The sequence below is a fragment of the Phyllobates terribilis genome, unplaced genomic scaffold (assembly GCF_046119375.1).
Source record: "Phyllobates terribilis strain yellow unplaced genomic scaffold, ASM4611937v1 Scaffold_5__5_contigs__length_657084704, whole genome shotgun sequence".
In the NCBI taxonomy this organism is placed as follows: domain Eukaryota; kingdom Metazoa; phylum Chordata; class Amphibia; order Anura; family Dendrobatidae; genus Phyllobates; species Phyllobates terribilis.
The window spans coordinates 76,005,791-76,280,739 of NW_027362765.1; the positions used below are offsets into that span (position 1 = coordinate 76,005,791).

General features: G+C 45.2%; 117 non-coding genes and 10 pseudogenes across 117 annotated transcripts; all 127 read right to left on the reverse strand.

The window, feature by feature from the left end:
* Positions 1 to 38,612: 38,612 nt before the first annotated feature.
* LOC141150769 (U2 spliceosomal RNA) lies at positions 38,613 to 38,804 on the reverse strand. Its single transcript, XR_012246888.1, has one exon. It is a non-coding gene; the product is annotated as a U2 spliceosomal RNA (small nuclear RNA).
* A 6,149-nt stretch (positions 38,805 to 44,953) lies between these two features.
* On the reverse strand, positions 44,954 to 45,144 carry LOC141274459 (U2 spliceosomal RNA). Its single transcript, XR_012322733.1, has one exon. It is a non-coding gene; the product is annotated as a U2 spliceosomal RNA (small nuclear RNA).
* A 1,115-nt stretch (positions 45,145 to 46,259) lies between these two features.
* On the reverse strand, positions 46,260 to 46,450 carry LOC141274470 (U2 spliceosomal RNA). Its single transcript, XR_012322744.1, has one exon. It is a non-coding gene; the product is annotated as a U2 spliceosomal RNA (small nuclear RNA).
* A 1,115-nt stretch (positions 46,451 to 47,565) lies between these two features.
* Positions 47,566 to 47,756, reverse strand: LOC141274482 (U2 spliceosomal RNA). Its single transcript, XR_012322756.1, has one exon. It is a non-coding gene; the product is annotated as a U2 spliceosomal RNA (small nuclear RNA).
* A 1,115-nt stretch (positions 47,757 to 48,871) lies between these two features.
* On the reverse strand, positions 48,872 to 49,062 carry LOC141274493 (U2 spliceosomal RNA). The gene has a single exon (XR_012322767.1). It is a non-coding gene; the product is annotated as a U2 spliceosomal RNA (small nuclear RNA).
* A 1,115-nt stretch (positions 49,063 to 50,177) lies between these two features.
* LOC141150239 (U2 spliceosomal RNA) lies at positions 50,178 to 50,370 on the reverse strand. Its single transcript, XR_012246496.1, has one exon. It is a non-coding gene; the product is annotated as a U2 spliceosomal RNA (small nuclear RNA).
* Positions 50,371 to 55,934: 5,564 nt separating this feature from the next.
* LOC141151061 (U2 spliceosomal RNA) lies at positions 55,935 to 56,012 on the reverse strand (annotated as a pseudogene).
* Positions 56,013 to 57,127: 1,115 nt separating this feature from the next.
* LOC141150263 (U2 spliceosomal RNA) lies at positions 57,128 to 57,315 on the reverse strand. Its single transcript, XR_012246520.1, has one exon. It is a non-coding gene; the product is annotated as a U2 spliceosomal RNA (small nuclear RNA).
* A 524-nt stretch (positions 57,316 to 57,839) lies between these two features.
* Positions 57,840 to 57,955, reverse strand: LOC141151097 (U2 spliceosomal RNA; annotated as a pseudogene).
* A 1,115-nt stretch (positions 57,956 to 59,070) lies between these two features.
* Positions 59,071 to 59,261, reverse strand: LOC141274504 (U2 spliceosomal RNA). The gene has a single exon (XR_012322778.1). It is a non-coding gene; the product is annotated as a U2 spliceosomal RNA (small nuclear RNA).
* A 1,115-nt stretch (positions 59,262 to 60,376) lies between these two features.
* On the reverse strand, positions 60,377 to 60,567 carry LOC141149759 (U2 spliceosomal RNA). Its single transcript, XR_012246045.1, has one exon. It is a non-coding gene; the product is annotated as a U2 spliceosomal RNA (small nuclear RNA).
* A 1,118-nt stretch (positions 60,568 to 61,685) lies between these two features.
* Positions 61,686 to 61,876, reverse strand: LOC141274515 (U2 spliceosomal RNA). The gene has a single exon (XR_012322789.1). It is a non-coding gene; the product is annotated as a U2 spliceosomal RNA (small nuclear RNA).
* Positions 61,877 to 62,991: 1,115 nt separating this feature from the next.
* Positions 62,992 to 63,182, reverse strand: LOC141274526 (U2 spliceosomal RNA). Its single transcript, XR_012322800.1, has one exon. It is a non-coding gene; the product is annotated as a U2 spliceosomal RNA (small nuclear RNA).
* Positions 63,183 to 64,297: 1,115 nt separating this feature from the next.
* LOC141274538 (U2 spliceosomal RNA) lies at positions 64,298 to 64,488 on the reverse strand. Its single transcript, XR_012322811.1, has one exon. It is a non-coding gene; the product is annotated as a U2 spliceosomal RNA (small nuclear RNA).
* Positions 64,489 to 65,603: 1,115 nt separating this feature from the next.
* On the reverse strand, positions 65,604 to 65,794 carry LOC141274550 (U2 spliceosomal RNA). The gene has a single exon (XR_012322822.1). It is a non-coding gene; the product is annotated as a U2 spliceosomal RNA (small nuclear RNA).
* A 1,115-nt stretch (positions 65,795 to 66,909) lies between these two features.
* LOC141274562 (U2 spliceosomal RNA) lies at positions 66,910 to 67,100 on the reverse strand. The gene has a single exon (XR_012322833.1). It is a non-coding gene; the product is annotated as a U2 spliceosomal RNA (small nuclear RNA).
* Positions 67,101 to 68,215: 1,115 nt separating this feature from the next.
* Positions 68,216 to 68,406, reverse strand: LOC141274573 (U2 spliceosomal RNA). Its single transcript, XR_012322844.1, has one exon. It is a non-coding gene; the product is annotated as a U2 spliceosomal RNA (small nuclear RNA).
* Positions 68,407 to 69,521: 1,115 nt separating this feature from the next.
* On the reverse strand, positions 69,522 to 69,712 carry LOC141274584 (U2 spliceosomal RNA). Its single transcript, XR_012322855.1, has one exon. It is a non-coding gene; the product is annotated as a U2 spliceosomal RNA (small nuclear RNA).
* A 1,115-nt stretch (positions 69,713 to 70,827) lies between these two features.
* On the reverse strand, positions 70,828 to 71,018 carry LOC141274596 (U2 spliceosomal RNA). The gene has a single exon (XR_012322867.1). It is a non-coding gene; the product is annotated as a U2 spliceosomal RNA (small nuclear RNA).
* Positions 71,019 to 72,133: 1,115 nt separating this feature from the next.
* Positions 72,134 to 72,324, reverse strand: LOC141274607 (U2 spliceosomal RNA). Its single transcript, XR_012322878.1, has one exon. It is a non-coding gene; the product is annotated as a U2 spliceosomal RNA (small nuclear RNA).
* A 1,115-nt stretch (positions 72,325 to 73,439) lies between these two features.
* Positions 73,440 to 73,630, reverse strand: LOC141274618 (U2 spliceosomal RNA). Its single transcript, XR_012322889.1, has one exon. It is a non-coding gene; the product is annotated as a U2 spliceosomal RNA (small nuclear RNA).
* A 1,115-nt stretch (positions 73,631 to 74,745) lies between these two features.
* Positions 74,746 to 74,939, reverse strand: LOC141150650 (U2 spliceosomal RNA). The gene has a single exon (XR_012246793.1). It is a non-coding gene; the product is annotated as a U2 spliceosomal RNA (small nuclear RNA).
* Positions 74,940 to 81,097: 6,158 nt separating this feature from the next.
* LOC141274629 (U2 spliceosomal RNA) lies at positions 81,098 to 81,288 on the reverse strand. Its single transcript, XR_012322900.1, has one exon. It is a non-coding gene; the product is annotated as a U2 spliceosomal RNA (small nuclear RNA).
* A 1,115-nt stretch (positions 81,289 to 82,403) lies between these two features.
* On the reverse strand, positions 82,404 to 82,584 carry LOC141150528 (U2 spliceosomal RNA; annotated as a pseudogene).
* Positions 82,585 to 83,375: 791 nt separating this feature from the next.
* LOC141151217 (U2 spliceosomal RNA) lies at positions 83,376 to 83,467 on the reverse strand (annotated as a pseudogene).
* A 1,115-nt stretch (positions 83,468 to 84,582) lies between these two features.
* On the reverse strand, positions 84,583 to 84,771 carry LOC141150579 (U2 spliceosomal RNA). Its single transcript, XR_012246743.1, has one exon. It is a non-coding gene; the product is annotated as a U2 spliceosomal RNA (small nuclear RNA).
* A 6,192-nt stretch (positions 84,772 to 90,963) lies between these two features.
* On the reverse strand, positions 90,964 to 91,154 carry LOC141150022 (U2 spliceosomal RNA). Its single transcript, XR_012246295.1, has one exon. It is a non-coding gene; the product is annotated as a U2 spliceosomal RNA (small nuclear RNA).
* Positions 91,155 to 92,269: 1,115 nt separating this feature from the next.
* On the reverse strand, positions 92,270 to 92,460 carry LOC141150023 (U2 spliceosomal RNA). Its single transcript, XR_012246296.1, has one exon. It is a non-coding gene; the product is annotated as a U2 spliceosomal RNA (small nuclear RNA).
* A 1,115-nt stretch (positions 92,461 to 93,575) lies between these two features.
* LOC141274640 (U2 spliceosomal RNA) lies at positions 93,576 to 93,766 on the reverse strand. Its single transcript, XR_012322911.1, has one exon. It is a non-coding gene; the product is annotated as a U2 spliceosomal RNA (small nuclear RNA).
* Positions 93,767 to 94,881: 1,115 nt separating this feature from the next.
* LOC141150264 (U2 spliceosomal RNA) lies at positions 94,882 to 95,075 on the reverse strand. The gene has a single exon (XR_012246521.1). It is a non-coding gene; the product is annotated as a U2 spliceosomal RNA (small nuclear RNA).
* A 5,564-nt stretch (positions 95,076 to 100,639) lies between these two features.
* LOC141151032 (U2 spliceosomal RNA) lies at positions 100,640 to 100,717 on the reverse strand (annotated as a pseudogene).
* A 1,115-nt stretch (positions 100,718 to 101,832) lies between these two features.
* Positions 101,833 to 102,023, reverse strand: LOC141274651 (U2 spliceosomal RNA). Its single transcript, XR_012322922.1, has one exon. It is a non-coding gene; the product is annotated as a U2 spliceosomal RNA (small nuclear RNA).
* A 1,115-nt stretch (positions 102,024 to 103,138) lies between these two features.
* On the reverse strand, positions 103,139 to 103,329 carry LOC141274662 (U2 spliceosomal RNA). The gene has a single exon (XR_012322933.1). It is a non-coding gene; the product is annotated as a U2 spliceosomal RNA (small nuclear RNA).
* A 1,115-nt stretch (positions 103,330 to 104,444) lies between these two features.
* On the reverse strand, positions 104,445 to 104,635 carry LOC141274673 (U2 spliceosomal RNA). The gene has a single exon (XR_012322944.1). It is a non-coding gene; the product is annotated as a U2 spliceosomal RNA (small nuclear RNA).
* Positions 104,636 to 105,750: 1,115 nt separating this feature from the next.
* On the reverse strand, positions 105,751 to 105,941 carry LOC141149454 (U2 spliceosomal RNA). The gene has a single exon (XR_012245750.1). It is a non-coding gene; the product is annotated as a U2 spliceosomal RNA (small nuclear RNA).
* A 1,115-nt stretch (positions 105,942 to 107,056) lies between these two features.
* On the reverse strand, positions 107,057 to 107,247 carry LOC141274684 (U2 spliceosomal RNA). The gene has a single exon (XR_012322955.1). It is a non-coding gene; the product is annotated as a U2 spliceosomal RNA (small nuclear RNA).
* Positions 107,248 to 108,362: 1,115 nt separating this feature from the next.
* On the reverse strand, positions 108,363 to 108,553 carry LOC141274696 (U2 spliceosomal RNA). Its single transcript, XR_012322966.1, has one exon. It is a non-coding gene; the product is annotated as a U2 spliceosomal RNA (small nuclear RNA).
* Positions 108,554 to 109,668: 1,115 nt separating this feature from the next.
* LOC141274708 (U2 spliceosomal RNA) lies at positions 109,669 to 109,859 on the reverse strand. Its single transcript, XR_012322978.1, has one exon. It is a non-coding gene; the product is annotated as a U2 spliceosomal RNA (small nuclear RNA).
* A 1,115-nt stretch (positions 109,860 to 110,974) lies between these two features.
* Positions 110,975 to 111,165, reverse strand: LOC141274720 (U2 spliceosomal RNA). Its single transcript, XR_012322989.1, has one exon. It is a non-coding gene; the product is annotated as a U2 spliceosomal RNA (small nuclear RNA).
* A 1,115-nt stretch (positions 111,166 to 112,280) lies between these two features.
* LOC141150344 (U2 spliceosomal RNA) lies at positions 112,281 to 112,456 on the reverse strand (annotated as a pseudogene).
* Positions 112,457 to 118,685: 6,229 nt separating this feature from the next.
* LOC141274732 (U2 spliceosomal RNA) lies at positions 118,686 to 118,876 on the reverse strand. The gene has a single exon (XR_012323000.1). It is a non-coding gene; the product is annotated as a U2 spliceosomal RNA (small nuclear RNA).
* Positions 118,877 to 119,991: 1,115 nt separating this feature from the next.
* Positions 119,992 to 120,182, reverse strand: LOC141274744 (U2 spliceosomal RNA). Its single transcript, XR_012323011.1, has one exon. It is a non-coding gene; the product is annotated as a U2 spliceosomal RNA (small nuclear RNA).
* A 1,115-nt stretch (positions 120,183 to 121,297) lies between these two features.
* Positions 121,298 to 121,488, reverse strand: LOC141274755 (U2 spliceosomal RNA). Its single transcript, XR_012323022.1, has one exon. It is a non-coding gene; the product is annotated as a U2 spliceosomal RNA (small nuclear RNA).
* Positions 121,489 to 122,603: 1,115 nt separating this feature from the next.
* Positions 122,604 to 122,794, reverse strand: LOC141274766 (U2 spliceosomal RNA). The gene has a single exon (XR_012323033.1). It is a non-coding gene; the product is annotated as a U2 spliceosomal RNA (small nuclear RNA).
* A 1,115-nt stretch (positions 122,795 to 123,909) lies between these two features.
* On the reverse strand, positions 123,910 to 124,100 carry LOC141274778 (U2 spliceosomal RNA). Its single transcript, XR_012323044.1, has one exon. It is a non-coding gene; the product is annotated as a U2 spliceosomal RNA (small nuclear RNA).
* Positions 124,101 to 125,215: 1,115 nt separating this feature from the next.
* LOC141274789 (U2 spliceosomal RNA) lies at positions 125,216 to 125,406 on the reverse strand. Its single transcript, XR_012323055.1, has one exon. It is a non-coding gene; the product is annotated as a U2 spliceosomal RNA (small nuclear RNA).
* Positions 125,407 to 126,521: 1,115 nt separating this feature from the next.
* On the reverse strand, positions 126,522 to 126,712 carry LOC141274800 (U2 spliceosomal RNA). Its single transcript, XR_012323066.1, has one exon. It is a non-coding gene; the product is annotated as a U2 spliceosomal RNA (small nuclear RNA).
* Positions 126,713 to 127,827: 1,115 nt separating this feature from the next.
* On the reverse strand, positions 127,828 to 128,018 carry LOC141274812 (U2 spliceosomal RNA). The gene has a single exon (XR_012323077.1). It is a non-coding gene; the product is annotated as a U2 spliceosomal RNA (small nuclear RNA).
* A 1,115-nt stretch (positions 128,019 to 129,133) lies between these two features.
* Positions 129,134 to 129,324, reverse strand: LOC141274825 (U2 spliceosomal RNA). Its single transcript, XR_012323089.1, has one exon. It is a non-coding gene; the product is annotated as a U2 spliceosomal RNA (small nuclear RNA).
* Positions 129,325 to 130,439: 1,115 nt separating this feature from the next.
* LOC141274837 (U2 spliceosomal RNA) lies at positions 130,440 to 130,630 on the reverse strand. The gene has a single exon (XR_012323100.1). It is a non-coding gene; the product is annotated as a U2 spliceosomal RNA (small nuclear RNA).
* A 1,115-nt stretch (positions 130,631 to 131,745) lies between these two features.
* LOC141274849 (U2 spliceosomal RNA) lies at positions 131,746 to 131,936 on the reverse strand. Its single transcript, XR_012323111.1, has one exon. It is a non-coding gene; the product is annotated as a U2 spliceosomal RNA (small nuclear RNA).
* Positions 131,937 to 133,051: 1,115 nt separating this feature from the next.
* On the reverse strand, positions 133,052 to 133,242 carry LOC141274860 (U2 spliceosomal RNA). The gene has a single exon (XR_012323122.1). It is a non-coding gene; the product is annotated as a U2 spliceosomal RNA (small nuclear RNA).
* A 1,115-nt stretch (positions 133,243 to 134,357) lies between these two features.
* On the reverse strand, positions 134,358 to 134,548 carry LOC141274871 (U2 spliceosomal RNA). The gene has a single exon (XR_012323133.1). It is a non-coding gene; the product is annotated as a U2 spliceosomal RNA (small nuclear RNA).
* Positions 134,549 to 135,663: 1,115 nt separating this feature from the next.
* Positions 135,664 to 135,854, reverse strand: LOC141149595 (U2 spliceosomal RNA). Its single transcript, XR_012245887.1, has one exon. It is a non-coding gene; the product is annotated as a U2 spliceosomal RNA (small nuclear RNA).
* Positions 135,855 to 136,969: 1,115 nt separating this feature from the next.
* Positions 136,970 to 137,160, reverse strand: LOC141274882 (U2 spliceosomal RNA). The gene has a single exon (XR_012323144.1). It is a non-coding gene; the product is annotated as a U2 spliceosomal RNA (small nuclear RNA).
* Positions 137,161 to 138,275: 1,115 nt separating this feature from the next.
* LOC141274893 (U2 spliceosomal RNA) lies at positions 138,276 to 138,466 on the reverse strand. The gene has a single exon (XR_012323155.1). It is a non-coding gene; the product is annotated as a U2 spliceosomal RNA (small nuclear RNA).
* Positions 138,467 to 139,581: 1,115 nt separating this feature from the next.
* On the reverse strand, positions 139,582 to 139,772 carry LOC141274905 (U2 spliceosomal RNA). Its single transcript, XR_012323166.1, has one exon. It is a non-coding gene; the product is annotated as a U2 spliceosomal RNA (small nuclear RNA).
* Positions 139,773 to 140,887: 1,115 nt separating this feature from the next.
* LOC141274916 (U2 spliceosomal RNA) lies at positions 140,888 to 141,078 on the reverse strand. Its single transcript, XR_012323177.1, has one exon. It is a non-coding gene; the product is annotated as a U2 spliceosomal RNA (small nuclear RNA).
* Positions 141,079 to 142,193: 1,115 nt separating this feature from the next.
* LOC141150071 (U2 spliceosomal RNA) lies at positions 142,194 to 142,384 on the reverse strand. Its single transcript, XR_012246341.1, has one exon. It is a non-coding gene; the product is annotated as a U2 spliceosomal RNA (small nuclear RNA).
* Positions 142,385 to 143,499: 1,115 nt separating this feature from the next.
* LOC141274928 (U2 spliceosomal RNA) lies at positions 143,500 to 143,690 on the reverse strand. Its single transcript, XR_012323188.1, has one exon. It is a non-coding gene; the product is annotated as a U2 spliceosomal RNA (small nuclear RNA).
* A 1,115-nt stretch (positions 143,691 to 144,805) lies between these two features.
* LOC141274476 (U2 spliceosomal RNA) lies at positions 144,806 to 144,996 on the reverse strand. Its single transcript, XR_012322750.1, has one exon. It is a non-coding gene; the product is annotated as a U2 spliceosomal RNA (small nuclear RNA).
* A 1,115-nt stretch (positions 144,997 to 146,111) lies between these two features.
* On the reverse strand, positions 146,112 to 146,302 carry LOC141274940 (U2 spliceosomal RNA). The gene has a single exon (XR_012323200.1). It is a non-coding gene; the product is annotated as a U2 spliceosomal RNA (small nuclear RNA).
* Positions 146,303 to 147,417: 1,115 nt separating this feature from the next.
* On the reverse strand, positions 147,418 to 147,608 carry LOC141274951 (U2 spliceosomal RNA). Its single transcript, XR_012323211.1, has one exon. It is a non-coding gene; the product is annotated as a U2 spliceosomal RNA (small nuclear RNA).
* Positions 147,609 to 148,723: 1,115 nt separating this feature from the next.
* LOC141149919 (U2 spliceosomal RNA) lies at positions 148,724 to 148,914 on the reverse strand. The gene has a single exon (XR_012246197.1). It is a non-coding gene; the product is annotated as a U2 spliceosomal RNA (small nuclear RNA).
* Positions 148,915 to 150,029: 1,115 nt separating this feature from the next.
* On the reverse strand, positions 150,030 to 150,220 carry LOC141274962 (U2 spliceosomal RNA). The gene has a single exon (XR_012323222.1). It is a non-coding gene; the product is annotated as a U2 spliceosomal RNA (small nuclear RNA).
* Positions 150,221 to 151,335: 1,115 nt separating this feature from the next.
* LOC141274974 (U2 spliceosomal RNA) lies at positions 151,336 to 151,526 on the reverse strand. Its single transcript, XR_012323233.1, has one exon. It is a non-coding gene; the product is annotated as a U2 spliceosomal RNA (small nuclear RNA).
* Positions 151,527 to 152,641: 1,115 nt separating this feature from the next.
* On the reverse strand, positions 152,642 to 152,826 carry LOC141150226 (U2 spliceosomal RNA). The gene has a single exon (XR_012246484.1). It is a non-coding gene; the product is annotated as a U2 spliceosomal RNA (small nuclear RNA).
* Positions 152,827 to 153,350: 524 nt separating this feature from the next.
* LOC141151099 (U2 spliceosomal RNA) lies at positions 153,351 to 153,466 on the reverse strand (annotated as a pseudogene).
* Positions 153,467 to 154,578: 1,112 nt separating this feature from the next.
* Positions 154,579 to 154,769, reverse strand: LOC141274985 (U2 spliceosomal RNA). Its single transcript, XR_012323244.1, has one exon. It is a non-coding gene; the product is annotated as a U2 spliceosomal RNA (small nuclear RNA).
* Positions 154,770 to 155,884: 1,115 nt separating this feature from the next.
* On the reverse strand, positions 155,885 to 156,075 carry LOC141274997 (U2 spliceosomal RNA). Its single transcript, XR_012323255.1, has one exon. It is a non-coding gene; the product is annotated as a U2 spliceosomal RNA (small nuclear RNA).
* A 1,112-nt stretch (positions 156,076 to 157,187) lies between these two features.
* Positions 157,188 to 157,378, reverse strand: LOC141275010 (U2 spliceosomal RNA). The gene has a single exon (XR_012323266.1). It is a non-coding gene; the product is annotated as a U2 spliceosomal RNA (small nuclear RNA).
* A 1,115-nt stretch (positions 157,379 to 158,493) lies between these two features.
* Positions 158,494 to 158,686, reverse strand: LOC141150240 (U2 spliceosomal RNA). Its single transcript, XR_012246497.1, has one exon. It is a non-coding gene; the product is annotated as a U2 spliceosomal RNA (small nuclear RNA).
* An 8,454-nt stretch (positions 158,687 to 167,140) lies between these two features.
* Positions 167,141 to 167,218, reverse strand: LOC141151033 (U2 spliceosomal RNA; annotated as a pseudogene).
* Positions 167,219 to 168,333: 1,115 nt separating this feature from the next.
* Positions 168,334 to 168,524, reverse strand: LOC141275021 (U2 spliceosomal RNA). Its single transcript, XR_012323277.1, has one exon. It is a non-coding gene; the product is annotated as a U2 spliceosomal RNA (small nuclear RNA).
* A 1,115-nt stretch (positions 168,525 to 169,639) lies between these two features.
* LOC141150543 (U2 spliceosomal RNA) lies at positions 169,640 to 169,839 on the reverse strand. Its single transcript, XR_012246719.1, has one exon. It is a non-coding gene; the product is annotated as a U2 spliceosomal RNA (small nuclear RNA).
* Positions 169,840 to 176,226: 6,387 nt separating this feature from the next.
* On the reverse strand, positions 176,227 to 176,442 carry LOC141150466 (U2 spliceosomal RNA; annotated as a pseudogene).
* Positions 176,443 to 182,823: 6,381 nt separating this feature from the next.
* On the reverse strand, positions 182,824 to 183,014 carry LOC141150066 (U2 spliceosomal RNA). Its single transcript, XR_012246336.1, has one exon. It is a non-coding gene; the product is annotated as a U2 spliceosomal RNA (small nuclear RNA).
* Positions 183,015 to 184,129: 1,115 nt separating this feature from the next.
* On the reverse strand, positions 184,130 to 184,320 carry LOC141275032 (U2 spliceosomal RNA). The gene has a single exon (XR_012323288.1). It is a non-coding gene; the product is annotated as a U2 spliceosomal RNA (small nuclear RNA).
* Positions 184,321 to 185,435: 1,115 nt separating this feature from the next.
* LOC141275044 (U2 spliceosomal RNA) lies at positions 185,436 to 185,626 on the reverse strand. The gene has a single exon (XR_012323299.1). It is a non-coding gene; the product is annotated as a U2 spliceosomal RNA (small nuclear RNA).
* A 1,115-nt stretch (positions 185,627 to 186,741) lies between these two features.
* Positions 186,742 to 186,941, reverse strand: LOC141150545 (U2 spliceosomal RNA). The gene has a single exon (XR_012246721.1). It is a non-coding gene; the product is annotated as a U2 spliceosomal RNA (small nuclear RNA).
* A 6,387-nt stretch (positions 186,942 to 193,328) lies between these two features.
* Positions 193,329 to 193,544, reverse strand: LOC141150467 (U2 spliceosomal RNA; annotated as a pseudogene).
* Positions 193,545 to 199,925: 6,381 nt separating this feature from the next.
* LOC141150067 (U2 spliceosomal RNA) lies at positions 199,926 to 200,116 on the reverse strand. Its single transcript, XR_012246337.1, has one exon. It is a non-coding gene; the product is annotated as a U2 spliceosomal RNA (small nuclear RNA).
* Positions 200,117 to 201,231: 1,115 nt separating this feature from the next.
* On the reverse strand, positions 201,232 to 201,422 carry LOC141275056 (U2 spliceosomal RNA). The gene has a single exon (XR_012323311.1). It is a non-coding gene; the product is annotated as a U2 spliceosomal RNA (small nuclear RNA).
* Positions 201,423 to 202,537: 1,115 nt separating this feature from the next.
* LOC141275067 (U2 spliceosomal RNA) lies at positions 202,538 to 202,728 on the reverse strand. Its single transcript, XR_012323322.1, has one exon. It is a non-coding gene; the product is annotated as a U2 spliceosomal RNA (small nuclear RNA).
* A 1,115-nt stretch (positions 202,729 to 203,843) lies between these two features.
* On the reverse strand, positions 203,844 to 204,043 carry LOC141150546 (U2 spliceosomal RNA). The gene has a single exon (XR_012246722.1). It is a non-coding gene; the product is annotated as a U2 spliceosomal RNA (small nuclear RNA).
* Positions 204,044 to 210,433: 6,390 nt separating this feature from the next.
* LOC141275079 (U2 spliceosomal RNA) lies at positions 210,434 to 210,624 on the reverse strand. The gene has a single exon (XR_012323333.1). It is a non-coding gene; the product is annotated as a U2 spliceosomal RNA (small nuclear RNA).
* A 1,115-nt stretch (positions 210,625 to 211,739) lies between these two features.
* LOC141275090 (U2 spliceosomal RNA) lies at positions 211,740 to 211,930 on the reverse strand. The gene has a single exon (XR_012323344.1). It is a non-coding gene; the product is annotated as a U2 spliceosomal RNA (small nuclear RNA).
* A 1,112-nt stretch (positions 211,931 to 213,042) lies between these two features.
* On the reverse strand, positions 213,043 to 213,233 carry LOC141275102 (U2 spliceosomal RNA). Its single transcript, XR_012323355.1, has one exon. It is a non-coding gene; the product is annotated as a U2 spliceosomal RNA (small nuclear RNA).
* A 1,115-nt stretch (positions 213,234 to 214,348) lies between these two features.
* LOC141275114 (U2 spliceosomal RNA) lies at positions 214,349 to 214,539 on the reverse strand. Its single transcript, XR_012323366.1, has one exon. It is a non-coding gene; the product is annotated as a U2 spliceosomal RNA (small nuclear RNA).
* Positions 214,540 to 215,654: 1,115 nt separating this feature from the next.
* On the reverse strand, positions 215,655 to 215,845 carry LOC141275125 (U2 spliceosomal RNA). Its single transcript, XR_012323377.1, has one exon. It is a non-coding gene; the product is annotated as a U2 spliceosomal RNA (small nuclear RNA).
* A 1,115-nt stretch (positions 215,846 to 216,960) lies between these two features.
* LOC141275137 (U2 spliceosomal RNA) lies at positions 216,961 to 217,151 on the reverse strand. Its single transcript, XR_012323388.1, has one exon. It is a non-coding gene; the product is annotated as a U2 spliceosomal RNA (small nuclear RNA).
* Positions 217,152 to 218,266: 1,115 nt separating this feature from the next.
* LOC141275148 (U2 spliceosomal RNA) lies at positions 218,267 to 218,457 on the reverse strand. Its single transcript, XR_012323399.1, has one exon. It is a non-coding gene; the product is annotated as a U2 spliceosomal RNA (small nuclear RNA).
* Positions 218,458 to 219,572: 1,115 nt separating this feature from the next.
* Positions 219,573 to 219,763, reverse strand: LOC141149707 (U2 spliceosomal RNA). The gene has a single exon (XR_012245996.1). It is a non-coding gene; the product is annotated as a U2 spliceosomal RNA (small nuclear RNA).
* A 1,115-nt stretch (positions 219,764 to 220,878) lies between these two features.
* On the reverse strand, positions 220,879 to 221,069 carry LOC141149613 (U2 spliceosomal RNA). The gene has a single exon (XR_012245904.1). It is a non-coding gene; the product is annotated as a U2 spliceosomal RNA (small nuclear RNA).
* A 1,115-nt stretch (positions 221,070 to 222,184) lies between these two features.
* On the reverse strand, positions 222,185 to 222,375 carry LOC141275160 (U2 spliceosomal RNA). The gene has a single exon (XR_012323410.1). It is a non-coding gene; the product is annotated as a U2 spliceosomal RNA (small nuclear RNA).
* A 1,115-nt stretch (positions 222,376 to 223,490) lies between these two features.
* Positions 223,491 to 223,681, reverse strand: LOC141275172 (U2 spliceosomal RNA). Its single transcript, XR_012323422.1, has one exon. It is a non-coding gene; the product is annotated as a U2 spliceosomal RNA (small nuclear RNA).
* Positions 223,682 to 224,796: 1,115 nt separating this feature from the next.
* LOC141275183 (U2 spliceosomal RNA) lies at positions 224,797 to 224,987 on the reverse strand. Its single transcript, XR_012323433.1, has one exon. It is a non-coding gene; the product is annotated as a U2 spliceosomal RNA (small nuclear RNA).
* A 1,115-nt stretch (positions 224,988 to 226,102) lies between these two features.
* On the reverse strand, positions 226,103 to 226,293 carry LOC141275194 (U2 spliceosomal RNA). The gene has a single exon (XR_012323444.1). It is a non-coding gene; the product is annotated as a U2 spliceosomal RNA (small nuclear RNA).
* Positions 226,294 to 227,408: 1,115 nt separating this feature from the next.
* On the reverse strand, positions 227,409 to 227,599 carry LOC141275206 (U2 spliceosomal RNA). Its single transcript, XR_012323455.1, has one exon. It is a non-coding gene; the product is annotated as a U2 spliceosomal RNA (small nuclear RNA).
* Positions 227,600 to 228,711: 1,112 nt separating this feature from the next.
* LOC141275217 (U2 spliceosomal RNA) lies at positions 228,712 to 228,902 on the reverse strand. Its single transcript, XR_012323466.1, has one exon. It is a non-coding gene; the product is annotated as a U2 spliceosomal RNA (small nuclear RNA).
* Positions 228,903 to 230,017: 1,115 nt separating this feature from the next.
* LOC141275228 (U2 spliceosomal RNA) lies at positions 230,018 to 230,208 on the reverse strand. The gene has a single exon (XR_012323477.1). It is a non-coding gene; the product is annotated as a U2 spliceosomal RNA (small nuclear RNA).
* A 1,115-nt stretch (positions 230,209 to 231,323) lies between these two features.
* On the reverse strand, positions 231,324 to 231,514 carry LOC141275240 (U2 spliceosomal RNA). The gene has a single exon (XR_012323488.1). It is a non-coding gene; the product is annotated as a U2 spliceosomal RNA (small nuclear RNA).
* A 1,115-nt stretch (positions 231,515 to 232,629) lies between these two features.
* On the reverse strand, positions 232,630 to 232,820 carry LOC141275251 (U2 spliceosomal RNA). Its single transcript, XR_012323499.1, has one exon. It is a non-coding gene; the product is annotated as a U2 spliceosomal RNA (small nuclear RNA).
* A 1,115-nt stretch (positions 232,821 to 233,935) lies between these two features.
* Positions 233,936 to 234,126, reverse strand: LOC141275262 (U2 spliceosomal RNA). The gene has a single exon (XR_012323511.1). It is a non-coding gene; the product is annotated as a U2 spliceosomal RNA (small nuclear RNA).
* A 1,115-nt stretch (positions 234,127 to 235,241) lies between these two features.
* LOC141275274 (U2 spliceosomal RNA) lies at positions 235,242 to 235,432 on the reverse strand. The gene has a single exon (XR_012323522.1). It is a non-coding gene; the product is annotated as a U2 spliceosomal RNA (small nuclear RNA).
* Positions 235,433 to 236,547: 1,115 nt separating this feature from the next.
* On the reverse strand, positions 236,548 to 236,738 carry LOC141274377 (U2 spliceosomal RNA). The gene has a single exon (XR_012322656.1). It is a non-coding gene; the product is annotated as a U2 spliceosomal RNA (small nuclear RNA).
* Positions 236,739 to 237,853: 1,115 nt separating this feature from the next.
* Positions 237,854 to 238,044, reverse strand: LOC141275286 (U2 spliceosomal RNA). The gene has a single exon (XR_012323535.1). It is a non-coding gene; the product is annotated as a U2 spliceosomal RNA (small nuclear RNA).
* Positions 238,045 to 239,159: 1,115 nt separating this feature from the next.
* On the reverse strand, positions 239,160 to 239,350 carry LOC141275298 (U2 spliceosomal RNA). The gene has a single exon (XR_012323546.1). It is a non-coding gene; the product is annotated as a U2 spliceosomal RNA (small nuclear RNA).
* Positions 239,351 to 240,465: 1,115 nt separating this feature from the next.
* On the reverse strand, positions 240,466 to 240,655 carry LOC141150486 (U2 spliceosomal RNA). The gene has a single exon (XR_012246676.1). It is a non-coding gene; the product is annotated as a U2 spliceosomal RNA (small nuclear RNA).
* Positions 240,656 to 246,830: 6,175 nt separating this feature from the next.
* On the reverse strand, positions 246,831 to 247,021 carry LOC141275309 (U2 spliceosomal RNA). The gene has a single exon (XR_012323557.1). It is a non-coding gene; the product is annotated as a U2 spliceosomal RNA (small nuclear RNA).
* A 1,118-nt stretch (positions 247,022 to 248,139) lies between these two features.
* LOC141275322 (U2 spliceosomal RNA) lies at positions 248,140 to 248,330 on the reverse strand. The gene has a single exon (XR_012323568.1). It is a non-coding gene; the product is annotated as a U2 spliceosomal RNA (small nuclear RNA).
* Positions 248,331 to 249,448: 1,118 nt separating this feature from the next.
* On the reverse strand, positions 249,449 to 249,639 carry LOC141275333 (U2 spliceosomal RNA). The gene has a single exon (XR_012323579.1). It is a non-coding gene; the product is annotated as a U2 spliceosomal RNA (small nuclear RNA).
* A 1,115-nt stretch (positions 249,640 to 250,754) lies between these two features.
* On the reverse strand, positions 250,755 to 250,945 carry LOC141275344 (U2 spliceosomal RNA). The gene has a single exon (XR_012323590.1). It is a non-coding gene; the product is annotated as a U2 spliceosomal RNA (small nuclear RNA).
* Positions 250,946 to 252,060: 1,115 nt separating this feature from the next.
* LOC141275356 (U2 spliceosomal RNA) lies at positions 252,061 to 252,251 on the reverse strand. The gene has a single exon (XR_012323601.1). It is a non-coding gene; the product is annotated as a U2 spliceosomal RNA (small nuclear RNA).
* Positions 252,252 to 253,369: 1,118 nt separating this feature from the next.
* On the reverse strand, positions 253,370 to 253,560 carry LOC141275367 (U2 spliceosomal RNA). The gene has a single exon (XR_012323612.1). It is a non-coding gene; the product is annotated as a U2 spliceosomal RNA (small nuclear RNA).
* Positions 253,561 to 254,678: 1,118 nt separating this feature from the next.
* Positions 254,679 to 254,869, reverse strand: LOC141275379 (U2 spliceosomal RNA). The gene has a single exon (XR_012323623.1). It is a non-coding gene; the product is annotated as a U2 spliceosomal RNA (small nuclear RNA).
* A 1,115-nt stretch (positions 254,870 to 255,984) lies between these two features.
* On the reverse strand, positions 255,985 to 256,175 carry LOC141275391 (U2 spliceosomal RNA). Its single transcript, XR_012323634.1, has one exon. It is a non-coding gene; the product is annotated as a U2 spliceosomal RNA (small nuclear RNA).
* Positions 256,176 to 257,290: 1,115 nt separating this feature from the next.
* Positions 257,291 to 257,479, reverse strand: LOC141150468 (U2 spliceosomal RNA). Its single transcript, XR_012246662.1, has one exon. It is a non-coding gene; the product is annotated as a U2 spliceosomal RNA (small nuclear RNA).
* A 6,605-nt stretch (positions 257,480 to 264,084) lies between these two features.
* Positions 264,085 to 264,275, reverse strand: LOC141149734 (U2 spliceosomal RNA). The gene has a single exon (XR_012246022.1). It is a non-coding gene; the product is annotated as a U2 spliceosomal RNA (small nuclear RNA).
* Positions 264,276 to 265,390: 1,115 nt separating this feature from the next.
* On the reverse strand, positions 265,391 to 265,581 carry LOC141275404 (U2 spliceosomal RNA). The gene has a single exon (XR_012323646.1). It is a non-coding gene; the product is annotated as a U2 spliceosomal RNA (small nuclear RNA).
* A 1,115-nt stretch (positions 265,582 to 266,696) lies between these two features.
* LOC141275415 (U2 spliceosomal RNA) lies at positions 266,697 to 266,887 on the reverse strand. Its single transcript, XR_012323657.1, has one exon. It is a non-coding gene; the product is annotated as a U2 spliceosomal RNA (small nuclear RNA).
* Positions 266,888 to 268,002: 1,115 nt separating this feature from the next.
* Positions 268,003 to 268,193, reverse strand: LOC141275427 (U2 spliceosomal RNA). Its single transcript, XR_012323668.1, has one exon. It is a non-coding gene; the product is annotated as a U2 spliceosomal RNA (small nuclear RNA).
* Positions 268,194 to 269,308: 1,115 nt separating this feature from the next.
* LOC141275439 (U2 spliceosomal RNA) lies at positions 269,309 to 269,499 on the reverse strand. Its single transcript, XR_012323679.1, has one exon. It is a non-coding gene; the product is annotated as a U2 spliceosomal RNA (small nuclear RNA).
* Positions 269,500 to 270,614: 1,115 nt separating this feature from the next.
* On the reverse strand, positions 270,615 to 270,805 carry LOC141149735 (U2 spliceosomal RNA). The gene has a single exon (XR_012246023.1). It is a non-coding gene; the product is annotated as a U2 spliceosomal RNA (small nuclear RNA).
* Positions 270,806 to 271,920: 1,115 nt separating this feature from the next.
* Positions 271,921 to 272,111, reverse strand: LOC141275450 (U2 spliceosomal RNA). Its single transcript, XR_012323690.1, has one exon. It is a non-coding gene; the product is annotated as a U2 spliceosomal RNA (small nuclear RNA).
* A 1,115-nt stretch (positions 272,112 to 273,226) lies between these two features.
* LOC141149881 (U2 spliceosomal RNA) lies at positions 273,227 to 273,417 on the reverse strand. Its single transcript, XR_012246162.1, has one exon. It is a non-coding gene; the product is annotated as a U2 spliceosomal RNA (small nuclear RNA).
* A 1,109-nt stretch (positions 273,418 to 274,526) lies between these two features.
* Positions 274,527 to 274,717, reverse strand: LOC141275462 (U2 spliceosomal RNA). The gene has a single exon (XR_012323701.1). It is a non-coding gene; the product is annotated as a U2 spliceosomal RNA (small nuclear RNA).
* Between the last annotated feature and the right edge of the window lie 232 nt (positions 274,718 to 274,949).

The window sequence follows — 274,949 nt, forward strand, 5'->3', positions numbered from 1 at the left end:
CATCTTCCAGCACCCTTCCTGCATTTGACTCCCATAAGTGCTATATTTGTGACCAAACGGGTCACGTCAATCTTGTCTGCCCGGGGAGGGAGAAGACGGACCCCACACCTGAGGCCCCAGGGCCTACTGCAGCCATTCTTTTTGTAGGTGGGGCGGTTGGCCGGGCCCGTGAGAACTTACAACCGGTTACTGTGGGCAACACCATTACTGTTGGCCTTAAGGACACTGGCGCAGTATGTACCCTCATCCGCCCTGAGTTTGTGTTACCAGAGGAACTCATTCCAGGGAAGACCCTGACTGTCTCCAGGTTTGGGGGTGTTCGCCGTCCCATACCGATGGCCTGAGTTTTCCTGGACTGGGGTGCGGGGAGGGGGTTAAGGGAAGTGGGGGTGTTGGAGAATCTCCCCACTAATGTGCTATTGGGAACTGATTGGGACAGTTGGTTGCCCGATACATTCCTGAGAACCCTCCCAGATCTGATATGTCATATAACGGCACTGTCAATAATGTCAATGTCATGCATAATAAAAGTGTGTGTTGTGGTAAAGGGGAACTCAGCCAACTCACCCCATGAGGTGATTCTGCTGAGGATCCCCTAGTGCGAGCCAGCATAAGTGCTATGGGCAAGGGGAGCAGGCATGGACACCAGGAAGCAGGTCGTCCCGTGCAGGTGACCAGTGTCACAACAGACTGTGACATGGCCGGTCGAAGATCTCCCCTAGTGACCACGGCTCTCAAGGTAACAATGACAGGTGGAAAGAGGTGCCCCACCACTGGTCAAGGTAAACGGAATGTGGGTCCCCCTGTCTGTCGGGAGTATGGGAGGAAGGTATTCATAGCCTGTCAGAGATGTGGGGAGAATGCATCCAGAACCGGACCGGGTGATCGGAAAGCTGGATCCCTAGTCGGGCAGGGTACTGGGCGAGTTGGGTCCACTACTTGTGGGATCAGCAGGAAGGGTGGGTCAGGAGGTGGGCTCAAGGGGTGATCTGTAAAGCAGCCCCTACACCACCCCCAAGAAGGGGACGTGTCAGGGAAATATTGAAAATAATAACCATTTCTCCCAAGCCCCTCTTCACCCCTCCCTTATCCCCCATTTGTCCCAATAGAAGAGCTGACAGCCCAGCATCTGTCTCTGCAAATTATCACCCACAGCCCAAGTAGCTTAAACAAACGCTGGTACACAAGAGGTGCCACCAACCAACTTAAAATGCGAGTGTGTTTTCCCCTGGCCGAAGCAGGGGATGATTAGACGCAGGCTTGCGACAATTTACATGGAGCTGAGGAAGTTTCATTCCCAGGACTTCAAAGGGAATTTAACCGAAGTCTCCAGACTTTTGGGCACCAATACGAAAATATAGAATATTGGAAATTCCAGAATTCTGATAATGATGGGACCCATATTTTTAGTGGCAGGTCAGCCAAGGAACAATATGCTTATTTTTCATAGCCGTAAGCCTCTCTGGGGGATGTGGCGCAAAAGTAACAAAATAGCAGATGACAACTACGCCTTGTGTCTTCTGTTTCTTTTGTTCTGTAATCGCTCCCTCCCCCGAAACCATATACACTACCAGAAAGTAGGCGTCTGGCCAGGCCTGTATTATAGTTCAAACACGGCCGGTGGTGGCAGCAAATAATAATAATTGGGCTATCGTGAAGCTGACAGTGACCGTACGGGGGGCGTATACACATATTCCATGCGTTGAAATCCAGAGGTGTGACGCCATACGCTCACTGGTTGCTTGCCAATACCTATGTAGTGAGTAGTCGGGATCGTGTGCTTGCGGATCCCGGACGAAATCCTGACGGAGTGACAGCAACGGCGAGATATTGCGTGATCTCCCTGGTGTCATCTCTGGAACCCTGACAATCACCCATACACTAAATGGGCCACTTGATACCGACACCGGTGTTGTTTTTGGCTGCAATTTTCTTGAATGTGCACAGCTTCTTCCTCAGAATGATTCTTTATGGAATTTTCTGATTCTGAAAGCCCATTTCTAAGCTGTAGTTTGTTTTAAATAATAAAAACTGTCCTTTACTCACAGTCCTTTGGTCCAGTGCGGAGTACCTGCCACTGCTCTATAATCTCCAATGTGTTTTCAAAGCAAAATTGCCAAAATGGGTAATGATTAGAGATGAGCAAACATGTTTGGAAAATATTAGTTTTTTTTTCAAATTCGGCAATAACATTCAGATTCGTGATCCCTGAGCGTTTATACTCAAAATCGCCAAAATTCGGTCAAAGTGCGGTAAATGATCGCGTTTCCACAGTGCATTTTTTAGTACTTTTTTAGTACTTTGGCTAGGATAGTGGTGCTGTATGATGACCGGGGGGGCGTGTTTGATGAGGGAAAGGGGTGGGGGAGGTCAGAGTAGTGGCGGACTGTTAATCTTAATTTTTTTTTCTTAACTTAATGTGTGGAGTTTCCGGCAAGCCAATCAGGGCGCAGGAACCATCCACAACATCCAGACACAAGGGCTTGTGCCATTGGTTGGTGAGGTCACATGTCCCTCTCAATATAAAGAGCAGATATGTTTTAATGCCATTTTGTCAGTGTAATAGCACAGAGAGGCTGCTGCTGCTACTATTGGATAGTGAGAGAGTGAGATAGCTAGGAGGTTGCTTGTAAGTCATATACAGTTTAGATAGATATGATCCTGTGTGGCTGGGTAATCGACCTTCCAGCAGATCAATCATTTTTGCTGTTAGTGTAGTCCAGACAGAGACACCAGGCCACATTTCAGTATAGAACTCTGTTGTGCTGATATTGTCACGAGTGTGTCAGAGGTGACAGACAGTCGCCCTGCTATGGTTTGCAGGAGATCTCCACGTTTGGCAATACAGACAGTTGCCTAGATAGGAGGCTGTGTTTAGGACCCAGCGACTACCTCCCTTTAGTCTGGGTGTATATATACCTGGTGTGTCTAGGTGGGCGTCGCCGGCTATACTCATTTCTACTTGGAACTTGGCTAAAGCAGCATCACGTCCTTTCTGGAGTTTTGAGGCTGTGTGCCCTGTTGGGAGTTCTTCTAAAGTTGAGTTGTTGTTCCCCTGTGTTGTCTTCCCCTTTTGTCTTTAGAGTGCTAGCGGAGGCTGACTAGTGCTCATCTCCTTCCTCCCCCAGCTATAGCCTTATGCCAGGGATAGTAGGGCGAGGCACGTGATCGGCGACAGCTGCGGAGGCTGTATATGGACGTTAGGGGAAGACAGGGTGACGCTAGTCCAGATTAAGAGGTCACCTCTTCCCCCTTTCCCTAGTGTCTGGGCTCCCTTTCCCTTGCCCCTCTGTGTTGCACTCACACCTGGCATGACAGATATTGTGCTCTATACAGGAGTACACCTTTGAAACAAATTTTTTCTGTTACTATCGTGCTGTATAAAGCAGGTCACATCTCAGCTTGTAATTGTTTTGGGCAGAGATTCAGCTGTATCCAGGGTTCCACAGTAAAAAATCTAATTTTTTCTATTACAACTGTGCTATAAACAAGGCCACATCTGAGCTATTAATTCCTTGTTGCTGATATTCTGCTCCATTCAGGGGTTGACATCATGAAATCTAAATTTAGTGCTACAGAAACCATTTCACATTTGAGCTTTTAATTCTTTAGTACTAATATCCTGCTACATCCAGGTGTTGACATTATAAAATCTAAATTTGTTCTGTGTCTACAGTGCTACAGAAGTCATGCCACATTTGAGCTTTTATTTTTTTTGGTGCTGATATTCTGCTCCATCCAGGAATTGACATAAAATCTAACAATTAAATGAAAGAAAAAAGAAGAGAGCACTAACCGGTCTAAAAACATCTTTTAATTCCGTCCATTTAAAATTCCATGGCAGGGAGGGTAGGTGGTACACATCATCAGTCTGATGATGTTTACCGCTTCCCCCTCTGCCATGGAATTTTAAATGGACGGAATTAAAGGATATTTTAGACCGGTTAGTGCTCTCTTCTTTTTTCTTTCATTGAATTGTTGATGAACTCACTATTTGCCTTGAGAGTAGCACCCGGTCTCCATAAGACGAGGTGCCTCAGCTGACTATTTCAAAAGCAACTGATTGTAGACTGACTGGTCTTTTGCATCTGTTTTTGGATTATAAAATCTAAATTTGTTCTGTTACTACCGTGCTACACAAACCATGACACATTTGAGCTTTTAATTCTTTGGTGCTGATATTCTGCTCCATCCAGTAGTTCACATTACAAAATCTCAATATTTGCTGTTACTACTGTGCTACAGAAACTGGGCCACATTTAAGCTTTTAATTATTTGGTACTAATTAGTGATGAGCGAGCGTGCTTGTCACCGCTCGGTACTCATCTGAGCATCATACTGCTCGAGATGTTCGGCGCTCCTCGAGTATTTCCAGGATGCTCGGGCAGGAGCTCGGGTCCCCTTCCCGCATGTTTGGCGCTCTCTAGAGAGCCAATTAACATGCAGGAATTGCCTGTCAATCACTGTGATGCCATAGCCATGTTGGTTGTGGGATCACAGTGATTGGCTTTCCACATATAGTCATCAGGTTTATATAAGACCTGGTGACCCTATGCTCGTCACAGTGTACCCCAGAAACAGGCAGAGTAGGGAGAGCTGCTGCTGAGTGAGGGACAGAATTGATGGTTGTTTTAGTGAGGTATTACACAGCTATATATACATCTAAACTAACAGTCCTTCTGAGGACTAATCCAGCTGCATATATTACTGGTGATAGCAGGAGTTGAGCAGGGTTTGTAGACAGTGTATACAGCACAATAGGGTCCATTGCACGTTCTGTGCATGTTCTGTCTGTTGCTGCTGTTACAAAAATCCATAGCCCTATATATCATGGCTATTTTTTTTGCTCTTAATCCTGATTATTTACTTAAAAAGCAATGCAGTACTCCATTTTTATCTCCATTTGCTTGTTAGCAGAATACAGGCAGATTTTTTTTATTTTATTCACATTTCTTTATTGTGTAAGCAGAGAAACTTTTCCATCATCACATGTGATACCATATTACTTTGATAATAATCGTGATATTTTTTGGAGCGTGCCAAACATTCACTCCATTTAAAGTCAGCCATCTGTGTTTTGTTGAACCTATTCACACTTGGTCGCTCACCAATACTATACTACAAGGCCACAGCCTAAAACCGTGGTCGTCGAGTGATCCCATATTACTGCGGTAATAATACAAACATTTTGTGGAGTGTGTCAAATATTCCACTCCATTTAAAGTCAGCTATCTGTGTTTTGTTGAACCTATTCACACTTGGTCACTGACCAATACTATACTACAATGCCACAGCCTAACACCGTGGTCGCCACACGTAGTTGCATATTACTGCGGTAATAATAAAGACATTTTGTGGAGCGTGCCAAATATTTCACTCCATTTAAAGTCAGCCATCTGTGTTTTGTTGAACCTATTCACATTTGGTCGATGACCAATACTATTCTACAATGCCACAGCCTAAAACCGTGGTCGTCACACGTGATCGCATATTACTGCTGCAATAATACAGACATTTTGTGGAGTGTTCCAAATATTACACTCCATTTAAAAGTCAGCCATCTGTGTTTTGTTGAACCTATTCACACTTGGTCGCTGACCAATACTATACTACAAGGCCACAGCCTAAAACCATGGTCGTCACATGTAATCCCATATTACTGCAGTAATAATACAGACATTTTGCAGAGCTTGCCAAATATTTCACTCCATTTAAAATGGTAAAGGCGTGTGGCAAGGGACGGGAAAGTGGACGTGATGGTGATGGTTCATGCAGAGGCTGAGCCTGTGGGCAAGATGAAACTGTGCCTGCTGAGGGAGCACAACAAACACACACATCATGTCAAACTACCTTCCTATCCCAATCACTAGGGGGCCGCGGACCACTCTTGAAGCCAGAGCAATGTGAAAAGGTTGTTGATTGTATTGTAGATAATGCTTCCACTCACTTTGCCATCACCACCAACCTGTCCTCCACACGTTCAAGTCTCAGTAGCCGTGAGTCTGAACCACATATTCCTCACCCTGATCCTCCTTCCTCCCACCATGCTGAGTGCCTAGAGACAAGTGATCCCACACTTGGACACTCTGAAGAGCTGTTCACTTTTCCATTTATAGATTCGGGCCTCTCGCCCTGCCAGCTTCAAGCGGGGCAAGAGATCGCATGTAGCGATGCCCAAATATTTGAGCAGCCATGGTCACACGAAGGCAACGGTGGGAAAGTGCAATTACTGTCGCAAGAGGTGGATGATCATGATGAGACACAATTGCCACCAAGTCAGGAGGAGGACCAGGATGCGGAAGTGGAAGACGAGGTGGTGGACGATGAGGTCACTGACCCAACCTGGCAAGGTGACATCAGGGCGAGGACAGCAGCACACGTGGAGGGAGGGCATAGCACCACAACAGGCAGGAACAAACAGTGTGGTGGCCACAGACACAAGGCAGCCCACTGTTCCCTGTAACACCAACACGACGGAAGCTGCCAGTCCAACTGTTAGGTCTTGCCGAGTCTGGTTGTTTATTTTAAAGACTGTCCAGATAACCCCAAAAAGGCCATTTGCAACATCTGCCAGGCCAGCATCAGCAGGGGCAGCAAAGCTACCAGCCTGACCAAAATCAACATGCTCAGGCACATGACAGCAAAGCACCCTACTAGGTGGGCCGAACGCCAGGGTCCAGAAACAGTGTCTGCGGATGACATCATTGCCTGTTCCGCTGTTTTGCGTGCACACCAATCCCCTGTCCATGGCGCAGGCGAAGATGCCTCTCGCCCTGTACCAGTTGTTGCACACTTGCAACCGCCACGTCCTTGTCCCAGCGCAGCGTTCAGTTGTCCCTACACCAGTCTCTGGAACTCAAGCGCAGATACGCAGCCAACGCTCTACAGGCCACACTGCTAAACTCACACATTTCTCAAATGCTTGCCCTTGAAATGTTGCTTTTTAGGCTCATGGAGACGGAATCTTTCCGCAACCTGATGGCAGCGGCCGTCCCTCGGTACTCGGTCCCCAACTGCCACTATTTCTCCTGGTGTTTCCTCCCCACATTACACAAGCACGTGTCGCAGAACATTAGACCTCAACAACGCAGTTACTGGGAAGGTCCAACTAACCACGGACACGTGGACAAGTGCTTGTGGCCAGGGACGGTATATCTCACTGACGGCACACTGGGTTAATATAGTGGAAGCTGGGACCCAGTCGGACCTTGGGACGGAACACGTCCTCCCGACGCCGAGGATTGCGGGTCAATCAGAGTTGCCCCCACATTCTACAGTTCCTGCACCTCCTCCTTGGCCTCCATCTCCGAAATTACCACATCAGTCACAAGTTGGAAGCACTGCAGCACTGCTTCGGCCATGCAGCAACAGGCACTGCTGAAGTTAATATGCGTAGGGGACAAACCGCACACCTCTGAAGAGTTGTTGACAGCTGTAACAGCAGGCAGATCTGTGGCTGTCACAACTGAACCTACAGCCAGACATGGTCATGTGTGACAATGGCCGGAACCTGGTGGCGGCTCTGAAGCTAGGCAACCTCACACACGCCTGGCCTATGTGCTCAACCTAGTGGTTCAGCGCTTTCTCAAAACCTACCCGGATCTGCTTTAGCTGCTTGTCAAAGTATGCCATTAATTCTACAGCGCTTTACAGACATTACCAATTTCCCCAGAGTAGAAATAGATAATGGGGCTCTGATACCCCTTCCACTACAGGCAACCCACCAGATGGAGATCCAACTTGGAGTCTCCACATTTCAAAAAATTGTTAGTAACATCAGCAGCAGTAGCAACAGCAGGCACATAAGCCTCAACATCGGTGTCACAGACTGCAATAATGCAAGATCAATGCAGCACACTAAAAACTACACTATCACCTAGTCTGCCCAGTCTGCGACTGGGGTGCAAAAGTCATTAGAGATCCGTGACTTGTTCATCTTGATGAAAGTTAGACAGTCTACTCTTTCAGGGGATATTCGGATGTGCTTATTAATGATGGGCGACCATTAAAATGCTCGGATGATTGATGCTTGGGTTGAGCAAATTGGAATGCTCAGGTGCTCGACCCGAGCAAGGAGCCCAATGTAAGTCTATGGGAAATGTGAGCATTTTTCAGGCGGCTCCCCCCGGCGATCTGCAGAGGGCCTAAAAATTGCCCAAATCGATGGGAACAGTGCTCAAATGACATGGGAACAGCACGGGGAAGACCCCTGAAGCATTTCTGACTCACAGGTCACTTCTGTCAACAACGTTGTCAGAGGTATTACGCCACTTTTATGGACTCTTTTATAAAACATACAAAAACTAAATCAAAATGGATTTTCCTGGGAAATATGTTAAGGAACATCCTTTCCAGGGTAATGACTTGTATATAAGGCAAAATAAATAACCAAAACCAAAAATACTCCTCCACACCTTGGGCTATGTTCACACGTAGCGTTTTTGATGCGTTTTTGCACTTTTGCATTGCTTTCAACCAAGACAAATGCATTCACTGGGAAATGTCATTTTAACATTTTACAACCTTATCTGGCCATGTAGTGTGTGACTCATCATCAGACACATGCATACAGTGCTGAAAAGACATGGGAACAGCATGGGGAAGACCCCTGGAAGCATCTCTGACTCCCAGGTCACTGCCTAAAAGTGTGTCCATCATAAGTGATCCTTGGCGCATGCGAAGATGCCACCCGCCATGCACCTGTCGTTGTAGACTTGCAACAATCACCGTCCACGTCCTTGTCCCAGTGCAGCGTTCAGTTGTCCCTACCCCATTCCTTGGAATGTGAAAGAGATTACCGGAGGCGCTCCCGTGGATAATGATAGAGACTCCACTGTGAGTTTAGTGGAAACGTTCCAATAGGCTCGCAGGTGACTGCTCAAAAGCGCATAGGTTCAAGATATAAAAATTTATTTGGAATTAAAAACCACTCAAGAGATGAGTGGTTGACATATAATAGCATATAATGGCACAACGTGTTTCTGCTTTCAAGGAGCCTTCATCAGAGTCAGGTGCATGTTGAGCTATACAATATACAAGCTTTAAATACCCTATTTGTATAGTAAGGGGTGGGGCTCACTCCCCCTGCATTGAGCTGAACTTCATTATATCAAACAGCCTACACCTTCCCACCCGCACACAGGCTGCCAGGCTGCAAGAACACTCCATCCCAACCACATTTAAAAAAAAAACGAAAAGTATCCAAAAATGACCCGCATACACATGAAATACACAATTAACTGAAAGAATTCTATACAAAAATAAAATCAAGAGAATAACCAAGGAAAAAATTAGATTCTCACAACCCAACATGATGTATTGGACTGATAAAATAGATCTCTAAAGGAACCATTTTTGATTTTTAGTTTTACATTTGCATTTACTTCATATTCATTCATAAATAGATTCATGTTTTGTATAGTTGGCCTTTATATACACTGTGTTCCAAATTATTATGCAAATAATATTTTCTCAGATTTTCCCAAATTACCTATATGAATTGCAGTCATTGTAATTTTCCAGTCAAATAACTATTAGAGTACAATTGAAAGGTTTTTTGTACAAACTGCCTATGATAACAGTATATTTAAAAAAAAAATAAAAAACTCAAACTGCACTCAAAATGCATGTTCCAAATTATTATGCAAAGCAGAGTTTTCAACCTTTTCATTTGAATAAAGAACAAAAAAATGGTCATTTTTGAAATTATAAGCATTAGCAGGTTATTCCAAACTGAAATCAAGCAGTTTTCAACTCAAAACTTTATTCTAGGTGATGTTACATTTGCACATAGGACCACTTGTTCGAAAGGAGCTTCTGAACTCTCTCGTTCATTGAATTTGTCAGGTTTTAGATGGTTTCTGCTTCAATTGTTTTGCATGAGGACAGAATACCCTCCCAGAGCTGTTGCTTAGATGTGAACTGCCTCCCGCCATCATAGACACTCCTTTTAATGATGCTCCAAAGGTTCTGAATGGGGTAGAGGTCAGGGGAGCATGGGGGTCACACCATAAGTTTGTCCCCTTTTATGCCCATATCAGCCAGAGATGCAGATGTTTTATGTGCAGCATGAGATGGTGCATTATCATGCAGAAAAATGATCTTGCTGTGAAATACACGGTTCTTCTTCTTGAACCATGGCAGGAAGTGCTGTTTGAGAAAATCCACATACATTATGGAGTTCATCTTTAGCGCCTTCAGGGATCCTAAAGGGGCCGACAATCTCTCTCCCCATGATTCCAGCCCAAAACATTACTCCACCTCCTCCTTGTTGGCGCTGTAGCCGTGTTTGCGTGGGGTGTCCATCAACCAGCCATCCTCCACTTCATCCATCTGGACCATCGAGCGCTGCACGGCACTCATCCGTGAACAAAACAGTTTTGAAATCAGTCTTCATGTAATGTTTGGCCCACTGGAGCCGTTTCTGCTTGTGTGAAGTGGATAGAGGAGGTCGACAGGATGGCGTATGCACAGTTACAAACCTCTGAAGGACCCTGCATCTTGTTGTTCGGGGGACGTTGGAGGCACAAGCAGCTTCAAAAACTTGTCTGCTGCTATGACAAGGCTTTTTTGCCGCTGCTCTTTCAACCTGACGTAATTGCCTGTAGGAAAGAGTCCTCAATTTGCCCTTATCAGCACGCACACGTGTGTACTGTGAATCAGCTACATACTTCTTGATTGCCAAGACACTTCATCCTGATCATCGCACAATGTTGATTGTAGTCATGCCTTGACCTAAACACTCCACAATTTGTTGCTTCTCAGCAGCCGACACATCCTTTTTCTTTCCCATTTTGGCAGAAAATGTAGGCTGCTTAATAATGTGAGACAGCCTTCTTAAGTAGTCTTGCCTTTCATTGGACACACCTGCCAAACTAATTAGCACAGGTGTCTGCAATTGCTTACAGTGATATAAAGAGCCCTGACACACATCACCATCAATGAGTTTAACTGACAAACAAACAAATTCTTCCCTTATCACTCCTAAACACTTTTTGCATAATAATTTGGAACACAGTGTACATGTGCTTTTCCACAAAACACCAGTGGTTCACGTAGTGAATCTTACAGTTCTAACTTGCCAACCGTGGTCTGTATGGAGTTGTTCAATAAAGGGCCCAAAATTAAGATAACATAGATGGGAGAGGTCTCTATGAATAGGAATTCCTAAGTATTTGATACCCTGTGAGGGCCAGGCAAAGGGAAAGTTGGACTGGATGGAATCCTATATGGATTTGGGGAGGGAGACATCGAGGGCCTCAGACTTCGCTGCATTGATTTTAAAATTTGACCATGTAACAAAGTGATCTATTTCAGCCATAACAGCATGGATGGATATATGTGATTGAGTGATATATACTAGGACATCATCAGCAAATAGAGAGCACTTGTACTCGGTGCCTCCCACCTCAATCCACCTAATATTGGGGTTATGGCGAATTGATGAGAGCAGGTGCTCCGTCACTAGGATGTATAAGAGAGGGGACAGAGAACATCCCTGCCTTGTCCCATTGGTGATTGTGAAAGGTGATGAAAATGTTCTGACGCGCCCCCTGGGCCTTGGAACACCCGGAGCCAGACCCTTTTTGGTGGATGCTGGTGGTTGTAGTCTCCGTGGCGGCAACCCGGTTCCGTGGCTCAGGGCGGTCAAACCAGTGGCGGAACTATTTATGTGGTTTTGATGTTTAAATGTCCGACTACGCCACCCGTGGATTGCGGTCAGAGTGAACCGCTGCTCCAGGGCAGACCGCTGAGGCTGGTGTTGTGGGTGCAGCAGAGCGTAGCATAACTCCCCACGGGAGGAGTATAGCCTCAGGGCAGTGTATGTGGAGGATGGGGGTGATAGTGCAGGGCAGCAGCAGTAATGACACGAAGTCAGTGATGCAGTCCAGGGCCTTTACTCACAGTTCTTATTATCCAGACCACGTCTGCAGGTAACGGCTGCCCACGTCGTACTGTGCTCACCAGGTGAGGGGCTCAGACAACTCCCAGATAACTTTGGAGTGCTTCACAGGACCCCCTTTGTGTGTCCTTTATCTGGCCTTTCTTACCAACCCTTCTGTCCGGCTGCCTCGGGCCTCCTCTTGGTAAACTTGGCGCCAGTTTCCCTGACCCTATGTGGTGCCTTCCTAGCGGGTGTAGCGAGGGGCTGCGCCACATAAAATGTCACAGCCTCCTGTTTCTAGCTGAGGGTCGTTTCCTGCCTCCACTAGTTTCGGGGACCGGTCTCCCCCTTTGGCCTGACCCCTCCACGCAGGTGGATTCGGGCGTGCGGTGGCGACTCGCCCGTCCGCACCCCTGAGATCCCTTCGTTCCTCGTTCCTGGAGCCTTCTCCGCTCCTCTTCCTTCCTTCTCCCTCTTCCAGGCCTGGGCCTCTGTTACTAGGCCCGCCTCCGGAGCAGAGCTCATGCAGAGCCCCTGCTCCCTGCCACTTCTGCTCAGACTTCTCTGCACTGAACTAAGATGGTGCCCACCTTTTATACTCCCTTCTCAATGCACCCAGGAACTGCTTCCTCCCTGCTCCTGCACTACAGGGTTCCCCTTCCTCAGTGTTCCCTCCCCCCACTCCAGCCAGGGACAGGGACTGTCGTGCCCATCTCAGGGGCATATTGGTCGCCCTGCCCCACGGCAATGTGGTGTAATGCATGCAGGTGTCGGGTCCTGATCCACACTACATCCTTACCTGAGAGTGAGATATCACACCTCTGGGTGAGGTGCAATACCTCTGTAGCAACCGAGCCCTCAGGGTGCTACAGTTCCATTTATCTTCAGCCTAGGTGACGTATTGCGATACAGAGCCGTGATTTTGGCTATAAAAGTGTCCCCTAGACCCCTACCCCAAGCTTTTTAAGAGAATCATATATGGCGTGCCAGGAGACTCTATGGAATGCTTTCTCAGCATCCAACGAGAGTATCTAATTACAAATTTTTAACTGCATCTAGCCCAGGAAATACTTTGTGCCTAGTAGCAGTGTCTGCTAGTCAGCGGATTATCCCGGCTGTTAAGCAAGCTACACCACCTGTAGTTTGGACACTTCATTTTTTCAAAGGAAATGCTTCGGGACCACGGGATACTCAGTGAAGAGCATCAGGAGGCACCCCAAGGCATAGGGGCTCGGACTGGCAGTAGGATGCCTTGCGGTGGACAGCCGAGCTCGATCCTTATAAAAGCTTTTTAACTGCAGCAGCTTTAGTGGACGCTACTGGAGCTGGAATTACGCGGCTGCTGGCATGAGACTTGCCCGCCAATAGATCCTTGTAAATGGATTTAAAGTGTATTTATTCAAATTAGAGAGACAATTTAAATTAAAAAGCTTAGAGCTGCCTCCACCACAGGGGGGCTCGCTCGACCCACCAGCGGACAGGCACCAGTATTGGGAGAGGGGGGCTGGCCGTCAGGGTTCACCGCGGCTCTGGCACAAACCCGGCGACACGGAGGTGGCACGGGCAGGAGCGGACTGAACGTGTCGGCTTCTCACTTTTTGGATTTTAGAAGGGCATGACATGCCTATATCTGTGTCTCCCCCTCCTTTTACTCCTCCACCTCTTTTCTTTTCGCATGACTATATGTACTTGTCACTTTTCCATGTGTTAGTTGTGTCTTCTGAGCAGTTTGTCAGCTTTTGGACACCTTTGAAGGTGTTTTCTATGTGTTTCTATGTGTTTTTGTTTGCCTGCCATTGGTTTTAACGGTGTTCGAAGGTGTTCGACGAACAGTTCGACGAACCGAACCGAACTCGAACACTACGGGGGTGGCTCAACACTAGTAGTCAATGTCCGCAAGGAGAGAGTACCGATACGCATCCTGAATTGTGGGGAGAAAGAGGTCCATTTACCCCGGTATGCCACCCTTGCTAAGCTGTTCACTGTCAATAACAATGCAATAAAGGCAGTGGAACCCTTGCCTCCATCCAAACCGGCGGAGGATAACGGCTCCAAGGGGCAGATGGAGGATTGGTGTCAGAAGCTACAAGTAGGCACTGACTCCACCCCTTTGTACCAAAAGTATGGAGTATACCGGGTGGTTCAAGAATATGAGCGAGTCTTCAGCAAACACCAACTAGACTTTGGGCAGGTAAAAGGGGTCCAGCATCATATCCCCACAGGAGATCATCCGCCCATTAAAGAGAGGTACCGGCCTGTACCCCCAGCTCACTATCAATATGCCAAAGGAATGTTACGGGAGATGAAGGAGGCTGGGGTGATCAGAGATAGTTGTAGCCCCTGGGCAGCTCCATTAGTTCTCGTTAGAAAGAAAGATGGTACAATGAGGATGTGTGTTGATTACAGGCAGATTAACTGCATTACACATAAGGACGCCTAGCCATTACCCAGAATTGAGGTATCATTAGCAGCATTGAGATCAGCTAACTATTTCTCCACTTTGGATCGTACTGGCAGGTTCCTGTGGCAGAGGCGGACAGAGAAAAGACCGCGTTTACAACACCAATGGGCCTCAGCGAGTTCAACTGCATGCCATTCGGGCTCTGCAACGCCCCAGGAACCTTCCAGCGGTTAATGGAGTGTTGCCTTGGACACAAAAACTTCGAAACCATCCTGCTGTACCTAGACGACGTAATCATCTACTTAAAGACATATGAAGACCACCTGGAGCACCTGGCCGAGGTGTTCGAAGCCCTTTCTGATATTGGCCTGAAGGTAAAGCCGTCCAAGTGCCACCTGTTGAAGCCCAAGGTGCAGTACCTAGGTCATGTGGTAAGCGCTGAAGATGTAGCACCAGACCATGAAAAAGTCACCGTGATCAAGGACTGACCAAGACCCTCCACTATCAAGGAAGTGCGGCAGTTCCTCGGTCTGGTGGGCTACTACAGGAGATTCATCAAGGGTTTCACCAAGATAGCGGCACCCATGCAGTACCTCTTAGTGGGCCAGTCCAAGAAGGCCAAGAACCCGAAACCTCTGTTCAAATGGGGTAAAACAGAAGACGAATCTTTCACTCGACTGAAAATGCCTCTTTCTGGAGACGAAGTCCTGGCCTACCCCGACTATGGCCAACCATTTGTACTCCATACAGATGCCAGCAACGTGGGATTGGGAGCGGTGCTGTCCCAGGTACAGCAGTGCAGAGAGAGAGTGATTGCCTACGCCAGCAGGAAGCTCCGTCCTACGGAAAGGAACCCCGACAACTATAGTTCCTTGAAGTTGGAGTTTTTAGCCATAGTCTGGGCTGTAACAGAGCGCTTCAAACACTACCTCGCCTCCTCCAGATTTACAGTCTTCACAGACTACAACCCGCTGACGCACCTGGAGACTGCGAAGCTTGGTGCACTAGAGCAACGATGGATGGCCCGACTGTCTAACTACGAGTTTACCATCAAGTATCGGGAGGGAATAAAAACACTAATGCTGTTGCGCTGTCCAGGATGCCTAACTTGCTAGATTGGGGAGAAGACCAGGAAGATCTGGAGGAGATAGAGCTACCCGCTTTCCATCATCACGGGGTGACCCAGTGCTCCCACTGTGTGAGGGACAAACACTCCGCCAGCAGAGAAGCCACGTTCAACCCATTTCCCCATCATGGATGGGCAGAGACGCAGGATAGCGACCCAGCTGTCCGCCTAGTAAAGGAGTTGTTGACACAAGCTGACTCGCACCCTGATCCAGATGCTCCACAGGAGACCCAACAGTTTTGGAAGGAGAAGGGCAAACTGTTCATCTACGAGGGAAAGCTGTGTTGAAGAAGTATCAACTCCCGGACACATGAACTGGTGTGGCAGGTGGTAGTCCCGATGCGGAATGCGCCAATGGTCTTAGAAGCGTACCACGATGGAGCAGGACACTTCGGGTGGAAGAAGTTGGAAGCCCTGCTACGTGAGCGACTCTACTGGGCTGGCATGAGGAAAGCAATCGAGAGATGGTGTCAAGAATGTGGTCCATGCAACCTGAGACGGAAAGACCATGACAGCCAGAGGGCTCCCCTGCAGTCCATAATCACCAAATAACCACTTGAACTGGTCGACTTGGACCACTTGAAGCTAGCCCCAAGCCGGTCAGGCTATGTCTACGCTCTCACCATAGTAGACCACTACTCCCGATTCCCTGTAGTAGTGCCAGTGAAAGATCAGACGGCAGCCAAAGCGTTTCAACAACACTTTTGTCGCCCGCACAGTTACCCTGAACGAGTGCTGAGCGACCAAGGTCCAGCCTTTGAAGCAGAAGTGTTTCAAGAATTCTGTAACTTGTACGGCTGCAAGAAAATAAGGACGATGCCGTATCAATCCCAGACCAACGGGTTGTGCGAGAAAATGAACCAGGTGGTAATAGACCTGTTGAAGACGTTGCCCCTTGAAGAACGTAGCCTGTCGCCAGAGAAGTTACCAGATTTGGTGGACCTATATAACCAAATCCCGGTGAACTCCACCAACTGTACACCCGTTTACCTGATGAGAGCAAGACCTGGTAAGCTACCCATTGACTTAGACATGGGAGTTTTAACACCAGAGACGACATCACTAGATGCAGATTGGGATACAGAACGGCAGCAACAATACCGCAAGGTGCAAGAATGTGTGGAAAGAAGTTTGTCCCAGGCGAGACAGAAGTAGGATAAAACTTACAATCAGCACGCTCCTGCAGTTCCCTTATCACCTGGAGAACAGGTACTCAAGAGGAAGAGACGAGTCCATAAATTAGATGACCAGTGGGAGATTGAGCCATACACCGTCCTACCCTCGAATTACGATAACACCAAAGTGTGCCTCATCAGTAAAGATGGAGGGGAAACTTCAGCGGCAGTCTCCAGAGACCACCTGAAGATATGCCCAGAACAGTTGAAACACAAAGAAGAAGACCAAGACAGCCCTCAGCCGACAGAAGAGGTGGAAGAAACAGTCCAGACAGTCCTTGGAGCATTTCCCCGGTCTTGGACGCAGGTGAGCAGAGAATTGTGGTACCGGTCCTGACCTTTCTCCAAGCGGCCTCACCGGAAGCTGGAGAGGCTCCAGAACATGGAAGACCAGTTGGCCCCAGAGACAGATGCTTCATCAGCAGCAGATCAGGAGAATCTACCCTCTGCTAGCAGTGAACCTGTCGTACCCAGGGTGAGTCAAAGAATTCGTAGGAGATTACCCAGCCTACCGGTGTTACCTCAGACTACCCGTAGTGTAGTTCACACTGAACCCACCACACCAGGGGTAGACACTAGGGACCAGGGTAGGTCAGTGACAACAAATGTACTATGCAGATCGACCCGGAGTACTAAAGGTCAGCTCTCTGCCTGCTGGAGGAACTAAAGTGTAAGAGAATAAAAGTGTATGTTATATATAGTTGTAATCCTTAAATAATGCTAATGATATATACAGTACAGACCAAAAGTTTGGACACACCTTCTCATTTAAAGATTTTTCTGTATTTTCATAACTATGAAAATTGTACATTCACACAGAAGGTATCAAAACTACGAATTAACACATGTGGAATTATATACTTAACAAAAAAGTGTGAAACAACTGAAAATATGTCTTATATTCTAGGTTCTTCAAAGTAGCCACCTTTTGCTTTGATGACTGCTTTGCACACTCTTGGCATTCTCTTGATGAGCTTCAAGAGGTAGTCACCGGAAATGGTCTTCCAACAATCTTGAAGGAGTTACCAGAGATGCTTAGCACATGTTGGCCCTTTTACCTTCACTCTGCGGTCCAGCTCACCCCAAACCATCTCAATTGGGTTCAGGTCTGGTGACTGTGGAGGCCAGGTCATCTGGCGTAGCACCCTATCACTCTCCTTCTTGGTCAAATAGCCCTTACACAGCCTGGAGCTGTGTTTGGGGTCATTGTCCTGTTGAAAAATAAATGATGGTCCAACTAAACGCAAAACGGATGGAATAGCATGCCGCTGCAAGATGCTGTGGTAGCCATGCTGGTTCAGTATGCCTTCAATTTGGAATAAATCCCCAACAGTGTCACCAGCAAAGCACCCCCACACCGTCACACCTCCTCCTCCATGCTCCACAGACGGAACCAGGCATGTAGAGTCCATCCGTTCACTTTTTCTGCGTCGCACAAAGACACGGAGGTTAGAACCAAAGATCTCAAATTTGGACTCATCAGACCAAAGCACAGATTTCCACTGGTCTAATGTCCATTCCTTGTGTTCTTTAGCCCAAACAAGTCTCTTCTGCTTGTTGCCTGTCCTTAGCAGTGGTTTCCTAGCAGCTATTTTACCATGAAGGCCTGCTGCACAAAGTCTCCTCTTAACAGTTGTTGTAGAGATGTGTCTGCTGCTAGAACTCTGTGTGGCATTGACCTGGTCTCTAATCTGAGCTGCTGTTAACCTGCGATTTCTGAGGCTGGTGACTCAGATAAACTTATCCTCAGAAGCAGAGGTGACTCTTGGTCTTTCTTTCCTGGGGCGGTCCTCATGTGAGCCAGTTTCTTTGTAGCGCTTGATGGTTTTTGCAACTGCACTTGGGGACACTTTCAAAGTTTTCCCAATTTTTCGCACTGACTGACCTTCATTTCTTAAAGTAATGATGGCCGCTCGTTTTTCTTTACTTAGCTGCTTTTTTCTTGCCATAATACAAATTCTAACAGTCTATTCAGTAGGACTATCAGCTGTGTATCCACCAGACTTCTGCACAACACAACTGATGGTCCCAACCCCATTTATAAGACAAGAAATCCCACTTATTAAACCTGTGAAAGAGATTACTGGAGGCGCTCCCGTGGATAATGCTAGAGTCTCTATCATTATCCACGGGAGCGCCTCTGGTAATCTCTTTCACAAACCCACGTGGAGGCAACCTGTCGGGCCAGGACCAGGTGTGCAACCACGGCTTTCAGATGAGCGGCAGACCGTTGGTGGAGACCCTGTAAAACATTTTATTAAATCTCTACTAGAGTTGTGTCTGGATCTGCACAACCCACAAAGGTGAGCCTCTCCAGTTACCTTATAAAAATTTTTTATATGTGAAGTTATTTACTGTGCTCAGATAGCGCTCCTTTCTTCTCCAAATTTTTTTTTTATCTTTCTCACTGCCCAGATTTTCTCTACTTATTAAACCTGACAGGGCACCCCTGTGAAGTGAAAACCATTTCCGGTAACTACCACTTGAAGCTCATCAAGAGAATGCCAAGAGTGTGCAAAGCAGTCATCAAAGCAAAAGGTGGCTACTTTGAAGAACCTAGAATATAAGACATATTTTCAGTTGTTTCACACTTTTTTGTAAAGTATATAATTCCACATGTGTTAATTCATAGTTTTGATGCCTTCAGTGTGAATGTACAATTTTCATAGTCATGAAAATACAGAAAAATCTTTAAATGAGAAGGTGCGTCCAAACTTTTGGTCTGTACTGTATATTTGTTACATTTATGGACAATTGGACCACAGGACTAGGTGTGGTCAGAACAATATTGAAAATAGTTAGTAAGTGGCCTTAAAAATAAACTGCAGAAGACCAAGTCCACCGAAAGAGTGCCCTGAAGCCACGCCCAGGGACAATACACAAAGTGGGTTGATGCGGTTCCCACCAGCCAAATTTCAATTATCCGGAAAAAGACAATCCCCGATTGTGGCGTGAAGACTAAGCGCCGCAGTGACTGCTGTATGCTTTTGCTTGGGTTTTTGTAGTTTTTGCCTTTTGAGATTTTGTAAACTGTTTGTAATGTGAATTGTTATTGTTGATTGTTAATTCAAAAAGGTATCCTCAGTCCGGGAGTACTGAAGTTAACTAGGGGGGAATGTGGCACCCCAGGAGTCCGGTTGCCACAGTGGCATTGCCGCCCTCACAAGGGGGTGATGCCATGCCTGGAAGCAAGGAGGGGTCCCCTAATCAGGTTTTGCTAGCATGCAACACTTTCCTGGCTCCAGACCAGTAAGGGGAGCTCCTCCCCTTAGCAACTGGAATCTGGAGGCGGGGTTAGTTAGTGTGAGGAGAGCAGAGAGGATTTGAAGTCAGGAGAGCGAAGAGGAAAGACCTGGGGAGTGGAGCTGTATGGCAGTTCACCCCAGAGGGAAGCGCAGAAGAACCGGACACCGAAGTCCGAGGTTGTGGGGCACTGAAGGTCCAGCAGCAGAAACCGGAGTCTCCTGGCCCCTCAGCAGCACATAGGGCCCAGCAACACCACATAGGAGCGTCATTCCAGGAGGGCCCGAGCTGCCTGCTATACGGGTGAGCACAAAGAAGTTTTACTCAGGGACGAGAGCCACAGCATAGCTACAAGCAGCAGGGCCAAAGAGATTAGCGCAAAGGGAAGGCCTACAACTTCACCTGGCGAGGTGGATTCCTAATTTGCTTCCAGGCCGCCCGGACCTCTACTACCAGCTAGTACCCATGCCCCGGTTTGCCTAACCACCGCAAGTAAAGATAAGAGGAAACTGCAATTAAGTTGTGGACTGATTATTAACTGCGCCATCCTCTGCACTACACCGCACAGCAACATCTATAAAATCATCACTTCCTGCCCTGGAGCTAAGCTCTGCCTGTGGAGAGCTGAACCAACTCTGCTGCGTCATCATCAGCTCCAGAGGTTCTGCACCGCAGCTGCGGCTCCATATAGCCGCATACCACAGGTGGCGTCATGAACATTATATAAAAACTATAATCCCCTTTCCCAAATTCCCCTTTTATTAACCGCCCTGGGTCACGGACCGGGTCACCGCCACTGTGACATCTCCCCTAGCAACGACCGGCCTGGCTACCGAGTACCCCACGGCCCAGGGGGCGCGTCACCTGCTTACTCTGCTGCCCCGTCTGCTCTCTGTATGAGTTGTTTGTTCTAAACTATTTAGATTTGAGAGTCATCAGTGGTTGATACCTTTTAATGGCTAACTGAAAAGATGGTAACAGGTTGCAAGCTTTCCAGGCTACTCAGGCCTCTTCATCAGGCTAGTATAACACAAAATCTGAAGAGTCAGATATTTATACACATTAGGACACAGAAATAATGCAATAGATGAGACAGGTAACGTTAAGCAGAGCTATTACTGTGGGAGAAAGATAAACAGTTTTGGCTGTAAATATTGTATTGGTTCATAGATAAGGACTGTTATGATGACCCCAAAGCTCTGAGGACCACATTCCTTAGTTGATGTAGAATGACTTAAATCCATGCAGCACATTCATTCCTGCTCTGGAGGTGTCAAAGGTCACCATTAGCTTATATTCTGAGACTCTTCTGCCTCTCTGAGATTTGAAGATACCTTTTAATACCAATAATTTCATGTCTGTGATGTTGTGATCAGGTAAACAAAAATGCTTGGCCACAGGTAGATCTATTTTTTCTTCTTTTATTGTGTGGCGATGATGATTCATCATTGTCCTAAGTTTTTGCCCTGTCTCCCCTACATACAGACCCCCTGATGGACATTTGGTGCATATAATTAAGTACACTACATTGGATGTTTTACAGCTGAGAGTATCTGGGATCTTGTATTCTTGATGTGAGTTGGGTATCTTTATCTTGTCTGTGGTCATTATAAATGGACAGGCTTTATATTTTTTCTGGTTGCAGGGAAAAGTATTTGTAGCTGGTGGAGATGACAGGGAGCTTCTAACAGAAGTGGGGGGTCTAGAAATATGGATTGTAATCGGGCATCTTTTTGTAGTAAGGGTTGAAGTTTCCATGCAGCTCTCCTTAGCACCTCCAGATTTGGGTTGTAGGTGACTACTAGAGGCACCCGGTTGCTTTCTTGTTTAGTTTTGTAATGTGGGAGATGATTCCTTGATATTCTGTTGGCTCTTGTAATCTGGTTCTCAATTGTTCTTGGATGGTAGCCCTGATTCTAAAAGGTCTTTCTGAGGCCACCAAGGTGTTTGTCTCTATCCATAGGGTTGGAACATATCCGATTGTATCTGATGGCTTGGCTGTAGACAATAGAGTTTTTTAGGTGTTTCAGATGGAAACTGTCCCATTTAAGGTATGTTGGACGGTCGATTGGCTTCCGGTACAAGGATATCTCTATTTCATTGTTCTGTAGTTTGATGATGGTGTCCAAATATTAATTTCAGTACAGGAGTAGTTGAGTGTTAGGGTGATGGTGGGATGAAATCGATTAAAGTGTTCATGGAACGTCTTCAGTAGTGTTGAGCGAGTATGTTCTGTTCCGAGTATGCTCGGGCCGAGCTCCAAGTATTTACAGCTGCTCGGTGATATTGTTGAATCGCTCCCGTTTGCATGATTTGCAACTGTTTGACAGCTTTATTACATGTGAGGAATGTATAAGAAATAGACATTCCTCACATGTAATAAAGCTGTCAAACAGTTGCAAATCATGCACACGGGAGCGATTCAACCATATCTCCGAGCAGCTGTAAATACTCGGAGCTCGGCCCGAGCATACTCGGCGAAAGGGTTAATAGAACATACTCGCTCAACACTAGTCTTCAGCTGTTGCTCAGACCCCGTCCAGATGATCAAAATATCGTCAATGAAACAATAGTAAGCCAGAGGACTGACTGGATATAAGGACAAAAAGACGCTTTCAAGCTTGGCCATGAAAAGATTTGCGTACTGTGGAGCCATTTTACTTCCCATTGCTGTACCAGTCTCCTGTAGATATACAGTACAGACCAAAAGTTTGGACACACCTTCTCATTTAAAGATTTTTCTGTATTTTCATGACTTTGAAAATTGTACATTTACACTGAAGGCATCAAAACTATGAATTAACACATATGGAATTATATACTTAACAAAAAAGTGTGAAACAACAGAAATTATGTCTTATATTCTAGGTTCTTCAAAGTAGCCACCTTTTGCTTTGATGACTGCTTTGCACACTCTTGGCATTCTCTTGATGAGCTTCAAGAGATAGTCACCGGAAATGGTTTTCACTTCACAGGGGTGCCCTGTCAGGTTAAATAAGTGGGATTTCTTGCCTTATAAATGGGGTTGGGACCATCAGTTGTGTTGTGCAGAAGTCTGGTGGATACACAGCTGATAGTCCTACTGAATAGACTGTTAGAATTTGTATTATGGCAAGAAAAAAGCAGCTAAGTAAAGAAAAACGAGTGGCCATCATTACTTTAAGAAATGAAGGTCAGTCAGTCCGAAAAATTGGGAAAATTTTGAAAGTGTCCCCAAGCGCAGTTGCAAAACCCATCAAGCGCTACAAAGAAACTGGCTCACATGAGGACCGCCCCAGGAAAGGAAGACCAAGAGTCACCTCTGCTTCTGAGGATAAGTTTATCCGAGTCACCAGCCTCAGAAATCGCAGGTTAACAGCAGCTCTGATTAGAGACCAGGTCAATGCCACAGAGAGTTCTAGCAGCAGACACATCTCTACAACAACTGTTAAGAGGAGACTTTGTGCAGCAGGCCTTCATGGTAAAATAGCTGCTAGGAAACCACTGCTAAGGACAGGCAACAAGCAGAAGAGACTTGTTTGGGCTAAAGAACACAAGGAATGGACATTAGACCAGTGGAAATCTGTGCTTTGGTCTGATGAGTCCAAATTTGAGATCATTGGTTCCAACCACCGTGTCTTTGTGTGACGCAGAAAAAGTGAACGGATGGACTCTACATGCCTGGTTCCCACCGTAAAGCATGGAGGAGGAGGTGTGATGGTGTGGGGGTGCTTTGCTGGTGACACTGTTGGGGATTTATTCCAAATTGAAGGCATACTGAACCAGCATGGCTACCACAGCATCTTGCAGCGGCATGCTATACCATCCGGTTTGCGTTTCGTTGGACCATCATTTATTTTTCAACAGGACAATGAACCCAAACACACCTCCAGGCTGTGTACAGGCTATTTGACCAAGAAGGAGAGTGATGGGGTGCTACACCAGATGACCTGGCCTCCACAGTCACCAGACCTGAATCCAATCGAGATGGTTTGGGGTGAACTGGACCGCAGAGTGAAGGCAAAAGGGCCAACAAGTGCTAAGCATCTCTGGGAACTCCTTCAAGATTGTTGGAAGACCATTTCCGGTGTCTACCTCTTGAAGCTCATCAAGAGAATTCCAAGAGCGTGCAAAGCAGTCATCAACGCAAAAGGTGGCTACTTTGAAGAACCTAGAATACAAGACATATTTTCAGTTGTTTCACACTTTTTTGTTAAGTATATAATTCCACATATGTTAATTCATAGTTTTGATGCCTTCAGTGTGAATGTACAATTTTCAAAGTCATGAAAATACAGCAAAATCTTTAAATGAGAAGGTGTGTCCAAACTTTTGATCTGTACTGTATGTTATCAAATTCAAAATAATTGTGGGTGAGGATGAATTTTGTAAGTTTGACCACAGAATCAGCATCAATTCCTGTATTTTCCATGAAGATTTTGCAGGTATTTAATCCATCCTGGTGTGGGATATTAGAGTACGATTCCACATCCATGGTGGCCAGGATGGTTCCTTCTGGTAGCGGACCTACTGCTGCTAGTTTATTCAGTAGGTTCGTCCTGAATGTAGCTGGGTGTATTCTTTACCAGGGGTTTAATAACACCCTCTACGCATCCAGAAACTTGCTCAATAAGGGTGCCCACTAGTGTTGAGTGAACACTAAAATGCTCGGGTGCTCGAAGCTCGGGCCGAGCTCACCGTGATACTCAGGTGCTCGACCCGAGCAACGAGCCCAATGTTAGTCTATGGGAGACCCGAGCATTTTTGTGGTGGCACCCCTGGCAGTCTGTAGAAAGCCTAAAAAGTGCCAAAACGATAGTGACAGTGCTCAAATGACATGGGAACAGCATGGGGATCGCCCCAGGAAGCATTTCTGACCCCCAGGTCACTGCTGTCAACAACGTGGTATTAAGCCACTTTTGCGGGCTCACAATAAAACGTTCAAAAACGAAACTGAAACTGCTTTCCTGTGAAATATGTTAAGGAACATCCTTTCCAGCGTAAAGACTTGTGTATAAGGTAAAATAAATAACCAAAAACAAAAATACTCCTCCACACCTTGGGCTATGTTCACAAGTAGCATTTTTTATGCGTTTTTGCACTTTTGTATTGCTTTCAACCGTGACAAATGCATTCACCGGGAAATGTCATTTTAACATTTTACAACCTTATCTGGCCATGTGCTGTGTGACAGATACATACAGTGCTGAAAAGACATGGGAACAGCATGGGGAAGACCCCTGGAAGCATCTCTGACACCCAGGTCACTGCCTAAAAGTGTGCCCATCAGAAGTGATCCTTGCCGCATCAGAAGATGCAGACTTCGTGCAAATCCTTGTCCCAGGGCAGTGTTTAATAGTACCTTCCCCATTCCTTTCAATGCAAGCGCAAGTATGCAGCCTGCCACCCACCCACCCCTAGGCTGCAATACAATACTGCTTGCTTGCTTGCACTTGAAATTGGGCCTTTTAGGCATGTGGAGGCGGAATCTGGCCACCACGTCATGGCTGCGTCAGCGGCCTGGTATCCATACTCAGTCCCCAGCCACCCGGCAGCTGGGTGTCCACGCTTGATCCCCAGCCGCCAGGGGGCGGCCGGGTGTCCATACTCGGTCCCCAGCCGCCCCGCGGCCGGGTGCAGACACACGGTCCCCAGCCGCCTGGGGGCGGCCGGGTGTCCATAAACGGTCCCCAGCTGCCCCTATTTGAAGGACAGCCTAACCACAAACACGTGGACAAGTGAATGTGGCCAGGGATGGTCCATCTCACTGATGTCTTCACACTGGGTTAATATTGTGGAAGTCGGGACTCAGTTGGACACTGGGATGCAACACGTCCTCCAGACATAGAGGATTGCGGGTCCTGGGTCAAAAAAAAGCAAGAAAAGCAAAAGCTGACTAAAATTAGGAGGAAATGCAATGCCCGTTGGAAGAGTCGTGGAGGTTAGAGGTAATTAAAACAACATTTTAATGCCCCTTGGAAGAGATGTAGAGCTCAGAGTGGTTTAACAAGACGGTTTTAATGCCCCTTGGAAGAGACGTGGAGTTCAGAGTGGTTTAAGAAGATGGTTTTAATGCGCCGTGGAAGAAACGTGGAGGTCACAGTAGCTTAACAAGATGGTTTTAATGCCCCTTGGAAGAGTGGTGGAGGTCGCAGTAGCTTAACAAGACGGTTTTAATGCCCCTTGGAAGAGACTTGGAGGTCGCAGTAGCTTAACAAGATGGTTTTAATGCCCCTTGGAAGAGACGTGGAGGTCACAGTAGCTTAACAAGATGGTTTTAATGCCCCTTGGAAGAGTGGTGGAGGTCGCAGTAGCTTAACAAGATGGTTTTAATGCCCCTTGGAAGAGTGGTGGAGGTCGCAGTAGCTTAACAAGACGGTTTTAATGCCCCTTGGAAGAGACGTAGAGTTCAGAGTGGTTAAACTTGACGGTTTTAATGCCCCTTGGAAGAGACGTGGAGGTCACAGTAGCTTAACAAGACGGTTTTAATGCCCCTTGGAAGAGACGTGGAGGTCACAGTAGCTTAACAAGACGGTTTTAATGCCCCTTGGAAGTGTGGTGGAGGTCGCAGTGGAATAAAAAGACAATATTAATGCCCCTTGGAAGATTAATGGAGGTCGCAGTAGCTTAACAAGATGGTTTTAATGCCCCTTGGAAGAGACGTGGAGTTCAGAGTGGTTTAACAAGACGTTTTTAATGCCCCTTGGAAGAGAGATGGAGGTCACAGTAGCTTAACAAGACGGTTTTAATGCCCCTTGGAAGAGTGGTGGGGGTCGCAGTGGAATAAAAAGACAACATCAATGCCCCTTGGAAGAGTGGTGGAGATCGCAGTAGCTTAACAAGACGGTTTTAATGCCCCTTGGAAGAGTGGTGGAGGTCGCAGTAGCTTAGCAAGACAGTTTTTAATGCCCCTTGGAAGAGACGTGGAGTTCAGAGTGGTTAAACAAGACGGTTTTATTGCCCCTTGGAAGAGACGTGCAGGTCACAGTAGCTTAACAAGACGGTTTTAATGCCCCTTGGAAGAGTGGTGGAGGTCGCAGTGGAATAAAAAGACAATATCAATGCCCCTTGGAAGAGTGGTGGAGGTCTCAGTAGCTTAACAAGACGGTTTTAATGCCCCTTGGAAGAGACGTGGAGGTCACAGTAGCTTAAAAAGACGGTTTTAATGCCCCTTGGAAGAGACGTGGAGTTCAGAGTGGTTAAACAAGATGGTTTTAATGCCCCATGGAAGACACGTGGAGGTCACAGTAGCTTAAAAAGACGGTTTTAATGCCCCTTGGAAGAGTGGTGGAGGTCACAGTGGAATAAAAAGACAATATCAATGCCCCATGGAAGAGTGGTGGAGGTCGCAGTAGCTTAACAAGACGGTTTTAATGCCCCTTGGAAGAGACGTGGAGGTCACAGTAGCTTAACAAGACGGTTTTAATGCCCCTTGGAAGAGTGGTGGAGGTCGCAGTGGAATAAAAAGACAATATCAATGCCCCTTGGAAGAGTGGTGGAGGTAGCAGTAGCTTAACAAGACGGTTTTAATGCCCCTTGGAAGAGTGGTGGAGGTCGCAGTAGCTTAACAAGACGATTGTAATGCCCCTTGGAAGAGACGTGGAGGTCACAGTAGCTTAACAAGACAGTTTTAATGCCCCTTGCAAGAGACGTGGAGATCACAGTAGCTTAACAAGACGGTTTTAATGCCCCTTGGAAGAGTGGTGGAGGTCACACTGGAATAAAAAGACAATATCAATGCCCCTTGGAAGAGTGGTGGAGGTCGCAGTAGCTTAAAAAGACGGTTTTAATGCCCCTTGGAAGAGACGTGGAGGTCACAGTAGCTTAATAAGATGGTTTTAATGCCCCTTGGAAAAGACGTGGAGTTCAGAGTGGTTAAACAAGATGGTTTTAATGCCCCTTGGAAGAGACGTGGAGGTCACACTAGCTTAACAAGATGGTTTTAATGCCCCTTGGAAGAGTGGTGGAGGTCACAGTGGAATAAAAAGACAATATCAATGCCCCATGGAAGAGTGGTGGAGGTCGCAGTAGCTTAACAAGATGGTTTTAATGCCCCTTGGAAGAGACGTGGAGGTCACAGTAGCTTAACAAGACGGTTTTAATGCCCCTTGGAAGAGTGGTGGAGGTCGCATTGGAATAAAAAGACAATATCAATGCCCCTTGGAAGAGTGGTGGAGGTCGCAGTAGCTTAACAAGACGGTTTTAATGCCCCTTGGAAGAGTGGTGGAGGTTCCAGTAGATTAACAAGACGATTTTAATGCACCTTGGAAGAGACGTGGAGGTCACAGTAGCTTAACAAGACAGTTTTAATGCCCCTTGGATGAGACTTGGAGGTCACAGTAGCTTAACAAGACGGTTTTAATGCCCCTTGGAAGAGTAGTGGAGGTCAAAGTGGAATATAAAGACAATATCAATGCCCCTTGGAAGAGTGGGGGAGGTTGCAGTAGCTTAACAAGACGGTTTTAATGCCCATTGGAAGAGACATGGAGGTCACAGTAGCTTAACAAGACGGTTTTAATGCCCCTTGGAAGAGACGTGGAGTTCACAGTGGTTAAACAAGACGGTTTTAATGCCCCTTGGAAGAGACGTGGAGGTCACAGTAGCTTAACAAGACGGTTTTAATGCCCCTTGGAAGAGTGGTGGAGGTCGCAGTGGAATAAAAACACAATATCAATGCCCCATGGAAGAGTGGTGGAGGTCGCAGTAGCTTAACAAGACGGTTTCAATGCCCTTTGGAATAGACGTGGAGGTCACAGTAGCTTAACAAGATGGTTTTAATGCCCCTTGGAAGAGTGGTGGAGGTCACAGTGGAATAAAAAGACAATATCAATGCCCCTTGGAAGAGTGGTGGAGGTCGCAGTAGCTTAACAAGACGGTTTTAATGCCTCTTGGAAGAGACGTGGAGGTCACAGTAGCTTAACAAGATGGTTTTAATGCCCCTTGGAAGAGTGGTGGAGGTCGCAGTGGAATAAAAACCCAATATCAATGCCCCTTGGAAGAGTGGTGGAGGTCGCAGTAGCTTAACAAGACGGTTTTAATGCCCTTTGGAAGAGACGTGGAGGTCACAGCTGCTTAACAAGACGGTTTTAATGCCCCTTGAAAGAGATGTGGAGTTCAGAGTGGTTAATCAAGATGGTTTTAATGCCCCTTGGAAGAGACGTGGAGGTCACAGTAGCTTAGCAAGACGGTTTTAATGCCCCTTGGAAGAGTGGTGGAGGTCACAGTGGAATAAAAATGCAATATCAATGCCCCATGGAAGAAAGGTGGAGGTCGCAGTAGCTTAAGAAGACGGTTTTAATGCCCCTTGGAAGAGACGTGGAGGTCACAGTAGCTTAACAAGATGGTTTTAATGCCCCTTGGAAGAGTGGTGGAGGTCACAGTAGCTTAACAAGACGGTTTAATGCCCACTGGAAGAGACATGGAGGTCACAGTAGCTTAACAAGACGGTTTTAATGCCCCTTGGAAGAGTGGTGGAGTGCAGAGTGGTTAAACAAGACGGTTTTAACGCCCCTTGGAAGAGTGGTGGAGGTTGCAGTGGAATAAAAACACAATATCAATGCCCCTTGGAATAGTTGGTGGAGGTCGCAGTAGCTTAACAAGACGGTTTTAATGCCCCTTGAAATAGACGTGGAGGTTACAGTAGCTTAACAAGATGGTTTTAATGCCCCTTGGAAGAGACGTGGAGTTCAGAGTGGTTAAACAAGACAGTTTTAATGCCCCTTGGAAGAGACGTGGAGGTCACAGTAGCTTAACAAGATGGTTTTAATGCCCCTTGGAATAGTGGTGGAGGTCGCAGTGGAATAAAAAGACAATATCAATGCCCCTTGGAAGAGTGGTGGAGGTCGCAGTAGCTTAACAAGACTGTTTTAATGCCCCTTGGAAGAGTGGTGGAGGTCGCAGTAGCTTAAGAAGACGATTTTAATGCCCCTTGGAAGAGACGTGGTGGTCACAGTAGCGTAACAAGACAGTTTTAATGCCCCTTGCAAGAGACGTGGAGATCACAGTAGCTTAACAAGATGGTTTTAGTGCCCCTTGGAAGAGTGGTGGAGGTCACAGTGGAATAAAAAGACAATATCAATGCCCCATGGAAGAGTGGTGGAGGTCGCAGAAGCTTAACAAGACGGTTTTAATGCCCCTTGGAAGAGACGTGGAGGTCACAGTAGCTTAACAAGACAGTTTTAATGCCCCTTGGAAGAGTGGTGGAGGTCGCATTGGAATAAAAAGACAATATCAATGCCCCTTGGAAGAGTGGTGGAGGTCGCAGTAGCTTAATAAGACGGTTTTAATGCCCCTTGGAAGAGTGGTGGAGGTTGCAGTAGATTAACAAGACGATTTTAATGCACCTTTGAAGAGACGTGGAGGTCACAGTATCTTAACAAGACACTTTTAATGCCCCTTGGAAGAGACTTGGAGGTCACAGTAGCTTAACAAGACGGTATTAATGCCCCTTGGAAGAGTAATGGAGGTCACAGTGGAATAAAAAGACAATATCAATGCCCCTTGGAAGAGTGGGGGAGGTTGCAGTAGCTTAACAAGACGGTTTTAATGCCCCGGAAGAGACATGGAGGTCACAGTAGCTTAACAAGACGGTTTTAATGCCCCTTGGAAGAGACGTGGAGTTCACAGTAGCTTAACAAGACGGTTTTAATGCCCCTTGGAAGAGTGGTGGAGGTCGCAGTGGAATAAAAACACAATATCAATGCCCCTTGTAAGAGTGGTGGAGGTCGCAGTAGCTTAACAAGACGGTTTTAATGCCCCTTGGAATAGACGTGGAGGTCACAGTAGCTTAACAAGATGGTTTTAATGCCCCTTGGAAGAGTAATGGAGGTCACAGTGGAATAAAAAGACAATATCAATGCCCCTTGGAAGAGTGGTGGAGGTCGCAGCAGCTTAACAAGACGGTTTTAATGCCTCTTGGAAGAGACGTGGAGGTCACAGTAGCTTAACAAGAAGGTTTTAATGCCCCTTGGAAGAGACGTGGAGTTCAGAGTGGTTAAACAAGACAGTTTTAATGCCCCTTGGAAGAGACGTGGAGGTCACAGTAGCTTAACAAGACGGTTTTAATGCCCCTTGGAAGAGTGGTGGAGGTGACTCGCCCCCTGGGCCGTGGGGTACCGGTAGATGCTGGGAGTTGTAGTCACAGTGGCGGTGACCCGGTCCGTGACCCAGGTCGGTCAGTCCAAGGGGAATTGTATATGGGTTTTATTAAAAAGTCCGACTACGCCACCTGTGGAATGCGGCTAAAGGGGGCCACCGCTGCGGAACAGTCCTCTGAAGCTGGTGGTATTGCAGCAAGGGTATTATTACTCCCCACAGGAAGAGTTAGCTTCAGGGCAGTGCGTGGATGTTTGTGGTTGTGCTGGGCATTGTAGTGCAATGAGTGATGGCGCAGCAAGGAACACAGAGACAAGATAGTGCAGTCCCAGGGTCTTTACTCACGGTTATTGCAGTCCAAGTTACAGAGCTCAGTGTAACTGCTCACGTCGTGCTGCGGTTACTCAGTGAGGGGCTCAGTCCACCCCCAGATACCTCCGGAGTACTTAGCAGGACCCCCTTCTGTGTCCTTTCTCTGGCCTCTTCTCTGCACCTGACACCTAGTGACTCCAATCCGATACCCGCTGGCCTTGGCGGGCGACGTATCTTCCGTCCCCTGGGTCCTATATGGCTACCTTCTCGGTGAGACTGGCATGGACTTGTGGCTACAGGACATAAAGTTCTGCAGCCTCCGGTTTCTAGCTGAGACTTGCAATCTTCTACTAGTTGAGGGATGCGGTTCCCTTTATGCAGCCTGACCCCTCCACCTCCCGGTAGATTCGAGCGTACGGGTGGCCTCCAGCACTGCCTGTACCCCTAGGATCCTTTCTGTTCCTGGAGCCTTCCCTGCTCCCTCTCCTCTCTTCTTCTCTCAGACTTGGGCCTCACTGGCTAGGCCCGCCTCTGGAGCAGAGCAGAGGTCACAGTAGCTTAACAAGACGGTTTTAATGCCCCTTGGAAGAGTGGTGGAGGTCACAGTGGAATAAAAAGACAATATCAATGCCCTTTGGAAGAGATGTGGAATTCAGAGTGGTTAAACAAGACAGTTTTAATGCCCTTTGGAAGAGACGTGGAGGTCACAGTAGCTTAACAAGACGGTTTTAATGCCCTTTGGAAGAGACGTGGAGGTCACAGTAGCTTAACAAGATGGTTTTAATGCCCCTTGGAAGAGTGGTGGAGGTCGCAGTGGAATAAAAAGACAATATCAATGCCCCTTGGAAGAGTGGTGGAGGTCGCAGTAGCTTAACAAGACGGTTTTAATGCCCCTTGGAAAAGACGTGGAGGTCAAAGTAGCTTAACAAGATGGTTTTAATGCCCCTTGGAAGAGTGGTGGAGGTCGCAGTAGCTTAACAAGACGGTTTTAATGCCCCTTGGAAGAGACGTGGAGGTCACAGTAGCTTAACAATATGGTTTTAATGCCCGTTGGAAGAGAAGTGTTCAGAGTGGTTAAACAAGATGGTTTTAATGCCCCTTGGAAGAGACGTGGAAGTTACAGTAGCTTAACAAGACGGTTTTAATGCCCCTTGGAAGAGACGTGGAGGTCACAGTAGCTTAACAAGACGGTTTAAATGCCCTTTGGAAGAGTGGTGGAGGTTGCAGTGGAATAAAAAGACAATATCAATGCCCCTTGGAAGAGTGGTGGAGGTCGCAGTAGCTTAACAAGATAGTTTTAATGCCCCTTGGAAGAGACGTGGAGGTCGCAGTAGCTTAACAAGACGGTTTTAATGCCCCTTGGAAGAGACATGGAGGTCACAGTAGCTTAACAAGACGGTTTTAATGCCCCTTGGAAGAGTGGTGGAGTTCGCAGTGGAATAAAAAGACAATATCAATGCCCCTTGGAAGAGTGGTGGAGGTCACACTAGCTTAACAAGACGGTTTTAATGCCCCTTGGAAGAGACGTGGAGGTCACAGTAGCTTAACAAGATGGTTTTAATGCCCCTTGGAAGAGTGGTGGAGGTCGCAGTGGAATAAAAAGACAATATCAATGCCCCTTGGAAGAGTGGTGGAGGTCGCAGTAGCTTAACAAGACGGTTTTAATGCCCCTTGGAAAAGACGTGGAGGTCAAAGTAGCTTAACAAGATGGTTTTAATGCCCCTTGGAAGAGTGGTGGAGGTCGCAGTAGCTTAACAAGACGGTTTTAATGCCCCTTGGAAGAGACGTGGAGGTCACAGTAGCTTAACAAGATGGTTTTAATGCCCGTTGGAAGAGAAGTGTTCAGAGTGGTTAAACAAGATGGTTTTAATGCCCCTTGGAAGAGACGTGGAAGTCACAGTAGCTTAACAAGACGGTTTTAATGCCCCTTGGAAGAGACGTGGAGGTCACAGTAGCTTAACAAGATGGTTTTAATGCCCTTTGGAAGAGTGGTGGAGGTCGCAGTGGAATAAAAAGACAATATCAATGCCCCTTGGAAGAGTGGTGGAGGTCGCAGTAGCTTAACAAGATGGTTTTAATGCCCCTTGGAAGAGACGTGGAGGTCGCAGTAGCTTAACAAGACGGTTTTAATGCCCCTTGGAAGAGACATGGAGGTCACAGTAGCTTAACAAGACACTTTTAATGCCCCTTGGAAGAGTGGTGGAGTTCGCAGTGGAATAAAAAGACAATATCAATGCCCCTTGGAAGAGTGGTGGAGGTCGCAATAGCTTAACAAGATGGTTTTAATCCCCCTTGGAAGAGACGTGGAGGTCACAGTAGCTTAACAAGACGGTTTTAATGCCCCTTGGAAGAGTGGTGGAGGTCGCAGTGGAATAAAAAGACAATATCAATGCCCCTTGGAAGAGTGGTGGGGGTCGCAGTAGCTTAGCAAGACAGTTTTAATGCCCCTTGGAAGAGACGTGGAGGTCACAGTAGCTTAACAAGATGGTTTTAATGCCCCTTGGAAGAGACGTGGAGGTCACAGTAGCTTAACAAGATGGTTTTAATGCCCCTTGGAAGAGTGGTGGAGGTCACAGTGGAATAAAAAGACAATAACAATGCCCCGTGGAAGAGACGTGGAGGTCACAGTAGCTTAACAAGACGATTTCAATGCCCCTTACAAGAGCCATACAGTACAGCATCTTAAAAATATTATTCCCATTATTGGGGAGTTGGTCTCTTATAGTCTTTGCCTATGCCTTCCAAGCAAAAGCTGCCAAAAATTAGGACAGAGGAACTTTCAATAATGGCAACACGGACCACGGTCACCCTGGTGGTATAGTGGTGTTGGAGGCTGAGGATAAGGAGAAGAACATAAAACAGCCGAAATGAGGAAGCGTATACCCATGTGTGGGTGTGAAGCGGTGCATGTGAATACACCTCCCGAAATAACACAGTGGATTTGACTTTATGTTACTCTGCTGTCATTTGGTGGTGATGAGAAGTCTGGCCCAATCCAGGCCTTGTTCATTTTGATAAGGGTCAGCTTGTCAGCATTTTCAATTGACAGGCGAGTGCGCTTATCAGTTATAATTCCCCCAGCGGCACTAAAAACACGCTCCGATAACACGCTAGCGGCAGGGCAGGCTAGGACCTCCAAGGCGTACAGAGCGAGTTCATTCCAAGTGTCCAGCTTGGATACCCAATAATTAAAAGGCACAGAGGAATCACGGAGGATGCTGGTACGGTCGGCAAGGTACTCCCTCACCATCTTTTGAAACTTTCCACTCCTTGTGAGAGTACCCCGCGCCTCAGGGTCTGTCCGAAGGGAGGGGCTGAGAAAACTGTCCCAGAAAGCTGACAGTGTTCCCCTGCCTCTGCTGGATTGGAGTTGCTTCTCTCTCGTTTGTACGCCTTGGTTGGTCAACGAACTGTGACCTCTGCCGCTAGCGTGTTCAGATGGGAACTTTTTTAACAGTTCTGCAGCAAGGGCCTTCTTGTACTGCCCCATTTTTGTAGACCTCTCCACCTCAGGAATAAGAGAGTGAAAGTTCTCCTTGTAGCGGGGGTCTAAAAGTGTCACCAACCAGTAATGACTGTCACCCAACATTTTGACAACGCGAGGGTCATGGTTAAGGCAGCGTAACATAAAGTCAGCCATGCGTGCCAGACTGGTAACGGGCAAGACTTCCGTGTCCTCACCAAGATGACGACTGACCATGCTCTCCTCCTCCTCCTCCTCCCCTCTGTCCTCAGGCCACCCACGCTGAACGACGGTATGACAGTTGTACAGGTACTACCGTCTACAGTGCATTATACAAGCTACTGTTCTTCCTCCTCCTCCTCTCCCTCATTGTCCCCCAATGCACGTTGGGATGAGATGAGGCTGGGCTGTGTGTAATCGACCGCTACGGCTTCTTGATCCATCTCATTATTCTCTGGCTGCAATGTCTCCTCTTTAATTCTCTGCAGAGAGCGTTGCAAAAGACAGACAAGTGGAATGCTGACGCTAATGATGGCGTCATCGCCACTCACCATCTTGGTGGACTCCTCAAAGTTTGTCAAGATGGTACATATGTCAGACATCCAGGTCCACTCCTGAGGTCTTATGTGTGGAGTCTGACCTGAATATCGACGGCCTTGTTGCAGGTGGTACTCCACAACTGCTCTCTTCTGCTCACAAATCCTTTGCAACATGTGGAGGGTAGAGTTCCAACGTGTGGGGACAATACACACCAGTCGGTGTGACGGAAGCTGCAAACGCTGCTGCAACACAGCAAGGGCGGCGGAAGCTGTAGCCGACTTGCGAAAATGAGCTGACAGGCGGCCTACTTTGACGAGCAGATCTGGCAACTCGGGGTACGATTTAAGAAACCGCTGAACCACGAGGTTAAGCACATGAGCCAGGCATGGTACGTGTGTGATCTCGCCTTGCCTCAGAGCCGCCACCAGGTTACGGTCATTGTCACACACGACCATGCCTGGATGTAGGTTCAGCGGTCTCAGCCACAGATCTACCTGCTCTTTCACAGCTGTCCACAACTAACAAGCAGTGTGAGGTTTCTCACCTAAGCTTGTGAGTTTCAGCACAGCCTGTTGCCGCTTGGTTGAGGTAGTACTGCAGTGCTTCCAGCTTGTAACTGATGTGGTGATATCTGAGATGGAGGCTGAACATGAGGAGGAGGAGGATGATGCGCAGGAGCTGTACACTGTGGCGGCAACTCTGACTGACATAGGGCCCGCAATCCTCGGTGTCGGGAGGATGTGTTCTCTCCCAAGGTCCGACTGGGTCCCGGCTTCCACTATGTTTACCCAATGTGCCGTCAGGGAGATGTACCGTCCCTGGCCACAAGCACTTGTCCACGTGTCCGTTGTCAGGTGGATTCTCCCAGTAACTGCGCTGTTGAGGGCACGGCAGATGTTTTGGGACACGTGCTTGTGTAGTGCGGGGATGGCACACCGGGCAAAATAGTGTTGGCTGGGGACCGAGTACCGAGGGACGGCCACCGCCTTAAGGTTGCGGAAGAATTCCGTCTCCACCAGCCTAAAAGGCAGCATTTCCAACGCAAGCAGTCGTGAAATGTGCGAATTTAGGACTGTGGCCTGTGGGGCGTTAGCTGCAAATTTCCGCTTTCGTTCAAAGGTCTGGGATATGGACAATTGAACGCTGCGGTGGGACGTGGATGTGGACTTTATGCTGTTTCTTGAAAAACTGCCATAACAAGTGAAGACTGAGAGGAGAGGGCATCTTTGCATGCAGTATGGACAGGGGATTGCCTTGCACACACAACAGGGGGTTCTATTGCACGCACAACAGCGGAAGAAGCAGTGGTGACACCCGCTGACACTGGTTGTGGACCCTGGGGTTCGCCCCACAAAGTTGGGTGCTTTGCTGCCATGTGCCTGATCATGCTGGTGGTGGTCAGGCTGGTAGTTTTGTCACCCCTGCTGATGCTGGCATGGCAGGTAGTACAAATGGCCTTTTTGGGGTTATCAGCAGAGTCTTTAAAAAAATTCCTGACTCTGGAAGACTTACAGGTTGTACTGGCAACGTCCCTCGTGTTGGTGTTACGAGGAACTGTTGCCCGCCTTCTGTGTGCGGCCACCACACTGCTTCTCCCTGCCTGTTGGGGTACTCTGCCTCCCTCACCCTGTGTGCTGTTGGCCTCGCTCTGCATGTCCATCTGCCATGTTGGGTCAGTTACTAGATCATCCACCACCTCCTCCTCTTCCACTTGCACACCACGATCCTCCTCCTCACTTCCTGGCAATTGTGTCTCGTCATCGTCCACCTCTTGTGACAAATTGCCAGCGTCGACTTACTGTGGCCGTGGCTGTTCAAATATTTGGGCATCTCTACATGGGATCTCCTCTTCCACCACTTCAAGCGGAGCAGGCGAGGGGCACAAATCTGGAAATGGACCAGTGAACAGCTCTTCAGAGTGTCCAAGTGTGGGATCAGTTGCTGTCTGACGACACTCGGCATGGTGGGAGGAAGGAGCATCAGGGTGAGGAGGAGTATGCGGTCGAGACTCACGGCTACTACGATTTGACCGTGTGGAAGACAGACCGGAGGTGGTGGTGCCCAGGTAACTGGAAGCATTATCTGCTATCCAATTAATAACCTGTTCACACTGATCAGTTCGCAATACTGGTGTTGTTTTGTGCTTCCCTAGTAATTCGGTCAAGAAGTGGGAGCGAGAAGATGTGGCTGTTGGTTGTGGCACATTTTCACCTTGGCCACGGCCCCGTCCTCTGCACGCACGATCACCAGAACGTCTAGTTCCACGTCCCTTGCCACGCGCCTTGCCCATTGTAAAGGAAATAAAATAGCTTACACTCGCACTATCAATGGAAAAAGGGTAATAAAAGTAGATGGCCACCTGGACTCCCGTTAAGAAGACATGCTGTCAACCTCTAGATCCCTCACATGCCTGCACTTTTCGGCTTGCTGCTGCTGCAATCCACGCGTTTTAGATCTGCATAACTCCACCTCTTTTAGCACAGCACCCTCACCCCCGGCTGTTCCCACCCGCCTCAACACCGTTAGAAGGGAGGAGAACCAATTAAGGCGGGGGGGTGGAACGAGCAGCTGTCTACCCTTAGCAGGAGGGTTGCTGATTACTTACCTTTCCTGCTGCTGCTGGCTGTCCAGCAGCAGACTGAAGGTGGCTGCTGCTGTGCGCAGGTATATAAAGGCTCAGAGCCTATTATGACACGCGCAGCCAGCGTTCCATTGCCACATTCCATCTACTGCAGGCGGGATACCTGGATGGCTGAATGTCACTGAGAAGCTCACAGAGACTGCCATAAGCAACAGTTTAAAAGAATGCCACAGACTAATCAACCAAACTTTTTGGGTTGGTTTCTCTTTTATAGTCTGCAGGCATTAAATGAAAGAAGTCAGTGTTCCAGCAGAGGGAGACAACGTTTCAGAAAAGGCATTGTAGCAAACCAAAAAAGAAATTTTAAGCGCAGCAGAGTAACCAGCTCACATACCTGTTAGCTCAGGTGAGTTTAAAAGGCTGCTGTTGATAACAAGGGCATTTGCTAAATAGATGGTGTGTGTGCAACAATATACTGAAAGGTCAATTATATTGTGCAGCTTATCTCACCACCTGGAGTTATTTAGGTGAAAGCTCCAAAATGCTTGCCTAATATGTCTGTTTATCCAAAAGGAAGTAAAGAGGGAGAGCTAGATAGATAGCATTGCATTACATTACATGGCAATGCAATGCACAGTTGCTGAAGTTGAACCAAAATGAGCTTGTCATCTGGCTTCTGCAACTTTTAACATGAAAAATCCAATGAGGAGAAGAAAAGCAAAGCCAAAGAGTCCATCCCAAAATCCGACAAACAAGCAAAATGAACAAAAAGCATTGAATTCAATTCTTTCTGATTTTAGAAACTGCATTAAAGAAGGGGTGCACCGGTCCTGGAGATACTGCAATACCAGGTCAATGTGTGGAGTGGACAGAGCAAGCTCTTTTTCCATCTCCCTGTTCTAAAAATCCATTTAATATATGGTCCCCAGATAGGGGACGTATCAGATATTAAACTGATAAGAACAGATTTTTTTTTTTTTTTTTTTTTCTCCTCAGACGAGGAAATTCCACAGTCTATGGAAACCAGACAAAGGAAAATTCCATCAAAACAGCTGCGTCAAATCCAATACGCAATTTGCTGTCCCCATCATCATCGGAAATATTTATTTCATATTTCAAAACAACAATAACAAAAATCAAGAGGTACTAACAATATATCTCCACTTTTTAACTTTCCATATTCCCTCCGCATCCACTTCCCCTCTCCTCTTTTTGTCCCATAGGAAACACACATACATCTTCCCCAAAATCACCTTCACACTATCCTTTACAGCAATTTCCTTCCTTTTAAACACATACACATTCCTCACATCCCATAACACTTCCTTTATACATGCAAGCATCAACCACAAGACTCTTTCCTTCGTCCCATCACATATTCCCAAACCAAACATAAACAACTCCAAAGACAACAAATTCACACCACACAATTCTTTACACAAAGGCCCCATTCTCCCAATCACATCTCTAGCATACTGGCAATTCCAAAAAACATGCAACACACTTTCCCTTCCACCACAGCCATTTCTTGGACACATTTCACTCCTCACCAAACCTCTATTCCTCTGAAACTCTCTCACAGGTAATACTCCATGTAAAGACTGCCACACAACTTCACTCTGTTTGTTGGTCATACCACTCATCCGCACTTTCTTCCAAACCTTCTGCACATCACCACCCCTAACCATATTTATTCCACATTCTACCTCTCTACATTCAATCATCCTATACACAGCCTTCTTATTCTCCAGCAATCTCACATCTGCATCACACAGTTCATACCTCACCAAAAACTTATAAACCCACACATACCATACAGGCACCTCAAAAGCAATCGGACATCGCAAATCCCTTTCTTGCCACTTTAAACGAAACAAATACGCTCCAAATAAATACCTACACATAGATGAAAACTTTCCATCCGCCCTAATCACTTTCAAAACAAACACAACGATATTCACACCAAAAAACACGTCCAAATTCGGAAAACCCAAACCACCTTTTTCCACTCTTTTAACCAAAATTTCTCTCCTAGCTCTCTCCATTTTCGAGTTCCACAAAAAAAAAAATAAAATTCTATTCAAGCTTCTCATACACATATATCCTGGTGGAAATACTACCGCAATATATAAAAATATTGGCAACACCACACTCTTAATTAAAATCTTCCCAAAAAAGGATAAACTCCTCAATTTCCAAAAATTCAACTTCTGCTCAACTTTTCCTTTCGCATCATCCCAACTTTCTTTCCCATCCAAACTCTCTGAAAACTTCACACCCAAAATTTTAATAGGTCCATTCACTACATTCACACCTACATCCCTACTTAAACTTCCGCCTCCAAAACCCTTACACTCACTCTTTTCCCAATTCACTTTAAACGCAGATGCACCACAAAAAATAGACACTAACAACTTCACCCGCCTCACCGAACATTCAGAATCACATAATACACACACGTCATCCATATAACCACTCACCTTCCATTCTTTTCCTCCACCTCCCGGCACTTGCACACCACGAATTACCTTATCTTTCCTCAGCATACACAACAATGGCTCAATTGCACAAATAAATGCTACAGGGGACAAAGGACACCCCTGTCGCACACCCGAAAACACATTCACTTTCCTACCCACATACCCATTCATTAAAACACAGCTATAAACACCCGCATACAAACTTCTCACTCGCCCAACAAAATCAGCCGGAAAACCCATTTTTAACAACACTCTGAACAAAAAACCATGCGACAACCTATCATAAGCCTTTTCAAAATCCAAACTTAACAAAAATACACTCTTCTTACGACCCATGCAATCCCATAGACAATCTCTTAACATACACACACACTCATGAATCCGCCTCCCAGGTACCGCACAACACTGCTCATCCCCAATCACACTCTCTATCACATCACGCATCCTATTAGCCATAAGTTTTGCATAGATTTTATAATCACAATTAAGTAACGTTATTGGCCTCCAATTCCTCAGACTTTTCAAATCCCCTTTCTTAGGAATTAACACAACCAAACCTGCACGCATACTCTCAGTCACCTCCATGTTTCCCCACATATACTTACATACATCCACAAAGTCCTTACCAATCACACCCCACATCACACGATAAAATTCTACTGGGAGGCCATCCTCCCCCGGCGTCTTATTCAAAGCCATACTACACATAACCTTCCATACCTCATCACCAGTCACCTCACCCATCACTCTCTCTCTTTCTGCTTCACTCAACTTACTCTCTAACACACTCAAAACATCATTCTCCAAACATTCATCCCTCTGTTTCACTGCATACAGATCCTCATAAAACTTAGCCACCTCTTCACACATATCCTCTCCACTCACCTCACTTCCATCTGCTCCATACACCACGCTCATACTCTGTTTCTTTCCAAAAACTTTTTTAAAGAAAAACCGAGAACATTTCTCATCCTGCTCCATCTTATCAATCTTTGCCCTAAACACTATGCTTCTCCCTCTCTCCAACAAAAACTCACTAATCTCCTTTTTTACCTCTAAAATATCCTCCTCCACCTCAACTCCTCCTTCCCTTAACTTATACAAAACGCTCAACCGCGTGTTTAGTTTAACAAAACTCTCTCTTTTAATTGCTGCATACTTGTATCCTAAATTTTTAAAGAACATTTTTGTTTGTTTCTTCACCCAGTCCCACCACTCACAAACATTCCCAAACTCATTTTTATGCTTACACCATTCTTCATACCGCCTTTCATACTCCTTTCTCACATCTTCATTCTCTAACAGTTTAACATTTAACTTCCACAATCCTCTCCCAAACACTCCATCAACTTTTATATCCAACTCACACAACATACACACATGATCTGAAAAAAGAACGTTTTCCTGCCTATAATTAACAGAAACCATATTTTTAGAAATAAAACAATAATCCAATCTGGATTGTACCCTACCACTCTCAGAAAAGAAAGTGTTCAACAAAGGATTCATGTTACACACGCGCTGCATATCACACAACCCAAAATCATTCACTAACTCCAATAATGCTTTCCCAGACACATCCACATTCACTCTCCCCACATCACAGTTCATATCACCCACAATTACCACAGGTATTCTTCCTGGAACAAAAAGCTTAATTTTTTCAAATAAATTTTTGCGCTCATTTTTTTCAACTGGCGCATAAACATTAATAACACAAAACTTTACATTCTTGTATACAAAATTAGCAAGGATACATCTCCCCACCTCAATAACCAAATAATCACTCAAAACAACCTCCCTTCCTTTAACCAAAATACCCACACCATCATTCTTATTACATGCACTCCCCGACCACACAGACGCTCCATAAGACCATTCATCCCCTTTCACACCATCCACTACCCCACATTCTTGTAAACAAAAAATAGATGCATTTTGCATAGCTAAAAACTCAAAAATAGCAGCTCTTCTTACTTTACTTTTAAACACTCTTACGTTTTGGGACACTATGGTAAATCCCATAATACTTCTACTCCTTCACCAATTACACAAAGAAATAGCCTTTGGCCTAAACCAAAGCTCACAAGAGGACAAAAAGAAAAAACATTTACAATATTATATGGTGACACTATCCAGCACCACCACTATCCTCCTCCGCCATCAGAACAGAACAGCTGGTTTCCGACCCGCTGGCTTCACCAGCCACACTCCTCATTCTGGCAGTTCTGATCTTCCTCTGAGGCTCACTAAAATCTGCATCATCACTGCCCCCACCATCCTCCCTACGACTCTTCTTTGCACCCCTATCATCCTCCGAAGAAAAATCTTCAATGTTTTCAGGACCCGAAGGGTGTTCAGGACTGTCGGGTTCCGAGATTTGCACTTCACATCCTGTTGCGTCCATTGCCTCTCCAAAAGTCATCATCTCAGGCAGCTCTGCTTCCACCACTTTCTTAGATATTCTCGCAGACACTGCCTTTTTCTCCACCTTTGCCACTTCCCTCCAGAACTCCTTTTCTTCCCTCCGCTTCTTCCTCATTTCTTCAGCAGAAGAAGAACATGGTCTCAGGGACACCTCCTCTGGCGCCGTAGAGGGAGAGGCTCTACCAGTTTCCCGCCTCCTTCCCTCTCTCTCCTCCCTCTCCAATCTTTCCAGCACTTTCAGTGCGCTTGCCATCTGCCTCCTCTCCAGCTCCTCCTCCTTCTGTTCTTTATCAGAACGTCTAGGTGCACTCATAGGACAGTCCTTATACATGTGATCACTACTCCCACAGACATCACAGGACTTGGCCTCTGGACACTGGTTGGCCATATGCCCCTCCTTTCTGCAATTTCGGCAACACTGCCCTTTAAGGCATGTTACCATGGTATGTCCGAAAGAAAAGCATCTACGGCAAAACATGGGCTGGCCTGGGTAAAAGAGGAAACCTCTATGGCCTGCAACGGAAAAATTTGATGGAGGGTGTCTAAAGCCCCCCACACTGTCAGGATCCCTTTTCAATTTCACACGGAATTTATACTGACAGTTAAAGATTCCTAGACAATTGACTTGCTTCACTCCCTTCCGCACATATTCACAGTAGCGAGAGAGGAAGCACTCCAGCAGCTCAGGGTCTGTAAAAGGGTTATAGACAGTCACAGTCACCTCCTTTTCTTGCAGACCAAACAAAGGTTCCCATCTAACTCCTTCCAAGCAGGGGTCACTAGAGTGACCACGGAGCCATTCAAAGACATTAAGGCAAACATCCTGGTCCATAAAGGTAACGTCATAATTACCTTGACGTGAAAATTCGTTGACACTGAAGATCTCAGAACGTCTTGCTCCAGCTTTGCCTTCAACGATGTCTTGGACAATGAAAACCACGTTGTTCTTGTTCTGGTCAGATGGATCCACGGACAAACGGATGGTGTTCTTCACAAAAGACATCTTGGATTCTGTCGGTATGGAATACCACAGGAAAAAGCAGAAAATCCTCCACAAAAGGGTCCGGATTCCTCCAGGAGACTCGCACCAATCAAGGTACAGTCATACGATCGCAGCCAAAAGGCCGAGAAGCGATAACCAGAATTGGTTTCAAACTACGGAGCCACCCAAGGATCCTGAAAAGTCCATTTGTGGAGATGAGCTCCTGGACTCCCGTTAAGAAGACATGTTGTCAACCTCTAGATCCCTTACATGCCTGCACTTTTCGGCTTGCTGCTGCTGCAATCCACGCGTTTTAGATCTGCATAACTCCACCTCTTTAAACACAGCACCTTCACCCCCTGCTGTTCCCACCCGCCTCAACACCGTTGGAAGGGAGGAGAACCAATTAAGGCGGGGGGTGGGGTGGAACGAGCAGCTGTCTACCCTTAGCAGGAGGGCTCCTGATTACATACCTCTCCTGCTGCTGCTGCTGGCTGTCCAGCAGCAGACTGAAGGTGGCTGCTGCTGTGCACAGGTATATAAAGGCTCAGAGCCTATTATGACACGCGCAGCCAGCGTTCCATTGCCACATTCCATCTACTGCAGGCAGGATACCTGGCTGGCTGAATGTCGCTGAGAAGCTCACAGAGACCGCCATAAGCAACAGTTTAACAGAATGCCACAGACTAATCAACCAAACTTTTTGGGTTGGGTTCTCTTTTATAGTCTGCAGGCATTAAATGAAAGAAGTCAGTGTTCCAGCAGAAGGAGACAACGTTTCAGAAAAGGCATTGTAGCAAACCAAAAAAGAAATTTTAAGCGCAGCAGAGTAACCAGCGCACATACCTGTTAGCTCAGGTGAGTTTAAAAGGCTGCTGTTGATAACAAGGGCATTTGCTAAATAGATGGTGTGTGTGCAACAATATACTGAAAGGTCAATTATATTGTGCAGCTTATCTCACCACCTGTAGTTATTTAGGTGAAAGCTCCAAAATGCTTGCCTAATATGTCTGTTTATCCAAAAGGAAGTAAAAAGGGAGAGCTAGAAAGATAGCATTGCATCACATTACATGGCAATGCAATGCACAGTTGCTGAAGTTGAACCAAAATGAGCTTGTAATCTGGCTTCTGCAACTTTGAACATGAAAAATCCAATGAGGAGAAGAAAAGCAAAGCCAAAGAGTCCATCCCAAAATCCGACAAACAAGCAAAATGAACAAAAAACATTGAATTCAATTCTTTCTGATTTTAGAAACTGCATTAAAGAAGGGGTGCACCGGTCCTGGAGATACTGCAATACCAGGTCAATGCGTGGAGTGGACAGAGCAAGCTCTTTTTCCATCTCCCTGTTCTAAAAATCCATTTAATATATGGTCCCCAGATAGGGGACGTATCAGATATTAAACTGATAAGAACAGATACTACACTTGATCTTAGCCAAAAGGCCGAGAAGCGATAACCAGAATTGGTTTCAAACTACGGAGCCACCCAAGGATCCTGAAAAGTCCATTTGTGGAGATGAGCTCCTGGACTCCCGTTAAGAAGACATGTTGTCAACCTCTAGATCCCTTACATGCCTGCACTTTTCGGCTTGCTGCTGCTGCAATCCACGCGTTTTAGATCTGCATAACTCCACCTCTTTAAACACAGCACCTTCACCCCCTGCTGTTCCCACCCGCCTCAACACCGTTGGAAGGGAGGAGAACCAATTAAGGCGGGGGGTGGGGTGGAACGAGCAGCTGTCTACCCTTAGCAGGAGGGCTCCTGATTACATACCTCTCCTGCTGCTGCTGCTGCTGGCTGTCCAGCAGCAGACTGAAGGTGGCTGCTGCTGTGCACAGGTATATAAAGGCTCAGAGCCTATTATGACACGCGCAGCCAGCGTTCCATTGCCACATTCCATCTACTGCAGGCAGGATACCTGGCTGGCTGAATGTCGCTGAGAAGCTCACAGAGACCGCCATAAGCAACAGTTTAACAGAATGCCACAGACTAATCAACCAAACTTTTTGGGTTGGGTTCTCTTTTATAGTCTGCAGGCATTAAATGAAAGAAGTCAGTGTTCCAGCAGAAGGAGACAACGTTTCAGAAAAGGCATTGTAGCAAACCAAAAAAGAAATTTTAAGCGCAGCAGAGTAACCAGCGCACATACCTGTTAGCTCAGGTGAGTTTAAAAGGCTGCTGTTGATAACAAGGGCATTTGCTAAATAGATGGTGTGTGTGCAACAATATACTGAAAGGTCAATTATATTGTGCAGCTTATCTCACCACCTGTAGTTATTTAGGTGAAAGCTCCAAAATGCTTGCCTAATATGTCTGTTTATCCAAAAGGAAGTAAAAAGGGAGAGCTAGAAAGATAGCATTGCATCACATTACATGGCAATGCAATGCACAGTTGCTGAAGTTGAACCAAAATGAGCTTGTAATCTGGCTTCTGCAACTTTGAACATGAAAAATCCAATGAGGAGAAGAAAAGCAAAGCCAAAGAGTCCATCCCAAAATCCGACAAACAAGCAAAATGAACAAAAAACATTGAATTCAATTCTTTCTGATTTTAGAAACTGCATTAAAGAAGGGGTGCACCGGTCCTGGAGATACTGCAATACCAGGTCAATGCGTGGAGTGGACAGAGCAAGCTCTTTTTCCATCTCCCTGTTCTAAAAATCCATTTAATATATGGTCCCCAGATAGGGGACGTATCAGATATTAAACTGATAAGAACAGATACTACACTTGATCTTAGCCAAAAGGCCGAGAAGCGATAACCAGAATTGGTTTCAAACTACGGAGCCACCCAAGGATCCTGAAAAGTCCATTTGTGGAGATGAGCTCCTGGACTCCCGTTAAGAAGACATGTTGTCAACCTCTAGATCCCTTACATGCCTGCACTTTTCGGCTTGCTGCTGCTGCAATCCACGCGTTTTAGATCTGCATAACTCCACCTCTTTAAACACAGCACCTTCACCCCCTGCTGTTCCCACCCGCCTCAACACCGTTGGAAGGGAGGAGAACCAATTAAGGCGGGGGGTGGGGTGGAACGAGCAGCTGTCTACCCTTAGCAGGAGGGCTCCTGATTACATACCTCTCCTGCTGCTGCTGCTGCTGGCTGTCCAGCAGCAGACTGAAGGTGGCTGCTGCTGTGCACAGGTATATAAAGGCTCAGAGCCTATTATGACACGCGCAGCCAGCGTTCCATTGCCACATTCCATCTACTGCAGGCAGGATACCTGGCTGGCTGAATGTCGCTGAGAAGCTCACAGAGACCGCCATAAGCAACAGTTTAACAGAATGCCACAGACTAATCAACCAAACTTTTTGGGTTGGGTTCTCTTTTATAGTCTGCAGGCATTAAATGAAAGAAGTCAGTGTTCCAGCAGAAGGAGACAACGTTTTAGAAAAGGCATTGTAGCAAACCAAAAAAGAAATTTTAAGCGCAGCAGAGTAACCAGCGCACATACCTGTTAGCTCAGGTGAGTTTAAAAGGCTGCTGTTGATAACAAGGGCATTTGCTAAATAGATGGTGTGTGTGCAACAATATACTGAAAGGTCAATTATATTGTGCAGCTTATCTCACCACCTGTAGTTATTTAGGTGAAAGCTCCAAAATGCTTGCCTAATATGTCTGTTTATCCAAAAGGAAGTAAAAAGGGAGAGCTAGAAAGATAGCATTGCATCACATTACATGGCAATGCAATGCACAGTTGCTGAAGTTGAACCAAAATGAGCTTGTAATCTGGCTTCTGCAACTTTGAACATGAAAAATCCAATGAGGAGAAGAAAAGCAAAGCCAAAGAGTCCATCCCAAAATCCGACAAACAAGCAAAATGAACAAAAAACATTGAATTAAATTCTTTCTGATTTTAGAAACTGCATTAAAGAAGGGGTGCACCGGTCCTGGAGATACTGCAATACCAGGTCAATGCGTGGAGTGGACAGAGCAAGCTCTTTTTCCATCTCCCTGTTCTAAAAATCCATTTAATATATGGTCCCCAGATAGGGGACGTATCAGATATTAAACTGATAAGAACAGATACTACACTTGATCTTAGCCAAAAGGCCGAGAAGCGATAACCAGAATTGGTTTCAAACTACGGAGCCACCCAAGGATCCTGAAAAGTCCATTTGTGGAGATGAGCTCCTGGACTCCCGTTAAGAAGACATGTTGTCAACCTCTAGATCCCTTACATGCCTGCACTTTTCGGCTTGCTGCTGCTGCAAGCCACGCGTTTTAGATCTGCATAACTCCACCTCTTTAAACACAGCACCTTCACCCCCTGCTGTTCCCACCCGCCTCAACACCGTTGGAAGGGAGGAGAACCAATTAAGGCGGGGGGTGGGGTGGAACGAGCAGCTGTCTACCCTTAGCAGGAGGGCTCCTGATTACATACCTCTCCTGCTGCTGCTGCTGCTGGCTGTCCAGCAGCAGACTGAAGGTGGCTGCTGCTGTGCACAGGTATATAAAGGCTCAGAGCCTATTATGACACGCGCAGCCAGCGTTCCATTGCCACATTCCATCTACTGCAGGCAGGATACCTGGCTGGCTGAATGTCGCTGAGAAGCTCACAGAGACCGCCATAAGCAACAGTTTAACAGAATGCCACAGACTAATCAACCAAACTTTTTGGGTTGGGTTCTCTTTTATAGTCTGCAGGCATTAAATGAAAGAAGTCAGTGTTCCAGCAGAAGGAGACAACGTTTCAGAAAAGGCATTGTAGCAAACCAAAAAAGAAATTTTAAGCGCAGCAGAGTAACCAGCGCACATACCTGTTAGCTCAGGTGAGTTTAAAAGGCTGCTGTTGATAACAAGGGCATTTGCTAAATAGATGGTGTGTGTGCAACAATATACTGAAAGGTCAATTATATTGTGCAGCTTATCTCACCACCTGTAGTTATTTAGGTGAAAGCTCCAAAATGCTTGCCTAATATGTCTGTTTATCCAAAAGGAAGTAAAAAGGGAGAGCTAGAAAGATAGCATTGCATCACATTACATGGCAATGCAATGCACAGTTGCTGAAGTTGAACCAAAATGAGCTTGTAATCTGGCTTCTGCAACTTTGAACATGAAAAATCCAATGAGGAGAAGAAAAGCAAAGCCAAAGAGTCCATCCCAAAATCCGACAAACAAGCAAAATGAACAAAAAACATTGAATTCAATTCTTTCTGATTTTAGAAACTGCATTAAAGAAGGGGTGCACCGGTCCTGGAGATACTGCAATACCAGGTCAATGCGTGGAGTGGACAGAGCAAGCTCTTTTTCCATCTCCCTGTTCTAAAAATCCATTTAATATATGGTCCCCAGATAGGGGACGTATCAGATATTAAACTGATAAGAACAGATACTACACTTGATCTTAGCCAAAAGGCCGAGAAGCGATAACCAGAATTGGTTTCAAACTACGGAGCCACCCAAGGATCCTGAAAAGTCCATTTGTGGAGATGAGCTCCTGGACTCCCGTTAAGAAGACATGTTGTCAACCTCTAGATCCCTTACATGCCTGCACTTTTCGGCTTGCTGCTGCTGCAATCCACGCGTTTTAGATCTGCATAACTCCACCTCTTTAAACACAGCACCTTCATCCCCTGCTGTTCCCACCCGCCTCAACACCGTTGGAAGGGAGGAGAACCAATTAAGGCGGGGGGTGGGGTGGAACGAGCAGCTGTCTACCCTTAGCAGGAGGGCTCCTGATTACATACCTCTCCTGCTGCTGCTGCTGCTGGCTGTCCAGCAGCAGACTGAAGGTGGCTGCTGCTGTGCACAGGTATATAAAGGCTCAGAGCCTATTATGACACGCGCAGCCAGCGTTCCATTGCCACATTCCATCTACTGCAGGCAGGATACCTGGCTGGCTGAATGTCGCTGAGAAGCTCACAGAGACCGCCATAAGCAACAGTTTAACAGAATGCCACAGACTAATCAACCAAACTTTTTGGGTTGGGTTCTCTTTTATAGTCTGCAGGCATTAAATGAAAGAAGTCAGTGTTCCAGCAGAAGGAGACAACGTTTCAGAAAAGGCATTGTAGCAAACCAAAAAAGAAATTTTAAGCGCAGCAGAGTAACCAGCGCACATACCTGTTAGCTCAGGTGAGTTTAAAAGGCTGCTGTTGATAACAAGGGCATTTGCTAAATAGATGGTGTGTGTGCAACAATATACTGAAAGGTCAATTATATTGTGCAGCTTATCTCACCACCTGTAGTTATTTAGGTGAAAGCTCCAAAATGCTTGCCTAATATGTCTGTTTATCCAAAAGGAAGTAAAAAGGGAGAGCTAGAAAGATAGCATTGCATCACATTACATGGCAATGCAATGCACAGTTGCTGAAGTTGAACCAAAATGAGCTTGTAATCTGGCTTCTGCAACTTTGAACATGAAAAATCCAATGAGGAGAAGAAAAGCAAAGCCAAAGAGTCCATCCCAAAATCCGACAAACAAGCAAAATGAACAAAAAACATTGAATTCAATTCTTTCTGATTTTAGAAACTGCATTAAAGAAGGGGTGCACCGGTCCTGGAGATACTGCAATACCAGGTCAATGCGTGGAGTGGACAGAGCAAGCTCTTTTTCCATCTCCCTGTTCTAAAAATCCATTTAATATATGGTCCCCAGATAGGGGACGTATCAGATATTAAACTGATAAGAACAGATTTTTTGATTGAATATATCTTTTATTAGCACAAAAAATAAGTTAACAGACAGTGTACAGTGCCGCAGCCCAGTACACACAGAATTCTACATCATATTTACATAGCATGAGGATACGACTCACTAACTAGACACATCGCACCCCTATGCTACACAAAACACTCAATCTGAAAGAAAAAGCATGTCAATCAATACAGTACGACGAACCGTGATAAGGGATAGGGATTGGGAAAAAGGGGATGGGGAGGGGAAAATCACAGGCCCGAAGCTTTATTGAAAGACAAGACACATAAGGGGAGAGGGGGAGGAGGGGTTTAGTCCTCATCCTCGTCCTCCGGACCGTCCATGATGGAATAGTCTCTGAGCAGGCTGTGGATCAGCCTGCGGCAGTCCTGGATGGACATCCTCTCCCTCCTCAAGATGAGCCGGTTCCTGGCGACCCAAACGGCATCCTTGAAGCAGTTCATAAGGCGCCAAGCCTCCTGGATGGCTCCGACGCTATGAACCCCAGGGAATAGTCCATAAAGCACAGAATGGTGCGATAGGCTCGCCCTGGGGACAGAGTTCCTCAGGTCGTCCTCAAGTGCAGTCAATAGGCGCTGTGCAAATCCGCAGTCCCAAAAAGTGTGCAAAGATGTTTCCTCCACGAAGGGGCACCTTGGGCAGTACCGGGTCTTGCACAGGTTCCGGGCATGCATGAATGACCGGACGGGCAGTCCGCCCTGAATCGCCATCCACGACAAGTCCTTGTGCCCGTTGGTCAGCCTGTCAGACGACACATTTGTCCACACAGTCTCCAGCGTGTCCTGGTGAAGTCCTGTGATGTTCTCCACGTCATCCTTGGCTCTGATTAGCTTGTGGATAGTTTTGGGCTTCCACAAGTCGGGCTTGAGTCCCTCCAGTTGATGCTCCCCCACAAATCGAACGACGTCTCCGTAGAACCATGGCGTCGTCCAGTTGTAGGGGAAGGAGCTGTCCCACTTGTCCCAGCCGAGTCGCCTCCAAAGAGGAAGCAGGAAGAAGTGAGACATGGACCTGCCCGCGGAGCCATTCTTGACTTGCAAAGTCCGGCGGACACAATCACACACAAAAGAGGATCGCAGGAGGGTGGGGATATCTGGAACGCCCTTCCCACCCTTGCGAGGCTCCTTGTACATGACGGCCCGCCTGACTCTGTCCATCTTGGATCCCCAGACAAAGTGAAACACTGTCTTGGTAATGGCCCTGCACACAGTGACGTGTGGGGGCCAGGCCTGCGCCGTGTACTGCAAGACGGGCAGGACCTCATTACGCAGGACGAGTGCCTTACCCTCACAAGTGAGGTGTCTGAGGCTCCAGAGTCCGATCCGTTGCTTCACCTTGGCCAAGCGTTCTTGCCAGGACTTGAGGGCCGCTCCTTCCTTCCCGAACCAGACTCCCAGCACCTTGAGGAAATCCGGTTGAATGTTGAAGGGGAAGGGGGCAGAGGAGGCCGGCTGCCAATCCCCGAAGAGCATGGCTTCCGACTTCCTGCAGTTGACTTTGGCCCCTGAAGCCCGGCCGAACCTCTCACACGTCTGGACGAGGGCGTCGACTGAACCACGATCAGCGCAGAAGACGGTGACGTCGTCCATGTAGAGCGAGCACTTGACCTCGTGTCGTCCCGGACCCGGTGCGGTGATCCCTCTGATCTCTCCATTCTGCCGGATAGCCTCTGCGAAGAGTTCTATAACACAAACAAAAAGAAGAGGTGATAGAGGGCAGCCTTGTCTGACCCCAGAGAGGACAGGGAAGGGGTCAGTCTTCCAGCCGTTCACCAACACCGAGCTGTGGATATCAAAATACATCAGACGGACATACGAACAAAACATGTTACCCAAACCTAACCGGTGCAGAGCTCGGCCCATGAACTCGTGGGAAACCCGGTCGAAGGCCTTCTCCTGATCCAAGGAGACCAGGGCCGCGTGTGCGCGGCGGACCTTGATGTACTCGACCGTGTCCCGCACGAGAGCGAGGCTGTCTGCGATGCGACGTCCAGGGATGCCGCAGGTCTGGTCCGGGTGGATGATCCGTCCGATGACCGTCTTAAGTCGTGTCGCCATCGTCTTGGCCAGGATCTTGTAGTCCACGTTGAGCAGAGTGATGGGACGCCAATTCCTCAGGTCGCACCTCTCTCCCTTCCGCTTGTACAGGATCGTGACCATTCCTTCCCTCAAAGATGGAGGCATTCTACCCTCCACCACCATCTCCTCGTACAGGTCCAACAGGTCCGGACAGATGAGGTCTCCCAGCGCTACATAGAGCTCCGCTGGAAGACCATCACTGCCCGGGGTCCTGCCGGTCCTAAAGGATTTAGCGGCAGAGAGCAATTCGCCCACCATCAGAGGTTTGTCCAAGGCTGCCGTGCCTGCAGGATCAAGATGGTTAGTGATACCTGACAGGAACTTATCAGCAGCGTCGGGGTCGGTAGTCTTGTGGGAGTAGAGTTCGCTGTAGAAGTCGCTGACGACCCTCATCACGTCCTCCTTCCCACGTCGCATGTTTCCGCTCTCGTCTCGCAGCTCGTTCAGGGGCGTGTGACCGGCATGAAGTTTCCTGAAAAAGAATGAGTTACATTTCTCACCCTTCTCCAGATTCTCCACTTTGGAACGGAAGACGATTCGCTTGGACTCCTCCTCAAAGTGCCTTTTCAGGCTCTTCTTGGTCTCCTCCAGCTCCTCCCTCACGTCCCAGCCGCAGTGAAGAAGGTCCTGCAGCGACCGCAGCTCGCGCTGCAGCCCTCTGAAGTCCCTCCTCTTCTCACACGCCTGTTGTCGACCCTTGGCCTGAAAGAAACAGCGAAACTCAAGTTTAACATATTCCCACCAATCAGAGACTGTTTGGAAGCTACCCTTGTAGGACTGCCACATTGCGTAGGCTGCTCTCAGCTCCTCCACGACTTCATCCTGAGCCAGCAGAGCACAATTCAGCTTCCAGGAGCCGGGGCCGGACGGAAAACCGTCGCCGAGGACACCTTGTAAGTGAATGGCTCTGTGGTCGGAGAAGAAGCAGGAGACCATCGAGTGCCTACTCTGCCTGACTGCCCGAGAGGTGAACACAAAGTCAATCCTGGAGCGGAGTGAGCCATCGGGTCGGCTCCACGAATAGTTCGTGGAGCCTCTCCCCATGGAGCCCACCACGTCCTGAAGAGAGGCCTCGGTTACCATCTCGATGAGCAGCTTGGACGTGATGTCCAACTTGGCAGATGTGCCAGAACTACGACCATCCTCCTCGATGGGGCAGTTGAAATCCCCGGCCATCACTAAGGTCCTGGTGGTGGCAAGCTGAAGCCGCAGGGTCTGGAAAAGCTCCAAACGCTCATTCTTCAGTGGGGACGCATACACGTTGATGAACCTGACAGTTTCTCCCGCCCAGTTGCCATCTACAACAAGAGCCCTGCCGCAGATGAGCTCCTGGACGGACTCAAGCGTGAATGCGCCCCCCCTGATCAGAATTGCGACCCCCGCAGACTTGCAGTCACCCCCACCGGACCAGTAGGATGGACCGTGGGACCACTCCCTGGCCAGATGTTTGAAGGACCTAGAGGAGGGAAGGGAACATTCCTGCAACATATAAACATCACACAACTGGGAAGTAAGGAAGGCATAAATAGTCTGACGTCTGAACTTGTCCTTGATGCTCCTGACATTAATGGAAAAGAAGTTAATATTAGCCATCATGTAGGGAAAAAAGAAAAAGTTAGCGCAGGCAATACACCTTAGTTACCACTCCGGTCGGGTGGTCCCTCGTCGGTGTTGACTGCTGGTGACGGGATCACCAGCAGGCCCTCTTCCTCCATCTGGTCAAGCAGCGCGGCCTCGATCTCGGCGACCACCAGTTCCTCCTCTTCTGGCTCGGCCACCAGGGTCTCAACCATGTGCTCCATCTCTTCTGGCTCAGGGAGGGTATCCTCCTTTTCGCCTACGAAATCCAGAATCTTCTTTTTGGAGGATTCAGTAGCAGGGCTGTCCTCCACCTTCCTCTTTCCCCGGGTTGGAACTGGGGAGACAAGAAGGGGAAAATCCTCCTCGGAATAGATAGCGGCGGGTGGAGGAAAGGTTAATTCCACCGCTACCATGGTCTGGGGAGGGAGAGTGGCTGCCGGGGCAGGGGAAAGGACACCTGCTGAGGAGTAGGGGAAGGAGGAAGAGGAAGTGGAATCCTCAGCAGGGGTGGCCGGGGTGGGGGGGGATTGGACGGGGGTGGCAGGGGGAGGGATCGAGAGAGGGGTGACAGAACTCTTACCCTCCTTTGACTTTTTCTTCTGCTTCGGAGCTGCTGGGACCGTCGCTGGGGCTTTGGCCACCGACTCCTTGACCGCTTTGGCCTTGGTCGTCTCGGCCTTGGCCGCTGGGGCCTTGGTCGTCGCGTCCTTGACCTTCACAGGCCTGGTCATCGGGGCCTTGTCCTCCGTAGCTGGGGTCGTCGCAACCACCGATGCCCAGGATCTCTCACACTTGGGGCAATCCTTGTACAGATGAGCCGCCAGCCCACACAGGTTGCAGGACGTCTTCTTCGGGCAGTCCTTCGAGCTGTGTCCCGTCACTCGACAAATCCTGCAGGCATCCTCCTTGCAGTCCTTCATCTCGTGGCCGTTCTTGCCGCATCTCCTGCAGTTCCGCGGCATGTCCGGGTAATAGATGAGGCCGTAGGAGTTGCCCAGGGAGAATGTCAGGGGCAGGTGCCGAAGTCCGTCTGAGTACGCCAGGTCCCTGTGAAGTCTAACGGTCACCGACCACTTACCTGTCCAGAAGCCGAGTCCATTCAGGATGTGAGAAGGTTCCTTCACAACCAAACAGAAGCGTCTCAGGAAGGTACAGATGTCTTGGCCTGGGGTGTGCGGGTTGCGCATGGAGACCGTGATCCTCCTTTCGTCCCTCTGGATAGGGCAGCTACCTGTAAAGGCAGAGAAAGAATTATCTGGTCCTTTTGCGCTTACCATTTCCCAGAACCTCCTGCAGGTGTTCACAGTGGCGAAGGTGACGAAGAAGATCCCCGTCAAGAAGGTCTGGATGCTGAGGGTGTCCGACCTGGAGAAGCCTCGATCCAGCAGCATCTTCTGGCAGAACACGTCCGAGGACATGTCCGGCACCCTCCCATCCACTTCCTTCAGCTTCAGGGCCACCGTCTGCCGCATCCATGGCTCCAGGGCTGGAGCTTCGTGGCGGGGCTTCTGGGGTCCCTTCTGCTGGCCAGTCGTGGAGGCAGAGTCCTTGGGGTCAGAATCGGCTCCTGGCTGGGCCCTCCTGGCTGTCCCCTGCTCCAGGCTCTTCTTTTCGGCCTTCCTCGCAGCGCTTGCCATGGCTTTCCTCCTGCAGTTACTTCTTGGAGCTGGATCTGGAACTTTTCCCGGAATGGGTGGAGCTATGCAGATTCTTCTCCCGTCGTGTTCTGGACAAATTCCCCGAAAGGTCGTTGTCTCGATGATTTTCTTCCTCGAAGATTCCACAGGACAGCCCGATTCTTCTCCGAGTCTTCGTCTTCTTCTGGATTCTTTAGAGCTTCTTCCTCCCACCGATATCCGCCTTCCTTCTCCGATGTCAGCTGGGCTCCGAAGCTCTTCTCCTTCCGAGTTCGATCGCTCTCGTCAAGTGTAGATCGTAGCTCTTGTGTTCTTATAAGAACAGATACTACACTTGATCTTAGCCAAAAGGCCGAGAAGCGATAACCAGAATTGGTTTCAAACTACGGAGCCACCCAAGGATCCTGAAAAGTCCATTTGTGGAGATGAGCTCCTGGACTCCCGTTAAGAAGACATGTTGTCAACCTCTAGATCCCTTACATGCCTGCACTTTTCGGCTTGCTGCTGCTGCAATCCACGCGTTTTAGATCTGCATAACTCCACCTCTTTAAACACAGCACCTTCACCCCCTGCTTTTCCCACCCGCCTCAACACCGTTGGAAGGGAGGAGAACCAATTAAGGCGGGGGGTGGGGTGGAACGAGCAGCTGTCTACCCTTAGCAGGAGGGCTCCTGATTACATACCTCTCCTGCTGCTGCTGCTGCTGGCTGTCCAGCAGCAGACTGAAGGTGGCTGCTGCTGTGCACAGGTATATAAAGGCTCAGAGCCTATTATGACACGCGCAGCCAGCGTTCCATTGCCACATTCCATTTACTGCAGGCAGGATACCTGGCTGGCTGAATGTCGCTGAGAAGCTCACAGAGACCGCCATAAGCAACAGTTTAACAGAATGCCACAGACTAATCAACCAAACTTTTTGGGTTGGGTTCTCTTTTATAGTCTGCAGGCATTAAATGAAAGAAGTCAGTGTTCCAGCAGAAGGAGACAACGTTTCAGAAAAGGCATTGTAGCAAACCAAAAAATAAATTTTAAGCGCAGCAGAGTAACCAGCGCACATACCTGTTAGCTCAGGTGAGTTTAAAAGGCTGCTGTTGATAACAAGGGCATTTGCTAAATAGATGGTGTGTGTGCAACAATATACTGAAAGGTCAATTATATTGTGCAGCTTATCTCACCACCTGTAGTTATTTAGGTGAAAGCTCCAAAATGCTTGCCTAATATGTCTGTTTATCCAAAAGGAAGTAAAAAGGGAGAGCTAGAAAGATAGCATTGCATCACATTACATGGCAATGCAATGCACAGTTGCTGAAGTTGAACCAAAATGAGCTTGTAATCTGGCTTCTGCAACTTTGAACATGAAAAATCCAATGAGGAGAAGAAAAGCAAAGCCAAAGAGTCCATCCCAAAATCCGACAAACAAGCAAAATGAACAAAAAACATTGAATTCAATTCTTTCTGATTTTAGAAACTGCATTAAAGAAGGGGTGCACCGGTCCTGGAGATACTGCAATACCAGGTCAATGCGTGGAGTGGACAGAGCAAGCTCTTTTTCCATCTCCCTGTTCTAAAAATCCATTTAATATATGGTCCCCAGATAGGGGACGTATCAGATATTAAACTGATAAGAACAGATTTTTTTTTTTTGATTGAAGCTGCATCCAAGGCACTGAAAAATGTGACCGAAGTCACACCAAAACAGCGCACGAGGCGAGGATTCATGTGGACCCTTCCCGGAGGAGAGGGTCCCCAATAAACCATCCCCATCCCTCCGAGCCAGAAGGCCACAGCGAGGGTCAGGGATCTCCGATGCTCTCCCTAGCCGAAGCCAGAGAAGAGCCGTTTTCGTGCTCCCAGCTTCCATCTAGGCTGCCACCCTAGTGGAGCTGGAGCCTGTGTTGGTTTCTCAGCCCAAAGCTGACCGGACCTCCGACCGGGTTTATAAAAATTCCCCTTCCTAGCCCGGAGGCCAGGAATAGGGGGGGTTGCTCAGAAAGTATGATTGGCAAAGGTGCGGCGTGCTACGAAGCCAAGTCTTTCTGGGGTTCCCAGTCCCAGTAAGCTTGGACTCCCACCAGGGCGCCTACTCCTGGGGCACATTGCTCCAAAGCCCTCACACTTACCCAGCCTAGTGACTTCGATCCTGGAGGGCCATGTTTTCCATCAGATAACTCTATGAGCCACCTGGCGTACTAACAAGTGCACCAAACCAGTGTGTAATATGCATCAATTTACTAGGGCAGCCCAAGGACAAAACTGCCTTTTCAAAAGATACTACACTTGATCTTAGCCAAAAGGCCGAGAAGCGATAACCAGAATTGGTTTCAAACTACGGAGCCACCCAAGGATCCTGAAAAGTCCATTTGTGGAGATGAGCTCCTGGACTCCCGTTAAGAAGACATGTTGTCAACCTCTAGATCCCTTACATGCCTGCACTTTTCGGCTTGCTGCTGCTGCAATCCACGCGTTTTAGATCTGCATAACTCCACCTCTTTAAACACAGCACCTTCACCCCCTGCTGTTCCCACCCGCCTCAACACCGTTGGAAGGGAGGAGAACCAATTAAGGCGGGGGGTGGGGTGGAACGAGCAGCTGTCTACCCTTAGCAGGAGGGCTCCTGATTACATACCTCTCCTGCTGCTGCTGCTGCTGGCTGTCCAGCAGCAGACTGAAGGTGGCTGCTGCTGTGCACAGGTATATAAAGGCTCAGAGCCTATTATGACACGCGCAGCCAGCGTTCCATTGCCACATTCCATCTACTGCAGGCAGGATACCTGGCTGGCTGAATGTCGCTGAGAAGCTCACAGAGACCGCCATAAGCAACAGTTTAACAGAATGCCACAGACTAATCAACCAAACTTTTTGGGTTGGGTTCTCTTTTATAGTCTGCAGGCATTAAATGAAAGAAGTCAGTGTTCCAGCAGAAGGAGACAACGTTTCAGAAAAGGCATTGTAGCAAACCAAAAAAGAAATTTTAAGCGCAGCAGAGTAACCAGCGCACATACCTGTTAGCTCAGGTGAGTTTAAAAGGCTGCTGTTGATAACAAGGGCATTTGCTAAATAGATGGTGTGTGTGCAACAATATACTGAAAGGTCAATTATATTGTGCAGCTTATCTCACCACCTGTAGTTATTTAGGTGAAAGCTCCAAAATGCTTGCCTAATATGTCTGTTTATCCAAAAGGAAGTAAAAAGGGAGAGCTAGAAAGATAGCATTGCATCACATTACATGGCAATGCAATGCACAGTTGCTGAAGTTGAACCAAAATGAGCTTGTAATCTGGCTTCTGCAACTTTGAACATGAAAAATCCAATGAGGAGAAGAAAAGCAAAGCCAAAGAGTCCATCCCAAAATCCGACAAACAAGCAAAATGAACAAAAAACATTGAATTCAATTCTTTCTGATTTTAGAAACTGCATTAAAGAAGGGGTGCACCGGTCCTGGAGATACTGCAATACCAGGTCAATGCGTGGAGTGGACAGAGCAAGCTCTTTTTCCATCTCCCTGTTCTAAAAATCCATTTAATATATGGTCCCCAGATAGGGGACGTATCAGATATTAAACTGATAAGAACAGATACTACACTTGATCTTAGCCAAAAGGCCGAGAAGCGATAACCAGAATTGGTTTCAAACTACGGAGCCACCCAAGGATCCTGAAAAGTCCATTTGTGGAGATGAGCTCCTGGACTCCCGTTAAGAAGACATGTTGTCAACCTCTAGATCCCTTACATGCCTGCACTTTTCGGCTTGCTGCTGCTGCAATCCACGCGTTTTAGATCTGCATAACTCCACCTCTTTAAACACAGCACCTTCACCCCCTGCTGTTCCCACCCGCCTCAACACCGTTGGAAGGGAGGAGAACCAATTAAGGCGGGGGGTGGGGTGGAACGAGCAGCTGTCTACCCTTAGCAGGAGGGCTCCTGATTACATACCTCTCCTGCTGCTGCTGCTGCTGGCTGTCCAGCAGCAGACTGAAGGTGGCTGCTGCTGTGCACAGGTATATAAAGGCTCAGAGCCTATTATGACACGCGCAGCCAGCGTTCCATTGCCACATTCCATCTACTGCAGGCAGGATACCTGGCTGGCTGAATGTCGCTGAGAAGCTCACAGAGACCGCCATAAGCAACAGTTTAACAGAATGCCACAGACTAATCAACCAAACTTTTTGGGTTGGGTTCTCTTTTATAGTCTGCAGGCATTAAATGAAAGAAGTCAGTGTTCCAGCAGAAGGAGACAACGTTTCAGAAAAGGCATTGTAGCAAACCAAAAAAGAAATTTTAAGCGCAGCAGAGTAACCAGCGCACATACCTGTTAGCTCAGGTGAGTTTAAAAGGCTGCTGTTGATAACAAGGGCATTTGCTAAATAGATGGTGTGTGTGCAACAATATACTGAAAGGTCAATTATATTGTGCAGCTTATCTCACCACCTGTAGTTATTTAGGTGAAAGCTCCAAAATGCTTGCCTAATATGTCTGTTTATCCAAAAGGAAGTAAAAAGGGAGAGCTAGAAAGATAGCATTGCATCACATTACATGGCAATGCAATGCACAGTTGCTGAAGTTGAACCAAAATGAGCTTGTAATCTGGCTTCTGCAACTTTGAACATGAAAAATCCAATGAGGAGAAGAAAAGCAAAGCCAAAGAGTCCATCCCAAAATCCGACAAACAAGCAAAATGAACAAAAAACATTGAATTCAATTCTTTCTGATTTTAGAAACTGCATTAAAGAAGGGGTGCACCGGTCCTGGAGATACTGCAATACCAGGTCAATGCGTGGAGTGGACAGAGCAAGCTTTTTTTCCATCTCCCTGTTCTAAAAATCCATTTAATATATGGTCCCCAGATAGGGGACGTATCAGATATTAAACTGATAAGAACAGATACTACACTTGATCTTAGCCAAAAGGCCGAGAAGCGATAACCAGAATTGGTTTCAAACTACGGAGCCACCCAAGGATCCTGAAAAGTCCATTTGTGGAGATGAGCTCCTGGACTCCCGTTAAGAAGACATGTTGTCAACCTCTAGATCCCTTACATGCCTGCACTTTTCGGCTTGCTGCTGCTGCAATCCACGCGTTTTAGATCTGCATAACTCCACCTCTTTAAACACAGCACCTTCACCCCCTGCTGTTCCCACCCGCCTCAACACCGTTGGAAGGGAGGAGAACCAATTAAGGCAGGGGGTGGGGTGGAACGAGCAGCTGTCTACCCTTAGCAGGAGGGCTCCTGATTACATACCTCTCCTGCTGCTGCTGCTGCTGCTGGCTGTCCAGCAGCAGACTGAAGGTGGCTGCTGCTGTGCACAGGTATATAAAGGCTCAGAGCCTATTATGACACGCGCAGCCAGCGTTCCATTGCCACATTCCATCTACTGCAGGCAGGATACCTGGCTGGCTGAATGTCGCTGAGAAGCTCACAGAGACCGCCATAAGCAACAGTTTAACAGAATGCCACAGACTAATCAACCAAACTTTTTGGGTTGGGTTCTCTTTTATAGTCTGCAGGCATTAAATGAAAGAAGTCAGTGTTCCAGCAGAAGGAGACAACGTTTCAGAAAAGGCATTGTAGCAAACCAAAAAAGAAATTTTAAGCGCAGCAGAGTAACCAGCGCACATACCTGTTAGCTCAGGTGAGTTTAAAAGGCTGCTGTTGATAACAAGGGCATTTGCTAAATAGATGGTGTGTGTGCAACAATATACTGAAAGGTCAATTATATTGTGCAGCTTATCTCACCACCTGTAGTTATTTAGGTGAAAGCTCCAAAATGCTTGCCTAATATGTCTGTTTATCCAAAAGGAAGTAAAAAGGGAGAGCTAGAAAGATAGCATTGCATCACATTACATGGCAATGCAATGCACAGTTGCTGAAGTTGAACCAAAATGAGCTTGTAATCTGGCTTCTGCAACTTTGAACATGAAAAATCCAATGAGGAGAAGAAAAGCAAAGCCAAAGAGTCCATCCCAAAATCCGACAAACAAGCAAAATGAACAAAAAACATTGAATTCAATTCTTTCTGATTTTAGAAACTGCATTAAAGAAGGGGTGCACCGGTCCTGGAGATACTGCAATACCAGGTCAATGCGTGGAGTGGACAGAGCAAGCTCTTTTTCCATCTCCCTGTTCTAAAAATCCATTTAATATATGGTCCCCAGATAGGGGACGTATCAGATATTAAACTGATAAGAACAGATACTACACTTGATCTTAGCCAAAAGGCCGAGAAGCGATAACCAGAATTGGTTTCAAACTACGGAGCCACCCAAGGATCCTGAAAAGTCCATTTGTGGAGATGAGCTCCTGGACTCCCGTTAAGAAGACATGTTGTCAACCTCTAGATCCCTTACATGCCTGCACTTTTCGGCTTGCTGCTGCTGCAATCCACGCGTTTTAGATCTGCATAACTCCACCTCTTTAAACACAGCACCTTCACCCCCTGCTGTTCCCACCCGCCTCAACACCGTTGGAAGGGAGGAGAACCAATTAAGGCGGGGGGTGGGGTGGAACGAGCAGCTGTCTACCCTTAGCAGGAGGGCTCCTGATTACATACCTCTCCTGCTGCTGCTGCTGCTGGCTGTCCAGCAGCAGACTGAAGGTGGCTGCTGCTGTGCACAGGTATATAAAGGCTCAGAGCCTATTATGACACGCGCAGCCAGCGTTCCATTGCCACATTCCATCTACTGCAGGCAGGATACCTGGCTGGCTGAATGTCGCTGAGAAGCTCACAGAGACCGCCATAAGCAACAGTTTAACAGAATGCCACAGACTAATCAACCAAACTTTTTGGGTTGGGTTCTCTTTTATAGTCTGCAGGCATTAAATGAAAGAAGTCAGTGTTCCAGCAGAAGGAGACAACGTTTCAGAAAAGGCATTGTAGCAAACCAAAAAAGAAATTTTAAGCGCAGCAGAGTAACCAGCGCACATACCTGTTAGCTCAGGTGAGTTTAAAAGGCTGCTGTTGATAACAAGGGCATTTGCTAAATAGATGGTGTGTGTGCAACAATATACTGAAAGGTCAATTATATTGTGCAGCTTATCTCACCACCTGTAGTTATTTAGGTGAAAGCTCCAAAATGCTTGCCTAATATGTCTGTTTATCCAAAAGGAAGTAAAAAGGGAGAGCTAGAAAGATAGCATTGCATCACATTACATGGCAATGCAATGCACAGTTGCTGAAGTTGAACCAAAATGAGCTTGTAATCTGGCTTCTGCAACTTTGAACATGAAAAATCCAATGAGGAGAAGAAAAGCAAAGCCAAAGAGTCCATCCCAAAATCCGACAAACAAGCAAAATGAACAAAAAACATTGAATTCAATTCTTTCTGATTTTAGAAACTGCATTAAAGAAGGGGTGCACCGGTCCTGGAGATACTGCAATACCAGGTCAATGCGTGGAGTGGACAGAGCAAGCTCTTTTTCCATCTCCCTGTTCTAAAAATCCATTTAATATATGGTCCCCAGATAGGGGACGTATCAGATATTAAACTGATAAGAACAGATACTACACTTGATCTTAGCCAAAAGGCCGAGAAGCGATAACCAGAATTGGTTTCAAACTACGGAGCCACCCAAGGATCCTGAAAAGTCCATTTGTGGAGATGCGCTCCTGGACTCCCGTTAAGAAGACATGTTGTCAACCTCTAGATCCCTTACATGCCTGCACTTTTCGGCTTGCTGCTGCTGCAATCCACGCGTTTTAGATCTGCATAACTCCACCTCTTTAAACACAGCACCTTCACCCCCTGCTGTTCCCACCCGCCTCAACACCGTTGGAAGGGAGGAGAACCAATTAAGGCGGGGGGTGGGGTGGAACGAGCAGCTGTCTACCCTTAGCAGGAGGGCTCCTGATTACATACCTCTCCTGCTGCTGCTGCTGCTGGCTGTCCAGCAGCAGACTGAAGGTGGCTGCTGCTGTGCACAGGTATATAAAGGCTCAGAGCCTATTATGACACGCGCAGCCAGCGTTCCATTGCCACATTCCATCTACTGCAGGCAGGATACCTGGCTGGCTGAATGTCGCTGAGAAGCTCACAGAGACCGCCATAAGCAACAGTTTAACAGAATGCCACAGACTAATCAACCAAACTTTTTGGGTTGGGTTCTCTTTTATAGTCTGCAGGCATTAAATGAAAGAAGTCAGTGTTCCAGCAGAAGGAGACAACGTTTCAGAAAAGGCATTGTAGCAAACCAAAAAAGAAATTTTAAGCGCAGCAGAGTAACCAGCGCACATACCTGTTAGCTCAGGTGAGTTTAAAAGGCTGCTGTTGATAACAAGGGCATTTGCTAAATAGATGGTGTGTGTGCAACAATATACTGAAAGGTCAATTATATTGTGCAGCTTATCTCACCACCTGTAGTTATTTAGGTGAAAGCTCCAAAATGCTTGCCTAATATGTCTGTTTATCCAAAAGGAAGTAAAAAGGGAGAGCTAGAAAGATAGCATTGCATCACATTACATGGCAATGCAATGCACAGTTGCTGAAGTTGAACCAAAATGAGCTTGTAATCTGGCTTCTGCAACTTTGAACATGAAAAATCCAATGAGGAGAAGAAAAGCAAAGCCAAAGAGTCCATCCCAAAATCCGACAAACAAGCAAAATGAACAAAAAACATTGAATTCAATTCTTTCTGATTTTAGAAACTGCATTAAAGAAGGGGTGCACCGGTCCTGGAGATACTGCAATACCAGGTCAATGCGTGGAGTGGACAGAGCAAGCTCTTTTTCCATCTCCCTGTTCTAAAAATCCATTTAATATATGGTCCCCAGATAGGGGACGTATCAGATATTAAACTGATAAGAACAGATACTACACTTGATCTTAGCCAAAAGGCCGAGAAGCGATAACCAGAATTGGTTTCAAACTACGGAGCCACCCAAGGATCCTGAAAAGTCCATTTGTGGAGATGAGCTCCTGGACTCCCGTTAAGAAGACATGTTGTCAACCTCTAGATCCCTTACATGCCTGCACTTTTCGGCTTGCTGCTGCTGCAATCCACGCGTTTTAGATCTGCATAACTCCACCTCTTTAAACACAGCACCTTCACCCCCTGCTGTTCCCACCCGCCTCAACACCGTTGGAAGGGAGGAGAACCAATTAAGGCGGGGGGTGGGGTGGAACGAGCAGCTGTCTACCCTTAGCAGGAGGGCTCCTGATTACATACCTCTCCTGCTGCTGCTGCTGCTGGCTGTCCAGCAGCAGACTGAAGGTGGCTGCTGCTGTGCACAGGTATATAAAGGCTCAGAGCCTATTATGACACGCGCAGCCAGCGTTCCATTGCCACATTCCATCTACTGCAGGCAGGATACCTGGCTGGCTGAATGTCGCTGAGAAGCTCACAGAGACCGCCATAAGCAACAGTTTAACAGAATGCCACAGACTAATCAACCAAACTTTTTGGGTTGGGTTCTCTTTTATAGTCTGCAGGCATTAAATGAAAGAAGTCAGTGTTCCAGCAGAAGGAGACAACGTTTCAGAAAAGGCATTGTAGCAAACCAAAAAAGAAATTTTAAGCGCAGCAGAGTAACCAGCGCACATACCTGTTAGCTCAGGTGAGTTTAAAAGGCTGCTGTTGATAACAAGGGCATTTGCTAAATAGATGGTGTGTGTGCAACAATATACTGAAAGGTCAATTATATTGTGCAGCTTATCTCACCACCTGTAGTTATTTAGGTGAAAGCTCCAAAATGCTTGCCTAATATGTCTGTTTATCCAAAAGGAAGTAAAAAGGGAGAGCTAGAAAGATAGCATTGCATCACATTACATGGCAATGCAATGCACAGTTGCTGAAGTTGAACCAAAATGAGCTTGTAATCTGGCTTCTGCAACTTTGAACATGAAAAATCCAATGAGGAGAAGAAAAGCAAAGCCAAAGAGTCCATCCCAAAATCCGACAAACAAGCAAAATGAACAAAAAACATTGAATTCAATTCTTTCTGATTTTAGAAACTGCATTAAAGAAGGGGTGCACCGGTCCTGGAGATACTGCAATACCAGGTCAATGCGTGGAGTGGACAGAGCAAGCTCTTTTTCCATCTCCCTGTTCTAAAAATCCATTTAATATATGGTCCCCAGATAGGGGACGTATCAGATATTAAACTGATAAGAACAGATACTACACTTGATCTTAGCCAAAAGGCCGAGAAGCGATAACCAGAATTGGTTTCAAACTACGGAGCCACCCAAGGATCCTGAAAAGTCCATTTGTGGAGATGAGCTCCTGGACTCCCGTTAAGAAGACATGTTGTCAACCTCTAGATCCCTTACATGCCTGCACTTTTCGGCTTGCTGCTGCTGCAATCCACGCGTTTTAGATCTGCATAACTCCACCTCTTTAAACACAGCACCTTCACCCCCTGCTGTTCCCACCCGCCTCAACACCGTTGGAAGGGAGGAGAACCAATTAAGGCGGGGGGTGGGGTGGAACGAGCAGCTGTCTACCCTTAGCAGGAGGGCTCCTGATTACATACCTCTCCTGCTGCTGCTGCTGCTGGCTGTCCAGCAGCAGACTGAAGGTGGCTGCTGCTGTGCACAGGTATATAAAGGCTCAGAGCCTATTATGACACGCGCAGCCAGCGTTCCATTGCCACATTCCATCTACTGCAGGCAGGATACCTGGCTGGCTGAATGTCGCTGAGAAGCTCACAGAGACCGCCATAAGCAACAGTTTAACAGAATGCCACAGACTAATCAACCAAACTTTTTGGGTTGGGTTCTCTTTTATAGTCTGCAGGCATTAAATGAAAGAAGTCAGTGTTCCAGCAGAAGGAGACAACGTTTCAGAAAAGGCATTGTAGCAAACCAAAAAAGAAATTTTAAGCGCAGCAGAGTAACCAGCGCACATACCTGTTAGCTCAGGTGAGTTTAAAAGGCTGCTGTTGATAACAAGGGCATTTGCTAAATAGATGGTGTGTGTGCAACAATATACTGAAAGGTCAATTATATTGTGCAGCTTATCTCACCACCTGTAGTTATTTAGGTGAAAGCTCCAAAATGCTTGCCTAATATGTCTGTTTATCCAAAAGGAAGTAAAAAGGGAGAGCTAGAAAGATAGCATTGCATCACATTACATGGCAATGCAATGCACAGTTGCTGAAGTTGAACCAAAATGAGCTTGTAATCTGGCTTCTGCAACTTTGAACATGAAAAATCCAATGAGGAGAAGAAAAGCAAAGCCAAAGAGTCCATCCCAAAATCCGACAAACAAGCAAAATGAACAAAAAACATTGAATTCAATTCTTTCTGATTTTAGAAACTGCATTAAAGAAGGGGTGCACCGGTCCTGGAGATACTGCAATACCAGGTCAATGCGTGGAGTGGACAGAGCAAGCTCTTTTTCCATCTCCCTGTTCTAAAAATCCATTTAATATATGGTCCCCAGATAGGGGACGTATCAGATATTAAACTGATAAGAACAGATACTACACTTGATCTTAGCCAAAAGGCCGAGAAGCGATAACCAGAATTGGTTTCAAACTACGGAGCCACCCAAGGATCCTGAAAAGTCCATTTGTGGAGATGAGCTCCTGGACTCCCGTTAAGAAGACATGTTGTCAACCTCTAGATCCCTTACATGCCTGCACTTTTCGGCTTGCTGCTGCTGCAATCCACGCGTTTTAGATCTGCATAACTCCACCTCTTTAAACACAGCACCTTCACCCCCTGCTGTTCCCACCCGCCTCAACACCGTTGGAAGGGAGGAGAACCAATTAAGGCGGGGGGTGGGGTGGAACGAGCAGCTGTCTACCCTTAGCAGGAGGGCTCCTGATTACATACCTCTCCTGCTGCTGCTGCTGCTGGCTGTCCAGCAGCAGACTGAAGGTGGCTGCTGCTGTGCACAGGTATATAAAGGCTCAGAGCCTATTATGACACGCGCAGCCAGCGTTCCATTGCCACATTCCATCTACTGCAGGCAGGATACCTGGCTGGCTGAATGTCGCTGAGAAGCTCACAGAGACCGCCATAAGCAACAGTTTAACAGAATGCCACAGACTAATCAACCAAACTTTTTGGGTTGGGTTCTCTTTTATAGTCTGCAGGCATTAAATGAAAGAAGTCAGTGTTCCAGCAGAAGGAGACAACGTTTCAGAAAAGGCATTGTAGCAAACCAAAAAAGAAATTTTAAGCGCAGCAGAGTAACTAGCTCACATACCTGTTAGCTCAGGTGAGTTTAAAAGGCTGCTGTTGATAACAAGGGCATTTGCTAAATAGATGGTGTGTGTGCAACAATATACTGAAAGGTCAATTATATTGTGCAGCTTATCTCACCACCTGTAGTTATTTAGGTGAAAGCTCCAAAATGCTTGCCTAATATGTCTGTTTATCCAAAAGGAAGTAAAAAGGGAGAGCTAGAAAGATAGCATTGCATCACATTACATGGCAATGCAATGCACAGTTGCTGAAGTTGAACCAAAATGAGCTTGTAATCTGGCTTCTGCAACTTTGAACATGAAAAATCCAATGAGGAGAAGAAAAGCAAAGCCAAAGAGTCCATCCCAAAATCCGACAAACAAGCAAAATGAACAAAAAACATTGAATTCAATTCTTTCTGATTTTAGAAACTGCATTAAAGAAGGGGTGCACCGGTCCTGGAGATACTGCAATACCAGGTCAATGCGTGGAGTGGACAGAGCAAGCTCTTTTTCCATCTCCCTGTTCTAAAAATCCATTTAATATATGGTCCCCAGATAGGGGACGTATCAGATATTAAACTGATAAGAACAGATACTACACTTGATCTTAGCCAAAAGGCCGAGAAGCGATAACCAGAATTGGTTTCAAACTACGGAGCCACCCAAGGATCCTGAAAAGTCCATTTGTGGAGATGAGCTCCTGGACTCCCGTTAAGAAGACATGTTGTCAACCTCTAGATCCCTTACATGCCTGCACTTTTCGGCTTGCTGCTGCTGCAATCCACGCGTTTTAGATCTGCATAACTCCACCTCTTTAAACACAGCACCTTCACCCCCTGCTGTTCCCACCCGCCTCAACACTGTTGGAAGGGAGGAGAACCAATTAAGGCGGGGGGTGGGGTGGAACGAGCAGCTGTCTACCCTTAGCAGGAGGGCTCCTGATTACATACCTCTCCTGCTGCTGCTGCTGCTGGCTGTCCAGCAGCAGACTGAAGGTGGCTGCTGCTGTGCACAGGTATATAAAGGCTCAGAGCCTATTATGACACGCGCAGCCAGCGTTCCATTGCCACATTCCATCTACTGCAGTCAGGATACCTGGCTGGCTGAATGTCGCTGAGAAGCTCACAGAGACCGCCATAAGCAACAGTTTAACAGAATGCCACAGACTAATCAACCAAACTTTTTGGGTTGGGTTCTCTTTTATAGTCTGCAGGCATTAAATGAAAGAAGTCAGTGTTCCAGCAGAAGGAGACAACGTTTCAGAAAAGGCATTGTAGCAAACCAAAAAAGAAATTTTAAGCGCAGCAGAGTAACCAGCGCACATACCTGTTAGCTCAGGTGAGTTTAAAAGGCTGCTGTTGATAACAAGGGCATTTGCTAAATAGATGGTGTGTGTGCAACAATATACTGAAAGGTCAATTATATTGTGCAGCTTATCTCACCACCTGTAGTTATTTAGGTGAAAGCTCCAAAATGCTTGCCTAATATGTCTGTTTATCCAAAAGGAAGTAAAAAGGGAGAGCTAGAAAGATAGCATTGCATCACATTACATGGCAATGCAATGCACAGTTGCTGAAGTTGAACCAAAATGAGCTTGTAATCTGGCTTCTGCAACTTTGAACATGAAAAATCCAATGAGGAGAAGAAAAGCAAAGCCAAAGAGTCCATCCCAAAATCCGACAAACAAGCAAAATGAACAAAAAACATTGAATTCAATTCTTTCTGATTTTAGAAACTGCATTAAAGAAGGGGTGCACCGGTCCTGGAGATACTGCAATACCAGGTCAATGCGTGGAGTGGACAGAGCAAGCTCTTTTTCCATCTCCCTGTTCTAAAAATCCATTTAATATATGGTCCCCAGATAGGGGACGTATCAGATATTAAACTGATAAGAACAGATACTACACTTGATCTTAGCCAAAAGGCCGAGAAGCGATAACCAGAATTGGTTTCAAACTACGGAGCCACCCAAGGATCCTGAAAAGTCCATTTGTGGAGATGAGCTCCTGGACTCCCGTTAAGAAGACATGTTGTCAACCTCTAGATCCCTTACATGCCTGCACTTTTCGGCTTGCTGCTGCTGCAATCCACGCGTTTTAGATCTGCATAACTCCACCTCTTTAAACACAGCACCTTCACCCCCTGCTGTTCCCACCCGCCTCAACACCGTTGGAAGGGAGGAGAACCAATTAAGGCGGGGGGTGGGGTGGAACGAGCAGCTGTCTACCCTTAGCAGGAGGGCTCCTGATTACATACCTCTCCTGCTGCTGCTGCTGCTGGCTGTCCAGCAGCAGACTGAAGGTGGCTGCTGCTGTGCACAGGTATATAAAGGCTCAGAGCCTATTATGACACGCGCAGCCAGCGTTCCATTGCCACATTCCATCTACTGCAGGCAGGATACCTGGCTGGCTGAATGTCGCTGAGAAGCTCACAGAGACCGCCATAAGCAACAGTTTAACAGAATGCCACAGACTAATCAACCAAACTTTTTGGGTTGGGTTCTCTTTTATAGTCTGCAGGCATTAAATGAAAGAAGTCAGTGTTCCAGCAGAAGGAGACAACGTTTCAGAAAAGGCATTGTAGCAAACCAAAAAAGAAATTTTAAGCGCAGCAGAGTAACCAGCGCACATACCTGTTAGCTCAGGTGAGTTTAAAAGGCTGCTGTTGATAACAAGGGCATTTGCTAAATAGATGGTGTGTGTGCAACAATATACTGAAAGGTCAATTATATTGTGCAGCTTATCTCACCACCTGTAGTTATTTAGGTGAAAGCTCCAAAATGCTTGCCTAATATGTCTGTTTATCCAAAAGGAAGTAAAAAGGGAGAGCTAGAAAGATAGCATTGCATCACATTACATGGCAATGCAATGCACAGTTGCTGAAGTTGAACCAAAATGAGCTTGTAATCTGGCTTCTGCAACTTTGAACATGAAAAATCCAATGAGGAGAAGAAAAGCAAAGCCAAAGAGTCCATCCCAAAATCCGACAAACAAGCAAAATGAACAAAAAACATTGAATTCAATTCTTTCTGATTTTAGAAACTGCATTAAAGAAGGGGTGCACCGGTCCTGGAGATACTGCAATACCAGGTCAATGCGTGGAGTGGACAGAGCAAGCTCTTTTTCCATCTCCCTGTTCTAAAAATCCATTTAATATATGGTCCCCAGATAGGGGACGTATCAGATATTAAACTGATAAGAACAGATACTACACTTGATCTTAGCCAAAAGGCCGAGAAGCGATAACCAGAATTGGTTTCAAACTACGGAGCCACCCAAGGATCCTGAAAAGTCCATTTGTGGAGATGAGCTCCTGGACTCCCGTTAAGAAGACATGTTGTCAACCTCTAGATCCCTTACATGCCTGCACTTTTCGGCTTGCTGCTGCTGCAATCCACGCGTTTTAGATCTGCATAACTCCACCTCTTTAAACACAGCACCTTCACCCCCTGCTGTTCCCACCCGCCTCAACACCGTTGGAAGGGAGGAGAACCAATTAAGGCGGGGGGTGGGGTGGAACGAGCAGCTGTCTACCCTTAGCAGGAGGGCTCCTGATTACATACCTCTCCTGCTGCTGCTGCTGCTGGCTGTCCAGCAGCAGACTGAAGGTGGCTGCTGCTGTGCACAGGTATATAAAGGCTCAGAGCCTATTATGACACGCGCAGCCAGCGTTCCATTGCCACATTCCATCTACTGCAGGCAGGATACCTGGCTGGCTGAATGTCGCTGAGAAGCTCACAGAGACCGCCATAAGCAACAGTTTAACAGAATGCCACAGACTAATCAACCAAACTTTTTGGGTTGGGTTCTCTTTTATAGTCTGCAGGCATTAAATGAAAGAAGTCAGTGTTCCAGCAGAAGGAGACAACGTTTCAGAAAAGGCATTGTAGCAAACCAAAAAAGAAATTTTAAGCGCAGCAGAGTAACCAGCGCACATACCTGTTAGCTCAGGTGAGTTTAAAAGGCTGCTGTTGATAACAAGGGCATTTGCTAAATAGATGGTGTGTGTGCAACAATATACTGAAAGGTCAATTATATTGTGCAGCTTATCTCACCACCTGTAGTTATTTAGGTGAAAGCTCCAAAATGCTTGCCTAATATGTCTGTTTATCCAAAAGGAAGTAAAAAGGGAGAGCTAGAAAGATAGCATTGCATCACATTACATGGCAATGCAATGCACAGTTGCTGAAGTTGAACCAAAATGAGCTTGTAATCTGGCTTCTGCAACTTTGAACATGAAAAATCCAATGAGGAGAAGAAAAGCAAAGCCAAAGAGTCCATCCCAAAATCCGACAAACAAGCAAAATGAACAAAAAACATTGAATTCAATTCTTTCTGATTTTAGAAACTGCATTAAAGAAGGGGTGCACCGGTCCTGGAGATACTGCAATACCAGGTCAATGCGTGGAGTGGACAGAGCAAGCTCTTTTTCCATCTCCCTGTTCTAAAAATCCATTTAATATATGGTCCCCAGATAGGGGACGTATCAGATATTAAACTGATAAGAACAGATACTACACTTGATCTTAGCCAAAAGGCCGAGAAGCGATAACCAGAATTGGTTTCAAACTACGGAGCCACCCAAGGATCCTGAAAAGTCCATTTGTGGAGATGAGCTCCTGGACTCCCGTTAAGAAGACATGTTGTCAACCTCTAGATCCCTTACATGCCTGCACTTTTCGGCTTGCTGCTGCTGCAATCCACGCGTTTTAGATCTGCATAACTCCACCTCTTTAAACACAGCACCTTCACCCCCTGCTGTTCCCACCCGCCTCAACACCGTTGGAAGGGAGGAGAACCAATTAAGGCGGGGGGTGGGGTGGAACGAGCAGCTGTCTACCCTTAGCAGGAGGGCTCCTGATTACATACCTCTCCTGCTGCTGCTGCTGCTGGCTGTCCAGCAGCAGACTGAAGGTGGCTGCTGCTGTGCACAGGTATATAAAGGCTCAGAGCCTATTATGACACGCGCAGCCAGCGTTCCATTGCCACATTCCATCTACTGCAGGCAGGATACCTGGCTGGCTGAATGTCGCTGAGAAGCTCACAGAGACCGCCATAAGCAACAGTTTAACAGAATGCCACAGACTAATCAACCAAACTTTTTGGGTTGGGTTCTCTTTTATAGTCTGCAGGCATTAAATGAAAGAAGTCAGTGTTCCAGCAGAAGGAGACAACGTTTCAGAAAAGGCATTGTAGCAAACCAAAAAAGAAATTTTAAGCGCAGCAGAGTAACCAGCGCACATACCTGTTAGCTCAGGTGAGTTTAAAAGGCTGCTGTTGATAACAAGGGCATTTGCTAAATAGATGGTGTGTGTGCAACAATATACTGAAAGGTCAATTATATTGTGCAGCTTATCTCACCACCTGTAGTTATTTAGGTGAAAGCTCCAAAATGCTTGCCTAATATGTCTGTTTATCCAAAAGGAAGTAAAAAGGGAGAGCTAGAAAGATAGCATTGCATCACATTACATGGCAATGCAATGCACAGTTGCTGAAGTTGAACCAAAATGAGCTTGTAATCTGGCTTCTGCAACTTTGAACATGAAAAATCCAATGAGGAGAAGAAAAGCAAAGCCAAAGAGTCCATCCCAAAATCCGACAAACAAGCAAAATGAACAAAAAACATTGAATTCAATTCTTTCTGATTTTAGAAACTGCATTAAAGAAGGGGTGCACCGGTCCTGGAGATACTGCAATACCAGGTCAATGCGTGGAGTGGACAGAGCAAGCTCTTTTTCCATCTCCCTGTTCTAAAAATCCATTTAATATATGGTCCCCAGATAGGGGACGTATCAGATATTAAACTGATAAGAACAGATACTACACTTGATCTTAGCCAAAAGGCCGAGAAGCGATAACCAGAATTGGTTTCAAACTACGGAGCCACCCAAGGATCCTGAAAAGTCCATTTGTGGAGATGAGCTCCTGGACTCCCGTTAAGAAGACATGTTGTCAACCTCTAGATCCCTTACATGCCTGCACTTTTCGGCTTGCTGCTGCTGCAATCCACGCGTTTTAGATCTGCATAACTCCACCTCTTTAAACACAGCACCTTCACCCCCTGCTGTTCCCACCCGCCTCAACACCGTTGGAAGGGAGGAGAACCAATTAAGGCGGGGGGTGGGGTGGAACGAGCAGCTGTCTACCCTTAGCAGGAGGGCTCCTGATTACATACCTCTCCTGCTGCTGCTGCTGCTGGCTGTCCAGCAGCAGACTGAAGGTGGCTGCTGCTGTGCACAGGTATATAAAGGCTCAGAGCCTATTATGACACGCGCAGCCAGCGTTCCATTGCCACATTCCATCTACTGCAGGCAGGATACCTGGCTGGCTGAATGTCGCTGAGAAGCTCACAGAGACCGCCATAAGCAACAGTTTAACAGAATGCCACAGACTAATCAACCAAACTTTTTGGGTTGGGTTCTCTTTTATAGTCTGCAGGCATTAAATGAAAGAAGTCAGTGTTCCAGCAGAAGGAGACAACGTTTCAGAAAAGGCATTGTAGCAAACCAAAAAAGAAATTTTAAGCGCAGCAGAGTAACCAGCGCACATACCTGTTAGCTCAGGTGAGTTTAAAAGGCTGCTGTTGATAACAAGGGCATTTGCTAAATAGATGGTGTGTGTGCAACAATATACTGAAAGGTCAATTATATTGTGCAGCTTATCTCACCACCTGTAGTTATTTAGGTGAAAGCTCCAAAATGCTTGCCTAATATGTCTGTTTATCCAAAAGGAAGTAAAAAGGGAGAGCTAGAAAGATAGCATTGCATCACATTACATGGCAATGCAATGCACAGTTGCTGAAGTTGAACCAAAATGAGCTTGTAATCTGGCTTCTGCAACTTTGAACATGAAAAATCCAATGAGGAGAAGAAAAGCAAAGCCAAAGAGTCCATCCCAAAATCCGACAAACAAGCAAAATGAACAAAAAACATTGAATTCAATTCTTTCTGATTTTAGAAACTGCATTAAAGAAGGGGTGCACCGGTCCTGGAGATACTGCAATACCAGGTCAATGCGTGGAGTGGACAGAGCAAGCTCTTTTTCCATCTCCCTGTTCTAAAAATCCATTTAATATATGGTCCCCAGATAGGGGACGTATCAGATATTAAACTGATAAGAACAGATTTTTTTTTTTTTTTTTTTTTTTCTCCTCAGACGAGGAAATTCCACAGTCTATGGAAACCAGACAAAGGAAAATTCCATCAAAACAGCTGCGTCAAATCCAATACGCAATTTGCTGTCCCCATCATCATCGGAAATATTTATTTCATATTTCAAAACAACAATAACAAAAATCAAGAGGTACTAACAATATATCTCCACTTTTTAACTTTCCATATTCCCTCCGCATCCACTTCCCCTCTCCTCTTTTTGTCCCATAGGAAACACACATACATCTTCCCCAAAATCACCTTCACACTATCCTTTACAGCAATTTCCTTCCTTTTAAACACATACACATTCCTCACATCCCATAACACTTCCTTTATACATGCAAGCATCAACCACAAGACTCTTTCCTTCGTCCCATCACATATTCCCAAACCAAACATAAACAACTCAAAAGACAACAAATTCACACCACACAATTCTTTACACAAAGGCCCCATTCTCCCAATCACATCTCTAGCATACTGGCAATTCCAAAAAACATGCAACACACTTTCCCTTCCACCACAGCCATTTCTTGGACACATTTCACTCCTCACCAAACCTCTATTCCTCTGAAACTCTCTCACAGGTAATACTCCATGTAAAGACTGCCACACAACTTCACTCTGTTTGTTGGTCATACCACTCATCCGCACTTTCTTCCAAACCTTCTGCACATCACCACCCCTAACCATATTTATTCCACATTCTACCTCTCTACATTCAATCATCCTATACACAGCCTTCTTATTCTCCAGCAATCTCACATCTGCATCACACAGTTCATACCTCACCAAAAACTTATAAACCCACACATACCATACAGGCACCTCAAAAGCAATCGGACATCGCAAATCCCTTTCTTGCCACTTTAAACGAAACAAATACGCTCCAAATAAATACCTACACATAGATGAAAACTTTCCATCCGCCCTAATCACTTTCAAAACAAACACAACGATATTCACACCAAAAAACACGTCCAAATTCGGAAAACCCAAACCACCTTTTTCCACTCTTTTAACCAAAATTTCTCTCCTAGCTCTCTCCATTTTCGAGTTCCACAAAAAAACAAATAAAATTCTATTCAAGCTTCTCATACACATATATCCTGGTGGAAATACTACCGCAATATATAAAAATATTGGCAACACCACACTCTTAACAATTAAAATCTTCCCAAAAAAGGATAAACTCCTCAATTTCCAAAAATTCAACTTCTGCTCAACTTTTCCTTTCGCATCATCCCAACTTTCTTTCCCATCCAAACTCTCTGAAAACTTCACACCCAAAACTTTAATAGGTCCATTCACTACATTCACACCTACATCCCTACTTAAACTTCCGCCTCCAAAACCCTTACACTCACTCTTTTCCCAATTCACTTTAAACGCAGATGCACCACAAAAAATAGACACTAACAACTTCACCCGCCTCACCGAACATTCAGAATCACATAATACACACACGTCATCCATATAACCACTCACCTTCCATTCTTTTCCTCCACCTCCCGGCACTTGCACACCACGAATTACCTTATCTTTCCTCAGCATACACAACAATGGCTCAATTGCACAAATAAATGCTACAGGGGACAAAGGACACCCCTGTCGCACACCCGAAAACACATTCACTTTCCTACCCACATACCCATTCATTAAAACACAGCTATAAACACCCGCATACAAACTTCTCACTCGCCCAACAAAATCAGCCGGAAAACCCATTTTTAACAACACTCTGAACAAAAAACCATGCGACAACCTATCATAAGCCTTTTCAAAATCCAAACTTAACAAAAATACACTCTTCTTACGACCCATGCAATCCCATAGACAATCTCTTAACATACACACACACTCATGAATCCGCCTCCCAGGTACCGCACAACACTGCTCATCCCCAATCACACTCTCTATAACATCACGCATCCTATTAGCCATAAGTTTTGCATAGATTTTATAATCACAATTAAGTAACGTTATTGGCCTCCAATTCCTCAGACTTTTCAAATCCCCTTTCTTAGGAATTAACACAACCATACCTGCACGCATACTCTCAGCCACCTCCATGTTTCCCCACATATACTTACATACATCCACAAAGTCCTTACCAATCACACCCCACATCACACGATAAAATTCTACTGGGAGGCCATCCTCCCCCGGCGTCTTATTCAAAGCCATACTACACATAACCTTCCATACCTCATCACCAGTCACCTCACCCATCACTCTCTCTCTTTCTGCTTCACTCAACTTACTCTCTAACACACTCAAAACATCATTCTCCAAACATTCATCCCTCTGTTTCACTGCATACAGATCCTCATAAAACTTAGCCACCTCTTCACACATATCCTCTCCACTCACCTCACTTCCATCTGCTCCATACACCACGCTCATACTCTGTTTCTTTCCAAAAACTTTTTTAAAGAAAAACCGAGAACATTTCTCATCCTGCTCCATCTTATCAATCTTTGCCCTAAACACTATGCTTCTCCCTCTCTCCAACAAAAACTCACTAATCTCCTTTTTTACCTCTAAAATATCCTCCTCCACCTCAACTCCTCCTTCCCTTAACTTATACAAAACGCTCAACCGCGCGTTCAGTTTAACAAAACTCTCTCTTTTAATTGCTGCATACTTGTATCCTAAATTTTTAAAGAACATTTTTGTTTGTTTCTTCACCCAGTCCCACCACTCACAAACATTCCCAAACTCATTTTTATGCTTACACCATTCTTCATACCGCCTTTCATACTCCTTTCTCACATCTTCATTCTCTAACAGTTTAACATTTAACTTCCACAATCCTCTCCCAAACACTCCATCAACTTTTATATCCAACTCACACAACATACACACATGATCTGAAAAAAGAACGTTTTCCTGCCTATAATTAACAGAAACCATATTTTTAGAAATAAAACAATAATCCAATCTGGATTGTACCCTACCACTCTCAGAAAAGAAAGTGTTCAACAAAGGATTCATGTTACACACGCGCTGCATATCACACAACCCAAAATCATTCACTAACTCCAATAATGCTTTCCCAGACACATCCACATTCACTCTCCCCACATCACAGTTCATATCACCCACAATTACCACAGGTATTCTTCCTGGAACAAAAAGCTTAATTTTTTCAAATAAATTTTTGCGCTCATTTTTTTCAACTGGCGCATAAACATTAATAACACAAAACTTTACATTCTTGTATACAAAATTAGCAAGGATACATCTCCCCACCTCAATAACCAAATAATCACTCAAAACAACCTCCCTTCCTTTAACCAAAATACCCACACCATCATTCTTATTACATGCACTCCCCGACCACACAGACGCTCCATAAGACCATTCATCCCCTTTCACACCATCCACTACCCCACATTCTTGTAAACAAAAAATAGATGCATTTTGCATAGCTAAAAACTCAAAAATAGCAGCTCTTCTTACTTTACTTTTAAACACTCTTACGTTTTGGGACACTATGGTAAATCCCATAATACTTCTACTCCTTCACCAATTACACAAAGAAATAGCCTTTGGCCTAAACCAAAGCTCACAAGAGGACAAAAAGAAAAAACATTTACAATATTATATGGTGACACTATCCAGCACCACCACTATCCTCCTCCGCCATCAGAACAGAACAGCTGGTTTCCGACCCGCTGGCTTCACCAGCCACACTCCTCATTCTGGCAGTTCTGATCTTCCTCTGAGGCTCACTAAAATCTGCATCATCACTGCCCCCACCATCCTCCCTACGACTCTTCTTTGCACCCCTATCATCCTCCGAAGAAAAATCTTCAGTGTTTTCAGGACCCGAAGGGTGTTCAGGACTGTCGGGTTCCGAGATTTGCACTTCACATCCTGTTGCGTCCATTGCCTCTCCAAAAGTCATCATCTCAGGCAGCTCTGCTTCCACCACTTTCCTAGATATTCTCGCAGACACTGCCTTTTTCTCCACCTTTGCCACTTCCCTCCAGAACTCCTTTTCTTCCCTCCGCTTCTTCCTCATTTCTTCAGCAGAAGAAGAACATGGTCTCAGGGACACCTCCTCTGGCGCCGTAGAGGGAGAGGCTCTACCAGTTTCCCGCCTCCTTCCCTCTCTCTCCTCCCTCTCCAATCTTTCCAGCACTTTCAGTGCGCTTGCCATCTGCCTCCTCTCCAGCTCCTCCTCCTTCTGTTCTTTATCAGAACGTCTAGGTGCACTCATAGGACAGTCCTTATACATGTGATCACTACTCCCACAGACATCACAGGACTTGGCCTCTGGACACTGGTTGGCCATATGCCCCTCCTTTCTGCAATTTCGGCAACACTGCCCTTTAAGGCATGTTACCATGGTATGTCCGAAAGAAAAGCATCTACGGCAAAACATGGGCTGGCCTGGGTAAAAGAGGAAACCTCTATGGCCTGCAACGGAAAAATTTGATGGAGGGTGTCTAAAGCCCCCCACACTGTCAGGATCCCTTTTCAATTTCACACGGAATTTATACTGACAGTTAAAGATTCCTAGACAATTGACTTGCTTCACTCCCTTCCGCACATATTCACAGTAGCGAGAGAGGAAGCACTCCAGCAGCTCAGGGTCTGTAAAAGGGTTATAGACAGTCACAGTCACCTCCTTTTCTTGCAGACCAAACAAAGGTTCCCATCTAACTCCTTCCAAGCAGGGGTCACTAGAGTGACCACGGAGCCATTCAAAGACATTAAGGCAAACATCCTGGTCCATAAAGGTAACGTCATAATTACCTTGACGTGAAAATTCGTTGACACTGAAGATCTCAGAACGTCTTGCTCCAGCTTTGACTTCAACGATGTCTTGGACAATGAAAACCACGTTGTTCTTGTTCTGGTCAGATGGATCCACGGACAAACGGATGGTGTTCTTCACAAAAGACATCTTGGATTCTGTCGGTATGGAATACCACAGGAAAAAGCAGAAAATCCTCCACAAAAGGGTCCGGATTCCTCCAGGAGACTCGCACCAATCAAGGTACAGTCATACGATCGCAGCCAAAAGGCCGAGAAGCGATAACCAGAATTGGTTTCAAACTACGGAGCCACCCAAGGATCCTGAAAAGTCCATTTGTGGAGATGAGCTCCTGGACTCCCGTTAAGAAGACATGTTGTCAACCTCTAGATCCCTTACATGCCTGCACTTTTCGGCTTGCTGCTGCTGCAATCCACGCGTTTTAGATCTGCATAACTCCACCTCTTTAAACACAGCACCTTCACCCCCTGCTGTTCCCACCCGCCTCAACACCGTTGGAAGGGAGGAGAACCAATTAAGGCGGGGGGTGGGGTGGAACGAGCAGCTGTCTACCCTTAGCAGGAGGGCTCCTGATTACATACCTCTCCTGCTGCTGCTGCTGCTGGCTGTCCAGCAGCAGACTGAAGGTGGCTGCTGCTGTGCACAGGTATATAAAGGCTCAGAGCCTATTATGACACGCGCAGCCAGCGTTCCATTGCCACATTCCATCTACTGCAGGCAGGATACCTGGCTGGCTGAATGTCGCTGAGAAGCTCACAGAGACCGCCATAAGCAACAGTTTAACAGAATGCCACAGACTAATCAACCAAACTTTTTGGGTGGTTGGGTTCTCTTTTATAGTCTGCAGGCATTAAATGAAAGAAGTCAGTGTTCCAGCAGAAGGAGACAACGTTTCAGAAAAGGCATTGTAGCAAACCAAAAAAGAAATTTTAAGCGCAGCAGAGTAACCAGCGCACATACCTGTTAGCTCAGGTGAGTTTAAAAGGCTGCTGTTGATAACAAGGGCATTTGCTAAATAGATGGTGTGTGTGCAACAATATACTGAAAGGTCAATTATATTGTGCAGCTTATCTCACCACCTGTAGTTATTTAGGTGAAAGCTCCAAAATGCTTGCCTAATATGTCTGTTTATCCAAAAGGAAGTAAAAAGGGAGAGCTAGAAAGATAGCATTGCATCACATTACATGGCAATGCAATGCACAGTTGCTGAAGTTGAACCAAAATGAGCTTGTAATCTGGCTTCTGCAACTTTGAACATGAAAAATCCAATGAGGAGAAGAAAAGCAAAGCCAAAGAGTCCATCCCAAAATCCGACAAACAAGCAAAATGAACAAAAAACATTGAATTCAATTCTTTCTGATTTTAGAAACTGCATTAAAGAAGGGGTGCACCGGTCCTGGAGATACTGCAATACCAGGTCAATGCGTGGAGTGGACAGAGCAAGCTCTTTTTCCATCTCCCTGTTCTAAAAATCCATTTAATATATGGTCCCCAGATAGGGGACGTATCAGATATTAAACTGATAAGAACAGATACTACACTTGATCTTAGCCAAAAGGCCGAGAAGCGATAACCAGAATTGGTTTCAAACTACGGAGCCACCCAAGGATCCTGAAAAGTCCATTTGTGGAGATGAGCTCCTGGACTCCCGTTAAGAAGACATGTTGTCAACCTCTAGATCCCTTACATGCCTGCACTTTTCGGCTTGCTGCTGCTGCAATCCACGCGTTTTAGATCTGCATAACTCCACCTCTTTAAACACAGCACCTTCACCCCCTGCTGTTCCCACCCGCCTCAACACCGTTGGAAGGGAGGAGAACCAATTAAGGCGGGGGGTGGGGTGGAACGAGCAGCTGTCTACCCTTAGCAGGAGGGCTCCTGATTACATACCTCTCCTGCTGCTGCTGCTGCTGGCTGTCCAGCAGCAGACTGAAGGTGGCTGCTGCTGTGCACAGGTATATAAAGGCTCAGAGCCTATTATGACACGCGCAGCCAGCGTTCCATTGCCACATTCCATCTACTGCAGGCAGGATACCTGGCTGGCTGAATGTCGCTGAGAAGCTCACAGAGACCGCCATAAGCAACAGTTTAACAGAATGCCACAGACTAATCAACCAAACTTTTTGGGTTGGGTTCTCTTTTATAGTCTGCAGGCATTAAATGAAAGAAGTCAGTGTTCCAGCAGAAGGAGACAACGTTTCAGAAAAGGCATTGTAGCAAACCAAAAAAGAAATTTTAAGCGCAGCAGAGTAACCAGCGCACATACCTGTTAGCTCAGGTGAGTTTAAAAGGCTGCTGTTGATAACAAGGGCATTTGCTAAATAGATGGTGTGTGTGCAACAATATACTGAAAGGTCAATTATATTGTGCAGCTTATCTCACCACCTGTAGTTATTTAGGTGAAAGCTCCAAAATGCTTGCCTAATGTGTCTGTTTATCCAAAAGGAAGTAAAAAGGGAGAGCTAGAAAGATAGCATTGCATCACATTACATGGCAATGCAATGCACAGTTGCTGAAGTTGAACCAAAATGAGCTTGTAATCTGGCTTCTGCAACTTTGAACATGAAAAATCCAATGAGGAGAAGAAAAGCAAAGCCAAAGAGTCCATCCCAAAATCCGACAAACAAGCAAAATGAACAAAAAACATTGAATTCAATTCTTTCTGATTTTAGAAACTGCATTAAAGAAGGGGTGCACCGGTCCTGGAGATACTGCAATACCAGGTCAATGCGTGGAGTGGACAGAGCAAGCTCTTTTTCCATCTCCCTGTTCTAAAAATCCATTTAATATATGGTCCCCAGATAGGGGACGTATCAGATATTAAACTGATAAGAACAGATTTTTTTTTTTCGAAAGCCCGAATTCGTGTACAAAACCCGAGTGCGCTTAAAAAAAGTGACAAGTGCCACAAAAAAAGTGCACTAGGATGCTGGTCTTCTTGAAACCCTCTCCAAAAGGAGAAGGGTCCCCCAAACCATTCCCCGTCCCTCCGAGCCAGAAGGCCACAGCGAGGAACAGGGACAAATAGCCACCTCCAGCCAAAGCCAGAGGCGACCCAATCTTACCCCCAGCACCTGCCCGAGTTCTCACCCGAGCAAGGCACTGGAGCCAAAGACTGTGCTCCCCTCCCGGAAGAGGGGAGCCAACAACGCTCTCCTCCCGAAAGAGGAGAGCCAGGGGGGTTCAGGGGGGAGCGGAACCTGATGGCCACACACTCCCCCCCTAGACCTGCCAAGAGAGGAACCCGTAAGGGAACCGCATCCCGACAAAATCCTAGTAAGGACGTGGACACACGTGAAAAAGTGGACACACAGTGACAAAAAAATTAAATAAATAGTGAAGGTTTCACAGTATAATACTGCCCGGACCTTCGACCGGGAATTGAAAAATTCCCCATCCTAAGGCCAGAAGGCCCGGAATAAGGGTGTGTGTGAAGAAAGAAATATTGAAGTGCTAGTGCAAATGTGCCATAAACTCAAGTGGGGTTCCCAATCCCAGTGAGTTAAGGCACCCCAGGGTCACCACTCCTGGGGCACTTCACACTTCGGGCTTTTGATCTTCCCCGGCCCAATGGCGTCGATCCTGGGAGGCCATGCTTTCCACCAGATGACTATATTAGCCACCTGGCGTACTAACAAGCGCCTAAACCCCAGTGTGCATAATGTATCAATCTACTAGGGCGGCCAACATCCAAAACCGCCTTTTCGAAAGATACTACACTTGATCTTAGCCAAAAGGCCGAGAAGCGATAACCAGAATTGGTTTCAAACTACGGAGCCACCCAAGGATCCTGAAAAGTCCATTTGTGGAGATGAGCTCCTGGACTCCCGTTAAGAAGACATGTTGTCAACCTCTAGATCCCTTACATGCCTGCACTTTTCGGCTTGCTGCTGCTGCAATCCACGCGTTTTAGATCTGCATAACTCCACCTCTTTAAACACAGCACCTTCACCCCCTGCTGTTCCCACCCGCCTCAACACCGTTGGAAGGGAGGAGAACCAATTAAGGCGGGGGGTGGGGTGGAACGAGCAGCTGTCTACCCTTAGCAGGAGGGCTCCTGATTACATACCTCTCCTGCTGCTGCTGCTGCTGGCTGTCCAGCAGCAGACTGAAGGTGGCTGCTGCTGTGCACAGGTATATAAAGGCTCAGAGCCTATTATGACACGCGCAGCCAGCGTTCCATTGCCACATTCCATCTACTGCAGGCAGGATACCTGGCTGGCTGAATGTCGCTGAGAAGCTCACAGAGACCGCCATAAGCAACAGTTTAACAGAATGCCACAGACTAATCAACCAAACTTTTTGGGTTGGGTTCTCTTTTATAGTCTGCAGGCATTAAATGAAAGAAGTCAGTGTTCCAGCAGAAGGAGACAACGTTTCAGAAAAGGCATTGTAGCAAACCAAAAAAGAAATTTTAAGCGCAGCAGAGTAACCAGCGCACATACCTGTTAGCTCAGGTGAGTTTAAAAGGCTGCTGTTGATAACAAGGGCATTTGCTAAATAGATGGTGTGTGTGCAACAATATACTGAAAGGTCAATTATATTGTGCAGCTTATCTCACCACCTGTAGTTATTTAGGTGAAAGCTCCAAAATGCTTGCCTAATATGTCTGTTTATCCAAAAGGAAGTAAAAAGGGAGAGCTAGAAAGATAGCATTGCATCACATTACATGGCAATGCAATGCACAGTTGCTGAAGTTGAACCAAAATGAGCTTGTAATCTGGCTTCTGCAACTTTGAACATGAAAAATCCAATGAGGAGAAGAAAAGCAAAGCCAAAGAGTCCATCCCAAAATCCGACAAACAAGCAAAATGAACAAAAAACATTGAATTCAATTCTTTCTGATTTTAGAAACTGCATTAAAGAAGGGGTGCACCGGTCCTGGAGATACTGCAATACCAGGTCAATGCGTGGAGTGGACAGAGCAAGCTCTTTTTCCATCTCCCTGTTCTAAAAATCCATTTAATATATGGTCCCCAGATAGGGGACGTATCAGATATTAAACTGATAAGAACAGATTTTTTTTTTTTTTTTTTTTTTTAACCAAATCAGATAGGCCGGAGCATAAGCTCAATCAAATCGACTTACAAAAGCCTTTCATTGACACTTAGCCTTTCATCACACTTGGTATATAATCAAAAATAAAACCAAACCTTATCATCAGGTACATTATACACTACTAATTAAACTTTACCAAAAACCTCCACTTTTTAAACTTCCAGATCCCTTCAGCATCTATAATACTTCCACGTTCCTGATCCCAGAGGTATATTACATACATACGTGACAGAATCAATCTCAAACATTCATTAACTGACATTTTCTTCCTTTTAAAAACTAACAAATTCCTCGCATCCCACAAACTTTCAATTACACACACCACCAACAACCATAAAATCCTATCCTTAATTCTACTACATGCACCCATCCCAAACATAGCAAGTTTCCAATTAACATACTTTACACCCACCAATTCCTTGCAAAGTCCCCCTATACCCTTCCATACATCATATGCAAAATCACAATCCCATACCATATGTCTAACATGCTCTCTCAAACCACATCCATCCCTCGGGCATACCTCAGATTTAACTAAATCCCTCTTCTTTTGCACATCTCTAACAGGCAAAATGTCATGCAATATCATCCAAGCGATATCTCTCTGTCTGTTAGTCACACCATCTATACTTAATTTTCTCCACATCTCGGTTACTTCCTCCCCTCTCAACCCATTGATATTACATACCACCTCACGCTCACGCACCATCCTAATGACTTTCTTCTTTTGCCTAAAATCACTCATGTTAACGGACAACAAATCATACTTCCTTACAAATTTCTCAACACAACCATACCATACAGGACACTTAAAAGCAACAGGCACTCTAGCATCCCTTTTGACCCACTTTAAGCCATAAAGCATCCATCCAGCCGAATACTTCATCATATAAGCACACTTATTACTTTTCCCTAGAACCACCACCACCATTTTCACGTAACTAATCCCTAAAAAGAAATCAATATTTGGAAAATCCAAACCACCATTTACACATAACTTATAGACATATTCCCGTTTCAATTTCTCCATGCGACTTCCCCAAAGAAAATTAAAGATGAATTTCTCAGTTTTCCTAATTTTCTTAAAAGCAGCAGGATATACATTCGCAACAAACAACAAAATAGGCAAAATAACCGCCTTAATAATCAGAACTTTCCCAGTCAGAGTTAATTCTCTCATTCGCCAAAAAATCAACTTGCGCACCACTCTCACCCCACAATCTTCCCAACTCTCATTCCCTTTCAAATCATCATTAAACTTAATCCCAAGCACCTTTATTGCACCATCCTCACACCTCACACCATCCATCCGTACATTCCTCTCACCAAAACATTTAAAGGAACTCTTAGTCCAATTGACCTTAAAAGCTGAGACACTACAAAACAAACTTAATATCAACCTTGCCTTACTCATCGCAGCCATATTCCCACTCACAATCACTACATCATCCATGTAACCTAGAATTCTCACATCCTTTCCATTACTCCCAGGAATCATCACACCTCTCATAACCTTATCCTTCCTAACCATACACATCAACACTTCAATCACACTAATAAACAAAAAAGGGGACATAGGGCACCCCTGACGCACTCCTGATTTAATTCTCACTTTCTCACTCAACCACCCATTCACCAAAAATTCACTTGAAACATTACAATACAAACTCCTAACACAGTTTACAAAATTCCTGGAATAACCCATCTTAGACAAAACCTTAAACATAAAGCTATGTGACACACGGTCAAAAGCTTTTTCAAAATCAACCGAAAACAACAAACATTTCTGCTTACGACTCATACAATCCCCAATCACATCACGCAACAACACCAAATTTTCAGTCATACTTCTCCCAGGCACTGCACACACTTGGTCTTCATCCACCACACCGCCAATCACTTCCCGCATCCGGCTAGCCAACAATTTACTAAACACCTTATAGTCTGCATTCAAAAGGGTGATTGGCCTCCAATTCCCCAAATCCTTTTTATCACCTTTCTTATGAACCAAAACCACCACCCCATCTCTCATAGATTCACTCAACATATTCTCCGTGAACATATACTGGCACACCTCCAATAAGTCATTTCCCATCGTGTCCCATTCCTTAACATATAACTCCACGGGCAGTCCATCCTTCCCAGGTGTTTTATTCTTACTCGCAGACATCACCACTTTTTTAACTTCATCCAACACAATTACATCATCCAATATTTCACGTTCATCCTCACCCAAACAACCTTCTAAACACCCCAAAGCATCAGTCAACATCCTATCATCAACCCATTTTTCCCCATACAACTCCTTATAAAACAACACCACCTCCTGCATCACATCCTTCCCACTCACACACACCCCATCACCATTCACCACCTCATCCATATCTACTTTCTTCCCAAAAACTTTTTTGAAAAAAAACCTTGTGCATTTCTCATTTTTCTCCAAATGTTCAATCTTAGAACGGTAAATAATTTCTTTCCCTTTACCCTCAATATATTTCTTAATCTCTTCTTTCACTTGACACATCAAAACATCCACATCCACTCCAATCATCCTTAACATCCTCAGCCACTCCAGTCTAGAGCTTAAATCATTAAATTTTGCTCTATTCATTGCTGCTTTCCTCCTGCCCCTTTTTCTAAAGAAAAAAACAATCTCACTCTTCATCCAGTCCCACCACTCAAGCACATTCCTGAAATCACTTTTTTTATCCCTCCACCTAACATACATTCGCCTAAAATCACGCATGATCCTATTATCTTCCAGCAAACGCACATTAAGTTTCCACACGCCACCACCATATACAAAGGAAATCTTACCTTCTAGACGTGCCCTCAAACACACATGGTCAGAGAAGGGAACATCTTCCTGCTGGAAATTCCTACAAATAACATTTTGTGAAGAAAAGAAGATACGGTCTATTCTAGACTCTATGCCTCCCCTGTCGGCCTTATAGGTCGCAGGAGGTGGATTACCTAAAAAAACTTCCGCAGCATCCTGTAAGGAAAAATCCGCCACAAGACTCTTGAGTCTTTTACCTGTAACATCCATCTTATCCCCCTCCGTCACACAATTGAAATCTCCAACAAAAATTATTGGCATTTTGCCAGATAAAAAAAAACATAATTTCTCAAAAATTTCCAGCCTTTCCCCTTTATCTATTGGTGCATACATATTTACCACCCTAACCCTCCACCCCCTACAATTTAACTCACATATTACACACCTCCCCGCCTCCACCACCATGTAACTTTCTATCTTAACACTATAACCCTTCACCAAAACACCTACCCCACAATTTTTATTACATACAGAACCAGACCACACACTTTGACCTAAAGGCCATGCATTTTCACTTAAGGGATCGGAGATCCCACACTCCTGGACACAGTATACGTCCGCATCCAAGTTGCTCAAGTAGTCCAAAATTGCCACTCTTCTCGACTCAGATTTAATCAGCCGAACATTTAGCGACAAGATGCTGAGAGCAACTTGGGCACCCATCTATTAATTTGATGTGGCAGGTCACGACAACATGCCCACCTGTACATCATCCTAACCCTTCTGGGGGTAGGACGCTGGACGTGCAGATATCGTAGTTTGTGCCTTCCCCCAAAAAAGACACATCTTGGGGATCGGATGCAGTAGGGTACACCCGGGCTGGACTCACACTGCAGTCACTTAAAGGGGAAAAGGATGGCTCAGTTTTCTTCTTTTTCTTCACTGAAGCGCCTCCATCTTCATCTGAACTATAATCCCGCCGCTGGGGGTCAAAGTCCCCCTGACCTCCCTCCTCCTCAAGGTCAGAAACGACATCGCTCCAGGCCACATGCGGTGTTCTGGTCAGATCAGACTCCTCTTCCCCCTGCAATGTAACCATCATGTCTGGAATTTCAGCCTCCAGATCCTCCACCGGGGCCACTTCCATGCCTATACGATCATCAGTTATCGTCTCAGACTCACTGACATCTGAAGCCACAGACGCGGCCCTCTGCACCGGTGGCTCAGGTGCCAGCTCCATATTTCCTCTTACATTCACACGAACCAGTTCTGGAAAAGCAACCCGAGCCTCCTCCTCATCCAGGAAAGCCAGAGTAGATATCGGAGCAGTCGGAGTTGGAGCAGTCGGAGTTGTAGCTGTGGGTGCAGGAGATTCATTTCTTCTCCTTCCCCTTCCCGCTGCCCCCGCATATGAACCAGGATGGAATATACAGTCTCTGAAGGCATGCCCCTTCTCTCCGCAGAGGTTACAGACTATTTCATTTTTGCAATTATTGGAAGAATGACCCACCTCATTGCACTTCCTGCAAATAATCTGTCTGATGTCGCATGCTTCCTGAGTATGGCCATACCTCCTACAATGACGACAAAACCTGGGCGCATTGGGGAAGAACAGGTAACCCCGCTCACTCCCAATGGAAAAATTTGATGGAGGATAATGTATACCCCCTGGTTCATCAGGACTTTCCCGGAACTTGACCATGAAACGATATTTACCGGTCCATAGTTCCTCCTCATTCATGACTTTTACTGCCACCTTGGTAATATAGCAGTGCCTATTTAGAAAGGCATAAATCAAAGCCAAGTCCACATGTGGGTTGTACATGAAAACAGTCAGAGGTACCTCTTTGGAGCAATACAAGATGACAAAAGTCAGCCCATCCAAATATTGATTGTCCAGATTCTTTTTCAAACAATCATAGAAATTGTTGCAAACAGCCATAGAAGTGAATACAAGATTATACTTGCTTTTGAATTGCTGGAGGCACAAGATTTCTTCCTTCTTCACTTCAAGGAGTCCAAACAAAATCTCCTTCACCACGAAGCTGAGGGTAAAGATTCCTTCTTTGCCTTCTTCCACATCAATCTGGATTCCAAACTTCACTCGAGCCTCACCGGGCCCAGCGTATCGAATGCGTCCCATTATCGCTAGTCGTGTCTACTGGCCAACTCCTTATAGCAGCAAGTGGCTTAAGCCATAAAATGGCGATGCCACAGGGCCAAGAGTTAACGCACAGACAGCCAAATGACTAGACCCATTACAGATCTGAGCCAAAAGGCCGAGAAGCGATAACCAGAATTGGTTTCAAACTACGGAGCCACCCAAGGATCCTGAAAAGTCCATTTGTGGAGATGAGCTCCTGGACTCCCGTTAAGAAGACATGTTGTCAACCTCTAGATCCCTTACATGCCTGCACTTTTCGGCTTGCTGCTGCTGCAATCCACGCGTTTTAGATCTGCATAACTCCACCTCTTTAAACACAGCACCTTCACCCCCTGCTGTTCCCACCCGCCTCAACACCGTTGGAAGGGAGGAGAACCAATTAAGGCGGGGGGTGGGGTGGAACGAGCAGCTGTCTACCCTTAGCAGGAGGGCTCCTGATTACATACCTCTCCTGCTGCTGCTGCTGCTGGCTGTCCAGCAGCAGACTGAAGGTGGCTGCTGCTGTGCACAGGTATATAAAGGCTCAGAGCCTATTATGACACGCGCAGCCAGCGTTCCATTGCCACATTCCATCTACTGCAGGCAGGATACCTGGCTGGCTGAATGTCGCTGAGAAGCTCACAGAGACCGCCATAAGCAACAGTTTAACAGAATGCCACAGACTAATCAACCAAACTTTTTGGGTTGGGTTCTCTTTTATAGTCTGCAGGCATTAAATGAAAGAAGTCAGTGTTCCAGCAGAAGGAGACAACGTTTCAGAAAAGGCATTGTAGCAAACCAAAAAAGAAATTTTAAGCGCAGCAGAGTAACCAGCGCACATACCTGTTAGCTCAGGTGAGTTTAAAAGGCTGCTGTTGATAACAAGGGCATTTGCTAAATAGATGGTGTGTGTGCAACAATATACTGAAAGGTCAATTATATTGTGCAGCTTATCTCACCACCTGTAGTTATTTAGGTGAAAGCTCCAAAATGCTTGCCTAATATGTCTGTTTATCCAAAAGGAAGTAAAAAGGGAGAGCTAGAAAGATAGCATTGCATCACATTACATGGCAATGCAATGCACAGTTGCTGAAGTTGAACCAAAATGAGCTTGTAATCTGGCTTCTGCAACTTTGAACATGAAAAATCCAATGAGGAGAAGAAAAGCAAAGCCAAAGAGTCCATCCCAAAATCCGACAAACAAGCAAAATGAACAAAAAACATTGAATTCAATTCTTTCTGATTTTAGAAACTGCATTAAAGAAGGGGTGCACCGGTCCTGGAGATACTGCAATACCAGGTCAATGCGTGGAGTGGACAGAGGAAGCTCTTTTTCCATCTCCCTGTTCTAAAAATCCATTTAATATATGGTCCCCAGATAGGGGACGTATCAGATATTAAACTGATAAGAACAGATACTACACTTGATCTTAGCCAAAAGGCCGAGAAGCGATAACCAGAATTGGTTTCAAACTACGGAGCCACCCAAGGATCCTGAAAAGTCCATTTGTGGAGATGAGCTCCTGGACTCCCGTTAAGAAGACATGTTGTCAACCTCTAGATCCCTTACATGTCTGCACTTTTCGGCTTGCTGCTGCTGCAATCCACGCGTTTTAGATCTGCATAACTCCACCTCTTTAAACACAGCACCTTCACCCCCTGCTGTTCCCACCCGCCTCAACACCGTTGGAAGGGAGGAGAACCAATTAAGGCGGGGGGTGGGGTGGAACGAGCAGCTGTCTACCCTTAGCAGGAGGGCTCCTGATTACATACCTCTCCTGCTGCTGCTGCTGCTGGCTGTCCAGCAGCAGACTGAAGGTGGCTGCTGCTGTGCACAGGTATATAAAGGCTCAGAGCCTATTATGACACGCGCAGCCAGCGTTCCATTGCCACATTCCATCTACTGCAGGCAGGATACCTGGCTGGCTGAATGTCGCTGAGAAGCTCACAGAGACCGCCATAAGCAACAGTTTAACAGAATGCCACAGACTAATCAACCAAACTTTTTGGGTTGGGTTCTCTTTTATAGTCTGCAGGCATTAAATGAAAGAAGTCAGTGTTCCAGCAGAAGGAGACAACGTTTCAGAAAAGGCATTGTAGCAAACCAAAAAAGAAATTTTAAGCGCAGCAGAGTAACCAGCGCACATACCTGTTAGCTCAGGTGAGTTTAAAAGGCTGCTGTTGATAACAAGGGCATTTGCTAAATAGATGGTGTGTGTGCAACAATATACTGAAAGGTCAATTATATTGTGCAGCTTATCTCACCACCTGTAGTTATTTAGGTGAAAGCTCCAAAATGCTTGCCTAATATGTCTGTTTATCCAAAAGGAAGTAAAAAGGGAGAGCTAGAAAGATAGCATTGCATCACATTACATGGCAATGCAATGCACAGTTGCTGAAGTTGAACCAAAATGAGCTTGTAATCTGGCTTCTGCAACTTTGAACATGAAAAATCCAATGAGGAGAAGAAAAGCAAAGCCAAAGAGTCCATCCCAAAATCCGACAAACAAGCAAAATGAACAAAAAACATTGAATTCAATTCTTTCTGATTTTAGAAACTGCATTAAAGAAGGGGTGCACCGGTCCTGGAGATACTGCAATACCAGGTCAATGCGTGGAGTGGACAGAGGAAGCTCTTTTTCCATCTCCCTGTTCTAAAAATCCATTTAATATATGGTCCCCAGATAGGGGACGTATCAGATATTAAACTGATAAGAACAGATACTACACTTGATCTTAGCCAAAAGGCCGAGAAGCGATAACCAGAATTGGTTTCAAACTACGGAGCCACCCAAGGATCCTGAAAAGTCCATTTGTGGAGATGAGCTCCTGGACTCCCGTTAAGAAGACATGTTGTCAACCTCTAGATCCCTTACATGTCTGCACTTTTCGGCTTGCTGCTGCTGCAATCCACGCGTTTTAGATCTGCATAACTCCACCTCTTTAAACACAGCACCTTCACCCCCTGCTGTTCCCACCCGCCTCAACACCGTTGGAAGGGAGGAGAACCAATTAAGGCGGGGGGTGGGGTGGAACGAGCAGCTGTCTACCCTTAGCAGGAGGGCTCCTGATTACATACCTCTCCTGCTGCTGCTGCTGCTGGCTGTCCAGCAGCAGACTGAAGGTGGCTGCTGCTGTGCACAGGTATATAAAGGCTCAGAGCCTATTATGACACGCGCAGCCAGCGTTCCATTGCCACATTCCATCTACTGCAGGCAGGATACCTGGCTGGCTGAATGTCGCTGAGAAGCTCACAGAGACCGCCATAAGCAACAGTTTAACAGAATGCCACAGACTAATCAACCAAACTTTTTGGGTTGGGTTCTCTTTTATAGTCTGCAGGCATTAAATGAAAGAAGTCAGTGTTCCAGCAGAAGGAGACAACGTTTCAGAAAAGGCATTGTAGCAAACCAAAAAAGAAATTTTAAGCGCAGCAGAGTAACCAGCGCACATACCTGTTAGCTCAGGTGAGTTTAAAAGGCTGCTGTTGATAACAAGGGCATTTGCTAAATAGATGGTGTGTGTGCAACAATATACTGAAAGGTCAATTATATTGTGCAGCTTATCTCACCACCTGTAGTTATTTAGGTGAAAGCTCCAAAATGCTTGCCTAATATGTCTGTTTATCCAAAAGGAAGTAAAAAGGGAGAGCTAGAAAGATAGCATTGCATCACATTACATGGCAATGCAATGCACAGTTGCTGAAGTTGAACCAAAATGAGCTTGTAATCTGGCTTCTGCAACTTTGAACATGAAAAATCCAATGAGGAGAAGAAAAGCAAAGCCAAAGAGTCCATCCCAAAATCCGACAAACAAGCAAAATGAACAAAAAACATTGAATTCAATTCTTTCTGATTTTAGAAACTGCATTAAAGAAGGGGTGCACCGGTCCTGGAGATACTGCAATACCAGGTCAATGCGTGGAGTGGACAGAGCAAGCTCTTTTTCCATCTCCCTGTTCTAAAAATCCATTTAATATATGGTCCCCAGATAGGGGACGTATCAGATATTAAACTGATAAGAACAGATACTACACTTGATCTTAGCCAAAAGGCCGAGAAGCGATAACCAGAATTGGTTTCAAACTACGGAGCCACCCAAGGATCCTGAAAAGTCCATTTGTGGAGATGAGCTCCTGGACTCCCGTTAAGAAGACATGTTGTCAACCTCTAGATCCCTTACATGCCTGCACTTTTCGGCTTGCTGCTGCTGCAATCCACGCGTTTTAGATCTGCATAACTCCACCTCTTTAAACACAGCACCTTCACCCCCTGCTGTTCCCACCCGCCTCAACACCGTTGGAAGGGAGGAGAACCAATTAAGGCGGGGAGTGGGGTGGAACGAGCAGCTGTCTACCCTTAGCAGGAGGGCTCCTGATTACATACCTCTCCTGCTGCTGCTGCTGCTGGCTGTCCAGCAGCAGACTGAAGGTGGCTGCTGCTGTGCACAGGTATATAAAGGCTCAGAGCCTATTATGACACGCGCAGCCAGCGTTCCATTGCCACATTCCATCTACTGCAGGCAGGATACCTGGCTGGCTGAATGTCGCTGAGAAGCTCACAGAGACCGCCATAAGCAACAGTTTAACAGAATGCCACAGACTAATCAACCAAACTTTTTGGGTTGGGTTCTCTTTTATAGTCTGCAGGCATTAAATGAAAGAAGTCAGTGTTCCAGCAGAAGGAGACAACGTTTCAGAAAAGGCATTGTAGCAAACCAAAAAAGAAATTTTAAGCGCAGCAGAGTAACCAGCGCACATACCTGTTAGCTCAGGTGAGTTTAAAAGGCTGCTGTTGATAACAAGGGCATTTGCTAAATAGATGGTGTGTGTGCAACAATATACTGAAAGGTCAATTATATTGTGCAGCTTATCTCACCACCTTTAGTTATTTAGGTGAAAGCTCCAAAATGCTTGCCTAATATGTCTGTTTATCCAAAAGGAAGTAAAAAGGGAGAGCTAGAAAGATAGCATTGCATCACATTACATGGCAATGCAATGCACAGTTGCTGAAGTTGAACCAAAATGAGCTTGTAATCTGGCTTCTGCAACTTTGAACATGAAAAATCCAATGAGGAGAAGAAAAGCAAAGCCAAAGAGTCCATCCCAAAATCCGACAAACAAGCAAAATGAACAAAAAACATTGAATTCAATTCTTTCTGATTTTAGAAACTGCATTAAAGAAGGGGTGCACCGGTCCTGGAGATACTGCAATACCAGGTCAATGCGTGGAGTGGACAGAGCAAGCTCTTTTTCCATCTCCCTGTTCTAAAAATCCATTTAATATATGGTCCCCAGATAGGGGACGTATCAGATATTAAACTGATAAGAACAGATTTTTTTGATTGAATATATCTTTTATTAGCACAAAAAATAAGTTAACAGACAGTGTACAGTGCCGCAGCCCAGTACACACAGAATTCTACATCATATTTACATAGCATGAGGATACGACGCACTAACTAGACACATCACACCCCTATGCTACACAAAACACTCAATCTGAAAGAAAAAGCATGTCAATTAATACAGTACGACGAACCGTGATAAGGGATGGGGATTGGGAAAAAGGGGATGGGGAGGGGAAAATCACAGGCCCGAAGCTTTATTGAAAGACAAGACACATAAGGGGAGAGGGGGAGGAGGGGTTTAGTCCTCGTCCTCGTCCTCCGGACCGTCCATGATGGAATAGTCTCTGAGCAGGCTGTGGATCAGCCTGCGGCAGTCCTGGATGGACATCCTCTCCCTCCTCAAGATGAGCCGGTTCCTGGCGACCCAAACGGCATCCTTGAAGCAGTTCATAAGGCGCCAAGCCTCCTGGATGGCTCCGACGGTATGAACCCCAGGGAAGAGTCCGTAAAGCACAGAATGGTGCGATAGGCTCGCCCTGGGGACAGAGTTCCTCAGGTCGTCCTCAAGTGCAGTCAATAGGCGCTGTGCAAATCCGCAGTCCCAAAAAGTGTGCAAAGATGTTTCCTCCACGAAGGGGCACCTTGGGCAGTACCGGGTCTTGCACAGGTTCCGGGCATGCATGAATGACCGGACGGGCAGTCCGCCCTGAATCGCCATCCACGACAAGTCCTTGTGCCCGTTGGTCAGCCTGTCAGACGACACATTTGTCCACACAGTCTCCAGCGTGTCCTGGTGAAGTCCTGTGATGTTCTCCACGTCATCCTTGGCTCTGATTAGCTTGTGGATAGTTTTGGGCTTCCACAAGTCGGGCTTGAGTCCCTCCAGTTGATGCTCCCCCACAAATCGAACGACGTCTCCGTAGAACCATGGCGTCGTCCAGTTGTAGGGGAAGGAGCTGTCCCACTTGTCCCAGCCGAGTCGCCTCCAAAGTGGAAGCAGGAAGAAGCGAGACATGGACCTGCCCGCGGAGCCATTCTTGACTTGCAAAGTCTGGCGGACACAATCACACACAAAAGAGGATCGCAGGAGGGTGGGGATATCTGGAACGCCCTTCCCACCCTTGCGAGGCTCCTTGTACATGACGGCCCGCCTGACTCTGTCCATCTTGGATCCCCAGACAAAGTGAAACACTGTCCTGGTAATGGCCCTGCACACAGTGACGTGTGGGGGCCAGGCCTGCGCCGTGTACTGCAAGACGGGCAGGACCTCATTACGCAGGACGAGTGCCTTACCCTCACAAGTGAGGTGTCTGAGGCTCCAGAGTCCGATCCGTTGCTTCACCTTGGCCAAGCGTTCTTGCCAGGACTTGAGGGCCGCTCCTTCCTTCCCGAACCAGACTCCCAGCACCTTGAGGAAATCCGGTTGAATGTTGAAGGGGAAGGGGGCGGAGGAGGCCGGCTGCCAATCCCCGAAGAGCATGGCTTCCGACTTCCTGCAGTTGACTTTTGCCCCTGAAGCCCGGCCGAACCTCTCACACGTCTGGACGAGGGCGTCGACTGAACCACGATCAGCGCAGAAGACGGTGACGTCGTCCATGTAGAGCGAGCACTTGACCTCGTGTCGTCCCGGACCCGGTGCGGTGATCCCTCTGATCTCTCCATTCTGCCGGATAGCCTCTGCGAAGAGTTCTATAACACAAACAAAAAGAAGAGGTGATAGAGGGCAGCCTTGTCTGACCCCAGAGAGGACAGGGAAGGGGTCAGTCTTCCAGCCGTTCACCAACACCGAGCTGTGGATATCAAAATACATCAGACGGACATACGAACAAAACATGTTACCCAAACCTAACCGGTGCAGAGCTCGGCCCATGAACTCGTGGGAAACCCGGTCGAAGGCCTTCTCCTGATCCAAGGAGACCAGGGCCGCGTGTGCGCGGCGGACCTTGATGTACTCGACCGTGTCCCGCACGAGAGCGAGGCTGTCTGCGATGCGACGTCCAGGGATGCCGCAGGTCTGGTCCGGGTGGATGATCCGTCCGATGACCGTCTTAAGTCGTGTCGCCATCGTCTTGGCCAGGATCTTGTAGTCCACGTTGAGCAGAGTGATGGGACGCCAATTCCTCAGGTCGCACCTCTCTCCCTTCCGCTTGTACAGGATCGTGACCATTCCTTCCCTCAAAGATGGAGGCATTCTACCCTCCACCACCATCTCCTCGTACAGGTCCAACAGGTCCGGACAGATGAGGTCTCCCAGCGCTACATAGAGCTCCGCTGGAAGACCATCACTGCCCGGGGTCCTGCCGGTCCTAAAGGATTTAGCGGCAGAGAGCAATTCGCCCACCATCAGAGGTTTGTCCAAGGCTGCCGTGCCTGCAGGATCAAGATGGTTAGTGATACCTGACAGGAACTTATCAGCAGCGTCGGGGTCGGTAGTCTTGTGGGAGTAGAGTTCGCTGTAGAAGTCGCTGACGACCCTCATCACGTCCTCCTTCCCACGTCGCATGTTTCCGCTCTCGTCTCGCAGCTCGTTCAGGGGCGTGTGACCGGCATGAAGTTTCCTGAAAAAGAATGAGTTACATTTCTCACCCTTCTCCAGATTCTCCACTTTGGAACGGAAGATGATTCGCTTGGACTCCTCCTCAAAGTGCCTTTTCAGGCTCTTCTTGGTCTCCTCCAGCTCCTCCCTCACGTCCCAGCCGCAGTGAAGAAGGTCCTGCAGCGACCGCAGCTCGCGCTGCAGCCCTCTGAAGTCCCTCCTCTTCTCACACTCCTGTTGTCGACCCTTGGCCTGAAAGAAACAGCGAAACTCAAGTTTAACATATTCCCACCAATCAGAGACTGTTTGGAAGCTACCCTTGTAGGACTGCCACATTGCGTAGGCTGCTCTCAGCTCCTCCACGACTTCATCCTGAGCCAGCAGAGCACAATTCAGCTTCCAGGAGCCGGGGCCGGACGGAAAACCGTCGCCGAGGACACCTTGTAAGTGAATGGCTCTGTGGTCGGAGAAGAAGCAGGAGACCATCGAGTGCCTACTCTGCCTGACTGCCCGAGAGGTGAACACAAAGTCAATCCTGGAGCGGAGTGAGCCATCGGGTCGGCTCCACGAATAGTTCGTGGAGCCTCTCCCCATGGAGCCCACCACGTCCTGAAGAGAGGCCTCGGTTACCATCTCGATGAGCAGCTTGGACGTGATGTCCAACTTGGCAGATGTGCCAGAACTACGACCGTCCTCCTCGATGGGGCAGTTGAAATCCCCGGCCATCACTAAGGTCCTGGTGGTGGCAAGCTGAAGCCGCAGGGTCTGGAAAAGCTCCAAACGCTCATTCTTCAGTGGGGACGCATACACGTTGATGAACCTGACAGGTTCTCCCGCCCAGTTGCCATCTACAACAAGAGCCCTGCCGCAGATGAGCTCCTGGACGGACTCAAGCGTGAATGCGCCCCCCCTGATCAGAATTGCGACCCCCGCAGACTTGCAGTCACCCCCACCGGACCAGTAGGATGGACCGTGGGACCACTCCCTGGCCAGATGTTTGAAGGACCTAGAGGAGGGAAGGGAACATTCCTGCAACATATAAACATCACACAACTGGGAAGTAAGGAAGGCATAAATAGTCTGACGTCTGAACTTGTCCTTGATGCTCCTGACATTAATGGAAAATAAGTTAATATTAGCCATCATGTAGGGAAAAAAGAAAAAGTTAGCGCAGGCAATACACCTTAGTTACCACTCCGGTCGGGTGGTCCCTCGTCGGTGTTGACTGCTGGTGACGGGATCACCAGCAGGCCCTCTTCCTCCATCTGGTCAAGCAGCGCGGCCTCAATCTCGGCGACCACCAGTTCCTCCTCTTCTGGCTCGGCCACCAGGGTCTCAACCATGTGCTCCATCTCTTCTGGCTCAGGGAGGGTATCCTCCTTTTCGCCTACGAAATCCAGAATCTTCTTTTTGGAGGATTCAGTAGCAGGGCTGTCCTCCACCTTCCTCTTTCCCCGGGTTGGAACTGGGGAGACAAGAAGGGGAAAATCCTCCTCGGAATAGATAGCGGCGGGTGGAGGAAAGGTTAATTCCACCGCTACCATGGTCTGGGGAGGGAGAGTGGCTGCCGGGGCAGGGGAAAGGACACCTGCTGAGGAGTAGGGGAAGGAGGAAGAGGAAGTGGAATCCTCAGCAGGGGTGGCCGGGGTGGGGGGGGATTGGACGGGGGTGGCAGGGGGAGGGATCGAGAGAGGGGTGACAGAACTCTTACCCTCCTTTGACTTTTTCTTCTGCTTCGGAGCTGCTGGGACCGTCGCTGGGGCTTTGGCCACCGACTCCTTGACCGCTTTGGCCTTGGTCGTCTCGGCCTTGGCCGCTGGGGCCTTGGTCGTCGCGTCCTTGACCTTCACAGGCCTGGTCGTCGGGGCCTTGTCCTCCGTAGCTGGGGTCGTCGCAACCACCGATGCCCAGGATCTCTCACGCCTGGGGCAATCCTTGTACAGATGAGCCGCCAGCCCACACAGGTTGCAGGACGTCTTCTTCGGGCAGTCCTTCGAGCTGTGTCCCGTCACTCGACAAATCCTGCAGGCATCCTCCTTGCAGTCCTTCATCTCGTGGCCGTTCTTGCCGCATCTCCTGCAGTTCCGCGGCATGTCCGGGTAATAGATGAGGCCGTAGGAGTTGCCCAGGGAGAATGTCGGGGGCAGGTGCCGAAGTCCGTCTGAGTACGCCAGGTCCCTGTGAAGTCTAACGGTCACCGACCACTTACCTGTCCAGAAGCCGAGTCCATTCAGGATGTGAGAGGGTTCCTTCACAACCAAACAGAAGCGTCTCAGGAAGGTACAGATGTCTTGGCCTGGGGTGTGCGGGTTGCGCATGGAGACCGTGATCCTCCTTTCATCCCTCTGGATAGGGCAGCTACCTGTAAAGGCAGAGAAAGAATTATCCGGTCCTTTTGCGCTTACCATTTCCCAGAACCTCCTGCAGGTGTTCACAGTGGCGAAGGTGACGAAGAAGATCCCCGTCAAGAAGGTCTGGATGCTGAGGGTGTCCGACCTGGAGAAGCCTCGATCCAGCAGCATCTTCTGGCAGAACACGTCCGAGGACATGTCCGGCACCCTCCCATCCACTTCCTTCAGCTTCAGGGCCACCGTCTGCCGCATCCATGGCTCCAGGGCTGGAGCTTCGTGGCGGGGCTTCTGGGGTCCCTTCTGCTGGCCAGTCATGGAGGCAGAGTCCTTGGGGTCAGAATCGGCTCCTGGCTGGGCCCTCCTGGCTGTCCCCAGCTCCAGGCTCTTCTTTTCGGCCTTCCTCGCAGCGCTTGCCATGGCTTTCCTCCTGCAGTTACTTCTTGGAGCTGGATCTGGAACTCTTCCCGGAATGGGTGGAGCTATGCAGATTCTTCTCCCGTCGCGTTCTGGACAAATTCCCCGAAAGGTCTTTGTCTCGATGATTTTCTTCCTCGAAGATTCCACAGGACAGCCCGATTCTTCTCCGAGTCTTCGTCTTCTTCTGGATTCTTTAGAGCTTCTTCCTCCCACCGATATCCGCCTTCGTTCTCTGATGTCAGCTGGGCTCCGAAGCTCTTCTCCTTCCGAGTTCGATCGCTCTCGTCAAGTGTAGATCGTAGCTCTTGTGTTCTTAAAAGAACAGATACTACACTTGATCTTAGCCAAAAGGCCGAGAAGCGATAACCAGAATTGGTTTCAAACTACGGAGCCACCCAAGGATCCTGAAAAGTCCATTTGTGGAGATGAGCTCCTGGACTCCCGTTAAGAAGACATGTTGTCAACCTCTAGATCCCTTACATGCCTGCACTTTTCGGCTTGCTGCTGCTGCAATCCACGCGTTTTAGATCTGCATAACTCCACCTCTTTAAACACAGCACCTTCACCCCCTGCTGTTCCCACCCGCCTCAACACCGTTGGAAGGGAGGAGAACCAATTAAGGCGGGGGGTGGGGTGGAACGAGCAGCTGTCTACCCTTAGCAGGAGGGCTCCTGATTACATACCTCTCCTGCTGCTGCTGCTGCTGGCTGTCCAGCAGCAGACTGAAGGTGGCTGCTGCTGTGCACAGGTATATAAAGGCTCAGAGCCTATTATGACACGCGCAGCCAGCGTTCCATTACCACATTCCATCTACTGCAGGCAGGATACCTGGCTGGCTGAATGTCGCTGAGAAGCTCACAGAGACCGCCATAAGCAACAGTTTAACAGAATGCCACAGACTAATCAACCAAACTTTTTGGGTTGGGTTCTCTTTTATAGTCTGCAGGCATTAAATGAAAGAAGTCAGTGTTCCAGCAGAAGGAGACAACGTTTCAGAAAAGGCATTGTAGCAAACCAAAAAAGAAATTTTAAGCGCAGCAGAGTAACCAGCGCACATACCTGTTAGCTCAGGTGAGTTTAAAAGGCTGCTGTTGATAACAAGGGCATTTGCTAAATAGATGGTGTGTGTGCAACAATATACTGAAAGGTCAATTATATTGTGCAGCTTATCTCACCACCTTTAGTTATTTAGGTGAAAGCTCCAAAATGCTTGCCTAATATGTCTGTTTATCCAAAAGGAAGTAAAAAGGGAGAGCTAGAAAGATAGCATTGCATCACATTACATGGCAATGCAATGCACAGTTGCTGAAGTTGAACCAAAATGAGCTTGTAATCTGGCTTCTGCAACTTTGAACATGAAAAATCCAATGAGGAGAAGAAAAGCAAAGCCAAAGAGTCCATCCCAAAATCCGACAAACAAGCAAAATGAACAAAAAACATTGAATTCAATTCTTTCTGATTTTAGAAACTGCATTAAAGAAGGGGTGCACCGGTCCTGGAGATACTGCAATACCAGGTCAATGCGTGGAGTGGACAGAGCAAGCTCTTTTTCCATCTCCCTGTTCTAAAAATCCATTTAATATATGGTCCCCAGATAGGGGACGTATCAGATATTAAACTGATAAGAACAGATACTACACTTGATCTTAGCCAAAAGGCCGAGAAGCGATAACCAGAATTGGTTTCAAACTACGGAGCCACCCAAGGATCCTGAAAAGTCCATTTGTGGAGATGAGCTCCTGGACTCCCGTTAAGAAGACATGTTGTCAACCTCTAGATCCCTTACATGCCTGCACTTTTCGGCTTGCTGCTGCTGCAATCCACGCGTTTTAGATCTGCATAACTCCACCTCTTTAAACACAGCACCTTCACCCCCTGCTGTTCCCACCCGCCTCAACACCGTTGGAAGGGAGGAGAACCAATTAAGGCGGGGGGTGGGGTGGAACGAGCAGCTGTCTACCCTTAGCAGGAGGGCTCCTGATTACATACCTCTCCTGCTGCTGCTGCTGCTGGCTGTCCAGCAGCAGACTGAAGGTGGCTGCTGCTGTGCACAGGTATATAAAGGCTCAGAGCCTATTATGACACGCGCAGCCAGCGTTCCATTACCACATTCCATCTACTGCAGGCAGGATACCTGGCTGGCTGAATGTCGCTGAGAAGCTCACAGAGACCGCCATAAGCAACAGTTTAACAGAATGCCACAGACTAATCAACCAAACTTTTTGGGTTGGGTTCTCTTTTATAGTCTGCAGGCATTAAATGAAAGAAGTCAGTGTTCCAGCAGAAGGAGACAACGTTTCAGAAAAGGCATTGTAGCAAACCAAAAAAGAAATTTTAAGCGCAGCAGAGTAACCAGCGCACATACCTGTTAGCTCAGGTGAGTTTAAAAGGCTGCTGTTGATAACAAGGGCATTTGCTAAATAGATGGTGTGTGTGCAACAATATACTGAAAGGTCAATTATATTGTGCAGCTTATCTCACCACCTGTAGTTATTTAGGTGAAAGCTCCAAAATGCTTGCCTAATATGTCTGTTTATCCAAAAGGAAATAAAAAGGGAGAGCTAGAAAGATAGCATTGCATCACATTACATGGCAATGCAATGCACAGTTGCTGAAGTTGAACCAAAATGAGCTTGTAATCTGGCTTCTGCAACTTTGAACATGAAAAATCCAATGAGGAGAAGAAAAGCAAAGCCAAAGAGTCCATCCCAAAATCCGACAAACAAGCAAAATGAACAAAAAACATTGAATTCAATTCTTTCTGATTTTAGAAACTGCATTAAAGAAGGGGTGCACCGGTCCTGGAGATACTGCAATACCAGGTCAATGCGTGGAGTGGACAGAGCAAGCTCTTTTTCCATCTCCCTGTTCTAAAAATCCATTTAATATATGGTCCCCAGATAGGGGACGTATCAGATATTAAACTGATAAGAACAGATACTACACTTGATCTTAGCCAAAAGGCCGAGAAGCGATAACCAGAATTGGTTTCAAACTACGGAGCCACCCAAGGATCCTGAAAAGTCCATTTGTGGAGATGAGCTCCTGGACTCCCGTTAAGAAGACATGTTGTCAACCTCTAGATCCCTTACATGCCTGCACTTTTCGGCTTGCTGCTGCTGCAATCCACGCGTTTTAGATCTGCATAACTCCACCTCTTTAAACACAGCACCTTCACCCCCTGCTGTTCCCACCCGCCTCAACACCGTTGGAAGGGAGGAGAACCAATTAAGGCGGGGGGTGGGGTGGAACGAGCAGCTGTCTACCCTTAGCAGGAGGGCTCCTGATTACATACCTCTCCTGCTGCTGCTGCTGCTGGCTGTCCAGCAGCAGACTGAAGGTGGCTGCTGCTGTGCACAGGTATATAAAGGCTCAGAGCCTATTATGACACGCGCAGCCAGCGTTCCATTGCCACATTCCATCTACTGCAGGCAGGATACCTGGCTGGCTGAATGTCGCTGAGAAGCTCACAGAGACCGCCATAAGCAACAGTTTAACAGAATGCCACAGACTAATCAACCAAACTTTTTGGGTTGGGTTCTCTTTTATAGTCTGCAGGCATTAAATGAAAGAAGTCAGTGTTCCAGCAGAAGGAGACAACGTTTCAGAAAAGGCATTGTAGCAAACCAAAAAAGAAATTTTAAGCGCAGCAGAGTAACCAGCGCACATACCTGTTAGCTCAGGTGAGTTTAAAAGGCTGCTGTTGATAACAAGGGCATTTGCTAAATAGATAGTGTGTGTGCAACAATATACTGAAAGGTCAATTATATTGTGCAGCTTATCTCACCACCTGTAGTTATTTAGGTGAAAGCTCCAAAATGCTTGCCTAATATGTCTGTTTATCCAAAAGGAAGTAAAAAGGGAGAGCTAGAAAGATAGCATTGCATCACATTACATGGCAATGCAATGCACAGTTGCTGAAGTTGAACCAAAATGAGCTTGTAATCTGGCTTCTGCAACTTTGAACATGAAAAATCCAATGAGGAGAAGAAAAGCAAAGCCAAAGAGTCCATCCCAAAATCCGACAAACAAGCAAAATGAACAAAAAACATTGAATTCAATTCTTTCTGATTTTAGAAACTACATTAAAGAAGGGGTGCACCGGTCCTGGAGATACTGCAATACCAGGTCAATGCGTGGAGTGGACAGAGCAAGCTCTTTTTCCATCTCCCTGTTCTAAAAATCCATTTAATATATGGTCCCCAGATAGGGGACGTATCAGATATTAAACTGATAAGAACAGATACTACACTTGATCTTAGCCAAAAGGCCGAGAAGCGATAACCAGAATTGGTTTCAAACTACGGAGCCACCCAAGGATCCTGAAAAGTCCATTTGTGGAGATGAGCTCCTGGACTCCCGTTAAGAAGACATGTTGTCAACCTCTAGATCCCTTACATGCCTGCACTTTTCGGCTTGCTGCTGCTGCAATCCACGCGTTTTAGATCTGCATAACTCCACCTCTTTAAACACAGCACCTTCACCCCCTGCTGTTCCCACTCGCCTCAACACCGTTGGAAGGGAGGAGAACCAATTAAGGCGGGGGGTGGGGTGGAACGAGCAGCTGTCTACCCTTAGCAGGAGGGCTCCTGATTACATACCTCTCCTGCTGCTGCTGCTGCTGGCTGTCCAGCAGCAGACTGAAGGTGGCTGCTGCTGTGCACAGGTATATAAAGGCTCAGAGCCTATTATGACACGCGCAGCCAGCGTTCCATTGCCACATTCCATCTACTGCAGGCAGGATACCTGGCTGGCTGAATGTCGCTGAGAAGCTCACAGAGACCGCCATAAGCAACAGTTTAACAGAATGCCACAGACTAATCAACCAAACTTTTTGGGTTGGGTTCTCTTTTATAGTCTGCAGGCATTAAATGAAAGAAGTCAGTGTTCCAGCAGAAGGAGACAACGTTTCAGAAAAGGCATTGTAGCAAACCAAAAAAGAAATTTTAAGCGCAGCAGAGTAACCAGCGCACATACCTGTTAGCTCAGGTGAGTTTAAAAGGCTGCTGTTGATAACAAGGGCATTTGCTAAATAGATAGTGTGTGTGCAACAATATACTGAAAGGTCAATTATATTGTGCAGCTTATCTCACCACCTGTAGTTATTTAGGTGAAAGCTCCAAAATGCTTGCCTAATATGTCTGTTTATCCAAAAGGAAGTAAAAAGGGAGAGCTAGAAAGATAGCATTGCATCACATTACATGGCAATGCAATGCACAGTTGCTGAAGTTGAACCAAAATGAGCTTGTAATCTGGCTTCTGCAACTTTGAACATGAAAAATCCAATGAGGAGAAGAAAAGCAAAGCCAAAGAGTCCATCCCAAAATCCGACAAACAAGCAAAATGAACAAAAAACATTGAATTCAATTCTTTCTGATTTTAGAAACTACATTAAAGAAGGGGTGCACCGGTCCTGGAGATACTGCAATACCAGGTCAATGCATGGAGTGGACAGAGCAAGCTCTTTTTCCATCTCCCTGTTCTAAAAATCCATTTAATATATGGTCCCCAGATAGGGGACGTATCAGATATTAAACTGATAAGAACAGATACTACACTTGATCTTAGCCAAAAGGCCGAGAAGCGATAACCAGAATTGGTTTCAAACTACGGAGCCACCCAAGGATCCTGAAAAGTCCATTTGTGGAGATGAGCTCCTGGACTCCCGTTAAGAAGACATGTTGTCAACCTCTAGATCCCTTACATGCCTGCACTTTTCGGCTTGCTGCTGCTGCAATCCACGCGTTTTAGATCTGCATAACTCCACCTCTTTAAACACAGCACCTTCACCCCCTGCTGTTCCCACTCGCCTCAACACCGTTGGAAGGGAGGAGAACCAATTAAGGCGGGGGGTGGGGTGGAACGAGCAGCTGTCTACCCTTAGCAGGAGGGCTCCTGATTACATACCTCTCCTGCTGCTGCTGCTGCTGGCTGTCCAGCAGCAGACTGAAGGTGGCTGCTGCTGTGCACAGGTATATAAAGGCTCAGAGCCTATTATGACACGCGCAGCCAGCGTTCCATTGCCACATTCCATCTACTGCAGGCAGGATACCTGGCTGGCTGAATGTCGCTGAGAAGCTCACAGAGACCGCCATAAGCAACAGTTTAACAGAATGCCACAGACTAATCAACCAAACTTTTTGGGTTGGGTTCTCTTTTATAGTCTGCAGGCATTAAATGAAAGAAGTCAGTGTTCCAGCAGAAGGAGACAACGTTTCAGAAAAGGCATTGTAGCAAACCAAAAAAGAAATTTTAAGCGCAGCAGAGTAACCAGCGCACATACCTGTTAGCTCAGGTGAGTTTAAAAGGCTGCTGTTGATAACAAGGGCATTTGCTAAATAGATGGTGTGTGTGCAACAATATACTGAAAGGTCAATTATATTGTGCAGCTTATCTCACCACCTGTAGTTATTTAGGTGAAAGCTCCAAAATGCTTGCCTAATATGTCTGTTTATCCAAAAGGAAGTAAAAAGGGAGAGCTAGAAAGATAGCATTGCATCACATTACATGGCAATGCAATGCACAGTTGCTGAAGTTGAACCAAAATGAGCTTGTAATCTGGCTTCTGCAACTTTGAACATGAAAAATCCAATGAGGAGAAGAAAAGCAAAGCCAAAGAGTCCATCCCAAAATCCGACAAACAAGCAAAATGAACAAAAAACATTGAATTCAATTCTTTCTGATTTTAGAAACTGCATTAAAGAAGGGGTGCACCGGTCCTGGAGATACTGCAATACCAGGTCAATGCGTGGAGTGGACAGAGCAAGCTCTTTTTCCATCTCCCTGTTCTAAAAATCCATTTAATATATGGTCCCCAGATAGGGGACGTATCAGATATTAAACTGATAAGAACAGATACTACACTTGATCTTAGCCAAAAGGCCGAGAAGCGATAACCAGAATTGGTTTCAAACTACGGAGCCACCCAAGGATCCTGAAAAGTCCATTTGTGGAGATGAGCTCCTGGACTCCCGTTAAGAAGACATGTTGTCAACCTCTAGATCCCTTACATGCCTGCACTTTTCGGCTTGCTGCTGCTGCAATCCACGCGTTTTAGATCTGCATAACTCCACCTCTTTAAACACAGCACCTTCACCCCCTGCTGTTCCCACCCGCCTCAACACCGTTGGAAGGGAGGAGAACCAATTAAGGCGGGGGGTGGGGTGGAACGAGCAGCTGTCTACCCTTAGCAGGAGGGCTCCTGATTACATACCTCTCCTGCTGCTGCTGCTGCTGGCTGTCCAGCAGCAGACTGAAGGTGGCTGCTGCTGTGCACAGGTATATAAAGGCTCAGAGCCTATTATGACACGCGCAGCCAGCGTTCCATTGCCACATTCCATCTACTGCAGGCAGGATACCTGGCTGGCTGAATGTCGCTGAGAAGCTCACAGAGACCGCCATAAGCAACAGTTTAACAGAATGCCACAGACTAATCAACCAAACTTTTTGGGTTGGGTTCTCTTTTATAGTCTGCAGGCATTAAATGAAAGAAGTCAGTGTTCCAGCAGAAGGAGACAACGTTTCAGAAAAGGCATTGTAGCAAACCAAAAAAGAAATTTTAAGCGCAGCAGAGTAACCAGCGCACATACCTGTTAGCTCAGGTGAGTTTAAAAGGCTGCTGTTGATAACAAGGGCATTTGCTAAATAGATGGTGTGTGTGCAACAATATACTGAAAGGTCAATTATATTGTGCAGCTTATCTCACCACCTGTAGTTATTTAGGTGAAAGCTCCAAAATGCTTGCCTAATATGTCTGTTTATCCAAAAGGAAGTAAAAAGGGAGAGCTAGAAAGATAGCATTGCATCACATTACATGGCAATGCAATGCACAGTTGCTGAAGTTGAACCAAAATGAGCTTGTAATCTGGCTTCTGCAACTTTGAACATGAAAAATCCAATGAGGAGAAGAAAAGCAAAGCCAAAGAGTCCATCCCAAAATCCGACAAACAAGCAAAATGAACAAAAAACATTGAATTCAATTCTTTCTGATTTTAGAAACTGCATTAAAGAAGGGGTGCACCGGTCCTGGAGATACTGCAATACCAGGTCAATGCGTGGAGTGGACAGAGCAAGCTCTTTTTCCATCTCCCTGTTCTAAAAATCCATTTAATATATGGTCCCCAGATAGGGGACGTATCAGATATTAAACTGATAAGAACAGATACTACACTTGATCTTAGCCAAAAGGCCGAGAAGCGATAACCAGAATTGGTTTCAAACTACGGAGCCACCCAAGGATCCTGAAAAGTCCATTTTTGGAGATGAGCTCCTGGACTCCCGTTAAGAAGACATGTTGTCAACCTCTAGATCCCTTACATGCCTGCACTTTTCGGCTTGCTGCTGCTGCAATCCACGCGTTTTAGATCTGCATAACTCCACCTCTTTAAACACAGCACCTTCACCCCCTGCTGTTCCCACCCGCCTCAACACCGTTGGAAGGGAGGAGAACCAATTAAGGCGGGGGGTGGGGTGGAACGAGCAGCTGTCTACCCTTAGCAGGAGGGCTCCTGATTACATACCTCTCCTGCTGCTGCTGCTGCTGGCTGTCCAGCAGCAGACTGAAGGTGGCTGCTGCTGTGCACAGGTATATAAAGGCTCAGAGCCTATTATGACACGCGCAGCCAGCGTTCCATTGCCACATTCCATCTACTGCAGGCAGGATACCTGGCTGGCTGAATGTCGCTGAGAAGCTCACAGAGACCGCCATAAGCAACAGTTTAACAGAATGCCACAGACTAATCAACCAAACTTTTTGGGTTGGGTTCTCTTTTATAGTCTGCAGGCATTAAATGAAAGAAGTCAGTGTTCCAGCAGAAGGAGACAACGTTTCAGAAAAGGCATTGTAGCAAACCAAAAAAGAAATTTTAAGCGCAGCAGAGTAACCAGCGCACATACCTGTTAGCTCAGGTGAGTTTAAAAGGCTGCTGTTGATAACAAGGGCATTTGCTAAATAGATGGTGTGTGTGCAACAATATACTGAAAGGTCAATTATATTGTGCAGCTTATCTCACCACCTGTAGTTATTTAGGTGAAAGCTCCAAAATGCTTGCCTAATATGTCTGTTTATCCAAAAGGAAGTAAAAAGGGAGAGCTAGAAAGATAGCATTGCATCACATTACATGGCAATGCAATGCACAGTTGCTGAAGTTGAACCAAAATGAGCTTGTAATCTGGCTTCTGCAACTTTGAACATGAAAAATCCAATGAGGAGAAGAAAAGCAAAGCCAAAGAGTCCATCCCAAAATCCGACAAACAAGCAAAATGAACAAAAAACATTGAATTCAATTCTTTCTGATTTTAGAAACTGCATTAAAGAAGGGGTGCACCGGTCCTGGAGATACTGCAATACCAGGTCAATGCGTGGAGTGGACAGAGCAAGCTCTTTTTCCATCTCCCTGTTCTAAAAATCCATTTAATATATGGTCCCCAGATAGGGGACGTATCAGATATTAAACTGATAAGAACAGATACTACACTTGATCTTAGCCAAAAGGCCGAGAAGCGATAACCAGAATTGGTTTCAAACTACGGAGCCACCCAAGGATCCTGAAAAGTCCATTTGTGGAGATGAGCTCCTGGACTCCCGTTAAGAAGACATGTTGTCAACCTCTAGATCCCTTACATGCCTGCACTTTTCGGCTTGCTGCTGCTGCAATCCACGCGTTTTAGATCTGCATAACTCCACCTCTTTAAACACAGCACCTTCACCCCCTGCTGTTCCCACCCGCCTCAACACCGTTGGAAGGGAGGAGAACCAATTAAGGCGGGGGGTGGGGTGGAACGAGCAGCTGTCTACCCTTAGCAGGAGGGCTCCTGATTACATACCTCTCCTGCTGCTGCTGCTGCTGGCTGTCCAGCAGCAGACTGAAGGTGGCTGCTGCTGTGCACAGGTATATAAAGGCTCAGAGCCTATTATGACACGCGCAGCCAGCGTTCCATTGCCACATTCCATCTACTGCAGGCAGGATACCTGGCTGGCTGAATGTCGCTGAGAAGCTCACAGAGACCGCCATAAGCAACAGTTTAACAGAATGCCACAGACTAATCAACCAAACTTTTTGGGTTGGGTTCTCTTTTATAGTCTGCAGGCATTAAATGAAAGAAGTCAGTGTTCCAGCAGAAGGAGACAACGTTTCAGAAAAGGCATTGTAGCAAACCAAAAAAGAAATTTTAAGCGCAGCAGAGTAACCAGCGCACATACCTGTTAGCTCAGGTGAGTTTAAAAGGCTGCTGTTGATAACAAGGGCATTTGCTAAATAGATGGTGTGTGTGCAACAATATACTGAAAGGTCAATTATATTGTGCAGCTTATCTCACCACCTGTAGTTATTTAGGTGAAAGCTCCAAAATGCTTGCCTAATATGTCTGTTTATCCAAAAGGAAGTAAAAAGGGAGAGCTAGAAAGATAGCATTGCATCACATTACATGGCAATGCAATGCACAGTTGCTGAAGTTGAACCAAAATGAGCTTGTAATCTGGCTTCTGCAACTTTGAACATGAAAAATCCAATGAGGAGAAGAAAAGCAAAGCCAAAGAGTCCATCCCAAAATCCGACAAACAAGCAAAATGAACAAAAAACATTGAATTCAATTCTTTCTGATTTTAGAAACTGCATTAAAGAAGGGGTGCACCGGTCCTGGAGATACTGCAATACCAGGTCAATGCGTGGAGTGGACAGAGCAAGCTCTTTTTCCATCTCCCTGTTCTAAAAATCCATTTAATATATGGTCCCCAGATAGGGGACGTATCAGATATTAAACTGATAAGAACAGATACTACACTTGATCTTAGCCAAAAGGCCGAGAAGCGATAACCAGAATTGGTTTCAAACTACGGAGCCACCCAAGGATCCTGAAAAGTCCATTTGTGGAGATGAGCTCCTGGACTCCCGTTAAGAAGACATGTTGTCAACCTCTAGATCCCTTACATGCCTGCACTTTTCGGCTTGCTGCTGCTGCAATCCACGCGTTTTAGATCTGCATAACTCCACCTCTTTAAACACAGCACCTTCACCCCCTGCTGTTCCCACCCGCCTCAACACCGTTGGAAGGGAGGAGAACCAATTAAGGCGGGGGGTGGGGTGGAACGAGCAGCTGTCTACCCTTAGCAGGAGGGCTCCTGATTACATACCTCTCCTGCTGCTGCTGCTGCTGGCTGTCCAGCAGCAGACTGAAGGTGGCTGCTGCTGTGCACAGGTATATAAAGGCTCAGAGCCTATTATGACACGCGCAGCCAGCGTTCCATTGCCACATTCCATCTACTGCAGGCAGGATACCTGGCTGGCTGAATGTCGCTGAGAAGCTCACAGAGACCGCCATAAGCAACAGTTTAACAGAATGCCACAGACTAATCAACCAAACTTTTTGGGTTGGGTTCTCTTTTATAGTCTGCAGGCATTAAATGAAAGAAGTCAGTGTTCCAGCAGAAGGAGACAACGTTTCAGAAAAGGCATTGTAGCAAACCAAAAAAGAAATTTTAAGCGCAGCAGAGTAACCAGCGCACATACCTGTTAGCTCAGGTGAGTTTAAAAGGCTGCTGTTGATAACAAGGGCATTTGCTAAATAGATGGTGTGTGTGCAACAATATACTGAAAGGTCAATTATATTGTGCAGCTTATCTCACCACCTGTAGTTATTTAGGTGAAAGCTCCAAAATGCTTGCCTAATATGTCTGTTTATCCAAAAGGAAGTAAAAAGGGAGAGCTAGAAAGATAGCATTGCATCACATTACATGGCAATGCAATGCACAGTTGCTGAAGTTGAACCAAAATGAGCTTGTAATCTGGCTTCTGCAACTTTGAACATGAAAAATCCAATGAGGAGAAGAAAAGCAAAGCCAAAGAGTCCATCCCAAAATCCGACAAACAAGCAAAATGAACAAAAAACATTGAATTCAATTCTTTCTGATTTTAGAAACTGCATTAAAGAAGGGGTGCACCGGTCCTGGAGATACTGCAATACCAGGTCAATGCGTGGAGTGGACAGAGCAAGCTCTTTTTCCATCTCCCTGTTCTAAAAATCCATTTAATATATGGTCCCCAGATAGGGGACGTATCAGATATTAAACTGATAAGAACAGATTTTGCGTTTATATTTAAAATATCGTAGTCTTTATCTTTTCTTCAGAGCTTTAAAATAACATCTTCCATAGGTGATAGTTCCATATACTCAGGGCTCTTTTCTTTCCAAGCTTCTTCATATCCATTAGGTAGTACATATAAATTTCACTTAATGCCAGTCTTATACAATCCTTGACTTCTATATAGTCTCTTTTAAACAACAATATGTTTCTGGTCTTCCATAGAGCACTTTTAACACAACTCAAAGTGCACCATAAAACTCTCTCTTTTTCTTTCGTCATGTTTGGTAAAATCCCATATAAAACCACTTCATGGCTTAAAAAATTAAGACCAGATAAAAATTTTAAAAGCTCACCACAGTCTTTCCACACTTGCTGTGCAAAATCACAATTCCAAATAAGGTGCATAGTAGTCTCATCATTATTGCACTGATGCCTCGGGCAGGTTTGTATAGTGCTCAGTCTTCTTTTATACTGGAAATCACGAGTCGGTAAACATTCCTGCACAATCATCCAAGCTAAGTCTTTATGTTGATTCATCAGGTAAGGTGCATTTGTTAAATTCCATATTTTAGTGACTCTGCTATATGAATAATGGCTTATGGGCGTCAAAGTTTCTTTCTTTTTTAATTGCTGCAGCAGCTTCCTTGCATTCTTCAATGTCTCCATCTCAAAAGAATCTAGGCCATATAATCTGATAACTTTCTCCAGGATGGCATATTGTTGTGGAGGTGATAACAACACTGGGCTTGTTAAAGAAATGGATATCCACTTTCGCCTCCTAAAAATGTGGCCAGCTGCATATCTTAAAAAATGTGCCCAAGGGCTTGAAGCAAACATATATTTAAAACAGAGGCTAAAAAACTTGGAGTATAAAAACAGTTTGACGTTGGGAACATCCTTACCACCAAGGTGGTGCATCTTGTACATTGTTTCTCTCTTCACCTTTTCGAACTTAGAGTTCCACACAAATTCAAACAGCATTCTCTGTAATCTTCTCGCTGTAAGGTCACTTGGGGGATAAACATAACTGAGATATAACATGACAGGAAGCAGAAGGGCCTTAATAATTAAAACTTTACCTTCGATTGTTAATTTTCTTAATTTCCAAAAGTCAATCTTCTTTTGTATTTTGTCCCTTACTCCATCCCAGCTCTTCATTCCATCATTCTGTCGATCAAAAATCACGCCCAGAATTTTAATCTTCTCTGACTGCATCGGGAGATCAGGGATGGACACATCCGCCCAATTGCCACGGACAAAACAATCACATTTCTCAATGTTTAACTTAAAACCTGAGGCTTCACAAAAAAATTGGTCGTTCTTATAGCTCTCCTGAGAGCGGCAGGTGATGAACAAAAAATAGTAATATCATCCATGTAGCCCATTACCTTCACATCTCTTCCATGTCCTCCAGGGATAGGGACACCTTTAATCACTTTATCCTCTCGTAGCATAGATAAAAGAGGCTCTATTGCACATATAAATAGCACTGGGGACAAAGGGCAGCCTTGCTTCACACCTGAATGCAAAAACACTTCATTAGACAAAAATCCATTGATTAAAATTTTACTAAAAGAGTTCTTATATAAAAGTGCCACTTGCTTGATAAAAATTTCAGGGAAGCCCATTTTTTTTAAAACCAACCATAAAAAACAATGAGAGACACGATCAAAAGCCTTTTGAAAATCCAACGATAAAATTGCTAAGTCTTGCTTCCTGGATTGCTGGTACCATATGACATCGCGGATGGTATTGAGATGCTCCGCAACTCCTCTTCCTGGCACCCCACATACCTGGTCTTCATAAATAACTTTGGATAAAACTTTTTTAAAACGGTTCACTAAAATTTTGGACATCAACTTGTAATCAACATTCAACAGTGTGATTGGTCTCCAGTTTGCCAGATGGGATTTGGCTCCTTTTTTAAAAATCAGGGAGACCAGACCACTTCTCCAAGATATAGGCAGGATATCACACTTAAAAGCTTCTTTGATTACTAAAAACAAGTCGGGTTTTAAAAAATTCCAAAATTCACGATAAAATTCAACAGGCAAACCGTCAGAACCAGGGGTTTTCCCATAGGAAAAACTTTTGATAGCAGCATCTACTTCCGACAAGGTGACTTCAGTGCATAACAATTCTTGGTCTTTGCGGCTCAGACTATTTTTTAATGAATTAAGGGCATCTTCAGTAAAAGACTGGTCTATAGTTTTCTCATTAAAAAGCTGCTGATAAAACTGGTGAGCTTGGTTGAGCATACCTTCAGTTGTAGTTTCACCCTCTAATTCTGTTATCATTTCCTTAGCAGCAACTACTTTTTTAAAAAAAAATCTTGAGCACTTTTCATTTTTCTCCATCACTTCAATTTTTGAGTTATAAATTATTTCCTTACCCTTCGACTCTATACTCTTTTTAATTTCTTTTTTTGTTGCTTCAATTAAATCGTCCATTTCAAGTCCCACATCTCTTAGTTGATAACAGGTCTGCAATTTAGTAATAAGCCTTTTATGCCAAGCGGACTTTTCTCTTGCATTGGCTATGCTGACCTTGATAAAAAAACTTTTTATCTTCATCTTGCTGTATTCCCACCATTCTAGCAGAGTTAAAAATTTTTGTTGTTTTGTTCTTAAATAATTAAAAAACGCTTTAAAATCTGTTCTTACCTTAGGATCTTGTAACAATGTTGTATTTAGCCTCCAAACTCCTCTTGCCTTGACAAGCCCAGGTAATTCTAACTCTGATAGCAACATCTTATGATCTGAAAAAATGTTTGGGATTAAGACAACAGATTTGACATTCACATATTGGGACATGAAAATAAAATCAATACGATATTTAGAAGAAGAGTTCTCCCAAGTATAACCGGGATCATTACTACGGATCTCTTTCCAGGAGTCTCTAAGAAAAAAATCAGTTAACAAATCCTTTAGTTGTTTCTCTGTTTTGTCTTTTTTAGGAACGGTGGAACTCCCGCTTCTCCCTTCACCAGGCAAGACACAATTGAAATCCCCACAGAACATCAGAGGCGATGAACCAGGTAGGTAATATTGCACATCTTCAAACAACTGATGTCTCTCTTCCTTCATCGGAGAAGCATAAATGTTCAAAAGTCTAAAGTCCACACCTTTAAAACTAATATTTAAGAAAAGAGCACGTCCAGAAGAAATGTCCACAAAAGAGTTGATTTTAAAGTCATGCGACCTAAACAGCACTCCAATGCCAGAGGAACGATTTTCATTATCTCCGGACCAGATAGAGGGCCCATGAGGCCAATCTTTTCTTAAATCTGCATAATTCATATCAAAGTCAATGTTACATTCTTGCAAACAAAAGACATCACAGTCCACTGTTGACAGGTAGGAAAACAAAGCAGCCCTTCTTGTAGAGCCCCTTATACTCCTCACATTGAGCGAGGCTACTTTAATTGATGAGGTCATGATAGGATAGTTCAGGTCACACTACTGTCAGAATCAGACATAAAGCCCACCGATGTTAATGGGCTCTGCACTTCTGAGTCCGAAAAAGAAATGTTTATAGGGTCTGAAGGCCTTGGCTCCTCAGGAGGGGCAGCGGGAGCCATTGGCTTGTATTGCAGAAGACTTGGTTTTAATGGACACTTCTTGGAAGTCTCCCTGGCCACATTCTCATCAGACCTATCATCTGTTTTCCTTTTCCTACGAGTTTCCAGCTCCATTGCTTCTTCCTCCGAGCTAAATGTCCCGATTTCAGCAGAGGGACTCCCCTCCACCACCATATCACCCGGATCAGAATCAGCAGCCCAGTCCTTAGATGAAGCTTCCCTCCTCTCAGGACGGACAGGTTTCTCAGCTGGAGGTTTCTGCATAGACGTGGGCTTATGCGCAGCAGGAATAGGAGAACTGGCAGGTTTTCCCTGTGCAGCAGGCACTGAAGTGCTTGTGGACCCGCCTACAGGGGGTTGTGTTCGCACAGTAGATACAGGAGCACCGGTGGGACCCCCCTTAGCAGCAGGAGCAGGAGGGTTGGTTGGCTTCCTCTGTGCAGCAGGTGCAGACGTACCACCTGATGTACTAGCAAGCTTGGTCTGTGGAGCAGGTACTGGAGAGCTAGAAGACTGCCCCCGCGCTGTAGACGCACCCGCAGGAGCAGGAACAGCAGAGGGTTGCCTCTGCCCCCCGGGAGCAGATGGAGGCACACGGGCAGGTTGCTTTGCCAGCATTTCAGCATAGGTTTCCGCCTTTTTCTTCAAAGGACACTCCCGGAAGGAGTGACCTGGGACCCGGCAGATGTTGCACACCATCTCATTGGTACAGTCCATTGTGGCAGGTCCATGCTTGTAGCACTTCTTACAGATTGCCACCTCCTCCTTGCAGTTCTCATAAGTGTGACCGAAACACATGCATTTCCGGCAGAAGAGGGGCATGTCCGGGTAGAAGAGGCGCCCCCGCTCCCTACCGATCAGGAAACTTGACGGAGGATGACGCTGACCACCAATGCCATTTGGATCTTCACAAAATTTAACAAAAAATTTATGCTTTCCCGTCCAGAGGTTTTCCTCATTCATGACCTTGTGGGAATACCGCAGTTCTGGGAAATAGTTTTGAAGAAAGCAAATAATATTAACTAAGGGAACATGAGGGTTGCTCATCTGAACCACGAGCGGCTTCTCTCCACCGGAGTAAAGGATGACAAAGGTGAGTCCTTTAAGGTCCTCATCTGAAAGGTGCAGGTGAATCTGGCGGAAGAGGTTCTGGCACGCATACTCCGACTCCAGAGTCAAAGTGAAGGAACCGGGGCGATCTTGAAGGGCCAGGATGTCTTCCCTCTTTACTCCTAGGATCTCCAGCAGCACTCTCCTCACGAAAAACTTCAAGGTCATCTTCTCCTTGGATGCATCGTCCACTTCGATCTTGAAAGAGTTCTTGATGCGAAGGTCACCAGCTCTGGCATAGCGCACTGCGGCCGCTACTGCTGATGCCATCTTCAAAGGTAGATAGGGTCGATCGCCTTCTTGGTTTCTTTGCGTATCTGCCCCCTAAAGCAGCATGAGGCTTAAGACGGCTTTTACACTGCCGATGCCTCAAGGCCAAGGGCACGATTGGCTTAGAATCCTTCTGGCAAGATGTGGTATCTTAGCCAAAAGGCCGAGAAGCGATAACCAGAATTGGTTTCAAACTACGGAGCCACCCAAGGATCCTGAAAAGTCCATTTGTGGAGATGAGCTCCTGGACTCCCGTTAAGAAGACATGTTGTCAACCTCTAGATCCCTTACATGCCTGCACTTTTCGGCTTGCTGCTGCTGCAATCCACGCGTTTTAGATCTGCATAACTCCACCTCTTTAAACACAGCACCTTCACCCCCTGCTGTTCCCACCCGCCTCAACACCGTTGGAAGGGAGGAGAACCAATTAAGGCGGGGGGTGGGGTTGAACGAGCAGCTGTCTACCCTTAGCAGGAGGGCTCCTGATTACATACCTCTCCTGCTGCTGCTGCTGCTGGCTGTCCAGCAGCAGACTGAAGGTGGCTGCTGCTGTGCACAGGTATATAAAGGCTCAGAGCCTATTATGACACGCGCAGCCAGCGTTCCATTGCCACATTCCATCTACTGCAGGCAGGATACCTGGCTGGCTGAATGTCGCTGAGAAGCTCACAGAGACCGCCATAAGCAACAGTTTAACAGAATGCCACAGACTAATCAACCAAACTTTTTGGGTTGGGTTCTCTTTTATAGTCTGCAGGCATTAAATGAAAGAAGTCAGTGTTCCAGCAGAAGGAGACAACGTTTCAGAAAAGGCATTGTAGCAAACCAAAAAAGAAATTTTAAGCGCAGCAGAGTAACCAGCGCACATACCTGTTAGCTCAGGTGAGTTTAAAAGGCTGCTGTTGATAACAAGGGCATTTGCTAAATAGATGGTGTGTGTGCAACAATATACTGAAAGGTCAATTATATTGTGCAGCTTATCTCACCACCTGTAGTTATTTAGGTGAAAGCTCCAAAATGCTTGCCTAATATGTCTGTTTATCCAAAAGGAAGTAAAAAGGGAGAGCTAGAAAGATAGCATTGCATCACATTACATGGCAATGCAATGCACAGTTGCTGAAGTTGAACCAAAATGAGCTTGTAATCTGGCTTCTGCAACTTTGAACATGAAAAATCCAATGAGGAGAAGAAAAGCAAAGCCAAAGAGTCCATCCCAAAATCCGACAAACAAGCAAAATGAACAAAAAACATTGAATTCAATTCTTTCTGATTTTAGAAACTGCATTAAAGAAGGGGTGCACCGGTCCTGGAGATACTGCAATACCAGGTCAATGCGTGGAGTGGACAGAGCAAGCTCTTTTTCCATCTCCCTGTTCTAAAAATCCATTTAATATATGGTCCCCAGATAGGGGACGTATCAGATATTAAACTGATAAGAACAGATACTACACTTGATCTTAGCCAAAAGGCCGAGAAGCGATAACCAGAATTGGTTTCAAACTACGGAGCCACCCAAGGATCCTGAAAAGTCCATTTGTGGAGATGAGCTCCTGGACTCCCGTTAAGAAGACATGTTGTCAACCTCTAGATCCCTTACATGCCTGCACTTTTCGGCTTGCTGCTGCTGCAATCCACGCGTTTTAGATCTGCATAACTCCACCTCTTTAAACACAGCACCTTCACCCCCTGCTGTTCCCACCCGCCTCAACACCGTTGGAAGGGAGGAGAACCAATTAAGGCGGGGGGTGGGGTGGAACGAGCAGCTGTCTACCCTTAGCAGGAGGGCTCCTGATTACATACCTCTCCTGCTGCTGCTGCTGCTGGCTGTCCAGCAGCAGACTGAAGGTGGCTGCTGCTGTGCACAGGTATATAAAGGCTCAGAGCCTATTATGACACGCGCAGCCAGCGTTCCATTGCCACATTCCATCTACTGCAGGCAGGATACCTGGCTGGCTGAATGTCGCTGAGAAGCTCACAGAGACCGCCATAAGCAACAGTTTAACAGAATGCCACAGACTAATCAACCAAACTTTTTGGGTTGGGTTCTCTTTTATAGTCTGCAGGCATTAAATGAAAGAAGTCAGTGTTCCAGCAGAAGGAGACAACGTTTCAGAAAAGGCATTGTAGCAAACCAAAAAAGAAATTTTAAGCGCAGCAGAGTAACCAGCGCACATACCTGTTAGCTCAGGTGAGTTTAAAAGGCTGCTGTTGATAACAAGGGCATTTGCTAAATAGATGGTGTGTGTGCAACAATATACTGAAAGGTCAATTATATTGTGCAGCTTATCTCACCACCTGTAGTTATTTAGGTGAAAGCTCCAAAATGCTTGCCTAATATGTCTGTTTATCCAAAAGGAAGTAAAAAGGGAGAGCTAGAAAGATAGCATTGCATCACATTACATGGCAATGCAATGCACAGTTGCTGAAGTTGAACCAAAATGAGCTTGTAATCTGGCTTCTGAAACTTTGAACATGAAAAATCCAATGAGGAGAAGAAAAGCAAAGCCAAAGAGTCCATCCCAAAATCCGACAAACAAGCAAAATGAACAAAAAACATTGAATTCAATTCTTTCTGATTTTAGAAACTGCATTAAAGAAGGGGTGCACCGGTCCTGGAGATACTGCAATACCAGGTCAATGCGTGGAGTGGACAGAGCAAGCTCTTTTTCCATCTCCCTGTTCTAAAAATCCATTTAATATATGGTCCCCAGATAGGGGACGTATCAGATATTAAACTGATAAGAACAGATACTACACTTGATCTTAGCCAAAAGGCCGAGAAGCGATAACCAGAATTGGTTTCAAACTACGGAGCCACCCAAGGATCCTGAAAAGTCCATTTGTGGAGATGAGCTCCTGGACTCCCGTTAAGAAGACATGTTGTCAACCTCTAGATCCCTTACATGCCTGCACTTTTCGGCTTGCTGCTGCTGCAATCCACGCGTTTTAGATCTGCATAACTCCACCTCTTTAAACACAGCACCTTCACCCCCTGCTGTTCCCACCCGCCTCAACACCGTTGGAAGGGAGGAGAACCAATTAAGGCGGGGGGTGGGGTGGAACGAGCAGCTGTCTACCCTTAGCAGGAGGGCTCCTGATTACATACCTCTCCTGCTGCTGCTGCTGCTGGCTGTCCAGCAGCAGACTGAAGGTGGCTGCTGCTGTGCACAGGTATATAAAGGCTCAGAGCCTATTATGACACGCGCAGCCAGCGTTCCATTGCCACATTCCATCTACTGCAGGCAGGATACCTGGCTGGCTGAATGTCGCTGAGAAGCTCACAGAGACCGCCATAAGCAACAGTTTAACAGAATGCCACAGACTAATCAACCAAACTTTTTGGGTTGGGTTCTCTTTTATAGTCTGCAGGCATTAAATGAAAGAAGTCAGTGTTCCAGCAGAAGGAGACAACGTTTCAGAAAAGGCATTGTAGCAAACCAAAAAAGAAATTTTAAGCGCAGCAGAGTAACCAGCGCACATACCTGTTAGCTCAGGTGAGTTTAAAAGGCTGCTGTTGATAACAAGGGCATTTGCTAAATAGATGGTGTGTGTGCAACAATATACTGAAAGGTCAATTATATTGTGCAGCTTATCTCACCACCTGTAGTTATTTAGGTGAAAGCTCCAAAATGCTTGCCTAATATGTCTGTTTATCCAAAAGGAAGTAAAAAGGGAGAGCTAGAAAGATAGCATTGCATCACATTACATGGCAATGCAATGCACAGTTGCTGAAGTTGAACCAAAATGAGCTTGTAATCTGGCTTCTGCAACTTTGAACATGAAAAATCCAATGAGGAGAAGAAAAGCAAAGCCAAAGAGTCCATCCCAAAATCCGACAAACAAGCAAAATGAACAAAAAACATTGAATTCAATTCTTTCTGATTTTAGAAACTGCATTAAAGAAGGGGTGCACCGGTCCTGGAGATACTGCAATACCAGGTCAATGCGTGGAGTGGACAGAGCAAGCTCTTTTTCCATCTCCCTGTTCTAAAAATCCATTTAATATATGGTCCCCAGATAGGGGACGTATCAGATATTAAACTGATAAGAACAGATACTACACTTGATCTTAGCCAAAAGGCCGAGAAGCGATAACCAGAATTGGTTTCAAACTACGGAGCCACCCAAGGATCCTGAAAAGTCCATTTGTGGAGATGAGCTCCTGGACTCCCGTTAAGAAGACATGTTGTCAACCTCTAGATCCCTTACATGCCTGCACTTTTCGGCTTGCTGCTGCTGCAATCCACGCGTTTTAGATCTGCATAACTCCACCTCTTTAAACACAGCACCTTCACCCCCTGCTGTTCCCACCCGCCTCAACACCGTTGGAAGGGAGGAGAACCAATTAAGGCGGGGGGTGGGGTGGAACGAGCAGCTGTCTACCCTTAGCAGGAGGGCTCCTGATTACATACCTCTCCTGCTGCTGCTGCTGCTGGCTGTCCAGCAGCAGACTGAAGGTGGCTGCTGCTGTGCACAGGTATATAAAGGCTCAGAGCCTATTATGACACGCGCAGCCAGCGTTCCATTGCCACATTCCATCTACTGCAGGCAGGATACCTGGCTGGCTGAATGTCGCTGAGAAGCTCACAGAGACCGCCATAAGCAACAGTTTAACAGAATGCCACAGACTAATCAACCAAACTTTTTGGGTTGGGTTCTCTTTTATAGTCTGCAGGCATTAAATGAAAGAAGTCAGTGTTCCAGCAGAAGGAGACAACGTTTCAGAAAAGGCATTGTAGCAAACCAAAAAAGAAATTTTAAGCGCAGCAGAGTAACCAGCGCACATACCTGTTAGCTCAGGTGAGTTTAAAAGGCTGCTGTTGATAACAAGGGCATTTGCTAAATAGATGGTGTGTGTGCAACAATATACTGAAAGGTCAATTATATTGTGCAGCTTATCTCACCACCTGTAGTTATTTAGGTGAAAGCTCCAAAATGCTTGCCTAATATGTCTGTTTATCCAAAAGGAAGTAAAAAGGGAGAGCTAGAAAGATAGCATTGCATCACATTACATGGCAATGCAATGCACAGTTGCTGAAGTTGAACCAAAATGAGCTTGTAATCTGGCTTCTGCAACTTTGAACATGAAAAATCCAATGAGGAGAAGAAAAGCAAAGCCAAAGAGTCCATCCCAAAATCCGACAAACAAGCAAAATGAACAAAAAACATTGAATTCAATTCTTTCTGATTTTAGAAACTGCATTAAAGAAGGGGTGCACCGGTCCTGGAGATACTGCAATACCAGGTCAATGCGTGGAGTGGACAGAGCAAGCTCTTTTTCCATCTCCCTGTTCTAAAAATCCATTTAATATATGGTCCCCAGATAGGGGACGTATCAGATATTAAACTGATAAGAACAGATACTACACTTGATCTTAGCCAAAAGGCCGAGAAGCGATAACCAGAATTGGTTTCAAACTACGGAGCCACCCAAGGATCCTGAAAAGTCCATTTGTGGAGATGAGCTCCTGGACTCCCGTTAAGAAGACATGTTGTCAACCTCTAGATCCCTTACATGCCTGCACTTTTCGGCTTGCTGCTGCTGCAATCCACGCGTTTTAGATCTGCATAACTCCACCTCTTTAAACACAGCACCTTCACCCCCTGCTGTTCCCACCCGCCTCAACACCGTTGGAAGGGAGGAGAACCAATTAAGGCGGGGGGTGGGGTGGAACGAGCAGCTGTCTACCCTTAGCAGGAGGGCTCCTGATTACATACCTCTCCTGCTGCTGCTGCTGCTGGCTGTCCAGCAGCAGACTGAAGGTGGCTGCTGCTGTGCACAGGTATATAAAGGCTCAGAGCCTATTATGACATGCGCAGCCAGCGTTCCATTGCCACATTCCATCTACTGCAGGCAGGATACCTGGCTGGCTGAATGTCGCTGAGAAGCTCACAGAGACCGCCATAAGCAACAGTTTAACAGAATGCCACAGACTAATCAACCAAACTTTTTGGGTTGGGTTCTCTTTTATAGTCTGCAGGCATTAAATGAAAGAAGTCAGTGTTCCAGCAGAAGGAGACAACGTTTCAGAAAAGGCATTGTAGCAAACCAAAAAAGAAATTTTAAGCGCAGCAGAGTAACCAGCGCACATACCTGTTAGCTCAGGTGAGTTTAAAAGGCTGCTGTTGATAACAAGGGCATTTGCTAAATAGATGGTGTGTGTGCAACAATATACTGAAAGGTCAATTATATTGTGCAGCTTATCTCACCACCTGTAGTTATTTAGGTGAAAGCTCCAAAATGCTTGCCTAATATGTCTGTTTATCCAAAAGGAAGTAAAAAGGGAGAGCTAGAAAGATAGCATTGCATCACATTACATGGCAATGCAATGCACAGTTGCTGAAGTTGAACCAAAATGAGCTTGTAATCTGGCTTCTGCAACTTTGAACATGAAAAATCCAATGAGGAGAAGAAAAGCAAAGCCAATGAGTCCATCCCAAAATCCGACAAACAAGCAAAATGAACAAAAAACATTGAATTCAATTCTTTCTGATTTTAGAAACTGCATTAAAGAAGGGGTGCACCGGTCCTGGAGATACTGCAATACCAGGTCAATGCGTGGAGTGGACAGAGCAAGCTCTTTTTCCATCTCCCTGTTCTAAAAATCCATTTAATATATGGTCCCCAGATAGGGGACGTATCAGATATTAAACTGATAAGAACAGATACTACACTTGATCTTAGCCAAAAGGCCGAGAAGCGATAACCAGAATTGGTTTCAAACTACGGAGCCACCCAAGGATCCTGAAAAGTCCATTTGTGGAGATGAGCTCCTGGACTCCCGTTAAGAAGACATGTTGTCAACCTCTAGATCCCTTACATGCCTGCACTTTTCGGCTTGCTGCTGCTGCAATCCACGCGTTTTAGATCTGCATAACTCCACCTCTTTAAACACAGCACCTTCACCCCCTGCTGTTCCCACCCGCCTCAACACCGTTGGAAGGGAGGAGAACCAATTAAGGCGGGGGGTGGGGTGGAACGAGCAGCTGTCTACCCTTAGCAGGAGGGCTCCTGATTACATACCTCTCCTGCTGCTGCTGCTGCTGGCTGTCCAGCAGCAGACTGAAGGTGGCTGCTGCTGTGCACAGGTATATAAAGGCTCAGAGCCTATTATGACACGCGCAGCCAGCGTTCCATTGCCACATTCCATCTACTGCAGGCAGGATACCTGGCTGGCTGAATGTCGCTGAGAAGCTCACAGAGACCGCCATAAGCAACAGTTTAACAGAATGCCACAGACTAATCAACCAAACTTTTTGGGTTGGGTTCTCTTTTATAGTCTGCAGGCATTAAATGAAAGAAGTCAGTGTTCCAGCAGAAGGAGACAACGTTTCAGAAAAGGCATTGTAGCAAACCAAAAAAGAAATTTTAAGCGCAGCAGAGTAACCAGCGCACATACCTGTTAGCTCAGGTGAGTTTAAAAGGCTGCTGTTGATAACAAGGGCATTTGCTAAATAGATGGTGTGTGTGCAACAATATACTGAAAGGTCAATTATATTGTGCAGCTTATCTCACCACCTGTAGTTATTTAGGTGAAAGCTCCAAAATGCTTGCCTAATATGTCTGTTTATCCAAAAGGAAGTAAAAAGGGAGAGCTAGAAAGATAGCATTGCATCACATTACATGGCAATGCAATGCACAGTTGCTGAAGTTGAACCAAAATGAGCTTGTAATCTGGCTTCTGCAACTTTGAACATGAAAAATCCAATGAGGAGAAGAAAAGCAAAGCCAAAGAGTCCATCCCAAAATCCGACAAACAAGCAAAATGAACAAAAAACATTGAATTCAATTCTTTCTGATTTTAGAAACTGCATTAAAGAAGGGGTGCACCGGTCCTGGAGATACTGCAATACCAGGTCAATGCGTGGAGTGGACAGAGCAAGCTCTTTTTCCATCTCCCTGTTCTAAAAATCCATTTAATATATGGTCCCCAGATAGGGGACGTATCAGATATTAAACTGATAAGAACAGATACTACACTTGATCTTAGCCAAAAGGCCGAGAAGCGATAACCAGAATTGGTTTCAAACTACGGAGCCACCCAAGGATCCTGAAAAGTCCATTTGTGGAGATGAGCTCCTGGACTCCCGTTAAGAAGACATGTTGTCAACCTCTAGATCCCTTACATGCCTGCACTTTTCGGCTTGCTGCTGCTGCAATCCACGCGTTTTAGATCTGCATAACTCCACCTCTTTAAACACAGCACCTTCACCCCCTGCTGTTCCCACCCGCCTCAACACCGTTGGAAGGGAGGAGAACCAATTAAGGCGGGGGGTGGGGTGGAACGAGCAGCTGTCTACCCTTAGCAGGAGGGCTCCTGATTACATACCTCTCCTGCTGCTGCTGCTGCTGGCTGTCCAGCAGCAGACTGAAGGTGGCTGCTGCTGTGCACAGGTATATAAAGGCTCAGAGCCTATTATGACACGCGCAGCCAGCGTTCCATTGCCACATTCCATCTACTGCAGGCAGGATACCTGGCTGGCTGAATGTCGCTGAGAAGCTCACAGAGACCGCCATAAGCAACAGTTTAACAGAATGCCACAGACTAATCAACCAAACTTTTTGGGTTGGGTTCTCTTTTATAGTCTGCAGGCATTAAATGAAAGAAGTCAGTGTTCCAGCAGAAGGAGACAACGTTTCAGAAAAGGCATTGTAGCAAACCAAAAAAGAAATTTTAAGCGCAGCAGAGTAACCAGCGCACATACCTGTTAGCTCAGGTGAGTTTAAAAGGCTGCTGTTGATAACAAGGGCATTTGCTAAATAGATGGTGTGTGTGCAACAATATACTGAAAGGTCAATTATATTGTGCAGCTTATCTCACCACCTGTAGTTATTTAGGTGAAAGCTCCAAAATGCTTGCCTAATATGTCTGTTTATCCAAAAGGAAGTAAAAAGGGAGAGCTAGAAAGATAGCATTGCATCACATTACATGGCAATGCAATGCACAGTTGCTGAAGTTGAACCAAAATGAGCTTGTAATCTGGCTTCTGCAACTTTGAACATGAAAAATCCAATGAGGAGAAGAAAAGCAAAGCCAAAGAGTCCATCCCAAAATCCGACAAACAAGCAAAATGAACAAAAAACATTGAATTCAATTCTTTCTGATTTTAGAAACTGCATTAAAGAAGGGGTGCACCGGTCCTGGAGATACTGCAATACCAGGTCAATGCGTGGAGTGGACAGAGCAAGCTCTTTTTCCATCTCCCTGTTCTAAAAATCCATTTAATATATGGTCCCCAGATAGGGGACGTATCAGATATTAAACTGATAAGAACAGATACTACACTTGATCTTAGCCAAAAGGCCGAGAAGCGATAACCAGAATTGGTTTCAAACTACGGAGCCACCCAAGGATCCTGAAAAGTCCATTTGTGGAGATGAGCTCCTGGACTCCCGTTAAGAAGACATGTTGTCAACCTCTAGATCCCTTACATGCCTGCACTTTTCGGCTTGCTGCTGCTGCAATCCACGCGTTTTAGATCTGCATAACTCCACCTCTTTAAACACAGCACCTTCACCCCCTGCTGTTCCCACCCGCCTCAACACCGTTGGAAGGGAGGAGAACCAATTAAGGCGGGGGGTGGGGTGGAACGAGCAGCTGTCTACCCTTAGCAGGAGGGCTCCTGATTACATACCTCTCCTGCTGCTGCTGCTGCTGGCTGTCCAGCAGCAGACTGAAGGTGGCTGCTGCTGTGCACAGGTATATAAAGGCTCAGAGCCTATTATGACACGCGCAGCCAGCGTTCCATTGCCACATTCCATCTACTGCAGGCAGGATACCTGGCTGGCTGAATGTCGCTGAGAAGCTCACAGAGACCGCCATAAGCAACAGTTTAACAGAATGCCACAGACTAATCAACCAAACTTTTTGGGTTGGGTTCTCTTTTATAGTCTGCAGGCATTAAATGAAAGAAGTCAGTGTTCCAGCAGAAGGAGACAACGTTTCAGAAAAGGCATTGTAGCAAACCAAAAAAGAAATTTTAAGCGCAGCAGAGTAACCAGCGCACATACCTGTTAGCTCAGGTGAGTTTAAAAGGCTGCTGTTGATAACAAGGGCATTTGCTAAATAGATGGTGTGTGTGCAACAATATACTGAAAGGTCAATTATATTGTGCAGCTTATCTCACCACCTGTAGTTATTTAGGTGAAAGCTCCAAAATGCTTGCCTAATATGTCTGTTTATCCAAAAGGAAGTAAAAAGGGAGAGCTAGAAAGATAGCATTGCATCACATTACATGGCAATGCAATGCACAGTTGCTGAAGTTGAACCAAAATGAGCTTGTAATCTGGCTTCTGCAACTTTGAACATGAAAAATCCAATGAGGAGAAGAAAAGCAAAGCCAAAGAGTCCATCCCAAAATCCGACAAACAAGCAAAATGAACAAAAAACATTGAATTCAATTCTTTCTGATTTTAGAAACTGCATTAAAGAAGGGGTGCACCGGTCCTGGAGATACTGCAATACCAGGTCAATGCGTGGAGTGGACAGAGCAAGCTCTTTTTCCATCTCCCTGTTCTAAAAATCCATTTAATATATGGTCCCCAGATAGGGGACGTATCAGATATTAAACTGATAAGAACAGATACTACACTTGATCTTAGCCAAAAGGCCGAGAAGCGATAACCAGAATTGGTTTCAAACTACGGAGCCACCCAAGGATCCTGAAAAGTCCATTTGTGGAGATGAGCTCCTGGACTCCCGTTAAGAAGACATGTTGTCAACCTCTAGATCCCTTACATGCCTGCACTTTTCGGCTTGCTGCTGCTGCAATCCACGCGTTTTAGATCTGCATAACTCCACCTCTTTAAACACAGCACCTTCACCCCCTGCTGTTCCCACCCGCCTCAACACCGTTGGAAGGGAGGAGAACCAATTAAGGCGGGGGGTGGGGTGGAACGAGCAGCTGTCTACCCTTAGCAGGAGGACTCCTGATTACATACCTCTCCTGCTGCTGCTGCTGCTGGCTGTCCAGCAGCAGACTGAAGGTGGCTGCTGCTGTGCACAGGTATATAAAGGCTCAGAGCCTATTATGACACGCGCAGCCAGCGTTCCATTGCCACATTCCATCTACTGCAGGCAGGATACCTGGCTGGCTGAATGTCGCTGAGAAGCTCACAGAGACCGCCATAAGCAACAGTTTAACAGAATGCCACAGACTAATCAACCAAACTTTTTGGGTTGGGTTCTCTTTTATAGTCTGCAGGCATTAAATGAAAGAAGTCAGTGTTCCAGCAGAAGGAGACAACGTTTCAGAAAAGGCATTGTAGCAAACCAAAAAAGAAATTTTAAGCGCAGCAGAGTAACCAGCGCACATACCTGTTAGCTCAGGTGAGTTTAAAAGGCTGCTGTTGATAACAAGGGCATTTGCTAAATAGATGGTGTGTGTGCAACAATATACTGAAAGGTCAATTATATTGTGCAGCTTATCTCACCACCTGTAGTTATTTAGGTGAAAGCTCCAAAATGCTTGCCTAATATGTCTGTTTATCCAAAAGGAAGTAAAAAGGGAGAGCTAGAAAGATAGCATTGCATCACATTACATGGCAATGCAATGCACAGTTGCTGAAGTTGAACCAAAATGAGCTTGTAATCTGGCTTCTGCAACTTTGAACATGAAAAATCCAATGAGGAGAAGAAAAGCAAAGCCAAAGAGTCCATCCCAAAATCCGACAAACAAGCAAAATGAACAAAAAACATTGAATTCAATTCTTTCTGATTTTAGAAACTGCATTAAAGAAGGGGTGCACCGGTCCTGGAGATACTGCAATACCAGGTCAATGCGTGGAGTGGACAGAGCAAGCTCTTTTTCCATCTCCCTGTTCTAAAAATCCATTTAATATATGGTCCCCAGATAGGGGACGTATCAGATATTAAACTGATAAGAACAGATACTACACTTGATCTTAGCCAAAAGGCCGAGAAGCGATAACCAGAATTGGTTTCAAACTACGGAGCCACCCAAGGATCCTGAAAAGTCCATTTGTGGAGATGAGCTCCTGGACTCCCGTTAAGAAGACATGTTGTCAACCTCTAGATCCCTTACATGCCTGCACTTTTCGGCTTGCTGCTGCTGCAATCCACGCGTTTTAGATCTGCATAACTCCACCTCTTTAAACACAGCACCTTCACCCCCTGCTGTTCCCACCCGCCTCAACACCGTTGGAAGGGAGGAGAACCAATTAAGGCGGGGGGTGGGGTGGAACGAGCAGCTGTCTACCCTTAGCAGGAGGGCTCCTGATTACATACCTCTCCTGCTGCTGCTGCTGCTGGCTGTCCAGCAGCAGACTGAAGGTGGCTGCTGCTGTGCACAGGTATATAAAGGCTCAGAGCCTATTATGACACGCGCAGCCAGCGTTCCATTGCCACATTCCATCTACTGCAGGCAGGAAACCTGGCTGGCTGAATGTCGCTGAGAAGCTCACAGAGACCGCCATAAGCAACAGTTTAACAGAATGCCACAGACTAATCAACCAAACTTTTTGGGTTGGGTTCTCTTTTATAGTCTGCAGGCATTAAATGAAAGAAGTCAGTGTTCCAGCAGAAGGAGACAACGTTTCAGAAAAGGCATTGTAGCAAACCAAAAAAGAAATTTTAAGCGCAGCAGAGTAACCAGCGCACATACCTGTTAGCTCAGGTGAGTTTAAAAGGCTGCTGTTGATAACAAGGGCATTTGCTAAATAGATGGTGTGTGTGCAACAATATACTGAAAGGTCAATTATATTGTGCAGCTTATCTCACCACCTGTAGTTATTTAGGTGAAAGCTCCAAAATGCTTGCCTAATATGTCTGTTTATCCAAAAGGAAGTAAAAAGGGAGAGCTAGAAAGATAGCATTGCATCACATTACATGGCAATGCAATGCACAGTTGCTGAAGTTGAACCAAAATGAGCTTGTAATCTGGCTTCTGCAACTTTGAACATGAAAAATCCAATGAGGAGAAGAAAAGCAAAGCCAAAGAGTCCATCCCAAAATCCGACAAACAAGCAAAATGAACAAAAAACATTGAATTCAATTCTTTCTGATTTTAGAAACTGCATTAAAGAAGGGGTGCACCGGTCCTGGAGATACTGCAATACCAGGTCAATGCGTGGAGTGGACAGAGCAAGCTCTTTTTCCATCTCCCTGTTCTAAAAATCCATTTAATATATGGTCCCCAGATAGGGGACGTATCAGATATTAAACTGATAAGAACAGATACTACACTTGATCTTAGCCAAAAGGCCGAGAAGCGATAACCAGAATTGGTTTCAAACTACGGAGCCACCCAAGGATCCTGAAAAGTCCATTTGTGGAGATGAGCTCCTGGACTCCCGTTAAGAAGACATGTTGTCAACCTCTAGATCCCTTACATGCCTGCACTTTTCGGCTTGCTGCTGCTGCAATCCACGCGTTTTAGATCTGCATAACTCCACCTCTTTAAACACAGCACCTTCACCCCCTGCTGTTCCCACCCGCCTCAACACCGTTGGAAGGGAGGAGAACCAATTAAGGCGGGGGGTGGGGTGGAACGAGCAGCTGTCTACCCTTAGCAGGAGGGCTCCTGATTACATACCTCTCCTGCTGCTGCTGCTGCTGGCTGTCCAGCAGCAGACTGAAGGTGGCTGCTGCTGTGCACAGGTATATAAAGGCTCAGAGCCTATTATGACACGCGCAGCCAGCGTTCCATTGCCACATTCCATCTACTGCAGGCAGGATACCTGGCTGGCTGAATGTCGCTGAGAAGCTCACAGAGACCGCCATAAGCAACAGTTTAACAGAATGCCACAGACTAATCAACCAAACTTTTTGGGTTGGGTTCTCTTTTATAGTCTGCAGGCATTAAATGAAAGAAGTCAGTGTTCCAGCAGAAGGAGACAACGTTTCAGAAAAGGCATTGTAGCAAACCAAAAAAGAAATTTTAAGCGCAGCAGAGTAACCAGCGCACATACCTGTTAGCTCAGGTGAGTTTAAAAGGCTGCTGTTGATAACAAGGGCATTTGCTAAATAGATGGTGTGTGTGCAACAATATACTGAAAGGTCAATTATATTGTGCAGCTTATCTCACCACCTGTAGTTATTTAGGTGAAAGCTCCAAAATGCTTGCCTAATATGTCTGTTTATCCAAAAGGAAGTAAAAAGGGAGAGCTAGAAAGATAGCATTGCATCACATTACATGGCAATGCAATGCACAGTTGCTGAAGTTGAACCAAAATGAGCTTGTAATCTGGCTTCTGCAACTTTGAACATGAAAAATCCAATGAGGAGAAGAAAAGCAAAGCCAAAGAGTCCATCCCAAAATCCGACAAACAAGCAAAATGAACAAAAAACATTGAATTCAATTCTTTCTGATTTTAGAAACTGCATTAAAGAAGGGGTGCACCGGTCCTGGAGATACTGCAATACCAGGTCAATGCGTGGAGTGGACAGAGCAAGCTCTTTTTCCATCTCCCTGTTCTAAAAATCCATTTAATATATGGTCCCCAGATAGGGGACGTATCAGATATTAAACTGATAAGAACAGATACTACACTTGATCTTAGCCAAAAGGCCGAGAAGCGATAACCAGAATTGGTTTCAAACTACGGAGCCACCCAAGGATCCTGAAAAGTCCATTTGTGGAGATGAGCTCCTGGACTCCCGTTAAGAAGACATGTTGTCAACCTCTAGATCCCTTACATGCCTGCACTTTTCGGCTTGCTGCTGCTGCAATCCACGCGTTTTAGATCTGCATAACTCCACCTCTTTAAACACAGCACCTTCACCCCCTGCTGTTCCCACCCGCCTCAACACCGTTGGAAGGGAGGAGAACCAATTAAGGCGGGGGGTGGGGTGGAACGAGCAGCTGTCTACCCTTAGCAGGAGGGCTCCTGATTACATACCTCTCCTGCTGCTGCTGCTGCTGGCTGTCCAGCAGCAGACTGAAGGTGGCTGCTGCTGTGCACAGGTATATAAAGGCTCAGAGCCTATTATGACACGCGCAGCCAGCGTTCCATTGCCACATTCCATCTACTGCAGGCAGGATACCTGGCTGGCTGAATGTCGCTGAGAAGCTCACAGAGACCGCCATAAGCAACAGTTTAACAGAATGCCACAGACTAATCAACCAAACTTTTTGGGTTGGGTTCTCTTTTATAGTCTGCAGGCATTAAATGAAAGAAGTCAGTGTTCCAGCAGGAGGAGACAACGTTTCAGAAAAGGCATTGTAGCAAACCAAAAAAGAAATTTTAAGCGAAGAAGAGTAACCAGCGCACATACCTGTTAGCTCAGGTGAGTTTAAAAGGCTGCTGTTGATAACAAGGGCATTTGCTAAATAGATGGTGTGTGTGCAACAATATACTGAAAGGTCAATTATATTGTGCAGCTTATCTCACCACCTGTAGTTATTTAGGTGAAAGCTCCAAAATGCTTGCCTAATATGTCTGTTTATCCAAAAGGAAGTAAAAAGGGAGAGCTAGAAAGATAGCATTGCATCACATTACATGGCAATGCAATGCACAGTTGCTGAAGTTGAACCAAAATGAGCTTGTAATCTGGCTTCTGCAACTTTGAACATGAAAAATCCAATGAGGAGAAGAAAAGCAAAGCCAAAGAGTCCATCCCAAAATCCGACAATCAAGCAAAATGAACAAAAAACATTGAATTCAATTCTTTCTGATTTTAGAAACTGCATTAAAGAAGGGGTGCACCGGTCCTGGAGATACTGCAATACCAGGTCAATGCGTGGAGTGGACAGAGCAAGCTCTTTTTCCATCTCCCTGTTCTAAAAATCCATTTAATATATGGTCCCCAGATAGGGGACGTATCAGATATTAAACTGATAAGAACAGATACTACACTTGATCTTAGCCAAAAGGCCGAGAAGCGATAACCAGAATTGGTTTCAAACTACGGAGCCACCCAAGGATCCTGAAAAGTCCATTTGTGGAGATGAGCTCCTGGACTCCCGTTAAGAAGACATGTTGTCAACCTCTAGATCCCTTACATGCCTGCACTTTTCGGCTTGCTGCTGCTGCAATCCACGCGTTTTAGATCTGCATAACTCCACCTCTTTAAACACAGCACCTTCACCCCCTGCTGTTCCCACCCGCCTCAACACCGTTGGAAGGGAGGAGAACCAATTAAGGCGGGGGGTGGGGTGGAACGAGCAGCTGTCTACCCTTAGCAGGAGGGCTCCTGATTACATACCTCTCCTGCTGCTGCTGCTGCTGGCTGTCCAGCAGCAGACTGAAGGTGGCTGCTGCTGTGCACAGGTATATAAAGGCTCAGAGCCTATTATGACACGCGCAGCCAGCGTTCCATTGCCACATTCCATCTACTGCAGGCAGGATACCTGGCTGGCTGAATGTCGCTGAGAAGCTCACAGAGACCGCCATAAGCAACAGTTTAACAGAATGCCACAGACTAATCAACCAAACTTTTTGGGTTGGGTTCTCTTTTATAGTCTGCAGGCATTAAATGAAAGAAGTCAGTGTTCCAGCAGAAGGAGACAACGTTTCAGAAAAGGCATTGTAGCAAACCAAAAAAGAAATTTTAAGCGCAGAAGAGTAACCAGCGCACATACCTGTTAGCTCAGGTGAGTTTAAAAGGCTGCTGTTGATAACAAGGGCATTTGCTAAATAGATGGTGTGTGTGCAACAATATACTGAAAGGTCAATTATATTGTGCAGCTTATCTCACCACCTGTAGTTATTTAGGTGAAAGCTCCAAAATGCTTGCCTAATATGTCTGTTTATCCAAAAGGAAGTAAAAAGGGAGAGCTAGAAAGATAGCATTGCATCACATTACATGGCAATGCAATGCACAGTTGCTGAAGTTGAACCAAAATGAGCTTGTAATCTGGCTTCTGCAACTTTGAACATGAAAAATCCAATGAGGAGAAGAAAAGCAAAGCCAAAGAGTCCATCCCAAAATCCGACAATCAAGCAAAATGAACAAAAAACATTGAATTCAATTCTTTCTGATTTTAGAAACTGCATTAAAGAAGGGGTGCACCGGTCCTGGAGATACTGCAATACCAGGTCAATGCGTGGAGTGGACAGAGCAAGCTCTTTTTCCATCTCCCTGTTCTAAAAATCCATTTAATATATGGTCCCCAGATAGGGGACGTATCAGATATTAAACTGATAAGAACAGATACTACACTTGATCTTAGCCAAAAGGCCGAGAAGCGATAACCAGAATTGGTTTCAAACTACGGAGCCACCCAAGGATCCTGAAAAGTCCATTTGTGGAGATGAGCTCCTGGACTCCCGTTAAGAAGACATGTTGTCAACCTCTAGATCCCTTACATGCCTGCACTTTTCGGCTTGCTGCTGCTGCAATCCACGCGTTTTAGATCTGCATAACTCCACCTCTTTAAACACAGCACCTTCACCCCCTGCTGTTCCCACCCGCCTCAACACCGTTGGAAGGGAGGAGAACCAATTAAGGCGGGGGGTGGGGTGGAACGAGCAGCTGTCTACCCTTAGCAGGAGGGCTCCTGATTACATACCTCTCCTGCTGCTGCTGCTGCTGGCTGTCCAGCAGCAGACTGAAGGTGGCTGCTGCTGTGCACAGGTATATAAAGGCTCAGAGCCTATTATGACACGCGCAGCCAGCGTTCCATTGCCACATTCCATCTACTGCAGGCAGGATACCTGGCTGGCTGAATGTCGCTGAGAAGCTCACAGAGACCGCCATAAGCAACAGTTTAACAGAATGCCACAGACTAATCAACCAAACTTTTTGGGTTGGGTTCTCTTTTATAGTCTGCAGGCATTAAATGAAAGAAGTCAGTGTTCCAGCAGAAGGAGACAACGTTTCAGAAAAGGCATTGTAGCAAACCAAAAAAGAAATTTTAAGCGCAGCAGAGTAACCAGCGCACATACCTGTTAGCTCAGGTGAGTTTAAAAGGCTGCTGTTGATAACAAGGGCATTTGCTAAATAGATGGTGTGTGTGCAACAATATACTGAAAGGTCAATTATATTGTGCAGCTTATCTCACCACCTGTAGTTATTTAGGTGAAAGCTCCAAAATGCTTGCCTAATATGTCTGTTTATCCAAAAGGAAGTAAAAAGGGAGAGCTAGAAAGATAGCATTGCATCACATTACATGGCAATGCAATGCACAGTTGCTGAAGTTGAACCAAAATGAGCTTGTAATCTGGCTTCTGCAACTTTGAACATGAAAAATCCAATGAGGAGAAGAAAAGCAAAGCCAAAGAGTCCATCCCAAAATCCGACAAACAAGCAAAATTAACAAAAAACATTGAATTCAATTCTTTCTGATTTTAGAAACTGCATTAAAGAAGGGGTGCACCGGTCCTGGAGATACTGCAATACCAGGTCAATGCGTGGAGTGGACAGAGCAAGCTCTTTTTCCATCTCCCTGTTCTAAAAATCCATTTAATATATGGTCCCCAGATAGAGGACGTATCAGATATTAAACTGATAAGAACAGATACTACACTTGATCTTAGCCAAAAGGCCGAGAAGCGATAACCAGAATTGGTTTCAAACTACGGAGCCACCCAAGGATCCTGAAAAGTCCATTTGTGGAGATGAGCTCCTGGACTCCCGTTAAGAAGACATGTTGTCAACCTCTAGATCCCTTACATGCCTGCACTTTTCGGCTTGCTGCTGCTGCAATCCACGCGTTTTAGATCTGCATAACTCCACCTCTTTAAACACAGCACCTTCACCCCCTGCTGTTCCCACCCGCCTCAACACCGTTGGAAGGGAGGAGAACCAATTAAGGCGGGGGGTGGGGTGGAACGAGCAGCTGTCTACCCTTAGCAGGAGGGCTCCTGATTACATACCTCTCCTGCTGCTGCTGCTGCTGGCTGTCCAGCAGCAGACTGAAGGTGGCTGCTGCTGTGCACAGGTATATAAAGGCTCAGAGCCTATTATGACACGCGCAGCCAGCGTTCCATTGCCACATTCCATCTACTGCAGGCAGGATACCTGGCTGGCTGAATGTCGCTGAGAAGCTCACAGAGACCGCCATAAGCAACAGTTTAACAGAATGCCACAGACTAATCAACCAAACTTTTTGGGTTGGGTTCTCTTTTATAGTCTGCAGGCATTAAATGAAAGAAGTCAGTGTTCCAGCAGAAGGAGACAACGTTTCAGAAAAGGCATTGTAGCAAACCAAAAAAGAAATTTTAAGCGCAGCAGAGTAACCAGCGCACATACCTGTTAGCTCAGGTGAGTTTAAAAGGCTGCTGTTGATAACAAGGGCATTTGCTAAATAGATGGTGTGTGTGCAACAATATACTGAAAGGTCAATTATATTGTGCAGCTTATCTCACCACCTGTAGTTATTTAGGTGAAAGCTCCAAAATGCTTGCCTAATATGTCTGTTTATCCAAAAGGAAGTAAAAAGGGAGAGCTAGAAAGATAGCATTGCATCACATTACATGGCAATGCAATGCACAGTTGCTGAAGTTGAACCAAAATGAGCTTGTAATCTGGCTTCTGCAACTTTGAACATGAAAAATCCAATGAGGAGAAGAAAAGCAAAGCCAAAGAGTCCATCCCAAAATCCGACAAACAAGCAAAATTAACAAAAAACATTGAATTCAATTCTTTCTGATTTTAGAAACTGCATTAAAGAAGGGGTGCACCGGTCCTGGAGATACTGCAATACCAGGTCAATGCGTGGAGTGGACAGAGCAAGCTCTTTTTCCATCTCCCTGTTCTAAAAATCCATTTAATATATGGTCCCCAGATAGGGGACGTATCAGATATTAAACTGATAAGAACAGATACTACACTTGATCTTAGCCAAAAGGCCGAGAAGCGATAACCAGAATTGGTTTCAAACTACGGAGCCACCCAAGGATCCTGAAAAGTCCATTTGTGGAGATGAGCTCCTGGACTCCCGTTAAGAAGACATGTTGTCAACCTCTAGATCCCTTACATGCCTGCACTTTTCGGCTTGCTGCTGCTGCAATCCACGCGTTTTAGATCTGCATAACTCCACCTCTTTAAACACAGCACCTTCACCCCCTGCTGTTCCCACCCGCCTCAACACCGTTGGAAGGGAGGAGAACCAATTAAGGCGGGGGGTGGGGTGGAACGAGCAGCTGTCTACCCTTAGCAGGAGGGCTCCTGATTACATACCTCTCCTGCTGCTGCTGCTGCTGGCTGTCCAGCAGCAGACTGAAGGTGGCTGCTGCTGTGCACAGGTATATAAAGGCTCAGAGCCTATTATGACACGCGCAGCCAGCGTTCCATTGCCACATTCCATCTACTGCAGGCAGGATACCTGGCTGGCTGAATGTCGCTGAGAAGCTCACAGAGACCGCCATAAGCAACAGTTTAACAGAATGCCACAGACTAATCAACCAAACTTTTTGGGTTGGGTTCTCTTTTATAGTCTGCAGGCATTAAATGAAAGAAGTCAGTGTTCCAGCAGAAGGAGACAACGTTTCAGAAAAGGCATTGTAGCAAACCAAAAAAGAAATTTTAAGCGCAGCAGAGTAACCAGCGCACATACCTGTTAGCTCAGGTGAGTTTAAAAGGCTGCTGTTGATAACAAGGGCATTTGCTAAATAGATGGTGTGTGTGCAACAATATACTGAAAGGTCAATTATATTGTGCAGCTTATCTCACCACCTGTAGTTATTTAGGTGAAAGCTCCAAAATGCTTGCCTAATATGTCTGTTTATCCAAAAGGAAGTAAAAAGGGAGAGCTAGAAAGATAGCATTGCATCACATTACATGGCAATGCAATGCACAGTTGCTGAAGTTGAACCAAAATGAGCTTGTAATCTGGCTTCTGCAACTTTGAACATGAAAAATCCAATGAGGAGAAGAAAAGCAAAGCCAAAGAGTCCATCCCAAAATCCGACAAACAAGCAAAATGAACAAAAAACATTGAATTCAATTCTTTCTGATTTTAGAAACTGCATTAAAGAAGGGGTGCACCGGTCCTGGAGATACTGCAATACCAGGTCAATGCGTGGAGTGGACAGAGCAAGCTCTTTTTCCATCTCCCTGTTCTAAAAATCCATTTAATATATGGTCCCCAGATAGGGGACGTATCAGATATTAAACTGATAAGAACAGATACTACACTTGATCTTAGCCAAAAGGCCGAGAAGCGATAACCAGAATTGGTTTCAAACTACGGAGCCACCCAAGGATCCTGAAAAGTCCATTTGTGGAGATGAGCTCCTGGACTCCCGTTAAGAAGACATGTTGTCAACCTCTAGATCCCTTACATGCCTGCACTTTTCGGCTTGCTGCTGCTGCAATCCACGCGTTTTAGATCTGCATAACTCCACCTCTTTAAACACAGCACCTTCACCCCCTGCTGTTCCCACCCGCCTCAACACCGTTGGAAGGGAGGAGAACCAATTAAGGCGGGGGGTGGGGTGGAACGAGCAGCTGTCTACCCTTAGCAGGAGGGCTCCTGATTACATACCTCTCCTGCTGCTGCTGCTGCTGGCTGTCCAGCAGCAGACTGAAGGTGGCTGCTGCTGTGCACAGGTATATAAAGGCTCAGAGCCTATTATGACACGCGCAGCCAGCGTTCCATTGCCACATTCCATCTACTGCAGGCAGGATACCTGGCTGGCTGAATGTCGCTGAGAAGCTCACAGAGACCGCCATAAGCAACAGTTTAACAGAATGCCACAGACTAATCAACCAAACTTTTTGGGTTGGGTTCTCTTTTATAGTCTGCAGGCATTAAATGAAAGAAGTCAGTGTTCCAGCAGAAGGAGACAACGTTTCAGAAAAGGCATTGTAGCAAACCAAAAAAGAAATTTTAAGCGCAGCAGAGTAACCAGCGCACATACCTGTTAGCTCAGGTGAGTTTAAAAGGCTGCTGTTGATAACAAGGGCATTTGCTAAATAGATGGTGTGTGTGCAACAATATACTGAAAGGTCAATTATATTGTGCAGCTTATCTCACCACCTGTAGTTATTTAGGTGAAAGCTCCAAAATGCTTGCCTAATATGTCTGTTTATCCAAAAGGAAGTAAAAAGGGAAAGCTAGAAAGATAGCATTGCATCACATTACATGGCAATGCAATGCACAGTTGCTGAAGTTGAACCAAAATGAGCTTGTAATCTGGCTTCTGCAACTTTGAACATGAAAAATCCAATGAGGAGAAGAAAAGCAAAGCCAAAGAGTCCATCCCAAAATCCGACAAACAAGCAAAATGAACAAAAAACATTGAATTCAATTCTTTCTGATTTTAGAAACTGCATTAAAGAAGGGGTGCACCGGTCCTGGAGATACTGCAATACCAGGTCAATGCGTGGAGTGGACAGAGCAAGCTCTTTTTCCATCTCCCTGTTCTAAAAATCCATTTAATATATGGTCCCCAGATAGGGGACGTATCAGATATTAAACTGATAAGAACAGATACTACACTTGATCTTAGCCAAAAGGCCGAGAAGCGATAACCAGAATTGGTTTCAAACTACGGAGCCACCCAAGGATCCTGAAAAGTCCATTTGTGGAGATGAGCTCCTGGACTCCCGTTAAGAAGACATGTTGTCAACCTCTAGATCCCTTACATGCCTGCACTTTTCGGCTTGCTGCTGCTGCAATCCACGCGTTTTAGATCTGCATAACTCCACCTCTTTAAACACAGCACCTTCACCCCCTGCTGTTCCCACCCGCCTCAACACCGTTGGAAGGGAGGAGAACCAATTAAGGCGGGGGGTGGGGTGGAACGAGCAGCTGTCTACCCTTAGCAGGAGGGCTCCTGATTACATACCTCTCCTGCTGCTGCTGCTGCTGGCTGTCCAGCAGCAGACTGAAGGTGGCTGCTGCTGTGCACAGGTATATAAAGGCTCAGAGCCTATTATGACACGCGCAGCCAGCGTTCCATTGCCACATTCCATCTACTGCAGGCAGGATACCTGGCTGGCTGAATGTCGCTGAGAAGCTCACAGAGACCGCCATAAGCAACAGTTTAACAGAATGCCACAGACTAATCAACCAAACTTTTTGGGTTGGGTTCTCTTTTATAGTCTGCAGGCATTAAATGAAAGAAGTCAGTGTTCCAGCAGAAGGAGACAACGTTTCAGAAAAGGCATTGTAGCAAACCAAAAAAGAAATTTTAAGCGCAGCAGAGTAACCAGCGCACATACCTGTTAGCTCAGGTGAGTTTAAAAGGCTGCTGTTGATAACAAGGGCATTTGCTAAATAGATGGTGTGTGTGCAACAATATACTGAAAGGTCAATTATATTGTGCAGCTTATCTCACCACCTGTAGTTATTTAGGTGAAAGCTCCAAAATGCTTGCCTAATATGTCTGTTTATCCAAAAGGAAGTAAAAAGGGAGAGCTAGAAAGATAGCATTGCATCACATTACATGGCAATGCAATGCACAGTTGCTGAAGTTGAACCAAAATGAGCTTGTAATCTGGCTTCTGCAACTTTGAACATGAAAAATCCAATGAGGAGAAGAAAAGCAAAGCCAAAGAGTCCATCCCAAAATCCGACAAACAAGCAAAATGAACAAAAAACATTGAATTCAATTCTTTCTGATTTTAGAAACTGCATTAAAGAAGGGGTGCACCGGTCCTGGAGATACTGCAATACCAGGTCAATGCGTGGAGTGGACAGAGCAAGCTCTTTTTCCATCTCCCTGTTCTAAAAATCCATTTAATATATGGTCCCCAGATAGGGGACGTATCAGATATTAAACTGATAAGAACAGATACTACACTTGATCTTAGCCAAAAGGCCGAGAAGCGATAACCAGAATTGGTTTCAAACTACGGAGCCACCCAAGGATCCTGAAAAGTCCATTTGTGGAGATGAGCTCCTGGACTCCCGTTAAGAAGACATGTTGTCAACCTCTAGATCCCTTACATGCCTGCACTTTTCGGCTTGCTGCTGCTGCAATCCACGCGTTTTAGATCTGCATAACTCCACCTCTTTAAACACAGCACCTTCACCCCCTGCTGTTCCCACCCGCCTCAACACCGTTGGAAGGGAGGAGAACCAATTAAGGCGGGGGGTGGGGTGGAACGAGCAGCTGTCTACCCTTAGCAGGAGGGCTCCTGATTACATACCTCTCCTGCTGCTGCTGCTGCTGGCTGTCCAGCAGCAGACTGAAGGTGGCTGCTGCTGTGCACAGGTATATAAAGGCTCAGAGCCTATTATGACACGCGCAGCCAGCGTTCCATTGCCACATTCCATCTACTGCAGGCAGGATACCTGGCTGGCTGAATGTCGCTGAGAAGCTCACAGAGACCGCCATAAGCAACAGTTTAACAGAATGCCACAGACTAATCAACCAAACTTTTTGGGTTGGGTTCTCTTTTATAGTCTGCAGGCATTAAATGAAAGAAGTCAGTGTTCCAGCAGAAGGAGACAACGTTTCAGAAAAGGCATTGTAGCAAACCAAAAAAGAAATTTTAAGCGCAGCAGAGTAACCAGCGCACATACCTGTTAGCTCAGGTGAGTTTAAAAGGCTGCTGTTGATAACAAGGGCATTTGCTAAATAGATGGTGTGTGTGCAACAATATACTGAAAGGTCAATTATATTGTGCAGCTTATCTCACCACCTGTAGTTATTTAGGTGAAAGCTCCAAAATGCTTGCCTAATATGTCTGTTTATCCAAAAGGAAGTAAAAAGGGAGAGCTAGAAAGATAGCATTGCATCACATTACATGGCAATGCAATGCACAGTTGCTGAAGTTGAACCAAAATGAGCTTGTAATCTGGCTTCTGCAACTTTGAACATGAAAAATCCAATGAGGAGAAGAAAAGCAAAGCCAAAGAGTCCATCCCAAAATCCGACAAACAAGCAAAATGAACAAAAAACATTGAATTCAATTCTTTCTGATTTTAGAAACTGCATTAAAGAAGGGGTGCACCGGTCCTGGAGATACTGCAATACCAGGTCAATGCGTGGAGTGGACAGAGCAAGCTCTTTTTCCATCTCCCTGTTCTAAAAATCCATTTAATATATGGTCCCCAGATAGGGGACGTATCAGATATTAAACGGATAAGAACAGATACTACACTTGATCTTAGCCAAAAGGCCGAGAAGCGATAACCAGAATTGGTTTCAAACTACGGAGCCACCCAAGGATCCTGAAAAGTCCATTTGTGGAGATGAGCTCCTGGACTCCCGTTAAGAAGACATGTTGTCAACCTCTAGATCCCTTACATGCCTGCACTTTTCGGCTTGCTGCTGCTGCAATCCACGCGTTTTAGATCTGCATAACTCCACCTCTTTAAACACAGCACCTTCACCCCCTGCTGTTCCCACCCGCCTCAACACCGTTGGAAGGGAGGAGAACCAATTAAGGCGGGGGGTGGGGTGGAACGAGCAGCTGTCTACCCTTAGCAGGAGGGCTCCTGATTACATACCTCTCCTGCTGCTGCTGCTGCTGGCTGTCCAGCAGCAGACTGAAGGTGGCTGCTGCTGTGCACAGGTATATAAAGGCTCAGAGCCTATTATGACACGCGCAGCCAGCGTTCCATTGCCACATTCCATCTACTGCAGGCAGGATACCTGGCTGGCTGAATGTCGCTGAGAAGCTCACAGAGACCGCCATAAGCAACAGTTTAACAGAATGCCACAGACTAATCAACCAAACTTTTTGGGTTGGGTTCTCTTTTATAGTCTGCAGGCATTAAATGAAAGAAGTCAGTGTTCCAGCAGAGGAAGACAACGTTTCAGAAAAGGCATTGTAGCAAACCAAAAAAGAAATTTTAAGCGCAGCAGAGTAACCAGCGCACATACCTGTTAGCTCAGGTGAGTTTAAAAGGCTGCTGTTGATAACAAGGGCATTTGCTAAATAGATGGTGTGTGTGCAACAATATACTGAAAGGTCAATTATATTGTGCAGCTTATCTCACCACCTGTAGTTATTTAGGTGAAAGCTCCAAAATGCTTGCCTAATATGTCTGTTTATCCAAAAGGAAGTAAAAAGGGAGAGCTAGAAAGATAGCATTGCATCACATTACATGGCAATGCAATGCACAGTTGCTGAAGTTGAACCAAAATGAGCTTGTAATCTGGCTTCTGCAACTTTGAACATGAAAAATCCAATGAGGAGAAGAAAAGCAAAGCCAAAGAGTCCATCCCAAAATCCGACAAACAAGCAAAATGAACAAAAAACATTGAATTCAATTCTTTCTGATTTTAGAAACTGCATTAAAGAAGGGGTGCACCGGTCCTGGAGATACTGCAATACCAGGTCAATGCGTGGAGTGGACAGAGCAAGCTCTTTTTCCATCTCCCTGTTCTAAAAATCCATTTAATATATGGTCCCCAGATAGGGGACGTATCAGATATTAAACTGATAAGAACAGATACTACACTTGATCTTAGCCAAAAGGCCGAGAAGCGATAACCAGAATTGGTTTCAAACTACGGAGCCACCCAAGGATCCTGAAAAGTCCATTTGTGGAGATGAGCTCCTGGACTCCCGTTAAGAAGACATGTTGTCAACCTCTAGATCCCTTACATGCCTGCACTTTTCGGCTTGCTGCTGCTGCAATCCACGCGTTTTAGATCTGCATAACTCCACCTCTTTAAACACAGCACCTTCACCCCCTGCTGTTCCCACCCGCCTCAACACCGTTGGAAGGGAGGAGAACCAATTAAGGCGGGGGGTGGGGTGGAACGAGCAGCTGTCTACCCTTAGCAGGAGGGCTCCTGATTACATACCTCTCCTGCTGCTGCTGCTGCTGGCTGTCCAGCAGCAGACTGAAGGTGGCTGCTGCTGTGCACAGGTATATAAAGGCTCAGAGCCTATTATGACACGCGCAGCCAGCGTTCCATTGCCACATTCCATCTACTGCAGGCAGGATACCTGGCTGGCTGAATGTCGCTGAGAAGCTCACAGAGACCGCCATAAGCAACAGTTTAACAGAATGCCACAGACTAATCAACCAAACTTTTTGGGTTGGGTTCTCTTTTATAGTCTGCAGGCATTAAATGAAAGAAGTCAGTGTTCCAGCAGAAGGAGACAACGTTTCAGAAAAGGCATTGTAGCAAACCAAAAAAGAAATTTTAAGCGCAGCAGAGTAACCAGCGCACATACCTGTTAGCTCAGGTGAGTTTAAAAGGCTGCTGTTGATAACAAGGGCATTTGCTAAATAGATGGTGTGTGTGCAACAATATACTGAAAGGTCAATTATATTGTGCAGCTTATCTCACCACCTGTAGTTATTTAGGTGAAAGCTCCAAAATGCTTGCCTAATATGTCTGTTTATCCAAAAGGAAGTAAAAAGGGAGAGCTAGAAAGATAGCATTGCATCACATTACATGGCAATGCAATGCACAGTTGCTGAAGTTGAACCAAAATGAGCTTGTAATCTGGCTTCTGCAACTTTGAACATGAAAAATCCAATGAGGAGAAGAAAAGCAAAGCCAAAGAGTCCATCCCAAAATCCGACAAACAAGCAAAATGAACAAAAAACATTGAATTCAATTCTTTCTGATTTTAGAAACTGCATTAAAGAAGGGGTGCACCGGTCCTGGAGATACTGCAATACCAGGTCAATGCGTGGAGTTGACAGAGCAAGCTCTTTTTCCATCTCCCTGTTCTAAAAATCCATTTAATATATGGTCCCCAGATAGGGGACGTATCAGATATTAAACTGATAAGAACAGATACTACACTTGATCTTAGCCAAAAGGCCGAGAAGCGATAACCAGAATTGGTTTCAAACTACGGAGCCACCCAAGGATCCTGAAAAGTCCATTTGTGGAGATGAGCTCCTGGACTCCCGTTAAGAAGACATGTTGTCAACCTCTAGATCCCTTACATGCCTGCACTTTTCGGCTTGCTGCTGCTGCAATCCACGCGTTTTAGATCTGCATAACTCCACCTCTTTAAACACAGCACCTTCACCCCCTGCTGTTCCCACCCGCCTCAACACCGTTGGAAGGGAGGAGAACCAATTAAGGCGGGGGGTGGGGTGGAACGAGCAGCTGTCTACCCTTAGCAGGAGGGCTCCTGATTACATACCTCTCCTGCTGCTGCTGCTGCTGGCTGTCCAGCAGCAGACTGAAGGTGGCTGCTGCTGTGCACAGGTATATAAAGGCTCAGAGCCTATTATGACACGCGCAGCCAGCGTTCCATTGCCACATTCCATCTACTGCAGGCAGGATACCTGGCTGGCTGAATGTCGCTGAGAAGCTCACAGAGACCGCCATAAGCAACAGTTTAACAGAATGCCACAGACTAATCAACCAAACTTTTTGGGTTGGGTTCTCTTTTATAGTCTGCAGGCATTAAATGAAAGAAGTCAGTGTTCCAGCAGAGGAAGACAACGTTTCAGAAAAGGCATTGTAGCAAACCAAAAAAGAAATTTTAAGCGCAGCAGAGTAACCAGCGCACATACCTGTTAGCTCAGGTGAGTTTAAAAGGCTGCTGTTGATAACAAGGGCATTTGCTAAATAGATGGTGTGTGTGCAACAATATACTGAAAGGTCAATTATATTGTGCAGCTTATCTCACCACCTGTAGTTATTTAGGTGAAAGCTCCAAAATGCTTGCCTAATATGTCTGTTTATCCAAAAGGAAGTAAAAAGGGAGAGCTAGAAAGATAGCATTGCATCACATTACATGGCAATGCAATGCACAGTTGCTGAAGTTGAACCAAAATGAGCTTGTAATCTGGCTTCTGCAACTTTGAACATGAAAAATCCAATGAGGAGAAGAAAAGCAAAGCCAAAGAGTCCATCCCAAAATCCGACAAACAAGCAAAATGAACAAAAAACATTGAATTCAATTCTTTCTGATTTTAGAAACTGCATTAAAGAAGGGGTGCACCGGTCCTGGAGATACTGCAATACCAGGTCAATGCGTGGAGTGGACAGAGCAAGCTCTTTTTCCATCTCCCTGTTCTAAAAATCCATTTAATATATGGTCCCCAGATAGGGGACGTATCAGATATTAAACTGATAAGAACAGATACTACACTTGATCTTAGCCAAAAGGCCGAGAAGCGATAACCAGAATTGGTTTCAAACTACGGAGCCACCCAAGGATCCTGAAAAGTCCATTTGTGGAGATGAGCTCCTGGACTCCCGTTAAGAAGACATGTTGTCAACCTCTAGATCCCTTACATGCCTGCACTTTTCGGCTTGCTGCTGCTGCAATCCACGCGTTTTAGATCTGCATAACTCCACCTCTTTAAACACAGCACCTTCACCCCCTGCTGTTCCCACCCGCCTCAACACCGTTGGAAGGGAGGAGAACCAATTAAGGCGGGGGGTGGGGTGGAACGAGCAGCTGTCTACCCTTAGCAGGAGGGCTCCTGATTACATACCTCTCCTGCTGCTGCTGCTGCTGGCTGTCCAGCAGCAGACTGAAGGTGGCTGCTGCTGTGCACAGGTATATAAAGGCTGAGAGCCTATTATGACACGCGCAGCCAGCGTTCCATTGCCACATTCCATCTACTGCAGGCAGGATACCTGGCTGGCTGAATGTCGCTGAGAAGCTCACAGAGACCGCCATAAGCAACAGTTTAACAGAATGCCACAGACTAATCAACCAAACTTTTTGGGTTGGGTTCTCTTTTATAGTCTGCAGGCATTAAATGAAAGAAGTCAGTGTTCCAGCAGAAGGAGACAACGTTTCAGAAAAGGCATTGTAGCAAACCAAAAAAGAAATTTTAAGCGCAGCAGAGTAACCAGCGCACATACCTGTTAGCTCAGGTGAGTTTAAAAGGCTGCTGTTGATAACAAGGGCATTTGCTAAATAGATGGTGTGTGTGCAACAATATACTGAAAGGTCAATTATATTGTGCAGCTTATCTCACCACCTGTAGTTATTTAGGTGAAAGCTCCAAAATGCTTGCCTAATATGTCTGTTTATCCAAAAGGAAGTAAAAAGGGAGAGCTAGAAAGATAGCATTGCATCACATTACATGGCAATGCAATGCACAGTTGCTGAAGTTGAACCAAAATGAGCTTGTAATCTGGCTTCTGCAACTTTGAACATGAAAAATCCAATGAGGAGAAGAAAAGCAAAGCCAAAGAGTCCATCCCAAAATCCGACAAACAAGCAAAATGAATAAAAAACATTGAATTCAATTCTTTCTGATTTTAGAAACTGCATTAAAGAAGGGGTGCACCGGTCCTGGAGATACTGCAATACCAGGTCAATGCGTGGAGTGGACAGAGCAAGCTCTTTTTCCATCTCCCTGTTCTAAAAATCCATTTAATATATGGTCCCCAGATAGGGGACGTATCAGATATTAAACTGATAAGAACAGATACTACACTTGATCTTAGCCAAAAGGCCGAGAAGCGATAACCAGAATTGGTTTCAAACTACGGAGCCACCCAAGGATCCTGAAAAGTCCATTTGTGGAGATGAGCTCCTGGACTCCCGTTAAGAAGACATGTTGTCAACCTCTAGATCCCTTACATGCCTGCACTTTTCGGCTTGCTGCTGCTGCAATCCACGCGTTTTAGATCTGCATAACTCCACCTCTTTAAACACAGCACCTTCACCCCCTGCTGTTCCCACCCGCCTCAACACCGTTGGAAGGGAGGAGAACCAATTAAGGCGGGGGGTGGGGTGGAACGAGCAGCTGTCTACCCTTAGCAGGAGGGCTCCTGATTACATACCTCTCCTGCTGCTGCTGCTGCTGGCTGTCCAGCAGCAGACTGAAGGTGGCTGCTGCTGTGCACAGGTATATAAAGGCTGAGAGCCTATTATGACACGCGCAGCCAGCGTTCCATTGCCACATTCCATCTACTGCAGGCAGGATACCTGGCTGGCTGAATGTCGCTGAGAAGCTCACAGAGACCGCCATAAGCAACAGTTTAACAGAATGCCACAGACTAATCAACCAAACTTTTTGGGTTGGGTTCTCTTTTATAGTCTGCAGGCATTAAATGAAAGAAGTCAGTGTTCCAGCAGAAGGAGACAACGTTTCAGAAAAGGCATTGTCGCAAACCAAAAAAGAAATTTTAAGCGCAGCAGAGTAACCAGCGCACATACCTGTTAGCTCAGGTGAGTTTAAAAGGCTGCTGTTGATAACAAGGGCATTTGCTAAATAGATGGTGTGTGTGCAACAATATACTGAAAGGTCAATTATATTGTGCAGCTTATCTCACCACCTGTAGTTATTTAGGTGAAAGCTCCAAAATGCTTGCCTAATATGTCTGTTTATCCAAAAGGAAGTAAAAAGGGAGAGCTAGAAAGATAGCATTGCATCACATTACATGGCAATGCAATGCACAGTTGCTGAAGTTGAACCAAAATGAGCTTGTAATCTGGCTTCTGCAACTTTGAACATGAAAAATCCAATGAGGAGAAGAAAAGCAAAGCCAAAGAGTCCATCCCAAAATCCGACAAACAAGCAAAATGAACAAAAAACATTGAATTCAATTCTTTCTGATTTTAGAAACTGCATTAAAGAAGGGGTGCACCGGTCCTGGAGATACTGCAATACCAGGTCAATGCGTGGACTGGACAGAGCAAGCTCTTTTTCCATCTCCCTGTTCTAAAAATCCATTTAATATATGGTCCCCAGATAGGGGACGTATCAGATATTAAACTGATAAGAACAGATACTACACTTGATCTTAGCCAAAAGGCCGAGAAGCGATAACCAGAATTGGTTTCAAACTACGGAGCCACCCAAGGATCCTGAAAAGTCCATTTGTGGAGATGAGCTCCTGGACTCCCGTTAAGAAGACATGTTGTCAACCTCTAGATCCCTTACATGCCTGCACTTTTCGGCTTGCTGCTGCTGCAATCCACGCGTTTTAGATCTGCATAACTCCACCTCTTTAAACACAGCACCTTCACCCCCTGCTGTTCCCACCCGCCTCAACACCGTTGGAAGGGAGGAGAACCAATTAAGGCGGGGGGTGGGGTGGAACGAGCAGCTGTCTACCCTTAGCAGGAGGGCTCCTGATTACATACCTCTCCTGCTGCTGCTGCTGCTGGCTGTCCAGCAGCAGACTGAAGGTGGCTGCTGCTGTGCACAGGTATATAAAGGCTCAGAGCCTATTATGACACGCGCAGCCAGCGTTCCATGGCCACATTCCATCTACTGCAGGCAGGATACCTGGCTGGCTGAATGTCGCTGAGAAGCTCACAGAGACCGCCATAAGCAACAGTTTAACAGAATGCCACAGACTAATCAACCAAACTTTTTGGGTTGGGTTCTCTTTTATAGTCTGCAGGCATTAAATGAAAGAAGTCAGTGTTCCAGCAGAAGGAGACAACGTTTCAGAAAAGGCATTGTAGCAAACCAAAAAAGAAATTTTAAGCGCAGCAGAGTAACCAGCGCACATACCTGTTAGCTCAGGTGAGTTTAAAAGGCTGCTGTTGATAACAAGGGCATTTGCTAAATAGATGGTGTGTGTGCAACAATATACTGAAAGGTCAATTATATTGTGCAGCTTATCTCACCACCTGTAGTTATTTAGGTGAAAGTTCCAAAATGCTTGCCTAATATGTCTGTTTATCCAAAAGGAAGTAAAAAGGGAGAGCTAGAAAGATAGCATTGCATCACATTACATGGCAATGCAATGCACAGTTGCTGAAGTTGAACCAAAATGAGCTTGTAATCTGGCTTCTGCAACTTTGAACATGAAAAATCCAATGAGGAGAAGAAAAGCAAAGCCAAAGAGTCCATCCCAAAATCCGACAAACAAGCAAAATGAACAAAAAACATTGAATTCAATTCTTTCTGATTTTAGAAACTGCATTAAAGAAGGGGTGCACCGGTCCTGGAGATACTGCAATACCAGGTCAATGCGTGGAGTGGACAGAGCAAGCTCTTTTTCCATCTCCCTGTTCTAAAAATCCATTTAATATATGGTCCCCAGATAGGGGACGTATCAGATATTAAACTGATAAGAACAGATACTACACTTGATCTTAGCCAAAAGGCCGAGAAGCGATAACCAGAATTGGTTTCAAACTACGGAGCCACCCAAGGATCCTGAAAAGTCCATTTGTGGAGATGAGCTCCTGGACTCCCGTTAAGAAGACATGTTGTCAACCTCTAGATCCCTTACATGCCTGCACTTTTCGGCTTGCTGCTGCTGCAATCCACGCGTTTTAGATCTGCATAACTCCACCTCTTTAAACACAGCACCTTCACCCCCTGCTGTTCCTACCCGCCTCAACACCGTTGGAAGGGAGGAGAACCAATTAAGGCGGGGGGTGGGGTGGAACGAGCAGCTGTCTACCCTTAGCAGGAGGGCTCCTGATTACATACCTCTCCTGCTGCTGCTGCTGCTGGCTGTCCAGCAGCAGACTGAAGGTGGCTGCTGCTGTGCACAGGTATATAAAGGCTCAGAGCCTATTATGACACGCGCAGCCAGCGTTCCATTGCCACATTCCATCTACTGCAGGAAGGATACCTGGCTGGCTGAAGGTCGCTGAGAAGCTCACAGAGACCGCCATAAGCAACAGTTTAACAGAATGCCACAGACTAATCAACCAAACTTTTTGGGTTGGGTTCTCTTTTATAGTCTGCAGGCATTAAATGAAAGAAGTCAGTGTTCCAGCAGAAGGAGACAACGTTTCAGAAAAGGCATTGTAGCAAACCAAAAAAGAAATTTTAAGCGCAGCAGAGTAACCAGCGCACATACCTGTTAGCTCAGGTGAGTTTAAAAGGCTGCTGTTGATAACAAGGGCATTTGCTAAATAGATGGTGTGTGTGCAACAATATACTGAAAGGTCAATTATATTGTGCAGCTTATCTCACCACCTGTAGTTATTTAGGTGAAAGCTCCAAAATGCTTGCCTAATATGTCTGTTTATCCAAAAGGAAGTAAAAAGGGAGAGCTAGAAAGATAGCATTGCATCACATTACATGGCAATGCAATGCACAGTTGCTGAAGTTGAACCAAAATGAGCTTGTAATCTGGCTTCTGCAACTTTGAACATGAAAAATCCAATGAGGAGAAGAAAAGCAAAGCCAAAGAGTCCATCCCAAAATCCGACAAACAAGCAAAATGAACAAAAAACATTGAATTCAATTCTTTCTGATTTTAGAAACTGCATTAAAGAAGGGGTGCACCGGTCCTGGAGATACTGCAATACCAGGTCAATGCGTGGAGTGGACAGAGCAAGCTCTTTTTCCATCTCCCTGTTCTAAAAATCCATTTAATATATGGTCCCCAGATAGGGGACGTATCAGATATTAAACTGATAAGAACAGATACTACACTTGATCTTAGCCAAAAGGCCGAGAAGCGATAACCAGAATTGGTTTCAAACTACGGAGCCACCCAAGGATCCTGAAAAGTCCATTTGTGGAGATGAGCTCCTGGACTCCCGTTAAGAAGACATGTTGTCAACCTCTAGATCCCTTACATGCCTGCACTTTTCGGCTTGCTGCTGCTGCAATCCACGCGTTTTAGATCTGCATAACTCCACCTCTTTAAACACAGCACCTTCACCCCCTGCTGTTCCCACCCGCCTCAACACCGTTGGAAGGGAGGAGAACCAATTAAGGCGGGGGGTGGGGTGGAACGAGCAGCTGTCTACCCTTAGCAGGAGGGCTCCTGATTACATACCTCTCCTGCTGCTGCTGCTGCTGGCTGTCCAGCAGCAGACTGAAGGTGGCTGCTGCTGTGCACAGGTATATAAAGGCTCAGAGCCTATTATGACACGTGCAGCCAGCGTTCCATTGCCACATTCCATCTACTGCAGGCAGGATACCTGGCTGGCTGAATGTCGCTGAGAAGCTCACAGAGACCGCCATAAGCAACAGTTTAACAGAATGCCACAGACTAATCAGCCAAACTTTTTGGGTTGGGTTCTCTTTTATAGTCTGCAGGCATTAAATGAAAGAAGTCAGTGTTCCAGCAGAAGGAGACAACGTTTCAGAAAAGGCATTGTAGCAAACCAAAAAAGAAATTTTAAGCGCAGCAGAGTAACCAGCGCACATACCTGTTAGCTCAGGTGAGTTTAAAAGGCTGCTGTTGATAACAAGGGCATTTGCTAAATAGATGGTGTGTGTGCAACAATATACTGAAAGGTCAATTATATTGTGCAGCTTATCTCACCACCTGTAGTTATTTAGGTGAAAGCTCCAAAATGCTTGCCTAATATGTCTGTTTATCCAAAAGGAAGTAAAAAGGGAGAGCTAGAAAGATAGCATTGCATCACATTACATGGCAATGCAATGCACAGTTGCTGAAGTTGAACCAAAATGAGCTTGTAATCTGGCTTCTGCAACTTTGAACATGAAAAATCCAAGGAGGAGAAGAAAAGCAAAGCCAAAGAGTCCATCCCAAAATCCGACAAACAAGCAAAATGAACAAAAAACATTGAATTCAATTCTTTCTGATTTTAGAAACTGCATTAAAGAAGGGGTGCACCGGTCCTGGAGATACTGCAATACCAGGTCAATGCGTGGAGTGGACAGAGCAAGCTCTTTTTCCATCTCCCTGTTCTAAAAATCCATTTAATATATGGTCCCCAGATAGGGGACGTATCAGATATTAAACTGATAAGAACAGATTTTTTTTTGATTGAAGCTGCATCCAAGGCACTGAAAAATGTGACCGAAGTCACACCAAAACAGCGCACGAGGCGAGGATTCATGTGGACCCTTCCCGGAGGAGAGGGTCCCCAATAAACCATCCCCATCCCTCCGAGCCAGAAGGCCACAGCGAGGGTCAGGGATCTCCGATGCTCTCCCTAGCCGAAGCCGGAGAAGAGCCGTTTTCGTGCTGCCAGCTTCCATCTAGGCTGCCACCCTAGTGGAGCTGGAGCCTGTGTTGGTTTCTCAGCCCAAAGCTGACCGGACCTCCGACCGGGTTTATAAAAATTCCCCTTCCTAGCCCGGAGGCCAGGAATAGGGGGGGTTGCTCAGAAAGTATGATTGGCAAAGGTGCGGCGTCCTACGAAGCCAAGTCTTTCTGGGGTTCCCAGTCCCAGTAAGCTTGGACTCCCACCAGGGCGCCTACTCCTGGGGCACATTGCTCCAAAGCCCTCACACTTACCCAGCCTAGTGACTTCGATCCTGGAGGGCCATGTTTTCCATCAGATAACTCTATGAGCCACCTGGCGTACTAACAAGTGCACCAAACCAGTGTGTAATATGCATCAATTTACTAGGGCAGCCCAAGGACAAAACTGCCTTTTCAAAAGATACTACACTTGATCTTAGCCAAAAGGCCGAGAAGCGATAACCAGAATTGGTTTCAAACTACGGAGCCACCCAAGGATCCTGAAAAGTCCATTTGTGGAGATGAGCTCCTGGACTCCCGTTAAGAAGACATGTTGTCAAACTCTAGATCCCTTACATGCCTGCACTTTTCGGCTTGCTGCTGCTGCAATGCACGCGTTTTAGATCTGCATAACTCCACCTCTTTAAACACAGCACCTTCACCCCCTGCTGTTCCCACCCGCCTCAACACCGTTGGAAGGGAGGAGAACCAATTAAGGCGGGGGGTGGGGTGGAACGAGCAGCTGTCTACCCTTAGCAGGAGGGCTCCTGATTACATACCTCTCCTGCTGCTGCTGCTGGCTGTCCAGCAGCAGACTGAAGGTGGCTGCTGCTGTGCACAGGTATATAAAGGCTCAGAGCCTATTATGACACGCGCAGCCAGCGTTCCATTGCCACATTCCATCTACTGCAGGCAGGATACCTGGCTGGCTGAATGTCGCTGAGAAGCTCACAGAGACCGCCATAAGCAACAGTTTAACAGAATGCCACAGACTAATCAACCAAACTTTTTGGGTTGGGTTCTCTTTTATAGTCTGCAGGCATTAAATGAAAGAAGTCAGTGTTCCAGCAGAAGGAGACAATGTTTCAGAAAAGGCATTGTAGCAAACCAAAAAAGAAATTTTAAGCGCAGCAGAGTAACCAGCGCACATACCTGTTAGCTCAGGTGAGTTTAAAAGGCTGCTGTTGATAACAAGGGCATTTGCTAAATAGATGGTGTGTGTGCAACAATATACTGAAAGGTCAATTATATTGTGCAGCTTATCTCACCACCTGTAGTTATTTAGGTGAAAGCTCCAAAATGCTTGCCTAATATGTCTGTTTATCCAAAAGGAAGTAAAAAGGGAGAGCTAGAAAGATAGCATTGCATCACATTACATGGCAATGCAATGCACAGTTGCTGAAGTTGAACCAAAATGAGCTTGTAATCTGGCTTCTGCAACTTTGAACATGAAAAATCCAATGAGGAGAAGAAAAGCAAAGCCAAAGAGTCCATCCCAAAATCCGACAAACAAGCAAAATGAACAAAAAACATTGAATTCAATTCTTTCTGATTTTAGAAACTGCATTAAAGAAGGGGTGCACCGGTCCTGGAGATACTGCAATACCAGGTCAATGCGTGGAGTGGACAGAGCAAGCTCTTTTTCCATCTCCCTGTTCTAAAAATCCATTTAATATATGGTCCCCAGATAGGGGACGTATCAGATATTAAACTGATAAGAACAGATACTACACTTGATCTTAGCCAAAAGGCCGAGAAGCGATAACCAGAATTGGTTTCAAACTACGGAGCCACCCAAGGATCCTGAAAAGTCCATTTGTGGAGATGAGCTCCTGGACTCCCGTTAAGAAGACATGTTGTCAACCTCTAGATCCCTTACATGCCTGCACTTTTCGGCTTGCTGCTGCTGCAATCCACGCGTTTTAGATCTGCATAACTCCACCTCTTTAAACACAGCACCTTCACCCCCTGCTGTTCCCACCCGCCTCAACACCGTTGGAAGGGAGGAGAACCAATTAAGGCGGGGGGTGGGGTGGAACGAGCAGCTGTCTACCCTTAGCAGGAGGGCTCCTGATTACATACCTCTCCTGCTGCTGCTGCTGCTGGCTGTCCAGCAGCAGACTGAAGGTGGCTGCTGCTGTGCACAGGTATATAAAGGCTCAGAGCCTATTATGACACGCGCAGCCAGCGTTCCATTGCCACATTCCATCTACTGCAGGCAGGATACCTGGCTGGCTGAATGTCGCTGAGAAGCTCACAGAGACCGCCATAAGCAACAGTTTAACAGAATGCCACAGACTAATCAACCAAACTTTTTGGGTTGGGTTCTCTTTTATAGTCTGCAGGCATTAAATGAAAGAAGTCAGTGTTCCAGCAGAAGGAGACAACGTTTCAGAAAAGGCATTGTAGCAAACCAAAAAAGAAATTTTAAGCGCAGCAGAGTAACCAGCGCACATACCTGTTAGCTCAGGTGAGTTTAAAAGGCTGCTGTTGATAACAAGGGCATTTGCTAAATAGATGGTGTGTGTGCAACAATATACTGAAAGGTCAATTATATTGTGCAGCTTATCTCACCACCTGTAGTTATTTAGGTGAAAGCTCCAAAATGCTTGCCTAATATGTCTGTTTATCCAAAAGGAAGTAAAAAGGGAGAGCTAGAAAGATAGCATTGCATCACATTACATGGCAATGCAATGCACAGTTGCTGAAGTTGAACCAAAATGAGCTTGTAATCTGGCTTCTGCAACTTTGAACATGAAAAATCCAATGAGGAGAAGAAAAGCAAAGCCAAAGAGTCCATCCCAAAATCCGACAAACAAGCAAAATGAACAAAAAACATTGAATTCAATTCTTTCTGATTTTAGAAACTGCATTAAAGAAGGGGTGCACCGGTCCTGGAGATACTGCAATACCAGGTCAATGCGTGGAGTGGACAGAGCAAGCTCTTTTTCCATCTCCCTGTTCTAAAAATCCATTTAATATATGGTCCCCAGATAGGGGACGTATCAGATATTAAACTGATAAGAACAGATACTACACTTGATCTTAGCCAAAAGGCCGAGAAGCGATAACCAGAATTGGTTTCAAACTACGGAGCCACCCAAGGATCCTGAAAAGTCCATTTGTGGAGATGAGCTCCTGGACTCCCGTTAAGAAGACATGTTGTCAACCTCTAGATCCCTTACATGCCTGCACTTTTCGGCTTGCTGCTGCTGCAATCCATGCGTTTTAGATCTGCATAACTCCACCTCTTTAAACACAGCACCTTCACCCCCTGCTGTTCCCACCCGCCTCAACACCGTTGGAAGGGAGGAGAACCAATTAAGGCGGGGGGTGGGGTGGAACGAGCAGCTGTCTACCCTTAGCAGGAGGGCTCCTGATTACATACCTCTCCTGCTGCTGCTGCTGGCTGTCCAGCAGCAGACTGAAGGTGGCTGCTGCTGTGCACAGGTATATAAAGGCTCAGAGCCTATTATGACACGCGCAGCCAGCGTTCCATTGCCACATTCCATCTACTGCAGGCAGGATACCTGGCTGGCTGAATGTCGCTGAGAAGCTCACAGAGACCGCCATAAGCAACAGTTTAACAGAATGCCACAGACTAATCAACCAAACTTTTTGGGTTGGGTTCTCTTTTATAGTCTGCAGGCATTAAATGAAAGAAGTCAGTGTTCCAGCAGAAGGAGACAACGTTTCAGAAAAGGCATTGTAGCAAACCAAAAAAGAAATTTTAAGCGCAGCAGAGTAACCAGCGCACATACCTGTTAGCTCAGGTGAGTTTAAAAGGCTGCTGTTGATAACAAGGGCATTTGCTAAATAGATGGTGTGTGTGCAACAATATACTGAAAGGTCAATTATATTGTGCAGCTTATCTCACCACCTGTAGTTATTTAGGTGAAAGCTCCAAAATGCTTGCCTAATATGTCTGTTTATCCAAAAGGAAGTAAAAAGGGAGAGCTAGAAAGATAGCATTGCATCACATTACATGGCAATGCAATGCACAGTTGCTGAAGTTGAACCAAAATGAGCTTGTAATCTGGCTTCTGCAACTTTGAACATGAAAAATCCAATGAGGAGAAGAAAAGCAAAGCCAAAGAGTCCATCCCAAAATCCGACAAACAAGCAAAATGAACAAAAAACATTGAATTCAATTCTTTCTGATTTTAGAAACTGCATTAAAGAAGGGGTGCACCGGTCCTGGAGATACTGCAATACCAGGTCAATGCGTGGAGTGGACAGAGCAAGCTCTTTTTCCATCTCCCTGTTCTAAAAATCCATTTAATATATGGTCCCCAGATAGGGGACGTATCAGATATTAAACTGATAAGAACAGATACTACACTTGATCTTAGCCAAAAGGCCGAGAAGCGATAACCAGAATTGGTTTCAAACTACGGAGCCACCCAAGGATCCTGAAAAGTCCATTTGTGGAGATGAGCTCCTGGACTCCCGTTAAGAAGACATGTTGTCAACCTCTAGATCCCTTACATGCCTGCACTTTTCGGCTTGCTGCTGCTGCAATCCACGCGTTTTAGATCTGCATAACTCCACCTCTTTAAACACAGCACCTTCACCCCCTGCTGTTCCCACCCGCCTCAACACCGTTGGAAGGGAGGAGAACCAATTAAGGCGGGGGGTGGGGTGGAACGAGCAGCTGTCTACCCTTAGCAGGAGGGCTCCTGATTACATACCTCTCCTGCTGCTGCTGCTGCTGGCTGTCCAGCAGCAGACTGAAGGTGGCTGCTGCTGTGCACAGGTATATAAAGGCTCAGAGCCTATTATGACACGCGCAGCCAGCGTTCCATTGCCACATTCCATCTACTGCAGGCAGGATACATGGCTGGCTGAATGTCGCTGAGAAGCTCACAGAGACCGCCATAAGCAACAGTTTAACAGAATGCCACAGACTAATCAACCAAACTTTTTGGGTTGGGTTCTCTTTTATAGTCTGCAGGCATTAAATGAAAGAAGTCAGTGTTCCAGCAGAAGGAGACAACGTTTCAGAAAAGGCATTGTAGCAAACCAAAAAAGAAATTTTAAGCGCAGCAGAGTAACCAGCGCACATACCTGTTAGCTCAGGTGAGGTTAAAAGGCTGCTGTTGATAACAAGGGCATTTGCTAAATAGATGGTGTGTGTGCAACAATATACTGAAAGGTCAATTATATTGTGCAGCTTATCTCACCACCTGTAGTTATTTAGGTGAAAGCTCCAAAATGCTTGCCTAATATGTCTGTTTATCCAAAAGGAAGTAAAAAGGGAGAGCTAGAAAGATAGCATTGCATCACATTACATGGCAATGCAATGCACAGTTGCTGAAGTTGAACCAAAATGAGCTTGTAATCTGGCTTCTGCAACTTTGAACATGAAAAATCCAATGAGGAGAAGAAAAGCAAAGCCAAAGAGTCCATCCCAAAATCCGACAAACAAGCAAAATGAACAAAAAACATTGAATTCAATTCTTTCTGATTTTAGAAACTGCATTAAAGAAGGGGTGCACCGGTCCTGGAGATACTGCAATACCAGGTCAATGCGTGGAGTGGACAGAGCAAGCTCTTTTTCCATCTCCCTGTTCTAAAAATCCATTTAATATATGGTCCCCAGATAGGGGACGTATCAGATATTAAACTGATAAGAACAGATTTTTTGATTGAATATATCTTTTATTAGCACAAAAAATAAGTTAACAGACAGTGTACAGTGCCGCAGCCCAGTACACACAGAATTCTACATCATATTTACATAGCATGAGGATACGACGCACTAACTAGACACATCACACCCCTATGCTACACAAAACACTCAATCTGAAAGAAAAAGCATGTCAATCAATACAGTACGACGAACCGTGATAAGGGATGGGGATTGGGAAAAAGGGGATGGGGAGGGGAAAATCACAGGCCCGAAGCTTTATTGAAAGACAAGACACATAAGGGGAGAGGGGGAGGAGGGGTTTAGTCCTCGTCCTCGTCCTCCGGACCGTCCATGATGGAATAGTCTCTGAGCAGGCTGTGGATCAGCCTGCGGCAGTCCTGGATGGACATCCTCTCCCTCCTCAAGATGAGCCGGTTCCTGGCGACCCAAACGGCATCCTTGAAGCAGTTCATAAGGCGCCAAGCCTCCTGGATGGCTCCGACGGTATGAACCCCAGGGAAGAGTCCGTAAAGCACAGAATGGTGCGATAGGCTCGCCCTGGGGACAGAGTTCCTCAGGTCGTCCTCAAGTGCAGTCAATAGGCGCTGTGCAAATCCGCAGTCCCAAAAAGTGTGCAAAGATGTTTCCTCCACGAAGGGGCACCTTGGGCAGTACCGGGTCTTGCACAGGTTCCGGGCATGCATGAATGACCGGACGGGCAGTCCGCCCTGAATCGCCATCCACGACAAGTCCTTGTGCCCGTTGGTCAGCCTGTCAGACGACACATTTGTCCACACAGTCTCCAGCGTGTCCTGGTGAAGTCCTGTGATGTTCTCCACGTCATCCTTGGCTCTGATTAGCTTGTGGATAGTTTTGGGCTTCCACAAGTCGGGCTTGAGTCCCTCCAGTTGATGCTCCCCCACAAATCGAACGACGTCTCCGTAGAACCATGGCGTCGTCCAGTTGTAGGGGAAGGAGCTGTCCCACTTGTCCCAGCCGAGTCGCCTCCAAAGAGGAAGCAGGAAGAAGCGAGACATGGACCTGCCCGCGGAGCCATTCTTGACTTGCAAAGTCCGGCGGACACAATCACACACAAAAGAGGATCGCAGGAGGGTGGGGATATCTGGAACGCCCTTCCCACCCTTGCGAGGCTCCTTGTACATGACGGCCCGCCTGACTCTGTCCATCTTGGATCCCCAGACAAAGTGAAACACTGTCCTGGTAATGGCCCTGCACACAGTGACGTGTGGGGGCCAGGCCTGCGCCGTGTACTGCAAGACGGGCAGGACCTCATTACGCAGGACGAGTGCCTTACCCTCACAAGTGAGGTGTCTGAGGCTCCAGAGTCCGATCCGTTGCTTCACCTTGGCCAAGCGTTCTTGCCAGGACTTGAGGGCCGCTCCTTCCTTCCCGAACCAGACTCCCAGCACCTTGAGGAAATCCGGTTGAATGTTGAAGGGGAAGGGGGCGGAGGAGGCCGGCTGCCAATCCCCGAAGAGCATGGCTTCCGACTTCCTGCAGTTGACTTTGGCCCCTGAAGCCCGGCCGAACCTCTCACACGTCTGGACGAGGGCGTCGACTGAACCACGATCAGCGCAGAAGACGGTGACGTCGTCCATGTAGAGCGAGCACTTGACCTCGTGTCGTCCCGGACCCGGTGCGGTGATCCCTCTGATCTCTCCATTCTGCCGGATAGCCTCTGCGAAGAGTTCTATAACACAAACAAAAAGAAGAGGTGATAGAGGGCAGCCTTGTCTGACCCCAGAGAGGACAGGGAAGGGGTCAGTCTTCCAGCCGTTCACCAACACCGAGCTGTGGATATCAAAATACATCAGACGGACATACGAACAAAACATGTTACCCAAACCTAACCGGTGCAGAGCTCGGCCCATGAACTCGTGGGAAACCCGGTCGAAGGCCTTCTCCTGATCCAAGGAGACCAGGGCCGCGTGTGCGCGGCGGACCTTGATGTACTCGACCGTGTCCCGCACGAGAGCGAGGCTGTCTGCGATGCGACGTCCAGGGATGCCGCAGGTCTGGTCCGGGTGGATGATCCGTCCGATGACCGTCTTAAGTCGTGTCGCCATCGTCTTGGCCAGGATCTTGTAGTCCACGTTGAGCAGAGTGATGGGACGCCAATTCCTCAGGTCGCACCTCTCTCCCTTCCGCTTGTACAGGATCGTGACCATTCCTTCCCTCAAAGATGGAGGCATTCTACCCTCCACCACCATCTCCTCGTACAGGTCCAACAGGTCCGGACAGATGAGGTCTCCCAGCGCTACATAGAGCTCCGCTGGAAGACCATCACTGCCCGGGGTCCTGCCGGTCCTAAAGGATTTAGCGGCAGAGAGCAATTCGCCCACCATCAGAGGTTTGTCCAAGGCTGCCGTGCCTGCAGGATCAAGATGGTTAGTGATACCTGACAGGAACTTATCAGCAGCGTCGGGGTCGGTAGTCTTGTGGGAGTAGAGTTCGCTGTAGAAGTCGCTGACGACCCTCATCACGTCCTCCTTCCCACGTCGCATGTTTCCGCTCTCGTCTCGCAGCTCGTTCAGGGGCGTGTGACCGGCATGAAGTTTCCTGAAAAAGAATGAGTTACATTTCTCACCCTTCTCCAGATTCTCCACTTTGGAACGGAAGATGATTCGCTTGGACTCCTCCTCAAAGTGCCTTTTCAGGCTCTTCTTGGTCTCCTCCAGCTCCTCCCTCACGTCCCAGCCGCAGTGAAGAAGGTCCTGCAGCGACCGCAGCTCGCGCTGCAGCCCTCTGAAGTCCCTCCTCTTCTCACACTCCTGTTGTCGACCCTTGGCCTGAAAGAAACAGCGAAACTCAAGTTTAACATATTCCCACCAATCAGAGACTGTTTAGAAGCTACCCTTGTAGGACTGCCACATTGCGTAGGCTGCTCTCAGCTCCTCCACGACTTCATCCTGAGCCAGCAGAGCACAATTCAGCTTCCAGGAGCCGGGGCCGGACGGAAAACCGTCGCCGAGGACACCTTGTAAGTGAATGGCTCTGTGGTCGGAGAAGAAGCAGGAGACCATCGAGTGCCTACTCTGCCTGACTGCCCGAGAGGTGAACACAAAGTCAATCCTGGAGCGGAGTGAGCCATCGGGTCGGCTCCACGAATAGTTCGTGGAGCCTCTCCCCATGGAGCCCACCACGTCCTGAAGAGAGGCCTCGGTTACAGGGCCGGCTCCAGGTTTTTCTGGGCCCTGGGCGAAAGAGTCTCAGTGGGCCCCTTTAACACATACCACAATTCATGATGCAGAGATACAGCGGAGGAATATATATATATATATATATATATATATATATATATATATATATATATATATATATATATATATAGTACAATGCAAAGATTTCACTTCTTACATTACATGAGTGATATCTATTGTAAATTCCACAATAGCTCAGAAACCGGTGAATCGCTCCACACAGAATACTGGCCCCCATATAAGGCTCCATACGGAATACTGGCCCCCATATAACGCTTCATACAGGATACTGGCCCCCATATAACGCTCCATACAGGATACTGGCCCCCATATAACGCTCCACACAGAATACTGGCCCCCATATAACGCTCCATACGGAATACTGGCCCCCATATAACGCTTCATACGGAATACTGGCCCCCATATAAGGCTCCATACGGAATACTGGCCTCCACATAAGGCTCCATATGGAATACTGGCCTCCATATAAGGCTCCATACGGAATACTAGCCCCCATATAACGCTCCATACAGGGTACTGGTCCCCTTATAAAGCTCCATACAGGATACTGGCCCCCATATAACGCTCCATACAGGATACTGGCCCCCATATAACGCTCCACACAGAATACTGGCCCCCATATAACGCTCCATACGGAATACTGGCCCCCATATAACGCTTCATACGGAATACTGGCCCCCATATAAGGCTCCATACGGAATACTGGCCTCCACATAAGGCTCCATATGGAATACTGGCCTCCATATAAGGCTCCATACGGAATACTAGCCCCCATATAACGCTCCATACAGGGTACTGGTCCCCTTATAAAGCTCCATACAGGATACTGGCCCCCATATAACGCTCCATACAGGATACTGGTCCCCTTATAAAACTCCATACAGGATACTGGCCCCCATATAACGCTCCATACAGGATACCGGTCCCCTTATAACGCTCCATACAGGATACCGGTCCCCTTATAACTCTCCATACAGGATACTGGCCCCCATATAATGCTGCATGCAGGCTGTTACCCCCCACATAATGCCCCATACAGCCCCCCCCCTTTTAATGCTCCATGCAGGCTGTTACCCCCCACATAATGCCCCATACAGCCCCCCCCCCTTTTAATGCTCCATGCAGGCTGTTACCCCCCACATAATGCCCCATACAGCCCCCCCCCCCTTTTAATGCTCCATGCAGGCTGTTACCCCCCACATAATGCCCCATACAGGCCCCCCCCTTATAATGCTCCATGCAGGCTGTTCCCCCCCTTTATAATGCCCCATGCAGGATGTCGTCCCCCCCTTTATAATGCCCCATGCAGGATGCCCTCCCCCTTCTCTTTATAATGCCCCATGCAGGCTGTTCCCCCCCCTCTATATAATGCCCCATGCAGGCTGCCCCCCCCCTCTATATAATGCCCCATGCAGGATGTCCCCCCCCCTCTATATAATGCCCCATGCAGGATGTCCCCCCCTCTATATAATGCCCCATGCAGGCTGTTCCCCACCTTATAATGCCCCATGCAGGATGTCCCCCCCCTCTATATAATGCCCCATGCAGGATGTCCCCCCCCTCTATATAATGCCCCATGCAGGCTGCCCCCCCCTCTATATAATGCCCCATGCAGGATGTCCCCCCCCCTCTATATAATGCCCCATGCAGGCTGTTCCCCACCTTATAATGCCCCATGCAGGATGCCCCCCCCTCTATATAATGCCCCATGCAGGATGTCCCCCCCCTCTATATAATGCCCCATGCAGGCTGCCCCCCCCCTCTATATAATGCCCCATGCAGGCTGCCCCCCCCTCTATATAATGCCCCATGCAGGCTGTTCCCCACCTTATAATGCCCCATGCAGGATGCCCCCCCCTCTATATAATGCCCCATGCAGGATGTCCCCCCCCCTCTATATAATGCCCCATGCAGGCTGCCCCCCCCCTCTATATAATGCCCCATGCAGGCTGCCCCCCCCTCTATATAATGCCCCATGCTGGCTGTTCCCCACCTTATAATGCCCCATGCAGGATGTCCCCCCCCTCTATATAATGCCCCATGCAGGATGTCCCCCCCCTCTATATAATGCCCCATGCAGGATGTCCCCCCCCTTCTCTTTATAATGCCCCATGCAGGCTGCCTCCCCCTCTATATAATGCCCCATGCAGGATGTCCCCCCCCCCTTCTCTTTATAATGCCCCATGCAGGCTGCCCCCCCCTCTATATAATGCCCCATGCAGGATGTCCCCCCCCTTCTCTTTATAATGCCCCATGCAGGCTGCCCCCCCCTCTATATAATGCCCCATGCAGGATGTCCCCCCCCCCTTCTCTTTATAATGCCCCATGCAGGATGTCCCCCCCCCTTCTCTTTATAATGCCCCATGCAGGATGCCCCCCCCCCTTCTCTTTATAATGCCCCATGCCTCCATACATTAAAAAAAAAAAAAATCAAATACTCACCTCCCTTCTCCTCACCTGCTACCTGCTGCCTGCTGCCCGCCGCTCGCCGCTCGCTGCTCGGCTCCGAACTCTAGCGTTGTCGGCGTCTTCCAGCTCAGCGATCCCTGTGACGGCTCAGGGAGGGCGCGGTGAAAAGACGTCACCGCGCCCTCTGACCTGAGACGTCACAGGGAGCGCAGAGCAGGAAGACAGTGGATCTGCGGAGGCACGGGGAGAGGTAAGTATCGGGCTGCCGGGGCCCTGAGCAAGCGGCGGAGAAGGGAGGGCGCTGACACCGCTCTCCTCCGCCCATAGCACAGCGGGGTGCGCGACCGCCAGTGGGCCCCTCTGCCTGCTCAGGGCCCCGGCATTTGCCCGGGTGCGCCGGGTGCTGACGCCGGCCCTGCTCGGTTACCATCTCGATGAGCAGCTTGGACGTGATGTCCAACTTGGCAGATGTGCCAGAACTACGACCGTCCTCCTCGATGGGGCAGTTGAAATACCCGGCCATCACTAAGGTCCTGGTGGTGGCAAGCTGAAGCCGCAGGGTCTGGAAAAGCTCCAAACGCTCATTCTTCAGTGGGGACGCATACACGTTGATGAACCTGACAGGTTCTCCCGCCCAGTTGCCATCTACAACAAGAGCCCTGCCGCAGATGAGCTCCTGGACGGACTCAAGCGTGAATGCGCCCCCCCTGATCAGAATTGCGACCCCCGCAGACTTGCAGTCACCCCCACCGGACCAGTAGGATGGACCGTGGGACCACTCCCTGGCCAGATGTTTGAAGGACCTAGAGGAGGGAAGGGAACATTCCTGCAACATATAAACATCACACAACTGGGAAGTAAGGAAGGCATAAATAGTCTGACGTCTGAACTTGTCCTTGATGCTCCTGACATTAATGGAAAATAAGTTAATATTAGCCATCATGTAGGGAAAAAAGAAAAAGTTAGCGCAGGCAATACACCTTAGTTACCACTCCGGTCGGGTGGTCCCTCGTCGGTGTTGACTGCTGGTGACGGGATCACCAGCAGGCCCTCTTCCTCCATCTGGTCAAGCAGCGCGGCCTCAATCTCGGCGACCACCAGTTCCTCCTCTTCTGGCTCGGCCACCAGGGTCTCAACCATGTGCTCCATCTCTTCTGGCTCAGGGAGGGTATCCTCCTTTTCGCCTACGAAATCCAGAATCTTCTTTTTGGAGGATTCAGTAGCAGGGCTGTCCTCCACCTTCCTCTTTCCCCGGGTTGGAACTGGGGAGACAAGAAGGGGAAAATCCTCCTCGGAATAGATAGCGGCGGGTGGAGGAAAGGTTAATTCCACCGCTACCATGGTCTGGGGAGGGAGAGTGGCTGCCGGGGCAGGGGAAAGGACACCTGCTGAGGAGTAGGGGAAGGAGGAAGAGGAAGTGGAATCCTCAGCAGGGGTGGCCGGGGTGGGGGGGGATTGGATGGGGGTGGCAGGGGGAGGGATCGAGAGAGGGGTGACAGAACTCTTACCCTCCTTTGACTTTTTCTTCTGCTTCGGAGCTGCTGGGACCGTCGCTGGGGCTTTGGCCACCGACTCCTTGACCGCTTTGGCCTTGGTCGTCTCGGCCTTGGCCGCTGGGGCCTTGGTCGTCGCGTCCTTGACCTTCACAGGCCTGGTCGTCGGGGCCTTGTCCTCCGTAGCTGGGGTCGTCGCAACCACCGATGCCCAGGATCTCTCACGCCTGGGGCAATCCTTGTACAGATGAGCCGCCAGCCCACACAGGTTGCAGGACGTCTTCTTCGGGCAGTCCTTCGAGCTGTGTCCCGTCACTCGACAAATCCTGCAGGCATCCTCCTTGCAGTCCTTCATCTCGTGGCCGTTCTTGCCGCATCTCCTGCAGTTCCGCGGCATGTCCGGGTAATAGATGAGGCCGTAGGAGTTGCCCAGGGAGAATGTCGGGGGCAGGTGCCGAAGTCCGTCTGAGTACGCCAGGTCCCTGTGAAGTCTAACGGTCACCGACCACTTACCTGTCCAGAAGCCGAGTCCATTCAGGATGTGAGAGGGTTCCTTCACAACCAAACAGAAGCGTCTCAGGAAGGTACAGATGTCTTGGCCTGGGGTGTGCGGGTTGCGCATGGAGACCGTGATCCTCCTTTCATCCCTCTGGATAGGGCAGCTACCTGTAAAGGCAGAGAAAGAATTATCCGGTCCTTTTGCGCTTACCATTTCCCAGAACCTCCTGCAGGTGTTCACAGTGGCGAAGGTGACGAAGAAGATCCCCGTCAAGAAGGTCTGGATGCTGAGGGTGTCCGACCTGGAGAAGCCTCGATCCAGCAGCATCTTCTGGCAGAACACGTCCGAGGACATGTCCGGCACCCTCCCATCCACTTCCTTCAGCTTCAGGGCCACCGTCTGCCGCATCCATGGCTCCAGGGCTGGAGCTTCGTGGCGGGGCTTCTGGGGTCCCTTCTGCTGGCCAGTCGTGGAGGCAGAGTCCTTGGGGTCAGAATCGGCTCCTGGCTGGGCCCTCCTGGCTGTCCCCAGCTCCAGGCTCTTCTTTTCGGCCTTCCTCGCAGCGCTTGCCATGGCTTTCCTCCTGCAGTTACTTCTTGGAGCTGGATCTGGAACTCTTCCCGGAATGGGTGGAGCTATGCAGATTCTTCTCCCGTCGTGTTCTGGACAAATTCCCCGAAAGGTCTTTGTCTCGATGATTTTCTTCCTCGAAGATTCCACAGGACAGCCCGATTCTTCTCCGAGTCTTCGTCTTCTTCTGGATTCTTTAGAGCTTCTTCCTCCCACCGATATCCGCCTTCGTTCTCTGATGTCAGCTGGGCTCCGAAGCTCTTCTCCTTCCGAGTTCGATCGCTCTCGTCAAGTGTAGATCGTAGCTCTTGTGTTCTTAAAAGAACAGATACTACACTTGATCTTAGCCAAAAGGCCGAGAAGCGATAACCAGAATTGGTTTCAAACTACGGAGCCACCCAAGGATCCTGAAAAGTCCATTTGTGGAGATGAGCTCCTGGACTCCCGTTAAGAAGACATGTTGTCAACCTCTAGATCCCTTACATGCCTGCACTTTTCGGCTTGCTGCTGCTGCAATCCACGCGTTTTAGATCTGCATAACTCCACCTCTTTAAACACAGCACCTTCACCCCCTGCTGTTCCCACCCGCCTCAACACCGTTGGAAGGGAGGAGAACCAATTAAGGCGGGGGGTGGGGTGGAACGAGCAGCTGTCTACCCTTAGCAGGAGGGCTCCTGATTACATACCTCTCCTGCTGCTGCTGCTGCTGGCTGTCCAGCAGCAGACTGAAGGTGGCTGCTGCTGTGCACAGTTATATAAAGGCTCAGAGCCTATTATGACACGCGCAGCCAGCGTTCCATTGCCACATTCCATCTACTGCAGGCAGGATACCTGGCTGGCTGAATGTCGCTGAGAAGCTCACAGAGACCGCCATAAGCAACAGTTTAACAGAATGCCACAGACTAATCAACCAAACTTTTTGGGTTGGGTTCTCTTTTATAGTCTGCAGGCATTAAATGAAAGAAGTCAGTGTTCCAGCAGAAGGAGACAACGTTTCAGAAAAGGCATTGTAGCAAACCGAAAAAGAAATTTTAAGCGCAGCAGAGTAACCAGCGCACATACCTGTTAGCTCAGGTGAGTTTAAAAGGCTGCTGTTGATAACAAGGGCATTTGCTAAATAGATGGTGTGTGTGCAACAATATACTGAAAGGTCAATTATATTGTGCAGCTTATCTCACCACCTGTAGTTATTTAGGTGAAAGCTCCAAAATGCTTGCCTAATATGTCTGTTTATCCAAAAGGAAGTAAAAAGGGAGAGCTAGAAAGATAGCATTGCATCACATTACATGGCAATGCAATGCACAGTTGCTGAAGTTGAACCAAAATGAGCTTGTAATCTGGCTTCTGCAACTTTGAACATGAAAAATCCAATGAGGAGAAGAAAAGCAAAGCCAAAGAGTCCATCCCAAAATCCGACAAACAAGCAAAATGAACAAAAAACATTAAATTCAATTCTTTCTGATTTTAGAAACTGCATTAAAGAAGGGGTGCACCGGTCCTGGAGATACTGCAATACCAGGTCAATGCGTGGAGTGGACAGAGCAAGCTCTTTTTCCATCTCCCTGTTCTAAAAATCCATTTAATATATGGTCCCCAGATAGGGGACGTATCAGATATTAAACTGATAAGAACAGATACTACACTTGATCTTAGCCAAAAGGCCGAGAAGCGATAACCAGAATTGGTTTCAAACTACGGAGCCACCCAAGGATCCTGAAAAGTCCATTTGTGGAGATGAGCTCCTGGACTCCCGTTAAGAAGACATGTTGTCAACCTCTAGATCCCTTACATGCCTGCACTTTTCGGCTTGCTGCTGCTGCAATCCACGCGTTTTAGATCTGCATAACTCCACCTCTTTAAACACAGCACCTTCACCCCCTGCTGTTCCCACCCGCCTCAACACCGTTGGAAGGGAGGAGAACCAATTAAGGCGGGGGGTGGGGTGGAACGAGCAGCTGTCTACCCTTAGCAGGAGGGCTCCTGATTACATACCTCTCCTGCTGCTGCTGCTGCTGGCTGTCCAGCAGCAGACTGAAGGTGGCTGCTGCTGTGCACAGGTATATAAAGGCTCAGAGCCTATTATGACACGCGCAGCCAGCGTTCCATTGCCACATTCCATCTACTGCAGGCAGGATACCTGGCTGGCTGAATGTCGCTGAGAAGCTCACAGAGACCGCCATAAGCAACAGTTTAACAGAATGCCACAGACTAATCAACCAAACTTTTTGGGTTGGGTTCTCTTTTATAGTCTGCAGGCATTAAATGAAAGAAGTCAGTGTTCCAGCAGAAGGAGACAACGTTTCAGAAAAGGCATTGTAGCAAACCAAAAAAGAAATTTTAAGCGCAGCAGAGTAACCAGCGCACATACCTGTTAGCTCAGGTGAGTTTAAAAGGCTGCTGTTGATAACAAGGGCATTTGCTAAATAGATGGTGTGTGTGCAACAATATACTGAAAGGTCAATTATATTGTGCAGCTTATCTCACCACCTGTAGTTATTTAGGTGAAAGCTCCAAAATGCTTGCCTAATATGTCTGTTTATCCAAAAGGAAGTAAAAAGGGAGAGCTAGAAAGATAGCATTGCATCACATTACATGGCAATGCAATGCACAGTTGCTGAAGTTGAACCAAAATGAGCTTGTAATCTGGCTTCTGCAACTTTGAACATGAAAAATCCAATGAGGAGAAGAAAAGCAAAGCCAAAGAGTCCATCCCAAAATCCGACAAACAAGCAAAATGAACAAAAAACATTGAATTCAATTCTTTCTGATTTTAGAAACTGCATTAAAGAAGGGGTGCACCGGTCCTGGAGATACTGCAATACCAGGTCAATGCGTGGAGTGGACAGAGCAAGCTCTTTTTCCATCTCCCTGTTCTAAAAATCCATTTAATATATGGTCCCCAGATAGGGGACGTATCAGATATTAAACTGATAAGAACAGATTTTTTTTTTTTAATTTGGCTATCCCCCACATGGGGATAAAAACCGTTTATTTAAAATTTAACAAATTACAGAAATAAAACCATTACATCCACATTACACTTTCGGGACTTCAAAGAAAAATAAAAATTCCATCACAGCAAATTTTACAAGACTTCAAATATTCCATAGGTTAAAAAGCCATTTGCCTGCCAACGTTACATTCTTTTTCCTGTCCAATAAATAGTATATGTACATTTCACTTTTACAAAAGGCTAAAACATCATCTACTGGTAACATTTCATGTTTAAAAACAGCAATATTTCTAGCATTCCAGAGCGCTATCTTGGCACAATTCACTATCTTCCACGCCATTATTTTTTGGTCCATTGTTGGGCATTCCAGAAGACCATATAACACTGATGCAAAATTAAAGTCCTTGAGGTCCACCATTTTCTCCAGCAGGGGGATTAGTCTTCTCCAGAACTCTTTAGCAAAAGCACAAGTCCATAAAAGATGCTTCACTGTCTCTTCTTCTTGACAACCTTCTCTTGGGCAGATGGCAGACCTCACAAAACCTCTTCTGTACTGGAATGCCCGGCAAGGAAGACAGTGGTGTGCGCAGCTCCAAGACATGTCTTTCTGTACATTAAAAAGATAAGGGGCGTTAATCATTTTCCATATGTGTACAGTTTTGTCATCATCATAACGTTCAATATGACACAACGTCACATCAGTACTAATTTGTTTGAGTAGTGTCTTGCTGTTACATAGATCCCCTGTCTGTTTCTTATTCAAATTAAAATCAAGAATAATTTTCTTTAAAATCTCATAATGTGCAGGTAGGTTAAAAGCATAAGGAAAGGATAAAACTGTTTCAAACCAACCAAACCTTCTCATGAGAAAACCAGTGTTAAAACGCATAAAATAGGAAAGGTAATTATCTTTAAAAAGGGTTTTAAAACAGAAACAGAAAAAATGTATTAAAAGAAACTTATCTAAAACAGGGAAATCTTTCCCACCTTTAACCTTTGGCTTTGTCACAATTTCTCTTTTGAGTTTCTCCATTTTTGAGCCCCAAAAAAAGGTAAAACATACTTTTGTAATTCGTTTCAACAAATTTGTAGGAGGGGGGAACACCAAACTAAGATATAACAGGATAGGTAATATCACCATTTTTACAATCAGAACTTTACCTTCCATTGACAGCTTTCTCATATTCCACATGCAGATTTTCTGATTAATTTTCTGTGCTGCCGCATCCCAGCTATTAAAACCATTATTAGATTCATTAAAAGAAACACCTAAAATAGTAATGGAATCTGTAACTGCAATTGGTACATCATGTAAACTCATCCCCCCGACATTTAAAATATTACATTTAGTAAGATTAATTTTAAAACCGGAAACTGTACAAAAAGACTGAATTTGGCTTATCGTTTTTTGTATTGAAGGTACATCACATCCAAACACTGCTACATCATCCATATAGCTTACAACTTTAACTTGTAGACCGTTCCCTCCGGGTAAGGGTACTCCACATATTTGCTTATCCCGGCGTATTGTACATAAAAGGGGTTCTATAGCACATATAAAAAGCAGGGGGGACAAAGGGCAACCCTGCTTCACCCCTGATTTTAAAACTACCTCTTTTGTTTTAAAACCATTAACTAAAATCTTACTCGTACAATCATTATAAAAAGCTTTAAGAGACAATAAAAACCCACCCGGAATGCCCATTTTTTCTAAAACTTTAAAAAGATAAAAATGAGACACGCGGTCAAAAGCTTTCTCAAAATCCACCGCTAGGATTGACATCTTTGTCTTTCTGGTTTTTACATCTTCAATACAATCTTTCACCAGGTTTAAATTGTCCCAGATACTACGCCCAGGTACCCCGCATACCTGATTTGCATGAATTACTTTATGTATCACCTTTTTCAACCGATTTGCACAGATCTTAGCCATAATTTTGTAATCACTATTTAAAAGAGTTATCGGCCTCCAGTTTTTAAGATCCGTTTTGTCACCTTTTTTGTATAGTAGTGATACCTCACCTTTCTTCCATGAGTTGAGTAAAACCTTATTATTAAAAACTTCGGAAAACAAATTAAACAAATCATCTTTTAAAATATCATAAAAACTTATATAAAACTCTATGGGGATACCATCAGGGCCGGGCACTTTACCATTTTTAAAACTCTTCATGGTTTCTAAAATCTCTTCCTCACATAGAGGTTGGGATAAAAAACTTTGGGCATCAGCATCTAGGGTGGACTTGATCTCCCCCAGGAAAGTGTGTATTAAATCATGGTCTACAGTTTTTACATTAAAAAGATCATTAAAATAGACATTTACCTTATCCAATATAACGTTGATATTATTATCTCCATCTATGTTATCAATTATTGTTTTCGCCTGTTTGTTTTTCTTAAAAAAATACCTGGAACAAGTCTCATCCTCTTCTACGTGTTTTACCTTTGAACGAAAAATCAGTTCTTTTCCTTTTTGTTCCAACCACTTTGAAATTTCTCCTTTAAGACTCAATATATCATTACCTACATCCAGACCATTGTCTTTGAATTTGTACAATGTCTGTAACCTGATATTAAGAAAATTATAGATCTCAAACTTTTCTTTAGCTTTTTGTATGCTTTTCTTTATAAAGAAATCTTTAATGTTTATTTTCATTCTATCCCACCAGGAGCTAAAAGAAATATTGGGGTTTTTCCTTTTTCTACACTTTACATAAAACTCAATAAAATCCGATAAAATTTGTGGATCTTTTAAAAGGGACACATTCAATTTCCAAGATTTCTTACCACATTTCTTCTTTCCATTAATCCTCACTCTAAAAGATAAAACCTTGTGATCTGAGAGAATATTAGTTAAAACTTCACATTTCACTGGCAGTATTTTTTCTGAACCTAAAACAAAATCTATCCTGGAGCTACATGTAGAATTGCTCCAGGTGAAACCAGCGTCTATAGGGCTATCCTTGTTACATTCTTTATACACATCAGTTAATTTACAATCATTTATAATATTGCTTAACATTCCAGACGTTTTGTCATAATTTCTACTCACGGAACCGGAGCGTCGGCTTTCGCCTTTTAAAATACAATTAAAATCACCTGCCAGGATAAAAGGTTCAGAAATGTTAATAAATAAAGGTAAAATTTCCAGCATATCAGCCCTTTCATTTTTATCAGGTGACCCATAAAAATTTAAAAACTGCCATCTTGTCCCATCAATAAAAGCCTTAACTAAAAGAATACGACCCGGTAAAATATCTTGGATAAAATCAATAGACACATTTCCCTTAAAAAGTATAGCTACCCCGGCTGATCCGGTTGCATTTGATCCAGACCAGACCGATGGACCATGTTTCCACTCTTCCTTATATTTTTTGTAAGAAATCTTATGAGGGATATGACATTCTTGTAAAAAGAAAACAGAAGCTGTAAAACAGGTTAAAAAATGTAAAACAGTAGCTCTTCTGGTCTTGGATCCTATGCCTCTCACATTGAGGGAAACACCACTAATGTCAGCCATCATAGCAAATGGTTAGGAAGAAACAAAAACTGGACTTTACCTATCCGATGGACGGATCAGACCACTTGGACTTTTACCAACGCCCTCTTCTGAATCCACCGTTATCAAAGAGTCTTCATCATCGGAGAAGGAACATTCACTTAAATTAAGACCCGACGCTACTGGGGTGTAGCTCGGAAGGATATTGAGAGAAAGGTTACACTGGGTCTCCATAGGCTGACCATTTAGGTCCTCGTCAGGTGGGTCTCCGAGAGGCTCCGCACTCCCCTGCTGACCCGCAGAGGGTCGTAACACAGGGGCAGGCTGCGCACATGGCGGAGCCTCAGAGTCCCCGGAGGCAGCCAGGTTCGGGGCCCCACCTGGGGCAGCAGAGCCCCGGGACCTCGGGATTCCAGAGTCTACACCCCCGTGAGGGGATGTATCCATCTCCTCCCTATTAGCCACCTCCACGGAACCATTCTTTTTCTTATTATGAGACCTCACCAAATGCCACGTACCGCCCTCGCTCTCGTGAGACCCAGTGGGAATTTTGGGCTCGGTGTCAGCCTTTTGGCGTTCTTTTTTGGCCTTACCGACCGCCCCTTTATGATCTTTCTCAGCCTTCCTTTTAGCCTCCTTATGGTCTTTCAGCCAGCTCCTGGGCTCCTGTGAGTTACCTGTCATTGACTCGGAGGGATTGTTACTAGTCAAAGCGCCCTTATCACCTCCCGAGGCTCCAGGTTGTTGTTCCTCCTCCTGAGGGGTGGTCTGATTGGCCCGTCCATTCCCGGATGTCTTGGACTTCTCCTTTTGTTTTTGTTCATCCTCTCTGAACCTGTGAGGGCAAGAAAAATAGAAATGACCAGGTGTCCGACAAAAAGAGCATTTTTTTTCATTTGGGCACTCCTTTGTGTCATGTTCAGTACTGGCACAATTTCTACAAGTGGCACCACAACTATCCTTAGAGTGCCCATAGAGACCACAATACCTACAGAAAAGTGGCATTCCTGAGAAAAAAAAATCCCCATTAGTTTGCCCTATTTTAAATCGAGCTGGAGGAAGTCTCACACCTCCAGGGAATTTAGGGTCTCTTTCACATTTTACTAAAAACTTCCATTTTGAGGTCCAGATGTTAAACTCATTCAACACTTTCCCAATCAATTTCACACTTTTAAAATAAACTGACAAAAAGGAAATAACCTCTGGTGCTGTTATGAAGGGTGAGAAGATTTTCACAACCACCATCTTTACCTCATCCAGGACGTGCTCGATGATCTGAATCCCTTTTAGACCAGGGCTATTTTCTACCGACTTAACTCTGGACAAAACATCTTTGAAAATACCTTCGCCAGTAAAGGTTACATCATAATCTCCACGTCGAGGATAATCCTGGATAGAAAGGATTTCGTTGGTTCTGACGTGGAGCAGTTTCTCAAGCACGTCCTGGACTACATATCCCAGATTCCGCATATCGGAACCACCAGCCGTAAAGCGGACCCTTATGGTGTTCTTAAGCCTTGCATATAGAGGCACGAGGTTGGGGTCAACCTCCATGGTATGGCGCAACAAAATGCAAATTGCAACCGCCTGCAATCTGCGCCTTCAGAGCTTTGAGATAAAGCACCTGAAGGCTGGGGGATCGCTGCCCGTTACCCTAGGACTAATCCCTCTCCCTAATAGCAGCAGGCAGGTGAAGCCCACCGAAGTGGACGATCCTGCCAGGCCAAGGAGAGGGGTACCTGAGTGCCCTTCAACTGAAACCTCCTGCTGTGAAGCACTTGGTCTCAGCCAAAAGGCCGAGAAGCGATAACCAGAATTGGTTTCAAACTACGGAGCCACCCAAGGATCCTGAAAAGTCCATTTGTGGAGATGAGCTCCTGGACTCCCGTTAAGAAGACATGTTGTCAACCTCTAGATCCCTTACATGCCTGCACTTTTCGGCTTGCTGCTGCTGCAATCCACGCGTTTTAGATCTGCATAACTCCACCTCTTTAAACACAGCACCTTCACCCCCTGCTGTTCCCACCCGCCTCAACACCGTTGGAAGGGAGGAGAACCAATTAAGGCGGGGGGTGGGGTGGAACGAGCAGCTGTCTACCCTTAGCAGGAGGGCTCCTGATTACATACCTCTCCTGCTGCTGCTGCTGCTGGCTGTCCAGCAGCAGACTGAAGGTGGCTGCTGCTGTGCACAGGTATATAAAGGCTCAGAGCCTATTATGACACGCGCAGCCAGCGTTCCATTGCCACATTCCATCTACTGCAGGCAGGATACCTGGCTGGCTGAATGTCGCTGAGAAGCTCACAGAGACCGCCATAAGCAACAGTTTAACAGAATGCCACAGACTAATCAACCAAACTTTTTGGGTTGGGTTCTCTTTTATAGTCTGCAGGCATTAAATGAAAGAAGTCAGTGTTCCAGCAGAAGGAGACAACGTTTCAGAAAAGGCATTGTAGCAAACCAAAAAAGAAATTTTAAGCGCAGCAGAGTAACCAGCGCACATACCTGTTAGCTCAGGTGAGTTTAAAAGGCTGCTGTTGATAACAAGGGCATTTGCTAAATAGATGGTGTGTGTGCAACAATATACTGAAAGGTCAATTATATTGTGCAGCTTATCTCACCACCTGTAGTTATTTAGGTGAAAGCTCCAAAATGCTTGCCTAATATGTCTGTTTATCCAAAAGGAAGTAAAAAGGGAGAGCTAGAAAGATAGCATTGCATCACATTACATGGCAATGCAATGCACAGTTGCTGAAGTTGAACCAAAATGAGCTTGTAATCTGGCTTCTGCAACTTTGAACATGAAAAATCCAATGAGGAGAAGAAAAGCAAAGCCAAAGAGTCCATCCCAAAATCCGACAAACAAGCAAAATGAACAAAAAACATTGAATTCAATTCTTTCTGATTTTAGAAACTGCATTAAAGAAGGGGTGCACCGGTCCTGGAGATACTGCAATACCAGGTCAATGCGTGGAGTGGACAGAGCAAGCTCTTTTTCCATCTCCCTGTTCTAAAAATCCATTTAATATATGGTCCCCAGATAGGGGACGTATCAGATATTAAACTGATAAGAACAGATTTTTTTTTTTTTTTTTTTTTTTTTACACTCAGATTACAAAGTCTTACATCTTTAAAAGCAAAAACCAAGACTCAAATCCATCATCGTGTTTTTTTTTTTTTTTTTTTTTATATATATATATATATATATATATACATATATATTTCCTTCTTTCCTTTTTCTTAACTTTCTTTTTAACTTTTTTTTTTTTTTTTTTTTTTTCCTGTAATTAATATTTGTATTTTTCCAGAAAAAGATTTTCAATGACAACAAAGGCTACACAGTAAGTATATTCCATTCATTTTGCTTCCACAATACATCTGCTTTTCTTATGCCCAAAACCATTTTGTCCTTCCAAAAATACATAAATAAATAACTTAGACACAACTTAATACACTGTTCAACAGACACTTCATTATGTTTAAAAATCAAAATGTTTCTCACCTTCCAAATTGCCATCTTTACACATGTTATAATCACCCACACCACCTTAAAATCTTCTTCCTTTACACCCATCCCATAGAACACCCTGTTAAAATCTAAAAAATTAACATTACTCACAGCTTTAATCAGATTGCACATTTTCCTCCAGACTTTTTGTGCAAACTCGCAATTCCAGAATACGTGCATAGGAGTCTCACTACCTCCACATCTCTGTCTTGGACATTTTTCAAAACGAACAAGACCACGTCTATGCTGAAATTCTCGTGTCGGTAAGCAATCCTTTATTATACACCATAACAAATCTTTATGTTCATTTGATAAGAACACATAGTTTACATTCAGCCAAATCCTGTCCACTATCTTTGGCATAAAGTGCTCCACTGGACTAGTGTTTAACCTTCCTTCCAAGACTTGTAATATCTTTTTATGACACCTCAGTACCTTAAGATCAAAACCTTTTAGATCATGATCTCTCAAAATCTTTTCCAGCACAACATAGTTACTTGGGGGTAAAAATCTATAAGGTCTATTCAATCTCATGTCCACCCACTTATATTTTCTTATATAGAAACCCAAATTATAAATAGAAAAGGCTTTAAGCTTCGATTCTGACCCTAATAAAATATTTATGCAGTTTGCCATATACTTTGCATATAAAAAGGCTTTGATATCAGGATAACCTTTACCACCTTTCTTTTTTGGCTTATACAATTCTTCGCGCTTAACCCTTTCCATTTTTGATCTCCATAAAAAATTAAAACATACTTTAATAATTTTTTTCATCGCATTGACAGGTGGAATAAAAATGGTTGCAACATATAAAATCATTGGGAGTAAAACCTGCTTGATAATTAAAATCTTCCCTTCCAACGTTAGCTCTCTCAGATTCCAAAAAGACACCTTTTTCCTAACCCTCTCCAACAGTGATTCCCAATTTTTTACATTTCCACACTCTTCCGAAAAATAGATGCCTAAAATCTTTGCTTCAAAGACTCTCAATAATTTACAATCGGATTCTAAGATAAAACCGCCCATCGTTAAAACACCAGATTTCTCCAAATTGATCTTAAAACCTGATGCCGCCCCAAACCATTCAACCGTTCTTAAAACCCTATTCATACTTCTTAAATCTTTTACAAAAACAGTCACATCATCCATAAAAGCCACCACTTTAACCTGCTCTCCCCAACTCCCAGGAATAAAAAAACCATTAATCACTTTGTCTTTCCTAAAAGCAGTTAAAAGAGGCTCAATCGCACAGATAAAAAGAATAGGGGATAAGGGGCATCCCTGTTTCACCCCACAATTAATCTTTACACTTCCAGATAAAAACCCATTTACAGATACTTTACTAAAACATGCTTGATACAAGGATTTAATACGTTTACTAAAATCATCCGGGCAACCCATTCTCCTTAAAACATCGAATAAAAAATCATGGGCGACTCTATCATAAGCCTTTTCAAAATCCAGAGTAATTAACGCCATCTTCTGTCTTCTATCGGAAACATCCCATATTATGTCTCTAATTAAAATCAACGAGTCACTGATCTTCCGCGTTGGAACTGCACACGTTTGGTCTATATCTATCACCGAACTCACCACTTTCTTTAATCTATTTGCCAACAGCTTCGCATAAACTTTATAATCTGTATTTAAAAGAGTAATCGGTCTCCAGTTTTTTAGCAATTCTCTATCACCTCTTTTGTATAATAAAACAATTACCCCCTCCAACCATGACTCCGGGACACGACATAAAGACTCAACTTTTAAAAACATTTCATAAAATTCATTCCCCACAATATCCCATAATATTTTATAAAACTCAATGGGTAACCCATCCGACCCTGGTGTCTTACCGTTTTGCAATGTATTAACTGTATTAAAAACTTCCTCTTTTGAAATACCCTCTGATAATAATAATTTATTTTCCTTAGTAAAACACTTATCCAACCCTCCTAAAAAATGCTCCTTCAAAGACCTATCTGTATTTTTTGCTGAAAACAGGTTATCATAAAATTCTTTCACTTTCATCTTTTTCCCCTCCAAACTCCTTTCCCCCTCTAAAACCCCCATAAAGGCCTTTTTCTCACAGATTTTTTTAAAAAAGAATTTAGTACATTTCTCGTCTTCCTCCAACACCTTCACACGAGAATTAAAGATAATTTCTTTTCCTTTTTCTCTCAGACATTTTTGAATTTTTTCCTTCGTCACCATAATTTCCTCCTCCACATTAACTCCATTATTCCTAAACTGATACAGACACTGTAGATTTGCATTAAGGTTATTGTATGACTGTCGCTTATCCGCAGCTTTCCTCTTGCCTACTTCCATAAAGAATAATTTAACTTCCTTTTTCATGTAGTCCCACCATTTAAAAGTAGAGTCAAAACATTTCTTTTCTAATTTCAGTTTCTCAAAGAAAAAATTAAAATCCTCCCTTACCTCCTTATGCTGTAACAATGATACATTCAGTTTCCAATGAGACGGCCTTTTTCCCTCATCCGCCTCTACCATCAGTGTACATTCAATTATTCTATGATCAGAAAAAGGTGCTTTATGCGTTTTAAAATTAGAACAAGTAAAATCCTTGGATATAAACAAATAATCTATTCTCGAGGAACAACCTCTTCCTTCCCAAGTAATTTCATACTCCTTCTTCTGCCCGTCCAACCACCAAGCATCTTTTAGGTTAAAAGAAGATAAAATACCCTTGAGACAAGAAACCGAACCATCTTTTACATTATTTAGTTGACAATTAAAATCTCCCCCTAAAATTACTGGAACTGCACCTGGGATAAAAAGCTGCAAAATTTCAAACAAATGTAACCTTAAAACTTTTTCTGTATTGGCATAAATATTAAAACATCTATATTTCTTCCCATTCCTTTCTACATCCACTCTTAGAATCCTACCAGGGTATATTTCTTCGTAGTTGGTAATCTCCCATTCCCTGGAACATATAAAACCAACCCCATCACTTCTGAATTCATTCCCGCCTGAAAAACATAAATTACCCTTCCATATACCCCGTAAAAAATCATAATTTAACTTCTTTGACAAATTACATTCTTGAAGAAATACAAAATCAAAATTTTCATTATTAAAATAGTCATAAATCACAGTTCTTTTATATAAGTCATTGAAACCCTGAACATTCAGGGAAGCCGCCCTGATCATCTTTTAGTGACTGGCACCGGGCTATCTCCCCCGCCCTCATCGGATTGCAAAGCACTTTCATCGATACTCAGCCCTTCCGACTCTGATGTACTGGAAATGTCAAAATCCTTTTCACAAGCAAATACTTTTACTACACATGGCCCTACACCACGCTCTTTATCATCTACACTTCTTTTCAAAATTTTTGATGAATCCATCCTTTCCTGACCACAGGGTATACTCTGAGATAAAATCTCCCTAGGGGAAGGCCCTATTACAGGCAGGCTTTGACTTTTCACTACCACCACCTTTCCCCCTGCGCCTCCCTTTTTTACTTCACCCCCTTGTTCTTTTATATTACTCTCTTTGCTTGGTGGAGGGACTTTCTGCATTAATTGTCCCACACCCACCAGCACAGACTTCAATTCTTCAATCCTCCGTTCTTCATTCTTCTTTTCTTCTTTCTTCTTTTCTTCTTTCTTCTGCTCTTCCTTCTCCCGACCTTCTTTCTTCTGCTCTTCTCTGTTCTTATCTTCTTCTAACTCCTTCTCCTTCTTCCTTTCTTCCATCTTTCTTTTCTCATCCTCCTCCGACCTCCTCCCTCTCTCTTCTTTCTTTCTCTTCTCTTCTTCCGGTGTTTTCTTCTTCTTTACTTTTCTCACCTCCTCCATTTCCTGCTCATCAGTTCTCTTTTCACTTGCTTCCTCACCATCCTCGGCTTCATTCTGCCGATGTTCTGATGAAGTATCCATCTCCTCCTCGCCTCCTTTCTTCTTATTTGGACATGCATCCTCCTGATGAGCTGAACCGGGACACCTACAACACTTTTTGCACACAATATCCAAATGTCCATATTTACGGCACCCATAACAGTAATTAGGCATACCCGAAAAAAACAGATATCCACGGCTACGATTAACATAGACATTTGGTGGTGGTCTAAGTACCCCACCTTCTTCTTCTGGGTCCTTCTTGAAGGCTACCAGAAAAACCCTTTTTCCGTTCCACACTCCGAACCTAGTTTCCCCACGTTTTCTTGGGATAACTTTCTCACAATATGCACTTAGATAGTTTATTACTTCACTATCAGTAACAAATGGACTGAACAAATGTATTGTTAGCAGTTTCATGGAGAACTGAAAGGAGGGAATCACTCTCACTCCAACAAAAAGCTCGTTCTCCCTATTAACTTCATAGAGAGTATAGGCTCTTTCACACTGAGAGTTCCCCATTAAAGTTAAATCATATATCCCTCTCGAAAAAAAGGATTGAAAACAAAAAAGTTCCTCCTTTTCAATCTTCAGAAATTTACAAATCTCTCTGAAGATAAACTCGGAATCCTTTTCCTGCCGATAACCAGGAGCCACCAACAAACGGAGTGTATCCTTCAAAGGATAATCCTCTGAAAAATAGTCATTGGAATTGTTCTCCCGATTTTCCCTCCTACCTCCAAATGGCCTCTTCGATTCCATATTCTTTTCCTCCTTCTTTTTCCACAGATGATCAGGAAAAAAAACGACACAGCAGATCGCAGCTCCACCCGGATTTCAATCCTCTTCGTCCTACCGACCTCCACACCACGAAAAAGAACCGTCCTCCAGGAAGAAAAGGCAAATCTAGACTTTGCTCCACACCCAATAGCAGCAGCTGGACCAAGATCCAGAAGGCCGAGTGCAAAGATCCACCTAGATCACCTTGGCCAAATGACGCAACCCACTACAGATCGCAGCCAAAAGGCCGAGAAGCGATAACCAGAATTGGTTTCAAACTACGGAGCCACCCAAGGATCCTGAAAAGTCCATTTGTGGAGATGAGCTCCTGGACTCCCGTTAAGAAGACATGTTGTCAACCTCTAGATCCCTTACATGCCTGCACTTTTCGGCTTGCTGCTGCTGCAATCCACGCGTTTTAGATCTGCATAACTCCACCTCTTTAAACACAGCACCTTCACCCCCTGCTGTTCCCACCCGCCTCAACACCGTTGGAAGGGAGGAGAACCAATTAAGGCGGGGGGTGGGGTGGAACGAGCAGCTGTCTACCCTTAGCAGGAGGGCTCCTGATTACATACCTCTCCTGCTGCTGCTGCTGGCTGTCCAGCAGCAGACTGAAGGTGGCTGCTGCTGTGCACAGGTATATAAAGGCTCAGAGCCTATTATAACACGCGCAGCCAGCGTTCCATTGCCACATTCCATCTACTGCAGGCAGGATACCTGGCTGGCTGAATGTCGCTGAGAAGCTCACAGAGACCGCCATAAGCAACAGTTTAACAGAATGCCACAGACTAATCAACCAAACTTTTTGGGTTGGGTTCTCTTTTATAGTCTGCAGGCATTAAATGAAAGAAGTCAGTGTTCCAGCAGAAGGAGACAACGTTTCAGAAAAGGCATTGTAGCAAACCAAAAAAGAAATTTTAAGCGCAGCAGAGTAACCAGCGCACATACCTGTTAGCTCAGGTGAGTTTAAAAGGCTGCTGTTGATAACAAGGGCATTTGCTAAATAGATGGTGTGTGTGCAACAATATACTGAAAGGTCAATTATATTGTGCAGCTTATCTCACCACCTGTAGTTATTTAGGTGAAAGCTCCAAAATGCTTGCCTAATATGTCTGTTTATCCAAAAGGAAGTAAAAAGGGAGAGCTAGAAAGATAGCATTGCATCACATTACATGGCAATGCAATGCACAGTTGCTGAAGTTGAACCAAAATGAGCTTGTAATCTGGCTTCTGCAACTTTGAACATGAAAAATCCAATGAGGAGAAGAAAAGCAAAGCCAAAGAGTCCATCCCAAAATCCGACAAACAAGCAAAATGAACAAAAAACATTGAATTCAATTCTTTCTGATTTTAGAAACTGCATTAAAGAAGGGGTGCACCGGTCCTGGAGATACTGCAATACCAGGTCAATGCGTGGAGTGGACAGAGCAAGCTCTTTTTCCATCTCCCTGTTCTAAAAATCCATTTAATATATGGTCCCCAGATAGGGGACGTATCCGATATTAAACTGATAAGAACAGATACTACACTTGATCTTAGCCAAAAGGCCGAGAAGCGATAACCAGAATTGGTTTCAAACTACGGAGCCACCCAAGGATCCTGAAAAGTCCATTTGTGGAGATGAGCTCCTGGACTCCCGTTAAGAAGACATGTTGTCAACCTCTAGATCCCTTACATGCCTGCACTTTTCGGCTTGCTGCTGCTGCAATCCACGCGTTTTAGATCTGCATAACTCCACCTCTTTAAACACAGCACCTTCACCCCCTGCTGTTCCCACCCGCCTCAACACCGTTGGAAGGGAGGAGAACCAATTAAGGCGGGGGGTGGGGTGGAACGAGCAGCTGTCTACCCTTAGCAGGAGGGCTCCTGATTACATACCTCTCCTGCTGCTGCTGCTGCTGGCTGTCCAGCAGCAGACTGAAGGTGGCTGCTGCTGTGCACAGGTATATAAAGGCTCAGAGCCTATTATGACACGCGCAGCCAGCGTTCCATTGCCACATTCCATCTACTGCAGGCAGGATACCTGGCTGGCTGAATGTCGCTGAGAAGCTCACAGAGACCGCCATAAGCAACAGTTTAACAGAATGCCACAGACTAATCAACCAAACTTTTTGGGTTGGGTTCTCTTTTATAGTCTGCAGGCATTAAATGAAAGAAGTCAGTGTTCCAGCAGAAGGAGACAACGTTTCAGAAAAGGCATTGTAGCAAACCAAAAAAGAAATTTTAAGCGCAGCAGAGTAACCAGCGCACATACCTGTTAGCTCAGGTGAGTTTAAAAGGCTGCTGTTGATAACAAGGGCATTTGCTAAATAGATGGTGTGTGTGCAACAATATACTGAAAGGTCAATTATATTGTGCAGCTTATCTCACCACCTGTAGTTATTTAGGTGAAAGCTCCAAAATGCTTGCCTAATATGTCTGTTTATCCAAAAGGAAGTAAAAAGGGAGAGCTAGAAAGATAGCATTGCATCACATTACATGGCAATGCAATGCACAGTTGCTGAAGTTGAACCAAAATGAGCTTGTAATCTGGCTTCTGCAACTTTGAACATGAAAAATCCAATGAGGAGAAGAAAAGCAAAGCCAAAGAGTCCATCCCAAAATCCGACAAACAAGCAAAATGAACAAAAAACATTGAATTCAATTCTTTCTGATTTTAGAAACTGCATTAAAGAAGGGGTGCACCGGTCCTGGAGATACTGCAATACCAGGTCAATGCGTGGAGTGGACAGAGCAAGCTCTTTTTCCATCTCCCTGTTCTAAAAATCCATTTAATATATGGTCCCCAGATAGGGGACGTATCAGATATTAAACTGATAAGAACAGATACTACACTTGATCTTAGCCAAAAGGCCGAGAAGCGATAACCAGAATTGGTTTCAAACTACGGAGCCACCCAAGGATCCTGAAAAGTCCATTTGTGGAGATGAGCTCCTGGACTCCCGTTAAGAAGACATGTTGTCAACCTCTAGATCCCTTACATGCCTGCACTTTTCGGCTTGCTGCTGCTGCAATCCACGCGTTTTAGATCTGCATAACTCCACCTCTTTAAACACAGCACCTTCACCCCCTGCTGTTCCCACCCGCCTCAACACCGTTGGAAGGGAGGAGAACCAATTAAGGCGGGGGGTGGGGTGGAACGAGCAGCTGTCTACCCTTAGCAGGAGGGCTCCTGATTACATACCTCTCCTGCTGCTGCTGCTGCTGGCTGTCCAGCAGCAGACTGAAGGTGGCTGCTGCTGTGCACAGTTATATAAAGGCTCAGAGCCTATTATGACACGCGCAGCCAGCGTTCCATTGCCACATTCCATCTACTGCAGGCAGGATACCTGGCTGGCTGAATGTCGCTGAGAAGCTCACAGAGACCGCCATAAGCAACAGTTTAACAGAATGCCACAGACTAATCAACCAAACTTTTTGGGTTGGGTTCTCTTTTATAGTCTGCAGGCATTAAATGAAAGAAGTCAGTGTTCCAGCAGAAGGAGACAACGTTTCAGAAAAGGCATTGTAGCAAACCGAAAAAGAAATTTTAAGCGCAGCAGAGTAACCAGCGCACATACCTGTTAGCTCAGGTGAGTTTAAAAGGCTGCTGTTGATAACAAGGGCATTTGCTAAATAGATGGTGTGTGTGCAACAATATACTGAAAGGTCAATTATATTGTGCAGCTTATCTCACCACCTGTAGTTATTTAGGTGAAAGCTCCAAAATGCTTGCCTAATATGTCTGTTTATCCAAAAGGAAGTAAAAAGGGAGAGCTAGAAAGATAGCATTGCATCACATTACATGGCAATGCAATGCACAGTTGCTGAAGTTGAACCAAAATGAGCTTGTAATCTGGCTTCTGCAACTTTGAACATGAAAAATCCAATGAGGAGAAGAAAAGCAAAGCCAAAGAGTCCATCCCAAAATCCGACAAACAAGCAAAATGAACAAAAAACATTAAATTCAATTCTTTCTGATTTTAGAAACTGCATTAAAGAAGGGGTGCACCGGTCCTGGAGATACTGCAATACCAGGTCAATGCGTGGAGTGGACAGAGCAAGCTCTTTTTCCATCTCCCTGTTCTAAAAATCCATTTAATATATGGTCCCCAGATAGGGGACGTATCAGATATTAAACTGATAAGAACAGATACTACACTTGATCTTAGCCAAAAGGCCGAGAAGCGATAACCAGAATTGGTTTCAAACTACGGAGCCACCCAAGGATCCTGAAAAGTCCATTTGTGGAGATGAGCTCCTGGACTCCCGTTAAGAAGACATGTTGTCAACCTCTAGATCCCTTACATGCCTGCACTTTTCGGCTTGCTGCTGCTGCAATCCACGCGTTTTAGATCTGCATAACTCCACCTCTTTAAACACAGCACCTTCACCCCCTGCTGTTCCCACCCGCCTCAACACCGTTGGAAGGGAGGAGAACCAATTAAGGCGGGGGGTGGGGTGGAACGAGCAGCTGTCTACCCTTAGCAGGAGGGCTCCTGATTACATACCTCTCCTGCTGCTGCTGCTGCTGGCTGTCCAGCAGCAGACTGAAGGTGGCTGCTGCTGTGCACAGGTATATAAAGGCTCAGAGCCTATTATGACACGCGCAGCCAGCGTTCCATTGCCACATTCCATCTACTGCAGGCAGGATACCTGGCTGGCTGAATGTCGCTGAGAAGCTCACAGAGACCGCCATAAGCAACAGTTTAACAGAATGCCACAGACTAATCAACCAAACTTTTTGGGTTGGGTTCTCTTTTATAGTCTGCAGGCATTAAATGAAAGAAGTCAGTGTTCCAGCAGAAGGAGACAACGTTTCAGAAAAGGCATTGTAGCAAACCAAAAAAGAAATTTTAAGCGCAGCAGAGTAACCAGCGCACATACCTGTTAGCTCAGGTGAGTTTAAAAGGCTGCTGTTGATAACAAGGGCATTTGCTAAATAGATGGTGTGTGTGCAACAATATACTGAAAGGTCAATTATATTGTGCAGCTTATCTCACCACCTGTAGTTATTTAGGTGAAAGCTCCAAAATGCTTGCCTAATATGTCTGTTTATCCAAAAGGAAGTAAAAAGGGAGAGCTAGAAAGATAGCATTGCATCACATTACATGGCAATGCAATGCACAGTTGCTGAAGTTGAACCAAAATGAGCTTGTAATCTGGCTTCTGCAACTTTGAACATGAAAAATCCAATGAGGAGAAGAAAAGCAAAGCCAAAGAGTCCATCCCAAAATCCGACAAACAAGCAAAATGAACAAAAAACATTGAATTCAATTCTTTCTGATTTTAGAAACTGCATTAAAGAAGGGGTGCACCGGTCCTGGAGATACTGCAATACCAGGTCAATGCGTGGAGTGGACAGAGCAAGCTCTTTTTCCATCTCCCTGTTCTAAAAATCCATTTAATATATGGTCCCCAGATAGGGGACGTATCAGATATTAAACTGATAAGAACAGATTTTTTTTTTTTAATTTGGCTATCCCCCACATGGGGATAAAAACCGTTTATTTAAAATTTAACAAATTACAGAAATAAAACCATTACATCCACATTACACTTTCGGGACTTCAAAGAAAAATAAAAATTCCATCACAGCAAATTTTACAAGACTTCAAATATTCCATAGGTTAAAAAGCCATTTGCCTGCCAACGTTACATTCTTTTTCCTGTCCAATAAATAGTATATGTACATTTCACTTTTACAAAAGGCTAAAACATCATCTACTGGTAACATTTCATGTTTAAAAACAGCAATATTTCTAGCATTCCAGAGCGCTATCTTGGCACAATTCACTATCTTCCACGCCATTATTTTTTGGTCCATTGTTGGGCATTCCAGAAGACCATATAACACTGATGCAAAATTAAAGTCCTTGAGGTCCACCATTTTCTCCAGCAGGGGGATTAGTCTTCTCCAGAACTCTTTAGCAAAAGCACAAGTCCATAAAAGATGCTTCACTGTCTCTTCTTCTTGACAACCTTCTCTTGGGCAGATGGCAGACCTCACAAAACCTCTTCTGTACTGGAATGCCCGGCAAGGAAGACAGTGGTGTGCGCAGCTCCAAGACATGTCTTTCTGTACATTAAAAAGATAAGGGGCGTTAATCATTTTCCATATGTGTACAGTTTTGTCATCATCATAACGTTCAATATGACACAACGTCACATCAGTACTAATTTGTTTGAGTAGTGTCTTGCTGTTACATAGATCCCCTGTCTGTTTCTTATTCAAATTAAAATCAAGAATAATTTTCTTTAAAATCTCATAATGTGCAGGTAGGTTAAAAGCATAAGGAAAGGATAAAACTGTTTCAAACCAACCAAACCTTCTCATGAGAAAACCAGTGTTAAAACGCATAAAATAGGAAAGGTAATTATCTTTAAAAAGGGTTTTAAAACAGAAACAGAAAAAATGTATTAAAAGAAACTTATCTAAAACAGGGAAATCTTTCCCACCTTTAACCTTTGGCTTTGTCACAATTTCTCTTTTGAGTTTCTCCATTTTTGAGCCCCAAAAAAAGGTAAAACATACTTTTGTAATTCGTTTCAACAAATTTGTAGGAGGGGGGAACACCAAACTAAGATATAACAGGATAGGTAATATCACCATTTTTACAATCAGAACTTTACCTTCCATTGACAGCTTTCTCATATTCCACATGCAGATTTTCTGATTAATTTTCTGTGCTGCCGCATCCCAGCTATTAAAACCATTATTAGATTCATTAAAAGAAACACCTAAAATAGTAATGGAATCTGTAACTGCAATTGGTACATCATGTAAACTCATCCCCCCGACATTTAAAATATTACATTTAGTAAGATTAATTTTAAAACCGGAAACTGTACAAAAAGACTGAATTTGGCTTATCGTTTTTTGTATTGAAGGTACATCACATCCAAACACTGCTACATCATCCATATAGCTTACAACTTTAACTTGTAGACCGTTCCCTCCGGGTAAGGGTACTCCACATATTTGCTTATCCCGGCGTATTGTACATAAAAGGGGTTCTATAGCACATATAAAAAGCAGGGGGGACAAAGGGCAACCCTGCTTCACCCCTGATTTTAAAACTACCTCTTTTGTTTTAAAACCATTAACTAAAATCTTACTCGTACAATCATTATAAAAAGCTTTAAGAGACAATAAAAACCCACCCGGAATGCCCATTTTTTCTAAAACTTTAAAAAGATAAAAATGAGACACGCGGTCAAAAGCTTTCTCAAAATCCACCGCTAGGATTGACATCTTTGTCTTTCTGGTTTTTACATCTTCAATACAATCTTTCACCAGGTTTAAATTGTCCCAGATACTACGCCCAGGTACCCCGCATACCTGATTTGCATGAATTACTTTATGTATCACCTTTTTCAACCGATTTGCACAGATCTTAGCCATAATTTTGTAATCACTATTTAAAAGAGTTATCGGCCTCCAGTTTTTAAGATCCGTTTTGTCACCTTTTTTGTATAGTAGTGATACCTCACCTTTCTTCCATGAGTTGAGTAAAACCTTATTATTAAAAACTTCGGAAAACAAATTAAACAAATCATCTTTTAAAATATCATAAAAACTTATATAAAACTCTATGGGGATACCATCAGGGCCGGGCACTTTACCATTTTTAAAACTCTTCATGGTTTCTAAAATCTCTTCCTCACATAGAGGTTGGGATAAAAAACTTTGGGCATCAGCATCTAGGGTGGACTTGATCTCCCCCAGGAAAGTGTGTATTAAATCATGGTCTACAGTTTTTACATTAAAAAGATCATTAAAATAGACATTTACCTTATCCAATATAACGTTGATATTATTATCTCCATCTATGTTATCAATTATTGTTTTCGCCTGTTTGTTTTTCTTAAAAAAATACCTGGAACAAGTCTCATCCTCTTCTACGTGTTTTACCTTTGAACGAAAAATCAGTTCTTTTCCTTTTTGTTCCAACCACTTTGAAATTTCTCCTTTAAGACTCAATATATCATTACCTACATCCAGACCATTGTCTTTGAATTTGTACAATGTCTGTAACCTGATATTAAGAAAATTATAGATCTCAAACTTTTCTTTAGCTTTTTGTATGCTTTTCTTTATAAAGAAATCTTTAATGTTTATTTTCATTCTATCCCACCAGGAGCTAAAAGAAATATTGGGGTTTTTCCTTTTTCTACACTTTACATAAAACTCAATAAAATCCGATAAAATTTGTGGATCTTTTAAAAGGGACACATTCAATTTCCAAGATTTCTTACCACATTTCTTCTTTCCATTAATCCTCACTCTAAAAGATAAAACCTTGTGATCTGAGAGAATATTAGTTAAAACTTCACATTTCACTGGCAGTATTTTTTCTGAACCTAAAACAAAATCTATCCTGGAGCTACATGTAGAATTGCTCCAGGTGAAACCAGCGTCTATAGGGCTATCCTTGTTACATTCTTTATACACATCAGTTAATTTACAATCATTTATAATATTGCTTAACATTCCAGACGTTTTGTCATAATTTCTACTCACGGAACCGGAGCGTCGGCTTTCGCCTTTTAAAATACAATTAAAATCACCTGCCAGGATAAAAGGTTCAGAAATGTTAATAAATAAAGGTAAAATTTCCAGCATATCAGCCCTTTCATTTTTATCAGGTGACCCATAAAAATTTAAAAACTGCCATCTTGTCCCATCAATAAAAGCCTTAACTAAAAGAATACGACCCGGTAAAATATCTTGGATAAAATCAATAGACACATTTCCCTTAAAAAGTATAGCTACCCCGGCTGATCCGGTTGCATTTGATCCAGACCAGACCGATGGACCATGTTTCCACTCTTCCTTATATTTTTTGTAAGAAATCTTATGAGGGATATGACATTCTTGTAAAAAGAAAACAGAAGCTGTAAAACAGGTTAAAAAATGTAAAACAGTAGCTCTTCTGGTCTTGGATCCTATGCCTCTCACATTGAGGGAAACACCACTAATGTCAGCCATCATAGCAAATGGTTAGGAAGAAACAAAAACTGGACTTTACCTATCCGATGGACGGATCAGACCACTTGGACTTTTACCAACGCCCTCTTCTGAATCCACCGTTATCAAAGAGTCTTCATCATCGGAGAAGGAACATTCACTTAAATTAAGACCCGACGCTACTGGGGTGTAGCTCGGAAGGATATTGAGAGAAAGGTTACACTGGGTCTCCATAGGCTGACCATTTAGGTCCTCGTCAGGTGGGTCTCCGAGAGGCTCCGCACTCCCCTGCTGACCCGCAGAGGGTCGTAACACAGGGGCAGGCTGCGCACATGGCGGAGCCTCAGAGTCCCCGGAGGCAGCCAGGTTCGGGGCCCCACCTGGGGCAGCAGAGCCCCGGGACCTCGGGATTCCAGAGTCTACACCCCCGTGAGGGGATGTATCCATCTCCTCCCTATTAGCCACCTCCACGGAACCATTCTTTTTCTTATTATGAGACCTCACCAAATGCCACGTACCGCCCTCGCTCTCGTGAGACCCAGTGGGAATTTTGGGCTCGGTGTCAGCCTTTTGGCGTTCTTTTTTGGCCTTACCGACCGCCCCTTTATGATCTTTCTCAGCCTTCCTTTTAGCCTCCTTATGGTCTTTCAGCCAGCTCCTGGGCTCCTGTGAGTTACCTGTCATTGACTCGGAGGGATTGTTACTAGTCAAAGCGCCCTTATCACCTCCCGAGGCTCCAGGTTGTTGTTCCTCCTCCTGAGGGGTGGTCTGATTGGCCCGTCCATTCCCGGATGTCTTGGACTTCTCCTTTTGTTTTTGTTCATCCTCTCTGAACCTGTGAGGGCAAGAAAAATAGAAATGACCAGGTGTCCGACAAAAAGAGCATTTTTTTTCATTTGGGCACTCCTTTGTGTCATGTTCAGTACTGGCACAATTTCTACAAGTGGCACCACAACTATCCTTAGAGTGCCCATAGAGACCACAATACCTACAGAAAAGTGGCATTCCTGAGAAAAAAAAATCCCCATTAGTTTGCCCTATTTTAAATCGAGCTGGAGGAAGTCTCACACCTCCAGGGAATTTAGGGTCTCTTTCACATTTTACTAAAAACTTCCATTTTGAGGTCCAGATGTTAAACTCATTCAACACTTTCCCAATCAATTTCACACTTTTAAAATAAACTGACAAAAAGGAAATAACCTCTGGTGCTGTTATGAAGGGTGAGAAGATTTTCACAACCACCATCTTTACCTCATCCAGGACGTGCTCGATGATCTGAATCCCTTTTAGACCAGGGCTATTTTCTACCGACTTAACTCTGGACAAAACATCTTTGAAAATACCTTCGCCAGTAAAGGTTACATCATAATCTCCACGTCGAGGATAATCCTGGATAGAAAGGATTTCGTTGGTTCTGACGTGGAGCAGTTTCTCAAGCACGTCCTGGACTACATATCCCAGATTCCGCATATCGGAACCACCAGCCGTAAAGCGGACCCTTATGGTGTTCTTAAGCCTTGCATATAGAGGCACGAGGTTGGGGTCAACCTCCATGGTATGGCGCAACAAAATGCAAATTGCAACCGCCTGCAATCTGCGCCTTCAGAGCTTTGAGATAAAGCACCTGAAGGCTGGGGGATCGCTGCCCGTTACCCTAGGACTAATCCCTCTCCCTAATAGCAGCAGGCAGGTGAAGCCCACCGAAGTGGACGATCCTGCCAGGCCAAGGAGAGGGGTACCTGAGTGCCCTTCAACTGAAACCTCCTGCTGTGAAGCACTTGGTCTCAGCCAAAAGGCCGAGAAGCGATAACCAGAATTGGTTTCAAACTACGGAGCCACCCAAGGATCCTGAAAAGTCCATTTGTGGAGATGAGCTCCTGGACTCCCGTTAAGAAGACATGTTGTCAACCTCTAGATCCCTTACATGCCTGCACTTTTCGGCTTGCTGCTGCTGCAATCCACGCGTTTTAGATCTGCATAACTCCACCTCTTTAAACACAGCACCTTCACCCCCTGCTGTTCCCACCCGCCTCAACACCGTTGGAAGGGAGGAGAACCAATTAAGGCGGGGGGTGGGGTGGAACGAGCAGCTGTCTACCCTTAGCAGGAGGGCTCCTGATTACATACCTCTCCTGCTGCTGCTGCTGCTGGCTGTCCAGCAGCAGACTGAAGGTGGCTGCTGCTGTGCACAGGTATATAAAGGCTCAGAGCCTATTATGACACGCGCAGCCAGCGTTCCATTGCCACATTCCATCTACTGCAGGCAGGATACCTGGCTGGCTGAATGTCGCTGAGAAGCTCACAGAGACCGCCATAAGCAACAGTTTAACAGAATGCCACAGACTAATCAACCAAACTTTTTGGGTTGGGTTCTCTTTTATAGTCTGCAGGCATTAAATGAAAGAAGTCAGTGTTCCAGCAGAAGGAGACAACGTTTCAGAAAAGGCATTGTAGCAAACCAAAAAAGAAATTTTAAGCGCAGCAGAGTAACCAGCGCACATACCTGTTAGCTCAGGTGAGTTTAAAAGGCTGCTGTTGATAACAAGGGCATTTGCTAAATAGATGGTGTGTGTGCAACAATATACTGAAAGGTCAATTATATTGTGCAGCTTATCTCACCACCTGTAGTTATTTAGGTGAAAGCTCCAAAATGCTTGCCTAATATGTCTGTTTATCCAAAAGGAAGTAAAAAGGGAGAGCTAGAAAGATAGCATTGCATCACATTACATGGCAATGCAATGCACAGTTGCTGAAGTTGAACCAAAATGAGCTTGTAATCTGGCTTCTGCAACTTTGAACATGAAAAATCCAATGAGGAGAAGAAAAGCAAAGCCAAAGAGTCCATCCCAAAATCCGACAAACAAGCAAAATGAACAAAAAACATTGAATTCAATTCTTTCTGATTTTAGAAACTGCATTAAAGAAGGGGTGCACCGGTCCTGGAGATACTGCAATACCAGGTCAATGCGTGGAGTGGACAGAGCAAGCTCTTTTTCCATCTCCCTGTTCTAAAAATCCATTTAATATATGGTCCCCAGATAGGGGACGTATCAGATATTAAACTGATAAGAACAGATTTTTTTTTTTTTTTTTTTTTTTTTACACTCAGATTACAAAGTCTTACATCTTTAAAAGCAAAAACCAAGACTCAAATCCATCATCGTGTTTTTTTTTTTTTTTTTTTTTATATATATATATATATATATATATACATATATATTTCCTTCTTTCCTTTTTCTTAACTTTCTTTTTAACTTTTTTTTTTTTTTTTTTTTTTTCCTGTAATTAATATTTGTATTTTTCCAGAAAAAGATTTTCAATGACAACAAAGGCTACACAGTAAGTATATTCCATTCATTTTGCTTCCACAATACATCTGCTTTTCTTATGCCCAAAACCATTTTGTCCTTCCAAAAATACATAAATAAATAACTTAGACACAACTTAATACACTGTTCAACAGACACTTCATTATGTTTAAAAATCAAAATGTTTCTCACCTTCCAAATTGCCATCTTTACACATGTTATAATCACCCACACCACCTTAAAATCTTCTTCCTTTACACCCATCCCATAGAACACCCTGTTAAAATCTAAAAAATTAACATTACTCACAGCTTTAATCAGATTGCACATTTTCCTCCAGACTTTTTGTGCAAACTCGCAATTCCAGAATACGTGCATAGGAGTCTCACTACCTCCACATCTCTGTCTTGGACATTTTTCAAAACGAACAAGACCACGTCTATGCTGAAATTCTCGTGTCGGTAAGCAATCCTTTATTATACACCATAACAAATCTTTATGTTCATTTGATAAGAACACATAGTTTACATTCAGCCAAATCCTGTCCACTATCTTTGGCATAAAGTGCTCCACTGGACTAGTGTTTAACCTTCCTTCCAAGACTTGTAATATCTTTTTATGACACCTCAGTACCTTAAGATCAAAACCTTTTAGATCATGATCTCTCAAAATCTTTTCCAGCACAACATAGTTACTTGGGGGTAAAAATCTATAAGGTCTATTCAATCTCATGTCCACCCACTTATATTTTCTTATATAGAAACCCAAATTATAAATAGAAAAGGCTTTAAGCTTCGATTCTGACCCTAATAAAATATTTATGCAGTTTGCCATATACTTTGCATATAAAAAGGCTTTGATATCAGGATAACCTTTACCACCTTTCTTTTTTGGCTTATACAATTCTTCGCGCTTAACCCTTTCCATTTTTGATCTCCATAAAAAATTAAAACATACTTTAATAATTTTTTTCATCGCATTGACAGGTGGAATAAAAATGGTTGCAACATATAAAATCATTGGGAGTAAAACCTGCTTGATAATTAAAATCTTCCCTTCCAACGTTAGCTCTCTCAGATTCCAAAAAGACACCTTTTTCCTAACCCTCTCCAACAGTGATTCCCAATTTTTTACATTTCCACACTCTTCCGAAAAATAGATGCCTAAAATCTTTGCTTCAAAGACTCTCAATAATTTACAATCGGATTCTAAGATAAAACCGCCCATCGTTAAAACACCAGATTTCTCCAAATTGATCTTAAAACCTGATGCCGCCCCAAACCATTCAACCGTTCTTAAAACCCTATTCATACTTCTTAAATCTTTTACAAAAACAGTCACATCATCCATAAAAGCCACCACTTTAACCTGCTCTCCCCAACTCCCAGGAATAAAAAAACCATTAATCACTTTGTCTTTCCTAAAAGCAGTTAAAAGAGGCTCAATCGCACAGATAAAAAGAATAGGGGATAAGGGGCATCCCTGTTTCACCCCACAATTAATCTTTACACTTCCAGATAAAAACCCATTTACAGATACTTTACTAAAACATGCTTGATACAAGGATTTAATACGTTTACTAAAATCATCCGGGCAACCCATTCTCCTTAAAACATCGAATAAAAAATCATGGGCGACTCTATCATAAGCCTTTTCAAAATCCAGAGTAATTAACGCCATCTTCTGTCTTCTATCGGAAACATCCCATATTATGTCTCTAATTAAAATCAACGAGTCACTGATCTTCCGCGTTGGAACTGCACACGTTTGGTCTATATCTATCACCGAACTCACCACTTTCTTTAATCTATTTGCCAACAGCTTCGCATAAACTTTATAATCTGTATTTAAAAGAGTAATCGGTCTCCAGTTTTTTAGCAATTCTCTATCACCTCTTTTGTATAATAAAACAATTACCCCCTCCAACCATGACTCCGGGACACGACATAAAGACTCAACTTTTAAAAACATTTCATAAAATTCATTCCCCACAATATCCCATAATATTTTATAAAACTCAATGGGTAACCCATCCGACCCTGGTGTCTTACCGTTTTGCAATGTATTAACTGTATTAAAAACTTCCTCTTTTGAAATACCCTCTGATAATAATAATTTATTTTCCTTAGTAAAACACTTATCCAACCCTCCTAAAAAATGCTCCTTCAAAGACCTATCTGTATTTTTTGCTGAAAACAGGTTATCATAAAATTCTTTCACTTTCATCTTTTTCCCCTCCAAACTCCTTTCCCCCTCTAAAACCCCCATAAAGGCCTTTTTCTCACAGATTTTTTTAAAAAAGAATTTAGTACATTTCTCGTCTTCCTCCAACACCTTCACACGAGAATTAAAGATAATTTCTTTTCCTTTTTCTCTCAGACATTTTTGAATTTTTTCCTTCGTCACCATAATTTCCTCCTCCACATTAACTCCATTATTCCTAAACTGATACAGACACTGTAGATTTGCATTAAGGTTATTGTATGACTGTCGCTTATCCGCAGCTTTCCTCTTGCCTACTTCCATAAAGAATAATTTAACTTCCTTTTTCATGTAGTCCCACCATTTAAAAGTAGAGTCAAAACATTTCTTTTCTAATTTCAGTTTCTCAAAGAAAAAATTAAAATCCTCCCTTACCTCCTTATGCTGTAACAATGATACATTCAGTTTCCAATGAGACGGCCTTTTTCCCTCATCCGCCTCTACCATCAGTGTACATTCAATTATTCTATGATCAGAAAAAGGTGCTTTATGCGTTTTAAAATTAGAACAAGTAAAATCCTTGGATATAAACAAATAATCTATTCTCGAGGAACAACCTCTTCCTTCCCAAGTAATTTCATACTCCTTCTTCTGCCCGTCCAACCACCAAGCATCTTTTAGGTTAAAAGAAGATAAAATACCCTTGAGACAAGAAACCGAACCATCTTTTACATTATTTAGTTGACAATTAAAATCTCCCCCTAAAATTACTGGAACTGCACCTGGGATAAAAAGCTGCAAAATTTCAAACAAATGTAACCTTAAAACTTTTTCTGTATTGGCATAAATATTAAAACATCTATATTTCTTCCCATTCCTTTCTACATCCACTCTTAGAATCCTACCAGGGTATATTTCTTCGTAGTTGGTAATCTCCCATTCCCTGGAACATATAAAACCAACCCCATCACTTCTGAATTCATTCCCGCCTGAAAAACATAAATTACCCTTCCATATACCCCGTAAAAAATCATAATTTAACTTCTTTGACAAATTACATTCTTGAAGAAATACAAAATCAAAATTTTCATTATTAAAATAGTCATAAATCACAGTTCTTTTATATAAGTCATTGAAACCCTGAACATTCAGGGAAGCCGCCCTGATCATCTTTTAGTGACTGGCACCGGGCTATCTCCCCCGCCCTCATCGGATTGCAAAGCACTTTCATCGATACTCAGCCCTTCCGACTCTGATGTACTGGAAATGTCAAAATCCTTTTCACAAGCAAATACTTTTACTACACATGGCCCTACACCACGCTCTTTATCATCTACACTTCTTTTCAAAATTTTTGATGAATCCATCCTTTCCTGACCACAGGGTATACTCTGAGATAAAATCTCCCTAGGGGAAGGCCCTATTACAGGCAGGCTTTGACTTTTCACTACCACCACCTTTCCCCCTGCGCCTCCCTTTTTTACTTCACCCCCTTGTTCTTTTATATTACTCTCTTTGCTTGGTGGAGGGACTTTCTGCATTAATTGTCCCACACCCACCAGCACAGACTTCAATTCTTCAATCCTCCGTTCTTCATTCTTCTTTTCTTCTTTCTTCTTTTCTTCTTTCTTCTGCTCTTCCTTCTCCCGACCTTCTTTCTTCTGCTCTTCTCTGTTCTTATCTTCTTCTAACTCCTTCTCCTTCTTCCTTTCTTCCATCTTTCTTTTCTCATCCTCCTCCGACCTCCTCCCTCTCTCTTCTTTCTTTCTCTTCTCTTCTTCCGGTGTTTTCTTCTTCTTTACTTTTCTCACCTCCTCCATTTCCTGCTCATCAGTTCTCTTTTCACTTGCTTCCTCACCATCCTCGGCTTCATTCTGCCGATGTTCTGATGAAGTATCCATCTCCTCCTCGCCTCCTTTCTTCTTATTTGGACATGCATCCTCCTGATGAGCTGAACCGGGACACCTACAACACTTTTTGCACACAATATCCAAATGTCCATATTTACGGCACCCATAACAGTAATTAGGCATACCCGAAAAAAACAGATATCCACGGCTACGATTAACATAGACATTTGGTGGTGGTCTAAGTACCCCACCTTCTTCTTCTGGGTCCTTCTTGAAGGCTACCAGAAAAACCCTTTTTCCGTTCCACACTCCGAACCTAGTTTCCCCACGTTTTCTTGGGATAACTTTCTCACAATATGCACTTAGATAGTTTATTACTTCACTATCAGTAACAAATGGACTGAACAAATGTATTGTTAGCAGTTTCATGGAGAACTGAAAGGAGGGAATCACTCTCACTCCAACAAAAAGCTCGTTCTCCCTATTAACTTCATAGAGAGTATAGGCTCTTTCACACTGAGAGTTCCCCATTAAAGTTAAATCATATATCCCTCTCGAAAAAAAGGATTGAAAACAAAAAAGTTCCTCCTTTTCAATCTTCAGAAATTTACAAATCTCTCTGAAGATAAACTCGGAATCCTTTTCCTGCCGATAACCAGGAGCCACCAACAAACGGAGTGTATCCTTCAAAGGATAATCCTCTGAAAAATAGTCATTGGAATTGTTCTCCCGATTTTCCCTCCTACCTCCAAATGGCCTCTTCGATTCCATATTCTTTTCCTCCTTCTTTTTCCACAGATGATCAGGAAAAAAAACGACACAGCAGATCGCAGCTCCACCCGGATTTCAATCCTCTTCGTCCTACCGACCTCCACACCACGAAAAAGAACCGTCCTCCAGGAAGAAAAGGCAAATCTAGACTTTGCTCCACACCCAATAGCAGCAGCTGGACCAAGATCCAGAAGGCCGAGTGCAAAGATCCACCTAGATCACCTTGGCCAAATGACGCAACCCACTACAGATCGCAGCCAAAAGGCCGAGAAGCGATAACCAGAATTGGTTTCAAACTACGGAGCCACCCAAGGATCCTGAAAAGTCCATTTGTGGAGATGAGCTCCTGGACTCCCGTTAAGAAGACATGTTGTCAACCTCTAGATCCCTTACATGCCTGCACTTTTCGGCTTGCTGCTGCTGCAATCCACGCGTTTTAGATCTGCATAACTCCACCTCTTTAAACACAGCACCTTCACCCCCTGCTGTTCCCACCCGCCTCAACACCGTTGGAAGGGAGGAGAACCAATTAAGGCGGGGGGTGGGGTGGAACGAGCAGCTGTCTACCCTTAGCAGGAGGGCTCCTGATTACATACCTCTCCTGCTGCTGCTGCTGGCTGTCCAGCAGCAGACTGAAGGTGGCTGCTGCTGTGCACAGGTATATAAAGGCTCAGAGCCTATTATAACACGCGCAGCCAGCGTTCCATTGCCACATTCCATCTACTGCAGGCAGGATACCTGGCTGGCTGAATGTCGCTGAGAAGCTCACAGAGACCGCCATAAGCAACAGTTTAACAGAATGCCACAGACTAATCAACCAAACTTTTTGGGTTGGGTTCTCTTTTATAGTCTGCAGGCATTAAATGAAAGAAGTCAGTGTTCCAGCAGAAGGAGACAACGTTTCAGAAAAGGCATTGTAGCAAACCAAAAAAGAAATTTTAAGCGCAGCAGAGTAACCAGCGCACATACCTGTTAGCTCAGGTGAGTTTAAAAGGCTGCTGTTGATAACAAGGGCATTTGCTAAATAGATGGTGTGTGTGCAACAATATACTGAAAGGTCAATTATATTGTGCAGCTTATCTCACCACCTGTAGTTATTTAGGTGAAAGCTCCAAAATGCTTGCCTAATATGTCTGTTTATCCAAAAGGAAGTAAAAAGGGAGAGCTAGAAAGATAGCATTGCATCACATTACATGGCAATGCAATGCACAGTTGCTGAAGTTGAACCAAAATGAGCTTGTAATCTGGCTTCTGCAACTTTGAACATGAAAAATCCAATGAGGAGAAGAAAAGCAAAGCCAAAGAGTCCATCCCAAAATCCGACAAACAAGCAAAATGAACAAAAAACATTGAATTCAATTCTTTCTGATTTTAGAAACTGCATTAAAGAAGGGGTGCACCGGTCCTGGAGATACTGCAATACCAGGTCAATGCGTGGAGTGGACAGAGCAAGCTCTTTTTCCATCTCCCTGTTCTAAAAATCCATTTAATATATGGTCCCCAGATAGGGGACGTATCCGATATTAAACTGATAAGAACAGATACTACACTTGATCTTAGCCAAAAGGCCGAGAAGCGATAACCAGAATTGGTTTCAAACTACGGAGCCACCCAAGGATCCTGAAAAGTCCATTTGTGGAGATGAGCTCCTGGACTCCCGTTAAGAAGACATGTTGTCAACCTCTAGATCCCTTACATGCCTGCACTTTTCGGCTTGCTGCTGCTGCAATCCACGCGTTTTAGATCTGCATAACTCCACCTCTTTAAACACAGCACCTTCACCCCCTGCTGTTCCCACCCGCCTCAACACCGTTGGAAGGGAGGAGAACCAATTAAGGCGGGGGGTGGGGTGGAACGAGCAGCTGTCTACCCTTAGCAGGAGGGCTCCTGATTACATACCTCTCCTGCTGCTGCTGCTGCTGGCTGTCCAGCAGCAGACTGAAGGTGGCTGCTGCTGTGCACAGGTATATAAAGGCTCAGAGCCTATTATGACACGCGCAGCCAGCGTTCCATTGCCACATTCCATCTACTGCAGGCAGGATACCTGGCTGGCTGAATGTCGCTGAGAAGCTCACAGAGACCGCCATAAGCAACAGTTTAACAGAATGCCACAGACTAATCAACCAAACTTTTTGGGTTGGGTTCTCTTTTATAGTCTGCAGGCATTAAATGAAAGAAGTCAGTGTTCCAGCAGAAGGAGACAACGTTTCAGAAAAGGCATTGTAGCAAACCAAAAAAGAAATTTTAAGCGCAGCAGAGTAACCAGCGCACATACCTGTTAGCTCAGGTGAGTTTAAAAGGCTGCTGTTGATAACAAGGGCATTTGCTAAATAGATGGTGTGTGTGCAACAATATACTGAAAGGTCAATTATATTGTGCAGCTTATCTCACCACCTGTAGTTATTTAGGTGAAAGCTCCAAAATGCTTGCCTAATATGTCTGTTTATCCAAAAGGAAGTAAAAAGGGAGAGCTAGAAAGATAGCATTGCATCACATTACATGGCAATGCAATGCACAGTTGCTGAAGTTGAACCAAAATGAGCTTGTAATCTGGCTTCTGCAACTTTGAACATGAAAAATCCAATGAGGAGAAGAAAAGCAAAGCCAAAGAGTCCATCCCAAAATCCGACAAACAAGCAAAATGAACAAAAAACATTGAATTCAATTCTTTCTGATTTTAGAAACTGCATTAAAGAAGGGGTGCACCGGTCCTGGAGATACTGCAATACCAGGTCAATGCGTGGAGTGGACAGAGCAAGCTCTTTTTCCATCTCCCTGTTCTAAAAATCCATTTAATATATGGTCCCCAGATAGGGGACGTATCAGATATTAAACTGATAAGAACAGATACTACACTTGATCTTAGCCAAAAGGCCGAGAAGCGATAACCAGAATTGGTTTCAAACTACGGAGCCACCCAAGGATCCTGAAAAGTCCATTTGTGGAGATGAGCTCCTGGACTCCCGTTAAGAAGACATGTTGTCAACCTCTAGATCCCTTACATGCCTGCACTTTTCGGCTTGCTGCTGCTGCAATCCACGCGTTTTAGATCTGCATAACTCCACCTCTTTAAACACAGCACCTTCACCCCCTGCTGTTCCCACCCGCCTCAACACCGTTGGAAGGGAGGAGAACCAATTAAGGCGGGGGGTGGGGTGGAACGAGCAGCTGTCTACCCTTAGCAGGAGGGCTCCTGATTACATACCTCTCCTGCTGCTGCTGCTGCTGGCTGTCCAGCAGCAGACTGAAGGTGGCTGCTGCTGTGCACAGTTATATAAAGGCTCAGAGCCTATTATGACACGCGCAGCCAGCGTTCCATTGCCACATTCCATCTACTGCAGGCAGGATACCTGGCTGGCTGAATGTCGCTGAGAAGCTCACAGAGACCGCCATAAGCAACAGTTTAACAGAATGCCACAGACTAATCAACCAAACTTTTTGGGTTGGGTTCTCTTTTATAGTCTGCAGGCATTAAATGAAAGAAGTCAGTGTTCCAGCAGAAGGAGACAACGTTTCAGAAAAGGCATTGTAGCAAACCGAAAAAGAAATTTTAAGCGCAGCAGAGTAACCAGCGCACATACCTGTTAGCTCAGGTGAGTTTAAAAGGCTGCTGTTGATAACAAGGGCATTTGCTAAATAGATGGTGTGTGTGCAACAATATACTGAAAGGTCAATTATATTGTGCAGCTTATCTCACCACCTGTAGTTATTTAGGTGAAAGCTCCAAAATGCTTGCCTAATATGTCTGTTTATCCAAAAGGAAGTAAAAAGGGAGAGCTAGAAAGATAGCATTGCATCACATTACATGGCAATGCAATGCACAGTTGCTGAAGTTGAACCAAAATGAGCTTGTAATCTGGCTTCTGCAACTTTGAACATGAAAAATCCAATGAGGAGAAGAAAAGCAAAGCCAAAGAGTCCATCCCAAAATCCGACAAACAAGCAAAATGAACAAAAAACATTAAATTCAATTCTTTCTGATTTTAGAAACTGCATTAAAGAAGGGGTGCACCGGTCCTGGAGATACTGCAATACCAGGTCAATGCGTGGAGTGGACAGAGCAAGCTCTTTTTCCATCTCCCTGTTCTAAAAATCCATTTAATATATGGTCCCCAGATAGGGGACGTATCAGATATTAAACTGATAAGAACAGATACTACACTTGATCTTAGCCAAAAGGCCGAGAAGCGATAACCAGAATTGGTTTCAAACTACGGAGCCACCCAAGGATCCTGAAAAGTCCATTTGTGGAGATGAGCTCCTGGACTCCCGTTAAGAAGACATGTTGTCAACCTCTAGATCCCTTACATGCCTGCACTTTTCGGCTTGCTGCTGCTGCAATCCACGCGTTTTAGATCTGCATAACTCCACCTCTTTAAACACAGCACCTTCACCCCCTGCTGTTCCCACCCGCCTCAACACCGTTGGAAGGGAGGAGAACCAATTAAGGCGGGGGGTGGGGTGGAACGAGCAGCTGTCTACCCTTAGCAGGAGGGCTCCTGATTACATACCTCTCCTGCTGCTGCTGCTGCTGGCTGTCCAGCAGCAGACTGAAGGTGGCTGCTGCTGTGCACAGGTATATAAAGGCTCAGAGCCTATTATGACACGCGCAGCCAGCGTTCCATTGCCACATTCCATCTACTGCAGGCAGGATACCTGGCTGGCTGAATGTCGCTGAGAAGCTCACAGAGACCGCCATAAGCAACAGTTTAACAGAATGCCACAGACTAATCAACCAAACTTTTTGGGTTGGGTTCTCTTTTATAGTCTGCAGGCATTAAATGAAAGAAGTCAGTGTTCCAGCAGAAGGAGACAACGTTTCAGAAAAGGCATTGTAGCAAACCAAAAAAGAAATTTTAAGCGCAGCAGAGTAACCAGCGCACATACCTGTTAGCTCAGGTGAGTTTAAAAGGCTGCTGTTGATAACAAGGGCATTTGCTAAATAGATGGTGTGTGTGCAACAATATACTGAAAGGTCAATTATATTGTGCAGCTTATCTCACCACCTGTAGTTATTTAGGTGAAAGCTCCAAAATGCTTGCCTAATATGTCTGTTTATCCAAAAGGAAGTAAAAAGGGAGAGCTAGAAAGATAGCATTGCATCACATTACATGGCAATGCAATGCACAGTTGCTGAAGTTGAACCAAAATGAGCTTGTAATCTGGCTTCTGCAACTTTGAACATGAAAAATCCAATGAGGAGAAGAAAAGCAAAGCCAAAGAGTCCATCCCAAAATCCGACAAACAAGCAAAATGAACAAAAAACATTGAATTCAATTCTTTCTGATTTTAGAAACTGCATTAAAGAAGGGGTGCACCGGTCCTGGAGATACTGCAATACCAGGTCAATGCGTGGAGTGGACAGAGCAAGCTCTTTTTCCATCTCCCTGTTCTAAAAATCCATTTAATATATGGTCCCCAGATAGGGGACGTATCAGATATTAAACTGATAAGAACAGATTTTTTTTTTTTAATTTGGCTATCCCCCACATGGGGATAAAAACCGTTTATTTAAAATTTAACAAATTACAGAAATAAAACCATTACATCCACATTACACTTTCGGGACTTCAAAGAAAAATAAAAATTCCATCACAGCAAATTTTACAAGACTTCAAATATTCCATAGGTTAAAAAGCCATTTGCCTGCCAACGTTACATTCTTTTTCCTGTCCAATAAATAGTATATGTACATTTCACTTTTACAAAAGGCTAAAACATCATCTACTGGTAACATTTCATGTTTAAAAACAGCAATATTTCTAGCATTCCAGAGCGCTATCTTGGCACAATTCACTATCTTCCACGCCATTATTTTTTGGTCCATTGTTGGGCATTCCAGAAGACCATATAACACTGATGCAAAATTAAAGTCCTTGAGGTCCACCATTTTCTCCAGCAGGGGGATTAGTCTTCTCCAGAACTCTTTAGCAAAAGCACAAGTCCATAAAAGATGCTTCACTGTCTCTTCTTCTTGACAACCTTCTCTTGGGCAGATGGCAGACCTCACAAAACCTCTTCTGTACTGGAATGCCCGGCAAGGAAGACAGTGGTGTGCGCAGCTCCAAGACATGTCTTTCTGTACATTAAAAAGATAAGGGGCGTTAATCATTTTCCATATGTGTACAGTTTTGTCATCATCATAACGTTCAATATGACACAACGTCACATCAGTACTAATTTGTTTGAGTAGTGTCTTGCTGTTACATAGATCCCCTGTCTGTTTCTTATTCAAATTAAAATCAAGAATAATTTTCTTTAAAATCTCATAATGTGCAGGTAGGTTAAAAGCATAAGGAGAGGATAAAACTGTTTCAAACCAACCAAACCTTCTCATGAGAAAACCAGTGTTAAAACGCATAAAATAGGAAAGGTAATTATCTTTAAAAAGGGTTTTAAAACAGAAACAGAAAAAATGTATTAAAAGAAACTTATCTAAAACAGGGAAATCTTTCCCACCTTTAACCTTTGGCTTTGTCACAATTTCTCTTTTGAGTTTCTCCATTTTTGAGCCCCAAAAAAAGGTAAAACATACTTTTGTAATTCGTTTCAACAAATTTGTAGGAGGGGGGAACACCAAACTAAGATATAACAGGATAGGTAATATCACCATTTTTACAATCAGAACTTTACCTTCCATTGACAGCTTTCTCATATTCCACATGCAGATTTTCTGATTAATTTTCTGTGCTGCCGCATCCCAGCTATTAAAACCATTATTAGATTCATTAAAAGAAACACCTAAAATAGTAATGGAATCTGTAACTGCAATTGGTACATCATGTAAACTCATCCCCCCGACATTTAAAATATTACATTTAGTAAGATTAATTTTAAAACCGGAAACTGTACAAAAAGACTGAATTTGGCTTATCGTTTTTTGTATTGAAGGTACATCACATCCAAACACTGCTACATCATCCATATAGCTTACAACTTTAACTTGTAGACCGTTCCCTCCGGGTAAGGGTACTCCACATATTTGCTTATCCCGGCGTATTGTACATAAAAGGGGTTCTATAGCACATATAAAAAGCAGGGGGGACAAAGGGCAACCCTGCTTCACCCCTGATTTTAAAACTACCTCTTTTGTTTTAAAACCATTAACTAAAATCTTACTTGTACAATCATTATAAAAAGCTTTAAGAGACAATAAAAACCCACCCGGAATGCCCATTTTTTCTAAAACTTTAAAAAGATAAAAATGAGACACGCGGTCAAAAGCTTTCTCAAAATCCACCGCTAGGATTGACATCTTTGTCTTTCTGGTTTTTACATCTTCAATACAATCTTTCACCAGGTTTAAATTGTCCCAGATACTACGCCCAGGTACCCCGCATACCTGATTTGCATGAATTACTTTATGTATCACCTTTTTCAACCGATTTGCACAGATCTTAGCCATAATTTTGTAATCACTATTTAAAAGAGTTATCGGCCTCCAGTTTTTAAGATCCGTTTTGTCACCTTTTTTGTATAGTAGTGATACCTCACCTTTCTTCCATGAGTTGAGTAAAACCTTATTATTAAAAACTTCGGAAAACAAATTAAACAAATCATCTTTTAAAATATCATAAAAACTTATATAAAACTCTATGGGGATACCATCAGGGCCCGGCACTTTACCATTTTTAAAACTCTTCATGGTTTCTAAAATCTCTTCCTCACATAGAGGTTGGGATAAAAAACTTTGGGCATCAGCATCTAGGGTGGACTTGATCTCCCCCAGGAAAGTGTGTATTAAATCATGGTCTACAGTTTTTACATTAAAAAGATCATTAAAATAGACATTTACCTTATCCAATATAACGTTGATATTATTATCTCCATCTATGTTATCAATTATTGTTTTCGCCTGTTTGTTTTTCTTAAAAAAATACCTGGAACAAGTCTCATCCTCTTCTACGTGTTTTACCTTTGAACGAAAAATCAGTTCTTTTCCTTTTTGTTCCAACCACTTTGAAATTTCTCCTTTAAGACTCAATATATCATTACCTACATCCAGACCATTGTCTTTGAATTTGTACAATGTCTGTAACCTGATATTAAGAAAATTATAGATCTCAAACTTTTCTTTAGCTTTTTGTATGCTTTTCTTTATAAAGAAATCTTTAATGTTTATTTTCATTCTATCCCACCAGGAGCTAAAAGAAATATTGGGGTTTTTCCTTTTTCTACACTTTACATAAAACTCAATAAAATCCGATAAAATTTGTGGATCTTTTAAAAGGGACACATTCAATTTCCAAGATTTCTTACCACATTTCTTCTTTCCATTAATCCTCACTCTAAAAGATAAAACCTTGTGATCTGAGAGAATATTAGTTAAAACTTCACATTTCACTGGCAGTATTTTTTCTGAACCTAAAACAAAATCTATCCTGGAGCTACATGTAGAATTGCTCCAGGTGAAACCAGCGTCTATAGGGCTATCCTTGTTACATTCTTTATACACATCAGTTAATTTACAATCATTTATAATATTGCTTAACATTCCAGACGTTTTGTCATAATTTCTACTCACGGAACCGGAGCGTCGGCTTTCGCCTTTTAAAATACAATTAAAATCACCTGCCAGGATAAAAGGTTCAGAAATGTTAATAAATAAAGGTAAAATTTCCAGCATATCAGCCCTTTCATTTTTATCAGGTGACCCATAAAAATTTAAAAACTGCCATCTTGTCCCATCAATAAAAGCCTTAACTAAAAGAATACGACCCGGTAAAATATCTTGGATAAAATCAATAGACACATTTCCCTTAAAAAGTATAGCTACCCCGGCTGATCCGGTTGCATTTGATCCAGACCAGACCGATGGACCATGTTTCCACTCTTCCTTATATTTTTTGTAAGAAATCTTATGAGGGATATGACATTCTTGTAAAAAGAAAACAGAAGCTGTAAAACAGGTTAAAAAATGTAAAACAGTAGCTCTTCTGGTCTTGGATCCTATGCCTCTCACATTGAGGGAAACACCACTAATGTCAGCCATCATAGCAAATGGTTAGGAAGAAACAAAAACTGGACTTTACCTATCCGATGGACGGATCAGACCACTTGGACTTTTACCAACGCCCTCTTCTGAATCCACCGTTATCAAAGAGTCTTCATCATCGGAGAAGGAACATTCACTTAAATTAAGACCCGACGCTACTGGGGTGTAGCTCGGAAGGATATTGAGAGAAAGGTTACACTGGGTCTCCATAGGCTGACCATTTAGGTCCTCGTCAGGTGGGTCTCCGAGAGGCTCCGCACTCCCCTGCTGACCCGCAGAGGGTCGTAACACAGGGGCAGGCTGCGCACATGGCGGAGCCTCAGAGTCCCCGGAGGCAGCCAGGTTCGGGGCCCCACCTGGGGCAGCAGAGCCCCGGGACCTCGGGATTCCAGAGTCTACACCCCCGTGAGGGGATGTATCCATCTCCTCCCTATTAGCCACCTCCACGGAACCATTCTTTTTCTTATTATGAGACCTCACCAAATGCCACGTACCGCCCTCGCTCTCGTGAGACCCAGTGGGAATTTTGGGCTCGGTGTCAGCCTTTTGGCGTTCTTTTTTGGCCTTACCGACCGCCCCTTTATGATCTTTCTCAGCCTTCCTTTTAGCCTCCTTATGGTCTTTCAGCCAGCTCCTGGGCTCCTGTGAGTTACCTGTCATTGACTCGGAGGGATTGTTACTAGTCAAAGCGCCCTTATCACCTCCCGAGGCTCCAGGTTGTTGTTCCTCCTCCTGAGGGGTGGTCTGATTGGCCCGTCCATTCCCGGATGTCTTGGACTTCTCCTTTTGTTTTTGTTCATCCTCTCTGAACCTGTGAGGGCAAGAAAAATAGAAATGACCAGGTGTCCGACAAAAAGAGCATTTTTTTTCATTTGGGCACTCCTTTGTGTCATGTTCAGTACTGGCACAATTTCTACAAGTGGCACCACAACTATCCTTAGAGTGCCCATAGAGACCACAATACCTACAGAAAAGTGGCATTCCTGAGAAAAAAAAATCCCCATTAGTTTGCCCTATTTTAAATCGAGCTGGAGGAAGTCTCACACCTCCAGGGAATTTAGGGTCTCTTTCACATTTTACTAAAAACTTCCATTTTGAGGTCCAGATGTTAAACTCATTCAACACTTTCCCAATCAATTTCACACTTTTAAAATAAACTGACAAAAAGGAAATAACCTCTGGTGCTGTTATGAAGGGTGAGAAGATTTTCACAACCACCATCTTTACCTCATCCAGGACGTGCTCGATGATCTGAATCCCTTTTAGACCAGGGCTATTTTCTACCGACTTAACTCTGGACAAAACATCTTTGAAAATACCTTCGCCAGTAAAGGTTACATCATAATCTCCACGTCGAGGATAATCCTGGATAGAAAGGATTTCGTTGGTTCTGACGTGGAGCAGTTTCTCAAGCACGTCCTGGACTACATATCCCAGATTCCGCATATCGGAACCACCAGCCGTAAAGCGGACCCTTATGGTGTTCTTAAGCCTTGCATATAGAGGCACGAGGTTGGGGTCAACCTCCATGGTATGGCGCAACAAAATGCAAATTGCAACCGCCTGCAATCTGCGCCTTCAGAGCTTTGAGATAAAGCACCTGAAGGCTGGGGGATCGCTGCCCGTTACCCTAGGACTAATCCCTCTCCCTAATAGCAGCAGGCAGGTGAAGCCCACCGAAGTGGACGATCCTGCCAGGCCAAGGAGAGGGGTACCTGAGTGCCCTTCAACTGAAACCTCCTGCTGTGAAGCACTTGGTCTCAGCCAAAAGGCCGAGAAGCGATAACCAGAATTGGTTTCAAACTACGGAGCCACCCAAGGATCCTGAAAAGTCCATTTGTGGAGATGAGCTCCTGGACTCCCGTTAAGAAGACATGTTGTCAACCTCTAGATCCCTTACATGCCTGCACTTTTCGGCTTGCTGCTGCTGCAATCCACGCGTTTTAGATCTGCATAACTCCACCTCTTTAAACACAGCACCTTCACCCCCTGCTGTTCCCACCCGCCTCAACACCGTTGGAAGGGAGGAGAACCAATTAAGGCGGGGGGTGGGGTGGAACGAGCAGCTGTCTACCCTTAGCAGGAGGGCTCCTGATTACATACCTCTCCTGCTGCTGCTGCTGCTGGCTGTCCAGCAGCAGACTGAAGGTGGCTGCTGCTGTGCACAGGTATATAAAGGCTCAGAGCCTATTATGACACGCGCAGCCAGCGTTCCATTGCCACATTCCATCTACTGCAGGCAGGATACCTGGCTGGCTGAATGTCGCTGAGAAGCTCACAGAGACCGCCATAAGCAACAGTTTAACAGAATGCCACAGACTAATCAACCAAACTTTTTGGGTTGGGTTCTCTTTTATAGTCTGCAGGCATTAAATGAAAGAAGTCAGTGTTCCAGCAGAGGGAGACAACGTTTCAGAAAAGGCATTGTAGCAAACCAAAAAAGAAATTTTAAGCGCAGCAGAGTAACCAGCGCACATACCTGTTAGCTCAGGTGAGTTTAAAAGGCTGCTGTTGATAACAAGGGCATTTGCTAAATAGATGGTGTGTGTGCAACAATATACTGAAAGGTCAATTATATTGTGCAGCTTATCTCACCACCTGTAGTTATTTTTTAGGTGAAAGCTCCAAAATGCTTGCCTAATATGTCTGTTTATCCAAAAGGAAGTAAAAAGGGAGAGCTAGAAAGATAGCATTGCATCACATTACATGGCAATGCAATGCACAGTTGCTGAAGTTGAACCAAAATGAGCTTGTAATCTGGCTTCTGCAACTTTGAACATGAAAAATCCAATGAGGAGAAGAAAAGCAAAGCCAAAGAGTCCATCCCAAAATCCGACAAACAAGCAAAATGAACAAAAAACATTGAATTCAATTCTTTCTGATTTTAGAAACTGCATTAAAGAAGGGGTGCACCGGTCCTGGAGATACTGCAATACCAGGTCAATGCGTGGAGTGGACAGAGCAAGCTCTTTTTCCATCTCCCTGTTCTAAAAATCCATTTAATATATGGTCCCCAGATAGGGGACGTATCAGATATTAAACTGATAAGAACAGATACTACACTTGATCTTAGCCAAAAGGCCGAGAAGCGATAACCAGAATTGGTTTCAAACTACGGAGCCACCCAAGGATCCTGAAAAGTCCATTTGTGGAGATGAGCTCCTGGACTCCCGTTAAGAAGACATGTTGTCAACCTCTAGATCCCTTACATGCCTGCACTTTTCGGCTTGCTGCTGCTGCAATCCACGCGTTTTAGATCTGCATAACTCCACCTCTTTAAACACAGCACCTTCACCCCCTGCTGTTCCCACCCGCCTCAACACCGTTGGAAGGGAGGAGAACCAATTAAGGCGGGGGGTGGGGTGGAACGAGCAGCTGTCTACCCTTAGCAGGAGGGCTCCTGATTACATACCTCTCCTGCTGCTGCTGCTGCTGGCTGTCCAGCAGCAGACTGAAGGTGGCTGCTGCTGTGCACAGGTATATAAAGGCTCAGAGCCTATTATGACACGCGCAGCCAGCGTTCCATTGCCACATTCCATCTACTGCAGGCAGGATACCTGGCTGGCTGAATGTCGCTGAGAAGCTCACAGAGACCGCCATAAGCAACAGTTTAACAGAATGCCACAGACTAATCAACCAAACTTTTTGGGTTGGGTTCTCTTTTATAGTCTGCAGGCATTAAATGAAAGAAGTCAGTGTTCCAGCAGAAGGAGACAACGTTTCAGAAAAGGCATTGTAGCAAACCAAAAAAGAAATTTTAAGCGCAGCAGAGTAACCAGCGCACATACCTGTTAGCTCAGGTGAGTTTAAAAGGCTGCTGTTGATAACAAGGGCATTTGCTAAATAGATGGTGTGTGTGCAACAATATACTGAAAGGTCAATTATATTGTGCAGCTTATCTCACCACCTGTAGTTATTTAGGTGAAAGCTCCAAAATGCTTGCCTAATATGTCTGTTTATCCAAAAGGAAGTAAAAAGGGAGAGCTAGAAAGATAGCATTGCATCACATTACATGGCAATGCAATGCACAGTTGCTGAAGTTGAACCAAAATGAGCTTGTAATCTGGCTTCTGCAACTTTGAACATGAAAAATCCAATGAGGAGAAGAAAAGCAAAGCCAAAGAGTCCATCCCAAAATCCGACAAACAAGCAAAATGAACAAAAAACATTGAATTCAATTCTTTCTGATTTTAGAAACTGCATTAAAGAAGGGGTGCACCGGTCCTGGAGATACTGCAATACCAGGTCAATGCGTGGAGTGGACAGAGCAAGCTCTTTTTCCATCTCCCTGTTCTAAAAATCCATTTAATATATGGTCCCCAGATAGGGGACGTATCAGATATTAAACTGATAAGAACAGATACTACACTTGATCTTAGCCAAAAGGCCGAGAAGCGATAACCAGAATTGGTTTCAAACTACGGAGCCACCCAAGGATCCTGAAAAGTCCATTTGTGGAGATGAGCTCCTGGACTCCCGTTAAGAAGACATGTTGTCAACCTCTAGATCCCTTACATGCCTGCACTTTTCGGCTTGCTGCTGCTGCAATCCACGCGTTTTAGATCTGCATAACTCCACCTCTTTAAACACAGCACCTTCACCCCCTGCTGTTCCCACCCGCCTCAACACCGTTGGAAGGGAGGAGAACCAATTAAGGCGGGGGGTGGGGTGGAACGAGCAGCTGTCTACCCTTAGCAGGAGGGCTCCTGATTACATACCTCTCCTGCTGCTGCTGCTGGCTGTCCAGCAGCAGACTGAAGGTGGCTGCTGCTGTGCACAGGTATATAAAGGCTCAGAGCCTATTATGACACGCGCAGCCAGCGTTCCATTGCCACATTCCATCTACTGCAGGCAGGATACCTGGCTGGCTGAATGTCGCTGAGAAGCTCACAGAGACCGCCATAAGCAACAGTTTAACAGAATGCCACAGACTAATCAACCAAACTTTTTGGGTTGGGTTCTCTTTTATAGTCTGCAGGCATTAAATGAAAGAAGTCAGTGTTCCAGCAGAAGGAGACAACGTTTCAGAAAAGGCATTGTAGCAAACCAAAAAAGAAATTTTAAGCGCAGCAGAGTAACCAGCGCACATACCTGTTAGCTCAGGTGAGTTTAAAAGGCTGCTGTTGATAACAAGGGCATTTGCTAAATAGATGGTGTGTGTGCAACAATATACTGAAAGGTCAATTATATTGTGCAGCTTATCTCACCACCTGTAGTTATTTAGGTGAAAGCTCCAAAATGCTTGCCTAATATGTCTGTTTATCCAAAAGGAAGTAAAAAGGGAGAGCTAGAAAGATAGCATTGCATCACATTACATGGCAATGCAATGCACAGTTGCTGAAGTTGAACCAAAATGAGCTTGTAATCTGGCTTCTGCAACTTTGAACATGAAAAATCCAATGAGGAGAAGAAAAGCAAAGCCAAAGAGTCCATCCCAAAATCCGACAAACAAGCAAAATGAACAAAAAACATTGAATTCAATTCTTTCTGATTTTAGAAACTGCATTAAAGAAGGGGTGCACCGGTCCTGGAGATACTGCAATACCAGGTCAATGCGTGGAGTGGACAGAGCAAGCTCTTTTTCCATCTCCCTGTTCTAAAAATCCATTTAATATATGGTCCCCAGATAGGGGACGTATCAGATATTAAACTGATAAGAACAGATACTACACTTGATCTTAGCCAAAAGGCCGAGAAGCGATAACCAGAATTGGTTTCAAACTACGGAGCCACCCAAGGATCCTGAAAAGTCCATTTGTGGAGATGAGCTCCTGGACTCCCGTTAAGAAGACATGTTGTCAACCTCTAGATCCCTTACATGCCTGCACTTTTCGGCTTGCTGCTGCTGCAATCCACGCGTTTTAGATCTGCATAACTCCACCTCTTTAAACACAGCACCTTCACCCCCTGCTGTTCCCACCCGCCTCAACACCGTTGGAAGGGAGGAGAACCAATTAAGGCGGGGGGTGGGGTGGAACGAGCAGCTGTCTACCCTTAGCAGGAGGGCTCCTGATTACATACCTCTCCTGCTGCTGCTGCTGCTGGCTGTCCAGCAGCAGACTGAAGGTGGCTGCTGCTGTGCACAGGTATATAAAGGCTCAGAGCCTATTATGACACGCGCAGCCAGCGTTCCATTGCCACATTCCATCTACTGCAGGCAGGATACCTGGCTGGCTGAATGTCGCTGAGAAGCTCACAGAGACCGCCATAAGCAACAGTTTAACAGAATGCCACAGACTAATCAACCAAACTTTTTGGGTTGGGTTCTCTTTTATAGTCTGCAGGCATTAAATGAAAGAAGTCAGTGTTCCAGCAGAAGGAGACAACGTTTCAGAAAAGGCATTGTAGCAAACCAAAAAAGAAATTTTAAGCGCAGCAGAGTAACCAGCGCACATACCTGTTAGCTCAGGTGAGTTTAAAAGGCTGCTGTTGATAACAAGGGCATTTGCTAAATAGATGGTGTGTGTGCAACAATATACTGAAAGGTCAATTATATTGTGCAGCTTATCTCACCACCTGTAGTTATTTAGGTGAAAGCTCCAAAATGCTTGCCTAATATGTCTGTTTATCCAAAAGGAAGTAAAAAGGGAGAGCTAGAAAGATAGCATTGCATCACATTACATGGCAATGCAATGCACAGTTGCTGAAGTTGAACCAAAATGAGCTTGTAATCTGGCTTCTGCAACTTTGAACATGAAAAATCCAATGAGGAGAAGAAAAGCAAAGCCAAAGAGTCCATCCCAAAATCCGACAAACAAGCAAAATGAACAAAAAACATTGAATTCAATTCTTTCTGATTTTAGAAACTGCATTAAAGAAGGGGTGCACCGGTCCTGGAGATACTGCAATACCAGGTCAATGCGTGGAGTGGACAGAGCAAGCTCTTTTTCCATCTCCCTGTTCTAAAAATCCATTTAATATATGGTCCCCAGATAGGGGACGTATCAGATATTAAACTGATAAGAACAGATACTACACTTGATCTTAGCCAAAAGGCCGAGAAGCGATAACCAGAATTGGTTTCAAACTACGGAGCCACCCAAGGATCCTGAAAAGTCCATTTGTGGAGATGAGCTCCTGGACTCCCGTTAAGAAGACATGTTGTCAACCTCTAGATCCCTTACATGCCTGCACTTTTCGGCTTGCTGCTGCTGCAATCCACGCGTTTTAGATCTGCATAACTCCACCTCTTTAAACACAGCACCTTCACCCCCTGCTGTTCCCACCCGCCTCAACACCGTTGGAAGGGAGGAGAACCAATTAAGGCGGGGGGTGGGGTGGAACGAGCAGCTGTCTACCCTTAGCAGGAGGGCTCCTGATTACATACCTCTCCTGCTGCTGCTGCTGCTGGCTGTCCAGCAGCAGACTGAAGGTGGCTGCTGCTGTGCACAGGTATATAAAGGCTCAGAGCCTATTATGACACGCGCAGCCAGCGTTCCATTGCCACATTCCATCTACTGCAGGCAGGATACCTGGCTGGCTGAATGTCGCTGAGAAGCTCACAGAGACCGCCATAAGCAACAGTTTAACAGAATGCCACAGACTAATCAACCAAACTTTTTGGGTTGGGTTCTCTTTTATAGTCTGCAGGCATTAAATGAAAGAAGTCAGTGTTCCAGCAGAAGGAGACAACGTTTCAGAAAAGGCATTGTAGCAAACCAAAAAAGAAATTTTAAGCGCAGCAGAGTAACCAGCGCACATACCTGTTAGCTCAGGTGAGTTTAAAAGGCTGCTGTTGATAACAAGGGCATTTGCTAAATAGATGGTGTGTGTGCAACAATATACTGAAAGGTCAATTATATTGTGCAGCTTATCTCACCACCTGTAGTTATTTAGGTGAAAGCTCCAAAATGCTTGCCTAATATGTCTGTTTATCCAAAAGGAAGTAAAAAGGGAGAGCTAGAAAGATAGCATTGCATCACATTACATGGCAATGCAATGCACAGTTGCTGAAGTTGAACCAAAATGAGCTTGTAATCTGGCTTCTGCAACTTTGAACATGAAAAATCCAATGAGGAGAAGAAAAGCAAAGCCAAAGAGTCCATCCCAAAATCCGACAAACAAGCAAAATGAACAAAAAACATTGAATTCAATTCTTTCTGATTTTAGAAACTGCATTAAAGAAGGGGTGCACCGGTCCTGGAGATACTGCAATACCAGGTCAATGCGTGGAGTGGACAGAGCAAGCTCTTTTTCCATCTCCCTGTTCTAAAAATCCATTTAATATATGGTCCCCAGATAGGGGACGTATCAGATATTAAACTGATAAGAACAGATACTACACTTGATCTTAGCCAAAAGGCCGAGAAGCGATAACCAGAATTGGTTTCAAACTACGGAGCCACCCAAGGATCCTGAAAAGTCCATTTGTGGAGATGAGCTCCTGGACTCCCGTTAAGAAGACATGTTGTCAACCTCTAGATCCCTTACATGCCTGCACTTTTCGGCTTGCTGCTGCTGCAATCCACGCGTTTTAGATCTGCATAACTCCACCTCTTTAAACACAGCACCTTCACCCCCTGCTGTTCCCACCCGCCTCAACACCGTTGGAAGGGAGGAGAACCAATTAAGGCGGGGGGTGGGGTGGAACGAGCAGCTGTCTACCCTTAGCAGGAGGGCTCCTGATTACATACCTCTCCTGCTGCTGCTGCTGCTGGCTGTCCAGCAGCAGACTGAAGGTGGCTGCTGCTGTGCACAGGTATATAAAGGCTCAGAGCCTATTATGACACGCGCAGCCAGCGTTCCATTGCCACATTCCATCTACTGCAGGCAGGATACCTGGCTGGCTGAATGTCGCTGAGAAGCTCACAGAGACCGCCATAAGCAACAGTTTAACAGAATGCCACAGACTAATCAACCAAACTTTTTGGGTTGGGTTCTCTTTTATAGTCTGCAGGCATTAAATGAAAGAAGTCAGTGTTCCAGCAGAAGGAGACAACGTTTCAGAAAAGGCATTGTAGCAAACCAAAAAAGAAATTTTAAGCGCAGCAGAGTAACCAGCGCACATACCTGTTAGCTCAGGTGAGTTTAAAAGGCTGCTGTTGATAACAAGGGCATTTGCTAAATAGATGGTGTGTGTGCAACAATATACTGAAAGGTCAATTATATTGTGCAGCTTATCTCACCACCTGTAGTTATTTAGGTGAAAGCTCCAAAATGCTTGCCTAATATGTCTGTTTATCCAAAAGGAAGTAAAAAGGGAGAGCTAGAAAGATAGCATTGCATCACATTACATGGCAATGCAATGCACAGTTGCTGAAGTTGAACCAAAATGAGCTTGTAATCTGGCTTCTGCAACTTTGAACATGAAAAATCCAATGAGGAGAAGAAAAGCAAAGCCAAAGAGTCCATCCCAAAATCCGACAAACAAGCAAAATGAACAAAAAACATTGAATTCAATTCTTTCTGATTTTAGAAACTGCATTAAAGAAGGGGTGCACCGGTCCTGGAGATACTGCAATACCAGGTCAATGCGTGGAGTGGACAGAGCAAGCTCTTTTTCCATCTCCCTGTTCTAAAAATCCATTTAATATATGGTCCCCAGATAGGGGACGTATCAGATATTAAACTGATAAGAACAGATACTACACTTGATCTTAGCCAAAAGGCCGAGAAGCGATAACCAGAATTGGTTTCAAACTACGGAGCCACCCAAGGATCCTGAAAAGTCCATTTGTGGAGATGAGCTCCTGGACTCCCGTTAAGAAGACATGTTGTCAACCTCTAGATCCCTTACATGCCTGCACTTTTCGGCTTGCTGCTGCTGCAATCCACGCGTTTTAGATCTGCATAACTCCACCTCTTTAAACACAGCACCTTCACCCCCTGCTGTTCCCACCCGCCTCAACACCGTTGGAAGGGAGGAGAACCAATTAAGGCGGGGGGTGGGGTGGAACGAGCAGCTGTCTACCCTTAGCAGGAGGGCTCCTGATTACATACCTCTCCTGCTGCTGCTGCTGCTGGCTGTCCAGCAGCAGACTGAAGGTGGCTGCTGCTGTGCACAGGTATATAAAGGCTCAGAGCCTATTATGACACGCGCAGCCAGCGTTCCATTGCCACATTCCATCTACTGCAGGCAGGATACCTGGCTGGCTGAATGTCGCTGAGAAGCTCACAGAGACCGCCATAAGCAACAGTTTAACAGAATGCCACAGACTAATCAACCAAACTTTTTGGGTTGGGTTCTCTTTTATAGTCTGCAGGCATTAAATGAAAGAAGTCAGTGTTCCAGCAGAAGGAGACAACGTTTCAGAAAAGGCATTGTAGCAAACCAAAAAAGAAATTTTAAGCGCAGCAGAGTAACCAGCGCACATACCTGTTAGCTCAGGTGAGTTTAAAAGGCTGCTGTTGATAACAAGGGCATTTGCTAAATAGATGGTGTGTGTGCAACAATATACTGAAAGGTCAATTATATTGTGCAGCTTATCTCACCACCTGTAGTTATTTAGGTGAAAGCTCCAAAATGCTTGCCTAATATGTCTGTTTATCCAAAAGGAAGTAAAAAGGGAGAGCTAGAAAGATAGCATTGCATCACATTACATGGCAATGCAATGCACAGTTGCTGAAGTTGAACCAAAATGAGCTTGTAATCTGGCTTCTGCAACTTTGAACATGAAAAATCCAATGAGGAGAAGAAAAGCAAAGCCAAAGAGTCCATCCCAAAATCCGACAAACAAGCAAAATGAACAAAAAACATTGAATTCAATTCTTTCTGATTTTAGAAACTGCATTAAAGAAGGGGTGCACCGGTCCTGGAGATACTGCAATACCAGGTCAATGCGTGGAGTGGACAGAGCAAGCTCTTTTTCCATCTCCCTGTTCTAAAAATCCATTTAATATATGGTCCCCAGATAGGGGACGTATCAGATATTAAACTGATAAGAACAGATACTACACTTGATCTTAGCCAAAAGGCCGAGAAGCGATAACCAGAATTGGTTTCAAACTACGGAGCCACCCAAGGATCCTGAAAAGTCCATTTGTGGAGATGAGCTCCTGGACTCCCGTTAAGAAGACATGTTGTCAACCTCTAGATCCCTTACATGCCTGCACTTTTCGGCTTGCTGCTGCTGCAATCCACGCGTTTTAGATCTGCATAACTCCACCTCTTTAAACACAGCACCTTCACCCCCTGCTGTTCCCACCCGCCTCAACACCGTTGGAAGGGAGGAGAACCAATTAAGGCGGGGGGTGGGGTGGAACGAGCAGCTGTCTACCCTTAGCAGGAGGGCTCCTGATTACATACCTCTCCTGCTGCTGCTGCTGCTGGCTGTCCAGCAGCAGACTGAAGGTGGCTGCTGCTGTGCACAGGTATATAAAGGCTCAGAGCCTATTATGACACGCGCAGCCAGCGTTCCATTGCCACATTCCATCTACTGCAGGCAGGATACCTGGCTGGCTGAATGTCGCTGAGAAGCTCACAGAGACCGCCATAAGCAACAGTTTAACAGAATGCCACAGACTAATCAACCAAACTTTTTGGGTTGGGTTCTCTTTTATAGTCTGCAGGCATTAAATGAAAGAAGTCAGTGTTCCAGCAGAAGGAGACAACGTTTCAGAAAAGGCATTGTAGCAAACCAAAAAAGAAATTTTAAGCGCAGCAGAGTAACCAGCGCACATACCTGTTAGCTCAGGTGAGTTTAAAAGGCTGCTGTTGATAACAAGGGCATTTGCTAAATAGATGGTGTGTGTGCAACAATATACTGAAAGGTCAATTATATTGTGCAGCTTATCTCACCACCTGTAGTTATTTAGGTGAAAGCTCCAAAATGCTTGCCTAATATGTCTGTTTATCCAAAAGGAAGTAAAAAGGGAGAGCTAGAAAGATAGCATTGCATCACATTACATGGCAATGCAATGCACAGTTGCTGAAGTTGAACCAAAATGAGCTTGTAATCTGGCTTCTGCAACTTTGAACATGAAAAATCCAATGAGGAGAAGAAAAGCAAAGCCAAAGAGTCCATCCCAAAATCCGACAAACAAGCAAAATGAACAAAAAACATTGAATTCAATTCTTTCTGATTTTAGAAACTGCATTAAAGAAGGGGTGCACCGGTCCTGGAGATACTGCAATACCAGGTCAATGCGTAGAGTGGACAGAGCAAGCTCTTTTTCCATCTCCCTGTTCTAAAAATCCATTTAATATATGGTCCCCAGATAGGGGACGTATCAGATATTAAACTGATAAGAACAGATACTACACTTGATCTTAGCCAAAAGGCCGAGAAGCGATAACCAGAATTGGTTTCAAACTACGGAGCCACCCAAGGATCCTGAAAAGTCCATTTGTGGAGATGAGCTCCTGGACTCCCGTTAAGAAGACATGTTGTCAACCTCTAGATCCCTTACATGCCTGCACTTTTCGGCTTGCTGCTGCTGCAATCCACGCGTTTTAGATCTGCATAACTCCACCTCTTTAAACACAGCACCTTCACCCCCTGCTGTTCCCACCCGCCTCAACACCGTTGGAAGGGAGGAGAACCAATTAAGGCGGGGGGTGGGGTGGAACGAGCAGCTGTCTACCCTTAGCAGGAGGGCTCCTGATTACATACCTCTCCTGCTGCTGCTGCTGCTGGCTGTCCAGCAGCAGACTGAAGGTGGCTGCTGCTGTGCACAGGTATATAAAGGCTCAGAGCCTATTATGACACGCGCAGCCAGCGTTCCATTGCCACATTCCATCTACTGCAGGCAGGATACCTGGCTGGCTGAATGTCGCTGAGAAGCTCACAGAGACCGCCATAAGCAACAGTTTAACAGAATGCCACAGACTAATCAACCAAACTTTTTGGGTTGGGTTCTCTTTTATAGTCTGCAGGCATTAAATGAAAGAAGTCAGTGTTCCAGCAGAAGGAGACAACGTTTCAGAAAAGGCATTGTAGCAAACCAAAAAAGAAATTTTAAGCGCAGCAGAGTAACCAGCGCACATACCTGTTAGCTCAGGTGAGTTTAAAAGGCTGCTGTTGATAACAAGGGCATTTGCTAAATAGATGGTGTGTGTGCAACAATATACTGAAAGGTCAATTATATTGTGCAGCTTATCTCACCACCTGTAGTTATTTAGGTGAAAGCTCCAAAATGCTTGCCTAATATGTCTGTTTATCCAAAAGGAAGTAAAAAGGGAGAGCTAGAAAGATAGCATTGCATCACATTACATGGCAATGCAATGCACAGTTGCTGAAGTTGAACCAAAATGAGCTTGTAATCTGGCTTCTGCAACTTTGAACATGAAAAATCCAATGAGGAGAAGAAAAGCAAAGCCAAAGAGTCCATCCCAAAATCCGACAAACAAGCAAAATGAACAAAAAACATTGAATTCAATTCTTTCTGATTTTAGAAACTGCATTAAAGAAGGGGTGCACCGGTCCTGGAGATACTGCAATACCAGGTCAATGCGTGAAGTGGACAGAGCAAGCTCTTTTTCCATCTCCCTGTTCTAAAAATCCATTTAATATATGGTCCCCAGATAGGGGACGTATCAGATATTAAACTGATAAGAACAGATACTACACTTGATCTTAGCCAAAAGGCCGAGAAGCGATAACCAGAATTGGTTTCAAACTACGGAGCCACCCAAGGATCCTGAAAAGTCCATTTGTGGAGATGAGCTCCTGGACTCCCGTTAAGAAGACATGTTGTCAACCTCTAGATCCCTTACATGCCTGCACTTTTCGGCTTGCTGCTGCTGCAATCCACGCGTTTTAGATCTGCATAACTCCACCTCTTTAAACACAGCACCTTCACCCCCTGCTGTTCCCACCCGCCTCAACACCGTTGGAAGGGAGGAGAACCAATTAAGGCGGGGGGTGGGGTGGAACGAGCAGCTGTCTACCCTTAGCAGGAGGGCTCCTGATTACATACCTCTCCTGCTGCTGCTGCTGCTGGCTGTCCAGCAGCAGACTGAAGGTGGCTGCTGCTGTGCACAGGTATATAAAGGCTCAGAGCCTATTATGACACGCGCAGCCAGCGTTCCATTGCCACATTCCATCTACTGCAGGCAGGATACCTGGCTGGCTGAATGTCGCTGAGAAGCTCACAGAGACCGCCATAAGCAACAGTTTAACAGAATGCCACAGACTAATCAACCAAACTTTTTGGGTTGGGTTCTCTTTTATAGTCTGCAGGCATTAAATGAAAGAAGTCAGTGTTCCAGCAGAAGGAGACAACGTTTCAGAAAAGGCATTGTAGCAAACCAAAAAAGAAATTTTAAGCGCAGCAGAGTAACCAGCGCACATACCTGTTAGCTCAGGTGAGTTTAAAAGGCTGCTGTTGATAACAAGGGCATTTGCTAAATAGATGGTGTGTGTGCAACAATATACTGAAAGGTCAATTATATTGTGCAGCTTATCTCACCACCTGTAGTTATTTAGGTGAAAGCTCCAAAATGCTTGCCTAATATGTCTGTTTATCCAAAAGGAAGTAAAAAGGGAGAGCTAGAAAGATAGCATTGCATCACATTACATGGCAATGCAATGCACAGTTGCTGAAGTTGAACCAAAATGAGCTTGTAATCTGGCTTCTGCAACTTTGAACATGAAAAATCCAATGAGGAGAAGAAAAGCAAAGCCAAAGAGTCCATCCCAAAATCCGACAAACAAGCAAAATGAACAAAAAACATTGAATTCAATTCTTTCTGATTTTAGAAACTGCATTAAAGAAGGGGTGCACCGGTCCTGGAGATACTGCAATACCAGGTCAATGCGTGGAGTGGACAGAGCAAGCTCTTTTTCCATCTCCCTGTTCTAAAAATCCATTTAATATATGGTCCCCAGATAGGGGACGTATCAGATATTAAACTGATAAGAACAGATACTACACTTGATCTTAGCCAAAAGGCCGAGAAGCGATAACCAGAATTGGTTTCAAACTACGGAGCCACCCAAGGATCCTGAAAAGTCCATTTGTGGAGATGAGCTCCTGGACTCCCGTTAAGAAGACATGTTGTCAACCTCTAGATCCCTTACATGCCTGCACTTTTCGGCTTGCTGCTGCTGCAATCCACGCGTTTTAGATCTGCATAACTCCACCTCTTTAAACACAGCACCTTCACCCCCTGCTGTTCCCACCCGCCTCAACACCGTTGGAAGGGAGGAGAACCAATTAAGGCGGGGGGTGGGGTGGAACGAGCAGCTGTCTACCCTTAGCAGGAGGGCTCCTGATTACATACCTCTCCTGCTGCTGCTGCTGCTGGCTGTCCAGCAGCAGACTGAAGGTGGCTGCTGCTGTGCACAGGTATATAAAGGCTCAGAGCCTATTATGACACGCGCAGCCAGCGTTCCATTGCCACATTCCATCTACTGCAGGCAGGATACCTGGCTGGCTGAATGTCGCTGAGAAGCTCACAGAGACCGCCATAAGCAACAGTTTAACAGAATGCCACAGACTAATCAACCAAACTTTTTGGGTTGGGTTCTCTTTTATAGTCTGCAGGCATTAAATGAAAGAAGTCAGTGTTCCAGCAGAAGGAGACAACGTTTCAGAAAAGGCATTGTAGCAAACCAAAAAAGAAATTTTAAGCGCAGCAGAGTAACCAGCGCACATACCTGTTAGCTCAGGTGAGTTTAAAAGGCTGCTGTTGATAACAAGGGCATTTGCTAAATAGATGGTGTGTGTGCAACAATATACTGAAAGGTCAATTATATTGTGCAGCTTATCTCACCACCTGTAGTTATTTAGGTGAAAGCTCCAAAATGCTTGCCTAATATGTCTGTTTATCCAAAAGGAAGTAAAAAGGGAGAGCTAGAAAGATAGCATTGCATCACATTACATGGCAATGCAATGCACAGTTGCTGAAGTTGAACCAAAATGAGCTTGTAATCTGGCTTCTGCAACTTTGAACATGAAAAATCCAATGAGGAGAAGAAAAGCAAAGCCAAAGAGTCCATCCCAAAATCCGACAAACAAGCAAAATGAACAAAAAACATTGAATTCAATTCTTTCTGATTTTAGAAACTGCATTAAAGAAGGGGTGCACCGGTCCTGGAGATACTGCAATACCAGGTCAATGCGTGGAGTGGACAGAGCAAGCTCTTTTTCCATCTCCCTGTTCTAAAAATCCATTTAATATATGGTCCCCAGATAGGGGACGTATCAGATATTAAACTGATAAGAACAGATACTACACTTGATCTTAGCCAAAAGGCCGAGAAGCGATAACCAGAATTGGTTTCAAACTACGGAGCCACCCAAGGATCCTGAAAAGTCCATTTGTGGAGATGAGCTCCTGGACTCCCGTTAAGAAGACATGTTGTCAACCTCTAGATCCCTTACATGCCTGCACTTTTCGGCTTGCTGCTGCTGCAATCCACGCGTTTTAGATCTGCATAACTCCACCTCTTTAAACACAGCACCTTCACCCCCTGCTGTTCCCACCCGCCTCAACACCGTTGGAAGGGAGGAGAACCAATTAAGGCGGGGGGTGGGGTGGAACGAGCAGCTGTCTACCCTTAGCAGGAGGGCTCCTGATTACATACCTCTCCTGCTGCTGCTGCTGCTGGCTGTCCAGCAGCAGACTGAAGGTGGCTGCTGCTGTGCACAGGTATATAAAGGCTCAGAGCCTATTATGACACGCGCAGCCAGCGTTCCATTGCCACATTCCATCTACTGCAGGCAGGATACCTGGCTGGCTGAATGTCGCTGAGAAGCTCACAGAGACCGCCATAAGCAACAGTTTAACAGAATGCCACAGACTAATCAACCAAACTTTTTGGGTTGGGTTCTCTTTTATAGTCTGCAGGCATTAAATGAAAGAAGTCAGTGTTCCAGCAGAAGGAGACAACGTTTCAGAAAAGGCATTGTAGCAAACCAAAAAAGAAATTTTAAGCGCAGCAGAGTAACCAGCGCACATACCTGTTAGCTCAGGTGAGTTTAAAAGGCTGCTGTTGATAACAAGGGCATTTGCTAAATAGATGGTGTGTGTGCAACAATATACTGAAAGGTCAATTATATTGTGCAGCTTATCTCACCACCTGTAGTTATTTAGGTGAAAGCTCCAAAATGCTTGCCTAATATGTCTGTTTATCCAAAAGGAAGTAAAAAGGGAGAGCTAGAAAGATAGCATTGCATCACATTACATGGCAATGCAATGCACAGTTGCTGAAGTTGAACCAAAATGAGCTTGTAATCTGGCTTCTGCAACTTTGAACATGAAAAATCCAATGAGGAGAAGAAAAGCAAAGCCAAAGAGTCCATCCCAAAATCCGACAAACAAGCAAAATGAACAAAAAACATTGAATTCAATTCTTTCTGATTTTAGAAACTGCATTAAAGAAGGGGTGCACCGGTCCTGGAGATACTGCAATACCAGGTCAATGCGTGGAGTGGACAGAGCAAGCTCTTTTTCCATCTCCCTGTTCTAAAAATCCATTTAATATATGGTCCCCAGATAGGGGACGTATCAGATATTAAACTGATAAGAACAGATACTACACTTGATCTTAGCCAAAAGGCCGAGAAGCGATAACCAGAATTGGTTTCAAACTACGGAGCCACCCAAGGATCCTGAAAAGTCCATTTGTGGAGATGAGCTCCTGGACTCCCGTTAAGAAGACATGTTGTCAACCTCTAGATCCCTTACATGCCTGCACTTTTCGGCTTGCTGCTGCTGCAATCCACGCGTTTTAGATCTGCATAACTCCACCTTTTTAAACACAGCACCTTCACCCCCTGCTGTTCCCACCCGCCTCAACACCGTTGGAAGGGAGGAGAACCAATTAAGGCGGGGGGTGGGGTGGAACGAGCAGCTGTCTACCCTTAGCAGGAGGGCTCCTGATTACATACCTCTCCTGCTGCTGCTGCTGCTGGCTGTCCAGCAGCAGACTGAAGGTGGCTGCTGCTGTGCACAGGTATATAAAGGCTCAGAGCCTATTATGACACGCGCAGCCAGCGTTCCATTGCCACATTCCATCTACTGCAGGCAGGATACCTGGCTGGCTGAATGTCGCTGAGAAGCTCACAGAGACCGCCATAAGCAACAGTTTAACAGAATGCCACAGACTAATCAACCAAACTTTTTGGGTTGGGTTCTCTTTTATAGTCTGCAGGCATTAAATGAAAGAAGTCAGTGTTCCAGCAGAAGGAGACAACGTTTCAGAAAAGGCATTGTAGCAAACCGAAAAAGAAATTTTAAGCGCAGCAGAGTAACCAGCGCACATACCTGTTAGCTCAGGTGAGTTTAAAAGGCTGCTGTTGATAACAAGGGCATTTGCTAAATAGATGGTGTGTGTGCAACAATATACTGAAAGGTCAATTATATTGTGCAGCTTATCTCACCACCTGTAGTTATTTAGGTGAAAGCTCCAAAATGCTTGCCTAATATGTCTGTTTATCCAAAAGGAAGTAAAAAGGGAGAGCTAGAAAGATAGCATTGCATCACATTACATGGCAATGCAATGCACAGTTGCTGAAGTTGAACCAAAATGAGCTTGTAATCTGGCTTCTGCAACTTTGAACATGAAAAATCCAATGAGGAGAAGAAAAGCAAAGCCAAAGAGTCCATCCCAAAATCCGACAAACAAGCAAAATGAACAAAAAACATTGAATTCAATTCTTTCTGATTTTAGAAACTGCATTAAAGAAGGGGTGCACCGGTCCTGGAGATACTGCAATACCAGGTCAATGCGTGGAGTGGACAGAGCAAGCTCTTTTTCCATCTCCCTGTTCTAAAAATCCATTTAATATATGGTCCCCAGATAGGGGACGTATCAGATATTAAACTGATAAGAACAGATACTACACTTGATCTTAGCCAAAAGGCCGAGAAGCGATAACCAGAATTGGTTTCAAACTACGGAGCCACCCAAGGATCCTGAAAAGTCCATTTGTGGAGATGAGCTCCTGGACTCCCGTTAAGAAGACATGTTGTCAACCTCTAGATCCCTTACATGCCTGCACTTTTCGGCTTGCTGCTGCTGCAATCCACGCGTTTTAGATCTGCATAACTCCACCTCTTTAAACACAGCACCTTCACCCCCTGCTGTTCCCACCCGCCTCAACACCGTTGGAAGGGAGGAGAACCAATTAAGGCGGGGGGTGGGGTGGAACGAGCAGCTGTCTACCCTTAGCAGGAGGGCTCCTGATTACATACCTCTCCTGCTGCTGCTGCTGCTGGCTGTCCAGCAGCAGACTGAAGGTGGCTGCTGCTGTGCACAGGTATATAAAGGCTCAGAGCCTATTATGACACGCGCAGCCAGCGTTCCATTGCCACATTCCATCTACTGCAGGCAGGATACCTGGCTGACTGAATGTCGCTGAGAAGCTCACAGAGACCGCCATAAGCAACAGTTTAACAGAATGCCACAGACTAATCAACCAAACTTTTTGGGTTGGGTTCTCTTTTATAGTCTGCAGGCATTAAATGAAAGAAGTCAGTGTTCCAGCAGAAGGAGACAACGTTTCAGAAAAGGCATTGTAGCAAACCAAAAAAGAAATTTTAAGCGCAGCAGAGTAACCAGCGCACATACCTGTTAGCTCAGGTGAGTTTAAAAGGCTGCTGTTGATAACAAGGGCATTTGCTAAATAGATGGTGTGTGTGCAACAATATACTGAAAGGTCAATTATATTGTGCAGCTTATCTCACCACCTGTAGTTATTTAGGTGAAAGCTCCAAAATGCTTGCCTAATATGTCTGTTTATCCAAAAGGAAGTAAAAAGGGAGAGCTAGAAAGATAGCATTGCATCACATTACATGGCAATGCAATGCACAGTTGCTGAAGTTGAACCAAAATGAGCTTGTAATCTGGCTTCTGCAACTTTGAACATGAAAAATCCAATGAGGAGAAGAAAAGCAAAGCCAAAGAGTCCATCCCAAAATCCGACAAACAAGCAAAATGAACAAAAAACATTGAATTCAATTCTTTCTGATTTTAGAAACTGCATTAAAGAAGGGGTGCACCGGTCCTGGAGATACTGCAATACCAGGTCAATGCGTGGAGTGGACAGAGCAAGCTCTTTTTCCATCTCCCTGTTCTAAAAATCCATTTAATATATGGTCCCCAGATAGGGGACGTATCAGATATTAAACTGATAAGAACAGATACTACACTTGATCTTAGCCAAAAGGCCGAGAAGCGATAACCAGAATTGGTTTCAAACTACGGAGCCACCCAAGGATCCTGAAAAGTCCATTTGTGGAGATGAGCTCCTGGACTCCCGTTAAGAAGACATGTTGTCAACCTCTAGATCCCTTACATGCCTGCACTTTTCGGCTTGCTGCTGCTGCAATCCACGCGTTTTAGATCTGCATAACTCCACCTCTTTAAACACAGCACCTTCACCCCCTGCTGTTCCCACCCGCCTCAACACCGTTGGAAGGGAGGAGAACCAATTAAGGCGGGGGGTGGGGTGGAACGAGCAGCTGTCTACCCTTAGCAGGAGGGCTCCTGATTACATACCTCTCCTGCTGCTGCTGCTGGCTGTCCAGCAGCAGACTGAAGGTGGCTGCTGCTGTGCACAGGTATATAAAGGCTCAGAGCCTATTATGACACGCGCAGCCAGCGTTCCATTGCCACATTCCATCTACTGCAGGCAGGATACCTGGCTGGCTGAATGTCGCTGAGAAGCTCACAGAGACCGCCATAAGCAACAGTTTAACAGAATGCCACAGACTAATCAACCAAACTTTTTGGGTTGGGTTCTCTTTTATAGTCTGCAGGCATTAAATGAAAGAAGTCAGTGTTCCAGCAGAAGGAGACAACGTTTCAGAAAAGGCATTGTAGCAAACCAAAAAAGAAATTTTAAGCGCAGCAGAGTAACCAGCGCACATACCTGTTAGCTCAGGTGAGTTTAAAAGGCTGCTGTTGATAACAAGGGCATTTGCTAAATAGATGGTGTGTGTGCAACAATATACTGAAAGGTCAATTATATTGTGCAGCTTATCTCACCACCTGTAGTTATTTAGGTGAAAGCTCCAAAATGCTTGCCTAATATGTCTGTTTATCCAAAAGGAAGTAAAAAGGGAGAGCTAGAAAGATAGCATTGCATCACATTCCATGGCAATGCAATGCACAGTTGCTGAAGTTGAACCAAAATGAGCTTGTAATCTGGCTTCTGCAACTTTGAACATGAAAAATCCAATGAGGAGAAGAAAAGCAAAGCCAAAGAGTCCATCCCAAAATCCGACAAACAAGCAAAATGAACAAAAAACATTGAATTCAATTCTTTCTGATTTTAGAAACTGCATTAAAGAAGGGGTGCACCGGTCCTGGAGATACTGCAATACCAGGTCAATGCGTGGAGTGGACAGAGCAAGCTCTTTTTCCATCTCCCTGTTCTAAAAATCCATTTAATATATGGTCCCCAGATAGGGGACGTATCAGATATTAAACTGATAAGAACAGATACTACACTTGATCTTAGCCAAAAGGCCGAGAAGCGATAACCAGAATTGGTTTCAAACTACGGAGCCACCCAAGGATCCTGAAAAGTCCATTTGTGGAGATGAGCTCCTGGACTCCCGTTAAGAAGACATGTTGTCAACCTCTAGATCCCTTACATGCCTGCACTTTTCGGCTTGCTGCTGCTGCAATCCACGCGTTTTAGATCTGCATAACTCCACCTCTTTAAACACAGCACCTTCACCCCCTGCTGTTCCCACCCGCCTCAACACCGTTGGAAGGGAGGAGAACCAATTAAGGCGGGGGGTGGGGTGGAACGAGCAGCTGTCTACCCTTAGCAGGAGGGCTCCTGATTACATACCTCTCCTGCTGCTGCTGCTGCTGGCTGTCCAGCAGCAGACTGAAGGTGGCTGCTGCTGTGCACAGGTATATAAAGGCTCAGAGCCTATTATGACACGCGCAGCCAGCGTTCCATTGCCACATTCCATCTACTGCAGGCAGGATACCTGGCTGGCTGAATGTCGCTGAGAAGCTCACAGAGACCGCCATAAGCAACAGTTTAACAGAATGCCACAGACTAATCAACCAAACTTTTTGGGTTGGGTTCTCTTTTATAGTCTGCAGGCATTAAATGAAAGAAGTCAGTGTTCCAGCAGAAGGAGACAACGTTTCAGAAAAGGCATTGTAGCAAACCAAAAAAGAAATTTTAAGCGCAGCAGAGTAACCAGCGCACATACCTGTTAGCTCAGGTGAGTTTAAAAGGCTGCTGTTGATAACAAGGGGATTTGCTAAATAGATGGTGTGTGTGCAACAATATACTGAAAGGTCAATTATATTGTGCAGCTTATCTCACCACCTGTAGTTATTTAGGTGAAAGCTCCAAAATGCTTGCCTAATATGTCTGTTTATCCAAAAGGAAGTAAAAAGGGAGAGCTAGAAAGATAGCATTGCATCACATTACATGGCAATGCAATGCACAGTTGCTGAAGTTGAACCAAAATGAGCTTGTAATCTGGCTTCTGCAACTTTGAACATGAAAAATCCAATGAGGAGAAGAAAAGCAAAGCCAAAGAGTCCATCCCAAAATCCGACAAACAAGCAAAATGAACAAAAAACATTGAATTCAATTCTTTCTGATTTTAGAAACTGCATTAAAGAAGGGGTGCACCGGTCCTGGAGATACTGCAATACCAGGTCAATGCGTGGAGTGGACAGAGCAAGCTCTTTTTCCATCTCCCTGTTCTAAAAATCCATTTAATATATGGTCCCCAGATAGGGGACGTATCAGATATTAAACTGATAAGAACAGATACTACACTTGATCTTAGCCAAAAGGCCGAGAAGCGATAACCAGAATTGGTTTCAAACTACGGAGCCACCCAAGGATCCTGAAAAGTCCATTTGTGGAGATGAGCTCCTGGACTCCCGTTAAGAAGACATGTTGTCAACCTCTAGATCCCTTACATGCCTGCACTTTTCGGCTTGCTGCTGCTGCAATCCACGCGTTTTAGATCTGCATAACTCCACCTCTTTAAACACAGCACCTTCACCCCCTGCTGTTCCCACCCGCCTCAACACCGTTGGAAGGGAGGAGAACCAATTAAGGCGGGGGGTGGGGTGGAACGAGCAGCTGTCTACCCTTAGCAGGAGGGCTCCTGATTACATACCTCTCCTGCTGCTGCTGCTGCTGGCTGTCCAGCAGCAGACTGAAGGTGGCTGCTGCTGTGCACAGGTATATAAAGGCTCAGAGCCTATTATGACACGCGCAGCCAGCGTTCCATTGCCACATTCCATCTACTGCAGGCAGGATACCTGGCTGGCTGAATGTCGCTGAGAAGCTCACAGAGACCGCCATAAGCAACAGTTTAACAGAATGCCACAGACTAATCAACCAAACTTTTTGGGTTGGGTTCTCTTTTATAGTCTGCAGGCATTAAATGAAAGAAGTCAGTGTTCCAGCAGAAGGAGACAACGTTTCAGAAAAGGCATTGTAGCAAACCAAAAAAGAAATTTTAAGCGCAGCAGAGTAACCAGCGCACATACCTGTTAGCTCAGGTGAGTTTAAAAGGCTGCTGTTGATAACAAGGGCATTTGCTAAATAGATGGTGTGTGTGCAACAATATACTGAAAGGTCAATTATATTGTGCAGCTTATCTCACCACCTGTAGTTATTTAGGTGAAAGCTCCAAAATGCTTGCCTAATATGTCTGTTTATCCAAAAGGAAGTAAAAAGGGAGAGCTAGAAAGATAGCATTGCATCACATTACATGGCAATGCAATGCACAGTTGCTGAAGTTGAACCAAAATGAGCTTGTAATCTGGCTTCTGCAACTTTGAACATGAAAAATCCAATGAGGAGAAGAAAAGCAAAGCCAAAGAGTCCATCCCAAAATCCGACAAACAAGCAAAATGAACAAAAAACATTGAATTCAATTCTTTCTGATTTTAGAAACTGCATTAAAGAAGGGGTGCACCGGTCCTGGAGATACTGCAATACCAGGTCAATGCGTGGAGTGGACAGAGCAAGCTCTTTTTCCATCTCCCTGTTCTAAAAATCCATTTAATATATGGTCCCCAGATAGGGGACGTATCAGATATTAAACTGATAAGAACAGATACTACACTTGATCTTAGCCAAAAGGCCGAGAAGCGATAACCAGAATTGGTTTCAAACTACGGAGCCACCCAAGGATCCTGAAAAGTCCATTTGTGGAGATGAGCTCCTGGACTCCCGTTAAGAAGACATGTTGTCAACCTCTAGATCCCTTACATGCCTGCACTTTTCGGCTTGCTGCTGCTGCAATCCACGCGTTTTAGATCTGCATAACTCCACCTCTTTAAACACAGCACCTTCACCCCCTGCTGTTCCCACCCGCCTCAACACCGTTGGAAGGGAGGAGAACCAATTAAGGCGGGGGGTGGGGTGGAACGAGCAGCTGTCTACCCTTAGCAGGAGGGCTCCTGATTACATACCTCTCCTGCTGCTGCTGCTGCTGGTTGTCCAGCAGCAGACTGAAGGTGGCTGCTGCTGTGCACAGGTATATAAAGGCTCAGAGCCTATTATGACACGCGCAGCCAGCGTTCCATTGCCACATTCCATCTACTGCAGGCAGGATACCTGGCTGGCTGAATGTCGCTGAGAAGCTCACAGAGACCGCCATAAGCAACAGTTTAACAGAATGCCACAGACTAATCAACCAAACTTTTTGGGTTGGGTTCTCTTTTATAGTCTGCAGGCATTAAATGAAAGAAGTCAGTGTTCCAGCAGAAGGAGACAACGTTTCAGAAAAGGCATTGTAGCAAACCAAAAAAGAAATTTTAAGCGCAGCAGAGTAACCAGCGCACATACCTGTTAGCTCAGGTGAGTTTAAAAGGCTGCTGTTGATAACAAGGGCATTTGCTAAATAGATGGTGTGTGTGCAACAATATACTGAAAGGTCAATTATATTGTGCAGCTTATCTCACCACCTGTAGTTATTTAGGTGAAAGCTCCAAAATGCTTGCCTAATATGTCTGTTTATCCAAAAGGAAGTAAAAAGGGAGAGCTAGAAAGATAGCATTGCATCACATTACATGGCAATGCAATGCACAGTTGCTGAAGTTGAACCAAAATGAGCTTGTAATCTGGCTTCTGCAACTTTGAACATGAAAAATCCAATGAGGAGAAGAAAAGCAAAGCCAAAGAGTCCATCCCAAAATCCGACAAACAAGCAAAATGAACAAAAAACATTGAATTCAATTCTTTCTGATTTTAGAAACTGCATTAAAGAAGGGGTGCACCGGTCCTGGAGATACTGCAATACCAGGTCAATGCGTGGAGTGGACAGAGCAAGCTCTTTTTCCATCTCCCTGTTCTAAAAATCCATTTAATATATGGTCCCCAGATAGGGGACGTATCAGATATTAAACTGATAAGAACAGATACTACACTTGATCTTAGCCAAAAGGCCGAGAAGCGATAACCAGAATTGGTTTCAAACTACGGAGCCACCCAAGGATCCTGAAAAGTCCATTTGTGGAGATGAGCTCCTGGACTCCCGTTAAGAAGACATGTTGTCAACCTCTAGATCCCTTACATGCCTGCACTTTTCGGCTTGCTGCTGCTGCAATCCACGCGTTTTAGATCTGCATAACTCCACCTCTTTAAACACAGCACCTTCACCCCCTGCTGTTCCCACCCGCCTCAACACCGTTGGAAGGGAGGAGAACCAATTAAGGCGGGGGGTGGGGTGGAACGAGCAGCTGTCTACCCTTAGCAGGAGGGCTCCTGATTACATACCTCTCCTGCTGCTGCTGCTGCTGGCTGTCCAGCAGCAGACTGAAGGTGGCTGCTGCTGTGCACAGGTATATAAAGGCTCAGAGCCTATTATGACACGCGCAGCCAGCGTTCCATTGCCACATTCCATCTACTGCAGGCAGGATACCTGGCTGGCTGAATGTCGCTGAGAAGCTCACAGAGACCGCCATAAGCAACAGTTTAACAGAATGCCACAGACTAATCAACCAAACTTTTTGGGTTGGGTTCTCTTTTATAGTCTGCAGGCATTAAATGAAAGAAGTCAGTGTTCCAGCAGAAGGAGACAACGTTTCAGAAAAGGCATTGTAGCAAACCAAAAAAGAAATTTTAAGCGCAGCAGAGTAACCAGCGCACATACCTGTTAGCTCAGGTGAGTTTAAAAGGCTGCTGTTGATAACAAGGGCATTTGCTAAATAGATGGTGTGTGTGCAACAATATACTGAAAGGTCAATTATATTGTGCAGCTTATCTCACCACCTGTAGTTATTTAGGTGAAAGCTCCAAAATGCTTGCCTAATATGTCTGTTTATCCAAAAGGAAGTAAAAAGGGAGAGCTAGAAAGATAGCATTGCATCACATTACATGGCAATGCAATGCACAGTTGCTGAAGTTGAACCAAAATGAGCTTGTAATCTGGCTTCTGCAACTTTGAACATGAAAAATCCAATGAGGAGAAGAAAAGCAAAGCCAAAGAGTCCATCCCAAAATCCGACAAACAAGCAAAATGAACAAAAAACATTGAATTCAATTCTTTCTGATTTTAGAAACTGCATTAAAGAAGGGGTGCACCGGTCCTGGAGATACTGCAATACCAGGTCAATGCGTGGAGTGGACAGAGCAAGCTCTTTTTCCATCTCCCTGTTCTAAAAATCCATTTAATATATGGTCCCCAGATAGGGGACGTATCAGATATTAAACTGATAAGAACAGATACTACACTTGATCTTAGCCAAAAGGCCGAGAAGCGATAACCAGAATTGGTTTCAAACTACGGAGCCACCCAAGGATCCTGAAACGTCCATTTGTGGAGATGAGCTCCTGGACTCCCGTTAAGAAGACATGTTGTCAACCTCTAGATCCCTTACATGCCTGCACTTTTCGGCTTGCTGCTGCTGCAATCCACGCGTTTTAGATCTGCATAACTCCACCTCTTTAAACACAGCACCTTCACCCCCTGCTGTTCCCACCCGCCTCAACACCGTTGGAAGGGAGGAGAACCAATTAAGGCGGGGGGTGGGGTGGAACGAGCAGCTGTCTACCCTTAGCAGGAGGGCTCCTGATTACATACCTCTCCTGCTGCTGCTGCTGCTGGCTGTCCAGCAGCAGACTGAAGGTGGCTGCTGCTGTGCACAGGTATATAAAGGCTCAGAGCCTATTATGACACGCGCAGCCAGCGTTCCATTGCCACATTCCATCTACTGCAGGCAGGATACCTGGCTGGCTGAATGTCGCTGAGAAGCTCACAGAGACCGCCATAAGCAACAGTTTAACAGAATGCCACAGACTAATCAACCAAACTTTTTGGGTTGGGTTCTCTTTTATAGTCTGCAGGCATTAAATGAAAGAAGTCAGTGTTCCAGCAGAAGGAGACAACGTTTCAGAAAAGGCATTGTAGCAAACCAAAAAAGAAATTTTAAGCGCAGCAGAGTAACCAGCGCACATACCTGTTAGCTCAGGTGAGTTTAAAAGGCTGCTGTTGATAACAAGGGCATTTGCTAAATAGATGGTGTGTGTGCAACAATATACTGAAAGGTCAATTATATTGTGCAGCTTATCTCACCACCTGTAGTTATTTAGGTGAAAGCTCCAAAATGCTTGCCTAATATGTCTGTTTATCCAAAAGGAAGTAAAAAGGGAGAGCTAGAAAGATAGCATTGCATCACATTACATGGCAATGCAATGCACAGTTGCTGAAGTTGAACCAAAATGAGCTTGTAATCTGGCTTCTGCAACTTTGAACATGAAAAATCCAATGAGGAGAAGAAAAGCAAAGCCAAAGAGTCCATCCCAAAATCCGACAAACAAGCAAAATGAACAAAAAACATTGAATTCAATTCTTTCTGATTTTAGAAACTGCATTAAAGAAGGGGTGCACCGGTCCTGGAGATACTGCAATACCAGGTCAATGCGTGGAGTGGACAGAGCAAGCTCTTTTTCCATCTCCCTGTTCTAAAAATCCATTTAATATATGGTCCCCAGATAGGGGACGTATCAGATATTAAACTGATAAGAACAGATACTACACTTGATCTTAGCCAAAAGGCCGAGAAGCGATAACCAGAATTGGTTTCAAACTACGGAGCCACCCAAGGATCCTGAAAAGTCCATTTGTGGAGATGAGCTCCTGGACTCCCGTTAAGAAGACATGTTGTCAACCTCTAGATCCCTTACATGCCTGTACTTTTCGGCTTGCTGCTGCTGCAATCCACGCGTTTTAGATCTGCATAACTCCACCTCTTTAAACACAGCACCTTCACCCCCTGCTGTTCCCACCCGCCTCAACACCGTTGGAAGGGAGGAGAACCAATTAAGGCGGGGGGTGGGGTGGAACGAGCAGCTGTCTACCCTTAGCAGGAGGGCTCCTGATTACATACCTCTCCTGCTGCTGCTGCTGCTGGCTGTCCAGCAGCAGACTGAAGGTGGCTGCTGCTGTGCACAGGTATATAAAGGCTCAGAGCCTATTATGACACGCGCAGCCAGCGTTCCATTGCCACATTCCATCTACTGCAGGCAGGATACCTGGCTGGCTGAATGTCGCTGAGAAGCTCACAGAGACCGCCATAAGCAACAGTTTAACAGAATGCCACAGACTAATCAACCAAACTTTTTGGGTTGGGTTCTCTTTTATAGTCTGCAGGCATTAAATGAAAGAAGTCAGTGTTCCAGCAGAAGGAGACAACGTTTCAGAAAAGGCATTGTAGCAAACCAAAAAAGAAATTTTAAGCGCAGCAGAGTAACCAGCGCACATACCTGTTAGCTCAGGTGAGTTTAAAAGGCTGCTGTTGATAACAAGGGCATTTGCTAAATAGATGGTGTGTGTGCAACAATATACTGAAAGGTCAATTATATTGTGCAGCTTATCTCACCACCTGTAGTTATTTAGGTGAAAGCTCCAAAATGCTTGCCTAATATGTCTGTTTATCCAAAAGGAAGTAAAAAGGGAGAGCTAGAAAGATAGCATTGCATCACATTACATGGCAATGCAATGCACAGTTGCTGAAGTTGAACCAAAATGAGCTTGTAATCTGGCTTCTGCAACTTTGAACATGAAAAATCCAATGAGGAGAAGAAAAGCAAAGCCAAAGAGTCCATCCCAAAATCCGACAAACAAGCAAAATGAACAAAAAACATTGAATTCAATTCTTTCTGATTTTAGAAACTGCATTAAAGAAGGGGTGCACCGGTCCTGGAGATACTGCAATACCAGGTCAATGCGTGGAGTGGACAGAGCAAGCTCTTTTTCCATCTCCATGTTCTAAAAATCCATTTAATATATGGTCCCCAGATAGGGGACGTATCAGATATTAAACTGATAAGAACAGATACTACACTTGATCTTAGCCAAAAGGCCGAGAAGCGATAACCAGAATTGGTTTCAAACTACGGAGCCACCCAAGGATCCTGAAAAGTCCATTTGTGGAGATGAGCTCCTGGACTCCCGTTAAGAAGACATGTTGTCAACCTCTAGATCCCTTACATGCCTGCACTTTTCGGCTTGCTGCTGCTGCAATCCAGGCGTTTTAGATCTGCATAACTCCACCTCTTTAAACACAGCACCTTCACCCCCTGCTGTTCCCACCCGCCTCAACACCGTTGGAAGGGAGGAGAACCAATTAAGGCGGGGGGTGGGGTGGAACGAGCAGCTGTCTACCCTTATCAGCAGGGCTCCTGATTGCATACCTCTCCTGCTGCTGCTGCTGCTGGCTGTCCAGCAGCAGACTGAAGGTGGCTGCTGCTGTGCACAGGTATATAAAGGCTCAGAGCCTATTATGACACGCGCAGCCAGCGTTCCATTGCCACATTCCATCTACTGCAGGCAGGATACCTGGCTGGCTGAATGTCGCTGAGAAGCTCACAGAGACCGCCATAAGCAACAGTTTAACAGAATGCCACAGACTAATCAACCAAACTTTTTGGGTTGGGTTCTCTTTTATAGTCTGCAGGCATTAAATGAAAGAAGTCAGTGTTCCAGCAGAAGGAGACAACGTTTCAGAAAAGGCATTGTAGCAAACCAAAAAAGAAATTTTAAGCGCAGCAGAGTAACCAGCGCACATACCTGTTAGCTCAGGTGAGTTTAAAAGGCTGCTGTTGATAACAAGGGCATTTGCTAAATAGATGGTGTGTGTGCAACAATATACTGAAAGGTCAATTATATTGTGCAGCTTATCTCACCACCTGTAGTTATTTAGGTGAAAGCTCCAAAATGCTTGCCTAATATGTCTGTTTATCCAAAAGGAAGTAAAAAGGGAGAGCTAGAAAGATAGCATTGCATCACATTACATGGCAATGCAATGCACAGTTGCTGAAGTTGAACCAAAATGAGCTTGTAATCTGGCTTCTGCAACTTTGAACATGAAAAATCCAATGAGGAGAAGAAAAGCAAAGCCAAAGAGTCCATCCCAAAATCCAACAAACAAGCAAAATGAACAAAAAACATTGAATTCAATTCTTTCTGATTTTAGAAACTGCATTAAAGAAGGGGTGCACCGGTCCTGGAGATACTGCAATACCAGGTCAATGCGTGGAGTGGACAGAGCAAGCTCTTTTTCCATCTCCCTGTTCTAAAAATCCATTTAATATATGGTCCCCAGATAGGGGACGTATCAGATATTAAACTGATAAGAACAGATACTACACTTGATCTTAGCCAAAAGGCCGAGAAGCGATAACCAGAATTTGTTTCAAACTACGGAGCCACCCAAGGATCCTGAAAAGTCCATTTGTGGAGATGAGCTCCTGGACTCCCGTTAAGAAGACATGTTGTCAACCTCTAGATCCCTTACATGCCTGCACTTTTCGGCTTGCTGCTGCTGCAATCCACGCGTTTTAGATCTGCATAACTCCACCTCTTTAAACACAGCACCTTCACCCCCTGCTGTTCCCACCCGCCTTAACACCGTTGGAAGGGAGGAGAACCAATTAAGGCGGGGGGTGGGGTGGAACGAGCAGCTGTCTACCCTTAGCAGGAGGGCTCCTGATTACATACCTCTCCTGCTGCTGCTGCTGCTGGCTGTCCAGCAGCAGACTGAAGGTGGCTGCTGCTGTGCACAGGTATATAAAGGCTCAGAGCCTATTATGACACGCGCAGCCAGCGTTCCATTGCCACATTCCATCTACTGCAGGCAGGATACCTGGCTGGCTGAATGTCGCTGAGAAGCTCACAGAGACCGCCATAAGCAACAGTTTAACAGAATGCCACAGACTAATCAACCAAACTTTTTGGGTTGGGTTCTCTTTTATAGTCTGCAGGCATTAAATGAAAGAAGTCAGTGTTCCAGCAGAAGGAGACAACGTTTCAGAAAAGGCATTGTAGCAAACCAAAAAAGAAATTTTAAGCGCAGCAGAGTAACCAGCGCACATACCTGTTAGCTCAGGTGAGTTTAAAAGGCTGCTGTTGATAACAAGGGCATTTGCTAAATAGATGGTGTGTGTGCAACAATATACTGAAAGGTCAATTATATTGTGCAGCTTATCTCACCACCTGTAGTTATTTAGGTGAAAGCTCCAAAATGCTTGCCTAATATGTCTGTTTATCCAAAAGGAAGTAAAAAGGGAGAGCTAGAAAGATAGCATTGCATCACATTACATGGCAATGCAATGCACAGTTGCTGAAGTTGAACCAAAATGAGCTTGTAATCTGGCTTCTGCAACTTTGAACATGAAAAATCCAATGAGGAGAAGAAAAGCAAAGCCAAAGAGTCCATCCCAAAATCCGACAAACAAGCAAAATGAACAAAAAACATTGAATTCAATTCTTTCTGATTTTAGAAACTGCATTAAAGAAGGGGTGCACCGGTCCTGGAGATACTGCAATACCAGGTCAATGCGTGGAGTGGACAGAGCAAGCTCTTTTTCCATCTCCCTGTTCTAAAAATCCATTTAATATATGGTCCCCAGATAGGGGACGTATCAGATATTAAACTGATAAGAACAGATACTACACTTGATCTTAGCCAAAAGGCCGAGAAGCGATAACCAGAATTGGTTTCAAACTACGGAGCCACCCAAGGATCCTGAAAAGTCCATTTGTGGAGATGAGCTCCTGGACTCCCGTTAAGAAGACATGTTGTCAACCTCTAGATCCCTTACATGCCGGCACTTTTCGGCTTGCTGCTGCTGCAATCCACGCGTTTTAGATCTGCATAACTCCACCTCTTTAAACACAGCACCTTCACCCCCTGCTGTTCCCACCCGCCTCAACACCGTTGGAAGGGAGGAGAACCAATTAAGGCGGGGGGTGGGGTGGAACGAGCAGCTGTCTACCCTTAGCAGGAGGGCTCCTGATTACATACCTCTCCTGCTGCTGCTGCTGCTGGCTGTCCAGCAGCAGACTGAAGGTGGCTGCTGCTGTGCACAGGTATATAAAGGCTCAGAGCCTATTATGACACGCGCAGCCAGCGTTCCATTGCCACATTCCATCTACTGCAGGCAGGATACCTGGCTGGCTGAATGTCGCTGAGAAGCTCACAGAGACCGCCATAAGCAACAGTTTAACAGAATGCCACAGACTAATCAACCAAACTTTTTGGGTTGGGTTCTCTTTTATAGTCTGCAGGCATTAAATGAAAGAAGTCAGTGTTCCAGCAGAAGGAGACAACGTTTCAGAAAAGGCATTGTAGCAAACCAAAAAAGAAATTTTAAGCGCAGCAGAGTAACCAGCGCACATACCTGTTAGCTCAGGTGAGTTTAAAAGGCTGCTGTTGATAACAAGGGCATTTGCTAAATAGATGGTGTGTGTGCAACAATATACTGAAAGGTCAATTATATTGTGCAGCTTATCTCACCACCTGTAGTTATTTAGGTGAAAGCTCCAAAATGCTTGCCTAATATGTCTGTTTATCCAAAAGGAAGTAAAAAGGGAGAGCTAGAAAGATAGCATTGCATCACATTACATGGCAATGCAATGCACAGTTGCTGAAGTTGAACCAAAATGAGCTTGTAATCTGGCTTCTGCAACTTTGAACATGAAAAATCCAATGAGGAGAAGAAAAGCAAAGCCAAAGAGTCCATCCCAAAATCCGACAAACAAGCAAAATGAACAAAAAACATTGAATTCAATTCTTTCTGATTTTAGAAACTGCATTAAAGAAGGGGTGCACCGGTCCTGGAGATACTGCAATACCAGGTCAATGCGTGGAGTGGACAGAGCAAGCTCTTTTTCCATCTCCCTGTTCTAAAAATCCATTTAATATATGGTCCCCAGATAGGGGACGTATCAGATATTAAACTGATAAGAACAGATCAGGTTTCAACATAATTTATTAAGTGCGTAAAAGATGGTTTACAATCAAAAACAACAACACAAACAGTACATTATTAAAACACAGAATTCCACCCATAAAAACCCCATATACGATTAGCATCCCTCCTCCCAATACATTTGACATCCCTCAAGTAATAAATATACATCTGGCTAAAAGCAATTTTAAGACAATCCTTCACAGAAATAGCATCACGTTTAAAAAGTAAAATATTGCGTGCCTTCCAAAGGGCGTCTTTAAAACAGTTAATCATACACCAACATATACAATACTGTAGAGGGGTCGGACATTTAAAAAGGCCATATAAAACATATTCATGGTTAAAATCTCTTAAACCGCAAGTCCATTTTAAAAGAATCCCAACTTTGTGCCAAAGTTCCTGTGCAAATGGGCAATTCCACATAAGGTGCAAGGTGGTTTCGTCATTAACACATGAGTCTCTGGGGCATTTGGCTCTGGCCACCAGGCCTCTCCTGTGTTGAAATTCTCTGGTGGGGAGGCACTGGTGGACCACCATCCATGCGATGTCCTTATGTCCATTTGCTAAGAATTTCCCGAAGACATTCTTCCAAACTTGCTTCGATCTCTCTTCTGAGAAATTTACTATGGGGGTCACATCTTCATTCCTCCTCAGAAAAGATAAAAGCTTCTTGCGGTCTTTAAAAATGTCCATATTAAAATCACCAAGGCTATAAAATCGAACAGTCTTTTCTAAGATTGCTTGGTGTTTGGGGGGGCATAGTAAAACAGGGGAATTCAACGACAACTTAAACCATCTTTTAAAAATCATCCCACAAGTATATTTTAAAAAATAACTTAGCGCACTATTACCATTAAAATGTTTGAAACAAAAGCAGAAATAATTTAAATACAAATAAATATGTAAATCGGGGACATCCCTTCCGCCGTTCATTTTATTCTTCCTCATTATTTCTCGCCTTAATTTTTCCATTTTGGAGTTCCATAAAAACATAAAGATCATCCTAGTCATTTTTTTAATTAAAACATCAGAGGGGGGGTACACCATAGCTATATACAGTATGAGGGGTAACAACACTGATTTTATAATTAAAATTTTCCCCTCCATTGTTAGGGACCTCAAACCCCAAAATGATATTTTCTTTGACATTTTTTCTATGACATTCTCCCAGCTTTGAGTTCCCACATTCTCCTCGTTAAAAACAACTCCAAGAATTTTTACATTGTCTCGTTTTATAGTGAGCTGCGGGAGTTGGGCGGTGTCCCAGGATCCCAAAGTCAGACATTCAGATTTATTTAAATTAAGTTTAAACCCGGATGCCTGGGAAAAAAATTCAATGCGCAACACCGCCCTCCGGAGGGAAGCAGGGTCCACGCACACAACTGTCACGTCATCCATGTAGCCAAAGACTCTCACATCACTGCCACCTCCGCCTGGAACAGGAACCCCTCTAATCACTTTGTCTTTCCTTATTGCGCTCAGCAGGGGCTCCATGGCGCAGATGAACAGGATGGGCGACAAGGGGCATCCCTGCTTCACTCCGGACTCAAGGGGAACTCCATCTGTTAAAAAGCCATTAAGAGAAATTTGACTAAAACAATTTTTATATAAAATCTTAATACAATTTAAAAGCATATTAGGGATACCCATTCTTTTTAAAACTCTAAAAAGAAATCTATGAGAGACTCTATCGAAAGCTTTTTCAAAATCTAGGGCTAAAAGAGCTACATTTTGACCCCGGTCTCTGGAATACCAAATTACATCCCTTAATACGTTTAAAACCTCTGAAATACTTCTGCCTGGTACACTACAAACCTGCTCAGGCTGGATTAGTTTGGCAATGACACTCCTGAGCCGGTCTGCAACCACCTTAGCAAGTACCTTGTAATCAACATTTAGGAGAGTTATGGGTCTCCAATTCGCTAGAGTACTGCGGTCACCTTTTTTATATATCAAAGACACCACTCCTCTCCTCCACGAAAATGGCAACTGTTCACAAATAAAAACTTCTTTAAAAAGCATAAAAAGGTCCTCTTTTAAAATGTCCCAAAAAGTAAGGTAAAATTCTACAGGTAGTCCGTCACACCCAGGTGCTTTACCCTTAGAGAAACTTTTAAAAACATAAAATAATTCCTCTAAAACAATATCGCGTTCTAAAAACTCCTGGTCTGTAAAATTTAACTTAAAATCGAGATCATTAAGAGCATCAGATAAAAAGGACTCATCTATACACTTTTTACTAAAAAGATGCTTATAAAAGTTAAAAGTAGCATTCAACATTCCCTGCATAGATGTTTCACCCTCTAGATTTGTGATCACTTCTCTTTTATCCATGACTTTTTTGAAGAAGAAGCGAGAGCACTTCTCCCCCTCCTCCAAGTGCTGCACTCTAGAGTTAAAAATAATCTCTTTCCCCTTTGTGTCTATGCAGTTCTGAATTTCAGTTTTTAGGCTAGCAATATCATCTCCCACCTCCACCCCTAGCTCTTTGAATTTAAAAAGTGTTTGCAGTTTGGTGTTAAGATCACTAAAACATCTTTTTTTCTCTCTAGCTTTACGTCTCCCTGCTTTTATAAAAAACATTCTGACTTTTTTTTTCAAATTTTCCCACCAGGTTACCATAGGGGCATCAGAAGGTTTTTGTCGCCGCCAGGCTTGATAGGCTTTACCAAAGTCTTGTCGAATCAGAGGGTCCTCCAGCAGGTAAGTACTTAGACGCCAGAGGCCCCTGTTGACCCTCTGTTCATCCCGGTATTCTAGATGCACCTCCAAGCCCTTATGGTCAGAAAATATATTTGATGTTAAAACACATTTTACAGGGTTAAAATCATCTGATAGGAAAATAAAATCGATCCTGGAGGACACCCCTCTTCCGGACCACGTATAACCAGGGTCCGTCGGCAGGAGTGACCTCCACGCATCGCATAATTTAAAATCAGTTATAAAATCTTTCAATAGATGACATGACTTATCCAATTTGCGTAAAGGGTCACCCCCTGCTCGTTGTTCACTAGCACAAAGACAATTAAAATCACCCCCTACGACCAGGGGAGATGACCCAGTACAGTACAATGGCAATATCCCAAATAAATTAATTCTCTCTTGCTTATCAGGGGGAGCATAAATATTCATTACACGTAGGGTAAAACCATTAAATTTAAAATGCACTAAAACCACTCTGCCTGGTACTATTTCTGTGACAGCATTTATAGTAATATTTCTCCCACGACAGAGGAAGCCCACCCCCGCTGACTTGTTGTCATTGGAGCCAGACCAGATGGAGGGCCCCAGTCTCCAATCTGTCTTGATATCATTATAATTTAGTGCATGTTGTATCCCGCATTCCTGTAATAAACATATGTCAAAGTCAGTGGTTTCTAAATACTTGAATAGAGCAGCCCTACGAACTGGGCTCTTTAATGACCTCACATTCAGTGAGACAAGTCTTATTGTGGGCATTCATAGGTCAGGGTGGTGGATCTTCCATGAGGACACCTGACTCAAAGCCCTGTATATCAAATTGCTCCAGGACATCCGGGCTAGAAGACCCAAACGACTCGATATTCTGTGAGCCGGCGGTTGCCCCCTCGTAGGTCACGGTTCCCAGCCACATTCCAGGAGACGCTGGGGATTCGACATTCCGTCTCTTTTTCGGGGCAGACTCCACTAGGTCACTGGTGCAGTCCTCCTCTTCCTCCACCTCCTCCAGGGGGGGAGACTGGTCCATCAGGACAAGATCAGCAACACAGATTTCCTGATGTTCGCCACCTAGAAGCAAAGCCCCCTCATCTGGCTGGCTAATCGCCCTGGAAGATCCTGAGGCCATCGCTGCGTGGTCCCCTGTAGCCAACCGCACAGGGGCACCACCCTCCAGCCCAACAGGATCGGTATCGGGAACCATCGATACGGAGGATACCCTCCCAGAAGGAGGACCCCCCCGCTCCGGTCCATGCGAGGTCCGCCCATCGTTAAGGGACTTCGATGCAGGTGCCGCCCCAGAGGGGCCTCCGGCTCCCTGCTCCATCCCAGCCTTCTCGCCCTTCGAACCGCCCTCCGACGCCGGCCTGCCAGTGAAGACCGGTGGGCGCATCGGCTCAGCTTCAGAAGATGCAGCTTCTGCGTAGGTCCTGGTCCTGGTCCTGTTGGGGCATCCTCGGAACATGTGCCCCGCCTCACCGCAGAGATTACATTTCCTCCCAGCGGGACAGTCCTTCATTAAATGTCCGTAACAGCTGCAATTATTGCAGCGGTCTACTTTCCTGCCCGTGCAGGACGTTTGGGTATGACCCATTTGTCCACAGTTCCTGCAACATACTGGCATTCCAGGATAAAATAAGTAGCCTCTGCTCTTACCGATTACGAAGGTTGAGGGAGGGTGTAGCATTCCTCCCACTCCACTAAGGTCCCTCTTTAGACGGGCCATATACCTTCTCTTGCCGCACCAGAAGCCTACCGCGTTCTTCACAGTACCCAGGTATCTCAGATCATCACAATAGCGGGTAAGGTAGGTCGAGATGTCTGCAGCTTCCACAAAGGGGTTCGGGAAATGCACCACGATGGGGATCTCGTCATAAGCATACAAGAGACAAAAGGTTAGTCCATCCAACTCATCTAAGTAGTTTTTCTCGTTTACCTTTTGTACGAGTTGCTGACAGCATCCCTGGCTCTTGAAGGTGATGGTGTATGTCCCCTTGTACTCGTTGTCCTGGAAGCAGAATATGTCTTCCCGCCGAAACTCCAGAACTCCAAGCAGAATCCTATGGCAGATGTAGTCCAAGTTCTTCTCCGTCCTCGATCCTGCTCCAACTTCAATCCTCACGGTGTTCCGCATCCGGGCATCACCCGATGAATATGTGAGCGTTGCCGGCATCCTTCACTCAGGAACGTACCGACTCTTCTCTCTGAAAGGCGCAAGCCTTCATGGGATCCCTTCCCGTTGCTCCCGGACTAATCCTTCCTCCCAATAGCAGCAGGGGGGTTAAGTCCCTCCGAAGAGGAACGATCCCCCCAGGCCGAGAGAAAGGGTACCAAGAGCACCTCACAGGCAAGACCACACAGGTAAACCTGATAGATCGTGCCAAAAGGCCGAGAAGCGATAACCAGAATTGGTTTCAAACTACGGAGCCACCCAAGGATCCTGAAAAGTCCATTTGTGGAGATGAGCTCCTGGACTCCCGTTAAGAAGACATGTTGTCAACCTCTAGATCCCTTACATGCCTGCACTTTTCGGCTTGCTGCTGCTGCAATCCACGCGTTTTAGATCTGCATAACTCCACCTCTTTAAACATAGCACCTTCACCCCCTGCTGTTCCCACCCGCCTCAACACCGTTGGAAGGGAGGAGAACCAATTAAGGCGGGGGGTGGGGTGGAACGAGCAGCTGTCTACCCTTAGCAGGAGGGCTCCTGATTACATACCTCTCCTGCTGCTGCTGCTGCTGGCTGTCCAGCAGCAGACTGAAGGTGGCTGCTGCTGTGCACAGGTATATAAAGGCTCAGAGCCTATTATGACACGCGCAGCCAGCGTTCCATTGCCACATTCCATCTACTGCAGGCAGGATACCTGGCTGGCTGAATGTCGCTGAGAAGCTCACAGAGACCGCCATAAGCAACAGTTTAACAGAATGCCACAGACTAATCAACCAAACTTTTTGGGTTGGGTTCTCTTTTATAGTCTGCAGGCATTAAATGAAAGAAGTCAGTGTTCCAGCAGAAGGAGACAACGTTTCAGAAAAGGCATTGTAGCAAACCAAAAAAGAAATTTTAAGCGCAGCAGAGTAACCAGCGCACATACCTGTTAGCTCAGGTGAGTTTAAAAGGCTGCTGTTGATAACAAGGGCATTTGCTAAATAGATGGTGTGTGTGCAACAATATACTGAAAGGTCAATTATATTGTGCAGCTTATCTCACCACCTGTAGTTATTTAGGTGAAAGCTCCAAAATGCTTGCCTAATATGTCTGTTTATCCAAAAGGAAGTAAAAAGGGAGAGCTAGAAAGATAGCATTGCATCACATTACATGGCAATGCAATGCACAGTTGCTGAAGTTGGACCAAAATGAGCTTGTAATCTGGTTTCTGCAACTTTGAACATGAAAAATCCAATGAGGAGAAGAAAAGCAAAGCCAAAGAGTCCATCCCAAAATCCGACAAACAAGCAAAATGAACAAAAAACATTGAATTCAATTCTTTCTGATTTTAGAAACTGCATTAAAGAAGGGGTGCACCGGTCCTGGAGATACTGCAATACCAGGTCAATGCGTGGAGTGGACAGAGCAAGCTCTTTTTCCATCTCCCTGTTCTAAAAATCCATTTAATATATGGTCCCCAGATAGGGGACGTATCAGATATTAAACTGATAAGAACAGATACTACACTTGATCTTAGCCAAAAGGCCGAGAAGCGATAACCAGAATTGGTTTCAAACTACGGAGCCACCCAAGGATCCTGAAAAGTCCATTTGTGGAGATGAGCTCCTGGACTCCCGTTAAGAAGACATGTTGTCAACCTCTAGATCCCTTACATGCCTGCACTTTTCGGCTTGCTGCTGCTGCAATCCACGCGTTTTAGATCTGCATAACTCCACCTCTTTAAACACAGCACCTTCACCCCCTGCTGTTCCCACCCGCCTCAACACCGTTGGAAGGGAGGAGAACCAATTAAGGCGGGGGGTGGGGTGGAACGAGCAGCTGTCTACCCTTAGCAGGAGGGCTCCTGATTACATACCTCTCCTGCTGCTGCTGCTGCTGCTGGCTGTCCAGCAGCAGACTGAAGGTGGCTGCTGCTGTGCACAGGTATATAAAGGCTCAGAGCCTATTATGACACGCGCAGCCAGCGTTCCATTGCCACATTCCATCTACTGCAGGCAGGATACCTGGCTGGCTGAATGTCGCTGAGAAGCTCACAGAGACCGCCATAAGCAACAGTTTAACAGAATGCCACAGACTAATCAACCAAACTTTTTGGGTTGGGTTCTCTTTTATAGTCTGCAGGCATTAAATGAAAGAAGTCAGTGTTCCAGCAGAAGGAGACAACGTTTCAGAAAAGGCATTGTAGCAAACCAAAAAAGAAATTTTAAGCGCAGCAGAGTAACCAGCGCACATACCTGTTAGCTCAGGTGAGTTTAAAAGGCTGCTGTTGATAACAAGGGCATTTGCTAAATAAATGGTGTGTGTGCAACAATATACTGAAAGGTCAATTATATTGTGCAGCTTATCTCACCACCTGTAGTTATTTAGGTGAAAGCTCCAAAATGCTTGCCTAATATGTCTGTTTATCCAAAAGGAAGTAAAAAGGGAGAGCTAGAAAGATAGCATTGCATCACATTACATGGCAATGCAATGCACAGTTGCTGAAGTTGAACCAAAATGAGCTTGTAATCTGGCTTCTGCAACTTTGAACATGAAAAATCCAATGAGGAGAAGAAAAGCAAAGCCAAAGAGTCCATCCCAAAATCCGACAAACAAGCAAAATGAACAAAAAACATTGAATTCAATTCTTTCTGATTTTAGAAACTGCATTAAAGAAGGGGTGCACCGGTCCTGGAGATACTGCAATACCAGGTCAATGCGTGGAGTGGACAGAGCAAGCTCTTTTTCCATCTCCCTGTTCTAAAAATCCATTTAATATATGGTCCCCAGATAGGGGACGTATCAGATATTAAACTGATAAGAACAGATACTACACTTGATCTTAGCCAAAAGGCCGAGAAGCGATAACCAGAATTGGTTTCAAACTACGGAGCCACCCAAGGATCCTGAAAAGTCCATTTGTGGAGATGAGCTCCTGGACTCCCGTTAAGAAGACATGTTGTCAACCTCTAGATCCCTTACATGCCTGCACTTTTCGGCTTGCTGCTGCTGCAATCCACGCGTTTTAGATCTGCATAACTCCACCTCTTTAAACACAGCACCTTCACCCCCTGCTGTTCCCACCCGCCTCAACACCGTTGGAAGGGAGGAGAACCAATTAAGGCGGGGGGTGGGGTGGAACGAGCAGCTGTCTACCCTTAGCAGGAGGGCTCCTGATTACATACCTCTCCTGCTGCTGCTGCTGCTGCTGGCTGTCCAGCAGCAGACTGAAGGTGGCTGCTGCTGTGCACAGGTATATAAAGGCTCAGAGCCTATTATGACACGCGCAGCCAGCGTTCCATTGCCACATTCCATCTACTGCAGGCAGGATACCTGGCTGGCTGAATGTCGCTGAGAAGCTCACAGAGACCGCCATAAGCAACAGTTTAACAGAATGCCACAGACTAATCAACCAAACTTTTTGGGTTGGGTTCTCTTTTATAGTCTGCAGGCATTAAATGAAAGAAGTCAGTGTTCCAGCAGAAGGAGACAACGTTTCAGAAAAGGCATTGTAGCAAACCAAAAAAGAAATTTTAAGCGCAGCAGAGTAACCAGCGCACATACCTGTTAGCTCAGGTGAGTTTAAAAGGCTGCTGTTGATAACAAGGGCATTTGCTAAATAGATGGTGTGTGTGCAACAATATACTGAAAGGTCAATTATATTGTGCAGCTTATCTCACCACCTGTAGTTATTTAGGTGAAAGCTCCAAAATGCTTGCCTAATATGTCTGTTTATCCAAAAGGAAGTAAAAAGGGAGAGCTAGAAAGATAGCATTGCATCACATTACATGGCAATGCAATGCACAGTTGCTGAAGTTGAACCAAAATGAGCTTGTAATCTGGCTTCTGCAACTTTGAACATGAAAAATCCAATGAGGAGAAGAAAAGCAAAGCCAAAGAGTCCATCCCAAAATCCGACAAACAAGCAAAATGAACAAAAAACATTGAATTCAATTCTTTCTGATTTTAGAAACTGCATTAAAGAAGGGGTGCACCGGTCCTGGAGATACTGCAATACCAGGTCAATGCGTGGAGTGGACAGAGCAAGCTCTTTTTCCATCTCCCTGTTCTAAAAATCCATTTAATATATGGTCCCCAGATAGGGGACGTATCAGATATTAAACTGATAAGAACAGATACTACACTTGATCTTAGCCAAAAGGCCGAGAAGCGATAACCAGAATTGGTTTCAAACTACGGAGCCACCCAAGGATCCTGAAAAGTCCATTTGTGGAGATGAGCTCCTGGACTCCCGTTAAGAAGACATGTTGTCAACCTCTAGATCCCTTACATGCCTGCACTTTTCGGCTTGCTGCTGCTGCAATCCACGCGTTTTAGATCTGCATAACTCCACCTCTTTAAACACAGCACCTTCACCCCCTGCTGTTCCCACCCGCCTCAACACCGTTGGAAGGGAGGAGAACCAATTAAGGCGGGGGGTGGGGTGGAACGAGCAGCTGTCTACCCTTAGCAGGAGGGCTCCTGATTACATACCTCTCCTGCTGCTGCTGCTGCTGGCTGTCCAGCAGCAGACTGAAGGTGGCTGCTGCTGTGCACAGGTATATAAAGGCTCAGAGCCTATTATGACACGCGCAGCCAGCGTTCCATTGCCACATTCCATCTACTGCAGGCAGGATACCTGGCTGGCTGAATGTCGCTGAGAAGCTCACAGAGACCGCCATAAGCAACAGTTTAACAGAATGCCACAGACTAATCAACCAAACTTTTTGGGTTGGGTTCTCTTTTATAGTCTGCAGGCATTAAATGAAAGAAGTCAGTGTTCCAGCAGAAGGAGACAACGTTTCAGAAAAGGCATTGTAGCAAACCAAAAAAGAAATTTTAAGCGCAGCAGAGTAACCAGCGCACATACCTGTTAGCTCAGGTGAGTTTAAAAGGCTGCTGTTGATAACAAGGGCATTTGCTAAATAGATGGTGTGTGTGCAACAATATACTGAAAGGTCAATTATATTGTGCAGCTTATCTCACCACCTGTAGTTATTTAGGTGAAAGCTCCAAAATGCTTGCCTAATATGTCTGTTTATCCAAAAGGAAGTAAAAAGGGAGAGCTAGAAAGATAGCATTGCATCACATTACATGGCAATGCAATGCACAGTTGCTGAAGTTGAACCAAAATGAGCTTGTAATCTGGCTTCTGCAACTTTGAACATGAAAAATCCAATGAGGAGAAGAAAAGCAAAGCCAAAGAGTCCATCCCAAAATCCGACAAACAAGCAAAATGAACAAAAAACATTGAATTCAATTCTTTCTGATTTTAGAAACTGCATTAAAGAAGGGGTGCACCGGTCCTGGAGATACTGCAATACCAGGTCAATGCGTGGAGTGGACAGAGCAAGCTCTTTTTCCATCTCCCTGTTCTAAAAATCCATTTAATATATGGTCCCCAGATAGGGGACGTATCAGATATTAAACTGATAAGAACAGATACTACACTTGATCTTAGCCAAAAGGCCGAGAAGCGATAACCAGAATTGGTTTCAAACTACGGAGCCACCCAAGGATCCTGAAAAGTCCATTTGTGGAGATGAGCTCCTGGACTCCTGTTAAGAAGACATGTTGTCAACCTCTAGATCCCTTACATGCCTGCACTTTTCGGCTTGCTGCTGCTGCAATCCACGCGTTTTAGATCTGCATAACTCCACCTCTTTAAACACAGCACCTTCACCCCCTGCTGTTCCCACCCGCCTCAACACCGTTGGAAGGGAGGAGAACCAATTAAGGCGGGGGGTGGGGTGGAACGAGCAGCTGTCTACCCTTAGCAGGAGGGCTCCTGATTACATACCTCTCCTGCTGCTGCTGCTGCTGGCTGTCCAGCAGCAGACTGAAGGTGGCTGCTGCTGTGCACAGGTATATAAAGGCTCAGAGCCTATTATGACACGCGCAGCCAGCGTTCCATTGCCACATTCCATCTACTGCAGGCAGGATACCTGGCTGGCTGAATGTCGCTGAGAAGCTCACAGAGACCGCCATAAGCAACAGTTTAACAGAATGCCACAGACTAATCAACCAAACTTTTTGGGTTGGGTTCTCTTTTATAGTCTGCAGGCATTAAATGAAAGAAGTCAGTGTTCCAGCAGAAGGAGACAACGTTTCAGAAAAGGCATTGTAGCAAACCAAAAAAGAAATTTTAAGCGCAGCAGAGTAACCAGCGCACATACTTGTTAGCTCAGGTGAGTTTAAAAGGCTGCTGTTGATAACAAGGGCATTTACTAAATAGATGGTGTGTGTGCAACAATATACTGAAAGGTCAATTATATTGTGCAGCTTATCTCACCACCTGTAGTTATTTAGGTGAAAGCTCCAAAATGCTTGCCTAATATGTCTGTTTATCCAAAAGGAAGTAAAAAGGGAGAGCTAGAAAGATAGCATTGCATCACATTACATGGCAATGCAATGCACAGTTGCTGAAGTTGAACCAAAATGAGCTTGTAATCTGGCTTCTGCAACTTTGAACATGAAAAATCCAATGAGGAGAAGAAAAGCAAAGCCAAAGAGTCCATCCCAAAATCCGACAAACAAGCAAAATGAACAAAAAACATTGAATTCAATTCTTTCTGATTTTAGAAACTGCATTAAAGAAGGGGTGCACCGGTCCTGGAGATACTGCAATACCAGGTCAATGCGTGGAGTGGACAGAGCAAGCTCTTTTTCCATCTCCCTGTTCTAAAAATCCATTTAATATATGGTCCCCAGATAGGGGACGTATCAGATATTAAACTGATAAGAACAGATACTACACTTGATCTTAGCCAAAAGGCCGAGAAGCGATAACCAGAATTGGTTTCAAACTACGGAGCCACCCAAGGATCCTGAAAAGTCCATTTGTGGAGATGAGCTCCTGGACTCCCGTTAAGAAGACATGTTGTCAACCTCTAGATCCCTTACATGCCTGCACTTTTCGGCTTGCTGCTGCTGCAATCCACGCGTTTTAGATCTGCATAACTCCACCTCTTTAAACACAGCACCTTCACCCCCTGCTGTTCCCACCCGCCTCAACACCGTTGGAAGGGAGGAGAACCAATTAAGGCGGGGGGTGGGGTGGAACGAGCAGCTGTCTACCCTTAGCAGGAGGGCTCCTGATTACATACCTCTCCTGCTGCTGCTGCTGCTGCTGGCTGTCCAGCAGCAGACTGAAGGTGGCTGCTGCTGTGCACAGGTATATAAAGGCTCAGAGCCTATTATGACACGCGCAGCCAGCGTTCCATTGCCACATTCCATCTACTGCAGGCAGGATACCTGGCTGGCTGAATGTCGCTGAGAAGCTCACAGAGACCGCCATAAGCAACAGTTTAACAGAATGCCACAGACTAATCAACCAAACTTTTTGGGTTGGGTTCTCTTTTATAGTCTGCAGGCATTAAATGAAAGAAGTCAGTGTTCCAGCAGAAGGAGACAACGTTTCAGAAAAGGCATTGTAGCAAACCAAAAAAGAAATTTTAAGCGCAGCAGAGTAACCAGCGCACATACCTGTTAGCTCAGGTGAGTTTAAAAGGCTGCTGTTGATAACAAGGGCATTTGCTAAATAGATGGTGTGTGTGCAACAATATACTGAAAGGTCAATTATATTGTGCAGCTTATCTCACCACCTGTAGTTATTTAGGTGAAAGCTCCAAAATGCTTGCCTAATATGTCTGTTTATCCAAAAGGAAGTAAAAAGGGAGAGCTAGAAAGATAGCATTGCATCACATTACATGGCAATGCAATGCACAGTTGCTGAAGTTGAACCAAAATGAGCTTGTAATCTGGCTTCTGCAACTTTGAACATGAAAAATCCAATGAGGAGAAGAAAAGCAAAGCCAAAGAGTCCATCCCAAAATCCGACAAACAAGCAAAATGAACAAAAAACATTGAATTCAATTCTTTCTGATTTTAGAAACTGCATTAAAGAAGGGGTGCACCGGTCCTGGAGATACTGCAATACCAGGTCAATGCGTGGAGTGGACAGAGCAAGCTCTTTTTCCATCTCCCTGTTCTAAAAATCCATTTAATATATGGTCCCCAGATAGGGGACGTATCAGATATTAAACTGATAAGAACAGATACTACACTTGATCTTAGCCAAAAGGCCGAGAAGCGATAACCAGAATTGGTTTCAAACTACGGAGCCACCCAAGGATCCTGAAAAGTCCATTTGTGGAGATGAGCTCCTGGACTCCCGTTAAGAAGACATGTTGTCAACCTCTAGATCCCTTACATGCCTGCACTTTTCGGCTTGCTGCTGCTGCAATCCACGCGTTTTAGATCTGCATAACTCCACCTCTTTAAACACAGCACCTTCACCCCCTGCTGTTCCCACCCGCCTCAACACCGTTGGAAGGGAGGAGAACCAATTAAGGCGGGGGGTGGGGTGGAACGAGCAGCTGTCTACCCTTAGCAGGAGGGCTCCTGATTACATACCTCTCCTGCTGCTGCTGCTGCTGCTGGCTGTCCAGCAGCAGACTGAAGGTGGCTGCTGCTGTGCACAGGTATATAAAGGCTCAGAGCCTATTATGACACGCGCAGCCAGCGTTCCATTGCCACATTCCATCTACTGCAGGCAGGATACCTGGCTGGCTGAATGTCGCTGAGAAGCTCACAGAGACCGCCATAAGCAACAGTTTAACAGAATGCCACAGACTAATCAACCAAACTTTTTGGGTTGGGTTCTCTTTTATAGTCTGCAGGCATTAAATGAAAGAAGTCAGTGTTCCAGCAGAAGGAGACAACGTTTCAGAAAAGGCATTGTAGCAAACCAAAAAAGAAATTTTAAGCGCAGCAGAGTAACCAGCGCACATACCTGTTAGCTCAGGTGAGTTTAAAAGGCTGCTGTTGATAACAAGGGCATTTGCTAAATAGATGGTGTGTGTGCAACAATATACTGAAAGGTCAATTATATTGTGCAGCTTATCTCACCACCTGTAGTTATTTAGGTGAAAGCTCCAAAATGCTTGCCTAATATGTCTGTTTATCCAAAAGGAAGTAAAAAGGGAGAGCTAGAAAGATAGCATTGCATCACATTACATGGCAATGCAATGCACAGTTGCTGAAGTTGAACCAAAATGAGCTTGTAATCTGGCTTCTGCAACTTTGAACATGAAAAATCCAATGAGGAGAAGAAAAGCAAAGCCAAAGAGTCCATCCCAAAATCCGACAAACAAGCAAAATGAACAAAAAACATTGAATTCAATTCTTTCTGATTTTAGAAACTGCATTAAAGAAGGGGTGCACCGGTCCTGGAGATACTGCAATACCAGGTCAATGCGTGGAGTGGACAGAGCAAGCTCTTTTTCCATCTCCCTGTTCTAAAAATCCATTTAATATATGGTCCCCAGATAGGGGACGTATCAGATATTAAACTGATAAGAACAGATACTACACTTGATCTTAGCCAAAAGGCCGAGAAGCGATAACCAGAATTGGTTTCAAACTACGGAGCCACCCAAGGATCCTGAAAAGTCCATTTGTGGAGATGAGCTCCTGGACTCCCGTTAAGAAGACATGTTGTCAACCTCTAGATCCCTTACATGCCTGCACTTTTCGGCTTGCTGCTGCTGCAATCCACGCGTTTTAGATCTGCATAACTCCACCTCTTTAAACACAGCACCTTCACCCCCTGCTGTTCCCACCCGCCTCAACACCGTTGGAAGGGAGGAGAACCAATTAAGGCGGGGGGTGGGGTGGAACGAGCAGCTGTCTACCCTTAGCAGGAGGGCTCCTGATTACATACCTCTCCTGCTGCTGCTGCTGCTGGCTGTCCAGCAGCAGACTGAAGGTGGCTGCTGCTGTGCACAGGTATATAAAGGCTCAGAGCCTATTATGACACGCGCAGCCAGCGTTCCATTGCCACATTCCATCTACTGCAGGCAGGATACCTGGCTGGCTGAATGTCGCTGAGAAGCTCACAGAGACCGCCATAAGCAACAGTTTAACAGAATGCCACAGACTAATCAACCAAACTTTTTGGGTTGGGTTCTCTTTTATAGTCTGCAGGCATTAAATGAAAGAAGTCAGTGTTCCAGCAGAAGGAGACAACGTTTCAGAAAAGGCATTGTAGCAAACCAAAAAAGAAATTTTAAGCGCAGCAGAGTAACCAGCGCACATACCTGTTAGCTCAGGTGAGTTTAAAAGGCTGCTGTTGATAACAAGGGCATTTGCTAAATAGATGGTGTGTGTGCAACAATATACTGAAAGGTCAATTATATTGTGCAGCTTATCTCACCACCTGTAGTTATTTAGGTGAAAGCTCCAAAATGCTTGCCTAATATGTCTGTTTATCCAAAAGGAAGTAAAAAGGGAGAGCTAGAAAGATAGCATTGCATCACATTACATGGCAATGCAATGCACAGTTGCTGAAGTTGAACCAAAATGAGCTTGTAATCTGGCTTCTGCAACTTTGAACATGAAAAATCCAATGAGGAGAAGAAAAGCAAAGCCAAAGAGTCCATCCCAAAATCCGACAAACAAGCAAAATGAACAAAAAACATTGAATTCAATTCTTTCTGATTTTAGAAACTGCATTAAAGAAGGGGTGCACCGGTCCTGGAGATACTGCAATACCAGGTCAATGCGTGGAGTGGACAGAGCAAGCTCTTTTTCCATCTCCCTGTTCTAAAAATCCATTTAATATATGGTCCCCAGATAGGGGACGTATCAGATATTAAACTGATAAGAACAGATACTACACTTGATCTTAGCCAAAAGGCCGAGAAGCGATAACCAGAATTGGTTTCAAACTACGGAGCCACCCAAGGATCCTGAAAAGTCCATTTGTGGAGATGAGCTCCTGGACTCCCGTTAAGAAGACATGTTGTCAACCTCTAGATCCCTTACATGCCTGCACTTTTCGGCTTGCTGCTGCTGCAATCCACGCGTTTTAGATCTGCATAACTCCACCTCTTTAAACACAGCACCTTCACCCCCTGCTGTTCCCACCCGCCTCAACACCGTTGGAAGGGAGGAGAACCAATTAAGGCGGGGGGTGGGGTGGAACGAGCAGCTGTCTACCCTTAGCAGGAGGGCTCCTGATTACATACCTCTCCTGCTGCTGCTGCTGCTGGCTGTCCAGCAGCAGACTGAAGGTGGCTGCTGCTGTGCACAGGTATATAAAGGCTCAGAGCCTATTATGACACGCGCAGCCAGCGTTCCATTGCCACATTCCATCTACTGCAGGCAGGATACCTGGCTGGCTGAATGTCGCTGAGAAGCTCACAGAGACCGCCATAAGCAACAGTTTAACAGAATGCCACAGACTAATCAACCAAACTTTTTGGGTTGGGTTCTCTTTTATAGTCTGCAGGCATTAAATGAAAGAAGTCAGTGTTCCAGCAGAAGGAGACAACGTTTCAGAAAAGGCATTGTAGCAAACCAAAAAAGAAATTTTAAGCGCAGCAGAGTAACCAGCGCACATACTTGTTAGCTCAGGTGAGTTTAAAAGGCTGCTGTTGATAACAAGGGCATTTACTAAATAGATGGTGTGTGTGCAACAATATACTGAAAGGTCAATTATATTGTGCAGCTTATCTCACCACCTGTAGTTATTTAGGTGAAAGCTCCAAAATGCTTGCCTAATATGTCTGTTTATCCAAAAGGAAGTAAAAAGGGAGAGCTAGAAAGATAGCATTGCATCACATTACATGGCAATGCAATGCACAGTTGCTGAAGTTGAACCAAAATGAGCTTGTAATCTGGCTTCTGCAACTTTGAACATGAAAAATCCAATGAGGAGAAGAAAAGCAAAGCCAAAGAGTCCATCCCAAAATCCGACAAACAAGCAAAATGAACAAAAAACATTGAATTCAATTCTTTCTGATTTTAGAAACTGCATTAAAGAAGGGGTGCACCGGTCCTGGAGATACTGCAATACCAGGTCAATGCGTGGAGTGGACAGAGCAAGCTCTTTTTCCATCTCCCTGTTCTAAAAATCCATTTAATATATGGTCCCCAGATAGGGGACGTATCAGATATTAAACTGATAAGAACAGATAAGGTTTCAACGCAATTTTATTGATTCAAAAGTATATTTACAAAGGTTTTAAAAAAGAACATTTATAACATTACAATAAAATGATAAAACATGATAATAATCAATTCAAGTTTTTTGTAAAAACACAATTTACCATCATAAAACCATTGTAACAATTAAGAAAATCATAATTACAGATGTACTTGGGTTTATTTAATTACCACTAATTGTGTTCCATAATTGTACACACCACATAGAAGCCGCTTCTTTTGCTCCATACAGTTTTTTATCTCTGAGATAGTAAATATACATTTCACTTAAAGCAATTTTTATACAGTCTGTTGAATCAATATGATCATGCTTGAAGAGTAAAATATTTCTAACTTTCCACATGGCATTTTTAAAACAATTAATAATAATCCAGGCAACTCGGAATTGTTTAAAATTTGGACACTTAAAAAGACCATAAAAGACATAAAAGTGATTAAAATCTTTCAGGCCACATGCCCATTTTAAAAGTGGGCCTACCTTTCTCCAAACCTCCTGTGCAAAATGACAATTCCAAAAGAGATGCAATACAGACTCACTTTCCCCGCATATATCTCTTGGACATTTGGCTCTCGCCACCAGCCCCCGCCTATGTTGAAACTCACGGGTAGGGAGGCACTGGTGGACGATAGCCCAGGCAAGGTCCTTGTGTACATTTGCAAGATATTTCCCGTACACATTTCGCCACACCGTTTTGGACCTTGCCTGTGAAAAATTAGAGACAGGAATTGTGTCCTCAGAGTGTCTGCAAGCAATAGATACCTTCCTTTGGTCCCCCAATATATCAGGCTCCAATTCCTGGAGACCTAAAAGTCTGACCGTTTTCTCAAGTATCACATACTGTTTAGGTGGGCACAGGAGCACAGGAGAACTTAAAGGTAGGCTAAACCACCTTTTAAAAATCATTCCTGCTGCATATTTTAAAAAATAACTAAAAATGCCATCAGATTTAAAAACCTTAAAACAGAAGCAGAAATACTTTATATGGAAAAAGGTAAAAAAATTGGGTACATCTTTACCTCCATTAGATTTACATTTGTACATCAGATCTCTTTTTAACTTTTCCATTTTTGAACCCCATAAAAACATAAAAACAATTCTTGTTACTTTCTTGATTTGTAAATTGGAAGGGGGAAACACCATTGCAACATACAACATAATGGGAATTAAAACGGCTTTAATAATTAAAATTTTACCTTCCATACTAAGGTTCCTTAAATTCCACAATGAGATCTTTTTTTCTATTTTATCCATTGCAGAGTCCCAGTTAGGGTCCCCCTCATTGGCTTGGTTAAAAATAATTCCTAAAATTTTTATGTGATTTTTCTGTATCACTATCCCAGGGGTCAAAGAGGAGTCCCATCCCCCCACATTAAAACAGTCACATTTATCTATATTTAATTTAAAACCTGAGGCTTCACAGAAAAATTGTGTGTTTCTCAATACCCTCCTCAGAGATGTGGAATCTGGACATAGTATGGTAACATCATCCATGTAACTTAGGGCTTTAAGTTGCATACCCCTACTCCCGGGAATAGGTACCCCTTTAATTACTTTATCTTTTCTCAGTATGGTTAATAGTGGTTCCATAACACAGATAAAGAGCAGTGGTGAGAGAGGGCACCCTTGTTTCACCCCTGATAATGGAGGAACCCCCTTCGTTAAAAACCCATTTACAGAAATTTGACTAAAACAAGAATGATATAAAAGCATAATGCGGGTTAAAATTTTCTCTGGAAACGCCATTTTTTTAAGAACCATAAAAAGAAATTCATGCGATACCCTGTCAAAAGCTTTTTCAAAGTCTAAGGATAAAATAGCAAGGTTTTGACTTCTCTCTTTTGAATACCATATGGTATCCCTAATTATGTTGAGGGACTCAGCTATGGTTCTTCCGGGAACACCACATACCTGGTTAGGGTGAATTAATTTGGCTATAAAGGGTTTTAAACGGACTGCAATAAGTTTAGCTAAAATTTTATAATCAAGGTTTAAAAGCGTAATAGGCCGCCAGTTTTTAAGTTGGCTCCTATCCCCTTTTTTATATATTAAAGATACCAGACCTCTCCTCCAAGATGGGGGTAATTTATTAGTATTAAAAGCTTCTTTAAACAATAAAAACATATCGTTCTTTAAAATTCCCCAAAAAGTCAGATAAAACTCAATCGGTAGACCGTCTTCCCCAGGGGCTTTCCCACTGGAGAAACTTTTAAAAATCTGTAAAAGTTCCTCACTGGTGAGATCCCTAGATAAAATACCCTGGTCTAAAATATCTAACTTAAAATCAAGGGAATTAATAGCATACTCTAAAAAGGATGGATCTATAACTTTAGTGTTAAAAAGAAGTTGATAAAAATTAAAAGCTTTTCCTAACATACCCTTAATATCATTTTCACCTTCAAGATTTAGGATTGCGTCCCTCCTCCCCATTACCTTTTTGAAGAAGAATCGGGAGCATTTCTCTCCTTCCTCCAGGTGCTGTACATGGGAGTTAAAAATTATTTGTTTTCCTTTTTCATTAAGAGCATTTTTTATTTCAGACTTAAGATTTGCAATATCATCATCCACATCAATACCAACTTCTTTTAGTTTAAAGAGTACTTGTAATCTCATATTAAAAACATAAAACCACTGCTTTTTCTTTTTTGCTTTCATTTTCCCTGCCTTAATAAAAAATAATTTAATCTTAGGTTTAATGCTCTCCCACCAATCCAGCATCGAGGCGCGGGGGTCTCTCTTTGATTGCCAGCACTGGTAGGCCTGCACAAACCTCTTTTGAATATCAATATCCTCTAGGAGAGTTGTATTTAATCTCCATGGGCCTCTTGAGGTATTTTGTTCCCCTGCTAACTCTAAAAACACAGATAAAACTTTATGATCAGAGAATAAATTAGATAAAAGAAAACATTTACAAGGTTTAAAGGCAGTAGAAGCAAATATGAAATCAATTCTAGAAGAAACTCTTCCATTGGACCATGTAACACCTGGATCCGCCGGCAAGAGTTCCTTCCAGCAGTCCTGTAATCTAAAATCATCAATTAAACTTTTCAACAAATAGGAGGTACGGTCTTTACGATTCACATCCCCACCCTGCCGGGATTCCCCATCACGTAAACAATTAAAATCTCCTCCCACTAGCAGGGGGGTTGACCCAACACAAAATAATGGCAATATTTCAAGTAAATCCGCCCTTTCCTGCTTCCCAGGAGGAGCGTACACATTTAATAAACGTAAAGAAAGTCCATTAAAAACAAGATGTATTAAAATAGCTCTGCCAGGTATAATTTCAGTCACAGATTGAATGATGGTAGAATGTCCACGGCAAAGTAGTCCAACTCCGGCAGAACGACAGTCATTAGCACCGGACCACACAGAAGCGCCCAGTTTCCAGTCTTCTTTTAAGTCCTTATAATTTAAATTACTCTGTATACCACATTCTTGTAGAAAGCAGAAATCAAAGTCCAATGTCTCTAAATAAGAAAATAAAGCAGCCCTACGTGTAGGGCTCTTTAGGGACCTCACATTTAGTGAGGAGATTTTAAGAGGAACAGACATTAAGAAGAATCAGGATCTGAAGATGGGAAGAAGTCAATACACGGCACCTCCTCCTCCGCATCTCCAGGGGTCAGGATTTGTTTAATATTACCGGGATCTGAAGCAGGCAAAAAGGCATCATCCACTTTTGGCTCCTCATCTGGACCTCGACATCCGTGTTTTCTTTGGATATCAGGTTGCTTTACGTCCTCCCGTTGCCTTTTCAGAGGCTGGGAGCTGTCCATCTTTTCCAAGTCCTGTGCATCTGCAGTCCTCATGGCGGTCTGGTCTATGGAACGGGTGTCATCCCTCTGGGTCGTCTTGTCCTCTGGTCTGGTCACGGAACTACTGCGACTTCTGGTTCGAGGACCAGGGCTCGACTGGGTCTTAGCCGGGTCCTTTTTACTTCGCGCCCTAGATGTCTCTCTTTCCGACACACTGGTTGATCGATTAAGGAGCGTACCCTTTTTGCCCTTACCCAAGATCACCGATGATGGTGTGGCGAATCTGGGTGCTTGCTTAATCGGGGTACTAGAGGTCTCCTCAGTTCCACATAATGCCGGTGGTGCATTCATGCTGGATGAGGACCCTTCCTCTTGACTCTGAGATACGGCAACATCTAGAGCCAGAACATCGATCAATTCCACAGAGAGCGAACCCTCGGTTAATCTTATGGAACCCCTACGACCGTCCTTCTGTGGAACTACCAGCGGGCCCTCTGGCGGAGCCGTTGAAGGATTTGGTCCGGACCCGTCAGCGTGCGCCAACCCAGGTCCAGGGGCAGGTGTAGTAATACTCCCTCCGAAGTATTCTTGGATAGTCAGTTGACCTGACTTAAACATGTCATATGTTTTTGACTTTTTGCTCGGACAATTCCTGAAGGCGTGACCTGCCTTCCCACATAGGTTACATACGATCTCAGAGTCACACGTAGCGGAGGTGTGCCCACTCTTACCGCACTTGTTGCAAAAGACTACATGAGCCCTTGTACAATTTTCTCGTGTATGCCCATATTCATGACAATTCCGGCATTGAAGGGGCATTCCTGGGTAGCGTAGGAATCCCCTGACATTACCAATGGCAAAATTAGCAGGCGGGTGGTGAAGACCACCAATGCCGCTCTGATCTGGATGGAACTTCACCAGGTATTTCCTCTTCCCATTCCAGAAGCGCTGGGAGTTGAGGATATCATGTGAGAAGCGCACTGACTTGCAGTAACGCTTCAAAAAGGTTTCGATATCGCCCTCAGAGACGAATGGGCTGTACATGAAGATCACCAAGGGTACTTCCTCTTCACCGTACAGGAAGTCAAAGCTCAGCCCGTTCAGTCTCTCATCGTCCTTGTCCGCAACCATCAGTGCTGCATGGATATTATCACAGCATGATTTAGCCATAAAGGAAATGGTATATCGCCCACGGAATTCCTGATCGTAAAGACACAGGATCTTATCTCGCTCCAGGTGGAAGAACCCAAAAAGAATCTCATGCACGATGTACTGCAGATTCTTCTCATGGCGCTGGCATTCATCCACCATGATTCTAATGGACTGTCGCAGTGGAGTCTCCCCCACCGCAAATCCAAAAGAAAAAGGCATTTTCGGCCCTCAGGGACTAAGCCCTCCCCCAATAGTAACAAGGGAATGAATCCCACAAAAGCAGGAACAAACCCAAGACCGAGGGAGGGGTACCCCAAGAACTTACACAGCCCACTAAGCGATAAAGCTCAGCAAAGGAAAACGCCCTTATTTCCTCGGGTCGCCCCGAAGACAAGACGCGATCGCTCCCCGTTGTCCGGGGACTAAGCCGACCTGCCAATAGCTGCAAGGGGGTGAAGCTCCCTCCGTTAAGAGAGAGCGATCCCCCAAGGCCAACAAGTCAGGTACCCCAGGCACCTCCTAGCCGAGACCAAGGCAGCAACCGTTAGATCACTGCACCTGATCCTAGCCAAAAGGCCGAGAAGCGATAACCAGAATTGGTTTCAAACTACGGAGCCACCCAAGGATCCTGAAAAGTCCATTTGTGGAGATGAGCTCCTGGACTCCCGTTAAGAAGACATGTTGTCAACCTCTAGATCCCTTACATGCCTGCACTTTTCGGCTTGCTGCTGCTGCAATCCACGCGTTTTAGATCTGCATAACTCCACCTCTTTAAACACAGCACCTTCACCCCCTGCTGTTCCCACCCGCCTCAACACCGTTGGAAGGGAGGAGAACCAATTAAGGCGGGGGGTGGGGTGGAACGAGCAGCTGTCTACCCTTAGCAGGAGGGCTCCTGATTACATACCTCTCCTGCTGCTGCTGCTGCTGGCTGTCCAGCAGCAGACTGAAGGTGGCTGCTGCTGTGCACAGGTATATAAAGGCTCAGAGCCTATTATGACACGCGCAGCCAGCGTTCCATTGCCACATTCCATCTACTGCAGGCAGGATACCTGGCTGGCTGAATGTCGCTGAGAAGCTCACAGAGACCGCCATAAGCAACAGTTTAACAGAATGCCACAGACTAATCAACCAAACTTTTTGGGTTGGGTTCTCTTTTATAGTCTGCAGGCATTAAATGAAAGAAGTCAGTGTTCCAGCAGAAGGAGACAACGTTTCAGAAAAGGCATTGTAGCAAACCAAAAAAGAAATTTTAAGCGCAGCAGAGTAACCAGCGCACATACCTGTTAGCTCAGGTGAGTTTAAAAGGCTGCTGTTGATAACAAGGGCATTTGCTAAATAGATGGTGTGTGTGCAACAATATACTGAAAGGTCAATTATATTGTGCAGCTTATCTCACCACCTGTAGTTATTTAGGTGAAAGCTCCAAAATGCTTGCCTAATATGTCTGTTTATCCAAAAGGAAGTAAAAAGGGAGAGCTAGAAAGATAGCATTGCATCACATTACATGGCAATACAATGCACAGTTGCTGAAGTTGAACCAAAATGAGCTTGTAATCTGGCTTCTGCAACTTTGAACATGAAAAATCCAATGAGGAGAAGAAAAGCAAAGCCAAAGAGTCCATCCCAAAATCCGACAAACAAGCAAAATGAACAAAAAACATTGAATTCAATTCTTTCTGATTTTAGAAACTGCATTAAAGAAGGGGTGCACCGGTCCTGGAGATACTGCAATACCAGGTCAATGCGTGGAGTGGACAGAGCAAGCTCTTTTTCCATCTCCCTGTTCTAAAAATCCATTCAATATATGGTCCCCAGATAGGGGACGTATCAGATATTAAACTGATAAGAACAGATACTACACTTGATCTTAGCCAAAAGGCCGAGAAGCGATAACCAGAATTGGTTTCAAACTACGGAGCCACCCAAGGATCCTGAAAAGTCCATTTGTGGAGATGAGCTCCTGGACTCCCGTTAAGAAGACATGTTGTCAACCTCTAGATCCCTTACATGCCTGCACTTTTCGGCTTGCTGCTGCTGCAATCCACGCGTTTTAGATCTGCATAACTCCACCTCTTTAAACACAGCACCTTCACCCCCTGCTGTTCCCACCCGCCTCAACACCGTTGGAAGGGAGGAGAACCAATTAAGGCGGGGGGTGGGGTGGAACGAGCAGCTGTTTACCCTTAGCAGGAGGGCTCCTGATTACATACCTCTCCTGCTGCTGCTGCTGCTGGCTGTCCAGCAGCAGACTGAAGGTGGCTGCTGCTGTGCACAGGTATATAAAGGCTCAGAGCCTATTATGACACGCGCAGCCAGCGTTCCATTGCCACATTCCATCTACTGCAGGCAGGATACCTGGCTGGCTGAATGTCGCTGAGAAGCTCACAGAGACCGCCATAAGCAACAGTTTAACAGAATGCCACAGACTAATCAACCAAACTTTTTGGGTTGGGTTCTCTTTTATAGTCTGCAGGCATTAAATGAAAGAAGTCAGTGTTCCAGCAGAAGGAGACAACGTTTCAGAAAAGGCATTGTAGCAAACCAAAAAAGAAATTTTAAGCGCAGCAGAGTAACCAGCGCACATACCTGTTAGCTCAGGTGAGTTTAAAAGGCTGCTGTTGATAACAAGGGCATTTGCTAAATAGATGGTGTGTGTGCAACAATATACTGAAAGGTCAATTATATTGTGCAGCTTATCTCACCACCTGTAGTTATTTAGGTGAAAGCTCCAAAATGCTTGCCTAATATGTCTGTTTATCCAAAAGGAAGTAAAAAGGGAGAGCTAGAAAGATAGCATTGCATCACATTACATGGCAATGCAATGCACAGTTGCTGAAGTTGAACCAAAATGAGCTTGTAATCTGGCTTCTGCAACTTTGAACATGAAAAATCCAATGAGGAGAAGAAAAGCAAAGCCAAAGAGTCCATCCCAAAATCCGACAAACAAGCAAAATGAACAAAAAACATTGAATTCAATTCTTTCTGATTTTAGAAACTGCATTAAAGAAGGGGTGCACCGGTCCTGGAGATACTGCAATACCAGGTCAATGCGTGGAGTGGACAGAGCAAGCTCTTTTTCCATCTCCCTGTTCTAAAAATCCATTTAATATATGGTCCCCAGATAGGGGACGTATCAGATATTAAACTGATAAGAACAGATACTACACTTGATCTTAGCCAAAAGGCCGAGAAGCGATAACCAGAATTGGTTTCAAACTACGGAGCCACCCAAGGATCCTGAAAAGTCCATTTGTGGAGATGAGCTCCTGGACTCCCGTTAAGAAGACATGTTGTCAACCTCTAGATCCCTTACATGCCGGCACTTTTCGGCTTGCTGCTGCTGCAATCCACGCGTTTTAGATCTGCATAACTCCACCTCTTTAAACACAGCACCTTCACCCCCTGCTGTTCCCACCCGCCTCAACACCGTTGGAAGGGAGGAGAACCAATTAAGGCGGGGGGTGGGGTGGAACGAGCAGCTGTCTACCCTTAGCAGGAGGGCTCCTGATTACATACCTCTCCTGCTGCTGCTGCTGCTGGCTGTCCAGCAGCAGACTGAAGGTGGCTGCTGCTGTGCACAGGTATATAAAGGCTCAGAGCCTATTATGACACGCGCAGCCAGCGTTCCATTGCCACATTCCATCTACTGCAGGCAGGATACCTGGCTGGCTGAATGTCGCTGAGAAGCTCACAGAGACCGCCATAAGCAACAGTTTAACAGAATGCCACAGACTAATCAACCAAACTTTTTGGGTTGGGTTCTCTTTTATAGTCTGCAGGCATTAAATGAAAGAAGTCAGTGTTCCAGCAGAAGGAGACAACGTTTCAGAAAAGGCATTGTAGCAAACCAAAAAAGAAATTTTAAGCGCAGCAGAGTAACCAGCGCACATACCTGTTAGCTCAGGTGAGTTTAAAAGGCTGCTGTTGATAACAAGGGCATTTGCTAAATAGATGGTGTGTGTGCAACAATATACTGAAAGGTCAATTATATTGTGCAGCTTATCTCACCACCTGTAGTTATTTAGGTGAAAGCTCCAAAATGCTTGCCTAATATGTCTGTTTATCCAAAAGGAAGTAAAAAGGGAGAGCTAGAAAGATAGCATTGCATCACATTACATGGCAATGCAATGCACAGTTGCTGAAGTTGAACCAAAATGAGCTTGTAATCTGGCTTCTGCAACTTTGAACATGAAAAATCCAATGAGGAGAAGAAAAGCAAAGCCAAAGAGTCCATCCCAAAATCCGACAAACAAGCAAAATGAACAAAAAACATTGAATTCAATTCTTTCTGATTTTAGAAACTGCATTAAAGAAGGGGTGCACCGGTCCTGGAGATACTGCAATACCAGGTCAATGCGTGGAGTGGACAGAGCAAGCTCTTTTTCCATCTCCCTGTTCTAAAAATCCATTTAATATATGGTCCCCAGATAGGGGACGTATCAGATATTAAACTGATAAGAACAGATACTACACTTGATCTTAGCCAAAAGGCCGAGAAGCGATAACCAGAATTGGTTTCAAACTACGGAGCCACCCAAGGATCCTGAAAAGTCCATTTGTGGAGATGAGCTCCTGGACTCCCGTTAAGAAGACATGTTGTCAACCTCTAGATCCCTTACATGCCTGCACTTTTCGGCTTGCTGCTGCTGCAATCCACGCGTTTTAGATCTGCATAACTCCACCTCTTTAAACACAGCACCTTCACCCCCTGCTGTTCCCACCCGCCTCAACACCGTTGGAAGGGAGGAGAACCAATTAAGGCGGGGGGTGGGGTGGAACGAGCAGCTGTCTACCCTTAGCAGGAGGGCTCCTGATTACATACCTCTCCTGCTGCTGCTGCTGCTGGCTGTCCAGCAGCAGACTGAAGGTGGCTGCTGCTGTGCACAGGTATATAAAGGCTCAGAGCCTATTATGACACGCGCAGCCAGCGTTCCATTGCCACATTCCATCTACTGCAGGCAGGATACCTGGCTGGCTGAATGTCGCTGAGAAGCTCACAGAGACCGCCATAAGCAACAGTTTAACAGAATGCCACAGACTAATCAACCAAACTTTTTGGGTTGGGTTCTCTTTTATAGTCTGCAGGCATTAAATGAAAGAAGTCAGTGTTCCAGCAGAAGGAGACAACGTTTCAGAAAAGGCATTGTAGCAAACCAAAAAAGAAATTTTAAGCGCAGCAGAGTAACCAGCGCACATACCTGTTAGCTCAGGTGAGTTTAAAAGGCTGCTGTTGATAACAAGGGCATTTGCTAAATAGATGGTGTGTGTGCAACAATATACTGAAAGGTCAATTATATTGTGCAGCTTATCTCACCACCTGTAGTTATTTAGGTGAAAGCTCCAAAATGCTTGCCTAATATGTCTGTTTATCCAAAAGGAAGTAAAAAGGGAGAGCTAGAAAGATAGCATTGCATCACATTACATGGCAATGCAATGCACAGTTGCTGAAGTTGAACCAAAATGAGCTTGTAATCTGGCTTCTGCAACTTTGAACATGAAAAATCCAATGAGGAGAAGAAAAGCAAAGCCAAAGAGTCCATCCCAAAATCCGACAAACAAGCAAAATGAACAAAAAACATTGAATTCAATTCTTTCTGATTTTAGAAACTGCATTAAAGAAGGGGTGCACCGGTCCTGGAGATACTGCAATACCAGGTCAATGCGTGGAGTGGACAGAGCAAGCTCTTTTTCCATCTCCCTGTTCTAAAAATCCATTTAATATATGGTCCCCAGATAGGGGACGTATCAGATATTAAACTGATAAGAACAGATACTACACTTGATCTTAGCCAAAAGGCCGAGAAGCGATAACCAGAATTGGTTTCAAACTACGGAGCCACCCAAGGATCCTGAAAAGTCCATTTGTGGAGATGAGCTCCTGGACTCCCGTTAAGAAGACATGTTGTCAACCTCTAGATCCCTTACATGCCTGCACTTTTCGGCTTGCTGCTGCTGCAATCCACGCGTTTTAGATCTGCATAACTCCACCTCTTTAAACACAGCACCTTCACCCCCTGCTGTTCCCACCCGCCTCAACACCGTTGGAAGGGAGGAGAACCAATTAAGGCGGGGGGTGGGGTGGAACGAGCAGCTGTCTACCCTTAGCAGGAGGGCTCCTGATTACATACCTCTCCTGCTGCTGCTGCTGCTGGCTGTCCAGCAGCAGACTGAAGGTGGCTGCTGCTGTGCACAGGTATATAAAGGCTCAGAGCCTATTATGACACGCGCAGCCAGCGTTCCATTGCCACATTCCATCTACTGCAGGCAGGATACCTGGCTGGCTGAATGTCGCTGAGAAGCTCACAGAGACCGCCATAAGCAACAGTTTAACAGAATGCCACAGACTAATCAACCAAACTTTTTGGGTTGGGTTCTCTTTTATAGTCTGCAGGCATTAAATGAAAGAAGTCAGTGTTCCAGCAGAAGGAGACAACGTTTCAGAAAAGGCATTGTAGCAAACCAAAAAAGAAATTTTAAGCGCAGCAGAGTAACCAGCGCACATACCTGTTAGCTCAGGTGAGTTTAAAAGGCTGCTGTTGATAACAAGGGCATTTGCTAAATAGATGGTGTGTGTGCAACAATATACTGAAAGGTCAATTATATTGTGCAGCTTATCTCACCACCTGTAGTTATTTAGGTGAAAGCTCCAAAATGCTTGCCTAATATGTCTGTTTATCCAAAAGGAAGTAAAAAGGGAGAGCTAGAAAGATAGCATTGCATCACATTACATGGCAATGCAATGCACAGTTGCTGAAGTTGAACCAAAATGAGCTTGTAATCTGGCTTCTGCAACTTTGAACATGAAAAATCCAATGAGGAGAAGAAAAGCAAAGCCAAAGAGTCCATCCCAAAATCCGACAAACAAGCAAAATGAACAAAAAACATTGAATTCAATTCTTTCTGATTTTAGAAACTGCACTAAAGAAGGGGTGCACCGGTCCTGGAGATACTGCAATACCAGGTCAATGCGTGGAGTGGACAGAGCAAGCTCTTTTTCCATCTCCCTGTTCTAAAAATCCATTTAATATATGGTCCCCAGATAGGGGACGTATCAGATATTAAACTGATAAGAACAGATACTACACTTGATCTTAGCCAAAAGGCCGAGAAGCGATAACCAGAATTGGTTTCAAACTACGGAGCCACCCAAGGATCCTGAAAAGTCCATTTGTGGAGATGAGCTCCTGGACTCCCGTTAAGAAGACATGTTGTCAACCTCTAGATCCCTTACATGCCTGCACTTTTCGGCTTGCTGCTGCTGCAATCCACGCGTTTTAGATCTGCATAACTCCACCTCTTTAAACACAGCACCTTCACCCCCTGCTGTTCCCACCCGCCTCAACACCGTTGGAAGGGAGGAGAACCAATTAAGGCGGGGGGTGGGGTGGAACGAGCAGCTGTCTACCCTTAGCAGGAGGGCTCCTGATTACATACCTCTCCTGCTGCTGCTGCTGCTGGCTGTCCAGCAGCAGACTGAAGGTGGCTGCTGCTGTGCACAGGTATATAAAGGCTCAGAGCCTATTATGACACGCGCAGCCAGCGTTCCATTGCCACATTCCATCTACTGCAGGCAGGATACCTGGCTGGCTGAATGTCGCTGAGAAGCTCACAGAGACCGCCATAAGCAACAGTTTAACAGAATGCCACAGACTAATCAACCAAACTTTTTGGGTTGGGTTCTCTTTTATAGTCTGCAGGCATTAAATGAAAGAAGTCAGTGTTCCAGCAGAAGGAGACAACGTTTCAGAAAAGGCATTGTAGCAAACCAAAAAAGAAATTTTAAGCGCAGCAGAGTAACCAGCGCACATACCTGTTAGCTCAGGTGAGTTTAAAAGGCTGCTGTTGATAACAAGGGCATTTGCTAAATAGATGGTGTGTGTGCAACAATATACTGAAAGGTCAATTATATTGTGCAGCTTATCTCACCACCTGTAGTTATTTAGGTGAAAGCTCCAAAATGCTTGCCTAATATGTCTGTTTATCCAAAAGGAAGTAAAAAGGGAGAGCTAGAAAGATAGCATTGCATCACATTACATGGCAATGCAATGCACAGTTGCTGAAGTTGAACCAAAATGAGCTTGTAATCTGGCTTCTGCAACTTTGAACATGAAAAATCCAATGAGGAGAAGAAAAGCAAAGCCAAAGAGTCCATCCCAAAATCCGACAAACAAGCAAAATGAACAAAAAACATTGAATTCAATTCTTTCTGATTTTAGAAACTGCATTAAAGAAGGGGTGCACCGGTCCTGGAGATACTGCAATACCAGGTCAATGCGTGGAGTGGACAGAGCAAGCTCTTTTTCCATCTCCCTGTTCTAAAAATCCATTCAATATATGGTCCCCAGATAGGGGACGTATCAGATATTAAACTGATAAGAACAGATACTACACTTGATCTTAGCCAAAAGGCCGAGAAGCGATAACCAGAATTGGTTTCAAACTACGGAGCCACCCAAGGATCCTGAAAAGTCCATTTGTGGAGATGAGCTCCTGGACTCCCGTTAAGAAGACATGTTGTCAACCTCTAGATCCCTTACATGCCTGCACTTTTCGGCTTGCTGCTGCTGCAATCCACGCGTTTTAGATCTGCATAACTCCACCTCTTTAAACACAGCACCTTCACCCCCTGCTGTTCCCACCCGCCTCAACACCGTTGGAAGGGAGGAGAACCAATTAAGGCGGGGGGTGGGGTGGAACGAGCAGCTGTCTACCCTTAGCAGGAGGGCTCCTGATTACATACCTCTCCTGCTGCTGCTGCTGCTGGCTGTCCAGCAGCAGACTGAAGGTGGCTGCTGCTGTGCACAGGTATATAAAGGCTCAGAGCCTATTATGACACGCGCAGCCAGCGTTCCATTGCCACATTCCATCTACTGCAGGCAGGATACCTGGCTGGCTGAATGTCGCTGAGAAGCTCACAGAGACCGCCATAAGCAACAGTTTAACAGAATGCCACAGACTAATCAACCAAACTTTTTGGGTTGGGTTCTCTTTTATAGTCTGCAGGCATTAAATGAAAGAAGTCAGTGTTCCAGCAGAAGGAGACAACGTTTCAGAAAAGGCATTGTAGCAAACCAAAAAAGAAATTTTAAGCGCAGCAGAGTAACCAGCGCACATACCTGTTAGCTCAGGTGAGTTTAAAAGGCTGCTGTTGATAACAAGGGCATTTGCTAAATAGATGGTGTGTGTGCAACAATATACTGAAAGGTCAATTATATTGTGCAGCTTATCTCACCACCTGTAGTTATTTAGGTGAAAGCTCCAAAATGCTTGCCTAATATGTCTGTTTATCCAAAAGGAAGTAAAAAGGGAGAGCTAGAAAGATAGCATTGCATCACATTACATGGCAATGCAATGCACAGTTGCTGAAGTTGAACCAAAATGAGCTTGTAATCTGGCTTCTGCAACTTTGAACATGAAAAATCCAATGAGGAGAAGAAAAGCAAAGCCAAAGAGTCCATCCCAAAATCCGACAAACAAGCAAAATGAACAAAAAACATTGAATTCAATTCTTTCTGATTTTAGAAACTGCATTAAAGAAGGGGTGCACCGGTCCTGGAGATACTGCAATACCAGGTCAATGCGTGGAGTGGACAGAGCAAGCTCTTTTTCCATCTCCCTGTTCTAAAAATCCATTTAATATATGGTCCCCAGATAGGGGACGTATCAGATATTAAACTGATAAGAACAGATACTACACTTGATCTTAGCCAAAAGGCCGAGAAGCGATAACCAGAATTGGTTTCAAACTACGGAGCCACCCAAGGATCCTGAAAAGTCCATTTGTGGAGATGAGCTCCTGGACTCCCGTTAAGAAGACATGTTGTCAACCTCTAGATCCCTTACATGCCTGCACTTTTCGGCTTGCTGCTGCTGCAATCCACGCGTTTTAGATCTGCATAACTCCACCTCTTTAAACACAGCACCTTCACCCCCTGCTGTTCCCACCCGCCTCAACACCGTTGGAAGGGAGGAGAACCAATTAAGGCGGGGGGTGGGGTGGAACGAGCAGCTGTCTACCCTTAGCAGGAGGGCTCCTGATTACATACCTCTCCTGCTGCTGCTGCTGCTGGCTGTCCAGCAGCAGACTGAAGGTGGCTGCTGCTGTGCACAGGTATATAAAGGCTCAGAGCCTATTATGACACGCGCAGCCAGCGTTCCATTGCCACATTCCATCTACTGCAGGCAGGATACCTGGCTGGTTGAATGTCGCTGAGAAGCTCACAGAGACCGCCATAAGCAACAGTTTAACAGAATGCCACAGACTAATCAACCAAACTTTTTGGGTTGGGTTCTCTTTTATAGTCTGCAGGCATTAAATGAAAGAAGTCAGTGTTCCAGCAGAAGGAGACAACGTTTCAGAAAAGGCATTGTAGCAAACCAAAAAAGAAATTTTAAGCGCAGCAGAGTAACCAGCGCACATACCTGTTAGCTCAGGTGAGTTTAAAAGGCTGCTGTTGATAACAAGGGCATTTGCTAAATAGATGGTGTGTGTGCAACAATATACTGAAAGGTCAATTATATTGTGCAGCTTATCTCACCACCTGTAGTTATTTAGGTGAAAGCTCCAAAATGCTTGCCTAATATGTCTGTTTATCCAAAAGGAAGTAAAAAGGGAGAGCTAGAAAGATAGCATTGCATCACATTACATGGCAATGCAATGCACAGTTGCTGAAGTTGAACCAAAATGAGCTTGTAATCTGGCTTCTGCAACTTTGAACATGAAAAATCCAATGAGGAGAAGAAAAGCAAAGCCAAAGAGTCCATCCCAAAATCCGACAAACAAGCAAAATGAACAAAAAACATTGAATTCAATTCTTTCTGATTTTAGAAACTGCATTAAAGAAGGGGTGCACCGGTCCTGGAGATACTGCAATACCAGGTCAATGCGTGGAGTGGACAGAGCAAGCTCTTTTTCCATCTCCCTGTTCTAAAAATCCATTTAATATATGGTCCCCAGATAGGGGACGTATCAGATATTAAACTGATAAGAACAGATAGTACACTTGATCTTAGCCAAAAGGCCGAGAAGCGATAACCAGAATTGGTTTCAAACTACGGAGCCACCCAAGGATCCTGAAAAGTCCATTTGTGGAGATGAGCTCCTGGACTCCCGTTAAGAAGACATGTTGTCAACCTCTAGATCCCTTACATGCCTGCACTTTTCGGCTTGCTGCTGCTGCAATCCACGCGTTTTAGATCTGCATAACTCCACCTCTTTAAACACAGCACCTTCACCCCCTGCTGTTCCCACCCGCCTCAACACCGTTGGAAGGGAGGAGAACCAATTAAGGCGGGGGGTGGGGTGGAACGAGCAGCTGTCTACCCTTAGCAGGAGGGCTCCTGATTACATACCTCTCCTGCTGCTGCTGGCTGTCCAGCAGCAGACTGAAGGTGGCTGCTGCTGTGCACAGGTATATAAAGGCTCAGAGCCTATTATGACACGCGCAGCCAGCGTTCCATTGCCACATTCCATCTACTGCAGGCAGGATACCTGGCTGGCTGAATGTCGCTGAGAAGCTCACAGAGACCGCCATAAGCAACAGTTTAACAGAATGCCACAGACTAATCAACCAAACTTTTTGGGTTGGGTTCTCTTTTATAGTCTGCAGGCATTAAATGAAAGAAGTCAGTGTTCCAGCAGAAGGAGACAACGTTTCAGAAAAGGCATTGTAGCAAACCAAAAAAGAAATTTTAAGCGCAGCAGAGTAACCAGCGCACATACCTGTTAGCTCAGGTGAGTTTAAAAGGCTGCTGTTGATAACAAGGGCATTTGCTAAATAGATGGTGTGTGTGCAACAATATACTGAAAGGTCAATTATATTATGCAGCTTATCTCACCACCTGTAGTTATTTAGGTGAAAGCTCCAAAATGCTTGCCTAATATGTCTGTTTATCCAAAAGGAAGTAAAAAGGGAGAGCTAGAAAGATAGCATTGCATCACATTACATGGCAATGCAATGCACAGTTGCTGAAGTTGAACCAAAATGAGCTTGTAATCTGGCTTCTGCAACTTTGAACATGAAAAATCCAATGAGGAGAAGAAAAGCAAAGCCAAAGAGTCCATCCCAAAATCCGACAAACAAGCAAAATGAACAAAAAACATTGAATTCAATTCTTTCTGATTTTAGAAACTGCATTAAAGAAGGGGTGCACCGGTCCTGGAGATACTGCAATACCAGGTCAATGCGTGGAGTGGACAGAGCAAGCTCTTTTTCCATCTCCCTGTTCTAAAAATCCATTTAATATATGGTCCCCAGATAGGGGACGTATCAGATATTAAACTGATAAGAACAGATACTACACTTGATCTTAGCCAAAAGGCCGAGAAGCGATAACCAGAATTGGTTTCAAACTACGGAGCCACCCAAGGATCCTGAAAAGTCCATTTGTGGAGATGAGCTCCTGGACTCCCGTTAAGAAGACATGTTGTCAACCTCTAGATCCCTTACATGCCTGCACTTTTCGGCTTGCTGCTGCTGCAATCCACGCGTTTTAGATCTGCATAACTCCACCTCTTTAAACACAGCACCTTCACCCCCTGCTGTTCCCACCCGCCTCAACACCG